Source organism: Lemur catta, chromosome 15, assembly GCF_020740605.2.
Source record: "Lemur catta isolate mLemCat1 chromosome 15, mLemCat1.pri, whole genome shotgun sequence".
Classification (NCBI taxonomy): Eukaryota; Metazoa; Chordata; class Mammalia; order Primates; family Lemuridae; genus Lemur; species Lemur catta.
Window position 1 is genome coordinate 312800 of NC_059142.1, and position 285659 is coordinate 598458.

General features: G+C 51.3%; 3 protein-coding genes and 1 long non-coding RNA gene across 17 annotated transcripts; 3 read left to right on the forward strand and 1 right to left on the reverse strand.

Moving 5' to 3' along the window:
* The first annotated feature begins 15085 nt into the window (after window positions 1-15085).
* FLCN (folliculin) lies at window positions 15086-35513 on the forward strand. 7 transcript variants are annotated; one of them, XM_045570261.1, is made up of 13 exons: window positions 15509-15549; window positions 17601-17709; window positions 21420-21692; window positions 22798-22944; window positions 23936-24157; window positions 25164-25324; window positions 26962-27053; window positions 28597-28787; window positions 30577-30690; window positions 31466-31589; window positions 32959-33090; window positions 33193-33298; window positions 34338-35513. In XM_045570261.1, the coding sequence occupies exons 2-13, from the start codon at window positions 17665-17667 to the stop codon at window positions 34537-34539; spliced, it is 1809 nt and encodes a 602-aa protein (XP_045426217.1). In that variant the 5' UTR covers window positions 15509-15549; window positions 17601-17664; the 3' UTR covers window positions 34540-35513. The 7 variants fall into 7 exon arrangements, with proteins under 7 accessions (XP_045426219.1, XP_045426217.1, XP_045426218.1 ...); XM_045570260.1 differs by lacking the exon at window positions 15509-15549 and adding an exon at window positions 15736-15753; XM_045570263.1 differs by lacking the exons at window positions 15509-15549; window positions 17601-17709 and adding an exon at window positions 15086-15196.
* Window positions 35514-45998: 10485 nt separating this feature from the next.
* On the forward strand, window positions 45999-50808 carry PLD6 (phospholipase D family member 6). Its single transcript, XM_045525191.1, has 2 exons — window positions 45999-46419; window positions 49008-50808. The coding sequence occupies exons 1-2, from the start codon at window positions 45999-46001 to the stop codon at window positions 49253-49255; spliced, it is 669 nt and encodes a 222-aa protein (XP_045381147.1). The 3' UTR covers window positions 49256-50808.
* A 12117-nt stretch (window positions 50809-62925) lies between these two features.
* LOC123621125 (myosin phosphatase Rho interacting protein) lies at window positions 62926-201433 on the reverse strand. Of its 8 annotated transcripts, none has more exons than XM_045526968.1 (25): window positions 201259-201433; window positions 171847-171924; window positions 169905-169970; window positions 118668-118819; window positions 114699-114783; window positions 109095-109314; window positions 107482-107995; window positions 103262-103403; window positions 102359-102472; window positions 100358-100414; window positions 99058-99126; window positions 96284-96373; window positions 92204-92313; window positions 88629-89199; window positions 86869-86985; window positions 80218-84024; window positions 76256-76403; window positions 75392-75509; window positions 74093-74252; window positions 72986-73105; window positions 71826-71912; window positions 70964-71126; window positions 68547-68632; window positions 67954-68014; window positions 62926-63686 (listed from the first exon to the last, which is right to left on the reverse strand). In XM_045526968.1, exons 1-24 carry the CDS (start codon window positions 201379-201381, stop codon window positions 67982-67984), a joined length of 7230 nt encoding a protein of 2409 aa, XP_045382924.1. In that variant the 5' UTR covers window positions 201382-201433; the 3' UTR covers window positions 62926-63686; window positions 67954-67981. The 8 variants fall into 8 exon arrangements, with proteins under 8 accessions (XP_045382924.1, XP_045382928.1, XP_045382923.1 ...); XM_045526969.1 differs by having other exon boundaries at window positions 63625-63686; window positions 67950-68014; XM_045526972.1 differs by lacking the exon at window positions 67954-68014 and having other exon boundaries at window positions 107836-107995.
* A 544-nt stretch (window positions 201434-201977) lies between these two features.
* LOC123650597 lies at window positions 201978-203206 on the forward strand. The gene is made up of 2 exons (XR_006739426.1): window positions 201978-202270; window positions 202984-203206. It is a non-coding gene; the product is annotated as an uncharacterized LOC123650597 (long non-coding RNA).
* The last annotated feature ends 82453 nt before the right edge of the window (window positions 203207-285659 follow it).

Consider the following 285659-nt stretch of genomic DNA (forward strand, 5'->3'; position numbering starts at 1 on the left):
ATGAAAAATGCAAATCCAAAATGTTAACCTAGTGCACAGTGAAGAACAAAATCATACTATAATTATATTCATCTTAGTTCTGTGATTATGTGCATGAACATGAAGAAAGACAAACATCAAGGAGAAATCAATGGAGAATGGAATTGTGTGTATAGGGGGTAGTTGTTAACATTTCCTTATGCCAATTTATACTTTTAAATGCAAGCACGTATTTCTGTGATAAAAGTAGAAAATCTAGAAAGGCATTTTAAAAAGTATCTTTGCAAAAGCTAAAAGTTCTTACAATTAAAAAGGAAGTCATGAAGCTCGTGTCACACAGTGTTACCCACTGGCATTTATACCAGAATTTGCCATTACAAATTAGACATTACTTGCTTTTAAAACTGCTTGAATTATGCAACCATTCAAACTAAAATATAAAAATATGAAATGTTTCCATCATTTAATATCTATCATTAAACTGAAAAAGCAAGATGTTTTAAAGTCTCTGGGGAAACTTTAAGTGAAAACGGGAAGAGGGTAACACTGGGAAATGCTTATATCTGTTCTCTTTAACGTTTTACAGAGCACACGCCCTGTGCCGGTCACATAAGCTGCTGCAGGAGGCTCCTGTGTCGGGGGTTCCCATTCTTCACCCTCCACAGATGCATCCCCTTCTCCACGTGGAGACTCCTCGGTTCCTTCCATTGAAGAGACAGCGCTGCCTCTCTGGACCCTTGACTCTGAGTCAGGCCATGTGACTTGTTCTGGTCAATGGGATGCCTGCTGATGTGACACCTGGAGGAGGCTCAGGACAGACTTGTGTTTTTCTGTGCCACTGCTGTGAGCGTGTGCCTGGGCTCTGGCTGAGGGATGAGGTGTGAGGTGAATCATCCCAGATGGGGCCATCCTGGACCATCCAACAGCAGCTTCTCTGGACAGGTAAGAGACCCCAGTGAGAGGAGAGCATTGCTGAGCCAGAGTGTGGACGTGCAGGCCTGTGAGCTCATTGTTTCGGGCCAGGGGAGTTGGGAGGGTTGGGGGGTGTGGTTGTCCCAAAGCATCATCATGACAGGAGAGGACAAACGGGTACAGCTGCCCATAGTTTCTACCAACCATTTGTCAGTAACATTTCTATGTTATAATAGTAGTAGCAAATTAGATATCAGTAGATTTAGCATACTTGTAGAGTTTCTGTATTTCTTTATAAAAAAATATCCTTGAGATGTAATTCACCTGTTTAAATTGGGCAGTTGAATGACATTTTGTGTATTTGTAAAGTTTTATATTTATCAATACAACTCACGTTAGAACATTTTTCTTACTCTAAAAAAAAAAATCTCACCCTTTGTAGACATAATCCTCCAACCTTCCATCCCCTCCAGCCCTAGGCAACCAGTGAGCTACTTTGTCTGTATAGATTTGTCCTTTCCGGACATTTCATCAAAACAGAGTCATGCAATCTATGGTCCTCTATGACTAGCTACTTTCGCTCAGTATGTTTTCAAAGTTCATCCCTGTTACAGCTTGTATCAGTACCTCATTTTTTTCCCAGTCAACAATTTACTAACTAAAATTAATCTAAATTAAGATCTGTAGATGTACTAAAATTATAAGTTTTATATCTATGAAGCTATTCTAAGGTTTTATTATAGTGGTACAATATTTCTAACATAAAATTTACCATTTTAACCCTTTTTGGGTATAAATTTAGTCATGTTAAGTACATGCATATTGTTGTCCAACCCTCACCACTGTTCATTTCTGGTGATTTTACATCATCCTAAATTAACACTCTGTACCCATCAAAAAATAACTCTCCATCTTTCCTCCCCCTGAGGCCCTGGTAACCGGTATTCTACTTTATGTCTATATAAATTTTCCTATTCCACATACCCCACATAAGTCAAATCATACAATATTTTATTATTTGTATCTGGCTTATTCCACTTGCCTAATGTTTTCAAGATTCATCCATGTTGTAACACATATCAGAATTTTCTTCCTTTCTAAGGCTGAATACTATTTTATGGATACACCTCATTTTCTTTATCCATTCTTGTGTTGATGATGGACATCTGGGTTGTTTCCACCCTAGCTATTGTGCGTAATGCTTCTGTTCATGTACAAGTTTTTGTAGAGATATACATTTTCATTTCTTTTTGTGAAATAACAAGAAATACACATATATTGGTCTCTACCCCTGGTTACTGACACAGACCTCCTAAATCTCTTGGAATTTCCTGGATGTTACGAGCGTATTTTGTTCTAATGAGGAGACTCTTATTGAGATTCTGGATGGGGGCTGGTCACCAGAAAGACCAAGCCATGATTAGAAGCTTGAAACTTTCAGCCCCCTACCCTGACCCACCATGCTCTGGAGAGGGGGGAGGGGCAGGAAATGGAGTTCACAATCCATCATGCCTACGTGATAAAGTCTCCATGAAAATCCCTGAACCCCTGTGGGGTTTGTAGAGCTTCTCAGTTAGTGAACACACCCTTGTGCTGGGAGGTCATACACCCCGGCTCCACAGGGACAGAAGCTCCTGTGCTTATGAACCTTGCTGACCCTTGCCCTACGTATCTCCAGCTGGCTGTCATCTCGTTCATTGATATAATAAACCAGTGAGCATAAGTATTTCCGTAAGTTCTATGAGGCATCCTAGAAGATTATTGAACCTGAGGAGGGGTCATGGGAACCCTGACTTATACACAGTCTGTCAGAAGTACAGGTCACAACCCAGGGGTTGCAATTGTTGCCCCAAGTGGTGGGGGTACCGTCTTGTGGAACTGAGCCCTCAATCTGTGGGGTCTCTCCTAACTGCAGTTAGTGTCAGAATTGAGTTAAATTGTGGTATGCCCAGTCAGTGTTCACCAGAGAAGTAGTTGTTGGTGGGTTCAGACCCCTCACATTTTGGTTGTAGAAGTGTTCTGTGTTGAGTAGTGAGTGGGAGAGATAGAAAACTTAGTTTTGTGTTTGTGTACATACGTTGGAATGAAATTGCTGGATCATGCTGTTTTCTGTATACATACATGGGAATGAAATTGCTGGATCATACCGTAACTCTGTGTTTAACCATTGTCAAATGGTTAAGGAACTGCTAGATTTTGTTCCAAAGTGGCTGCACCATTTTCATTCCCACCAGGTATATGTGAGGGCTCCATTTTCTCCATATCTTCAACATTTGTTGACAGGTTTATTTTTTTAATTATAGCCATTATTGTTGAGTTCTTAATTTCTGCACAATTGGAGCATGCATTTGCATTCAGAGCAAGGATGAATATGAGTCAGCTCTTAGCAATTCCCTCCAGTCCAGTCCCATTTGCACTTTATTGTAGGAGAAGTTCCACAAAATGTGAGGCATTTTGGATGATATCTTGGCCCATGTTCATCTTGGCTTTTTTTTTTTTTTAATCAATCCAACAATTTCTGAGAAGGTGTTTGACACCTCTCTTTTCGGAGCACTACGCCCTTTCATGGACTCCTGAAAGTCAAGTGACATGCTGTTTCTAGAGATCTGAGCCATCTCTCAAAGACATTTGCTGATTACCATGGTAATGCTTAAAAATATTTTTGAGTTTTTTTCCCAGGAATGCATCACCTTCACATTCAAAGTTAAGACCTGCCTCTGATCCAGAAGTCAAAGTATAATCATGGACATGATTTTTACAGGAAATTGGAATTTCCTGGTTGAAAATGCAGTGAGCCTGATTGTCAAAGGAAGGTGTCTACACTTTAACAATATTTTTTTTTCTATTGAGAATGCTTTTATTATACAGGTATCATATACACAACAACTATTTGGGGAACATTTACAGGCATGAAGTTCAATTCAAATCTCCATTTCACCCATACATCCTGTACTGCACTTATCTTAGGGTTCAGCCCAACAGGAACAAGACACAAAGTTACTGCTTTCTGAAAAGAAAGCTTCAATTAAATATTAATAGAATCTTCCAAGCCAAGAACAGAGCTCAGCATCCTCTTAAATCTTAATACCCTGTGTACATACCCATAAAACCTTAAGGTGTGTCACCGGCAACAACAAAATGGTTCATGCTTACTCTTTTCAAGTTCACTGGAAACATCTGAAATAAATATGCAAGTAAAGTACCTTAAAGGAGCATGTCATTACAGAGTCTCCCATTTAAAGAGTTAACTTTCAAAGTTTAAAAACAAACAAAAAGAACAAAAGAAAGAAAGAGAGAGAAAGAAAGAAAGAAAAAAGGAGAGAAAGAGAAAAGAAAGAAAGACAAAAAGAAAGAGAGAAAGAAAGAAAAGAAAGAAAGAAAGGGAAGGAAGGGAAGGAAGAAAGAAAGAAAGAAAACCAAATTCCTCAGCAGGCTTTGTTTCTATACATTTGCTAAGATCAGAGGCCCCTGTGAACACCAGGTTGAAAATGTCAAATACCACTTTAGCTAGTTGCTAAACAGATAGAACCTTTGCCTCCACAGGAGGATTTGATCTCTAAAGAAGCTCCAGGAATGGTATCTTCTTTACATAAATGTTTAGTGGACACAACAACCAGCCATTACCTTAACACCGGGAAAAAAAAGTTATTGTTGATCTGTTGATCTGGATATCAATTTGGTATCTCAACAGCTAAGTGTGTGGGGTTTTTGTTGGCCCAGGAAATATAAAATGTTCTAAAACTTACAGCACCACTTTCAGCAAAAGGAAAAACGGAGATCAAAAAATGCAAGTTTAATGAGTAAAGAACCAGTACCTGTCACCTTCTGATGACACCTTCCGAGACACCTCAGCACTAGAGAAACAGCTCAGGAATCCAGGAGGGCCTGTGCACATGGCTGCCGGCTGGAAGTCAATGGTGGTGACAAACTCTTCCCCGCGGCCAAGAGGGCTCCCAGTCTGTCCAGGCGAGTAGGATTTTGCAGTCCTTTTCCTTCCCCACTCCCCAACCCTTTGTTCATCCCAATTTTATTTCCTGTTTCTCCATTTTCTCCAGGCTTTTGATAGAATCAGCTGGACTCTGGTCTTGGGGTCTGTGACCGTCAGGGCTTCTTCGATGTAGTGCTGTAGCACATGTGTGGCAGGTAGCCTGGCTGCCACTGCAGTAGGTGAGCAGGTGGGCCACCAGCAGCACATCCTTCCTAGCTCTCACCTCATTTCCTTCCCCGAGGAGAGGTCTGGTTAAATTGTTCGTGCCCCCTCCCGCGTGCCACTGGTCTAGGAGGAAACTCCCTCCAGACGTGGGCAAAGCCCTGAGCCACAGGAACAGCTTCGCCTCCGCCTAAGGCTGTGCAGGGAGTCCAGGGAGCGGCTGGGCCTCTGCTGCTGGGAGATTCTGCCCCATCTTGTCCCGCTTCTCCCCAGGCGCCGGCCTGAGAACACCTCCCAGGACCGAGGCGTAGACTCACCCAGGCGGCACCGTCGCCTCTGCCCCTCAGTCACCGTCATTTTATATTAGGACGTACAGCTGAGGAGGGACCGTCTTCCAGGGACTGAGCAGAAGACCTCGCTGGCACAGCTCCTTCTGCGGGGGCATTCCTGGGGTTCCGGCCCTTAGCGGGGAACCGTCTGACCCGCAGCAGCAGGCGCTGCCGTGGCCTCTGCGGTGCCGGCGGGACAGTTGAGAGCCCAGGCAGCCCCAGGCCGTGCCCTGGCGGGACAGTTGAGAGCCCAGGGAGCCCCAGGCCGTGCCCTGGCGGGACAGTTGAGAGCCCAGGCAGCCCCAGGCCGTGCCCTGGCGGGACAGTTGAGAGCCCAGGCAGCCCCAGGCCGTGCCCTGGAGGGACACTTGAGAGCCCAGGCAGCCCCAGGCCGTGCCCTGGCGGGACAGTTGAGAGCCCAGGCAGCCCCAGGCCGTGCCCTGGCGGGACAGTTGAGAGCCCAGGCAGCCCCAGGCCGTGCCCTGGCGGGACAGTTGAGAGCCCAGGCAGCCCCAGGCCGTGCCCTGGCGGGACAGTTGAGAGCCCAGGCAGCCCCAGGCCGTGCCCTGGCGGGACAGTTGAGAGCCCAGGGAGCCCCAGGCCGTGCCCTGGCGGGACAGTTGAGAGCCCAGGCAGCCCCAGGCCGTGCCCTGGAGGGACAGTTGAGAGCCCAGGCAGCCCCAGGCCGTGCCCTGGAGGGACAGTTGAGAGCCCAGGCAGCCCCAGGCCGTGCCCTGGCGGGACACTTGAGAGCCCAGGCAGCCCCAGGCCGTGCCCTGGCGGGACAGTTGAGAGCCCAGGCAGCCCCAGGCCGTGCCCTGGCGGGACAGTTGAGAGCCCAGGGAGCCCCAGGCCGTGCCCTGGCGGGACAGTTGAGAGCCCAGGGAGCCCCAGGCCGTGCCCTGGCGGGACAGTTGAGAGCCCAGGCAGCCCCAGGCCGTGCCCTGGGACCCAGGCGGAGCCAAGCGGCGGGGCGGGGGTGGCGGAGGTGGGGGCAGCCGCGCTTCCCCCGCAGACCAGTCGAGGCTGCTGGCAGGAGGGAGCAGGTGGGGCTGGGGCGCAGGACTCCGGGGAGAGGGCGCCAGGCTGCACAGGTGAAATACAACTGACCGGGTGACTATTAAATGTGGACATTTCAGGGTCAGTGCCCGGTAAAGAGAGCAGAGGATTGCTCACATGAAGTGTGACCGGTTCTAAAGTAAGCATGACTGGATTAATGAGGTGTCTGGATTAATTTAGAACTTGTCTGATTGAGGATAACAAGTAATATCAAATATTATCTGTCACTTATCCAATGATTTAGAGAGGAGACAGGTTGCCCGGCTGTGTACAGGGTCATAATCATTCCATTATTATATTTTCCTCAGCACACAAATGTTTTGATCTACTTGAGTGTGTAGAAGAGTAAAGTGTAAAGGCAAATGCTACAGCATATACAAGCTTCCTGTTACAGGGGTGGGATTAAAATGTGTGGCATCTCCGCAGGAGAGAAGGGGGACTTCTGGGGATATTGAAAACAAATAGGCAAGTATGCAATCTAAATGAGGTTACTTGAAGAGAAGTCAAAGGGTAAGTGGTTTTGGCCAGGAGTTCCCTGCCCAGGCACAAGGGTGTGAGATGCCTGCGCCTACAGACAGGGTGAGGGGGAAAATCAGAAGTCAGAGCTGTGCTTACAGTTACATCTCCTGCAAACACCGTTTTGAAGTGAGGGGAGCATGGTGGGAGGTTGAGGAGGAAGAAGGAAGAGGATAGGGGAGGAGAAGCCTGCCCAAGGCAGAAACAAAAACAAAGACAGTTCCACCCACTTCTCAGCTGTGGTCTGACTCTGTTGACATATTCTGGTTTGGCCAATGGTCCTGGGCCTTCCAAAGATGAACGAAGGGAAGCAACAGCCCTGAGGACATCCTCTGCTCTCCCTCTCTTTATCACCTGCTGTCCCTCCTCTGCATTAGTCAGGTCTCTCTTGGCTGCAACTGACAGAAAACCAGTGCGAACTAGCTTAAGCAAAAGGGAATTTATCATCTCATAAGACTTAACAGTTCAGGGTTGAAATGACTCCAGACAGCTACATCTAGGTGCTCCCCTCTGACTCTGTTTTCCTCTGCTGTCTTCATGCTCCATCACATCTGTCCACGTGGTGGGAAGATCGCCCCAGCAGCTCTAGACTTACATGACTTTCACAGTTATCACTCTCAAAAGTCATCAGTCTCGGCCAGGCATGGTGGCTCACGCCTGTAATCCAAGCACTCTGGGAGGCCGAGGCGGGTGGATTGCTCGAGGTCAGGAGTTCGAGACCAGCCTGAGCAAGAGCGAGACCCCATCTCTACTAAAAATAGAAAGAAATTATCTGGCCAACTAAAATATATATAGAAAAAATTAGCTGGGCATGGTGGTGCATGCCTGTAGTCCCAGCTACTGGGGAGGCTGAGGCAGTAGGATCGCTTAAGCCCAGGAGTTTGAGGTTGCTGTGAGCTAGGCTGACGCCACGGCACTCACTCTAGCCCGGGCAACACAGCAAGACTCTGTCTCAAAAAAAAAAAAAAAAAAAAGTCATCAGTCTTTCTCTTTTAGCACTTCTGCAGAGGACCTTGATTGATTGGTCTGGATCACACGCCCAGTGACCGATGGCCCGTAGGAATCATATGGACAGTCAAAGGAAAAGCCTGTGGGCAAATGGAAATGTAACCCTTGCCAATCACATGTTTCTAGGAAAGTATCAGAACTGCAGCATGCCCTCAGGCCAATGTTCTTGATGCAGTGAGAGCTACTATCCTACTAAAGGTAGAGAGAGTCCACAGCGTAATAGGTATATTAATAGATAAGGACCAGATCTAGAGCTCTTCAGCTTAGGAAGAGAAGACAGTCTGTGGCATAACTGCATGCTTGGCCTGCTGTTCCCTTCAGAATTCCATTTCTTTTAGCCATTTACTTCTATGGCTAAGCTTTAGGGTGGGCAGGTTGGCCTCAGAAGAATTTCTGGTCTCAGAGTCTCCTGACCTAAATCTCTCTCTCCTCCCTCCATCCCTCCCTCCCTCTTTCTCTGTCTCTCTACCTTCCTCCCTCCCTCTAACCAAATGTGATTGGATTTCCCCCTACCAATTGCATACATAAAGTAGTTGCTCAGAAGCCCAAAATGGGGGCATTCAATAGAAATCTTAGGACTAAAATCTCTGTTCAAAGTGGGGACTGGGGATGCTTGCTTATACTGATGTGTGGTCACATACTTTTGTTGGTAGTGAAATCTCTAGATGGAGCTACTTCGTTCTTGACTTTCATTAACTTCCATCGCACAGTGTAGTGAGCGTTCTGCAGCGAGCACCCGGGAAGATGGCTCTCACCAAATGTGCAGAAGACTATGAGAAGAAACCAGTTCCGGGAAAAAATTCTTCATACCAGGTGTTGGAAGCTGTTATCAATCTCAACAGCACACTATGAAGTTTACTTATATATGCACATATTTTAGGATTTCCAAATGTATTTTTTTAAAGATCAAATCTATTATACTGACACAGCGACCATGCTTTTCTTTGGGACAACCTGGGCAATAGACTAATGATATGTTTTTCCCCATATATAAAAATTGTCTTAGCTTCAGTTTTGAGAGAATTCAATCTACTTTACTATGGTCTCACATTGACATTTCCTATTCTGTTTGAACAGCATTGTCAAGAATATGTAACATTTACTTTGGTGGCAAAGCTGTGGGGGAAAAGTTTCCATCTGATTAAGTAGATATGCAACAAATACTGGGTAGGAAGCCTGGCTTGTAGGCATAATATCTACCGTGTTAATTCTCTTTTGGTGAAATAAGATCGAGAGTAATCCATTCCTTGTGGGCTGAGGAGGAGAGACATCTGAAAAGTTAGCAATATCATTAGAAATTTAAGTTTCCATGTCATACAGTCAGGGTATAGGGCAGACCATTACTAAAACCACCATGGACATAAGAAAAAGAAATATTCCTTAATGAGTAGGCACCTGTAAATCAGAGATGGTATTATAACATTATTTGAAGTTTCCACAACTGAATATTGGTGAAATTCATAATGCCAGCCCCTCAGGGCCTGGACTTCCTCGCACAAGCTTCCTTCGCACCACCCTGGGGGGCAGTCTGAAGACTGCACCTTGCAGCTTGCCATCATCCATAACCTCACCTCCAAAACCCCAACTGTCACCATTCCCCCCCACCCCGAGCATGACCACGCTCCTCCCAGATCACATGGTTATCCCTGCACACCAGTCCCACCCCACTGGTGCTGACAACCCCTCACCCTCTCACATCTGGCCTCTCCTGTTCCTCACTCCCCACTGAGGTTTCCCTTCTCCTCAGTGGCCAACCCCTCCACTTGTGTTTTGGATCCCATGGTCCTATTCCTTCCCCAGGACCTTCCTCTAGTAATGATCCCTTCTCAATTTCATAACTTCGATCTCTGACTGGATCCTTCCATTAGCTTTTAAACATGGTAAAGACTCTCCCATTAAAATAACTGCCCTCTGGCTCTCACAGGCTGCTCCAAGTACCCTTCAGTATTTCCTCCACATCCAAAGCCCTTTAGAAATTATCTGGACCCACTGCACCATTTCCTCATCTCCCACGTGCTGCCCAGTCCCTTCCCATTAAGCCTCTGCCAATTCTCAACACCTTTCACTGAAGTCTCTGTTTCCCTCCAGGTGGTAAAATCCATTGCACTGTCCCTGCCTCCCTCCCCTTGAGCTCTTAGGGTCATTCAGTGTGGTGGGCCACTTGCTCCCCTTTGAGCCAGTCTTTATGCCCTTGGCATCTAGGACCTAACCCTCTTCTTGTTTCCTTCCTTCTATTCTCTCTGGCTACTTCTCGATCTCATTTGCAGATTTATCCGCCTCCTCAGCCCCTGAATTGGCACTTTCCACACACTCAATGCCCAGAGTTTTAATTATCACCTATGTTAAGGTGACTCACACGTATACATCCCTTTAATCCTCTGAGTCCTGATCTACAGATCCAGTTGCTTTCTTGACATTTCTACTTGGCAGGCTCAGAGGTACATTTAGCCCAAAAATTCTAAATCTTATCCCCCAACCCAAAAATCCTGTCTTATGTCAGTGTTCCCTTCTCACTGATTGGCACCACCATGCATGTGGCTGTGCCAGCTTACCTCTCATGCAATCCCTCTCTGAATTCTGCCAATTTTCACCTCCAAAATAGCATTTGAATTCTTCTATTTTCTCAGTTTCCAGTTATTTTATTCGATTCCTTCCTTAGCCTATGATAGCAGCACTTCTTATGTGGTATTTTGCATTAGCCTTAAAAGTGCTCTGTCTGTCTCCAATCTGACTTCCACCCTGGCAAATTAACCATTTCAAATACAAATTGAATAGAGATCATGACTTCCCTCTGCACCTAGGAAAAAGAGAATTCCAAACACAGTGCACTGGGCCTGCCTGATCCGACCCCTCCTAAGACTCCACTCCCTCCTGCACCACTGTCCCCACCTGTCCAGGCTCCAGTCCCTCTGGCGTTTTGCACAGTGTGCCAGGCTCCCTCTTGTCACAGGACCCTTTCCCATAACATTCCTTCTGTAAGCATCACTCTTCCTCTCCTCTTTTACATGCCAAGTTCACTCCTGCCTTCCCTCAATATAAGCTTAAGTTTCACTTCTTCAGGGTGGCCTTCCCTCACCTCTGTTGCATCCCTCTTTCTTGGCACTTACCACTGTTATAGTTTTACATTTGCTTTTATTTTCATTGGTTCATGTCTGTCTTCCCTACTAGACTCTAAGCTCATGAAGGCACGAATTATGTCTGTTTTTGCTAATCATTACACTTTTGTGTCAAGCAGAGGGATATTATAGGAACACAAGAAATATCTGTTAAATGAAATGAAAGGTTGATTGTATCTCTTTACAACAAATTTCCAATCTAAAGGAAAACTGTGTGCACTGTTACAGCTAGATTTAGAGTGTCTTGAAGTCACTGGGGAGTAGCTGGAAGAAACTCTCCTGGCATACAGGGAAAGGGATGTAGCAGGCCACCATGTGTGTTCTATTAGAGGAGGTTTTGGATGCAACAACCTAATTTCCCAGAAGAGATAGATTGTTGTTTCCACTTCATTTCCTCTATTGCCAAATAAAAAGCAGATTAAATGGAGTAAAGTAATTTCAGACAGTGTCAGGTGGAGTCCCACACTAATCCTGGAACAAGGATAGCATTAGAGGATGGTGAAGATCATCTAAGATGAACTGTGGATACGAGCAGTTGGTACCATTCCCTGCACACTGGAAAGTATACAGAAGTTTCAAGAAGTGTTACCAGAAAAAGTCTGGTTGTTTGCCTGCCTAAGAGTCACTCCTGTCTTTTCTCCTCATGTGGACTCTTCATTTAGTTCCAGGGTCTACCCATAACCCATGTGACTTGAGAAAGATCACACTCTCCATGCCCCAGGAATGAATTCTAATTGATCTAAGCCAATCGTTGCAATCCAGTTTTCCTTGTTGGTTATGGAGTTTGATGTGGGCATGCCTTGCAATTCTGGCCAGTGAGATGTGATTAGTCTTCTGGCTCTTTCTGAGAAAAGGTTTTGCCTTCAAGAGGCACATGGGATAAATTGTCCTTCTCTTTCTGCTCAATGCTGTCATGTCTGAATGTGATTCTGAAACTGGTGCAGCCAGTTTTCAGCAGTGAGAATTCACCTGAGAATGACAGACATGCTAAGTATAGCAGTAAAGGCAGATAGCAAGCATATGTCTCAGTAGGCAGGCACAATCTGCCACACACATATGTAAGCACATGTTTGTGCATGTGTAGAAAAGAACTTTGCAAATTATCATGTGCTTCTGTTTCTTTGTACTGTTGTAACATGTAAAATTATTTCCATTGTGAAACAGAGTCTTATAGTGCTGGGTTTCAGCAATAAGAGTGACAACTGATCAATTTTACCACTTTCTGGGTAAAAGAAAAATTGTGGCATGGCAAACACTGAAAAGTTACTCAGCCTCTCATGCTCTTCTGGGTCTAGAAAATAGAAATACTGTTTGTCCCGTGAGGATAATTCCTGGATGGTGGTACCTGTCAGATTTGGCTCACTATGCTTTTCTAAACTCCTGCTTCAGGAGGCATGTATCATACTTTCTGTGAGTGTTTTCTAGCCTGCTACCCTTGCATAAGGCACTTCCTGTTTTCCTAAGCAATTTACCATCCTAAGGACCTATATTATTTTGCTTGGCAATCCTGAACCTTGGCCTGCGATTCCAAGCAAAGAACCTGCCCATCTCCTAACCATGCATTAGTCTCCCCCAGCTGATTAGGTGTTCCCCTCTGCTTCTAAACTTAAGAACTTCCAGAGATACCAGCAAATGCTTCTCCCTGTAATTCCATGCCCTCTCCAACTTGGCTGTACCTAGAACAAAGGAATATGATGGGAAATTGAAGTTGGGTAGGAAAAGAGAGTTAACACTCACTGAGCACAAGCTATGTAGCAGGTCCTAATTTAGGCCCTTAATATTTGCTATTTTACTTAATTTTTACAACTCAGTGAGGTTTTCCAGTTTGGAAATGAGAAAAACAATGTACAGTTCAATAATTTGCCCAAGGCTATACGGTTAGTAAATGGTAAAGCCAGAATATGAGTATAAACTTGTAAAACTCCCAATAGTCCCTGCACTTTTCCCTATGACAGGGACAGAAATTAATTCCTCTGACTTGGGGCCTGGTATATAGACATCAGCTGCACAGATGAGGCAAGAGTGACCTCAATGATGTCAATGCTGGTGTGAAACTAAACTAAACTAATCCCAGATAATGAACAAACCTAGCATCCAAATGGAGAACTAACTTATGCATCCAGAAACAAGTAATAGAGATAAAAAGCAGGGCTAGAGATTATTCCAGAGCAGTGCTGTCTAATAGAACTTGTTGTGAGGATGGAAACATTCCATATGCCCTGTGCCATACGGTAGTCACTAGGCACCTGTAGCAACTGAGCGCTTACAGCATGGCTGGTGTGACTGAGGAACTAAAGCAGTAGATGTATGGAATTTAAATTACCTTAAATTTAAAGCCAAATATGGCTAGCGGCTTCCATTTTGAACAGTAAAGGTTTCCTCTTTCTTTTTCTTTTTTCTGGTGCCTGCTAGTGCTTGCCCATCTCCTGGGTGCTGGTCTGACATTCTGCTCCCCCACTATGCTGAGATGTCACTTTGCCCCATGATGGCTGGCCCCATGACAGGCTTACTGGTCTTCTTTTTTAGCAACTTTACATTTCACCCATTTAAAATGTGCAATTCAATGGTTTCTAGTACATTCACAGAGTTGTGCAACCATTGCCACAACCTATCATAGAACATTTTTCTCACCAGAAAAGAAAGCACGTGCTCATTAGCAGTCACTCCTCATTTCCTCCCAACCCCTCCCCACCCCAGCCCCTGGCGGCCACCAATTTACTTTCTGATTTTAATGCATGTGCGTATTCTGGAAATTCATATAAACAGAAACATATACTATGTGGTCCTTTGTGACCATCTTCTTTCACTTATGTTTTCAAGCTTCATCCATATTGTACCATGTAAAGTTCACTTCATTCCTTTTATGGCTGAATAATATGCCAAGGTATGGATATCCACTCATCAACTGTGGTTTCCACTTCTGGGCTATTATGAATAATGAATGCTGCTATGGATTCAGGCAGTCCCTGGGTTAGGGATGACCCAACTTACAGCCATTCCATACTTATGAACGGACTCTCAAGGCTCCCCATAAGGATAATTTATAATTAAATTAATAATTTGGGAATTAGTTTCTTCCGCACATGTAAACAAACCCACATGGTATAAGTGGTTCCTTGGTGTGGCATCTTTATGCTAGCGGCTAGTCTCATAGGTAGATAGAGGAGCAACTGATAGAAACATACGCACACCAACAATCAGAAGATCCAGAGCTGAGAAAGTTCATGACAAAAGAATGAGCTGAAGCCTTTCATCTCACTGAAGCAGGATTTGCTAAACTCAAGGAGCAAGATCCTAACGTTGAATGGTTTGCAAAGGTTTACTCTGAAGTTAATAAGAACATTAGCTGCTACAGGGCTACTTATGATGAAAAAAAGAAAAAGGCTGTGCAAACAACCCCAGATGCCTTTTTCAAGAAACCAACTTCAGTGGTCAGCTCCCTCCTCCACAACAGGATCAAACCCTGACTCTGCAGCACGACCTCCATCATCATCTTGTGACTAATGTCAGCTACCTTCTTGCTTCCAAAATTCCCCTTCCAGTAAGCAAGACACTGATGCAACAATAGCTGAGTGTTAACCTTTAATATTCTTTTTAAAAATTTCTCCTATTGGCTATCTGAACTTTTTGTATGAATTTGTTTTTATGTTCTGCTTGTTTGAACTAAAAGAAACAGCCTAATAGTTTCTGTAACTTATAGTACAAGGGTATTATTATTGTTACGTATTACACTATATTATCACATATGAACCATTATGGTATTATTATTGTTACCGTACATGCGCTGTCGATCCGGGATCTGAGTAACATACAAATCCGACGTTCTCAGGACCGTATCTGGTCCGTATCCGGAACTGCCTGTGTATATGTTCGTAATTGATTTACGTTTTCTTTAAAAACTTGGATGCGCCGCAAGTGTGGGGGAAGAGGAGGAGCGGTGACTCCTGCCCCGCCCTCTGCGAGCGGGGCACGCAGCCTCCCCGCGGCCGCTGTCACCTGGCCCGGCCGCGCCGCGCGGTCCCCGCCACCTGCCCGCACCGTCCACCCTCCCCGTAGGGAGAAGACAGGTTCCAGCCGCAACGGTTATTAAAAATCAACGGTGAAGCCAAAAGAAGTTACAGCCTCTCGTAATGCCCTTTTCTTTATTTTTCTCTTGTATGTGGAGAGAGAGCCTTAGGCTGCTTATATTTTCCCTGAAATCTCTTTTACAATGCTTTTTAAATTTTAGCATTCCCCCACGTCTGAAATGGTTTCCTCCGGCATCTCCGGCCGTGCGGTCGGAACCATCCGTACTTCCGGACGGGGGTGGCCGAACGGGGCGGGCAGCGGCCGCCGGTTTCCCGCCAGGCCTCGGCACTCCGGACTCGAGCCGCGTCCCGGGTGTGCGCGCCCCCGCGGGCCGGGCGGTGGTACGGCCCGGCCTAGTCACGCGCCTCGGCCCCGCCGGGCGGCCGGGCTGCGGGGACGGCGGGGACCCCGGGTGAGTGTGCCGGCGCCGGGCTCGGCCGGCTGCCCCCGCGGCGGGCTGGGACCCCGCGTGAGAGCCCCGCCGAGCCCTCCCCGCGGGCCGCCAGGCGGGGCGGGGCCGGGAGCGGGTTCCGGCCGCCGCGCCGGGGTCGGGGCCGCGTCCGCGCAGGGCGGGGGCCGAGGCGGCGGGGCCCGGCCGAGGTTGCGTCGGTCTGAGGTGGGCGGGCGCGGTTAGGGTCGGGGTCCACGGCCTCGAGGCCGAGACCCTGAGGTTCGGAGGGAGGGTGAGAGGCACCTCTCTAAACTCTCCGAGGGTAAGGACTGTGCCCTGTGGTCGCCCCCCGCGCCAGGGCCACTGATTTATCCGCACTTGGCGTTGCGGCCAGACTGCTCGTTGCCGGCCCCCGCCCGGCGTCTGCCGCCCTTGCGTCGGGCCTCGGGCTGGCGCTCCGGGGGGGCCGCTGGCGCGCCGAGAGCTGCAGCTCCGTGTCCAGGGAGGGTAGGCGACCCTGCTGCTTCTCTCCAGTTTGGCGGGGGTTGTCGGTCGCATCCTTACCGTCTGGAAACAACGTTTAGCCCAGGGATTGGCTTGTTGTGGCTTGAGGTCCAAGGAGGAGGTCACCAGCAACTGTGGGAGACAGAGGGCGAGGGGGAACTTGCTGGAAGTAGGTACTGCTGGGGGCACCTAGACATTACTTTGAAAGTAATTGAGTAACAGTAGCAGGTGACACTGTGTTGGCCCTTTTAGTGTCACATGTCAGGCAGCTCTGTAAATGGAAGTGCAGGTGAAAGGTAGAGATAGAAGAGCCACAGCGTGAGTGAGCCTGAGCTGGAGGTAATCCGCTTCCGGACGTTTCACCTTTGCACGGGGATCCCTGCTGTGGACTCAATGAAGCTCCCCAGTAGGAGACTAGTTATATAAGCTCCATAGCAACTACTAGTTAAGATCCGTCCTAATACCTTATTTCTTTACACAGTGCTCTTATTTAGCCACCTCTTTGGTCTTCCATGTGGCTCTGAGAAGACCTAGCGAGTAGGGAAGAAGTAGACCCGGGTGAGGCACACCACTGAGCAGAGGGGAGTGCACGTGTCACTGTCAGGCCTGTGGCTCAGCCAGTGTGGGTGAGGGCTGTGGACCACACTCCGCGTCATCAAGGAATTCAAGTACTTGCTTTGAGTGTGATGATGAAGAGAGTGTTAGGCAGGGGAAGATTTCTGCTTCTTCCTTGGTTCTAGAAAGCTTGTTGGAAAGGAAGAATTGTTAGGCCTACTCAAACCAGTTTGTTTTCTTCAGCAAACTTCTGGTAGAGATTGGAATTGGAGAGTGAACGAAGAACTGACCTCGTGCCGTGCAAAGTTGTGATCCCACATGCAGTGTTAAGCCCGCTAGGCCTCAGCTCTAGGGTGGTATTCAGAGAGGTGAGGTGACACATTTGGCATCACCTGGTTGGTGAGGACTAGGTCCGTGTGACTCCAGACCTAAGTGCTTTCCAGTGGCTGCCTGGGTGTGTGGCACACATGAGAAAAGTATTCAGAATCTTGTCAGACAAGTGCTTTTCATTTAAAAAATAATAAAAGTAATAGTCTGTGTTGATCCTGAGTTCCTGGGTGCTGGGAAGAAGCTCAGCAACACTGTCTCTGATTTCCCCCTCCCATTTGAGGAAGAGAGGGGAGAAATTTCCAGGCCTGCAGCCCGAAGGGTTAAATCGGCATGATGTGTGTGCTGACAAAGCAGCCCCCTCATAACCAAAAGTAGGAAAGAGCAGGACTTCATAGTTTTTAATATTTTATACTTTCAAAAGATATTTAAATAATATATTTATAATTAAAGAGATCTTGTGTCAGATATTGCTTTCGAGGTGTAAGACTTCAGCTGAAACTTCAGCTGCAGTGTCAACTTGCTGTCAGCCAGTATCCCAAAGGCCTGCTAAGCTATTTGGAACCCCAGGGACTCTAAATCCTCATCTGAGATTTGATGGTTGGCTGTAAGCTACTTGAAAATTTTTTTTTCATGCTACAAAGACCACTGCTCTTAGAATTAACTCTGGGTTTTTTCTTACCTAGAAAACATCAGGTCTTCTCATATGACTGCTGTCACCTCACCTGACCCATTTGGCAGAGGCCTTGCATGATCAGGGCGGGATGGTGGAAGTGTGTTTCTGTTAAGAATAAGGTTGGTGTCGATGCTCTTCAGATGGGGTGAAACTAAGTCAACAACTGCTATTATGTGGCCGTCTTGCTAGAAGGAACCTTGTTTCTCTTCTGTTTGTGCCTCTCAAAGGAAGACTTGGCCTTTTTTTCTGGGGTTAATGTCTCTGCATTTACTTTGGGTCCTGATACCCTTTCCTCCTCCTCCACCTCTTTGTCCCATCAGTGGTCTCCTTGTCTCCTTGCACAATGGATTGTTAAACCATTGTTTTCCTTGACTTCACAGTGGTGAGCTTCATGGCCCCTTCATTTAACTCCGGTCCATTTGGGTTCTCTGCAACTAGACTCCATCTGTCCTTTCACAAAGATGTGCTTATGAGCCTCTCCTGTCTGTGTGGACACCTCCACTTTCTGTGGCAACAACTGTCATCTCTGGACAACTCCTAAATGTACTTATTTATCCAACACACATGAATTTGGTACCTCCTACCAACTGTTGTAGACGCTGGGGATACAGCAGTTAACAAGACAATGTCTCCAGCTTTAGGAAACTTTCATTCATAGCAGGGAAGCACAAACAATGTAGGTTCTTGTATGAGGAGCACTTGCACTCAAATACAGCAGAGGAAATGGGTGATGGGGTTGCAGGGAAGTGGCTATAATGAGAAAGGGACGTGCCTGTGGAAGCCGAATGGTGAGGAGGAGTGAGCCAGGCGGAGGTCCGCAGCGTGTTCCGGGCCTTTGCCCCTGCCCTGCCCTCTCTCCTGCTGCACCTGGAATCTCTGTGGAGCCCTTGATGCTCCTCAGTAGGAGCTTCGCAGTAGGACAGCGAAATGTCCTACTGTCTCTTAAGTTTTACGCATCTCCTTTCCCGCCACCACCTCCCTCCCGGAACACCCCCGCAGACGCTGGCCCTCCACGCCCTGCCAGCCCCTGTATCTCCCTCTCTGATCCTCACACCTGGCTCCCCAGCAGCCCTGCTGACGTTCTCTTCACACGTCTGTTTTGTGTCTGCCTCTGCCATTCCCAGTGTGACCGCCCGAGCTCCAGCCGTACCTTAGGCAGGAGGACAGGTGCTGTGCAGCCGAGAAACCAATTACAGAAACATCAGGTGGGTCACAGTGTTAGTGGGCAGGCTGGAGCAGCAGGCTGCATGCACAGCCCCTGGCAGGGAGGGGACTGCTGAGAGGGCCCAGCTAGGGACACACCCCAGGCACGGCTCATCAAGGAGGCTGTCCAGGGAACCCTCCATACCCGCCACTGCTGTGCACGTTCACACTTTGCTGCTGCTTTGCCTTCCTCCTGGGTATGCGTCTTAGGCCGTCTCCTGGCCCGGCCATGGTCATCACACCCTTCCTGCCAGGGCTGAGGACAGAGAATGTCTAGCCCTTGGCTCCATATTGGGGGAGAAGGTCCCCCAAAGAGAATACGGTCCTGATTGGTGTCTGCTGCTTGGTTGAACATTCAGAAATTTAAATGGTTCCTCATGGTGTGGAGCAAGGGTGTCCAGTAGAGCATTCTGTGATGGCAGAAATGTTCCCTAACCTGTGCCATTCAGAGCAGTGGCCACGAGCCACATACAATTAGTGCACACTTGGGATGTGGCCAGTGAGAAAGAAGGGCTGAGCTTTTGTCCTAGTTAATTTAAATTTAGTTGCCACACATGTCTGTGGCCACCGTATTGGACAACATGGGTCTGGAGCATGCACGGTCATTCTAGCCCAGCATTCCAGACCCTCCTCCAGCGGTCCACATGGCCTCCTTTGTCACATGTCAGGCTGCTGGCTGCAGTTGTCACTGCCGCTATGCCTTTGTTCCTGTGGTCTTGTTTCTGGAGCATCTCTCTGCTTGTCAGAAACCAGTGGACAAGCCCCCATCTTCAGAGCCTCCCCTGATTATCCCCAAACAGAGAGGCCCCTGTATCTGCCCTCCCTCCTGTTGTGAAGGGTGGAGTCCATCACTGCTGCCCACAGCCCATGCACTAGGCCCCGTGGCCTTTACACCATTCGTCAGATTCTGCTGTGCTGTAGCCAGGCTTGGGGGGTAGGTGGCCCTTCCTTGACTCCATGTCCCTGCCAGGTGCTGCCCTGTTCCTGTCACTGCCACAGAAACTCTCAGAAGGGTTGTCTGGATTCACTCAAGCTTTTTCTCCACCAGAGATGATTCTTGTTAAGGTCACCGGTGACCTCCATGTTGCTCTGCAGGTGACCATACCCTCCTTGTTTTTTGAATTGGGATAAAATATACATAACATAAAATTTACTATTTTAACCATCGTTAAGCGCACAGTTCAGTGTCAGTGGGCACTGACTGTCATGCAGGCATCAGCACTGTCCGTCTCCAGGACGCTTCGTCTTGTAGAACTGAAACTGTGCCCGTTAAACACCAGCTCCCCCTCTGCCCTCCTAGCAGTCACCACTTACTGTCTGTCTCTCTGGATTTGACTGCTCTAGTTACCGTGCATGAGTGGAATCACACAGTATTTGTCCTTTTGTGACTAGCATAATGTCCTCAAGGTCCAACCATGCTATCACATGTGGCAGGATTTCCTTCCTTTTGAAGGCTGTGTGACATTCCATCTCCACCTTGTTAAAGCACTCCGTTCACCTGGTTGCTGGGTGACCTGGGGTTCCCCTCCTGCCTCCCTGGCCATGCTGTCAGCTGGGCCAGCTCCTCCTCCCTTCTTCACGCCTTGAGTTCCCTGGAAGTCCCACGCCCACCGCTGTGTGTCTCTGCAGAAGCTCAGCAAGCACTCGCTGGGCCCGCTCACGTGCCTGCTCCCGGCATTCTTCCCAGCCCTTCTTTCATGTGCTGTTCCCCCGTCCATAGTCTTGCCACCCTTCCTTGGGAACATGGCTGCTGTCCCTGTCCCTTGGCTCTGTGGGATGCCTCAGCTGGTTCCCCACCTAGCACTGGCCCTCTGCAGTGTTTTCTGCCTGAATAAGCCTTTTAAAATGAAATTCAAATTTCACGTCTCTCATCTGAACCCACCAAAGCCTCTCAAGTCTCTAAAAGAATCTTTCCATGGCCCGGAAGGGGCTGTGCGATCTGCTTCCTGTCCCCTGTGCCCCATCTCCTGCTCTTCTCCAGATGTTCTGGCCACCCCCCAGTGGCAGCCCTGGTCCCTTCAGCTCTCGCTGGGGGAGCCCTGGGGGCCAGTCCCTGGAGGTCTCCACGCTCCTGTGGGTGTTCTCCACCCCAGCCCCGCTAGGTCTTCATGATGCTCCTCACCTGGTGGGAAGGAACAGGTCTTCCCTGCGTCCGCCCAGTAGGAGTCCGGCTGCACGAGGGCAGCACCTGCAGCCTCAGCCGGCAGCAAACGTGTACCAGCTGAAGGAAGCTCTCCTCAGAACCCTGTGGCCTTTTATTTGTGTTGCTCCAACGGGGTTTGCCATATTTTGCTCTTTTGTCACTCAAGGACGTGTCCTCTGTCTGCACCATCAGCCTCAAGCCCTAGCACAGTTGCACCCGAAGGCTTGCTGTGTGCCCGTTCACTCACATTCTCCCTCCTCTGTGTGCTGTGACCCCTGTGCACAGGGACCCTGTCTGTCTGTCCTCTCGGCTCCCCTCTGCCCAGTGCAGCACTGACGCAGAGCAGCTGCCCCTCCGCGCTGGCTGGGGCAGGCGGGGAGTCTACCGCCACACCCGTGTGCTCCCTGTGCCTCAGAGGAGCTGGGGAGGTTTCGCTGCGTGAGCAGATGCTGGCCAGCTGACATGTCCCCCGCAATCCCCCAGGCTTCCTGCAGTCTGCAAGGCACCATGAATGCCATCGTTGCTCTCTGTCACTTCTGCGAGCTCCATGGCCCTCGTACTCTCTTCTGCACGGAGGTTCTCCATGCCCCACTTCCTCAAGGGGCAGAGGACAGGGACAGCCCTGGGCAGGGCGAGCAGGCCGAGGAGGAGGAAGGCGGCATTCAGATGAGCAGCCGGATCCGCGCGCACAGCCCAGCGGAAGGAGCCAGCACCGAGTCCAGCAGCCCTGGGCCCAAAAAGTCAGACATGTGTGAGGCAAGTGTCTCTGGGGTCTCAGGAACATTTTGCCCTCTTTGTGGGAAGTGTGGGATGGACAGGAGACCCTGCGGTCCCCAGAGCTGGGGGTGAGGGCTCCAGGGCTGACACAGACGGCTCTCGGGGAGCCCGGTGGCTGGCATGTGCTTCTCTGTGGCTCCCTGCTGTGGCATCCACCTGTGTGTTTGTGCACGTCAGCCTGTCCTGGGCAGGGGTCTCCGAGGCCGGGTGCTCCCAGCGGGGTTTCCTCCTTGTAGATCCCCAGGGTTCCGTGTTGAGCTCTGGGAAATTAGTTCACATTTCCCCTAATGGGCCACTTCTTTGCATGGAGGACCTGGGTCAGGACCCCAAATCAGGGCTGGATATCAGACCTGCCACTAGGTGCAAACAAACCAACCTCGTTCATTTGATTCCACGGAGAAGCAGACTACACGTGAGAGTTTGTCTGTTGCTGGAGGTGCCTGCGAGAGGTGCAGGGACAGAAGGTGGGGAGTGCCTCAGACCTGGGAGGCCACAACTGGAGGGAAGGAGGGCTCAGCCAGCCAGCAGGAGAGTCTTTGAGCCAGGACTGTGGTTGCCCTTGGAGGAGTCCTCTAGCCCGGGGAGGGGCTTGCCTCCGTGCCCTCCTGGGGCCCCGGCAGCTGTTAGTTCCCAGCCAAGGATAGAGGGGTGGGGGGTGGATGAATCACCCAGAAAAGTGGCCCAGAGCACAGTGTGTGCCCCTTGCCAGCCCTGTGCCCTGAGACAGCTACTTCCTGTCTCGACCTCAGTTTGTTTTCCATGAAATGGGGGTTCTCACTGCAGTTCTCTCACGGGGTGAGAATTCTTGACTAGAATGAGACACACTACAAAGAACTCCTGGCTAGCACCTGCTGTGTGCTCAGCAGGTGAGATCTGTGAGGACTATCGTCTGGCAACCTCGGCATCTCTGTGTCCTGGTTTTCTATTTAGGAAACATTTAAGTCCACAGATAAGTACAAACCTAAAAGCCGGTTATTTTTATACAAAAATAGATTGTGTTTTCTAAGTCCAGGATTGTGTAAGCGTAAGACAGCTTGTTACCTGCTTCCCAACTAACAGATTTTCTTTTCCTTTTGGTGGACAGGGCTGCCGGTCGCTGGCTGCAGGACACCCAGGGTACATCAGCCACGATAAAGAGACCTCAATCAAGTACGTCAGTCACCAGCACCCCAACCACCCCCAGCTGTTCAGCATTGTCCGCCAGGCCTGTGTCCGGAGCCTGAGCTGCGAGGTGAGCCGTGCGTGGCCGCGGCCGGTCTCTGGGAGCTCACGCACCCGGGGTGCCCCTGAACAGGCCGGCGCTCGTGCCCCCACAGGGGGTCCCCATGTCGCGCAGCGTGGGGAGGGGGTGCTTCACTCAGCCAGAACTGAAAGAATAAGTCATTTTGGACTCAACTGGTTTCTGAGTGGGTGCTGGCTTTCCACTTTAAGTGCTAAACTTTTATTATTTGTCCATTTTTGATGGACATATTTCTGACATAGGAACTATTTCTAAGGTACACAGTTCACTGCATCAGTTGCCACCTTTTCTATTTTCTCAGTCCTCATTCCCAGCCTCAGTGATGCCACGTACTGCTCCAGGACCTGCTGAGAAGTAGATCAGTTTGTTCCCAAACTACATGGTGGTCACTGCTGAACTTGGGTCTGAACTCTTAGGTTTTTGTCTGTCACGGAGGATTCATGCTTCAGTTACTGAACTTCCTGGTACCCGCTGATGAGAGGCTGAGCCCCTCACTGTCAGTCCTCACTTAATTGTTGCCCCGTGCCTGCCTCCTGCCGATCTCATTTCCTGCTGCTGGTCTGCTAGCAAGAAGATGGGCATGTCTGTTAGCATTGTGTGTTAAGTAGGAGTAAATATGTCACGAGGGAGGGACTGAAGTCCTCTTGTGAAAATAAAGTGTGCAGATCTTAGTCTACGAAGTATGCAGTGATGAGTTTGACCTGCTGGTTCCTCAGCGTATTCCAGATGAGCAAGGTGGCACATTTGTGGCTCAAGCTAGAAAAAGCAGCAAACCTCTGTTGGCCCTGGCATTCCACGATGACAAATGTTGTCTTTAGGAAGCTTGACCACAGGAGCAAAAGAGTGCAGAATCTCCTGCTTTCACCCTCCCTTGCCACTGTCCCTATAATCAATGCCAAAGGAAAAGCCAGATGATGTGACTTCGACCTGGTGTTGCTAAAGGGAGGAGAGGGCTATCTCAAGTCACTGTCATTCCCTCCAGGTCTGCCCTGGCCGTGAGGGGCCCATCTTCTTTGGAGACGAGCAGCATGGCTTTGTGTTCAGCCACACCTTCTTCATCAAAGACAGCCTGGCCAGGGGCTTCCAGCGCTGGTACAGCATCATCACCATCATGATGGACCGGATCTACCTCATCAACTCCTGGCCCTTCCTACTAGGGAAGGTCCGGGGCGTCATCGATGAGCTCCAGGGCAAGGCACTCAAGGTGCTGTCTGAGCATGAGGCACCAGGGTGGGGGGGCCTCGCACTGTAGGAGTCTTTCTCTGCACCAGGGGTGGGGCTGGGAGCCCAGGCAGCTTTATGACTCTCAGCCCGAGGCTGCCGTGTCGCCTTTGGTTCAGAGTGGCAGTCCTCTGCTGTACTGGTCTCTCCTGTCTCTATTGTCCTGGTTCTCATTCGGCTCTGGTTTCTCGGCTGGAGTCAGAACCCTTGTCCCTCCCTTTGCTTCTGCTTCTTTGGACCTTCATCTCAGACTGTCCGTTATCCTGTTGAGACCAGCCACCTAACCCAGACCTCCAGCTGTGGCATTGTGTCTCAGGACAGGCCAGGTCATGCTCTGGTACCCGCTGATGAGAGGCTGAGCCCCTCGCTGCCAGTTCTCACTTAATTGTTGCCCCGTGCCTGCCTCCAGCCAGTGTCATCTCAGCGGCCTCACACCACAGGGACCGTTTCTTGCTTTTGCTCCGTGTGCACCGCAGCAGAGCAGGGCACCTGCTCGTCGTCGCCACCCCGCCATGGGCAGAGGAGCAGCCGTATTGGAATGTTGTTCCTTCAGCCCACAGACGGCAGGGCGTGCCAGAGGGCCTTGTTTCTCTCTCGCTTTCTTGGCGGGAGCTCGTCACATGTCCCTCACCAAGAGTCTGAGTAGTGGGCCTGGAAGGGGGGGGCCTGGAAACCTGGCGCTGATGCCGCCTCCGCAGGCCTACAGCCTGCATCCCCCTCGAGCACCTAAGGAGTCGCCCGTAGAAGAGGGGGCAGGAGATAGTCTTAACTGATTGTTGTTTTCAGGTGGCTCCTAATCTGGCCAGGGAGGCAAAGCCACACTGTTTGGAATTATTAGACTGTGGCACTTTGTGTTCCGTGTCACAAGAGCAGAGTGGGACAGAGCCCTCGGAAGTCAGATTTGTGAAATTTGCTGTGAACAAGCTGGGTCCAGGCTGCCAGCAGGTCCGACTTGGTTGAAGAGGCTGTGCCTTCCCTTTGCATTTCAGGTGTTCGAGGCAGAGCAGTTCGGGTGCCCCCAGCGTGCTCAGAGGATGAACACAGCCTTCACGCCGTTCCTGCACCAGAGGAATGGCAACGCTGCCCGCTCACTGACGTCACTCACCAGCGATGACAACTTGTGGGCGTGCCTTCACACCTCCTTTGCTTGGTAATGGCATCCCAGGGCTTTTCGCAGGTGGTAGAATAAAAGCAGTCATGACACATTGATAGACTGTCCACGAATTTGGGAGGACAGTCTTTGTGCAAATCTGCTCAGCTGCCTCTGCATGGAGCTCTGCCTTGTGCTCCTTAGAGAGCCCTTGTTCTCAAGGCCTCTTACCCTCGTGTGTGGAAAAGCATACTGAGATGCAACTCACTTCCCGATTTATTAAAAACAGAAGAAGTTTTTGTACCAAGACCAGTGACTCCCTCACTTTTTAAAAAGCAACAGTAAACATTCATCTCAGTTTCCTGTGAGAAGTCAGAAGTGTCTTAGCTGAGTGGCTCTGGCTCAGGATCTAAGAGTTTTTGTGTTTGGGGGCTCAGCCAGCTGAGGTGTGACTGGAGGCTGCTTACAAAGCTGACCCCGCCGCGGCTGGCTGTGGGCCTGGGAAATGCCTTCCCCAGAGTGAGCCAAGAGAACGAGCCAGGGCCAGCCTCGGTGGCTCACTCCTGTAATCTCAGCACTTTGGGAGGCTGAGGTGGGAGGGCTGCTTGAGGCCAGGAGTGTGAGACCCATCTCTACAAAAAATAAAAATTAGCTGAGCGTGGTGGTGCATACCTGTAGTCCCAGCTACTCGGGGCTGAGGCAAGAGGATCACTTGAGCCCAGGAGTTGGAGGTTGCAGTGAGGTCTGATGATGGCACTGCACTTGAGCTCGGGTGACAGAGCAAGACCCTGTTTCAAAAAAGAAAAAAAGAGAGAGAATGAGGTGGAATCTTCAAGGTCTCACGGCCTGAGCTCAGCAGATACGTGCTGTCACTTCCAGTACTCCCTGTTTGCTAGAAGTGTGCCATGTCACTAAGCCCAGCCCGGTCAGGGAGGGATTAATCTCTGTCATGAGAAGAGAGGAAGGAGTTTAGTGAATCTGTGAACATACTTGAAAACCACCAGTCTGTTGTTTGGCCACAAGTTGTTTCTCTTCCTCCCATTGCAGCATATCTTCACTCCTTCCAAAGTCTCTGCCCCCAAATTCTCATTCCTACATAACCTCAGCTTGAAATCTAGGATCTCACATCTAAATCCAGTCCTGGGCCACTATAATCCCAGCACTTTGGGAGGTCAAGGCAGGAAAATCACTTGAGCCCAGGAGTTCTAGACCAGCCTGGGCAATATAATGAGACCTTGTCTCTAAAACAAAAAAAAACATCTTTTAATTAGCTGGGCATGGTGGTACGTGCCTGTAGTCCCTGTACTTGGGAGGCTAAGACAGGATGATTGTTAGCCCAGGAGTTCGAGGCTGCATTGAGCTATGACGATGTACCACTGCACTCCAGTCTAGAAAAACAAAAACAAACTCTTGCACTGGCATCAGAGCAGCATCCCAAGTCTCTCTGGTCTGTAATGTTCCTCCTGCCCCTCCCTGCCCCCACTTGTCCCACCTACCTTTCTTTAAAGGCCCTTGGTTATTTGGCTTGCAGAATTACCTACATTGAGGATCCTGCTGGTTGTGGCCTTGTGGTGTTCAGCATGTTCTTTTATACCCATGTCTTCTGCAAACTGGTAGCTAGATCAAGGAGCTAGGTGAACGTCAGGTTTGGTTTTTCCTTTCGCAAGAAGGCTCATATCTGGCGCTGCATTCTCCAGGCTCCTGAAAGCATGTGGCAGCCGACTGACCGAGAAGCTCCTAGAGGGTGCACCGACTGAAGACACCTTGGTCCAGATGGAGAAGCTCGCTGGTGAGGCTGGGGTACTGCTGCTGGGGACTTGGTCCACGGTGGCCATCAGGGGCCCCCCGACTCTGCTGTCCTGGTGGGAAGAGCTGATGAAGGGAAACATGGCTCTGAATGAGTGCAGGATGAGCCCGTGTGACAGCCTGCCGTTAGCCTTGGTATATTTGTGATTTCCCGTCTCATTTGCCTTGACAGGCACGTGAAAGAATCTGTTCCCCAGGTAGGTTGGGAAAATCCGCTGTTGGATTGTCTCTGGAGAGAACTGGCTGATTGGAGGTACCTATTTTATGATGATGGCCACATGCTTGGCCGCATAAGTCACCTCTTAGCCTTTGTCCCTTTACAGATGAAGCACCCTGTTTCAGTTGAACCTAGGCTTTCCGTCAAGGGCAGTGGTTTCCCAACCTCCCAGGTGTCTGGGCTTCCCCGGGTTCCTGATCGGAATCTCTGTGTCTGTGGCTAAGGGCCCTATTGTGTTCAGCTGACTTTCCGGGGACCCCTGGTTTCTCTTCTGCCGAGCTTCTGCCAGGATTGATTTGATTTTTGGTGCTCCAGGTCCACGGTCCCAGCTGTGGGATGGGCACACAAACTCTTGATGTGTGTTGTATGTAGCTTGTCGTTAGTAATGCTTCCCATGCTGCAGTTCGCAGATGACTGGCCTTCTGGACAGTCAGGTTTGTCTCAGGGGTGCTCCTGCAAGGAAGCCCTTGACTCTCACTCGTGCTCAAATAAGCTTTCCTGAGCAGGGTCTCGGCGGCAGCAGGGCACACTCGGGAAAGAGAAGCCCTGCAGTCTGCCCTCATGCATCAGGCGGCCCAAGAACCAAGAACGTTTACTGCTGGGCTGATTGTGAGTTTCTGTGCTGGTATGGATGGCAAGGGCTGTGTCGCGGTCAGACTGCCTCACGCAGAGCCAGGTCCGTTAAAGCTTTCATGAGCTGGAACACAGCATGCGGGATGCAGCGTTGAGTTTCAAGCTGCAGCGTGGTCACGGAGGAGCTGGCATCGGGGTTCAGGGCACAGCCCTTGGAGTCAGACAGACCTGGCTTCAAGTCCTGGCTCTGCTCCTCATGCGTGCCCTGCCCTGTGGGCCTCATGACACGAAATGGAGATGTGGTCGTTTGTGAGGGCTGCCACAAAGGTTCATGGAAGTGACACTTCATCTGTGAAATGGGCAAAGAGTGCTGATGCCAGGGTGGTGGAGAGGACTAAATGAAACGATGTGTGGATCCCCGAGAACAACACCTGATAGGGTGTGCTCAGTAGACACACTGTCCAGCATGTTTGTCATTGGTGTGAGTTTTCTCACCAACAGTGAACAGCTTGTGATCCTTGAGTAGTGCTTCTAAGACTTATCGTGATGTTCCGAGTTCCGTAGACAGCACTGAGCCCTCCCTGCCCTCCCCCGGGTTTCCAGGGCAACAGGGAGCATGGACAGCTGGCCACAGCCGGAATCAGTACCAATTGGCCTCTGGCTGCAGTCGCACAAAGAGACCGTTGCATCCAAGGGGCAGCACATTCTGTAACTGTCCTTGTCACCTGTCTTGCAGACTTAGAAGAGGAATCAGAAAGCTGGGACAACTCCGAGGCCGAAGAAGAGGAGAAAGCTCCTGTGCTGCCAGAGGGTGCAGAAGGGCGACAGCTGAGCCAGTGCCCGGCAGGGTCCTCCTCACTGTCAGGCCGTGGGGGCTGGCAGCCCCGAAAGCCACCAGTCTTCAAGTCCCTTCGGCACATGCGGCAGGTAGGCAGCAGAGGGCAGCCATGTCAGCAACTTGGAGAAGAGTCCGGTGTTCTCCATCCAGCACACTTTGGGGGCCCATTATCTTCAAAACCCAGCAGGGCATGACCAAGAACCTTCTTGGTGGGTGGCTGAAGGCATAGGGAGCGTCGGGGGGTATTAGCCACAGAGTAAGTGCTCCCCTTTTGGTGACTGTAGGTGTCTTCGAAGAAAGGTCCAGATGGTCAGCGTCCCGTGGTCCTCTAACCTTCTAGAACCTCCTAAAGGGATTAAACCACCCTATTGTCAGTTTGTGTATAGTCTCCACTCTTTGCAGATTGAAAGTGGTGGTCATTCTTACAAAAAGTTAGGAATAACCTGCATGTCCAACTGTGGTAGTTACGGTATATCCAGATAATGGGATGCATTATAGAAGAAATGAAGCAGGCAGTGTGTACAGGGTGACACGTGGGGGGCCTCTAACCCACAATAGTATTGACCTTGGTTATATTGGGTCAGATGGAAGAAGGGGATTGCTCGATTACAAGGGCAGGTTGTCCCCTTTTTATATTTTCTGTATTTATTTTTGCAGTGAGTTGAATTTATCAGAAGGTAGTTATTTCTGTTTTGAACGTTGAGTGAGATTGATTTAATGGCAGGTGCTTGATGGGCCTTCTGGGTGAAAACACTCATTCCATCAAAATCATGCATTTGGCTGAAATCATCCTTGTTGATTGTTTATGTGGATTAAGGTTGGAAAGAATCCTGAATTCCACTAGAGGTGGGACTATTTTGAGGGTGTTGGTGTTTGGTAAAATGTGGTATTGTAGCCTCCTTTTTGTTTTTTTAGTTTTGTTTCAAAGCCATGTTTGGCTTCTTAGGAGCCATGAGACAATAAGTTCGACTCTTCTGAACCCCCAGTGTCATGGGAGTTAATGAAGGGTGGACTGCTCTAGATTAAAGGATAAAGACATGACAGCTAAGAGCAAGCATGATCTTAAATGGCTCTTGGATCAAAGGAACAGCAGCTATAAAGGAGATTTCCAGACTGGGCGCAATAGCTCACACCTGTAAACCCAGCACTTTAGGAGGCCAAGGCAGGAGGATCGCTTGAGGCCAGGAATTCAAGACCAGCATAGCAAGACCCCCCCTCTACAAAAAAGTATGAAAATTAGCCAGGCATGGTGGTATGTGCCTATAATCCCAGCTACTTGGGAGGTTGGGGCGGGAGGATTGCTTGGGCCCAGGAGTTCAAGACTGCATTGAGCTATGATGGCACCACTGCATTCCAGCCTGCGTGACAGAGCAAAAAAAAAAAAGACATGTTCAGAGTGTTGGGCTTATGCATGTGGTATGTGACTGAGTATGAGGTATGTCACGTCCACATTGTCTTCCTGGATACAGCCATGGTCTGAGGTGTGGAGGAGAAGCCCTGGCTTTGCCCAGGTGCTTATGTGTCGTGGAGTCTGCAGCTTTCTTTCAAGTGGTTCAGCAAAATAAAGTGTCCATAAAGAGAAGGTGAATGTTGCAAATAGTTAACACCTTTTTGCTTCAAATTTTTAAAAATTAAATTGGGAAAAGATCTCAAAGGGTACAAGAGCTTTGAAATCTGACTTTTAAGTGCAGATGTGGGGACTTCCACTGGGCAGGTCATCCAGCCTCAAGCTGAGAAGATAAGTGACTTTCTCTTTCCTGACCCATCTGCCTTTGCTTTACAAACTTTCTTAACACATGAATGAAATAACTTGCATTGGAGGGGAGAGAAAAAATATTTCTGTTAATCATGCAGGAAGCACTGCATTCTATTTTTTAGGTGCTGGGTGCCCCATCTTTTCGCATGTTGGCCTGGCATGTTCTCATGGGGAATCAGGTGATCTGGAAGAGCAGAGACATGGACCTTGTCCAGTCAGCTTTTGAAGTTCTTCGGGTAAGAGCATCGTTCCCTTATGTGTATGTAGTGGGACAGTTTTGGCCTAGTGCCTGACTCTAGGTGGGACTGGTAGGATGCTTCAACTGCTCAGTGCAGAACCTCGTGAGCAGTTCATGCCTGAATCTGACACCGTGGTTTTTTTCTCTGCTATTAAAAATGGCAGTTGTGGATGTTTTTGAGTTCCCATGGAAGGAGTCTGTGTTGTCCTGATAGATTTATAACTACCTACCCTACCTATTCCTCCTCAATCTCCGAGTCCCTCTAAGAAGCCACCTGAGTGGCTCACAGCTGCTGCAGAAGCAGGTAAGGCACTATGCCTTCCTCTGCGGGGGCATTCTCGACGAGGGGGTTTGGGCAGGTGGGCGCAGCACGCTGCCCCCCTCCGGAAGTGCAGCGGGCACCGAGGCCTGGCTCTGGTCTGATGACGGCTAGATCGTCAGAAAGCGTATGCATGCCTGCTGACTTCCAGAGCCTGCAAGGGAACAAAAATGAATGCGACGCGATCTCTGCAGAAGCTTCTCTCTGGGTTGGGGAGAGGGACAAACATCTGAGAAGGCAAAGAGTAAGAGTTCACACTGCAAAGCAAGAGGCAGCACAGTCGGTGTATGACTGACTGCCAAGATAAGAGCGAGGGCCTTGATGTGGAAGACCCCCCCACGGCCTGAGGGACCAGGGATGCCTCCGGGAGGAGGGAGGCTGTGGGCCAGGCTGCAGGAGCGTGTGGGTTTGGGGGACAGAGACAGGCCAGGCTGTGTTGCTCTGTCCTCCACAGACCATGCTGCCCGTGGGCTGTGTGCGCATCATCCCGTACAGCAGCCAGTACGAAGAGGCCTATCGGTGCAACTTCCTGGGGCTCAGCCCTCACGTGCAGATCCCCACCCACGTGCTGTCCTCAGGTGCGTGCCGCCGCAGGCCGCGGGGTGCGTGGACTCAAGGCAGAGTCCCGCACCTCAGGGCCCAGAGTGGAACCGGATCTCAGTCATGGGTTTGAGGACGTGGCCTGCTGGCCTCGCAGGCAGGAGCCGCCATTGAGAGGCCAGCTTACCCCGTGGCTGTCTTCACAGGGTGGGATTGGACGGGACAGCCTCTCGGGGGCAGGCCGCAGGTCACAGTCCTGGGGGTAGGAGGGCACGTGTCCACTGAGAACAGCACCTGTGGCCACTGAGGGCTCGTTGTCCTGATGAGAGGACATCACGGGAGTCAGGGCTGGCCTCTCCCCTCTCCTCGTGCTCCCCAGTCTTCTCCTCCTTCCCTAAGCCTGGGGTCTGCCCTGAGGCTCCTGGCGCCGCTGGGGCTCTTGCCTCCGCCACAGAGAACCAGAAGCGGATCATCCCTTACCTTTGGTTCGAGGATGTCCACAAGTCAGCCTCCCAGCAAGTTAGTGACTTCTCTGAGCACATCTGTGAGGGGCAGGGAGGCACTCAGCTGCCACCAGCAGACCCCATTCAGCACCCAGGCTGGGTCATGAGGCCCTTGCTGAGAGCCAGTGCCTTTTTCCTGGGCAGTGTTCGAAACACAGGCCCTGCCTTCAGAGAGAGGCTTGAAATCCTTACACTACTAGCCGTGTGACCTTGGGCACTTTACTTAACTTCTCTGGTTCTATCTCCCCATCTGTAAAATGGGGGTAATAGTGGGATCATCTTCATAGAGTTGCTTAGCGTGAAGTGAATTGATATATATAAAGTAATTAATGATTATTATAATATAATAAGTTATTAGCTTAATGGATGCACAAGTTAACCCTTAACCCTATTCACAAGTAAACTGCAAAAGGTTTTATTTTTTATTTTTTTTTATTTTTTTTTTTTTTGAGACAGAGTCTCACTCTGTTGCCCAGGCTAGAGTACCGTGGCATCAGCCTAGCTCACAGCAACCTCAGACTCCTGGGCTCAAGCGATCCTCCTGCCTCAGCCTCCCGAGTAGCTAGAACTACAGGCATGCACCACCATGCCTGGTTAATTTTTTCTATATATATTTTTAGTTGTCCATATAATTTCTTTCTATTTTAGTAGAGATGGGGTCTCCCTCTTGCTGAGGCTGGTCTCGAACTCCTGACCTCGAGTGATCCTCCTGCTTCGGCCTCCCAGAGTGCTAGGATTACAGGCGTGTGCCACCGCGCCCGGCCTGCAAAAGATTTTAAATCAAAGCATTAGTCTCAGGAGACCTTTTGCCTGGCGGTGTTTCCTTGCTAATGTGAATTCAGTAGGCTTGTTTAGGGTAAAATGAGAAGCACAGAACGGGACCGTGTGTGTTGTGTTGCCGCAGAATTTGCTGTCGTCGTGGAGGTCCACGCAACCGCCCGCTCCACCCTCCACCCAGTCGGGTGTGAGGACGAGCAGCCTCTGAGCAAGTACGAGTTCGTGGTGACCAGCGGGAGCCCTGTCGCCGCAGACCGAGGTGGGTGCTGCTGAACGTGGTTACCTTTCCCTCAGGAGGAAGGGCGTGGAGTCTCCTGGCCCAGCACTGACACCCCCGCTTTGCCTCTGCCCCTTTTCCTAGTCGGCCCCACCATCCTGAATAAGATCGAAGCGGCTTTGACCAACCAGAATCTGTCTGTGGACGTGGTGGACCAGTGCCTCGTCTGCCTCAAGGAGGAGTGGATGAAGTAAGCTCACAGCCTCCGCTTGAGGGGACTGCTTTGCCTTCTAACCATGGAGGGTCGAGCTAGCCACCGCGGTGCGTTCTGCCGAGGAAAATCAGAAGCTATTTCCAAAAAGAGACTGGCTATGGCCACTGACGGAGGCAGTTAGAGTAGAGGTTGAGACCGTGGGCTCCCCAGCGCTGCCACTTACCAGCATGGGTGACCCTGAGGTGACCAGCATCTCCCCCCAGGCACCTGCTCTGTGGGTGGGGGTGGTGCCCAGCTCTAAGAGCTGTTGAGGGCTAAGGGAGGACTCCAGATGTACAAAAGAGGTTCGTAACTGAAGCTCTGTTATTTTGCTGCTTAATTCCACTTTTAAAGTCTGAAAACCCTGTAACATGTGCTCCCTTTGTTTTAAAACAAATTACTTTATTTCCTCCTGCCTTGATTCTGGGTAATTTTTTGTCAAATTTAGCCAAACATCATCCTGATTTCTTTTTTTTAGAGTCTCACTCAGTTGCCCAGGCTAGCGTGCCGTGGCGTCAGCCTAGCTCACAGCAACCTCAAACTCCTGGGCTCAAGCAATCCTCCTGCCTCAGCCTCCCGAGTAGCTGGGACTACAGCACTCACCACCACGCCTGGCTAATTTTTCTGTTTTTAGTAGAGACAGGGTCTCGCTCTTGCTCAGGCTGGTCTCGAACTCCTGAGCTCAAGCAATCCTCGCACCTCGGCCTCCCACAGTGCTAGGATTACAGGCGTGAGCCACCGTGCCTGGCCCCTGATTTCAAATAATGTAGTGAAGCTTAAGAGCAACCAGTTTCTTCCATGAGTTTAAAGAAAGTTTTTCTTTGTTTTTACTGTTCTGGCTTGCCAGGCTTGTTTCCCAGGGTTAGAACTGACGGGCCAATGAGAGGCCCTTCAGTGTGTGGTGCCAGCTGTCACCATGTTTGATTCCAGCTCGGCCTCTGGAGCTCCTGCTGGTCCCGAAGCCGTGTGGGCCCACAGCCAGGGCTCTCGGGGTTGTGCTCTGCTGTCTGAGTGTTTTGTCTTTGGTTCTCCACAGCAAGGTGAAGGTCCTTTTCAAATTCACCAAGGTGGACAGTCGGCCCAAAGAGGACACGCAGAAGCTCCTGAGCATCCTTGGCGCGTCTGAGGAAGACAACGTCAAGCTGCTGAAGTTCTGGATGACAGGCCTGAGCAAGACCTACAAGTCGCACCTCATGTCCACTGTCCGCAGCCCCACCGCCTCGGAGTCACGGAACTGACCCCCCACCCACCGCACACATCTTCTGGAAGTGGTGCTGGCAGTCCACAGACTGTCCCCAGCTCTGTGAGAGGAGGGGCTGTCCTTTGAGTTTCTGAGCTGCTGGGATGGAGCAGTGTCCTTCCTAAGAATGGGAACTGTTGGGGTTGGCTCTGCCCTCTGGGATCCGGGGCCAGTGCCATTCTCAGCACCCTCCCGCCCGCTGTGGGAATCGCCCCGCTCTGAGGAAGGCAGTGGGAGGCGTAGGAACAACAGGATCCCTCTGCGTCCGCGCTCCTGTGAGAGAAAGGCCGCAAGGAGCGCTGGCACCTAAGGCCTCTCAGATGTAGACGTCAAAACCCGTAGGAGAAACGGGTTGGGCCAGTCCGACATGGGTATTTTAGCTGCAGTAACATACCCTCTCTCCAGGTTAATATTCAAACCTTTCCCATTCTGAAATTAGCAAGAGTCTTATCAGTTTTGTGTTTGAGTGCACGTTTTGCTACAGTTGTGAGTATTCAGGACAAATGCCGATCTTTAGTCATTTCTCGTCATCTGGTTCCGAGTCAGGGCTCCGCATTAAGGCTTTTGGGGGTGAAGTGGATCTTTTCCTCACCTTCAGGTCCTCTGAAATTCGTCTTCTGAAGTCATGGGACTTGTCTTCTGAGGTGTCCCCTGCCATCGCTGGTGACATTAACCTGTATCTGGTCGGTGGAGCCCGTGATCATTTTTATTCAATGATTATACTTTGCTGAAGTGTCAGATCAAGCTGTCTGACTTGCCCAATTCACTGTCTATGGTGAGACCCATAGTTTTACTCTATATCCCTTTTGCTTTTATTGCTGCTTTCAACATTTACATTTGGCTGCAGTTAACAATTTTTAGAGTATGATGATTAATATAATTTCATCATCTCACCATATATATATAAGTGTATATATATATATATTTTTTTTTTTTTTTTTAAGAGATAGGCTCTTGCCATGTTGCCTAGGCTGGTCTTGAACTCTCAAACTCCAGGGCTGAAGCAATCCTCCCCCCTCAGTCTCCCAAGTATCTGGGACTATATGTGTGTGCCACCACGCCCCCACCATCCATTTTTTAAAAAGGATTCATGGCTTGGAGGGATTTTCTGGCAGTTTTGCTGATTTGTTTATAGTTTTTTTGTTTGTTTAATTTATATTTAACATGAAGACTAAGTTTATATTAATATAACTAGGTATATGTGTAATGCAAGAACATTGGAACACAATAAAGATATATTTTTATAAATTGTTGACTACATGGTTTTATTAGTTTAATACCTGATATCTACTTGTGCTGAGTCCTAGGAAATATTATGGTTAAAACAACACCAATGAGTGGCCAGCCCCCTGTAGTGTGAAAGTTTATGCTGCTGTAGTGATCTTGGATGATGTTCTCAAAGTTAGTCTTTGGAGTCGGTGGAGAGAAGATAATGCTTTTATTCCAAAGACATCTGCTGAGTGTCTGCAACCATGTGCCTCACACTTTGTTCAACTTGAGGAAATGGCTCATCCCTTAATGATAATGTGTCTGCAAGGATCGTGGCTGGAAACACACCTGGGTGACGGTGGCAAGTGCATAAAACTGTAAGACTTGCAGTTTGGTCCTCTAATGGGAGTGGAAGGGCAGCCCCCAGCCTGCGCGGATCGGGGCAATTGGAGCAAAGAGAGGACTGTCCTCAGTCCTCCCGGTCCTGGGTGGAGACCCCTGTTTCTCTAGTGTGTGGTGTTCTCTGAGATCACAGTTCCCTGTGTTCAAAGCCTTTGCCAGGTGTCTGCCAGTCCAGTGGCTGAGTCCCCTGGTAAGTAGGAACAGCTCTGCACTCATGCACCGGATCTGTATTTCCAGTGCCTGGTAAATCTCATTGACAGAATGGGGGTGCAGGGCCGTGTACTGACTGGTGTTTCTAGACAGCTGCAGGCTTCTCCCCCCTGAGATTGGCTCCTATCGGTCAAAGTGCAGAAGAGTGGGAGACCTAGGCAGACTGCTGTCTCTGTGAGTGAATAGGGTTTTGTGATTTTATAGCTTTTCATGCCAAGTGGGAGAAATGGGAAACGAATTCTGGATCTTGGGCCTTCCCTCTGTGCGGAAAGCAGGCGAGAGTTTCCTGCTTAAGTACGTTCAAGATACTTAGAGATTTCAAGAACAATCTGGAGCATTCTTTCAGATTATTGGGCAATTAATTATACAAGCATCTTTCCCAAATTTCTCCACTTAATTCTTAAGACTCTTTACCAAGGAGTAAATCTCAATTAGATACTTAGGCATTTCACATCTCTTTAACATCTGCCAAACTTTTTAATTTTTTACTTTGAAATGTAGACTTACAGAAAAGTTACAAAGAATTCCTGTATCCTCTTCACACAGCTTCCCCTAATGTTAATATCAACACATACATAACCGTGGTACAGTTCTCAAAACCGGGAAGCTCATGCTGGTTCTGTCCTATCAAATGCAGCCTTTGTTGGAGTCTCCCCAGTTCTAACACCCCTTTCCTGCTCCAGGACTCACTGCACTGAGCGGCCAGGTTTCTCTGTCTGCTCCAGTCTGACAGATCCTCAAGCTTTCCTGGTCTTTGTGATTTTGACACTTCTGAAGTGCAGTGGTCAGGTATTTTGTAGAATGTCCCTCAATTGGAGTGTGACTTATGTTTTCTCCCAACAGAATGAGGGTATGCATTTTTGGCAAGAATCCCACAGAAGCGATGCTGTGCCCTTCTCAGTGTAGCATATCAGAGGGTCCATGATGCTGCTGGGTCTTATGATGACGTTAACCTTGATCACATGGTTAAGCTCATGGGGTCTGCTGGGTTTCTGCATTATGAAAACAATTTGTCACTTGATAATTAATATCTTGTGAGGCCAGGCTTTGAGACTATGCAGGTATCTTGTTCCTCCTCAAACTTTTGCCTACTAATTTTAGTATCAACACCCACCAAGCTTTGCAACAAGGAGGATGTGCCTAGTTGAGGTTAGGTTGGAGAAAGCAGGACAGCTTGTCAGAGAGAAACAGAGCGGGCACTGTCCTCCAGCGTGTCCTCTACAATAGGAGTTGGCTCTTCTGGATGGGGCTTCCCGGCTACTCACATGATCAGCTTGGCTGCCTACACGGAATACGTTTAACTCTCCTTTCCTGTTAGATCAAGGAAACAAGTAGGCAGAAATGAGTGGGTGTAGGGGAGTGGATATTTGCTTTGGAAATATTCAAATTCAAATCCTTCCCTGCTTTCCTAGCTGTGCGACCCTGAGCAAGTGGATTACCCTCTCTGAGATTTAGTTTTCTCATCTGTAAGACCCATTTTGTAGGGTTATTGTGAGAATTAAAGGTCATATGGTTTGTGAAAACATGTCAACATTTTCACACTGCCCACAAGTAGAGAACCTAAATGGTAGCCAGCCAGGGGAAGGAGACAGATGGCATTACTCCACAGATTGCCTCACAGCAGAGCAGGTGGGCCAGGACTTATGTTCAGATGAATCATTGCCTGCCAGGGACATGGCTTTTCTCTGCTGGAAGTATAACTAGTGTGCTGGCGCACTGGTTAACTTGGAAACAAGTTCAGTGGAAGCAGGGTTATTGGAACACACCTCAGCCTGGCAAGTTTGGGGATGAGATGCTAAATAAAATTAATTCAGCTGCATATTCTCTGTATGTCATTTAGGTCGAGTTTGTAAGTAGTCCTTTTTTTTTTTTTTTTGAGACAGTCTCACTCTGTTGCCCGGGCTAGAGTGCAGTGGCATCAGCCTAACTCACAGCAACCTCAAACTCCTGGGCTCAAGCAATCCTCCTGCCTCAGTCTCCCGAGTAGCTGGGACTACAGGCATGCACCACCATGCCTAGATAATTTTTTCTGTATATATTTTTAGTTTTCCATATAATTTCTTTCTATTTTTAGTAGAGACGGGATCTCTCTCTTGCTCAGGCTGGTCTCAAACTCCTGAGCTCAAATGATCCTCCCGTGTCGGCCTCCCAGAGTGCTAGGATTACAGGCATGAGCCACTGTGCCCAGCCGTAAGTAGTCTTAAGTCTTATAGATCCTTGCTGATTTTCTATCTCATTCTAGCAATTAATGTATTAAAAATCTTGTAACAATAATTGTTGAGTTGTCTATTTTTCCTTTCAATTCTGTCAGATTTGCTTCATGTGTTTTGGGGCTCTATTGTTATGTATATATACATTTATAGCTGGTACATCTTTCTAATAGATGGACTCTTTTATCATTATGAACTGTTCCTTTTTTGCCTCTAGTCATAATCTTTGTCCTAATGTCTATGTTATCAATCCAGCCAGTCCAGTTCTCTCATGGCTGTTTGCATGCTGGGTCTTTTTCCATCCTCTTGCTTTCAACCTGTTTGCTTTCTCTGAATCTAAAGTGTCTGTCATGTAGACAGCATGTATTTGATCTTGCCTTTTATTCTGTCTGATAATCTCTACTTTGTGATTTAGAATTGTCTATCTGCATTTCATGTAATCATTGATGTGGTTGGATTTACATCTGCCATTTTGCTATTTTCTATGTCTCATTGTCTTTTTAAAAACTTTTCATTGTGGTAACATATATAACATAAACTTTACCATTTTAACTATTTTAATTGTACAATTCAATGGCATTAATTAAATTCATAAATTGCCTCATGTCTTTTTGTTCCTTTTTTATGTCTTCATTTTTGTTGAACAAATTTCCTCCTCCATATTTTCTGCTAATTTTATACCTTATTACATCCATATGTGTTAACTCAGCAACACTGTGTCTATTGAAATTATTTTATGTGTTTTAAAGAAATTAAGAAATGAAAGGGTAACACACACATACACATTTTTTATACTTATCATTTCCAATTCTATCATTTTTTCCTGTAATCTGATACGTTTCCTTTTAGCCTGAAGGAGTTCCTTTGGTGTTTCTCATAGGGCAGGTCTTCTATCAACAAATTCTGTTTTTATCTGAGAATATTTTTATTTCACTTTCATTTTTTGAAGAATCATTTCACTGGATTTAGAATTCTTGGCCAGGTACAGTGACTCACACCTGTAATCCCAGCACTTTGGGAGGCCAAGGCAGGAGGATCACTTGAGCCCAGGAGTTTAAGAACAGCCTGGGCAACATAGCAAGACCCCATCTCTACAAAAAGTAAAAACATTAGCCAGGTGCGATGGTGCATGCCTATAGCTCCTGATACTTCGGAGGCTGGAGCAGGAAGATAGCTTGAGCCCAGGAGTTCAAGGTTAGAGTGAGCTGTGATCGCACCCCTGCACTCACTGTAGCCCAGCCTTGACAACAGAGTAAGACCTTACCTCTAAAAAAAAAAAAAAAAAAAAAACAGGCCGGGTGCAGTGGCTCAGGCTCACGCCTGTAATCCTAGCACTCTGGGAGGCCGAGGCAGGAAAATAGCTTGAGGTCAGGAGTTTGAGAGGAGCCTGAGCAAGAGCGAAGACTCTGTCTCTACTAAAAATTGAAAGAAATTAGCTGAACAACTAAAAATATATACAGAAAAGATTAGCCGGGCATGGTGGCGCATGCCTGTAGTCCCAGCTACTCGGGAGGCTGAGGCAGTAGGATCGCTTGAGCCCAGGAGTTTGAGGTTGCTGTGAGCTAGGCTGACGCCACAGCACTCTAGCCCGGGCAACAGAGTGAGACTTTGTCTCAAAAAAAAAAAAACAAAAAAAGACCTCTGCTTGGCATCACCCTTGTTATTGATCTTGGTATCTTTGTAGCCAAGGATAATTCTTTCAAGACAATTATATAATCCTCGTTTTTCCTTTAAAAATCTTGTCTTCCTTTACCTCCGTGAATATGCACATAGTTTACTATGGCACGTGTACTCCCATTGTAATGCCCTATTCCCAAATAAACACCATTTTCTTTTAGAGCCTGTCTCTATTTGTTATATAGCTTGACATATATGACGTCAGAAGTGGGATGTGGAAAAGATCATGATCAGAAGTTGGTGATTCTTGGAACTGGTGTGCAGTACTCACATGATCCCTCCGGGCTCTCCTCTTCCCCACTCACCTGTTCTGCCCTGGTGAGTCTCTCAGATCAAGCCTCCCTCTTTTGGGTACAAGTTCTTGACTTTATTCAGGATTTGATTTGGATAAGGCTACCTTAGTAAAAGACCATACATTTCTCTTGGGATGATAAAATACTTTTTTTCTGTTCTAGGAAGTCATTTGTGGTATAAAGATATATGTCTTTCTTGGTGGAGCATTCTGATTTCTCTATAATTTACATTTTGTCTGAGGCATGTGTTTTTGGTGAATTCACTTTTGCTCTGTGCACCTAGTTTAATATTTTGTTTGCTCTGCACACCTTGGTTAAAATTTTTGTGAACACTCTTATCTGAATTTCTTTTGATTTGGTTTGACTCTTTTCCCTGGCTTGTCTTTAAAAATCTTCCAAAAGCAAAACAAACATTCTAAATGATGGGCACAGATGGCTTAATTAAAACCCACTAGAGTGGTCACCACCATCTAAAACATCAGTCTAAACTCCTGACAGGATAAATAAGATTTTCTTTGCTCCTGAGAGATTAATAAGACATGGAATGGGATTCTCAAACATGAAGGCATGCCAGGTTTTCTGGTAGTACAGCTGTCGACATGTTACAGCCCACACTCACGCATCTTTTTAAAGTGATAGGCAATGACATCAAGGAAAATTCAGAGCTCAAACTTTCTGGGGAAAAAAAATTACCCCAAAGCTATAGAGTTAGCATGTAGAGCCTTCTAAGTCCTCTCTCTCTCTCTTTCTCTCTCTCTCTGTCTCTCTCTCTTCTTGTCTACTTTGAATTTGCTGACTTTTATACTGGTGTTGACGTAAAACTCACTGCTTATGGCATCCCAGCCAAGATTAGGGGAAAAAAAATGTCTTAAAGTGCTTTCAAATTAATGGCTTTACAAATTACAACAACTCCATGGTAATCAACAACATGACACTTTTGGAAATGTCAATTTAGGTTTGCTTGACTAACAATCATAAGTGATGGAATAGTTAATTGAAAGATAATAGTCTAAAAGAAAAGGAACTAGAGGCCGGCACGGTGGCTCACACCTGTAATCCTAGGACTCTGGGAGGCCGAGGCGGGTGGATCCTTTGAGCTCAGTAGTTCAAGACCAGCCTGCGCAAGAGTGAGACCCCGTCTCTACTTAAAAAAAAAAAAAAAAGAAAGAAATTAGCTGGATATCTAAAAATATATATAGAAAAAATTAGCCAGGCATGGTGGCGCATGCCTGTAGTCCCAGCTACTCAGGAGGCTGAGGCAGAAGGATTGCTTAAGCCCAGGAGTTTGAGGTTGCTGTGAGCTACGCTGATGCCTGGGCTAGAGTGCCCAGAGTGAGACTCTGTCTCAAAAAAAAGAAAAGGAACTAGATAAATGTTCATAAAAGTTAGGCTCTTAGATCAAACAGGTCAAAATCTTGAGCTCAGAATAACAATATATTATGTTATATAATCTGTATATATCTGTCCAACATGAAAATTTTGTTTTGCCCACCACACAGGGGCCAAAAAGAAAAAGCTGGGAAGAAAAAAAAAAAAACCCTGCTAAAATACTTCCCTGCCTGCATTTGACTAGGTAAGCAAATGAGACTGGCAAACAAAAGATAGATTCAAGGCTACTTGATGATTTTGGTTTTTTTTAAATGCGATTCTGCCAGTCCTTGCTAAAATATAAACATTGAAAATTTAACCCTAATCTAATTTGAAACGGAAAAAAGGAGGAGAAAGGGGGTGAAAGAGTTTTTTTCTTTAAACTGCCATGGAAAATGCTTTAATCATATTTTTGATCTACAGCCTTCATTAGATCACCTATCAGGGCACATAAAGTTTAGCAATGTGAACAGGTCCCAATTTTGTCAGAAATATAATTTGGAGCCAACTGTCTTTTATGAACTGGTGAGTTTGTATTACTATCTCATGACCAAAATTCTAAAATGAAAGCTATAAGATCTTTGTGTGTGTGTGTGTCTGTGTATTTGTTTAACTGTATTTATGTATACATATATGCGTTATGTTGTATGTTGTATCTACATGGTAAAAAATCTCGGATGGTTGACCAGAAATCCCTTAAGGAATTGTATTCAGATTGGATTAGATAAATGAGTGTTCATAGAAAATATGAAATGTATATTAATATTAACCCAAATACCTTTTATGTGACTCAAGTAAATCTTTAATAAATAAGCTGCCTTTAAAATTATTGGTAAAATAAAAATAGAAATGTCTTCAAAATTGTTAGCATACATTGTTGCCTGGGTTTACCAGTCAGTTTTGTGTCCATTAGACATCTTAATATGTAAAAGTTTGACACAAAAATTGTAAAACTATAAACCCAACCTAGAACAGAATGATCTTTGTGTAATTTTTTGATAAGTAAGACTAATTTAATATTGTTGGTTAAATGAAAACAGCTGTATTTTCTGAGATATCAGCAACATATAAGTATATATTTATATACATATATATATATACACACACACACATATATATGTGTATATATATATTTGGCTTTAAGTTTCCTACTTAGGTGAATGCCTGTTCACAGGCTATAAAAATGGTTGATGGAAATAATTTGAAATGGTTCTAACTTTGTCTAATATCTATTTTCATAAGTAATCTATGTAAATTGTTAAAAATAAATTAACTAGGTAAATGTAAATGGGATTAGTGTCTATAAATGAACTTTTCATGTAATTTGAAACTCAAAGTTATGTTAAATAAGAGATGTTCATGAAATGTCTGGGTTATTTCCGAATGAGCTAAAAAAAAACCTGAGACAGTAGGCTTTTGTAGCCAGCCACACTGGTAAAAGAACCATTTTTGCCTGGAGGGCTGGGAACAGCCTCACTCAGTAAAGCTACAGATTCCTGATGCTTTATGCTAAGCTCCAGCAGTTTTTTTAAAATAATGCTTCTCATTTTGTTGTCTGCCTTTGGTCTATTTACATTGCCCTGAAATAGTTGTTTTTGACCATTTTTCCCAGTTTTATGTTTATTTTTTTGCAGAAGGCCATTGACTGCTTCTTTTTTTTTTTTTTTTTTTTTTTTGTGGAGGCAGAGTGTCACTCGGAGTCCTGGGTAGAGTGCAATGAGGGTGGGTCACCGCAAGCTCCAGGTCCCGGGCTGTGAGCGATCCTCATGCCTCAGCCTCCCGGGTAGCTGGGACTACAGGCGCTTGCCAGAGCGCCCGGCTGGGTTTTGTTGGTTTTTGAGTATTTTTTTGGTCTTTTTTGTGATTTTTTTGTTTACGGAGACGGGGTCTCACTGCGCTCGGGCTGGTGTTGAACCGGCGAGCTGCAGCTATCCGCCCGCCGCCTCAGCCTCCCAAGAAGCTGGGACTACCAGGCGTGAGCCACCGCGCCCGGCCTGACTGCTTCTTTATACTGCCATAACTGGAAGCCCTTCCTCTCATTCTTTGTCATTTTAGATGAGAAAAGGAAAGCTCAAAGAAATGAACCAACTTGTCCTAGGCCACTACAAAGTAGGGAAGCCAGGCTTAAAACCAAGGGCTCTATTTCTTTGTTTTTTTTTTTTTTTTTTTTTGAGACAGAGTCTCACTTTGTTGCCCGGGCTAGAGTGAGTGCCGTGGCATCAGCCTAGCTCACAGCAACCTCAAACTCCTGGGCTTAAGCGATCCTCCTGCCTCAGCCTCCCAAGTAGCTGGGACTACAGGCATGAGCCACCATGCCCGGCTAATTTTTTTGTATATATATTTTTAGTTGGCCAGATAATTTCTTTCTATTTTTAGTAGAGACGGGGTCTCACTCTTGCTCAGGCTGGTCTCGAACTCCTGACCTCGAGCAATCCACCCGCCTCGGCCTCCCAGAGCTAGGATTACAGGCGTGAGCCACCGCGCCCGGCCTTATTTCTTTGTACTTAATTTTATTGGAGTATAATTGATATACAATAAATTACTCTTATTTAATCCATACAATATGACGCGTGTGTGTACCCGTGAAACCATCAGCACAGTCAAGCTAATAAACATCCATCACTTCACTTCCTGTCCTTTTGTCATCTCCGCTAGGGCACCATTGGTCTGCTTTCTGTCACTACAGTTTGCATTCTCTAGAATTTCATATAAATAGAATCATATGTGCGTACTCTTCTTGTCTGGCATAACTGAAGTCCATCCATGTTGTAGTGTATATCAGTACTTTATTCCTTTTTATTGCTATATAGCATTGCATCATATAAATCTACAAAAGTTTATTTACCTGTGGATGGACATTTGTGTTGTTTCTAGGTTTGGGTTATTACACACCTACTATAAACATTTGTGTACAAATATTCGTGTGATTGTATGCTTTCATTTCTTTAGGGAGTGGGATGGCTGGATCATATGGAAGGTGCACGTTTAAGATTTTAATAAACTTAATTTGGAATAGTTGTAGATTTACAGAAAAGTTTCAAAGATAGAACACATTTATCTTTCCCATTTATCTCACCCAGTTTCCCTTATTGTCAACTATCACTCGTCTGTCAAACCTAAGAAACTGACATGGGTACATTACTATTAAGCTCCAGACTCTATATGGATTTCACCATTTTCCCATTAACGCCTTCCTTCTGTTCCAGGAGCCAGTCCACTGCATGGAGTGTCCCTGCCGCTCCAGCCCGGCGCCTTCAGAGACAGCCCCAGGGCGTCTCAGTCCCACTCCGCCTGCCAGCGGCTCCTTCCCGGAAGGGCAGGTGCTGGGGATGGAGTAAGCACAGGGGCCTCCGCCTCCGGCAGGCGGGCTTCCCATCCTGCCGCTGGCTACCTGCAGGTTCCCCGACAGACCTGAGAGCTCCCCAAGCTGCTTTCCTGAAGCTTGAAGCGAGGAAAGCCAGCGCTGCCGCAGGCCTCTGGGGCTGCAGGCGGTCTGGGGCCTGGCGGGGGTGGATGGTGCGGGTAGCTCTGCGGGCGAGCGGCCAACCGGCCCACGGCTGGCGGGCACAGGATGCCCGGGGAGAGCAGGCGGCGGCTCCGGGACGGGCGCGGCCCGGCACGTGGCCTCGGGGGGAGGGGCGCGGCCCGGCACGTGGCCTCGGGGGGAGGGGCGCGGCCCGGCACCTGGCCTCGAGGGGGACGGGGCGCGGCCCGGCACGTGGCCTCGGGGGGAGGGGCGCGGCCCGGCACCTGGCCTCGAGGGGGACGGGGCGCGGCCCGGCACGTGGCCTCGAGGGGGAGGGGCGCGGCCGGGCACGTGGCCTCGAGGGGGAGGGCGCGGCCGGGCACGTGGCCTCGGGGGGAGGGGCGCGGCCCGGCACGTGGCCTCGAGGGGGACGGGGCGCGGCCCGGCACGTGGCCTCGAGGGGGAGGGGCGCGGCCGGGCACGTGGCCTCGAGGGGGAGGGGCGCGGCCGGGCACGTGGCCTCGAGGGGGAGGGCGCGGCTGGGCACGTGACCCTAGGGGGCGGGCGCGCAGGCGCGCTGGGGCCGGGCGCGGCCTCGGACCGGGCGGCGAAGGGCGGCGACATGAGGCGGTTGGGGCCCGCGGCGGCCGCGGCGGCCGTAGGCCTCGCACTGGCCCTGGAGGCGCTGCCCTGGGTGCTGCGCTGGCTGCGGGCCGGGCGGCGGCGGCCGCGGCGCGAGGTGCTCTTCTTCCCGTCGCAGGTGACCTGCACCGAGGCGCTGCTGCGGGCCCCCGGCGCGCCGGCCGCGCCCCCCGCGGGCTGCCCCTGCAGGCTGCCCCACGGCGAGAGCTCGCTGAGCCGCCTGCTGCGCGCCCTGCTGGCCGCCCGGGCCAGCCTCGAGCTCTGCCTGTTCGCCTTCTCCAGCCCGCAGCTGGGCCGCGCCGTGCAGCTGCTGCACCAGCGCGGGGTGCGCGTCCGGGCCGTCACCGACTGCGACTACATGGCCCTCAACGGCTCGCAGATCGGTCTGCTGCGGAAGGCAGGTGGGCCTGGCGCGACCGCCCCGGGGGGAGAGTCTGGGGACAGGCCGAGACCCTCCGATTCGTCTCGTGGTCCTGTGAGGTCAGGGGGTTGCGCAAAGAATGCCGAGCCCCCGCGTCAGGCCGGGCCGGCGCCAGGGAGCCGACCCTCTGCGCGCGTGCTCCCGGCGGGGAGGCCTGGGGGATTCCCAAGGGCGCGTGGCCTGTCCCTGGACACCCCGCACTTCTTCCCACCCCTTCCGGTGCCCGGCGTTGGGGACGGCGTGCGCCTGGGCAGCCCGGTCGGGCGGAGTTTTTGACGGTTGTAGCCTGAGGCTCAGACTGACAGGGCCGAGGTTAAAAACTCCGTGTGCCACCCTGGGACCAGCGCCGGGGACAGCGAGACAGCGCTCTGGTGCCCAGGGTCCTGCGGCGGGGAAGCCAGTCTCTCGAGATTCTGCTTCTGTCTGGAGCCTGAGCGCTGGGGAACCGCGCGCCTGCCTGGTGAGGGAGGCTCTTGCCTCTGACCCGAGTGAAAACAGGTACTAAAAAGTGGAGCCAGAGCGTTGGGTTGATGAGCAGTCCGTTGTTTCTCCAGCTGCAGAAGATGGGGAGCACAGACCCCGGCGCGGGCGGAGTGGGACCGGAGGTGTGAGGAGCGCGGAGCCTCCCGCGGCCTGCGGTGTTCTGTCCCCCGTCTGCGGCGGGCAGGCGGCTCCTTGCCTCCTGGTGGTCAGCGCCGCACGGGCACATATTTGACCTGGTAATTCTGGCGGCCACAGTGATGGAGAAACACATCCAGCCCTGGGAACCGGCCAGGCTGGGCAGGGTCTCACCGCCACTCTGTCCCCTGTGCGCGCCCAGCCTGCTGCTGACCAGGGAAGCAGAGCAGCCTTTGCGGAGTCGGTGCGGCCTCCCTCGCCAGGCCGCGCGCGAGAAGGCACCTTGGTCTGTGCCTGGAAGTTGCGCCCCACGCGGGGAGCAGAGGAGGCACGTTCCACCCTTACTGGCAGCTTCAAGAGTTGCCTTCCGTGCGTTTGTCATTTTAGTGGGGGGAAGCATGGGTACCTCTAGGCACGGACAGTTCTGTTTTATTTGGTAAGCGCTGAGGGAATCATAGAAGCTCGGATTTGGGAACAAGCTTACAGGGCTCCCAGATCAAGCCCCATCTAAGGCTTGGCTCCCCTCTTGGCTGTCAGCGTCATGCGTCTGGTAGGGGAATGTATCTGTGTGCCAGTGGCCATTAGAATCAGTTCCAGGTGCTTGGGGACGCCTAGTGCACAAGGCCAGGCCCAGCCAGGAAGCCCACTAAATCGTGGATATTTGATTTAGGGCACTAAGAAGGTTGAGGAAGACTTAATAAAGGAGGGCAAGGGGCAAGGGTGTGGGAGGAAGTGTGTTGGGCCGGGACAACTGCCCAGGGCAGTGCCACATGGGGCAGGGCAGAGACCTTGCTGATGAAAGTGGGCTCTGGGAAGGTTGAGGCATCCGAGTAGCTGGAACAGCAGGGACAGATGCCCTCAGCAGCAAGACGTCCTCCTTGGCTGGAGGCGGAAACTGTGAGAGAGGAGGGCTGGTGGGGCGGATGGCATCTGAGCTTCGTCCTGTGAGGCGGGCAGTGTGCTGCGCCGCAGAGGTGGTCTGGAATGGTCAGATTTTAGATGAATCTGGAAAGCAGAGCGAGCAGGGTGTGCCAGTGGGCTGGCCACAGGGTGTGAGAAGTGTCGGATCCCTGTTCTGTGGTAAGGGAGTCACTACTTTCCAAGGTAGGGCTGCCACAGTACAGGTGTACCATTACTTGTGAATTTCACAGAGACAAATAGTGTTTAATGTATATCCCAGATACTCCATGGGACATAGTTCCCTTCAAAAATTATTCCTTGTATGTCCGAAATCCCAATTTAATTTGGACACTGTATTTTTATTTCATAAATCTGGCAACTCTCTTCCAATGAAGCATATTTTATACTCTTAAGCCATGTCTCTAACAGTCCATTCATTCTTTGGGCAGATGATGATGGAGGCAGACATCATTCTGTGGGCTGGGACAGTGGGAACAAGGCAGACAGGTCCTGCCCTGGAGGAGTTTGGAAACTGTGCAGTAGGAGGGACAGCAACCATTACTGGTTCTTTGGTGAAGGAAGCAGGAAGACGAAAACTTCCTTAGTTAGTTAGGGTCCTTCTTGCCTCACCAGCCAGAAAAGCCACTGCACACTGGAACTGTTATGAGGTTGTACCAGCAGGTGGGCCCGGCTCCCGGAAGCTGTGAGAGTGACCCCATGCACTATCTTTGCTCTGGTCACCTCTGATGGGGCTAACGATGGCGTGGCCCTTACCAGACCCCAGGGCTGATGGGTGGGTTGTTCCCCAGAGGAAATCAAGTGTTGTGGAGAGATGGAATCTGCTGGAGGGTGAGGAGCAGGTGACCCCATGGTGACTGCTGTTGTCCCACCTGGTTCCCTGGTGGCATGTGCTCTGGCCTCTCAATTCTGCAGAGTCCCTCCTGGGAGCTCAGTGCCACCACCCTGTGGAAGGCCTTCCCACCAAACTGGAAACAGCGCACTGAGGGAGCGGAGGTACTGGAATGAAATTACCTTCTGCCTTTTCTGCAGGTATACAGGTGCGACACGACCAGGACCTGGGCTACATGCATCACAAGTTTGCCATCGTGGACAAGAAGGTGCTCATCACTGGCTCGCTCAACTGGACCACGCAGGCCATCCAGAACAACAGGGAGAACGTCCTGATCATGGAAGACGAGGAGTATGTGAGGCTTTTTCTGGAAGAGTTTGAGCGCATTTGGGAAGAGTTTAACCCTACAAAGTATACCTTTTTCCCACAAAAGAAGAGAAGTCACTAAAGTTGTGTTCTTTCCAGTCTTGAGAGGCTTCTATGCTGCAGAACTTTTGGTGCCTCCAGTCGAAACCAAACCCAACCTACAAAGAGTGGCCCCGCAGGCTGCTGGGCCTTGTGCAGACTCTGCATCCTGAGTGAGGGAAACCTCAGTGTTAAAAAAGTCATTTACACTAAATTCTTATTCATTAGAATACTAAATTGAACAAATGTTTGGGATTAAAAAGGAAAGGGAAATTCTTGGTATCAGGTCCACTATTTTGAACCAAGCCTATTTTTTTTCTCTCTCCACCAAAATAAATTTAGCTACAGCTTGGCACGGGTGTGCTTCCAGGAACTTTGCCTGTAGCTTGGTTTAGAGTTGAAGGGTGTCTGCTGCTGCACAGGAAAGGCACAGTGCCTCTTTTGGGGTTCAACATCTAATTCCCTTTCCTGATTCTAGAAAACCCTCTTCTGCTTTGGCCAGCTTAGGCTAGCTCGGCCCTTTTGGTATCTCCCTGAGAATTCTTCCTCCTCCCACTTTGGACCCCCATCTGGCTGAGGGTGCACCTGGGCCCCTCACTGTCACCAACTCCTGGGAGTCAGCAGAGGGGGAAGAAGACAGGGGAGTCCGGAAGGAGAGAGGTTGAGCACGAGCAGTCCTTGCCACTAAAGGGCCTCCTTGCATAATTACTCTTTAACAAAGATGCATGAAAATGCCCATCCTGAGCAGCTGACCTCTGTCTTCATGTGGTCACGTGTCAGAATGGGCTGCAGGAAGCCAGAGGCTGCTTTTGTTTCCATGTTGTGCTTTTCATTTCTAACATGCTCAGGTTCAAGCTAATTTTGTTATGTGTTTAGAAGTGACCTTGCCTTTAACACCTGTGGACTTGGGAAACTCACATTTTGGGCTCAGAGTAATCAGTCTTGAATCACTTGACCATAGAGAGGGATTGGGCAGCGCCAGGGGAGCAACTTCGGGTTGTGGCATCTTCCACACCTGTGTTTCCATTCTTAGCTCAGTTTACACCCATAGGTAGTTAGGACGGGTGTCTTATGGGCATTTGTGAACTGTTCCAAATTATTTTAGCAAATTTTTTTATAATGTGTATTTTATATATAGATAGCTTGAATGACATCTGAAGCTATGATTTCACTATTTTGTCATATTCTATGTGTCATGAGCTGTGTGGGCCACCCATCCCAGTCTGTTGCAGTCTGTTGAATGCATGCTTGGGTCTCATGTCCCCAGCTCATGCTGACATTACCATCTGGACAGCACTTAGTGCTGTATGTTTTCCCCTTTTTAAAGTTACTTTTTACTTAGAGTGTTAGGCAAGTAAACATGGAAGTTAATTTTAAAAATTTAATTGAATCTGTAAAGTATTATATACAGATTGGAAATCACCAGAAATGGTTTTACATTAAACGTGTTTTTTTCATCTGGGTCTGTGAACCCCCACAGTTTATGTTCTGAAAAGAAAATGGGAGAAGTTATAAAGTGTCCCCTGAATGGTGAAGCCCTGTAATCCTGGACTTCTGACACATTTGAATAAATATGTTCTTATTCTGTATTGTGAATACTGCATGTCTTTGCCTTGTCTTGCTAAGTCATTCAAACAGTGGCTACTCTTTGTGAAACAAACAAAATTGTTTGGTGGGGGCAGCGTAAACATGCAGCTGTGCAGGAGCTGGGGGTCAAGCCTGTAACGTATTCCCAGAGCGCCTCCTTTGCGGTGCCCTCCAGAGCGTCAGACTCCTCCCGCTGCTGTTTCCAGACCCGCCAGACCGGCACGTTCCCGCTCTTCTTCCTCCCATCTCCTGAGCTCCCCCGCCCCTCCCAGGGTCCGTGGGGTGACTTCTCAGGGTGGCAGTGGTCAGATGCACACGGTCATGTGGCCGTGCACTGTCTACAGGAAAGTTTTAAGAAATGTGAAATTATTTTACTTTATTTCATATATTCAAAACTTTATTATTTTCATCATCTTAGGAGCAAAGGGAAATTGAATCTCACAAAAAGCTTCAGATACTAGTTAACTTTTCTGAAAAGAACTTGTAAAATAAAATGTCCCCTGAGGGAATACAACATTCACCTCTCCCTCCAAAGCCTAGGCCGCGTCCTCTCCAGTCGGAGGCGCTCCCTGCGAGCGCTCCCTGCACGCTCCCTGCACTCGCTCCCTGCACTCGCTCCCTGCACGCTCCCTGCACTCGCTCCCTGCACGCTCCCTGCACTCGCTCCCTGCACTCGCTCCCTGCACGCTCCCTGCACTCGCTCCCTGCACGCTCCCTGCACTCGCTCCCTGCGCACGCGGAAGGCCCCGAGCTGCAGCAGCTCCCAGCAGGAGCTCAGCACTGCTCTCGCGCTGGCTGAGGGGACCCTCGGGCCACACCGGCAGCGGTGTCCAGCACTGTTCCCGTGATGACCAGCGCAGCCGGGACACACCCAGAACTGCAGGTGATGCCAGGAAGTGACGGGCAGGGACTCAGCCTGGAACAATGACGGCTGAGGAGAGGGTGGTGTCGTGTTGTGTGTCACCTGAAGCCTCTGTCTTTGCCTATAACATTCTGTCTTGTGTCTCCCTAGAGAAACTTTAAAAGTAATAAATTCCAAAGTATGCTTGACAGTTGCTTTACGAGAGGGTCTAGGAAATCTCCCCTGTGACTGCCCCTCTGCGCAGGATGGGCTCTCACTGTTAACAGAGGAAACAGGAAAAAGGGTAAAAATGTTTTCTTTGTAAAACTTCCCCCAGTCTTTTTGGGAATTAAAACCACCTGCATCCCTGCCTCAGGCCAGTGGTCGGGGAGGGGCGGGGGACTGTCCTTCCTTCTTTGTACCACAGGAGATAGCTCAACAGAATTGTCCCAGTGGAGGTCACCAGAGATTGTCTTCCCCAAGACGGGATCGATCAGAACTATCGACTGCAGTGAAACAACAATGCCATGAGGCTGAAAACCGTCCCTTTAAAAGTCCTGTATCTCTGCTTATGAGGAGGACAATGGTATTTTAAGATGGGAGTCTCCATCATTTGCCTGCAAATTAATAAACTTCTCTTTCCTTTTCCTCAACCACTTGTCCTCTTGTCCCCATTCTTCTGATGCAGCCTCAGAGACAAGTGCCTAGCTTTCTGTAACATCATTACCAGCTTAGTGGTTTGGGTTCAGTGCTGTCATTTTAATTATGGAGGACAGTGATACAGTTTAAGAACAAGCCTGAGGTACACATTGAACATTAGCAAAATTAAGTTTAAAGTATTTTAAACTCTTCCAAAAAGTCTTTAAACTCTTTTAAAAGCTGTAATAGCAGCAGACAGCCTTAACGATCTGCCCACACTGCTGACTGCTCTCAGAATGTTCGCATGAACCAATGCAACTACACTTCAAAGCACTATGTTGGGTCTATTGGTTTTTAAAGCAACTCTTTATTTTTTAAAATAACACTTTATCAAGATTCACATAATAAAATTCACAGCTTAAAAGTATACAATTCAGTAGATTTTAGTATTACAGAGTTGTGTAACCATCACCCCCAAAAGAAACCCTGTCCTAACAGCAGTCACTCCCTAGTCCTTTCTACCCACCAGCCCCTGGCAACCACTGTCTACTGTCTCATGGATGTGCCTGTTCTGGATATTTCATATTAGTGGAATCATATAACATGTGGCCTTTCGTATCTGCCTCCTTCACTCAATGCAATGTTTTCACGGGTAATCCCTGTTGTAGCTTGTATAGCACCTTATTTGTATGGCTGAATAATGTTCCCCTATATGGATAATACCACATTTTGTTATCCCGTTATTAGTTGATAGATAATTGGGTTGTTTCCTCCTTGTGGCTATTACAAATACGCTTCTATAGACATTTGTGTACAAGCGTTTGCACAGACATGTTTCCATTTCTTGAGTATATACATAGGAGTGAAATTGCTGGGTCATATCACTCACTATTTAGTCATTTGAGAAACTGCCAGACTGTTTTCCAAAGTGGCAGTGTCATTTTACATTCCCACCAGCAGTGTATGAGTTTCTTCTTCTCCACATCCTCATCAGCATTTATTATTTGACTTTCTGGTTACAGCCATCCTAGTGGGTATGGTGTCTCATTGTAGTTCTCACTTACATTTTCCTGCTCACTACAGATGTTGAATATCTTTTCATGTGCTTATTGCCATTTGTGTATCTTCTTTGGAGACATGTCTATTCAAACCCTTTGCCCATTTTTTGGGTTGCCATTATATTGTTAAGTTTTAATAGTTATTTGTATATTCTGGATACAAGTCCCTTAACAGAAATATGATTTGCAAATGTTTCTCCCTTTTCTTTAATTTTTCTTGATGGTATTGTTTGTAACATGTAAGTTTTACATTTTTATATAGTTCACTTCATCTATTTTTATTGTTGTTGCCTGTGCTTTGGTGTCATAGCTAAGAAACCATTGACCAACCCAAAGTCACAATGATACTCTTATCACTTAAACTTAGGTCTGTGATCCATTTGAGTGAGCTTTTGTGTATGGTGGTAACGTTGGGGGTCCAACTTCATTCTGTTGCATCTGTATATCTAGTTGTCCCAGCACCATTTGTTGAAAAGATTACTCTTTCCCCAATGAATGGTGTTGGCACCCTTGTTGAAAATCCATTGACCATAAATGTAAGGACCTTTTTCTGGACTTTCCATTCTGTTCCATTGAGCTATATGCCTATCCTTATGTCAGTACTGCACTGTCTTGATTATGGAAGCTTTGTAGTAAATTTTGAATACTGTTAGCATGAGTCCTATTTGTTCTTCTTTTCCAACATTGTTTTTGATGTTATGGGTCCCTTACAATTCCACTGAATTTTAGGACAAACACATCAATTTCTTCCAAAAAAAAAAAAAAAAGCAGCAGGGAATTTGATAGGGATTCTGTTGAATCTGTAGATCAAATTGGGGAAATTGCCATCTTAACAATATTGTCTTCTAATCCATGAACATGGGATGCCTTTCCATTTTGCATTTGCTTAATTTCTTTCAACATGATTTGTAGCTTTCAGTGAATGAGTCCTTTTGTTTTGTTTTTTGAGACAGGGTCTCAATCTGTTGTCTGGGCTGGAGTGCAGTGTGCAATGGTGTTTTCATAGCTCACTACAACCTCAAACTCCTGGGCTCAAGTGATCCTCCTGCCTCAGCCTCCTGAGCAGCTGGAAGTACAGGCATGCACCACCACACCTGGCTATTAATATTTTAAATCTTTTGTAGAGATGGGGTCTTGCTATGTTGCTCAGACTGGTCTTGAACTCTTGGCCTCAAGCCACTTGCTTATTTTTTGATGTTATTGCAAATAGAATTGCTTCCTTCATTTCAGTTTCAGGTTTCTCATAACTGTTACATAGAAATACAACTGATTTTTATATACTGATCTTGTATACTGCAAACTTGCTGAACTCCTTAGTTCTAACATTTTTTTGTGTGTGGAATCTTTAGGATTTCCTATATACAAGATCATTTCATTTGCAAACAGAGGTAGTTGTACTTCTTCCTTTTCAATCTGGATGCCTTTTTCTTCTTTGCCTAATTGCTCCAGCTAGACTCAGTACACTGTTGAATAGAAGCGGTGAGAGCAGATATCCTTGTCTTGTTACTGATCTGAGGAGGAAAACTTTTGGTCTTTTAACATTATGATGACATAGGTTTTTCATATATGGTCTTTATCATATTGAGGAAGTTCTATTCCTAGTTTAGTGATTTTTATCATGAAAGGGCTTTGGATTTTCAAATGCCAATTGATTTTTTAAATTGCACTTACATAATTAAAAAAAAAAATAAGCCAAGTATGGTGGTGTGTGCTTGTAGCCCCAGCTACTTGGGAGGCTGAGAAGGGAGGATCATTTGAGACCAGGAGTTTGAATCCAGCCTGGGCAACATAGTGAGACCCCCCCCCATCTCTTAAAAAACAAACAAAAAAACCCCCACCATATTAGGCCAGTGTCCAAAAACTTTGTTGTATACACTTAACTATAATAATTTATTTTAAATGGGCAAAGAATTATTGAAAAAAATCCTTAAACAACTGGAATAGGACACTGAAAATATGTACCTTTATAAGTCTGTGCTTTTGGGGTTTTCTGCTAAGTTTATAAATTCCTCTAGTTGGTAGAGTTAGACTTTAGTTTTTTTCTGTTTAACCCAATAAAAGTTTGGATCCCCACATTTTGACACATTTCATTCCAAAGGTTGTCACAATATTGATTTTTAAAAAATCTGCTTTATTTTAAATTTAGTAGGTCACAACCAGAATGTTAAAAAATGACGTAGAGCAGAAACATCAGAGTATATCATAGTAACAGTGCATTGTTTTGTTAAATTTTGGGTTTTTGAGGAGCATGCGTATTGGGTCATAATGTAAAATGCATTTTCTCTTCTAAACAAAAGGCAAAATATTCTTGTAAATAAATCTATTCATAAGAGGTACAGGTGTGGCGAGTTACAGTACCTAGACTGGTGAAGGCATCACCATCATCTGTGTTTCTTATTGACCAGTTAGCTCCCTGAAGACTTCCGTAACTGAGGCAGTGTCCATTAGATTCTGGATATAACATATTTCTTACTATGGTTTGTGTGTGAACATGTAAAATCTTAAGTTTTATGTGAACTATCCTAATTTTTTATTTTTGAGACAAGGTCTCGCCATGTTGTCCAGGCTGGTCTTGAACTCCCAAGCTCAAGTGATCCTCCTGCCTTGGCCTTCCAAATAGCTTGGACTATGGGTGTGCGCCACCAAGCCCTGCTAAACTATCCTAATTTTGAAATGCTAAAAACTAATCCAAAGCTTTTAAAAACACTTTTTAAAAAGTAGGTTATAAATAAAACTTTTAAAAAAATCCACTATAGATCTCTAGGCTACTACCCAGTTTCAACTTTTGACCTAAATGCATATTTTGCATATGCCTCTCCATTAAACAAAATCTCATTACACAGCATGCAAAGGGTGATGCAAAAATAGTTTATTATGATATAGTTTATGTAAAGTTAGATAGTATTTACAAAATAAAAATGATCAGCTACATCCATGGGAATCTAGCATGTCACACGAAGCAATTAATATTTTGACAAAATAGCACTTCGATTGTAGTGAACAGTTGATCACAAACTTTGAAAAAGAAAAAGCCTCAAACTAAGCCATAAAGTCTTGAATTGTTTCCTTTCTAAAAAAAAAAAAAAAGTGTGAGCAGCTCAGCTAGCCAGGCCTTCTCTTCAGGACCCGGGTCTGACAGAGGGGCCACACCTGGGCAGGCTGTGCTCACGACCTGCCTTGTTCACCGAGACCTGTTTTCTTCTGCATGTAATGTTGACTCTGGCAAGCATGATCATTTAGTATTAGAACAGAAATTAAACACCAGTTAAAATTATACAAGCTTGTTCTCTCAACATTTAGCATGTGACTGTTGAAATACTTAGCTGTGGCAGAATTGAGTCTGTGAATCATTTCCAAACTTGTCACAACTGATGAAAAGTACCTACATTTCTACTTTGTTCATATATTGCTTCCCCAGCAGTTTGGCATGGTACATTTTGTCTTTGATAGCTGAACTGACACATTCACCCAGATAGGCGAGTGTATTTGTGAGAAAAATCATTAAGAGTTGTAACTGTTGAGGAGCCATGCAGATGTTTTACATTTTATAAATATTACCTTAGGAAAACCGCATGAACTAATTCTTACAATTTAACTGGTTTTGAATCCTAACATAAGTCAGTAGATAAGTCGTTAATACTAAAGGTAAATCCTAAATCCTTTAAAATCCATTTTAATCGAAGTTTTGTGAGATAAACGTAACAGTAGTGAATGAAGTGTTCTTCACAATCTATTCCTAACTTTCTATAAAACAAAACCAAGTATGTGACATGACTGACTTCTCACTGGAGAAGGTGAAGGGCATGTTGATGCAGCTGGCCGCAGGTGGCCTGTGTCTGAAGACTGCTTTTCTGGAACTTCCTTTTCTCAGGTGATTTGAGCTGCGTCCTGGGGGAAGCCCCCTCACCGAGGCTGCGGCCGGGGCTCACCCACCTCCACACACACAGAACAGTACTGGATTCTCCAATTCTTAACTATTCCGTGACTCCTTACCAATTTGACAAAAATACATATTGCAAAATAAGATGCACTACAAGATTCCTGACCACAATGGAATTACACAATGTAACCAAACAGCTAGGAAGCCAGATAGCTCAGCTGCTTTGCACATGACCCTGCCCAGCAAGTAGTCCGGGAAGTGTCGGAAATCACACATTCAGACCCTTGGTACCAGAACCGTGCCTTAGACCAAGTCTCCTTGCTAGTCTTTGATTATGTGTGAAACAGTCTGGTCAAGACGTAGCTACTATTTTTTTTCACTGTCCTGATTGGCTCTACCAATTTGTAGATGCAGGGTTATTGTTATTTTAGATATTGTATACATTCTTTAAAACCATCTGTTAAATGACCAAAGCTTTTAAAAAGATACAACAGTTACTAAAAACATTTCCTTATAGTGCAGGTGGGGCTCAACAGTGCAGTTCCCCCATCTTAAAAAGGGATGTCTACAGATTTTCTTAAAAACCCATACAAACTTTGTCACAAAAATCTCTGCAGTAACTTCTCAGTAATATTTACACTGCTTGCTCTGAATAATATACAGGTTACTTTAAAGAAAATAAACACAGCTGCTTTTAAATACAGAAAAATTGGAAGCTACACTGACCATGCAGTAGCTTAAGTATTCACAAAGTACTGTGAGCACCTCGAGGACTGTGACCCAAGATGCATTAGGACAGGTGGGGCCTTGTCCCACCTACAGGGATGGTCTAGTTTTGAGCTATTAACTCCCCTACTCAGAGCTGAAGAATTTCAGAGAAGGGAAACGTCTTCTCCCTACAGAGACACAAGAATACTTGAAACTCGTAGTTCTCAGAAAGACAAAAGAATGAGTCGGGTCTTTTCCATGGCAAACAAAATTTCAGAGAATTGATAGTGTTACTTTCCATACAGGATTTATGTAACATCTTCCTATTAAGCTAAAATGAGCAGTTTTACTAAACCTCACCTCATGCTGATTCTCACCGTTTTCGTCTGTGGAAAGCATGACCTTCTTGCAAGCTGTTTGCACACGTGTATAAGCACCCAGGACTCTGCACAAGCACCACACACACCCGTCTCTTGAGGGCAGTTTGCAGAATGACTCACCATGGCTGCTGCGAGGAGGAACACGTCTCTCAGAATGTTCTACCTGGTATTAAGAACAGTGGTGGACTTCACCTTTTGACCTGAAGAACACCCCTTGCACAGGTTCAAAAATCTAATATCTGAGCTTACACCTTTTAAGGGTTTGGTGACATGGAGAAGCCAGAGGAGGGGAGGGGTGTGCTCGTCCACCCTGAGCGCGCGGAGCAGCCGCTGGCGGGGGCTCGGCGCTCAGCGCCTGGGAGAGGGACGCTCGTGTTTAGCGGGCGGGAATTCTGCTGCAAGAACGCCAGAAGGTAGGAGCGTCTGGTAAGATGAAAGGCGGGAAAGACAGCGTACAAATACCTTAATTTTAAGAACCTTTTCAATAAGTCATTTCCCAGCAGCCTTCTTCCCAACTCCTTTCAAGAAGAGTTGAGGCGATTTTTCGGGGCACATTCACTCATCTCAGCACGTGGAGCACATGCAGGGCCATGCCATTTGCAGGCAGGGGACACAGTGTCCTCTCTGGTGTGTCTCATCTCTTAGTGCTCCAACAGGACATTAGGGCAACAGTTAAAAATCTGTTCATCCAGCAAATTCCTTGTACGTGAGACTGTAATGACTCAGCTATCCAGGATTTTTAGGGTGTGAAATATTCTGAATGAACGAAGTTTCCAGGGAAGTCAAGCTTCTCATTAAATTGCCAAACATTTCTTTAAAATTTTAACATTGAATTTCCTTGAAGTATAATATCATACATTTCCATTCTTTATAAAATTTTGAAAATACTTTCTTTCCCCGTTTCTTGGTGACAAAGAGGTTTGTCACAGGTTTTGTTGTTTTTTTTTTAAATTATGTCTTACAAAGTCTTAAACTCCAAGCTTCTCCAGGACAGTATAAGTAAACTCTTATTTTCAGGAAAAATAAATGTTGATGGGTTGCACTCTTTTCATTTTAAAAGGTAACTGTTGTAAAACTTAGACAAATCAGAGTGACGTGGGGGGGAGGAAGCCACCGGAACAGCCACAGACCCCCGGAAGGAGCAGGAGGGCACAGCGGAGCCGTCCGCCCCCCCCCCCCCCCCCCGCCCTCCCAACCCCCGAAATTAGGCCCCAAGTCGAGTGGGCCAAACAGGACCTAGCACTGCTCATCCCAGTACGGGGGCAAAGGGGCTGCTTGCGTGGCAGGTGCCGCGCCGTGGCCGGCCGGCGGGCCCGCAAACAGGGCGGCCGTCCGACACCGGCATGCCCCCGTCCGTGCCCCGTCTCCGGCGCCGGCTGCCTCACGTGGAGACTGCCAGGCCTCGGTGACAAAAAGGAGTGTGTCCAATTCTCAGCATGTTTCCATGTGGCCAGAAGTTAGAGTTCCACCTAGCCCTGTAGTGACATGAATGGTAGTCAAATACACCCCCTAAAGGCGCTTTTCAAGCCATCCATTTTGTTTCTGGCCCCGTCGGTGCTCCCTTCAGGCATATTCTGAGGTCCACACCGGGGCAATTCCCTCCTCTCTTCCCGAGTGTGGCCCGCAGGAGGCGGGGGATGACCGGACCGCCTGGCTCTGCTCCGGCAGACGCTTGCTGAGTCTTCCGCAACCGGCCTCAGCTGGTGCCCTTCTGCCTTTGTACTTGCTGGAGCCGAAGGCAGGAACCTCTCTGACTACGCTCCTGTTCCATAAACCCACCTGTTCAGGACATGGTCTCCCACTGTCACCCCCAGACAGAGTGCAGGCCTCGTTCTCACTCCCTTAGCACGGCCTCTGGTTCCCACGGTGACAAGCCGCCCCTCCCCCAGCCCGCCCCCCGTGCCAGGGAGGCTGTGGCCAGGACGGCGGGGTGGCCAGGACGGCGGGGTGGCCAGGACCCGCGCAGCGCTCAGGAGCCGGGGCACCACACGTGATGATAAAGGAACTGGACCAGCAGAAATGACCACTCGGTGTCAAAAGAAGTCAAACTAGTTTTCCTAGTTTGGCACAGCTTACTTGCAGGTTATGAGTCAATATATTTTATATGAAAATATTTAAAATAGTGAAGTCCATCCATTTAGCATTTTCCTCACCCATGAAGCGGGGCAGGCTCACTACTGCTTAGTCTGTGCTGGCAGCAGCCTGAGACCTGTCGGAGCCCCATCCCGACACCCCTGTGCCGCCTGCAGCAGCACCGGGAACCGTCCTCCACCAATACAGAAACCAGCTCCACTTCTGCATTTTTATTCTTCCTCCTCTCTGGAATTCCAGTGCTAAACTCCTTTCCAAGGGATCTAGACGCCTGCAGGGATTAAACGGGAGGACACTGAGGGCCTGCACGTGCGGGGCCAGTGGTGGCGGAAACTGCCGGGGGCAGCTGCCAACCCCTGTGCCAGTGTTGCTACCGGGGGCAACATTCTATGTTCCCGAGACAGAGGGGTTTATTTTCTTTCTTTCCTGGTTCCCTCCGGCTGGAGGACGTGACCCATCAGCAGGAAACTCAGATTATTCCCACCTGGCTGGCAGCTGGCCCTGTGGGCCACACTCTGCCCCAATGCCAGGACAAGTGCAGGGCACTTTTGGGAGGCTGCAGCTGAAGCAGCCTTTTGTTAAGAGGAGCCAGAGTGTCCCCTTTTCTCTGCTGCCTTAGCACCCACAGCCCTTTCCTGGCAACACCTCACAACCAGCCCTGGGGGAGTAAGTCCTTCTGCCTCCAGTGACCCTGGGGCCTTCACCAGAGGCTGCGGTGCTGGGAGGAGCACAGATGCCCAGCTCACCTGTCTCCTCTAGGGCTCTGCCTGACCCCAAACACGGCAACGCAATGTATTCATTCCCTAGCATTCTTGAGGGCCAGGCTCGAGGAGCAAGTGATGAAGAAAAATGAATAAAATGCTCTTTTGACCTTTGGGCAAACTTGCTTTTATTCTAAGCACTTTGAGGGCTGGAGGCAGATGAAGGCTGTCAGGGAGCAGACCCTGCCAAGAACCCCCAGAGGCAGAAGGCATGAAGCTGCCTGCAGAAGGGCCAGAGGGTCCCCAGGGGCGGCAGGGATGGTCACAGAGGAAACCACGCCAGGGCAGGGCAGGGCAGGGCAGGCAGCAAGGTAGTGGTCCTCAGAGAACCACATGAAATCAAACACCCAGAGAGAGGCAAGCACACTTCCTTCCCATTGGATCCTGCCTCATATCAAGCCCCTGCCTGCCCTGGAAGAGATGTATGTCCTGGCAGGGGCCTAGAGAGACCAGTGAGTCTGGTAGGGACAGGAGGGTCCCCAGCGTTCCTTTTGTACAGTCCCATTCTGAGCATGCCACTGAAAGGTCCATTTCTCAAAGTGCTGCCAATCTAAACAGGGTTGGGGGGGGCAGGGTAAGAAGTGGGGTCTCACTATGTTGTCCAGGCTGTAATGCAGCAGCTATTCACAGCAATGATCACAGCTCACTGCAGCCTCAACTCCCGCCTCAGCCTCCTGAGTAGCTGGGATTACAGGCACGTGCCACCATGCCTGGCTCAGACAAGCATTATAGATTTTTAAACAGACCTAAATTTCTCTTGCTGTTAAAAACATGGAAGAATGGTAGCAAAGGAGTGAACGTGTGGGTTAAGGCCCCTTAAAACTCTTGGAAAAGGAAAGGCTTGATGCCAGTGGAGAGCTCTGAGTTTATTCCAGCCACAAGTGAGCACCTGGGTGTGAGTCTCAAGCACACAGAACCTGGGGTCTTCTGCCCTACTCTTCTGCCCACTGGGGCTTGGGCCAGACTTTTCCCAGATGACCTTGTTCATTAACTTAACCTAGAAACTGAGCAAGATGATTTATAGATTTTTACCCCCAAAGCAATGTACCCACAGGAACCACCAAACTCACTCAAGCATCAAGACAAAGTGAAAGCACGCCCTTGGCAATGGAACCGACAGACCCAGTGAGAGCCCACGTGTCCTCCAAGCATTCACAGGCCAACACATTCCTAAGAGCAGCAGAATCGGTTCCCAGTAGGTGACAGGTCTGTTTATACTCCTTATCTTAATGAGATTAATGGCTCTTATGGGGGCATAACAGGAACTCGAATTTAAGAGATTTTCCAAGAAGTGCTATAGAATTTTTTGTGGAGTTAAAAAGGTCTTTGCTCAAACTGTTAGAAAAGCAAAACTGTTAGTATAGATTTACTTTAAACGGACTCTTTTGAAGGTAAACGCTACAGAAGAACTTTTCAGCGCTCAGACTAATGAGAGTTAAGAGTCTTGAACACATACTATCGAGCGTTCCCATCAGCTTCTGACGTCCTCTGTACTTTCTTCTTGACTTAACGTGGGGGTCTCCTCTCCCCCTCTTCCAGAGCAATGTGACAGTTTCTTTTCAAAAAGGTAAAACAAACAAACAAAAAAAACCACAAAAAACCAACCAAATTCTCTCCCTTTGAATGATTCCCCAAGGGAATTCATAATTTCTTTCAGTCTGAAACCCCAGGCCGCAGATCAGCGTTTCAGTAGTTATGGGAAGACCAAAGTTACTGGATTACTGGAGACCAAGAAAGGAGTGAGCGGAGGAAGGAAGAAGAGGGGCCAGGGGTTTTGTGTAAGATTTAATAAAAAACAAACAAAAATAGGAATGGTTGCTTTCAACATTTTCCAGGTTGTGAAAGGTTTGCCACGATTATCTGGGGTGTGCTTCTAAGCTGCATCAGTGGAACAAATACAAAATGCTGTCCTCCTCTCAGGCCAAAAGGCAGTGCACCTCCTCCTCCTCTGACAGCTGGGCTACCGAGTCAGGTAGCAGTGCTGTGATCCAGGTCGAGCCAGACGTCCACACGGCCTCTTCTCTGACCAACGGGACTAGTCTACCCTGTGGTGTGCTGGCCGCCGGGCCCTGCTTGCACCCCAGTGCTTGGTGAGGCAGGGCTAGCTTATCAACAGGCTGCTGAGCCTTAATACTGACAGTGAGCGCGGCAGCTTACAGCAAGGGAGGGGCTCTCACAGACGCCGGCTGCAGGGACAGCCGTCCCCAGCCCTCCCGCTGGACTAATTTCAGAATACCATGGAAAAAATGCTTTGATAAGACCATAGGAAGTCTAAATCAACACAGCAGGGAATGGTGTGAACAACCCATAAACCAGTCTCTCATGCATCCACACCCACAGTGAATGATGACAGTAACAGTAATAATAATAATAAACAAAGGTACAGACAAAAAGCAGCGCTCGGGTTGTGCTGCCACAAGCCGGGAAAGGTGCGTGTTCAAGTTGAACGGGACACAGCTAGTCTTTCTTCAAGTCCCTGGATTCAAAAAGCTTCAGCCGCTCCTGCACCGTCAGACCTTCCTTCAGACTCTGGTGGAGACAGGGCAGGAGGGAGAAACGTGCTCACGTTAGATCCTGCGGACCAGACTGGACCAGACCAGGCCGGACCTGGCGGCAGAGGCTTTACTCAGAGAGGCAGGTGCAGATGCGGGGGTGGGGGCGTGTCCTGAGATTAGTGGGGCATGCCAGGAGGGAAAGCGGTGGAATACATATTGGTGGAATACATTTTTCCCTTCAGAAAATTACATGGATGAAAAAGGAAGAATATCAGAGAAATGAGACCATATGTTTAAGTAGCTGAAATTTGAGCTTAGGGCTCTTTAGACAAGCAGTGATCTGACTGATGCAACCAGGAAAAAAAAAACTGTGCTATGAACTAGGAAACTGCCATCTATGTGTCTTTTCCCATGTGTGGATTTGTCCACATCTGGCTCCTCTGTGATCAGTAACCTGACAGCCTCAGATGAGGAGGGCCAGGGCATCGCTCCCATGGGCCTGCCCTAAGACCCCTCCCTGACCAGCAGCCTGCTGGGCTCACGACATGCTACAGGGGCTTAGGAACATGCCAACATATCTACTCAGATTTTCAGAATGTAAAGCCAATACTCTGCTCACGTGAGATCTTGGAAAAATTTAAATCTGAATGTCCAGAAATGAGTGACATTTTACTAACTGGGGGACAGATATTTGCCATTTCACTCTTAGAGACTTTTCCCAAAGATTTCCTTTCTCTTCTCTCTCTCTTTTTTTTTTTAAGACGGGGTCTTCCTCTCTCACCCAGGCTGGAGTGCAGTGGCACAATCATAGCTCACCACAGCCTCGAACTCCTGGGCTCAGGCTACCTGCCCACCTCGACCTTCTGAGTAGCTGAGACTACAGGCTCACGCCCAGCTAATTTTTTCTACTTTTTGTAGAGATGGGGTCTCACTGTGTTGACCAGGCTGTTCTTGAACTCCTGGCCTCAAGTGATTCTCCTGCCTTGCTCTCCCAAAGTCCTTGGATTACGGGCTTGAGCCACCACACCCAGCCAAGATTTAATTTCTGAATAAGAAAAGAAACAGCACTTTTCAGAAAATGACCGGAAATAAATGGAGTTCCAATACCAGCTGAGGCCCATGGCCAGCGCCACCAAGAGACTCAGCCAGAGCGGGCAAAGGTACGGGCTTGACTGAGAAATATGAAGCAAAAGGGATGGCCTCTGGCTCAGGGTCCACAAGATTATACCATTTTTAGCCAAAAACCTGTATAATTTGAAACTAAATGCTGCAACCTCACACCTACTGGGGGCCTCCAGCTTTGGCTCCAGCACTGTCTGGCGCAGGAGAACTGGGGCACTGGAGTGCTCGCTGGCCAGCCTGCCGCATGTCGACGTCTGCGGGCCCCAGCACCCCCAAGGCTGGTGGGAAGAGAGCGGGTTCTGGTGTCCCCACCCCACTTGGCTTCACCCAGAGCAGGCCTGCGTGTATGTAATAAGTAATTATTTGATTTTTAAATGAAGGATTCTATTGCTAAACATTTTGAAACTCACTGGTCCAGATGAACCTCAACTTGAGCAGGGCGGTTAACTTGGTTAGGGCTTTTTTTTCCCTAGGGAGGGTTACTTTTGAAGCTTGCCACAGAGTGGGTGGGGGCACAGAGAGCAGATCCATCTCCCATTCTGTGTCTCAACACCCACACCTGCCTCCAGCGTCCTTGCGTTCCCTCCCCCAAGCACAGGGGTCTTGCAGCAGCCAGTCCTGTAGAGGAGCCGAGCAGACTTCCGGTCACCACGAAAGGCGCTGGGTCCACATGGGCACCCCCAGAGGACAGCAGGGCAGTCACTGCCATACCCTGCTCCCATCTAGCTGGGGACTTTCCAGCAGGACTGCAGGGCACTGGCTGCGCCGGAGACCCCTGCGGACAGCGAGTGCCTGGCCTCTGGGTCTGCTCCCTCGGGGCACGACGTCAGAAGCCCCCAAGTGGCAGAATCACGCTGTAAAAGGCTTGGGGCGTCTGGACAACCACGGCACCCGGCATGGTGGCTCCCGCTTTCTGCCCCAGTGACAAGGGCAGAGCGGAGGCTCAGTGAGGCTGGGGTCACTGTGGTCCTAAGGTCGGGAAGTAGACAAGCCCCCAGACTACCCTGCACCCGGAAGAGGGCCGTCTCTCACCGAGCCTCTCTGGCTTTTCTCCCGGGCTGCCGCTCAGCCCAAGGACAGGGCAGTACAGGGACTGTGGCTGTGCTGGGCCCTCTGGGTGCAGCCAGCTTTGGGACTCACCCCCAGGCTGGCCTCCCCACAAGTGCCTCCTGCAACCCCACAATGAGCTGGCCACAGACATGGGGCCCCCTAAGAGCCCCAAAGGAAGCATTCTCTGGTCTCAATCCCAGCAAAGGCCGTGCTGCCCTTAAGTAAGAAGCTGACTTTAATTCTGTGGGCGCTGAGACCTTCCATCCCTTCTGGCAGGATATACAAATGGGACGTAACAGACACGGCTAGGATCAGATGCCACTTTAAAAAGTACCAATGAGAAGTGTGGTTTCCGGGCAACTTCACTGTCTTCTCATGGCACTCGAGGGGTCTCCAAATACAGTCAGGCAAGGGTGACGCCGCCCTGTGTGCCTACTGGTGTCTCCTGCGAGGGGCCACTCTGGCCCAGCCCTGCCCTTTTACACTGCGTGTCCCCGAGGATGGCTGTGAAGTCCCCGTCTTTCTGCTGGGGGACTGGCCCTGCACACCACAGGCTTTCTTATTATGGAACCCAGCCAAGCCAAGCATCAACTCAAAAAGACCCCTCGCTGGGCTTCTCTCCTCCCTATTCTGGGTCCTCCCTCTCTGGGAGTCTGAGTCTGCCGTGGTGCCCAGACAGTCTTTCTTGGCTGTGCCCAGCAGTCTTCTCCCTCCTACCTGTGCGCTGGCCCGCAGCACAACTTGCTGCACAGGCCTTACTGCCAGGAGCTGTGGGTCTGTCTCTAGGTCCCCTAGCGATGCTCACCATGCTGGGACATGTCCCCGGTCCTGACACAGTGGGGGCAGCAGCACAGCGTCCCTGGAAGGGTCCGGCAGAAGCTCCCTGTCCCCTCCCACCACTGTCATCTGTGGGCATGGTCCGAAGGCACAAACTACTACAGTGAACTTCAAACTCTTCAGGAAAAGCTCAAAGATAACAGCTAGAGTTTAGCCTCAAATAGGAAGTAGATTCCCCAATAAGAAAACCACGAACCAAAAGAGAACAAGTTTCCTTCTGCTAAACAAAACATTTTTCATATTTAAAGAAAAAACCCCAAAGTTTTCAATCTAGACTAAAGTATAAGTGACTTGGGATTATAGAAAAATAAAACCAATTGACTAGGTTTCAAACACTTGCATTTTTTCAGAACTCTTCCTAAGGCAAACCTCCTTCCCCCAAGCTTCAGGCCGAAGCCCCTTGGCCGGCTGTGGCTGCAGCCCCCCAGAAGGCAGGAGAGCAGCTCTGCAAAAGGAGGCAGAGCGGACACTTCCTGTGTCCTTAACCTTCTCGTCACTGAGTGAATGAGACCAAGCTGCTAAGCTGGCAACCACTCACTCTCCGCCCTGGTGAGCAGACACGACCCCGGTGGGCAGGGACACGCTGGCCTGCTCACGCTGAGAACGGGCTGGGTCTCCCATCACGACCCACACCCCACCTCCTCTCTTTGGGACAGTGCCTTCAATAGCATCCAGAGAGAAGCTTGTTTTGTTTAAAAAAAAAAAAAGTGCTGGTAACTATCCAGCCCCGATTGTGGCTGTCACGCTCCTCTGAACCACGCTCCTGAGCTCCGCCCTGACTTACCTAGCCCCGGCCCGTGAGCCCCAGAGGAAGAGAGGCCATGACAGGTGGTGAAGAACCCGGGCGTGGGGACCTGCCCAGCATGCGGGAGGCTCCTCTGCCTCCTCGGCCCGCTGGCTGTTCACTGGGTGGGCAAGGACCTCAGTGATGGCAGACTTTGCTTGCCAGTGGCAGTGGGTATCTGTCAACTCCACCTCATGACAGCGGGCAAGATGGGTGTCCCCAGAGAGGGTGTTGTGAGTTCGGCCTCCGTGCACAGAACCCGACATGCAGCCTGCCCACCAAGCCGGGGGAGCGCCCCTCTGCCGGGGGTCCGCTCTGAGGAGGTTAGAGTGCCAGGCAACTCCCCAGAGCAGGTAAACAAAACCGCCCTGGGATTTTGTGTGTGCTTGCTGGAGCGGGATGAATTAAAGTAACCAGACGCAGGCATTTGGTACGGAGGTGTGAGCAGTGCATGCAGAGGCCACCCCTGGGTGGGCAGGTGGGTGGGTGAGAGAGGTCGTTTACCTACATGACAGGGACCTGGAAGCGGGTGCGTTTCAGTTATCCCATGAGACCTGCTCAATTACGGACTGTCAGAGGAGAGAGCAGAAATGAGACACACACACAATCAATCCTAAATGCGACATGCTGAATGCCCCCGACACCCCACCCCTGCCCATCCTTCCCACGAGATGCAAGTCCACTCTGGAAGCACACTGGGGATTTGCTGCTTCCTGGCGGGGGCAGGGGGTTCATCTCTTGAAGGCAGATGGCGTCAGCATCACGACTGTGACATGCAAGGAACAATACAGACACAGAGGCTGACTTGAGGATGGGCTGGGGTGGAACCTGGCCTTGGAGGCAGGAGCCGAATCACTCCAAGCCCTGCTTCTCACAGCCCTGGCCCTTCAGTGTCCTGCCAGGAGGTGGCTCCATAAAAGAGACATAAAGATCGAAGCCTCCAGAACCTGCCCAACAGGGTGAGCCCGCAGGCAGGCCACATCTGGGCTTTGCCGTGGCAGCCCGCGGGTGGCCTGGCTGTGGCCCCGCTTGGACTTGGATTCGGGCTCCTCTCCCCAGCGTTCACCAGCTCCAGCCACTGGGGCTGGACCCCAGACTCACCTTGGACCTGATGTTTCTAAGTTGCCGGGCGACGCAGGACCTGTCTTTCTTTAAGAAGTCAGGGTTGCTTTTAGATTTCATTATATCTGAAGGAACAAACAGACCCATTACCTTTGTTTTCTGAAACCTCTGGAATCAGACTGTTGAAACATTTCCAAGCTTATTACTGCAGCACACTTATGACATTTCCTTAAATAAGTGAAAGGGAATTCAAAGCCAATGACTACAACATACACTGGATCTTTTTCAGAATGCCACAAACACCAGAACAACGGGAGAATGTGTCTCTGGCCCTGCCAGGGCTCCCAGACCCACTGCCTGCAGCCAGAGCCGTCTCCTCCCCCACACTAGACCCCGACCGCTGAGCACACTCGTGTCCCGTCAGTCACCTCTTCCCGCCGCCTCCTGGTAACACAGGGCTGTTACAGAACAAGGTAATAAGGCCGAGTCCTTCTCATAAGCTATCCCACCATGACAACAGTCCTGCAGACTTGTAAAAATGCCTACTTAAATATCTGTAAAACAAACATACGGTGGGTCATACCATACCACATAGCCCATGCATGTGGGACTTTTTGGTTGTTTTTTACTTTATATGTGTATATATAGTTTGGGTTTTCTCTTTTTTTTTTTTTGTTTTTTGATTCTTCAGCTAAAACAGCAGAAGATACGTATCTATTTATTGATACGATATATTGTATGATACAATACAATACTCTCAGCCACCACTGAGAACAGAACTAGTCCAGAACGTCAGGTCCAGGGCAATAGGCACTGCTTTGGTCTGAGCAGGACGGGGCTCTCAGCAGGGGTCTTGGCGATGCAGGTCCAGACCACCCGGAGGCAGGTTCCAGACAGCAGCACGCAGCCCAGCACCCCGCGCCTGCGTCCTCAGCCTCTGGCAGGCCTCTTTCTGCGCGTGGGGCCCCCACGTGTGCACGGACAGCCTCTCGCCTTCACACTCACTGGGTCCTCCACCTGGCGCTCAGACGCGGAGGTATCCAGCAAGATGGCGCTATGGCCCAGAGTAGTTTTTTTTTTTTTTAAAGAGACAAGGTCTCACTAAGTTGCCCAGGCTGGAGTACAGTGGCATTCATGGGTACAATCCCACTATTGATCAGACCAGGAGTTTTGATCTGCTCCATTTCTGATCTCCCCCAGCTCACCTCTCCTTAGGTAACCTGGTGGTCCCTGCTCCCGTGAGGTCACCACACAGGTGCCTGAGTGGCACAGCACACTATAGCCCAAAACTCCTGGGCTTAAGGCATCCTCCCACCTCAGCCTCCTGAGTAGCTGGGACTACACATGTGCAACACCATGCCTGGTTGCTCATATACTTATGGATCTTTGCGTGTGAAAACAAAAATATTATCCTGGCCTCTTTTAACAACTGCACAGTATTCCACTGTGTAGCTGTGCCACACTGTAGACAATCCTCTATTTGATGCCTAAAGGTAGGATGCAATTTTTGGCTCTTATAAACAAATGCTCAGATAACTTCCCATATTTCTATACATTTTTTTTTCCAGAAGTTATACTGGTAGGACAAAGGAATGCACATTTTCCCAAATTCTAAGTCTTCCCCTCTCCTTGTCCCCTGGCCACTCGATCTCTTCCTCAGTAACAACCACTGTTACCATTTTGTTGCCCTTCCAGAGTTAGTCTACAGTTTGATTTTAAATTTTGGTTCACGTCGCCTGACTGCTTTCCAGAAAGACTGGTAACTGATACTTCCAACGGCAACGCGAATGATTTTCTCCACAACATCTGTCAGTACGCCGTCATCACTATTCCCTGGCTAGCTGACAGAGAAAACATTGAATTTTTTGGATATTACTGGGCTAGAACATCTTTTTATATGTTTCTGGGTCTTTTGTAAAAAGGTCAGATGAAATTATGTACTATCTGAAAGTGTTTAATAAAGTGTTCGATTGTTAACCTCCCTGACATCTATTTTCTTACATGGGTGCCTAAATGTTTTTGGCCAAAGAAAAAGGATCAGCCCTGCTGTTCACTTCAGAATGCCGGAGCCTGCTCCCTGCCCGCCCCTGTGGCCTACAGACTTTCCGGTACAACGCTGGGATCGAGCAACCGGAGAGCTGTTCTACCCAGCTGCTGAGTTCTTTAGCAAAACAGAAAAACAAGAGTTGTCACTGCTGGGAAAGTATGTGCTGATGGTGTGGTTTCTCCCCAGAGCAATCGCCCAGTGCCTGCTACGACGGCCACACCTGGCAGGACGGCGGTCTCTGGTCCCATGTGCAAGCCCTCGCCACCGGGCCTCGCCTCTACAAGGAAACCTGGGGCTGCAAAGAGCAGTGGATTCTTCTGCTTCGAACCGAGTGCTGGTGAACCTCTGTAAGCAGACCCACGTGATCCCGAGCAACGACCGACCCCAAGGGCACAGCTCGAGCACGTACCGTATCCTGACACGGCGGCACTCTCAGGGGACTTTTCCCCCAGCGCTTCTGTCGCGGCCTTTAGCTGCTCTTTCAACCTGCTGATGTCGCAGTCGGCTTTTGCCTTTGCAATGCTGAGCTCTGTGTAGATGTCTTTATACTTGTCACTGGCGTACTTCTTGTCCTTGGAGTGAAAGGAAAGAAGAGAATGGCAGTGGCAGCCAGGGGAGGAGAGTCACACAGAACCTGGCCTGTCCCCCTGGGGCTGACCACCTGGGTCCTCGCCTGTCAGCAGGAGAGGAGACTGGCCAGCCTCCATTTTCCAGAGGCAGACACTGGACACAAAGGAAAACAAGGGGGCCTGAGGACACAGGCCCAGCAGAGATTCTGTCAGAACACAGTATGAGAATTCCCAGGCCCGGCGAGTGCAGGAGGGCAGGGCCCAGGGCCACCTGGCCAGCCTGCTGCGGCCATCAGCCTGGAAAACCCTCTCTCTGCTATGGACTTTCTAAGTGACTAAATGGCCACCAAGGATTCCGTCATCTCCCTCCCAACTCTAGACGTTCCCTGGAAGAGGCCGGCAGCTGACTGGCCAGTCAGGCCTCACCTCCCTTCTCGGGACTCTCCCTAGGGCTCCACCGCTCCCACCAGAGCACACAAGAAACATCTAGAGGACGACAGGGTGAGGCCAAGCTGCTCATTCCCAGGTAGCTGCCTGCAGGCTGGCCTTTTATGAGAACTCAATTTTGAAACCACCTTCCTCAGGAAAGTGACATCGACTCTAGAACAGCCCATGCTCAGCCACGGCCTATGCGTTCAGGAGACATGTGGCCTAGAGTCGGTCAGTCCCCAGACCGGCTCTCCCGCGGTGAGGCGGCCTTACCCGCAATGCTGTCTGTAGCTCGTCCTTGAGGGAGCTGATCTCCTGTTTTAGGTACTGTATTTCTGATTCCTTGACCCGCAGTAAGACCTAGAGACAGAGAAATCAGGGATTGATGGGACCTTAAGTGCGAAGACTGAGAGGTGAGCAGATGGCTCCCCACCACCAGGGCCCAACTGAAAATATAATTTAAACATCCCTCAAAGCTCCAATCTTATATAGAGAGATAGAAAAAAGAGGAAAGAAATTGCCATGATCTTGCCAGCATTTTGGGAGGCTGAGGTGGGAGGATTGTCTGAGTCCAGGAGTTCAAGACCAGCCTGAGCAGCACAGTCAGACCCTGTCTCTACAAAAACAGAAGAATTAGCCGGGCATGGTGGCGCGTGCAGTCCCAGCTACTGCGGAGGCCAAGGCAGGAGGATCGCTCGAGCCCAGTGAGCTATGATCAGGCCACTGCACTCCACCCTGGGTGACAGAATGAGACCCTGTCTCTAAAAAATTAAATAATTAATTACAAAAAAAATAAAAGAAATTGCTATGACTCCCCCCAGTGTGAGGACCCTCCTCCCCAGCCTGGGGCCACTGTGAGCTGCACCTGCCGACCGGCTTGTCTCTGGAACTAGGCACCGAGGCTCAGGAAATGCTGTTCTGTTGAAACCTTTGTCAAACTCACTCAGCCTCTCCTGCCCATCTTTGTGGTAAAGTGCTCACTTAGTATGAGACATTTTTAAAATGAAACTTTAAGTAAATGGGGAGAAAACTAAGCACCTTCCTAAAAGGACACTGTACATACCAGAATCGATCATTCTGAGGTAAAATGAGGCTCCCTGACCCTGAGGAGCCGGGCACCAGCGGCCGGGAGCTGCAGCCTGCGGACTGCAGGGTGCTGCTGGGCCACCAGGGTGTGCGCGGGGCAGGGTGGGGAGGGCAGGGCTCAGGTCCCCACGGCGTCGAGAGGGGCTGCCCCTGTGGCGCCCACGCTGCCTGGCAGCCAACTGCTCCTTTTGCTGCCACGGGTGACCTGGCTCTTGCCATGCCCTCCACCCTTGCTGCCTCACGGCCCCTCCCGCCAACGACCCCACAAGCGAGGGGCCGCGTTGTGCTCCCCTCAGGGATCACGGAGCGCAGGGCTCGGTGACGCAGGGCCTGGCTCCTGCCGGTACCTCCAACTCATACGCGTCCTTGCCCTGCGTGAGGGGTGACCCAGCAGCCTCCCCGCCGCCGTCACCGGTCAGCAGCGTCCGTAACCGTGTGATCTCCGCAGCCAGGCGGTTGTTCAGCTCCTGGGGACAGCAACACAACAGTGACACTCCACAGAGCTGCCTGGGGCTGAGTTGCACAATACGGCCTGGGAAGGTCATTTCCCACTAACTACGTGTAGCGACTGGGCACCCGAGCAGTGTCTGTGCACGTCATCGTGTCTGAGACTCAGCAGGGGAGGCGGCCACTGCCCGTGATGTGTGGCCTGTTGGCTGTTGGTGCGGGTGCTTTTAGGGTGTGTGGAACCACCGCGTACAGGATTCCCCTGATAACCCGTCAATTCTTTCTGTCGCGATCACTAGCATCAATCTGTTCCATGGCTGGTCCCACGCGGGCTCCTGCAGGACTACGCCACCCTGCCCCTCCGCCTCCCACTCTGGACCTCCTCCGTGGCTGGCAAGTGGCCGTCCTCACGCCATTGCGGTGACTGAATGGACCCAGTCCTGCCTGTGCAGTGGCCATGACCCCGGGGGGTCCCAAGCAGGAAGGAGGCTGTGCCCAGTGTCAAGGGTCGTGCAGAGGGTCATTTGACTTGGTGCCCACAGAAAAGCTGATAATGCACCGAACCTAACTCAAACCTCTCAAGTAGCCAGGATTTAAATGCACCCCAATTTTCTGAGGAGCAGGCACATTGCAAGAGGACAACCTTACAAAAACAAACGCGAGCAGCATACGGCCCTGACTCGAGCACCTTCAGCGCGTCCCATCCTGAGGGACGGGGGTCTGCCAAGTAGGGACAAGCCTCCCAGGCCCCACCCAGCAAGGACGAGCCAAAGACTCAGAAGCTCAGAGAAGACATTAGGACAGTCTCAGAAAGGGCTAGAGCAAGAGCAACTCCACACATAAACCGTTCACACGGCAGGACAGCCTTGTCCTGGGCCCTCTGCAGTGAATTTCCATCAACACAGAGCAAAGTCAGAAACCTTGGGATCAGGCAGCCGCTCCGTGGCTCAGGAACCCTCGGGGTCACCTCCAGGCGTGGCCTGGCCCCAGCTCCCTCGTGGGCTCACCTGGTTGTGGGCGTTGAGCTCCTGGTTCTCGCGCTGGCACTGCCGCAAGGCCTGCCGCTCAGCCTCTAGCGCCTGGGCCAGGTGGGCGTTCTCCAGGCACTTCTGCGAGTACTGCTCGGAGAGGACCTCCAGCTCCCGCTTCACTGACTGCAGCTCCTCCCTAAGGAGAAGGCAGTGCTCACCCCTCTGCCTACGTGAGGCCCCAGGTCACTTCTTGATACCAGAGGAATGGCTGGACACACAGCGGAGCTGAGCCTAGAGGGCCTACGCTGTCTGCTCCAACCTGTAGTGCCCGTTTAGAGTAAGGGGCTCCTCACAGAGATGGCCCCACACCCCTCCTGGGTCTCCCCTCACACAGCCTGAGACTGCTGCAGCCCGTGCTTCCCTGGGGATGCCAGCCAGAACAGAATCCAGCCCGTCACGGCCACACAGACATCCCATTTCTGGGAGAAGTCAGATGTGGGACTCTCTTCTGACTTGGGATTTGTTTTCAGTAAACCCAGCTGGAGGCCATCTGTGTCCGACAGCCAACACCAGCCTCTGCAATATGCAGAAAACCAACCCTCGTGAGGCTGCTCTGGTCACCTTCCCACGGGCAGACCAGGGACAAGGGGCTTCCAGGTGAGCCACTCCAGTCCAGCTGAGGTTAAGCGTGATTCTCTACAGGGTGCCGCCAAGCTGCCATGGCCTTGGCCTGATGGCACCACCCGCTCCTGAGAGGCAGGGCCTGCCTTCTGCCACATGCAAAGGCGCTGGCGAAGTCTGAGCACTGCACATCTCTCACAGCGGCTCACTCCAGGGCTCCCAGCAGTGTCACTTCTACCAAGGAGAAAACTCCACAGCAGCTGTCCTGGGTCTGTTCTTCATCCTCCTGCCTAGGCAGAGGGAGTCGGCACATGTGCAGTTTCCGAAAGGCAGTGACTATGGCCACCTGCCACGTGCAGCCACGGAGTGTCAGGCACCAAGCCCTGGCTGGCCTGGCTCCTGTGGGGCTACGGAGGCAGCAGCTGCTGATGGAGAACAAATTCCAGACAGCCTCAGAGATCAAGCTAGGATTTTAGAATTTTGTTTGTTGTATCTTGTTCTACGGATTTTAGAGATTAGTCTTTGCATGTAAGAAGCCCTGCCTGGGCCGTGTCCTGCCCTTCTCTCCAAGGGCAGTCTGAGCCGCCTTCAGCACCCAGGGGCCCGCAGGCTCTGACTCTCAGAGGACTTTACAGAGACATAGCAGGGGCCCAGCTCTCTCCCTGGCCAGCCCCACCTGCCCTGTCTATGGCAGGGCCAGGCCCACCCACTCACAGATACTGCCGCCTCAGGGCCTCGATGTCTGAGTTGATGCTGCTGATCTGGGACCGCTGGCTCTTCTCCAGCTCCCGCTCCATCTCCTCCCGGTGGGCATTCTTCATGGCTTCAATGGCTACAGGCAAGGACACTCGTCAGCACTGCAGGCCGCGCCACTCCCCGTGAGCAGAGTGACATGTGCCCAGGGTCCACGGTCAGATGCTGTGGCACAGGCTGGCTGCACACAGACCGACTCTCGAGGGCGATGCAGGCTGACAGAATTCCCAGTGAATTCTCCCAAAGGGGACCTAAGTGCTTGTGGGCCTTTCTGTGTATGTTAAAGAAAGCCAAACCGATTAAATAAATGTTGAAATATTAAATTCAACCATGAGTTCATAAAACAAGCAAGTTTGGGGGAAGGTGTTTTCTTCCTTGGCACTGAAATAACACAGCACCATAAGGTAACGATTACACAAAGGGAAGGCAGCGCAAGACGGACGGGACGGGTCTGCGCGGGCAGAGCGCATCAGCCGTCACAAGGTATCTCGCCAGGTCCAGGCTACAGCAGCTTCGCCCTGCCGGGCACGCCAGCACAGGTGGTCTCATGCCGACAGGTGTCTATCGGGGGAGAATCACCCATGTGACCACTGAGGGTGAGGACAGCCCTTCACTGCAGAGGCCTAGAGGGCTGGCTCCTGGCTGGATGTTCTCAAAGGGTTCCTAAAACCAGCATTTGCCTCAGAATGAATTGTCAAAGAGCTCTCCTCAACAAGAAGCTTAAATCGCAGCCAAAAGGCAATTCAGAGGCTGGTCATTTCTCTGAGTTGTGCACCTAGTTCAAGAAAACCCGGCCACCCATCCCACAAGCTACCCCAGCCCCACCTGAGATGGTGGCTGCTGTCTCCTCGGCGAGGAGGCGGTCTTTCTCCTCCCGAAGCTTCTCCAGCTCCCGCTGGTGCTGCCTCTGTAGATCTTCAATCTTCTTCTGGTGTGTTTCTTCCATTGCTGCAAACCCCCGCTCACACGTGGCCTGCAAAACACAAAAGAGACTTCACAGACTTGTTAGGCACCTGTTTACTAAATGAGCCAGCAACCCTGCCCTGTGCAGGCCCAGCTGCAACTCGGCTGTCACTGAGCGGCCCCCACGGTGGGTGCCCTAAGGGTGGAACAGGCTCTCTGGGGCTGTCTGGAGGTTCCCACTGATGCTGGCAGAGCACCTGGAAAACAGTGTTCCCCTCCGCAAATTCCACATCTTATTTTTGCAACTGTTCTGAGCCCTTCTTCATGGGAAGGGCTTGCATGGGAGTGGGGAGGGCTGCAGTGAAATTTAAATGAGCCAGTCCTGGACCTTCCCAATGCTGCTGTCAGGTGGCACCCCTTGCAAAGAGGGAGAACAAAGCCCACGTGCAGAGGCTGGTCTTGTCTGGCTCAGAGGGACACAGCCAGAGGCCCTGGGTGCCCATCACGCACAGAGATGAGAGATTTGTCCGCTGGAGGGAGCTGAGGCCACCCTGCAGACGGCAGGCAGCCTGGTGGTCAGGGGTAAGCACACTCAGCCCGAGGTGGGCTGGGGGTGCACAGAGCCACTGCTGGGAGTGGGGGCCCTGGCGCTGCCACTAGCCAGCTGGCAACCTTACACTGGCCACTTAAGTGCTCAGGTGTCCACCGAGGGAATGAGATCAGGCCACATGATCTCATTCCTTCTAACCTGAATCTTCTTTCCTCCTTTTCCTTTCAAAGGAGAATAAAGAGCACCAGATAATTAGTGCCTCCACTAGCTTCAACAAGACAGAACAGAAGACTTGCTTTCCAAGCTCATCCGTGCCCAGCTACGCCCTGAAAGGACAAAGGCACGTCCCGAGAAGAAAGCAAACCATCCCCCCTCCACACTGGAAGCCCGGCCGGCTGTCAGAGCTGCGCTGCACTGACCGGCAAACAGCTGCCGGGAGGGCTTGGGCGTGCAGCTGGTCTGACCCTGGAGGCACCTTTCTGTCTAAAACCCTCCCCAGATCCACTTCAGAGTACACAACAGGCCTTTTGCTGAGTTTAAAAACTGGAAGAACGTGGCCATGTTACATCCCAAATACAAGTGTAGAGAGGGCTCTCCACCCCAGTCTCCCAATCCTGTACTACTTGGCCAATCTTCTTGCACATGGATTCAAGAAATCAAATCACCACACCTGACTTCTTTACCTGAGCCCCACAATTAGCGATGGCCCTTTCTGAGAGCCCCAGGCAGTGTTTCCAAACTTACGGTCATAGTCTGGACTTTACTGTACCTATTTGCTGCAGTGGGCAAATGTCTCAACTCCACCCACCAGGAAGCACCTGTCTTCTCTGGCCACCCTTGCACCTCAGGACAGCTGCAGGAGCTCCAGGGCTCAGGATCCTGACCCTCAGGCCACCACACTGAGCCCCTCTCTTTTCTCCCACTTGCTTTGGTTCATATGTGGCTTCTCAGTTAACAAACTTAACAAGCAGATCTTATGTATATTTTGATTTGAGTACTTTGGAATATATGAAGACAATAGCCAAAAATTTAACAGAAGCACTAAAATATCTCTAAAGGCCCAATTGCTTCCTTAGAGAGAACTTGTATGTTAAAAAAATAATTGATCTGTGAAACAATTATTTTTACAGATGGGTCTTGCCATGTTGCCCAGGCTGGACCCAAACTCCTGGGCTTAAGTGATCCTCCCAGCCCAGCCTCCCGAGTAGCTGTTGGGAAAACCCAACTCTGCTCTCCTAGGACAGTCAGGAGGAGACTGCCCTCCAAGGAGGCCCCAACTCCACTGAGCTGGGACTACAGGTGTGTGCCACCCCAATGGATTTTAATTTTAGTCAGTCATCTCTGGGAGTGAAAGAAGCTCCTTGGTGACTTCCACGCAGAGTTGTGGTGTGGGAGGGGTACTGGCACATGGGTGTCAGAAGAGGGGATGCCAGGCCAAGATCCCATCTCCCTGACCAAGCAGAATCTGCATAAAGTACCGGCTGTTGGCCAGAGTGCTGTCTGGTTCTACGTTCTGCATGCCCGAAGGGGCTGAGAACCCTGCACAAGGCTGGATGCTTCCAGGCACAGGACAGAGGATGCTGTGCAACAGTGGCACGAGGCAGCACAGAGTGGACAGTGTCCAGGCCCCAGAGGCCCTAATGCAACCTGCATCAGCCGTGTCTGAGGTCTCCCTGCCTGCGACATGGGGCCTAGCACAATCTCTGGCCACTTTTCAACATGAGTAGTGCTCTCTTTTCTGACTCCCTGCTAACTGGTGGCATGATGTCACCAGCACTGGCCTCATCGGTACCTGGCCGACCAACCTAAAATTGCCCCACCATGGAGGCGGCTCTAGTGGATGCAACCGGGAAGCGAGTCCTCGCCACAGGCCCGTGGACCGTGCTGGCTGCTGTGGGAAGCTGCTGGAGCTCTGTGGAGGTCTGGGGACCAAAGCAAAGGTCTGTGCAGTTTCCTCTTTGAGGCACACCTGGCCCACCTGGACGCTGCTCTCAGTGAACTGACCACCGCACCATCATGTACACACTTTTGGAAAACAGCTGTTGAAACTTTTCTCACAATGCATAATGCTTTTTAAAAGGTTTTGACTGGTGTGGGGAAAGCATGGTGAGCAATGCTCCTCGCCTGCCTGAGAAGTGCTGGGGGCTGTGCTGCCACGCAGAGCTAACCCATGAACTGCTGGCTCACGGCACATGTTCCTTTCTCATTCAGAGCCAGGGAGCAAGGTGCTGGGAAACACGATCACGGGTGTTTCCGCTGGACAGTGGCCACAGGGACAACACTGTGCAGGGGCCGTGCGGCAGCCGCCTGTGAGTCAGGCGCTCACTACAGGCACAGCCTGGGAAACGGTGCTGGCTGAACCCCGCCTAGCTCTGCCGCATGAGCACCAGAAACACCATCTGACCAGAGCTTGAGGGGGCCTGGGCATTTACTGGGGCAGCTTCCAGAGGAGAAGTATATGCCAGCACAGGTATCAGGGCGAACTTCTGAGGCTAAGGGGTGGCAAAAAGCTCAAGAGGACAACGCCCAGGCAGCAACACACACGATGTGGCCTGTGGTTACACAGGGCTGGGCCCACCCCGGGGGCCCACCTTTGTGTGCCAGGGCCGCAGAGGCAGAGTGTGAAACAAGGTGGGGGCGTAGGGTAGTCCCAGGGGAAAGGCTGCTTTCCAAAGCTCCTGCAGACGGGAACGGGAACACTGGGAACCGTGCTGTATGGGAAAGCCCTTCACACCAGGGCGCCCATCTAAGGCCAATTCCTCACGGAGAGCTGGGGTGAGAGAAGGACCCTCAACACGATCCTGCAAACGTTCCTATCTGTTGGGAAAACCCAACTCTGCTCTCCTAGGACAGTCAGGAGGAGACTGCCCTCCAAGGAGGCCCCAACTCCAGCTCTCCAGGGCACTCCTGCAAGCATGGGGCTGTCCTCAGGCAGGTGCCTCAGCCTGGCTCTGCGCTGGGCCAGGTGGGGTTCTGTGGGGGGCAAGGAGGAGGTTAGGCTGGTGGGGCGTGAGGGCTTCTCTGGGGGAGGGGGGAGGGAGAGAGAGAGATGATGGGAAGACTACACTGTCCTCTGCCCCTGGGGCCCCTACCCGCCCTCCAGCCGGCTCTCCCTCCTGGTGGGTGATGCTCAGTGGGACGTCAAGCCTGTGGCCCAGGCCCTGCTCTAAGACCATCCTGCTGCCAGTGAGTGAGGGACAGCAGCACATCCCTTGGATTCTGCCCGCACAGTAGCCAAGAGCCAAGAAGCATCTCCAGCTCCACCCTGACAGCCGGACGCCCCAGCGCCCGTTATCAAGGAGAATCTGCTTTGCAAGTAAAGGAGCGCCAGGACCTTAAGGTTCTCAAAGTCCCTCTGGTGCTTCTCCCGCAGCACGGCTGTGTCACCCTCCAGGTCCTTATGGCCCAGCTCCTCCCGCATGGTGTCCATCTGGGCCTCCAGCTCCTGGATGCGCTCCCTCAGCCCCGTCGTAGACTCGGCCTCCCCCTCGGCGGCCTGCCTGCAGGAGGAGGGGGCCGACAGGGCCTTGGGGTGCTGGCCCTGGTAGAGGCAGAGGGTCTCCTGCAGGCAGCGCAGGCTCTGCGAGTAGTGCTCCTGCAGGATCCTCAGCTCCTCCTCGTGGATGGTCTGCAGCTCTTTGATCTTGAGCTGGAACCTGTCCTCCAGGGTCTGCATCTGTGCCACATGGTGCCTCTCCATGTCCTGCCTGTCTTTGACAGAGGCGTCCAGCTGGCTCAGGACCCGGCTGCGCTCAGCCTGCAGTGTGTTCTCGGTCCTATTCAGCTGCTCCACCACGCACCTGATCTCTTCCTCGTACCTGCCCCGCAGGGCGAATATGTTCTCACTGTGCTTGCTCTCCGCTTCCTCCAGACGCCGCTGCTGCTGGTCCAGCTGGGCGACCTTGGCCTTGAGCTCTGCATTTTCCCTTTCGATGATGGTGATCACTTCCAGGTACTCGCTCTTCTGTTTGCGGAGCAGTTCTTTGTATTCCTCCCTCAGGACCCTGACAGCTTGCGCCTGCTCCAGGCAGGAGGCACCCCTGGTCAGCCAGGACTCCTTGTAGAACTGGAGCTCCTTTTCATACTCCAGCCGAATTTTGCAAGCTGCATAACACACCTGAGCCTGAATAATTGCATCTTGAACCAGTAATGAAGAATACTGACCGAGGCCTCCCAAACAAGCGATATACGAGAGATTCTGGGATGCCTGAAGAAGCTTCTGACAATCCCTCAGTGGCTCCACAGGAGGCAGAGACGGCAAAGCAGCAGCTATCTCCTCTAAGACGTGGGCCTTTTCCTTTAGCTGCTGGGCGAGCTCTTCCTGAATGGCAACAAAGGCCCCGGGGCTCTGGTCAGAAAAACGAAAGGGCTCCTGGGAGCCGTCTGGGTTTTGGCTCAGTACCTCTCCTGAGGGGCTCAGGGCCCAGGATGTTGGTGCAGTGTCTTCACCACCTGCTGGAAGCCTGAGGGATTCTGAAACCTGCTGCATCACTCTCTCAAAGTCTGGGGTCTGGTAGGCTCCCAGGATCTCCCTCAGCAGGCACTTGTGCTGCCGCAGGGCTGTCTGGGTCCCCCGCAGGGTCTCCTGGACGCTCTGCAACCTGCGGTGCAGCGACGCCCTCACTGACTGCGTGGCAAAGCTGAGCTCCGCTCTGACCCACGTGGCATCGGCCAGGCCGGGGGCCAGGCCTTGTGGGACGCTCTGCTGTCCCCCTCCTGACCCAGCGCCTGCCTCGCCTCCCAGGGTCCCCAGGTGCTTTCTCAGAGCCTCCACCTGGCTCCAGAACTCACCGTCCACCAGCACCTTCTTGGCCCAGGCATCTGCGGGGGTCCCCGTGGAGACTGTGGCCCCCTCAGACTCCAGCAGCAACTCTCCTGACTGAGAAATCTCGTGGAGAACACGCGAGATATCCGATGTTGTGTTCTTTAAAGAGTCCGCTATCTGGCTGATCAGCGAGGCCTCCAGAGCTACTTGATGGGAAAGGAGCCTCACCTGCTCCTGCTCGGTCAGCTCGGGCGGGGAGGGCTGCCGCCGAGGCACGGGCAGCCCATTCTCCACGGAGCTGCCCTCCTCTGCCTGGGCACGGGCCCCACTGTCGGCGGGGGCTGGCCAGTGTCGCAGGGCCTGGATGGCACTGACAAGTGCGCTCTCCACACTGGCCAGCGAGGCCGCCCGCGTGTCCTGCTCCTCCTGGCCAGCCCTCAGCAGAGATCTCAGCTGTTCTCGGCAGTTTTCCAAGCAAGTCAGGGCCTGACTATTTTTCACCTGGAAGTTCCCAAGCTCCCCAACATGACCTTCAACCCTTCCAGCCCTCTCTTGCCTCTCCTGCTCCAGCTGGGAGGTCAGCGCGCCGACTTGGCGCAGGCTGGCATGGAGCTGCTCGCGGAGCTGGGCCTCGGTGCCAGCCCACTGGTGGTGCAGCGCAAGCAGCGCCTCCTGGCTCTGGCCCTGCTGGCTCTCCAGCCTGACAGTCACATCTTTGAGCTTCTCCTCTGTGACGTAGAGCTTGGTCTCCAGGGAGTGTATGATGGACAGGTACATCTCCGAGTCGCCAGTGGCGGGCGGTACGCTGGGTGCAGCCTCCGAGGACATGCTTTCCTCCGAGGGCGACCGGTCCTGGCTGGTGTCGGAAGATGTGCTGCTGGTCCAGGTCTTCTCAGACGCTTCAGGATGGACATATCTCTGGCACTGGATTGTGGAGAACCGGATCCTCTGCCTTTTCACTCCAGGTGCCCCCGGGTCGGGTCTGGCTGTGCTCTGCAGGTGCCCCTCCCTGTCAGGCACTTCTGCCAACTTCGGAGGCGGCACGTTCTCTTCCCCACCAGGGCTGCCCCCCCCGCACCCCTCCCCCAGGCCATCCTCCTCCTCAAGCCTTGCATGTGGGGAGCCCAGAGGTGCCCCTATGGCTTGGAGCTGTTGGCCCAGGAGCAAAATGCCATCCTCTTCCGTTTCTTCTGGGGCACTCTGTGGCTCTTCCACATCCTTTAAAGATTCATTTGCAAATTTCCTTAAAATCTCTTCCTTTGCCTGAAGCTTAATTTCTGTTTCCTCTAAGCTGCTCCCCAAGACAACCATTTTAACCAAAGCCTCATTGAGGTCCTGATCTTTCTTTTCCAGAACTTTCTCGTGCACTTCCTTAATGTGCTCCAGCTCCTCCTCCTTCTCTTTCAGCAGAACGTGCATGCTCTGGAGCTGGCTGGAGACCCTCCGGTAGGAGTGCTCTAGGCTCTGGCAGTCAGCCTCTCTTCCCCTCAGCTTCTCCTGGAGCTCAGCCATGTCCCCATCGGACGTAGCCACACGCTCCGTCAGCTCCTGGAACTGCTGCCTGAGAAGGTCCCGCTCGTCACACAGGCTCTGCACATGCTCGGTGAGCCTGCGGATGCTGCTCTCACGGGCCGCCAGCTGCTCCTCCAGCTGGTGCACCTGCTCACTGCCCTCAAATGTGGCGCTCAGCTTTTCCTTCTGGAGGGTGTCCACGTGCTGGGCCTGGCCCTGCAGCTGGTCCTCGTAGGTGCTGGCCTTGTCCTCCACCTCCTTCAGGTTCTGCAGCAGCACCTCCTTCTCTTTCTCGTAGCTCTCCAGCAGCAGCTCGTAGTTCCTCTGCAGCTTCTCCTCCATCAGCCGCTGGGCCTGCTCGCTGGCGCTGAGCTGCTGGCTGAGGTCGGTGATGCGCTCCTGCAGCCTCTGCACCTCCTTCTGCCGGTCCTGCTGCAGCGCCTGCTGCGTCTCCAGGTCCCGCAGCTCCTGCGTCTTCTCCAGCAGCAGAGCCTCGGCGCTCTTGAGCTTCTGCTCACTGGCTCTCAGCTGGCCGCTCAGTGCCGCCTCGCTGTGCTGCCGTTCCTCCAGTTGCTCGCGGACCCTGCCCCGCTCCCGCTTCAGGTCGCCCTTGAGCTTGGCCAGTGCCTGCTCCTTGATGACCAGCTCGGCAGCGGCATTGCTGAGCCGCGCCTGCAGGCTCCGGATCTCGGCCTCGTGGTGCCGGATCGCATCCTTGGCCTCCCCATAGCTACGTTTCAGGGTCTGAATCTGATGCGTGATCAGCTCCTGGCGCTGGCACTGGGCTTCAAGCTCACTTTGGAGGTCTTGGTTGACTCTATGGAGCCTCTGCCAGGCGCCCGATGGGGAGGTGGCCACTTCAGTCTTAAAAAAACCGATTAAATACTGGTTAGTAACACTCGGGCCTCCCAGTTCTGAGTGTCACACCTCTGGCCAGGAACAACCATAGAAAATCTCCTTGGTGGGTTTGGCTTTTATCCTCTGCACCACATTTTTTTCCCCATTAAAAAAATCCAACAAATCATCTTAATTTTTTTTTTTTTTTTTTTTTTGGTAAATAGCTGCTTCCAGGTAAACAGAAAACATGGACAGTAACATCAAAAAACAGCTTTAACTGAACAGCTTCTAGGAGAAATAAACCAAACAAAACTGAATAATGGAACACACTGAGAAGCAAAGCGAGACTAAAGGACAGAGAGCTGTGGGCAGAGGGACAGGAGGAGCGGAGCACCTGCAGCTGTCTGTCTGTTTGCAAATAACATGTACATGGTTTTTTACACCAAATCCTAAAAAAGTGCAGGACATAAGGTGTAAGTAAATGATGTCACTTCCTTCTAAGAGAGGAAGAGAAGGAAGGAAGGTATCGCTTGGGAGATGTCAGCAAGGTGACATCTGAACATTTTCCTTTGCGAAGTGTACCCAGTCCTCCACAGTAACAGGAAGAACTTATCTCTACCTGCAAGAAGACAAAACAACGGCGGAAATGGAAACCATGGAGAAGAATATGATAACCAACAAAACAAACAAACCTTTGCGAAGTTCAAAATAAGAAAGTGAAGCATGCAGAAAAAAAAAAACAACAAAGAATCCCCAAACTGAAAGGCATGCAGAATAGACAGAACTCATACAGTGTGGGGCAACCAACACAAACAATACTGAGACGAGCCCAGACTGGTAATTCGGCCTGCCTGTGCCCCCTCTCGGTGCGCTGGCCGGGGAAGCCACAGATGTGACACTCAGTTATGTTAAGTTCAAATCACACTCCACAATCAGCGTCCACACCATGCATGCGCCTCCCAGCAGCATAACACCCACCCCAGAGGCTGCCCCTCCTGGCACCTTAACCCCAAAGACCCCTTGCTCACTCTGGTGGTTATAAGCATTTCCAAAGCTCAAAGGGTGGTGAAAAGTAACAAGTTATTAGCTTAGCAGGAAAGTATTAGACCAGCTTTGCCCAGTGACCCAGAGGGGCTTCTGTCCACATTAGACATGGAGGCAAGCTCTTAGGTTAGCAATGTGCAAAGTCTGCTGCTGGTACAGGCTGAGTACCCCTTATCCATAATGCTTGGGACAAGAAGAGTTTTGGATTTTAAAATATTTCCATTATACTTAGTGGATGGGCATCCCAAATCTGAACATCTAAAATCTGCAACACTTTAATGAGCATTTCTTTTGAGCATAACGTCAGCGGCTCAAAGTTTTGAATTTCGGAGCGCTGTGGATTTCCAAATTTGGGATGCTCAACCTGCATCTTTACCCCTGATTTGAAGTCAATTCTTGAGGGACAGGGGCCCAATCAAGGCTTAAAAAGATGCTCCCCACCTCTGTAGGGCCTGTGCGAGGGACCCGGGGAGAGGACCAACACTGCCATTTCTGGTGCCCAAGAGTCTGAACTGGGCCAGGCAGTGACGACAGCAGAGGAGGCTGGGGAAGAGGGGTCCAGAACACGTGGGAGAAAAAGAAAGAGAAGGCTCAAGGTACATGCAGCAAAAGAAACAGCACAGAGAGAAGCAGGTAGGCAGACTGGTCAGAGTGCCCCTGGGGTGACTCAGACCAGGGCCAGTGCACAGTGGTCTGAAATGTCAACACTCAACTCATCACTGAGACTCTGGGTCTTTGAAAGCCAAAAGGGCCTTCATGGCCCAGCAGGTCTAAGCCCGCAAGGCGGAGGACTACTGCTGCAGGGCAAGGGACACTTGCTCTTCCTTCTGGGTTCAGTGGCAGGGCCAGAACTTGAACCCAGGACCTTGACTCTAATGCCACACCCTCAGCCCTGGTGAGAACTAGGCTTCCCAGGCTGCCACCCTGTTTCAAACCTCCCCTAGCACTTAGTCATCAATCTCCCCAGCAGCACGACAGCTCCACGGGGGCAGAACATGTCTGTTTTGCCCCAGAAATAGCACAGGCCCTGGCAGGCTGCAAGACACTTGGCCCACGTGGGCCTGTCCTGGTTCCAGGCTAGCTCCTGGGCCCTGTGACAACCCACGTTAGGCCCACTGGCCCTCGTGAAGCTGGCTGCTGGCTCGGAGCCTGTGGTGCCCAGATCCTGGCACAGGTGTGCCAGCTGTGGGCTGTCAGCCGAGGACCCAGGCTGCTACTGCCTCATCTCCCCTCTAGGCTGGGCTGGCTGGGTTGGCTCAAGGCTAGGTGCTCACACTGTCCCCCTAAAACTTCAGCCTTGGCAGAAAGCAGAAAGTGGGACCACGGGGCTGGTGGTAATAGCCCTGGGTGTGCCTGCAGGTGTGATACAAACACAGGCAAGGGAGGGTCCAGCTCTAGTTCTGCCTTTAACTTGCTGTTGGTCGTGAGCAGCCGCGTGGCTCGCTGTTGTGATTCAATCTGTACAGTGGGCAACACCGCTGTGGTGGAAACAAGTAGAAATGGCATGCAAACGTATGGTGTTTATAATAAACCTATCTAGCTACTTTCAGATCCAAAATGAGAGACCACCAAAATGATTTTATTACCAAAAAAAGTCCTTAGATATAGAGGTTTCAGACAGGTCCCCCAAATCTCATACTAAGAGGGAACTCCCCCCAGCACACTGAGAGCCCTGGCCTCATGGCAGAGGAGCCCAGAGGCATATGCTTGGGGAGGTGGCCCCTGCCCAGGCAGGTTTTGCACATTCCTAGCCTGCCTGGCCTGAGCCCGAGCCCGAGCCCTGCACACTGAAGCCCCCGAGCACCACGTGGCCCCTGCCCACCCTACCTGCAGCACATAGCCCTCCCGGGCGCTCTGCTCCCGGCCCAGGGCCACCCTCAGCTGGTCCTGCAGGAGTCGGTTCTGTTCCAAAAGGTCCGAGGCTTCCCTTTGGCTCTGTTCTAGCTGTTGGCAAAAAGATGCATATTTTTAAGCAAAATGACAATAAACAAAAAAAGCAGCAGAGCACAGGCCCAGGGAGGCACGCATTTCCGACTCCAGCTAGGCTTCCACATGGAGTCCCCACATTTCAGGAGATGTGCTGATCTGCTCTCTACCTGTATCACTGGGAAGTGAAGGTTCCAGCTCAAGCCGTCACTCAGCGTCTTCCAGGGAACCAAAGGACTGGCTTGCCCCCACCCTCACCCCATCCGCAGGCAGCCCTGGGCACCCACGTAATTTCCACACCTGCTCACAGGCCCCGCACAGGTACTACGCCCCATCCGCTCCCTGGGAAGCCCTGGGAGGTGCCCCCAGTGTCCTCAGCCGCCCACACAGGCCCATGGGCCTCCCAGGTGGGCCTCCCTGCCGGCCCTGGCATGGCTTCCCCTGAAACTACTCCATTTGACTGGTTTTCACACAATGGATTCCACATAAAGTTTTATTTGCAAGAAGGTTCCTACAGTTCCCTCAAATAAGATGTGGAAACCCGTCAGTAAGCTATTTTACACTCCTCTTGCTTTCAACAGCTCTAGAGTCACTCACTCGTCCATCCACCTCCTCCTCACAGGTTTCCTGGGTGCCCTCCCGGGACTGCGGGGAGCAGGGGCCATGTGTGCACAGGCTCCTCCCAGGGTGCGGCTAGGCTGTGCTGTGAGAGCTGGGGCGACTCCTGACTTGGGCACATTAAGGACAGGCTGCTATCTAAACCACAAACTGATGAGCCAGTGGCCTGCTAACTAGCTCATTTTGGTAGTTTACAGCAATGTGAGTTTGAACTGTTATTTTGTTTCACTTTGCTTTTATTATTTTATTAATGGGTAAAGAAAATGGAAAAGTCAAAGTATTGATGCAGTGATAACTGAGCCTCACAAATTTAATAAAATGCGAGGCATGCCAGAGCGTCAACTCTTTAGCTTTAACAAGCTACTTACGTAAAAGAATGCATTTGAAATACGCTGTTGGGCACTGTCCCTGAATGGAGGGTTGAACAACACACCTCCTTGGCCCTGGGGCTGATGTAAACCCATTGTTGAAGTTTTGCAGATCTGATTCCAGGATACACTTCCATGAGAACATCTCATGCTACAACGCAAGGCTGGAGCATTCATGGCTGTGCCCCAGCCGGAGGCCAGGTGTGAAGGTGACAGTTCGAGTCCCTCCTCCACGGCCTACCCCACCCTGCTTACCATCCTTAGCACCCAGGACCCAGCCTTTGCCTCCGCTGCCTGCCACACACCCTCAGGTCTGTCCGAGGGCCACTGTCACAGCATCTGGGCTTATCTCTGCCTCCAGCTTCGATCTGCTTGACCCAGGCTGCCCAGAACAGATGGACACCTGACTCCCCACCCTTAACAGGTAGAGCAGGCCCTGCCACCCCACTCGCCTTGTGTCTGGCTCCTCTGTCCCTGAAAGGCCCAGTTCCCCCACCTGCACCCCGCATCTCTCAGCGTCTGCCTCAGCCATAAGGACGCTCCATGTGTCTGTCTACCTTAGAGGCCTGCATGTCCCTCATGGGGAGGACTGTGTGGTCGAACCCCTCCGGCCATGGCTGGGCACAGCCAGCGCTCAGGAAAGGCTGCTGCCGGGAGCCTGCCCCGGGCCGTTACCTCCTTCTCCAGCAGAGAGGTCAGCTCCTGTGCAGAGAGCCGGTCTCCTCCGTCCTCAGAGGAGGACAGGTGCAGGGGCGTGATGGGCACCTGCTTTTCTTCCCGAAGAGGGGTGGTCTCCACCTGATGCCACCGCTGCTCAATCTCCACATGGACATTCTGTGCCTTGAGGTCGGGGGTCACAGGCAGCCCTGGGCTCCGGTCCACCTCCATGCGCAGGGCCACATCCTCCGCGTCCGCCATGCCAAAGCGCTTGCGGCGCTCCTCCCGCCGTCGTGCGCGCTCCCGCTCAAGCTCACCAGGCTCTGCCTCAGGGCGCCCAGGCTCGTGGGTATCGGGGGTTCCCACGGGGGCCCCCATGGCGCCAGCCCTCTCCTGAGCCAGGGCCTGCTGGATGGGGCGGAACTCAGCCCAGTCAAAGGTCTTAGAGCGGCCCTCCCGCCTCCGCTCTCGAGCACGGCTCCTCTTCTGCTCAGGGTCCAGCTCCCCTGGCTCTGCCTCTTGCTTCTCACTCGGTCTTGGGCAGGTGTCAAAAGAGGAGCCGCTCTTGTTCTTTTCCTCTGGCAAGGAGCTGCAGGGCAGGAGGGCAAACACAGCCTCTGTTGGGGGCAGCTCTGGGGAGCCCCCTCCCCGCCTCCCAAAGGGCCGGCAAGGTGAGCTGCAGCCCAGGCCCTGCTTGTACCACACCCCTGTTCCATCCCACCCGCAGTTTCCAGGGATATCCGATTCCTATCCCTCCCTGCTGGCACTGCCGTTACCCAAACCGGTACTAACGGGACTCCTTAACAGAAGGGGCGCTGGACAGGGCACATCCTGATGGCCCAGTCCCAGGGTGATGGAGCCTGGGACCCCCACAGCCCACAGGCAGGACGGGCTGGCCCGCCCCACCCAGGGCCAGTGCCCAGAGCTGCATCAGGCTGTGCCGTGGCACAGCCACCATCCAAACGTCTGGTGAGGCCACCTCTGTGCGTGCCTGGACTGGGTGAATGAAGGAGAACTAACCATTTCCCCAGAAGGGCTCAGAGGTGTTAATAAGCAGGTATCATGATCAGGCTGCTGGCACGGAGGATGGATCAGAACGAAAGGCTGGGACCATCTATGGGCAAGGGAGACAGGTGGCCACAAGCCCACACCACGCACAGGGCGTGGCTGGTCAGGGGAGCGGGGAGGGGAGAAGGAAACTTGGCAACCTGCCACACTGAGGCGGCAAGAGGTGTCAGGGACACAGGCCACGCAGGCTGTGCTCACCAGCAGCAGCCCAGGGCAGAGCTGGGTGTGCCTAAGGAACGCACGCCTTTTCCCAACCTGCCCAAATCAAAGATTCCTGCTCAGGCCTCGCCTTGGGCAGGGGAGAGTTAGGAACATTGCTGATGGCAAATTTGCAAGGAGGAAACGGATTTGAGGCAGAGGTTTCTGGACTCCTCGGATAAGCCCCAGAGGCTGACCGGGGTGGTCCCCAATCTCATCCAGGACCTTGGAAGGGAGCTAGAAGCCACCAGGGGTCAGCGAGGGCCAAGGGGGAGCTCTAGGGAGAACGTGTGTTTAAATCGGGACCATGGAGCCTGCAAAAGAGGCACACAAGGAAAAGAGGAAGTGGCTTCCATCACCACCAGAGGCCACCTGTCCCAGCCTGGAGCTGGTGAGAACCATGGTGCTCTGGAGTGGTCAGATCTGCAAGCGTCCGGTTTGAGAGCCCACTGACATCTGGATAAAAACGATCCAGAGCAGATCTTCCGACATCACCAAGCGGAGAGCACTGGCTGAGCCTCCTGGTGGCAGGAAGTGCGGGGACGACACACAAGCAGGCAGCACACGGCGACACCCCCCAGAGTCCTGCCGCTGCCCCTCAAGGCTCCTCTGGCCCTGAAGACCAGAAGCATCCTCCACTTCCCAGCCACAGAAAACGAGGCCAGCAGCTTCTGAGAGTAATCCTGCTTTCATGCCTCCTTCTGGTTTTGTCTTGCAGCACTAAGAATATTCACATTTCCCTCAAATAACAAAAGCCAACACAGAGGAAGAACAAAGGCGGAAAACAATTGGGGGTGGGTGAACATTCTCCTAACCAGTTAAGACTTACTAGCTTACGAAGTAAATCTAGCAGGAAGATAACTGCCTGGTCAACTTCTGTATAAAGACAAATTCGTGGTCTCTTCCTTCACCCCCCTCGCCAGCAGTCCCTGCATGCAGGGAAGCGGGCACTTGAGTGTGGCAGGCCGCCTCTCCTGGGCCATGTACAGGCACACACGTGTGGCATGGGGGCCAGCCTGGCTGGGATGGGGCAGGAGGGAGAGGCCCTCAAGCCACCCACCCCTATGTGCCCACCCCTGCTACGCCCTGCCTGGAGCCCACGCAGCAGGTTCTATCTGCTGCCAGCAACCTTAGCAGAGAAGCCCGAGGTGCCTTTCTTACTTTGCTATGGGGCTTCCTGATAAAAGTGCTTGGGGCCCAAAAGAACACGGGGCCCACGAAGCTTGGGGTCTCTGCTCCTGACGGGATGGCCACAGAGGCAGCGGCAGGGGCTGCCAGAGCACACCCGCTGAGGGTGGGAGTGCCTGCTGCAGCCCGGGCGCCTCCTCCCAGCTGCACACACACAGGGTGCCCACGAACCAACAAGCCAGCTCTCCAAACGGATCCCAGAGATGGACACAGGACAAGCAGGCCTGGCTCTACTGATGCAGCAACAACCAGACAGTGACTGTCTGACAAAGCAAAGAACAAATGACAGACACAGGGAAGAGGACTAAAGAATCAATCTGGGTGGCTTTTCCTTACTTCTTATTCAAAGAGGTGTGGAGACAGCAGAAGGAGACAAAGGTTCAGATTAAGAAGGGGACGGCCAAGGCTGCCCCGGCTGCAACCTCACTGCCTTCACAGAACTTGACCTGTGATGCAAGACACCTACCTGCGGAGCAACGTGCACCACACGACCTGAGAGACGCACACCAGAGGTGCTCAGACACGGAGACTCTGAAGCCCTGGCGTGGGCCCGCAGAGTTCTGGACTTCACAGAACCATCCCCACACACTGGAATCTTCTCACTTTCTTTTAAAATGAAAGCCAGCAGGGCTTCCAGGGCAGGAGGAAGAAGGGAAGTGGTGAAACGCAAGGCAGATGAACCACAGAATGCTAACACAGGAGAGAACAGTTTTCTAGTCTAGGTTTCAGCTCTGAGAGCTTCAAAGAGAAGCTGCTGCTGGTTGATAGAAATCAAACACATCAGAGGGAGGTGAAAAGAAGGCCACAGAAGAGCCACGGAGGCCTGAGAACGCAGCACCCAGAGCCACCCTCCCCCAACAGCACAACGGCCAGAGCACCAACAACAGGCCTGAGGCTGAGCCGGGCTGGCCAGGTGCCACCACCCAAGACATGAGATTCTCTACACAGGTCCAGCTCTAGTGACGGGTATAAACACGGCCTGCATGACCACACTGGCCAGGTGTCAATGAGGAAAAGGTAATCTGGGGTAGAAAAACAAGAAAGCCAAGAGCAGTGGTGCGACAAACGAAGGAGAAGCCGGGCTGGGCTGCAGCTGGAGCAGGAGCATGAGGGGCGCCCGGGCATCTCCACCACCTTACCTGGTCACATCTGGGGTGGTGGCCGGGTGCACATGCTTCATGATGGTCTGGATCCAGTTCCTCCGGATTCCAGATGTCATGGCCGACAGCGTGAACTCACCATCCTTTGTCTACGTGAAAGACACAAGATGTTATCAGTGACAAGACTGTCCCCTGGAGGTGCCTGCTGTCTCCCACCTGCAAAGGAGCCCCCTGCACTGGGTACAAAGTCCTGTAGGGAGAGAGGCTATGGCCAGCAGCCTCCTAGGAGCACTGCATGTGCCCTGCTATGGGGTAAGAAAAGAGCTGGAGAGCAGAGGGGATGGCAGAGCCACGGCAGGGACATGTTTTCATGGCAATGGTAAATCAGCTATCTCTCCTCAATAGGATCAGCACACATTTACTGAGCACCTGCTGCGTACCGGCAGCGTGCCAAGTACACACAGAGGAGGGTGTGTCCCTCTCTTTAAGGAGTTCCCAGCCTCAGAGGGACAGACAGAACCAGTGTGTGCTGAGCAGTGGGGGAGGTGGGGGACAGGCTGTCGGTCCTGCACAGGACAGCCTCAACTCACACACAGGTGGACGGCGGACGGGCTGATCAGGGTCTGGTTGGAAAGTCATACTGAGAAAAGGCAGGGAGCCCCACCGGGCAGCTGCTACAGTCATCCAGGTGACGAGGATTAAGACAGTGGCAGAGGAGAGGGGGGACACACGCTTAGGAGAAGTAATGGGGTGGGCAGATGTGTCACTGACTGGGGGGGAGAACTTCAGGACAAGCCCCAGACTCCAGCTTGTGTGGCCCAATAGGACTATCAATCAAGACAGGCAGTGGCAGGAGAAGGGCCTGTTCCAGGTGGGGAACCCCGAGTAGTGTGGCCACTGCGACGTGACCCCTCCGTCCCTGAGTGGCCCTGCCTGGCACCTTCCAGCAAGGAGGTGTGCGGTGTGTCCCAGGCCAGCCCCTAGACAGGACGGCACAGACAGGAAGTCAAGGCCAAAGCCATGCCGGGCCCAAGTGTGGGTCAGGGCTGGTCCTGCCCCGAGGTTGTGGAAAGGGCTAGCTGCTTGCTCTGCACCTGCGGGCACCGCCAACAGATGTGAGGATTGCAGCCCTATCCTGTGAGCTGCTCAGGCAGGTCACAAACGGACCCAGGAGCCAGCTCAGCAAAGCCGCTGACGGAAAGATAAAATCACAGTTTGTGTCTGGGCCCGAGCCTGGCCAGGGGCCCACACGTGCAGGTCTGGTGTGCCACAAAGCACAGCTCAGACAGACAAGCTCCTCCACCTTGGTCCCTTCCACACAACCCGGTAAAGACCTGGCTGCTGCTCAGCTGGGCTTCCCCTCATCGGCTCCGCCCTGCACTCCCTGCCACGGCTGGTCCTCATGCCCTGGTGTAAGCGCCGCTGGAGTCTGGCCTCAGCTCTCCATGTGAACCCCACTTCCCCGGCTGAGCTCTCCTTCTCAAGGGCTGCCTGTCTTGTGTTCTCCAAGAGCCCACCACAGGCTCAAACACACGACTGGCCAGAATTCCAGAGGCCGCCCCTTCTTCTGTGAAGCCAGCTCTTGGCTTCCACGCAGGGCATTACCACGCTCTGGGTCCCGGCCCCTCTGTACCTGCTCTCCCTCCCACTGGCACTTAGCTCCCTCCTTCTGTGCCCAACCGCACCATGCCAGCCTGCCTTGCTCCCTTCTAGCCACCCTCCACGTCCTGCTGGACATGTCTCACAAATGCACCGTTGCCTGGTGTCTTCCAATACCTTCCCATGCCTTCCAAAACCTCAAGGCAAGACCAGCCCCCAACCTGGCACCTGGGCCCCAACCTGGCCTCTGTACCCAGCTTCCGCTCTATGCCACCAGGTCTGGGACATGCCACACACTTGGCCCTCCAACCACGCCTCATGGAACCCTCCTCCAGGAAGCCCCCTCCATGCTGAAAGCACCCCCTCCTTACTTAGAATTCTTGGCTACTGGGGCTCACAGGAAGGCACTACTGAGGTGGCCCGCACCCCTGTCCATCACCGCGAGGGCAGGACGTCTCTCAGACTGCAGGCCCTGCCCAGGGAAACTTGCTCACCAGCGCAGGGGGGCAGCTGGCTGGAGAGGACACTCACGGAGCCCTGCACCTGTCTACCCCTCCTGCAAGGGGCCAGAGGCAGAAGAGCCTCGCAGCAGGGCAGCATGGGCCACTAAGAGACCAGCTCACGCCTGGCCCGGGTGCCAGGACATCAGTGCAGCCTCTGACCATGACTTAGCTCCCACCACGGATGCCTGCACACAGGGAAGCCACGACCAGTGCCCCGTGGGCTGGTAGCTGGGATGTTCCTGGTAAGTGAACTCACTGGCCTTCAGGTCTATACTTCAGTCTCCTCTAAGTCGGGTTAATCTGAGTTAGCTGCAAAGTCCCTGATCGACTCTCAACACAGCAATACAACTGATTTCCTGGGCCCAAACATCTGAAGGCAAGACCCTGCTACAGGTAAGCTCATCAGAGGTCCAGCCTTGTGTGAAAAACCAGGTCTCAGGGCCCATCTCCATGGTGGCTTCTCTACCCATCAGGCACTGTCAAGGCTCTGGTGGGTAAAGAACTAACTTTACCCCAGGAGGCCTGGCCTTTGTCCTGGCTCCTGGGAGGTAACTTCTAACTCTTAGAATTTCCTGAGTGAGTAGAGTGCTTTTGCTACTCATGGTGGTCCCCTGGGACCCTACCTGACAGCTCATGCTGATAAGATGACTCAGGGTGGGGGCTGACCATGCCAGAAAAACCAACCATGAAATCAGAGGGTTGGGGTTTGGGCTGTGAGAAATCAGCTGGCCTCTAGGGGGAGGGCCAGAGACTGAGTTGCACTGAGAGTACAATCAATCCTGACAGTACCAAGCCTCAGTAAAAACCCTGGACGTTGGCCGGGCGCGGTGTCTCCTGCCTGTGATCTCGGTACTCTGGGGGACCGAGACGGGAGGATCTCTTGATGTCAGGCATTCGAAACCAGTATGAGCAAGAGCAAGACCCCACCTCTATTGAAAATAGAAAAATTAGCCGGGCATGGTGGCGCGTACCTGCTGTCCCAGCTACTCGGGAGGCTGAGGCAGGAGGATTGCTTGAGCCCAGGAGTTTGAGGTTGCTGTGAGCTAGACTGAGGCCACGGCACTCTAGCCCAGGCAACAGAGTGAGACTGTATCTCCAAAAAAAAAAAAAGGGAAAAAAAAAACGGCCTGGACACTGAGGCGAGCTTCCTGCCAATGCTCTGCACAGCGCCTCGTGGCAAGGCTGCGCAGGCCCACAACTCCGAGGACACAGGCACTGTGCGCCGGGACTCCTAGTCCCAGATCCTATCTCATAGCCCTTCCTTTGGCAGGTTCTAACTTTGTATCCTCTTGCTATAATTAAACTAATTTTAAGTATAGTGTTTCCCTGACTTTTGTGAGTCATTCTAGAGAATTCCTGAACCTGAAGGTGGTTTGGGAAATCCCTGAACTTGCCAACTGCCGTCGGAAGTGAGGGCAGGGGTGGCAGTCAAGAGGACTGGGCCCTCAACCTCGAGGCTGGCTGACGCCGGGCAGCCCTTAGTCCACACAGCTTCAGTGACATGGCCAGGGAGAACCATTTCATTTGTCCAATCACATTCTGTTTTTCAAGGGTAGGGCAATGCCTTGCATGTCTGAGTGTCCCAAGAGATTTTAGGAAAAAACAGCCTTGTGAGTGAATGAGTGAGCAAATGAATGAATATGTGAATAAAAACCTATTTCTCTGAGATTTAAATAATAAAGACTTTCATTCTTATTCCCCATATCCCACATCCTTCCAAACGCTCCAAACACTAGCATTTTTAAAAAGAAAAAAGAAAAGGACCTTCAGAAATAAAAACCTTTAAACATTTGAGAAAAAAAATCTGCTAGCGTCTACTTTTTTGTTCAGATTACAAATTGGGGGTGGGAGTCAGGTCCCAAGGACAGAGACACCAACACTAACGGGAAGGACCGAGTGCTGACCACACACACCATGCCAAGTCTGCTCAGAAGGGCCCTGGCCGAGGACATCAGTCTCTCTGAGACACGTTCCTACTGGTCAAGCCCGCAGCCCCCCCTCCACTCCTGGGGCTCACATGTATCTGGAAGCCATAGTTTCTCTGGACTGGATACTCTGTGACATCATAACACGTAGACAAGTCAATCTCCCCATCCAAGTCAGCTGCCTGCAGAGAGAAATGGAGGGTCTTATGAGATTTAGGAAGAGTCAATGCCCAGATGAGCATATTTCCATCAGTTAACTTCCTACATGGACTTTATCTTTCGTGGTATGTGAACTGACAAGTGAGGATACTGTCTGCCCCACCACCACATCACCCAGATCCCCTCCCTGGACACAGCCACAGCACCATCTGCCCACGTTCTGGCCGAAGGCATTCCACACGCCCCTGGCTCTCTAACACACGGTGATGTTGGAACTGCTTTAGACTCTTCAAAATTGAGGAGGGGTTTCTGTGTATGTGGATTTTATCTACTGATGACATTTACTGTATTAGAAATTACAATTGAAAACTTAAACATGTTTATTCATTTAAGGATAAAAACATTTCATTTTAAAATAAAATTTTGATTAAAAATCAGTGGTTTAAGAGTAGCACTATTTCAAATTTTTGCAAATCTCTCAAATGTCTGGCTTCAGGGAGGACAGCTGGGTTCCCCCATTTTGTTTCTGCACTCAGTCTGCTCAGTACCTCGTTTTGGTTGAAGTATAAGACGACAATCTGGTCTTACACAGATACGGAGTTAGAAAAGGAAGTACTTTAATAGCCTTTTCAGCGAACTGTGGTTGTTATTTTTTCTTTTTTTCATGAGACAGGGTCTCACTGTCACCCAGGCTTGAGTATAGTGGTACAATTAGAGCCCACTGTAACCTCCAACTGCTGTGCTCAAATGATCCTCCTGATTCAGCCTCCTGAGTAGCTGGGACTGCAGGTGCGCACCACCTTACCTGGCTGATGCTTTAAAAAAATTTTTGCAGAGATGGTGTCTTGCTATGTTGCCCAGGCTGGTCTAAAACTCCTGGCCTCGAGTGATCCTCCCACCTCAGCCTCCCAAAGTGCTATGATTACAGGCACTAGCCACCACGTCCAGGTGTGGCTATTCTTTGACAAGTGATAGTTTCTTAAAGGTTAACTGCAATGTGGAATCTGAAATCACACCAATGAACTGTCTGTATTGTTACATTAAAATAAGCTGTTCTTTCCTGCCCTTTGCATGTATCTTTTACTCAGGCATGATTTTGTAACATTATGTATTGGTCACTTGGAAAATATTAAGTTATCTACAGCTTCCAAATGTCTACCCATTTCATGTTTAAGATCAAAATATCATGCTTGTTAATATTACCACCTATCTCATCAGGAGAGTCTGTTAGTAAAGGGAAGTTCACAACAGTGAATACAAATCTTCTGGAAGTTTTAATTTTTGCTTGAAAGCTCAAATTGTATCACTGGCAACGAACTGTCAGTTGTTTTCCTTGAAAGATGAGTTCACTTGGTTCATTTACATGGAAACATCTGCTAATCGCCATTTGTCTGTCAGTTATTTGTCCCATGAAGAAGCTGCTAGTTCACCTGGCAACTCAGTCGCACATGTCCTTGCCCACGAGACAAGCTGCATACTTTGGCGTGTAGCCAAAGCAACTGACACTTGCTTCCATTTCAAATCAGAGTATGAAAAAGATGGGTATGCAAAGATTGAGACTTAGTAAAACTGTCATAGTAACTTTTGCTGCTCCATCAAAGACATTTATTTATTTTAAACAAAATCCAAACACCATGAATGTGTGGCAATGAAGAATACAGTGACCACTGGCACAGTGTGTTGCTCCAGCCTTGACTGCCAAGGAATCAGCAGTTTCACCTGCCACTGCTATTGTACCAGCAGCGCAGAAGTCGGCACAGTGAAAAGAGTCAAAGGCATCTTAATGTTGCCGTTTTAACCATCACAGATCTCCTGAAAGGGCGTCAGGGACCCCCAGAGGCCTGCAGACCACTCAGAACTGCTGTTCTGTGCACACAACCAAGGCTTACATGTGCTCCTTCCTCCCCTGATGTGAGACACCAGCAGAGGCCTGCCATGCACACCATGTTACGCCTGCCTTTATCACTAACATCTCTCCCCCTTCAGAGTATTTAAACACACATACCAGCCCCTGCCGCTGGATATTCAGGTCCTTTCCCACCTTCTGCTAGTGCAAGCACATGGGAGTGACTCGCCTGGGACGGACCCTTCCCTCCACGTGGGAGGACATCTGAGGGTTCCCACAGCGGAGCCATCAGGGAAAATGCAGAGCACAGACTTGCCAAATTGATCAAAAGAGATTATTTTTTTTTAATAGGCAAAGAAAAAGGAGACCTTTCTAGTCGGTTTTTGACCATGCAACAAAGATTGTTAAAGGGCCCAACGAAGTTTGTCTACCATGCCCCATCCCTGTCGGGAAGAGAGGGGCAAGATTTAGTTCAATTTTTCCAATGACTCAATCCATCACATAATCTCTTTGTAGAAAAACTACAACTGCTCATCCTGTGTTTTCAAATTTCAGTTTTTCAAAGAACAGAGAAAACAAATGCTACTGACATCCACTGCATCCAGCTCCTAACACAGGGCCTCATAAGAACCCAATGACAAAGGCAGCAAAACAGCCACGAGGACATTAAAAGCTGGTTTTATGCTCACTTTCCCACCAGATCGAGGCTGGGAAACCCAAGGCAGCAACACAGATGCCCCTCAACAGACAGATGGGGACTTCAGCCCAGACAAACGCAACAGCATAGGGACCCTCTGGTTCCGGATACCACCTGAAGCCCTTTGGCCGTCCCTAAAACAGAAGCAAGGCCCAGACACTCACCTCCTCAGCCACCGAGTCCCTGTAGTATCTCAGGCTTTGATCAGCCAGGACAAACCAGTGTTTCTTCCACTAAAAGAGAAGGAAAAATAGACTCAACTCCCAACTTCCACGCAGCGTGCTTACTGTTCCAGGGCGACGCACAGCACCGTCCTTTGAGCACCTCCCAGAGCACGGAAAGCACAGGGCAGGCGGGCCCCTCCCGGTGAGCGCAGATGGCGCACAGAGGAGTCTGCCCCGGCCGCAGGCAGCCAGGCACTCACAGCCCCGGGGAGCTCGCTAAGCAGCAGCTCCTCCAGTGCAAAGGCAGCACAGAGAGCGGGTGGACCCTGTCTGCGGGCTCTCTGTGATCCAGTGGCATGGCTGGTGACCAGTGCAGTGCAGTCCTCAATCTCAACTCCAGGGGCTGCAGACTACAGGCTGAGCCCATCGGAGTGGAATGGTGGCTGTGAACGTGGCATCTCCACCTGCAGGTGGCAGCTTGAGAGCCACAGCCACGTGGCTGGCTACCCAGCAGGAGCAAACTAACCAGCTGGAGTCCCAAGTCTTCACTGCAAGTAGCAAGCAGGGGAACTTGAGTCTTCGGGCAAAGCCAAGGGCATTTGACATGGAGAAGAAAGAAAAAGAGGGTATTTTGGCACAGTGGCTCAGGAAGCAGGAGGGCGTGGGGATGGGCCAGGTACAGGGCCTCTTGGGTAAGGAATCAGCAGGCTCCTCTTCATGCCTCGTTTGGAGGCCTGGCCTTCCAGCCCATAACACAGGTCAGGGTGGGCCAGCTGCAGATGGCCCTTGTGCTCAAGTCTGATGGCAAGAAGGTAGCACATCTGCTCTTCCCAGGGCAACGTGCTGCTGCAGCTGAGGGCTCCTCCTGAGCACAGGAGTCCCGCACAGCTAATCTACCGTCTACCTGGCTGCCTTGCATGGAAACAAGCCAACCCCACAGCCAGCTTTCCATGTCTCTGAGGAAGCCTGGACTCCTAGAGAACTTTTAGGAAAGATCACCAGGTGGCAGGGGCTAGCATCGTAGGGGTCTCTAAAGCCTGAGGCAGAGATCTCCTGCAGGCAGCAGGCAGGCCTGGATGCCCTGAGCACTCCCCACTGCAGAAATGGGGGCTGTACACCTGCGCTTCTCTGAGCAAATGGGGGTGTCAGCCACAGTCCTGTCCACAGGACAAGGGATGGGCAGCAGGCAGGGCTGCAGCCAGTGCTCAGACCCACGCCAGGATGGGCCAGCTCTGCCTTGCACCTGCTCCCCAGCTCCCCTTGGTGGGGGCCAGGGGTCACAGTGACTCTGCACACTCACCTGGCCATCCTCGTACTGCTTGGTCAGCCAGCCTTTCTTGAAATTCAGCAGGTCAGGCTGAGAAAGGGAAGAAAAAAGAACAGCTTAGAGGACAGCCCCATGGTCTCCTAGTCATGGGCAAAGGGCATCTGACGAGGCTGGCATTTCTGTTCAGATGAGGCAGCCATCAGGAAAGGGATCCACCTGCCAGACAAGCCTGTGTAGCCCCCTCCCCAGCAGGTGCTGCCCACAGACCCCTCCCTCAGGCGTGAGCATCCCCGAGGAAGGAGACGCCAGGCCTGGCAGGCTGGGTCTCATGGCCCGTGAGCAGCAGCAGCAGCAGCACCACTGTGGCACCCTGAGTGATTGCCTCCTCGGGCCACTCTGCAGGGCCTGTCTGGGGCAGAGATCAAGCCCAGGTGGAGAGTCACACAGCATTTCACATGAAGGGGAATGCCTGCAGGGATAGCTGAAAGGAGAATTCAAAAGTTCTTGCAGAAGCCTGGAAGCAGAGATGTGCCTGGCGTTGAGGAAGTAGCAGCACCAGCTCTGCCGAGATCCCCCGGCCACTTCTCCATCAGGAAGCTCCGTTTGCATTTCCCCACAGGAAGCAGGACAGCAGACGAGGGCAGGGATCCAGGCCAGGAGTGCTGTCCCTGATGGGCCCCACATGCCCGGGCCCAAGGCGCAGCCTGAGAGAGCCCTGCATGGGGACCCCCGGCCGAGGCCCATATCTACCAACCCGTGCTCCTGTGATGCCAGGCCCCACAGAGGGATGGGTCCCCTCTCCTCTGGCCCCACCCTGATCAGGAACCGGCTTTGTCTTTCTATGTTACAAGGCCCAGGAGGGAGTTAGAGCAGTAGAGAAGCATCAGGACAACCCCCAGGACAGGATGTTCTGGGAACCTCTGCTGTAAACCCTGAGCCGCTGCCTAGGCCTGGCAGCAAGGTGAACCCAGACTGAGAATAGTCCCTCTCCAGAAGCCTGTTTTAACTCCAGCTTCCTATCAAATTGCCCTTGCTGCAGTACCCAGTTGAAAGCAATCCTGTGAAATTAGAACGCCCTATCTCCAAATGACCCTTAAACAGGGGAAATCCTCTCCTGTGTGTGCCACACGAGACTTGGGATACAGGACTGCATCTTCCCCTCTCTGGCTGCCCTAGCTTGAGGGTCTGTAACAAACACTGCTAACTTCCACACTGTGGTAGTCACTGACTGCTGGTGACGATGCCCATGAGGTAGACCTCTGGCTGGTGCTCTGCTGTCAGGGTCTCTGGCAGATGCTGGGGACAGTAGCTACCAGCTGAGTCAATAAACTCGAGGAGTTTCATTCCAAACATCCTGGAGCAAAACCCAGAGTGAAGGAGGAACCAATCCTCTTGCTTAGACGCCATGGTTACACATCAATCAGTGGCTGGCAGCCACACTGCCTGGGGAGGCGAGAGGCCCATTGTGCGATGGCTTTGCCGGCATCAGCAAGGGGACGAGAGGTGGTAACAGGCCCAGTCCCCCCAGGAGGCTGAAGAAACAGTGGAGGGGAGCCAGGTCAGCATGCTAAGAAGCCACCTTGCTCCCTAAGCTCTGACTACGCCCTGCTTCACCTCCGTTGTGCCGACTCTGGCCCAGGGAGAGGGCCTCTTCACTCCCGGCAAAGCCCAGAGAACAGGGCCAGCTCCCGGCAAGATGCAGCTCCTGCCTCCAAAGCGCCCCCAAAACAAATACCCAACACCAGAAGGGCACTGGGCCCCTGCTGCGGCCCCACTTCCCAGAGTCCGGATCCTCCATGGGGACCTCCTTCTGGAGCTCAGGATGCCACGTAGCCCCAGTTCTGGGCCCAAAAAGGGAAGAAACACAGGATCTGCTTCTGATGGCCCATGAGCTGGGGTGCTCACAGACACGAGGGCCTGTGCACAGAGGGACGGCTGGCATAGACGCACGGACAGAGACAGACAGCAACCCAGAGTGACCAGAGCAGAGGAGCACAGTCTCCAGAGGACGCAGTGCACGGCACCCGGGCTCACCGTCATGGAGGGCTCCGTGGACCTCCTGTCCAGTGACTTGGCTCTGCGATGTGGAGACAGGGGGGGAGCTGAGGCATCTGGGAGAGGAGCTGTGGGGGCTTCGCTGGTGACGTCCTATGGCAGAGAGCAGCCGGCGTCAGCACAGCCCAGCACACCTTGAGCAGGTGGGGGTGGCCAGCCAAGGTGGTCCACCCTCCAAGGGCTGCAGGGGGCCTTGCTCCCAGTGACAGGTGGCGATGTGCCCAGGTCCCCAACCACAGGTGTCTGCCAAGGCCAGGAGGGGACCTGAGTCCCAGGACACCCTGGTCATCAGAACAGCTTTTTCTTCCGCATGCTCAGCCACTGTCTCTCTGCTGGCCCCACCCCATCCTCCAGCTTCTCGGGTCACAGAAGAGCCCTGGCTCTGTGGCAGTGAGCAGCAGGCCTCGGGGCGCACAGCGGACTCTGTGTGCCACACAAGTGAGAGAGAAGCCTGGAAGAAGATGAGCTCAGACAAAGCAGGCTACAGAAGAGGTGGGTGGGCAGGCGCCCAGGAGGAGGCTTTGGAAGCTGAATCTACCTCGTGGACTGAGTGGAGAGGTGAGGGGCGTGGCTGTACTCGACAGGAAGAGGAAGTAAGGTGTGATATTCAGTCTTGTTGCAGGGCCACCTCACAGGGGAAGAGAGTGGTGCTAGTTATGAACTGGGATCTAAAACTCAATAGACATCCTGTAGCAGAGATGGATGAGGTTCTGACACGAAGATGCAGGAGACAGGCCTGCCCCTGAGAAAGTCACTGCGTGCTGGAGGTCAGAGAGCGGAAGCCTGGCAGGAGCACGTCCCAGGAGTGTGCGTGGAGGGGACTCGGAGGCACGTGGGGTCGTGTGCTGACCTGACCCTGAGCTCCCCCACCCAGGAGCTCACCCGCTTCCTGGGGAAGGCCCTCTTCTCGCTGCGGCCCTGGCGAGTGTCGCTGGAGGGCGACGGCCCTGCTGACGAGTTGGTCTCCATGTGCTCCGCCTTCTCAATGTCCAGGGCCTCGAATTTCTCTATCACCTGGGACCTCCTGAAAGAGAAGACACAGGCTGCTGAAGCGATAAATGGCGTCTCACGTTCCTAAACCGAGGAGGGGCTCTTTTAGCCGACACCCTCAGGCCTGGCCCATCCCGCCGGTCCCGTGCCGGCCTCCCTCAGCCTTCCTGTTGGGCGCGAGGCACAGCGCAGCACCGCATGGGCTTCTGGGCACTCGCCTGGCCGGCCGAGCGCCGCCCACGCCCGCTCCCTGCCACCAGGTCTGCACCTGCCCTCCGCCCTCCGCCCCATGCTGGAAGCCCTGCAGGCTCTGTCTGCTGGCCCACTGGGCGTTCACACAGCTCGGCACCCGGCAGCTTCTCCCGAGCCACAGGCAAGATCAAAAGGCAACCACCACCTTGGAGGGGACAGCCTCCGTTCTCATTGCACTCCTCAGTGATTGCGATGCAGCCCCAACCAGGGCATCCCAAATTCAGCAAGAAAGAGGCCCTTGAATTAACATTGTTTCTGCTGACAATACAAGACCAAATTAAAACAAAAACAAAGCAAGTTGATTTCATGTGAGAAGGCTGGCGGCCTCATCAGGCTCCTGCTCAGGCTCCTACTGCCGGAGACGGAGCTGAGATGGGCGAAGCGGGTGGAGGAGGCGGATGCCACGAGCAGCACAGCAGGAGAGGCGAGGAGGCAAGACCTGAAAGAAAACAAGGCTGGGGAATGAATAAACAGAAAAGCGCTGCTCGTAAAATCTAACAATGGCAAACCAAAACTACCCAAAGGATTAAAGCAGCAAAAACTGAAGAGGGAGAGAGATCATGCCCATCCCACAGCCGCAAGGAGTCACCCTGTGGGGTCAGAACAGGAGGCCGGCAGGGCCTTGCTGCTGGGGGCTGCCCACCCGGGGGCTTGGGGCTGGGATGGCCCCACGTCAGGAGAGCAGCCCCTTCCTCACAGCCCAAGGCCTGTTCTCCCAGGGGCACCGAGGTCTCCTCCCAGGGCAGTTCCACCTGGGCTCTGGACTGGTGGCCAAGAGCGAAGGGGAAGCAGGTGAAGGGCCCCCAAGCCTTGAAGACTAAAATCTAATTCCACAAGGAAGAAGAGTGGAAACAAGCTCAAATCCTGAGACATCCACCCCTCCCTCCTCCAAGAAGCCATCTTCTTCTCAGGGAGGGTTAGTGTAAAAACCGATCTGCTACGATCTCTCCAGAGTGGGAGGACAGTGCCATGGGTAGGAACCGGAGGGCCCCCGGGCGCTCTGCCAGCCCTGTGCTTCCACACCAGGTGTCATCTTCAGGGAGGGAGTCTGTGCCAGGCCAGCCTGCCGGAACTAGCAGCAGAGGCGGGCGGCTGTGGAGTGCAGGAGGGGACGCAGCACTGGGAGGGCAGAAGCTAAGGCAGCTGCTGGGGTTACCGGGCACCGAGGGGAAGTTCTGGTGAGTGCAGCAAAGGTGTCCACCACATCCAACCACCGTGGTGTGACCTGGGCAAGATTCTAGGCCCACTGACAGGCCTCACCGCCACCACTGCTGGCATGAGGGCTTCTTCGCCTAACACTGGGGCCTAGAAAGCCCCAGGAAGGCGCTTAGAGATTGTACCGGGCCTACACCCGAGATCAGCAAGCTGGGGCCTGTGGGGCACAGACAGAGCAGCAGCATGAGAGGAGGGAAGGTGCCCGCTAAGGCTGCTCCACGGGGCCTGGGGAGGGCCTACAAGGCTACAGGCTGAGGCAACGTCTGCCTCGACTTGCCAGGCAGAGTAGGACGTCACTAACTTGGTGCCCTGGAAGCATGGCACACAAAACAGGTGCCAGCGCCCCAGAGCGCCCCAAGTTCCCAGAGCACTCACCGATGCACTGAGGGCAGGGTCAGGGCTGCATGGGGAGCTGTCAGTCACCAGCAGCCCAACCAGGCCACGGCCCCCACACTCAGCAGCCAGAGGGGAATCACCACCCAAGAAACACTTCAGAGCTCTGCAAGTCTGAAGAGCAGACATGTCAAAGCCAGAGCAGACTGGGCTCAGAAAGGATGGCCTAGATGGCCACGGCCCGCCAAGAAACCAAACCCTGAGGCTCCTACAGCCTGGCCCCTGGGCAGGCCTGTCATGGCCACGGTTCCAGGCAGCCAGGTTGGTTTCCGCTCATCTGGAGAGTCTGCTCTCATCAACCAGGGGACAGGAATCCTCTCGAGCACAGGGTGGGCTGCGCGGGATGCCGTGAGCAGGCTTTGGAAAGCAACAGCTGCTGGCCAGATGCCATCAGGGTCAGAAAAAAGGGACGATGCAGTGCTAGCATGTAGAGCTGGCAGAGCCAGAGAGCCAGCACTGGCTGGAGACCATCCCTATGTGGCAGAGAGCATGCAGACTGCAAAGCCCCAGAGACTGCACCTATCCCAGGCCAGCAGATGAGAATGAGTTAAGATGAATCTCTCTGAGAAGCCAAGCCAAGCAGGTGTGCCAAATGTTAATTCTGTGGTCTGGCGCTAAACCAGGACATAGCTGACCCTGCTCCAGAGCCACCGCCACACGTGGCCTGCCCATCAGCCAGCATGAAGCCTCCCTTGCTGGCCTCCTCAATCACTAGCAAGATCCTCTACTCACGTATTACTTAATTGCTTAAAAGGACACCCTCGGCCCCAGCCCTGGGTCACACAATGGAAGCAGGGAGTGCCCAGGTTAAGGGCCTGCTGGGACCTGCACCACCTGTTCACCGTGAGAAGTTGCCCAACTTGCACCAGGGGTGGTGAGGACAGGCACCTTGTCGGGCTACTGATGGAATGTGAGGGCAGCCAAGGGCTTGGCAGAGCACCACCTGGCACCTGGAAGGTGCTGGGCAGCCCCTCAGCTGCCGCTTCCTTCTCCCCAGGAAGGAGATGAGTTTTCCTCTTTTCAAAACCAGCATCTCCAGGTGACACTTCCTCATCCCAGAGACTGACCCACAAGTCCACAGGTCCTTTCCACCTGGGATGTCTGGAAGAGTGGGTGGGCTGTCGGCCAAGGGTGGGTGTCCAGAAGAAAAGTGGACAGGAGGTAAAGACCCCCCTCCCACCTCGCCCCTGGATGGGCACCCGTGGCCTCGCCCATCCCGACAGCATCTCTGACTCTGAGCTTTGGGCTGTGGCTCGGGCAGTGAGGATACTCTGCCAAGATTTCTGGAATTAGGTCTGCACCTTTTTTCTGGATGGTGAACTTCTTTGGGAACCTAATGGAAATTATTGGTTTTCTTTTCTCCATTTCTTCCCAGAATGCCCATATACACTGTCAATTGTTTCACTACAAGGTGGGGTGTTGTGGACTCCAGAAGTCCATCCCTGGACCCGGGTGAGGATCCCTGCTGTCCAGGCAGAGCCTCAGTTTACAGATGCCCTACCTGAAGGAGTGCTCAGGCTTGGACCTGGGCTTGGAAAAACTGAGCTCCTTCTCTAGTTCTCCAGGAAACTCGGTAGAACGAGGGCAGGGCAGGGCCCCTCCTCTTCTCAGACAACAGCTGAGTTCTGTACCGGCGGCCCTTGGCCACTGCCCTAGGCCTGTTGTCCAATCCCTGTGTCTCCCCAAGAAGCAGGAGCTCCAGGCAGCCTCCCAAGTTCAGCCAAGCCTGGAGGGTGAAAGCGATGCTACTGGGTATGCAGCTGCTTCATAGACAGCCCCCAGCTTCCCGTGGCTGCTGCCGGGGAAGCTGTCCCCAGGTGAAGAAGCTGTGCTGCCCTTGCCTCCCCAGGCACAGCCGTTGCCCCTGCGCCTCCTGCAGCACCCTCTGCCCGCCCCCCCAGGACTGCTGGGCAAGGAGGTCCCCGTCACCATCTGTAGCTCTAGGGTCTGCTTGGCTGCACTGTAGCTTCGGAGAATAGAAACGGGCCAGAAGGAAAGGACCTGGACCCCAAAACGTCCAGGCAGCTGAGAACCCACCTAGAGCCCTTGGGGCTGGCCTCTTGGTGCTGAGAAATCCTGCATTTTGGCTGCCAGAAAATACCCCTCAGCCCTGTCCCAGCCCTGAACAGAATGTGTGCTCCCCCAAGGGAGGCTGAGGGAACGTGTGTGAGAGCACACACATGTGCATGTGTGTGCGTGACAGCATGTGTGCCCGGGCCTGCGTGCGAGCTGCCCTCCAATCCCCTGCTCACCTCCGCTCACTGCCAAACAGGCGGGCCACCTCTTCCCTGCCAGGGCTCTGGGCCCGAGTCCTACGCTCCAGCCGCCTTCTCTCCACCTGGAAGGCTTCTCGGTGGCTGATCCTGATGGCCTTGGGGACGTCGGCCAGGGTGGCGTACTGCCTGCTGGCTTTAAAGGCAAAGGTGCTCCCCAGTCTCTCTGTCCCCTGCCCCCCAGTGCTGCCAGAGTCCACGTGGGCAGGGGGCCGGCCAGCTACGTCCAGGGAGCCAAGGGAGATGCTGTAGACCATCCGGCTGGGGGGTCGAGGACCTGGGGAAGGAAAGGGATGACCAAGCTCCTGGGAGAGCGATTCGGGGCAACTGTACCTGTTGTTAGGGGTGCCAGGGCTGGGCGGGGAGAGCGGTGGGGGCAGCTGCTGCTCCTCGGCCTGCAAGTCCTGCTTGGTCTTCTCCAGGGAGAAGTAGCCGCTCTCCACCCGGACTTTGCGGCCACAGTCCATGCGGTCGCTGCTCACGGCACTCTCCTCTGGAAGAAAGGGGGAGCGAGGAGACACACTCAGCCTGCTGCCAGCTTTGCTCCGGGGATTTTCTTAAAAAGTCCATGCAAGACCCAGGCAGAGGCCATCTCTGCCTCCTGTCTCCAGCTTCTAGCACAGCTCGTCCAAGGGCAGAGTAAGAAGGAAAGAACCACGGGCTGGGAAGGAAATGTTCCTCCCTCATACTCCTTCCCTCATCCACCTTCCACCCTCACCTGGCTCCCCCTTGGCCAGACTGGCAGGCAGGCCCTGCACTTCTGGCCTGGGGCTTGGCCAGACAGCAGGGTCCCGCCTTAGGACAGTAGATGTCCCGCCAGCAACTGCTTCTCACCCAGCATGGAGGAGGAAGCCCCCAGGCAACCAGCCCTCAGTGTCCTAGTGTGTTCTGGGGGAGGGCAAGGGCGGGGACTTCTGCAGGAGTAAGACGCAAGGAGTGGAGTTTTGACGTGGATGGGCATGAGCCACTTAAGGCAGGCTGCGACAACATCTGCCCAGGCTCATGCAAAACGAGTTTCAGCCTAAACGAGCCGGGCCAGCCCCAACTGTCCACTTGTCTTTAACAACCTGGACAAAATATAAATGGAAAAAGTTGGCCTGTGTCTTGCAGAGCCCTCTAGGGCCTGGGATGAGGGAGGCAGAGATGAAAGCCCCGCTCTGCTTAGGCAATTCCAGAGTGCTCAGGGAGAGGGCATGGTGATGCCAACAGCTTCCTCCCCAGCACCTCTGCCCTACTTCAACAAGCCTGCCCTGGCCACTGCTTCTCTCGGGACATGCAGGGTGTCAGGGCCCGTGGCTGTGGATGTGAGCACAGTGATGCAGTAACAGGACTTCTCACACGTAGGCCCTGTGCCGGCGTCTGTGATCCTCCCGACACTCACCTGGGGCTCACAGAACAGGCACCAAAAGTGGCGAGGCCAAGACCAGAGCCCAGCAATCCTAGTCCACACCAGGCCGGGTGCTGCCCGAGGGGTCGAGGACACTGAGGGCAGGGCTTACACGGGGCTCTGTAGGACCAGACCGAGTCCCCAGTCCAGCTCTACTGGGGCAACCAGGAAGAGCAGGCACCCAGGCCAGCCCGGCCCCGCTCACCTTCTTTACTCTCCAGCCCAGGTTCCCGCAGGGAGCTGGTAGCAGGAGGCTGGCCCTGGCCGGGACTCTGAGCTGGACTCAGGCTGCTGCCGTCTGGCTGGTCCTTGGCCCGCATTTCCTCCTGCCACAGTGTGGACTTGGTGGTGGGGACCTTCTCAGCACTGGGGATGCTGCTGCTGCTGCTGCTGCTGGTGACAGCCACCTTGGCAGGCCCGGGCTCCTGGAGGAGAGGGCGCATCAGTGCTGGCACGGCGCACACAGCCCCGGGCAGGGCCTGGAATCTCCAGAAGGGGACGGACGGGACAGAAGGGAAGCTCCTTCTGGGTGGCTCCGTGGCCTTTTCACCTTCGCAGCCTGAGTACCTAGTCCGACTGGCTTCAGGCCAGGCTTGCTAAAGTTGTGGAGGAGAGGCTCAGTGTCTGTCAGTCCCGTCACTAAAGATGTGCAAGTCCTCCCCACCCACAAAACCAGAAAGCGCCTCAGGGCAGTGGGCCAGGCCTTAACGGCAAGACCACAGAGACTGCTCACAGTCTGTCATTCCTGCACATCCAGGCACTTACAACATGGAAAAGGGGAGAGCAACCGGGCAGAAGAGACAACACAGCCAAGGTGCCCAGCACCCTCTGCAGACCCTCAGGGTGAATGCAAAGGGCAAGCTGGACAGCAGGCAAGCCGGGCCAGCTGCCTCGACACTATGTGAAAGACAGAGTCATCGGATGCAAACCAAATGCTATGGTTGGAATGTTCGTGTCTCCTCAAATTCATATGTTGAAATTCTAACCCCCAAAGTGATGGTATTAGGAGGTGAGGCCTTTGGGAGGTGACCAGGTCACGAGGGTGGAGCCCCAGAGAGCTACCTTGCTCCTTCCAACATGTAAGGACGGGACGGGAGCCTCACCACACACAGAAGCTACCGGCTCCTCGATCTTGGACTTGCCAGCCTCTAGTACTGTGAGAAATAGATTTCTATTGCTTATAAGCCAACCAGTCTGTGGTATTTTGTTGTAACAGTCTGAACAGACTAAACAACCAAACATCCCACTCATCTGCACGCGTATGCATGCACACGCACACACACACACTGTCACACACACTCTGTCACTCTCTCATACACACAGTCACACACACACTGTCACACACTCGCATACAGTCACTCTCACACGCTGTCACACACTCTCACTCACACACACACTCATACACTCTCCTCTCACACACATTCTGTCACTCTCTCATACACACAGTCACACACACACTGTCACACACTCGCATACAGTCACTCTCACACGCTGTCACACACTCTCACACACACACTGTCACTCACACACACACTCATACACTCTCCTCTCACACACACTCTACTTTCCTCTCTCACACTCACACACTCCTCTCTCATGCACACATTCTCTCTCTCTCACAGTCTCTCACACAGTCACACACACACACACACTCCTTTCACGCGCACATTCTCACACACACACAGTCTCTTACACAGTCTCTCACATTCACACACACACACTCACACACAGTCTCTCTCACACACACACACACTCACACAGTCTCTCACACACACACACTCACACACAGTCTCTCACACACACACACACACACAGTCTCTCACACACACACACACACTCACACACAGTCTCTCTCACACACACACAGTCTCACACACTCACACACTCACACAGTCTCTCTCACACACATACACAGTCTCTCACACACACACACACTCACACACACACACACAGTCTCTCTCACACACACACACACTCACACAGTCTCTCTCTCACACACACACAGTCTCTCTCACACACACACTCACACACAGTCTCTCTCACACACACACACACAGTCTCTCACACACACACACACACAGTCTCTCTCACACACACACACACTCACACACAGTCTCTCACACACACACACTCACACAGTCTCTCTCACACACACACAGTCTCACACACTCACACAGTCTCTCACACACACACACTCACACAGTCTCTCTCTCACACACACACACTCACACAGTCTCTCTCTCACACACACACACTCACACAGTCTCTCACACACACACACTCACACAGTCTCTCTCACACACACACACACTCACACACAGTCTCTCACACACACACACTCACACAGTCTCTCTCACACACACACAGTCTCACACACTCACACAGTCTCTCACACACACACACACTCACACAGTCTCTCTCTCACACACACACACACAGTCTCTCTCACACACACACACTCACAGTCTCTCTCACACTCACACACACAGTCTCTCTCACACACACACACTCACAGTCTCTCTCACACTCACACACACAGTCTCTCTCACACACACAGTCTCTCACACACACAGTCTCTCTCACACTCACATACACAGTCTCTCTCACACACACACTCACACACTCAAGAGCACGTGTTCTCTCTTACACTCTCACAAGCTAGATCGAGGCCAACAGCCCAGAAGGGAATGGTGTCAGCTCCCATCTCTCCCCAGGTGGCAGAAGTGGTGCTGCCAGCAGGGGAAGTGCTCGTAGGGCAGCACTTAGGCAGAAGCACGGAGCCCACGCCCAGGGGCATGCAGAGACCCTTAACTCCGTGAACACAGCACCCAAACAAGGGCAGGGCTGGGATCCCCAGCTGCCCTGCAGAGCCAGCTCACACCCTGGGTCCAACCACTCTGTCAAAGGAGCTGCCGAAAGGATGGCTTTAGCCCCTTTGAAAGAGTAATGCCTATCTCTGCTCTCTTGCCAAAGGCAGGAGTGTGATATATAAATACCTACCTCTCGCTCCCCTCCTGGTGGCCAAGGCCCACATTCAGAAACCCACCTTAGCTCATCTCTGCCTTGGGGACCTTGGTGAGGGTTACAGATGACACAGGCTGTTTACGCGCGCGCGCGCGTGTATGTGTGTGTGTATGTGTGTGTGTGTGTGTGTGTGTGTGTGTGTGTGCGCGTGCACGCGCGCAATGGCAGATACAGTATCACCCTGAGGCTACCTATTGATAGCCTGGCTGGGTGCCTTACTATCCAGTCTCACCAACCCACCTCGAAGGGGAGGCCGCAGGTGCTCTCACCTGCACCGCCAGTAAGGGACAGTGTGGGGGTATGAGCGTTTCCATCACACAACCCCAGGAACAGGAGAAAGCCCAGGGATGGGTGGGGTACTGCCTTGGATGGGACGCCAACCCAAAGTTGTCATCAGCTTTGCAAGGATTCCAGGCCAGGAAGGCGATTCCCCTGACTCCCGATTCAGAGCCACCAGCAGACCATCCCCGCGTGGGAGACTCCCCTCGGGAGAAGGCAGCTTCTCAGAAGCAAATGGTGAAGGTATTCCTTGACAGTTTCCTGACGGCTCCAATGACCCAAGGAGATCTGGTCCCAGGGCCACCTGTCCCTCCAGCCAGCACACCACCCTGGTGCACTTACCCACAACAACCCACCAGCTGTACTGGATGCAGAACCACCTTCAGTCCCCTGCCCCCAACAGGAAAGCACAAGTCGCTAGGGCCCCACTTGTGGAGCAGGGCCTCTCTGGAGGGGTTTCAGAGAGGGCTTTCTCCCTACGCAAACAGCAGACCCAGTGGGAAGGGAGGGTTGGGACTTGGAGCAGGGGTGGCAGCAGACACCCCAGAAAAAAACACAAAGATCCCTAAAGAAGGAGACGAGCACACAGCTGGTGGCACTGGCCTGGCTCACGCTGGTGTGAGGTGGGGAAACACAGGAGAACCTGGAAGCCAGGAGACAGAGGAGCTGGTCTCCTCAAGCGCTGTCAAATGAGTGGGGACCCCAGGCAGGCCCTGCAACCCTGGATGGGGAGACACAGCTCTGGGCCTCCCATCTGTCCCCCTCCTTTCTGCCCTGCTCACTCCTACATGGGTCAACATTTCCTTCTGCTGCAGGCTCTTTCCTTCTTTAAGCATAGCAGGGGAGTAAGAAGAGCTCCCTAGAGCCCATGTCTCTCAGGCCACAGGTTTTGGCATCTCTGGTCAGGGCCAAGCCTATCTCCTCTCCCAGCCTGGGCTCTATCGAGAGCTGTCCTCAGCCCGGAAGGCTACTGCTGCCCGCGCAGCCCATCCATGGCCCTACCTTCAGCTCTCCCACCTGGGTTTCTCGAGGGCAGAGGCTGGGTTTAACCGGGCATGACAGAGAGCCAATGCTTCAAGCCCTCTGCTATTCAATCTGAAACTCTCACAGCCTATACGGGGCCACGGAGACAGAAGTTAGGTATGGTAGGGTCTTAGGTTCTCGCCTCTACAGGGGCCCTGAAGATGTTAGGCTTACCCCTAGCCTCACTTTGGGCCACGAGAACGCCTTCAGCATCAGGCCTGCCCAGAGATCCTGTCCCAACCACGGTCCCCACCTCTCCTCTGCAGAGGCCCCAGGCTGCCCCACAAGACTGACTTGTGGGAAAAATTGCCCCTGATGAAACCACCAGTTCTGGAAGCACCAGGCCCAAATGGGATGCTCTCAGAAGCCAGGGTGAGAATGAGAGACCCCACCAGGTTGGCTTCTCTGGGGCTCGGGAAAGCGCTGAGTGGAGGCGGCTGGGGCTCGTGCCCTACGAGAGCCCGAGGGAAGTGAGTGACCTCCCTAGCCTGGAATCACATGGCTCCTTCTACCAACCACTAAGTTAAGCTTTGGCCATAGCCAGCAGTACCAGGGGGACAGGATGCCACGGGGGGGAGGGAGGGGTCCCCAGCAAGCAGCCCCTGGTGGGCCCATGTCTCCTGCATGCCAAGTTACCTCATCTGGAAGCAGGAGCTCTGCCGCCACATTGTTTCAAAGGTATCCCCATGGAAATGCTACGTGACCCTAGACACTTACGCTGCCTGTAATTTTCTCTCTCAAACCAGGCAGCTTTGGGGGATTTGCATGTTAACTGCTATTCCCCAAGAGGAAGCTTCATTTTCAGTCTCCAGGAAGCACTCTGAATCCATTTGTGCCAACTTGCCAGGGACATCTCCCTTCCAGCAGATGCTGGCTTGGGCACCCCCAGAATGGTGGTGGATGACCGTTGGTCCAGAGTGGGCCCAGGCTGTGCAGGAAGGCCCATACTGCAGCCCAGGGTAGGTACATCCAAGGGCAGCCCAGGGCGGGGGGAGAAGGGGACCTGGGAGTTGGGGTCACATGGCACCATTCTGGTCACATGGGAGTTTGGTCAGGGGTCCCTGAGAGCCCCTCACTGGGCCAGGACACCCCAGAACTCTCCCTCTCTGCCCCCGTGCAGCCTGCTGTCCTTACCTGGAGTGTGTGCAGCAGGCTGCCCCTCCCAGCAGCCGACAGGACCAGCCAGGGGTGGGGACACATGCTGCTCAGCACCTGCTGCGGCTTTGCCCCTCCTTTAGGCAGCCCCAGAGCACACCTGGAGGCCACCCTGTCCCACTGTGGGTTCTGCCCTGTGGCTCAAGAGACTACGTGGCAGACTGCAGTCCCCAGAGCATCAGAAGGGAGAGGAGGATGTGCAGGGCTAGTGACCACCTCAACCCCAGCCTGACCCCTTCCTCCTCCCTCTCACCTCCCGGGAGTTCTCGCTTCTTCCCAGGCCCCAGCCCCACCGAGGGGGATGCCACCTGGTAAACTCACCACCTACCTGGGGTGTGGGAGGCTCCACTTTCCGTTTCTTCTTCTGGTTCTGCTTGTTGGTCCTGGGATAGACCATGAGCATCTCCAGCCACCTGAGAAGAGAAGAGGAGACACAGCACCAGGTAAGACCTGACTCTTGGGTCTATGCTCCCCAGCCCTTGCTGGGGTGGTCCAGACTCCAGGCCTTTGCCTCCTGCATCCAGCGGCCAGGACTCCAGGCATCAAGCAGAGCAGTGCAACACTCCAAATGGAAGCCTGCCATGCTGGGGCAGCAAGTGCCCCAAGAGCAGGCCCAGCCAATGCCCGCACTGTGACCACAGCAGGCTCAGGGCACGACATGGGCTGCAGGCCTGGCCATGGGCCTCAGAGCACAGGGTGCATCACTCCATTACTGACCCTGTTACTGGGGCTTAGACCCAGCCCTAACACCACCCTTCCAGAGTGGATTTGGCAAGTGCAGATGGGCTGTGACTGGAGCCATTTAGAGCCACAGAAGCAGACACTGGTCCCCAGACAGGAAACCAGGAGCTGTGCTAGCAAAGTTCCTCTGGATGATCACCTCAAGGGGCTGAGCAGCTGACCTCCCAAGACCCACCCCCTCCCGGTAGAGGGAGGATGCTGAGGCCCCTGGCTTTGGGGAAAGCTGGGAGGAGCTGCCCAGGGACCCTGACCAGGCTGTAGCAGGGGAGGATGGAGAGAACAGGGACTGCAGCAGGAGGCTTGGCCTCTGGATCTAACTTTGCCATCAGACCACAACCTCGGGCGGTTCCCAGCCCCTCTGGGCTTCAGTCTCCTCATTTCTGAAATCACGGTCTAGACCAGGTCACGACACAACTGCTGCTGCTTCTACTATATAGAATCCTACAGCAGACAAAGGAACTGAACAGCAGCTCCTCCCTGGAGCCTTGTGCCAGTCCTCCAGGGGCTGGAGGGCAGAAGGCAATAGGGGCCCTGCCTCAGAAGCCCCAGCTCTAGCCTGGGGGTGCAAAGGCACCCCCGGTGTCCTCTCCAGGAGGCAGGAACTGTAAGAGACACTGCTCCGGATCTTCATAGAGCACCAGGGTCCTTGCTGGGCCTCCTGCCAGCTGGGGCCGAGGGCCAGGGGTGGCAGACAGCACACTGCCACACCCTGCCTGGAGGCCACACTGAGCCTGGGGCAGGGAGAGGGCTCACGCCTTTAGCACTCAGAGGTGCTTTTTCAATGTGGGCTGCTGCAGGAAGGCAGGGGCAGAGGGCAGGCCGGTCACAATCCGTGGCCTCTGGGACAGCCCGAGGAAGGTGTGCTGTTGATGGCTGGTGGCCAAAGAGTCTGGGCTTGCTGAGGGGCCACCCTCTGCCCAGCTCATCCATAGTCAGTGATGCTCGATTTTCTGAGAGGATGAGCAAGTATGTGCACTGTCAGAGCCCCAAGCACAGATCACTTCTCCATGGCCCCAAAGCAAGAAAGGAGGGTGTGGCTATACCTGCCAAGCCAGCAGATGGGCAGGGTTTCTGAGGTCTGAGCTCTTCCATGCTGTTCATTCCTCTCAACAAGGCCGGCTGGGAGTGGAGGCCACTGAGAGAGGGCCTCACGAAAACAACTTGGAGCATTCACAGTGCTTACGGGGTTAAAAAGACCAGTCCCTCTAGCCTGCCATGGTGGCCAACATTTCTACTGAGCACTGGGAAGAACACTGCCTGCAGAAGGCCGCTCCTAAAACTTCACCCAGGTGGGGAGAGGAGACTCCTGGGTAAAGGTTACCTCGATCCCCGCAGCCTGGGAATGTAAAGAGCACGGCATGGGTGCAGAACCCTTCTGGGTGCCCCCAGCCCTGCAGCCTGGCCCAGGAGCCATCAGTTGCCAACCACTAACAGGACTTGAGGGAAGAGAAGGGTTGCTGCTGCAGGAGCACTGCTGGCAAAATGGAGCCACTGAGTTCTCCTGGGCTGGCCTGGGAAGCCAGGCACCCAGGAGGAGCTGGGGGTGGTGGGGAAGGGCCTGGGTTGTCCCCTGAGGCCTGGGTCCTATCAGGCATCTTAGTCTTCACTCAGACTGGAGTCGGAGAGATGCTGGATCCAGAAACAGATGGTGGCATGTGTCCTCTGCACTTTCATTTTTCACAGAAGCCCAGCAGGAAGCATCTAAGATCACCCAGATGTGTTACAAATGTTAACAAAATAAACTCTATGAAGAGAGGAGGGGGTCAATGTGGACATGGGATTGGTGGGAGCCAGGGCTCCTCAACCGTAGAAGGCAGAGCCTGGATGAGTGAGAATGGGGGTGGGCAGAGCTGAAGGGCAGGGCAGGGGGCAGGGAAGCCCGGCCGCCCCGGCTCAGAGCACAGAAGGGCCCTTGTGGCGACTCCCGTGCAAACCCCGCCTCCTCTAAAAGGGCTGTGTGAGGCATGGCCCCAGCAGTCTGCAGGCCCCTCCTGGCCTTGGTGACCAGGAAGAGAGCTGCTAACTTCCTCCACCCGGCCCTGGGAGAGACAGGGCAGCCCAGGGTTGTTCAGAGAAGACCCAGGAAGAAGGCTGTTGGGACTATCCCTGACTCCCTTGCTCCCAGCCACCTGGTGGAAGGTCTGTACCTCCTTAGCGACTGGCTATGATGTGACCTGAACACTCAGACCCATTTCAGGGTCCCCAAGCCCAGGAATGAGGTTACTGGGCCAAGGAGCTGTGATGGGCAGCAGGCCATGGAGGGGGAGGGGCATCTACAAGGGTGGGAGACAGAGGAAGGGCAGGAGAAGGTCGGGGCAGAAGCCCCTGTCCCAGGGCACATGGCCCCCACCTGACTCCCTTAAGGAGTGGGGTGGTGAGGAAGCTGCCGCCGGGGGTCACAGGAGGGGCTGCAAGGCCAAGCCACCACCATGAGAACCTGCCTGTTAGACAGGAACAGGTGAGGCCCAGAACCGGGATCGGCGGGTGGAGGGGAGTGGGATGGGGAAAGAGCCCCAGGTGGCTTATTCTGGCTTTGGACATGCCACCAAGCCACCACACAACCCTTGGACCCTATTGAGCACCTAGCCCACATGCAGGGCCCCAAGGCCATGTGCGCCCAGGTACCGTGGTCTGCTAATAACCTTGTCTACCCAGCCTGCATGGGAACGGCTGGCCCCGTACATGCAGATGGAGGACACGGGAGAGAAGTGAGCAATGACAGGGGCTGGGGATGGAGCAAGGACCTCGGCAGCACTCAGGCTGCCTGCTAAAGGAACCACCCCCCCAACACCACATGACACAGCACATATGTCGCTGGCCTGGTCTCAGAATGCACAGGTCCAGCTCTAGATACTCCCCAGACTGCCCTGGGGACCACGGATCCCCTTTATATCCCACCTGTCACCAAGACCCTCCCTGGGTCCATTCTCTCCACTCACACAAAAAAGCCAGTCTGTGCAGTGGTAGAAGAGTGGCTGTGTGTGAGGTACAGGGGACAGGACTGAGGTACACCGCCCTCGGGGCCATCACTGAGGAAGACACACGTGTGCTCAGGCAATCTCGAGCTCTCACAGGTTACGGAGCCCAGCGCGTCCTTGGGGAGGGCACGTGCAGGGTGCTGGGGTGGGCTGGAGAGCTGGGACTCGATCACCCTGTAGGTGATGGGGTTTAGACAGGAGGGGTAAGGTCGGATGTGCTCTGGGGACTGATCTCCCTCCAGGCTGAGTGACAGGTGAGCTGGGGATATGGCTAGAATGGAGGTGGGGAGGCCAGCGAACAGGCTCGAGGAAGGCACAGCAGCCCCAGAACCAAGAGGGAAGCCCCAGAGTCCACAGGACATGAGCAGCAGCCTGGGCAAGTGCGCAGAGTGGAGAACGCCCTGGTTTCTGGGGGTGGTGAGTGGGTACACAGTGATGCTGAGAACAGAGAGAAGAAGAAGAGTCGCTCAGGGAAAGAAACAATGATGCTGACGCCGCCACTAGCTCATGGCCCATTTGATGCTGGACCCGAGGGGGTGGGCAGGGAGCGCCTCTTGCCGCAGCCCAAGCAGACTCACCCACTGACGATCTCCTTGGTTTCTGCCCTGATGAAATGCTCCTTCTCGGGCGTCAGGATGCACAGGGAGAACCTCTGGCCCGTGCGGCCCTCCCCATCCACCACATCTGTGCACTGGTTCATGTTGATGGTGCCCTGAGGGAGGGTCGTGGGCTGCAAGAAGACAATGGCAGAGAGTCATCCAGAGGCCAGCCGTGAGGGCATAGGTGTCCCACACAGTCCCTGGGCGGGCCCGGCCCTCCTCACCCCATGGGACCCCCAGGTGTGCCCTCCCTCCCCTAGGCCCTCACAGTCCTACATACCCACCCCGGGGAGGGGCAGGGACAGGTCAGGCTTTCTCCAGAGGACAGCCAGTTGGACATCCCTTCCTGCTTGGAGAACAATATCCCACTCATACCAGAGGAAGGGGTGGAGGTTGCGGGGAGGACAGAGAGGACAGTGGCAGCCAAGATCCTGGTCTCAGAGGGGTTGCTGATCCAAGAGAGCAGTGAGAAAAAGCTCCAGGGGAGGTGGTTTCAAAATAGCAAGGTTATTTTCAGAGGCAAGGGCAGAGCTGGAGAGAAGCCACATCCCCGGGAGCAAGATCTGGGGCTGGCGCAATGCGAGTCCTCCAGAGCAGCCCGCCAGGCGGCCTGGCCCACCAGCACCCTCCCAGGGGCCCAACGGCAGCACTACAGGGGTAGTGCTTCTCAGCTCTGGCAGGACAAATACTAACTTTTTTTTTTTCTGACAGCAAAAATTGTTAAGACCATGAAATTAGGGACAGAAAACCAAATACAGGAAAGGAAGGCTTTAGGAAACCCCCACTGAAGCAAAGGGGCTACAGAGGACCATGCTGAAGACAGTTAGCCCCATGCCCTCTGGCCTCTGACTCCCCACGCAAGGATGCTCTGGGAAAGCAGACAGGTCGCCACTGCTACCGCCAGGCCAGGAGCCAGAGGCGCCGTCCTTGGTGCTCCCCACACTAACAGTTGTCACGGGACGGCCACCTCTAACTCCACGCCAGCTCTGGGGCAGCCGTCAGCTTCTCTGCCCACCACTTCTCCAGTCTTCCTGGAGAAGCAGCAGGTGCTTGCTCATTGAACTTGGGAGAAAAGGCGAACAACAGCCCTCTGGGATGAGAGCTCCAGAAGGTTCCTACCACCGCCCAGCTGGGAACTGCCTCCTACTGCGGGCAGGGGCGGGGGCTGGCTGAAGAGCAGGACGCCAGGTCTGGTGCCCATGCTGTGCTCAGACTGACCACTCTCCCACCCCTCACCTTTTTCACTTGTCAGACACTTGTAGGAGCTTCCTGTTACTTCCACCAGGCTGGCCTATGAGCTCCTCTGACCCACCTGCCACCTCCCTCCACATCCCTTGATGCCCACCTTAGGAGTCAGACCCGAGGGTGCTGGGTTCGCAGAGCCCTTGCCCACACACGGGCACTGGCTCTCTTCCCCAAGGGGGGAAAGGGGTAAGCACCTGGCTCCAGAAAGCCTTTCCTTGTGGGGCCTCTGGGCTCAGCTGCCCTCTGTGAGCCCAGCTCAGAATGGAGGTGGCAGGGCAGGAGGGCCAGAGGCTGGGCTCACAGGGAGGCCTCTGACTTCCAGCGGGGAACGAGCTTGCACCTCTAGCTCCAGTGGGAGCCACAGTGTTCACAGTGCATCCTGCCTCCGCACTGACCCCAGCGGGACACAAGGAGGAGCCCAGTGTTCTCCATCAGGGCAGCAGACTGCAGATGCCTCTCCCTAACACTCCTGGAGCTGGGCAGGGCTGCCCTGAAACCAAGCAGGGGGGGTTCCTCAAGGAGCAGTGGGAAAGGGCCTAGACCCAAGTCCCCACGGCCTTCTGGCTGGGGAGGCCCACACTGAACACTGAACGTACAGCCACAGGCCGGGGGTCCTGGCCTTCCCAACCTCCTCCCTCTAGCTGTGGCCCTTTTATTCTATTCTACAGAAGCTCTGGGCCCCAGGCATCTCAGGAGTCATGCAGATACGTGCCTGAACGCCCCACAGAGAAATGCACATCCCCTAGCACTGACAAGGTGCCTCGTCTCTCAAAGGCAGATCCTCTGGGTTGAGAAACAAGGAAACTGCTGCCACGAGCCACAGCGAGGACTGGGTGCCATGAAGCTTAGAGCATGGGGCTCACCCAGTGGATTCATCACCAGGGTGAGCCAGGAGTGACTGCAGAGGGGTGGGGGTGGCCAGGGGCTTTTCCCACTCGACTCTTCCTCCCTAGGCTTCGACACCCGGGGTCTGTAGATGCTGACAGAACATGCCCTGGATAAGTGTTATGTCTGCACCACAAGACAACCTATTATGAAATATAACGTATACGGTACACACAGCCAAAGTTACATGGGGACAATAAAACACATCAACAGAAATTGTAACATTCTCTTCTCAGGGATGGACCACTGGACCCCGGGGCGCACAGGCTCCACCCTGAAGCTGCTGTTTCAGGGTTCAGGGTCACGAGACGACACATCAACTTGAAGCCCACTCTCCCCTCTCACACAGTAACCATTTCACTGGACACTCGGCCCCCGAAGACCCTTGCCCTGCTGCCGGACACGGCCACGCACGTCAGCCTCACCAACAAGTAGGAAACAACACCCACAACCTCTCCACCTGTCTGCCCTCAGTTTCCTAACGTGCAAAATGAGGCTTCTACTCCTTCCAAAAAGGATCTCAGAATCATCAATAAAAGACAAAAACATAACAAGATAGACCAGGACTGAAGGAAATTCACATTTATTTGCTAACTATGGGTCAGGACCCTACAATTACAATCTCTTTTATGCCCCTTAAATATTCCTTGTTGTGAGGTGGGCATTACCTAATCCTGTCACAGACAGAAAAGGGTACCAACAGAGGCTAAGTCACAGTCACCCAAGAAGGGAAAACTGACTCCAAAGCCCAATCTGTTTCCACTGGGTCACAGAGCTTCCAACGAGGTATGAAGAGGTAGGAAAAAACATCCTGCTCTGAAAACAGATGATCTCATTCTTAGTTAACCCTAGTATTAACTTTTCTTTTTAATAATATTAATAGCTTTATTGAGATAGAATTCACATATCATAAAATTTACCTAGTTAAAATGTACAATTCAATGGCTTTTAGCACATTCAGAGTTACACAACAATCACTTGCAGAACATTTTCATTACCCCCCTAAAATATACCTGAACCATCAGCAGTCATTTCCCTTTGACACATCCCTCCTTCCCACCCCCTCCCCAAGCCAGCAACCATTAATTTGCTTTCTGCCTCTGTATATTTATCTATTCTGGATACTTTGTATAAATGGAATTCTACAACATGCCACCTTTTATGTATGGGTTCCTCCATGCAGCATATTTTCAAGGTTCATCCACAACACAGCAGGCATCAGTACATTCATCTTTACGGCTACATAACATTCCATTGTGTGGCTATACCACGTTTTGTTTATCTATTCATCTGCTGATGGACATTTGGGTTATGAGCACTGTTTGGCAATGTGAACAGGGCTGCCATGAACATGAGTACACATGTTTGTGTGGACGCCTGCTTCATTTCTCTTGGGTGCATACGAGTAGAAATGCTGGGTCTTACAGTAACTCCATGTTTCACACTTCTGAGGAACTGCCAAACTATGTCCCAAAGTGGCTGCTCCATTTTACATTCCCACCAGCAGCATGCAGAATGTGGTACTAACTTTTTAGATTATATTTATGCCTCGCTTCCAAGCAGGGCTCTCGGAGGGCAGGTCCAAGAGCCTGTGTCATGACAGCCTGCTATGAAAATAGCTCCTTCCAAGTCTTGACAGCACCACCAGCAGCACGAGCAACTGGCCACAGCGTCACTCCCACTCCCACGCACGTGCTGAACACCAGGCCCTGGTCCAAACCCCTCCCCTATGTTCTCTCACCTGGACACTTCCGTAACATCGTGAGGCAGGTGCTGCTGTCACCCCATCCTACAGACAGGGAAGCATGCCACCAAGAAGTTGAGTACGGTCGTGTGCCACCTAACCACATTTCAGTTGATGACAGACCACATATATGATGGTAGCATTATAACACTGCATTAGTGTGCCTTTTCTATATTTACATACATGAATACTTAGTGTTGTGTTACAGATGCCTATAGTATTCAGTACAGTCACACGTACAGGTTCAGAGTCTAGGAGCAATAGGCCATACCATGTAGCGCGGGTGTGTAGAAGGCTGCAACATTTAGGTTTATGTAAGCACACTCTGTGATGTTTGCACAAGGATGAAACTGCCTGATGACGTATCTCTCAGAAGGTATCCCCCGTCGTCCGTTGTTAAGAGATGCATGACTGTAACTTACGCTAGGAACCATGCCAGGAAGTAGCCATGCCAGGACTCAAACCCAGGCACCCTGGCTCTGGAGCTAGTCCCTTCACCACTCTGCACTCAGCTATGGCTCTGGTGCTCACAAAGCTGGAGCAGATTCAACCCTGGGCTGCACACAGCCCCAGGCCAGCCTCTCCCCTCCCCTGCCTCTGCTTAGGAGGCAAGATATACCCATCCGCATTCTCAGCGCTCAGAAAAGAGAAGAAAACGTGCTGCAAGAGCAAGGGCAAATATCTAGGCCGCAACCCAAATCCAGCCAGAGGGAACGCCCCGCCTCCCACACTGTCAGCAAAGCAGGCACTCTGAAGAGCTCTCTGCCCTAATTCTGCACCTCCAGAGGTTAGGAACCCAGGCCTCCTAGGATGCCAAGCTTCACCTAGTTTTGCTCATTTCCTTTTCTAAAAAAGAGATAGTTGCCTGCAGGCCAAGTTATAGGTTCTGTCTTTGCCCAGACTACAGCCATCTGGAGCCTCTGGTCCTCTACTGCCCTCCACACCACTGCAGCTAAGAGAGCAGAGCTGCTAGAGCTGCAGACTATTTCAGTGGGAGGGCATAAGACAGGAGCCTCTTTCTAAAGAAGCCTGGCCCTCTTACCTGTCCTCTACCCACCAGCCTACAGGAGACTGAAGCCTGTGTCAGGAGCCAGAGCGCCCTTCCTGAGTTAGGGCAATCCTACCACAGCAGCCTCACCACTTGGGGACCCTCTTGGGGACCCTCCACCCCTCCCTCAGCCCAAGTAGGTACAGTTTTGGGACAACCAACCTCTGTTGCTGGTTGACACCTGGGCGTACGGGAAAGCAAGCTTCTGAGAGCCAGAGGGAAAGAAGAAGAAAGCCGGATAGAATCCCGAGAGGGGCTGTTCAGTGTTACCGGCAGGCCCTTTCCTCCAGGCCAGCTGTCACTACAGAGCCAGAGGTCGCTCACATGCCTGACCTGGGACGCACCCTTCCCTTCTATCCCCCTCCCCACTCAGACAGGAAGACAGAGACCCACAGGAACAGAGCCTTTCCCCAGGGCAAACAATTGCTACACAAACCCCCAGGCCTCAAACCTCAAACCTCACTGGGCCCACCTGGAACAAGTCTGACCCTTTGACTGGCACCCTTGCCCCTCCCCCTTGGCATCTTTCCTCCCTGGCCATCACAACTATGTTGTACAAAGTCATGCCCAAGTTTATCGGAGAACCTGTAGGCAGGACCACCAGGCCTGAGCAACGTGGAGTGCTTACCCAGCCCTGCCCTCCACCTGGGCCCTGAGCAAAAGAGGGCACTCACTGAGCTGCCCGTCCTACAACCAGATCAGACAAGGCCCAGGAGGGATCGAGCTCCCTCCTCCCTCCCCAAGGTAATGGTCATGATCCTGGCACCAACAAACAGGCAGCGGGGAGAGCCAGGCTCCCTCTGCAGAGAGCTAGTGGGCAGGTGCGCTGGAGGCTTGGTTTGTCTGCTGGAGCCAGCTTTAAGGAGAGGCCCTTCCTTTCTTTGGGACTAGGGAGGTTGGATCCAAGTTCTCTAAGGAAGGAAAGCAGCCACTGGGGAGCACAAGCCACATCCCAGGCACCCCGGCATCCAGGCCCTGGGAGGAATGAATGACACACTAGCCAGGCTCACAGACACAGTCTCTAGGCTCTTCCTACTGCAGCCAAACTGCTTCTAGGAGCCCAGTTCTAATGAATCATGAGTCCTTCTCCGTCAAGGATGTGCTAGTGACCATCCCAAAGGCTACCTGGGTGGAGAGTGGGCACCTAACGCTTGGCCCAAAGTCACTCCAGGGCGGCAGGCCTCCCCAGCCAGCAGCAGTCTCCACACACAGGTATCTCTGAAACCCAAGTCCTCTGAGCAAACTGGAAAGAGCCGTGGAAAACAGCTCATTATCCCACCCAGACTTGGAGTGAGCAAAGCCTCGGCCTAGCCTCTGTGCCACAACTCAGAAGTGTCAGGCCAACCACAGCCAGGGCCTGGGGCCAGACAAGGGGCCACAGCAGATGCCCGCCAGGCAGAACTGCCTCCTCCCTTCCCAGTTGTTGCCAACCCCCAAATATTTCACAGTCCTCCTGGTTCACAGGGAAGTTTCACAACCATCATCCACACTGAAGCCTGCCCTGCTGCACAGAGCTGAGCCCTTGTCCCAGTGCTTGTCCTTAGGTGCCAGGTCTGTTTCCATGTCACACCGCCTCCTCAGGACGGGAGACGTGATTCTGCACCCCTCCCAGCCTTCGGCTGTCCCATGGGAAACCTGCATGCTATGACTCGACTGCCCCAGCAGGATGCCTGGCCAGGTGGGTCTGCGGACCTGGAGCTACAGCGAGGGCCAGTGAGATCTGCTCACGGGGCATCCGTCACCCCAGGATCGAAGGGAGGGCTTGAGCCACAGACCACTCTCTCCCCGCTGCTGCCTCTCCCAGAGGTTCCCAGATCTAAGGTGGACTCTGAGCTTCCCGTTTTCAGAATCCTCTAGTCCAGGAGAACCTACCCTTCGAGCCAAATTCCAGCTACCTACTAGCCAGCTCTGTGATCTCAGATGAGTGGCAAATTGAAAGGATCAGTTTCCACAGATGTAAAAAGGGGGGAAAATATGCCTAATTTTGATTGATTGTAAGATGGTGTAGCTACCGTGGAAAAATTTGGCGGTTCCTCAAAAAGTCAGTTACCAAAACGCAGCAATTACACTCCTGGGTATGTATCCAAAAGAACTAAAAACGGGTGTTTGAACAAAAACTCACACACAAATGTTGGTAGCCACATTATTCAGAATAGCCACAAGGTGGAAACGACATAAATACCCATCCGTGGATGAATGGATAAACAAGATGCGGTGTGTCCCTATGACGGAACACAATTCAGTCATCGAAAGAATGAGTGAACCTTGAAAACACGATGCCAATGAACGAAGCCAGTCACAAAAGGACAACACTGCACAATTCCACTTTGGTGAAACAGCCAGAAGAGGCAAATCCACAGAGACAGAAAGCAGACCAGTGGCTGCCAGTGGCTGGGGGAGAAGGGGGTGAGCAATGGCTTCGTGTATGTGCAACTTCCATTTGGGGTGATGAAAAAGTTTTGCAACTAGACAGTGGTGATGTACAACATTATGAATAATATACTAAATGCCACTGAAGTATACACTTTAAAGTGGTTAAAATAGTGAATTTTATATTGTGGGTATTTTACCATGGTAAAAAAATGAAAACCTCACTTTGCAGAGTTGTCACAAGACTAGACACGATGTTGGTCATGTGAAGTGAGGGCCATGGCTCGAGCTCAGGCTGGCACACCCACATCCCCTCCTGTTCCTCTGTGCACACCCCAGGCTCCCCACCTGGGCAAGGGGCAGTGGTCAGAAGACAAAGTATTCAAAAGTCTTCCCTTCTAGAATGCTTGCCACAGGCAAAGGGAGGGAAGCGGCAGGCACTTTCAGTCTCCCTTTCCCAGCGCAGAGAGGCAAGGCCCCTGCCAAACTGAAGAGCTCCAGGCACCACGGTCCAGTCTCACCGCAGACTCCGTGGCCAGAGGCTTGTGCCAAGATGGCCAATAAGGGCTCTTGAAGACGATGGCCAAACCAAGAGGTTCATCCAAAGGCAGCTGGGCAACTTGCGCAGATTCTGTGCACTTCACTTGGTCCCCACCTGGGGGCCTGGAGAACACCAGGGTCTGGTTTCCCAGGCCACTCTCCAGGGCAGAGACAGGATCTGCCCTCTTGGAGCCCCAAGTCGACAGCACATGGCCCACATGCTACACCTGCGCTGTAGCTCCGGCCACTCTGCACCAGCTCCAGGTGCTCGCAGGCCCAGCTCTGAGTACTGCAGCGCCTCTTTCCCACCACCCGTCGATCCAAACTGGGACAGATCTCAAGCCTGGGATTCTGGGGGGAGTTCTGTGGGAGGCCTGGCAGGATGAGGCCAGCTGGGAGCAACTGGTGTGCAGTGAGGAATCCTGTGGGCTCTACCCTCCCAGGCACTTGGTGCCTCAGAATGGATCAACAGGAACAGCCCCCAAACCACCCTTCATGAGCACAGATCCAGCCAGGCCATCCTCCTGCCTCAACTGCTCCGACAGCCTCCAGCCCAAACTGCACCCTGCACCAGCTGCCCCCACCTTACCTCCTGGCCCTGCTCACTGGCCTGGGGGACCTGCGGCCACGCACTGAGCACGCAGGCACCCTTCATAGCCACCCCTGCCAGAGATGCCTGCCTGGCATCCCTTGCCTCCCGGGTGGTCTCCCTGAAGCAGGGGCCCTATGCAGAGTTTCTAGCACACAGATAGGTCTGCCCACCTGCTCTGCACACTAGGCTGCAATGGGTTTGATAAAATTAATTGTATTTACTCTACACATCTAGGTCAGTACCTCCCAAAATGAGCTTTAGTAAATATTTTTGAATGATAGAACAAACCAATCCCTCTAGATTTATATTATAGATTTATTTGTAATATAAATATTTGATTTATTGATATATGTAATAAATATGCTTTATTTATAAAATAGGAACCATAAACATTACCAAAATGCCACGCTTGTTAAGAGTTAAGAGGATGATACATGTATAAAGACCAGACATGGTCACAGGCTCGGGCCTGAGATGGAGAAGCTGTCTGGGAGGAGACGCAGGGCTCTGAGCGGATGTGCCACCTCCAGGGGTCCAAGCCTTTCCCACAATCGGTGCCTGGGCCCGCAGAGGCCATGGTCCAGGTGAGCGACCACCACCCAGCCGTGGGCCAAGATTCCCAGGACTCTGCAACTATTACAGCAGATGGTAAGACTGAAAGGCAAGATGTGGTGAGTGATGCCACACAACTGCATTGACATGAAATGTCCAGGACAGGTCAATCGAAAGACACAGAAAGCGATGAGTGCAGCCAGGGGCAGGGGAGGAGGGGTGGGTTGGGGGTGACAGCTAAGAGGTGCAGAGCTTCTTTTGGGAGTAATGAAAATGTTCTAAAATTAGATTGTGACGATGGTTATACATCTGTGTGAATATCCTAAAAGACAACGACTTGTACACTTCAACCAAGATACTGCACAGACAGCAGGAAAAACCATGGGTTTGGTTTCTCGAGAGGCCTGTGTGGCTCCATCAGGCTCCCACGGGAAGGTGAGCTGGCCTCCCACGCTGCCAGCCCAGGTCTGGAGGCACTTTCCCCCACTCCTACCTGAGGTCCACACGTGGAAACTGAGGCCCAGGTTCCCGAACTCCTAAGCCACCACTGCATGCTGCCTCCACCATAGGAAGAGGCCAGGACCATGCAGCTACAGCCAAAACCTCAGAGGCCCCAAATTTTCATTTACTGGGTCTGACAACAGATGTCACTGTAGAGGCAGAGCCATCGCTCCCATCCCTAGACGGTCCCCCTTTTAAGATTTGGCCCTGGGCCCATCTAGAGACAGTGTGGGCTTTCTGAGGCATCTGGGGCATACACGGATTAGCAGAAAGTGCCTCCAAGATGTAGAGTATCTGCTAATCCCAGCAGCAACTGAGAGCAACCCCCACCCCCACCAGCAGCCTCGGTGCACAGCAGGTGGGTTGAACCTAATGCTGCACATACTCAAACGGTCTGGGGGACTTTGTGGGGTGCTGCCAAAATGACCCATTCAGGGCTTTCCTGGGGGCATCGTTAGAGCTGGCTAAACTTATTTAAGGGAGAAAAGAATACAAGGACCCTTTTCACTTGCTGCCAAGACCAGAAAGTTCCTTCTTACACCTGCTGTGCCAGACAAGCTGGGCACTGGCTGGGCAGCAAGACAGACACCCAGGCCCCTGCCAAGTGGCTAAGTGCCGTGTGCCCGAGGAGCTTCCCTGGGGAAGCTCCCACCACCCAGCCAAGGCTCACCATCCTCCTTTAAAAACGGGGCGGGCAGCAGGGAGAGCATGGGAACTTGGGGAGAACAGCTTTCACCCCTCACTCCCCCAACCATAACAGCCAGCTAGCAGCCTCCACGAGAGCCAATCGTCCACTACACCACACACAACAACAAACTCAAGATGGAGCAAAGACCTCAACGTCAGTGCAAAAGCTATAAAATGCTTAGAAGAAAACCAGGCGGAAAAGCATAACACTGGATTTAGCAATGGTTTCTTGGATATGACACCAAAAGCACGGGGAACAAAAGAAAAAAGACAAACTTGGACTATATCAAAATTAAAAACTTTTGTGCCTCTGAGGACATTATCAAGACAGTAAAAAGGCAACCCATAGAAGGGGAGAAAGTATTTACAAATCATATGTCTGATAAAGGATTAATATCCAGAATATATAAAGAGCTCCTAAAATTCAACAACAAAAAAACCTAACAATTTAAAAAATGGGCAAAAGATTCTAATAGACATTTCTCCAAAGAGATACAAATGGCCAACAAGCCCATGAAAAAATGCTCCACATCACTCCTCAGGGGGGAAATGGCAAATCGAAACCACAATGAGATACCATTTGACACCATAAGGGTGGTGATTAAAAAAAAAAAAAGCAAAAAAAAACCAATAAGCGTTGGAGGGGATATGGAGAAACTGAGACCCTCACGCATTGCTTATAGGAAGGTAAAATGGTACAGCCACTGTGGAAATGGTGTGGAGATTCCTCAAAAAATTAAGATTTACCATATCATCCAGAAATCCCACTTCTAGGTGCATGGTCAGAAGACTAGAAAGCAAGGACCTGAACAGGTATCTGCACCCCACACTCACAGCAGCCGAGAGGCAGAAGCAGCCCAAGCGTCCACCGACAGGTGAATAATCAAAACCTAGTGCATACACACACTGGAATTACTATTCAACCACGTGAAAAGGAATGAAATGCTGATATGTGCTACAAAATAAATTAATCTTGAAAACATTATGCTAAGTGAAATTAGCCAGTCACAAAAGGACAAATACTGTATGATTCCACTTATATATGAGGTACCTAGGGGAGTCAAAAATTCACAGAGACAGAAAGTAGAATGGAGGTTGGGGAGTGCTGGGGGAGGGGGAAGGGAGAAAGGGAGTTAGTGTCTAATGTGTGCAGAGTTTCAGTTTGAGAAGATACAAAGTTCTAGAGATGGAGGGTGGTGATGGTTGCACAACAATGTGAACGTACTTAATGCTACTGAACTACACATTCAAAAACAGTCGAAACGGTAAGTTTTATGTTATATATATTTGAAAACACACACAGACACACCCCCAAGTGTCCAGGCCAACGCAGACTCCCAAATTGGGAATAAGAACAACAACATGAACAACAAAAACAGTGAGAACAGAAGTAGAATAAAAGGCCTCATGCAGGCCAGCACACTCCTGTGCGGAAGTGCCCGTCCTACAGGTGGAGTCTGGCCAGCTGAGGCCCACTCACGGCGGCCTTGCACGGGGCTCTTCACAACGGGCACAGAACAGAGGCCACAGCAAGCCAGGCCTGACGCTCCCGCCCCAGCCAGCCACCCCTCCCCATTCCTGGCCCTCGGCTCAAGGCAGAAGCAGCAGCTCCCCCACAGCTCGGGCCCTCGGGGTATCAGGACCCCACCCCACAGCCGGATCTCAGGGACATGGAACCCTTGGCCTAGAAGCGTGGCATCACAGGTAGAAGCCACACACGGACGGGCAGCGGCAGAGGCACAAGTCTGACTCAGCCAGGACTGGTACAATCTGGCACTCTGGCCTAGTTCACCCCAGGCCTGGAAGCTTACTTCCTCAGCTCCAGCCCCTGAAAGACGCCAATCTCCTTCCCATCAGCTGAACCACTGACCCTGCCTTTACAGCTCTGCCTTTGCTCCTTTCTACCCAGCACCGACACCCCTTCGTGCCCCCGGCTCCCCCGCCAGCCTGCACAAATGTCGCTCCACCCTGCTGAGTCTCGCAGTCTTTGGAGCTGGCCTTGATGGCCTCTGGAGGAAAAAAGTTACTGAGGCTGGTCCCACCTCAGTCTCTGCTCTGACTCTGCTCCCACTTCACTTTTACAGTCAGGTCTGCTGACAAGAGCAGAGGAGGGTCTGCGAGGCCCAGCCTGAAGGACCCTGCAAGCACCTTAAACTTGCTGCACAAGCATCGGGTGGAGACTGAGTCATGCCCTCGGGGCTTGTGTCAACCAACAGAGGTTTACTAAGCACCCACTTGGTGCCGGGTACCACTCTCAGCTGGTGCCAGGGACACAGAGGAGAGGATGGACGAGGGGCCTGCCCTTGGAAAAGCTCACGCCAGTCTTGTGGGATGGTGGAAAATTAAAAAGAAGAGAAACCACTCCATGGATTCAAGTGGCCGAAGTGCTAAGGATGGACTGGAGCAGGTTCGGGGGCCGGGCTCGGCCAGAGGGCCAAGCAGAGGCTCAGTGGAGGGAAACGGAGGCTGAGGCCACCGGGCGGGTCTGAGGTCTGGTCTGAGGATGCTGGGGGCAGGCCACCGACAGTGGAGGGGAGCCCCAGAGAGGGAAGCAGCACTGCGGACCGCGGCCACAGACGAGCGAGGCAGGGCCCCTGAGGGAACCCCGGCAGAGGAATGGCAGCCAGGACAGGATGCTAATGGCACACGGGAAAACTGGCTGGAGGAGGAGCATTTTGAAGACAAAGCCAAAGGGACTCGAGGTGAGTCTGGATGTAGGGGAGATCAGCCAGGACGACTCCTAGGATTCCAGCCTGAACAGCTTAGGTGAGAACAGGAGCCACCAAATTTCTTTGTTTAATTCTATACCCGACCTACACCCCAGCTACCTTTCTTTGGCATCTGCATAGAAAGTAGGCCCTTGAGGCCGGGCGCGGTGGCTCACGCCTGTAATCCCAGCACTCTGGGAGGCCGAGGCGGGAGGATCGCTCAAGGTAAGGAGTTTGAGACCAGCCTGAGCAAGAGCGAGACCTCGTCTCTACTAAAAATAGAAAGAAACTGGCTGGACAACTAAAAATATATACAAAAAATTAGCCGGGCATGGTGGCACATGCCTGTAGTCCTAGCTACTCGGGAGGCTGAGGCAAGAGGATGGCTTGAGCCCAGGAGTTTGAGGTCGCTGTGAGCTAGGCTGACGCCACGGCACTCTAGCCAGGGAGACAGAGTGAGACTCTGTCTCAAAAAAAAAAAAGAAAGAAAGAAAAGAAAAAAAGAAAGGAAAGAAAGAAAGAAAGTAAGTAAGTAAGTAGGCCTTTTAGTGCTAATACCACCAGTGATGGGACGCCGGGCAGTGGAGGCAGAGACCAAAGACAGGCCAGCAGCCATCTGCCAGGGCACAAAACAGGGCCAGCATCAACCGTGGGGCATCCCCAAGTGGACGAGGGACTGGGAGGGCCCAGAGACAGCCCAGGGCTGAGGACACTGGCTTGAGGCAGAAGGAGGAAATGCCCAGGGGCAGGGGACAGAGCCTGGGCAACACCGGAGGCTGAGGCAGATGCAGGTGAGGGGAGCACTTGGGCTCAGCCTTCTTCTCGGGTGTGAAGGGGCGTGGAGCCATGTGCCGGTGCCCACAGCCCTCACATCGCTTCTCAGCTTCTCAGAGAGCTGCCTCTTCACAGACAGAGAGATGTCAGGTCAGAGCCTAAATGGCTGGAGACAGAGGGACCAAGCAAGCGAGGAAGCAGAGCCCCAAGGTCGGCAGCCTTAGGGCAGAGCTGACCTCAGTGCCCTCAAGGCCTGGGGCCACCAGGTGGCTTCCTATGGCTGGGGAGGAAGGACATGGTGACCTGGCCACAGAAAGTCTTAATGCCCAGCCTCCTGTGAGGCCTGCATGCCTCTGGGCAGGGATGGGGCATTTATGCACGGCCTGGGAGCCTCTTCCTCCTCGCTCCCCCTCTGTCCCTAGCCCCACGCTCAGGAGGCTGCCGTGCTCCAGCAGAACTGGGCCCCCCACAAAGAGGCACAGAGGAGGAGACCAGGAACAAACCATACCCGGCTCACAGAAGCAACGGGCAGTGGAGGTGTGGGGCCCCAAGTGAGCTCCACAGGGCCAGACTGCAGCAGCTGGAGCTGTTTAACCTCCAGGGTATGAGGGGTGGCTGGGGATACAGGACAGGGCCACACTCCCCAAATCATGAACCCCACGGCATCCACTGGACACCAGGCCTGGGGCCACAGTGATGAGGAGACACGGCACCCACCTTGGACTGCGCCCAGGGCAGAGGGTGACAACAGCGCCGTGGTGAGATGGGAGCTGAAATAAAAGTATGTAGAAGACAGAGGCAAGGAAGCCAGGCTGGGAGAATTCAAATGTCCTACAGGTGGCTCTCAAGGGTTAGAGCTAGGCCCAAGGAGCGGGACAGTAGAGACGTGGAGCTCAGCTTGAGAGGACGTGCACTTACCAAGGGCCTTTGGTACGTGGATGGCTGTCCCCACAGACATGAGGGGGCATCATCACCGCTGTACACAGGGAAGCCAGTCAGAAAAGCAAAGCAGCGCGCCCACGCTGAACCGGCCACGGACAGCATCTGCCCAGCTGGCGAGCATTCACCGAGTACCCGCGTCAGGGGCGCTGGTTGAGGTGTTGGGAACACAGTGACGAACCGAACTGACAAAAGCCAACCTCACGAAGCCAACCTGCCAGTGTAGTCAGGCAAATAAATAACAAGGTGGACAGTGTGTCAGGTGAAGGGCCACAGTAAGAAAGGCTGTGGGAAAGACCTCCGGGGCAGGGAGGAAGGAGGTCAGGGATGACCCAGCAAGTGTTGGTCAGGGGAGGTGACCCTGCTGGAGGGAGCCTGGGGCACAGTGGGGACCGGACCTCCACTCGGGAAGGCAGGAAGGCTGCCTGCAGTACCGCTGCCCTCAAAGCGCGGGTGACGGCCAAGGTAGTCCTCAATTCCCCCATCTGGGCCTCCGAGCAAGTCCGGGAAGTAAAGAACACGTGATCCCGAGAGGGACGCTGGCTTCTGCCTCTAGTTATCCCCCAGTGCCAGCCTCTCAGGTGCCACCATCACCGAGACTCCCTCTTCAGCAGAGGCAGAAAACAGGGGCCCCAGGAAGCACAGGCCACGCTGCAGGTGCCCAGGCCGTGCGGAGATGGCAGGAAAGCCCCCGGTGATGCTCCTGCCAGGGCTCGAGCCCCCACTTCCTAGCTTTCCTCCATGATCCAGCCCCTGTCCTGCCTCAGGACACCTGCCCAGACCTTCCCCGTCCCCCAAGGCCAAGTCCATCAGCACCTGCTCCCTAGTCCTCCCAGCAGCCCCGGCCTAGAGCCACGTCCTCTTTCCCCGAGTCTCTGTGGTACTTCTTTCTTCACTTTTTAAATAAACTTCTAATTTCAGGACAGACTGAGGCTTACGGAAAAGCGGTGCAGAGGACACGAGGAGCTCCGGCACACGCCTGCCCAGCGCAGTGCACGTCACGATGACCCAGCAGCCCTGACGCCTTACTGCTGGGGGACACCTGGGCCTCGCCCGCTCCTCCCTCTCTCGCAGGGTCCCACCCAGGAACCGCAGTTACATTTAATGTCCTGTCCCAGGGGACCTCTGGCCGTGACACTTTCTCACGCAATTGTTTTGGTGACCTTGGCAGCTTTGAGGAGTGCTGGTCAGGCATTTGCAGAAAGTGCCTCGGTTTGGCTTTGTCTGTGTTCCTCTCTCGGCTAGCCCCTGGGTGTGTGTTTTCGGGAGGAAGGCCACAGAGGTGACATGCCTTCTTGTTCCATCGCCGAAAGGTCCCGCGCTCATCGCTGTTGCTGTTGCCCTTGAGCACCTGGCTGGGCCCCTTCCCTACGTCCTGGGAGGCAGGAGGTCACTGTGTGCAGCCCACGTGTGAGGACAGGGAGCTATGCTACCTCTCTCCTTAAGAGGGAAGAACCTGCATACATTACCTGGAATTTTTCTGCACAGGACATTTTGTCTCTTCTCTCCCATTTATTTCTTTACTTAATCATTTACTTGTATCAGTACAAATTCATGGATATTTCATGCTCTGAATTATAATCTTAGTCCATATTGTGTTGCTATAATTCGGGATATTTCAGGCTGGGTAATTTATAAAGAAAAAAGGTTTATTTGGTTTGTGATTCTGGATGGCTGGTAAATTCCAGATTGGACATCTGCATCTGGCAAGGGCCCCAGGACGCTCCCACTCATGACAGAAGGCTGACAGGGGCCAGCGCATGGAGAGATCAAACGGTGAAAGAGGAAGCAAGAGAGAGAGGGGAGGGAGGTGTCAGGCTCTTTTTAACAACCGGCCCTGGGGTGGGGGTGGTGGGGGGACTAACAGAGCAAGAACTTACTCCCCTCACAGAGGGCATTAATCTATTATTGAGGGACCCGCCCTCATGACCCAAACACCTCCCACCAAGCCCCACCTCCAACACTGGGGATCAAATTTCAACATGAGGTTTGGAGGGGCTGAACATCCAAACTACAGCAGAATCCAAGACTATGTTATTTATTCTGTTGCTCAAATTGTCCCACTGGGAACTGTTTCAGCTGATTCCTGTGTCCCTCTGACACTCCCCCACCCACATCTGCACCTGTGCAGCAGTCCCAAAGCACGTCTTTACTTTCTGGCCCTCCAGAGTACTCCAGGCTCATCTAGTAGACTTCCTGCCCAGCCCTAGAATCAGCTCTGTTCCCAAGAAGCCCCAGTTCCTTTTATTGGAAAGTGGCATTAAAAACCAAGATCTAGTTGGCAGTCATTGCTCTTGGGGTGTCAGGGCTTCTAGGTCCTCTCAACTGACAAAACAAGGACATATAAGTAAGTGCATATAACCTGAGTGCATCACATATTAATATCTATAAACATTTCTCTCTATATCCTTATGTATCTCTACTAACGTCTACACCAAGCTAAACATCCTAATATCGCCCTTCTCCCCCTGCCTGCCTGTGCCCCACACTCCAGCCGCGGCTCCCACCACGTACCGTCCACTCACTTAACTGCTCGGTCCCAGCACACTTGTGTGCCGGCCTCAGAAGCATCGGCTACCACCATGTGGGAACCATCTCACCTAGCACACGGTGCTATATGGTTCCGTGTGCCTCTGGGCTTGCAGACCCCACTCTGGGCCAAAGGTACACTCCCTTTTAACCGCTGCCTCGAGTCTCCTCTGGTGAGCTCCCAGAGAGGAACCTGCCACAGTGCCCCGGCTACCCGAGAGCTCAGCGGTGGGCAGCGCAGACATTGGTTGACTATTTCAGACCTTTGGCATGAGTTCTGAGACCTCTCCAAGGCATGTCTGGATAAGGAGGGAGGGGAGAGAATTGGAGAGTAAGGAGAGGACGCAGAGAAGGGCAAGGGACAGGAGCAGGCTCAGGACCCTTCCTGGCCTGGGCTGCCCTTCCAGCCTGTCTGAGCACGAGGACAGGTGCCGGGAGCTGCTCTGGAGAGGAGGCAAGCACAGGGCTACCGCTGGTGGCTCGGCACATCCTGGGCTTTGAACGGAGACTCCCGAGTCTGGGCTTGCCTGGCCCCAGTCTGCCTTAGCCTGGGAGGGAGAGAGCGTTGCCACTCCAAAGTAGCGTAACTGCTTTTCTGCTCAGAGGCCTGCCAGGGAGATCTGGAGAAAACAAGCTGCTGTTTGCCATGGCGAGACTGGAAACCACTCAGCTGTGGAGCCCAGCATGTCCACCCAGCCTCTCAGCACCTCCCTGCTCACCCCAAGCACAGGGGTCTGGGGGACCAGAGCCCCCCTAGAGGCCAGAAGAGGGGAGCTGGCTCAAACTGGAAGGTTCTAGAGCTTACAGCAATGGTTCTCAGCTTTTGCAGAATAATGTAATCACCTGAGAAGATTTTTAAGACAGAGGTTCCATGCCCAGAAACTGGTTTAAATTCTCTGGGGTTAGGGTAGGGCATGGGAATCTTTTTAAAGCTTCTTTAGTACTTCTAACGTCCACCAAGGTTGGGAACTACTGCATCAAAGGGAGACCTTGATCTCTATTTGATGCCACAGAGGCTCGGCGCTGGTGGCTGTCTGTCCCAGGCTGGCCATCCAGCTGTATTAAGTCACTAGCAACTTTTGGCTGCACCCAAGAGAGCCCAAGGAAAGCAAAGACAGAGGAGCACGGAGACAAGACACAGCTGTGAAGAGCCTGGTGGCAGTTGGGGGTGAATACATGGAACAGTGACTTCAGAGGGTGCTTGGGGCAGCATTCAGAAAGGCCCTGCCAGTCACAATAGAAGAAAATGAAACCCAGGGGCGGCCTGAGGACAAGGTGGAGAGAGGGCCATCCTTCCCCAGCAGCCGTGGCACTGGGGACCTGGGACACAGAGAGAGGTGACAGCCATGCCAGGGAATGGCTCCACCTACAGGGAAACAGCCCCTTGCAGAGGCGTGTTGTGGGGAGATGTGGCCAGGGCTGTACTTCTATGCGACAAAAGGGGACAAAGCCCTGGAAAGCAGGGGCCTCTTCAGCCCTGGCCCTGAGCCACAGGACTGGCTCCTTTGGCTCTGCCTGGAGCAAGCATCGGGCTGGAGCAGAGTCTCCGCAGGCCCTTGCTGCAACACAGGTGCACACTGGGCGCTCTCACACATGCACCTTCCTGCCAACCACTTACAGACTCGGGGGCAGCAGGCAGGCTCAACAGAGCCCATGCAAGCTTGAAGCCCAAAGGACTTCAAATCACCTGTTGGGGAGAAACTCTCAATGTTTTTCCAAGAATCCAAACCAGCTAGAGAGAGAGAAACGCAAGACTGAGCTCAAAACACATCAGGAATCACTGGGCTTCCCTGGCCATCCAGATTTCAGATACAAAGGGGACAAAGGAGTGTAAAGACTCTAACAGGAGACCCGCTGGGGGACAGCCTGAGGCCTGCCCACCAAGTGCACCTGTATACAGGCTAGGCCATAGCCCTCCAGCCCTGCCCACTGTCCTGGGGACACTGGGCTGCAGAGGAACCCTACTATGTGGGCATGATCCAGGTGTCTCCCTGTACCAACAGTGCCAGACTCAGGATGCACCTGCCAGCCTAGACCTCCTAAGCTCTCAGAGAAGGAAACTGGCTTGGGACTAAGAGCCCCAAACCCCCTAAGGACAGGCCCTATGCCCAAATGCCAGATGCTGGAGCAACCTGAACAGTGCCCAGCCTCAGCCTGCATCCTACTCCTCATACCTAGCCAACTTGGCACCAGCCCCCAAGTGCCCCCCCTGCCCAGGCTCTGAGGCTCCTTCCTGAAGACTTGAGGTGTGTCACTGAGAAGATCTAGACCTCCTGGCTCTAAGTCCAGAACCCTGGAAGAAGCGCCCTCTTGCTTTCAGACCTCAAGTCACTGGGAAAACCCCAAACACCAACCCTCTCACTTTCAGGGCAGGGGGCCTAGGGCCCATCAAACCCTGACACCCTCCAGGCTATGCGTCCAAAGGGCAGGAGCGAAGAATTAACCAAACGTGCTAAAGATAAAACCTCCCGCAAGAAGGGGGTCACACATCAAGTTCCTCTTCAGCTTTTTTTCTGCTTCCAAAGACAACCCTATTCAATAAAAGGATCATTAAGAACTGCAGCCCAAGAACTCAATTCTCTGTAGATTCTGGTTATCGGCCCTTTATCAGATGCATGACATGTACATATTTCCTCCCGTTCTGTAGGTTGTCTATTTGTTCTACTGACTGTGTCCCTGGCTGTGCAGAAGCTTTTTAATTTGATCAGGTCCCATTTATTTATTTTTATTGTTGCTGTGATTGCTTTTGGGATCTTCATCAATTCTTTGCCTAGGCCTATGTCTACAAGAGATTTTTGAACATTCTCTTCTAGAATTCTTAGAGTTTCATGACAGAAGTTTTTCAGAAGATACACTAATGGCCAACAAACACATGAAAAAATGCTCAACAACTCTAATCATCAGGGAAATGCAAATCAAAACCACAATGAGATATTACTTGACTCCAGTGAGAATGGCTTTTATCAAAAAGTCCCAAAACAACAGATGCTGGCATGGATGCAGAGAGAAAGGTACACTTACACACTGCTGGTGGCACTACATACTGCTACAACCTCTATGGGAAGTAGTTTGGAGATACCTCAAAGAGCTAAAAGTAGACCTACCATTTGATCCAACAATCCCACTACTAGGCATCCACCCAAAGGAAAAAAAGACATTTTATAAAAAAGTCACTTGCACCCGAATGTTTATAGCAGCACAATTCACAATCACAAAGATGTGGAAACAACCCAAGTGCCCATCAATACATGAGTGGATTAATAATGTGGTATATGTATACCACAGAACGATACTCAGCCATAAAAAAAAAAAAATGGTTATCTAGTATCTTTGGTAACAACCTGGATGGAAATGGAGACCATTCTTCTTAACAAAGTGTGGCAAAAATGGGAAAAAAAACACCACATGTACGCAATACTAAATTGGAACTAATCCATCAACACTTACATGCACATATAGAAGTAAAACTCAAGGGAAATCAAGTGGGGGGGGACGGGTAAATTCACACCTAACGGGTACAATGCACATTAACTGGGTGAAGGGCACACTTATAACTGTGATTCAAACTGTACAAAAGCAAACTATGTAACCAAAACATGTGTGTCCCTGTAAAACTCTGAAATAAAAAAATAATTTAAAAAATTTAAAAAAAAGAGCTGCAATGCCCTGCCAGCACCCCGGAAGGCAAGGCGAGCGTTTGAGAAAGAATTCCTCCTCTCAGACACTCTCCTCTGCCTCTTTCCCACGGGGAATTCCCAGTCCACCTCACAGAAATTCAAACTTCTTCCGGGGGCTCTGCGTCAACAGTGACATTAAGACTGGCCCATCCTTCTAACTTGCCACTCCTACCTTGTCCTTAACATGCAAAACACGTACAGACTGGTCAGTTATGAAGGCTCAGGCAGTGACAATTTATCTGCATGTGTGGGGGGCCGTTGTTCACCATGCTCCTCAACCCTGATCAAAGCCCACCCGCTGGCCCATACTGAACAGCTCTCCCCCCAAGTCTGTCCAACGGGCCTGGCCAGAGCCTTCTACTGGTCAAAGCCACTGAGGTACTCAAGAAGATCCAGTTCTGGAAAGAGGAGGAAACCCCACACAGATGCCATCTGTCGTGGGTGATGTCCAGGTCCCAAAGCACCATGCACAGCCGAGTGGCCGGCAGAACGGGCTCCCCAGCGTTCCTGGCACACGCTCTCAGAATCAGTCACGCACAGCTCAGCTCTCTGGAGACCCCAGGCTCTTGCACCAGGCATGGTGTGTTCCCACTGCTGCCAATCCAGCATCGTGTCCTCTGGGCAGAGGCTTCTACAAGTTGACCACAAAGGGCCAAGAAGCAGACACACCCAGACATGACCATAGGCTCAATGGAAAAGACCAAGATTTCCTTTCACGCATTCAGTCACTCAGTGGACAACAGGGTACTGAGCACGTCCACTGCGCTGGGCCTCCGCAGGGGCTGAAGGGACACAGCGCTGAGGTCACTACCCCACCTCACTGCAAGACTCCGCAGACATCCTGCCCCAACCCCTGGAGATGACACGCTGGTCCAGGTGCTGGCCACAGGTACACACAGCCTGTGATGCTTTGTCAGCCCGTACTGTGACATGAGCACTTTTCTGTATGTGCGGTTTACTATGATACAAGGTTTCTAGAAAAAGCCTCCTTCTGGGTGGAAGATGTCCCATACAGAGTGGAATGACCATTTTAAAGATCAAAACCCTGAGGTGTACTAAAGGGAAGGCCCTGCCTGCACCACGGTGCTGGTAACAGCTGAGCTGGAAGGAGCACCCAAATTAGACCCCTTCCCACACCCTTCTGTGGAGTCGAACTGTTTCCGGGGGAACAGCCCCTCGCTGGAAGGCATCTCCTCATTCCAGGATTGCAGAGAATCAGAGACAGCACCGCCCCCCATGTCCCATGACCGCCCGGCCCTCCTCTGCCTCAGCGGCGGGAACCTTGTCCCTCTACCCCATTCTCAGGAGGCCAGCACAATCCAGCCCCAGCAAGAGGAGCACTGCGGGGTGTGGTCCCCACCCAGTCTCAAGGCTGACTCTGCCTTCCTAGGAGCGCGGATGTAGGAAAACAGGTGACCTCTGCCACAGCAGCAATGGGCAACGCTGGACTCCCAGGAAACCGCTGGCCAGGAAATGGCCACCAAGGCTACCTGGCAGCTGGCCCAGAGCCTGCAGGGAAGACGGCCTGGCAGCATCCTCCTGCCGGGCGGGTGACTGGGTGGGTGAAACCCCCTGCGGGACAGCAGGCAGCGCTCCCTGACACCAGGAGGAAACGATGCCCATCTCAGATTACATCAAATGAGATCAGTGTTCACCTGAGGATAGACAACAGCAGCCTATTTGTAGGCTTTTATGTGCAGCTTATATAACTCTAAAGGGCTAACACCATGACGCAAGAAGAAACACAGAATACACCAAAAGCGCACACAGGGACATTTGGGGCCAGCTCTACAGATGCACTTGGAAGCACCAAGGCCCCTCAACTCCTCCACGTACTGACCACTCCCCAAACCAAGAAGAACCCCAACCAAGGAAGCTTCTCTCAAGATAGAAAACTTGAACAAGTGCCCACCCTGGAGCCTCAAGGAAATAATAGGCTGGGGGCTTAAGAAACAGAGCTGGTGGCCCACACCACTGGGCCTCAACATCTTGGTGCGAGACCAAAGGTGGGAGTGGGGGCAGTTCCCTGCAGCAAGCTGGCCAGGAGCACTCCGGGAGCTCATGGGTGGCTGGGGGGGAGGCGTGGAGAAGGCATGGCAGAAAGAAAACAGTTGGGTCTCTGTGTCTCTGTGACACAGGGCAGGTACTCTGCCTGCAGCAAGGGGAGGAAGGTGATGGGCACAAAGGAAGGAGGGAGAAATGGTTCTGCTTTTATGGCATCCCTACCCAGAGCTGAATACAGCCTTGGACCACATAATAGGAAGGAAGGACGGGAGACACGGTCACCTAGCTGGCAGGGAACTGCCAACATAATTCTCTACCAGGAAAGGAATGATGTACTGTTAATTCACCATCAACTAGCTCATATGGCCAAAGGCTCAGCACAGCACAGCTCTATGGACACGCGGCCCGGCCTATCGTACCCTTTGAGTCCGGGCAACACCTGCTCATACCAGGACAAGCCAGCACTGTGCTGGACACTTGTGCAAATGCGTGACTCTGGGCAAACTACTAGACTCTCTGGGCCTCAGCTTTTCACCTATAAAATGGAGGTAAAAGAAAACCTCCTTCATAAAGACTGTCATAAGGATGAAATGAGAATGCTCACAGAACACTTAAGAACGGTGTCCAGCACATACCAAGTGCCACACGAATATCTGACAAGTAAGATTCACATTCTTCATTGTTACCTTAGTTTTACTCATGAGGAAACATGCTCAGAGAGGTTAAAAAAATTTGCTTGGCCCTCAAGGAAATGCAAATTGAAACCATGATAGATAACACCTCATAGTCCCTGGGATGGCCAGCTGGCACAGACGTGGAGAAACTACACCCCTCACACACTGATAGAGGGGATGTAAAATGGTGCAGCAGCTTTGGAAAACATTTGGCAGTTCCTCAAAAGGCTAAACATAGTTACCATATGACCCAGAAATTGCATCCCTACATTAATATTCAAGAGAGGGCCAGGCACAGTGGCTGATGCCTATAATCCCAGCATTTTGGGAGGCTAAGGCAGGAAGGATCACTTGAGGCCAGGAGTTCAAGACCAGACTGGACAACACAGTGAGACTCTGTCTCTACAAAAAATTAAAAATAATAAACATATGTACATATCCAAAAGAACAGAAAACACACGTCTACACAAAAAATTGTACACAAATGTCCACAACAGCATTATTGATAATGGCCCAAAGGTAGAAGCAACTCAGATGTCCATCAGCAGATAAATGGATAAACGAATGTAATTTAAACATATAATGTGATATCATTTGGCCATAGGAAGGAAATTCTGACACATGCCACAACAGGGGTGAACCTTGAAAACATGATGCTAAGTGAAACAAGCCAGTCAAAAACGGCCATATTTTGCATGATTCCATTTATAGGAAACATCCAGAATAGGAAAACCCATAGCGCAGAAAGTTATCTGGGCCTTGGGGTGTTGGGGGGAAACAGGGAATGATCACTAAAGGGCACAAGGCTTTTCTTTGGGGTGCTGAAAATGTTCTAAAATTGACTGTGGTGATGCTTACAGAACTGTGTGAAAATACTAAAAACCACCAAACCGTTTGCTTTAAATGGGTGAACTGTATGATATGTGAGTTACATCTCAATAAAACTGTGACCAAAAGGCAGTTGCACAATTAACAGGTGGCTGAGCCAGGCCCAGTGGTGGGAGCCTCTGCTCACAGGCCACCTCTGCCTGGCAGTCTTGCTCCTCAGAGTTCTAGGGACACTGGCCCTCACCTCTCTGATATCTCCATGAATCAGAATTTATAAGAAATCTTGCAGCCCATGCCAAAGAGAAAGTCAAAACATGTTACGTTTGAGGCCCATTCTGGCCTCAACCCATCTGTCCAACCTTATTACCAGTCCCACAAGCTACAGGAGAACCAGGCCCCACAGGTGGGTCTTGAACGAATTTCTTCCTCAGTAAAAAAGTATGACCCAGTCATCCAGGGCATGGGGGTTGCAGAGGAGGGAAGGTGTGAGAATCATACACAACCCCCTCACCCCAGGCATCCACAGAACACCCAGGATGGGGACAGCAGGGCAGAAAGTAGTTTCTACCTCCCCCTTCCCAAAACCAGCTCCTGCAGGCCAGGCCAGGCCAGTCCATTGGCTCCGCAGATCTGACACTCCTGCCTCTTCTGAGAACTTCAGTTCTCCCCACATCTTGTTGACCTCACCTCCTCCAGATCTGAGTCATACCCAGCCCCCAGCGAGTCCTGGCTTCTTTGGTCCCACTGACTCGCTTCCTCCTCCCCAGGCAGCTGTGGCTTCCTCCATGCTCTTCACCTGGTACCTGCGAACCGAGCTGTGAGCACTTCCCTCCACTGGTGTCTGGGGGTCTGCCTCCTAGCAGGGCCACCAGATAGCTCCCTGAGGCCAGGAACAAAGTCCCCCTCCAAGTTCCTAACTCCAGAGTAGAAACACAGTAGATGCTTAGAGCCCCCTGAACGAACAAACAAGCTAACAAACAGCAGGGTACCTCCTTTTGGACAGAAAAGGCAAGGCCTCAAGCACTCAGCTCATGGGTCTACTACAGACTGCTAGTCAGAGCTGGTCAACACACAAGGCAGCAAGGGGCGTGGTGGCGTGCCCCTATAGTCCCAGCTACTTGGGAGGCCAAGGCAGGAGGCTCACTTGAGCCCAGTTCAAGACCAGCCTGGGAAACATAGAGAGACTTGTCTCTAAAAAAATAAAAACAAGGGACCAAACAGGATGGCCAGAGGGTATCACTTTCCAGAAAATGCTCCCCAGAACAAAGATGACAAGCGTGAGGACACCGAGGTCCCAGAGTGGGTCTGCTGGTCCAAGGTGTCTCTGCGTCCTCAGTACCCCAGCACACCCCGGCAGGAGAAGTGGCAGGCCTTGCCCACCACGGCCAGCGCGCCCCAGGCAGGCGCTGCGTCCACCTCACGGTAAAGCCAGCAAACAGCGTCCCCAGCCTGCTGCTGTGCACCATGATCCCTTTCAAACGATTTCAACCCCAGCCTCACAGAAACTTTCCAAAGTACGTGGGAGCTCGGTGGTGCAGGCCCACCAGAAGACCTAAACAGGATCGGACCCTTGCCTCGGCCCAAGCAGCAGGCCTGTCCACAACAAATGGGACAGGGGCGCCCCCAGTGGCACTTGGAGCAAGTCCTCCCGAGTGACATGTGGTCTGCCCACCTCTCCTGTAGAGCTAGTTACCAGTGGTTTGTTAATTTCAGCCACAGCACTTCTCCACTTCAGATGAGCCCAAAGGTGGCCCAAAATCCCTAGATGACCTCAGCTGTCTCCGAAACTCGAGCCCGCGCTCCACCGGCAGTCACAGAAAGAGACCCCTTACTCAAGCTGTCGGTATCTTCTATGCACCTTCACAGAGCCTTTCGGGGAAGAGCTACAATCATTCCTGAGAAACACCCTGCCTCACATCCCAGGAGATGCCCTGTTGCTAAAAAGGAACAAAGCGTGACTCGAAGATTTGGTTCTTCCAGCTTAAAATAAAGCGAGGGCATCGGAAGTGAGGGAACCATGTGCAGAGGGATATTGTCTGCGGCAGGATGTAAGGACGGCACACTTGAAACCAACCTGTTTTCCTGCAGAGAACTCTGCTTCTATCTTTTTCAATATGCTTCTCACCCCTGTGAGGCCCTGGTATGGTAGATAAGAGCGAGAGATCCTATCAGGAAGGAGCCAACATCAGTGCTCACAGCCCACTGGAAATTACATAAGAGACAGAGCAGGGGTGCTGGGTGGGGCAGGATTTTAACAGGGAAAACCTTTGTCTCCCACAAAAACAGATTTGCTTTGGTCAGGGCATGAACTTCAACTCCCTCCATGTAAAAAGAGAAGGCCAGACAAAAGGATCATAGCACAAGGTGAGCTTGTTAAGCTCCCAGATCCTCCAATGAGGCAGCTTACTAAAAATAGGCCAGGTGCGGTGGCTCACACCTGTAATCCTAGCACTCTGGGAGGCCAAGGCGGGAGAATTGCTCGAGGTCAGGAGTTTGAGACCAGCCTGAGCAAGAGTGAGATCCCGTCTCTACTAAAAATAGAAAGAAATGATCTGGACAGCTAAAAATATACAGAAAAAATTAGCCGGGCATGGTGGTGCATGCCTGTAGTCCCAGCTACTCGGGAGGCTGAGGCAGGAGGATCGCTTGAGCCCAGGAGCTTGAGGTTGCTGTGAGCTAGGCTGACGCCACGGCACTCTAGCCCAGGCAACAGAGTGAGACTTTGTCTCAAAAAAAAAAAAAAACATAGAGGCCGCCCTCCCCAACAGCCATGGCCACCAGACACCACGATGTTGCCCGGCCCTGGGGTCTGAGCTGCTCTCCCAGCAGTGCTGATGGGGCACAAGCTCTGGCCACAGCCAGGGCAAAGGACAGGTCCCCAAGGCCAAGCTCCTCTGTATGGGAAGCTAACTGGATGAGAGGAGCGGCAAGCCTGGCCTCCTTATCACCACACTTCGCCAATGTTCTTACTCCAGACTTTCACCAAAGCCCGTCTAACCCAACACTCTCATCTTAAAGAAGATGCCAAGGCCAGGCAGTGGAAGCAACTGAGCCCACAGCTGCCTGGAGTGGGCAGGCCTTCTGACTCTCTGTCCAGTATTCACTCCACACCACCCTGCCTCAAGGGAAACCAGACCTCAGAGGTGAAGGAAACAGACTAGCTGTATCTGGAGGCTGGCACACACGGGTCTTCCAGCCCAAGGACATCACGCCTCCATCACTGACACGCACTGCCCAACATGCATGAGGCCCACACCAGCATCGACTTGTGGGGTAAATGCTAGACATAAGTGGTTACAAAAGGGATAAACAAATGAGGCTGGTCCCCAGAAGGGCACCAGGTGTGGCTGGGGAAGAAGAATCCATGGAGCTGCTTGTCCAGAGCAGGAGCCCACAACAAGGGGCACCAGGCATCTCCCCGGTGCCGTCCAGCAAGCCCCACAACCCTCGTGATGTTTCCTGTAGACTCCTCTGGGAAGAGGTGCCCATTAGCTGGGCTGGAAGTGTAGAAGACAGGGAGGGTGGGTGTGCTGCCAGGAGATGCCATCTGGACCAGAGTGAGGGGCACCTGTGCGTGTGCCAGCCCTGGGCCTGGCCTCCCTCAGGGTGTGCACACCAAGCACATGAGACATGGCTGTCAACCCCTCGTGACCCCAAGGAGAAGGCCGCCACCACTGCACATACAAGAAAGTGGCTGGCCCAAGGCTGCCCTGCCCTCGTGGGCCTGCTCACACCCTCCACACGCACCCTCTCTCCTCCCCATCACCAGCCCCATCCCAACAACCCGGCAAAAAGGCAAACTGGACAACACCGCACACCATCCCTCTGGAGGCCCGGGCAGCCCAGCGCTGGGCAGGGCCTGCAGAGGGATCCATTCCTTTGGCACCCCCACGATGCCTGGCACGACACAGAACACAGGTGCTCGGGAGGACAAGGCAGAGGTGGAGCATGGCGTGCTCGGCAGAGCTGATGGCACAGCCACCTTCGTGCCCCCACGGCCTGGTCTTGATCACAGGGCCACCTCATGCATGAACAGCCCAGAGGAGCAGGGAAGGAAAACCTGGAAACATGTCTCAGGTGACTACAGCCAGTGAGACATGGCCTCCTCTCCCCTCCTCCAGGCCAAGCCCAACCTTCTGGGTGTGGAGGGGAGCAAGGCTGGCAGGCGCTCCAGGCATGGTGTGAGGAGCACAGACCTGAGCTGCTGAGAGCAGTTTATAAACCTGCAACAGGAGCCAAAGCAGCATCCACAGACTTTGGCCTTTTAAATTCTATTTCTAGAACTCTATCCTCAAGAAATAATTTCCCCAGGCTGGGCACGGTGGCTCACACCTGTAATCCTAGCACTCTGGCTGTAATCCTAGCACTCTGGGAGGCCGAGGTGGGAGGATCGCTCGAGGTCAGGAGTTTGAGACCAGCCTGAGCAAGAACGAGACCCCCTCTCTACTAAAATAGAAAGAAATTATCTGGACAACCAAAAACATATATATAGAAAAAAAAATTAGCCGGGCTTGGTGGCGCATGCCTGTAATCCCAGCTACTCGGGAGGCTGAGGCAGAAGGATCACTTAAGCCCAGGAGTTTGAGGTTGCTGTGAGCTAGGCTGACGCCACGGCATTCTAGCCCGGGCAACAATAGTGAGACTGTCTCAAAAAAAAAAAAAAAAAAAGTAATAATTCTCCCAAATAGGAAAATATATGCACAAGTGGAGTCTTCACTGTTGTCTATGCTATTATAAAAATGTTTCTGAAATTTTCTTTTAAATGACATGGACTATATATTTTAAAGCTGGATATAACATTACTGAAATGTTACACTCTGCTCCTTAACCAGCTGGCAGGTGTCACTGGGCCTGAAACCTGGAAATGACTGCCTTAAGGGTAAAGGAGCCTCTCCTTTGCTCTGAGGGCCACTCAAACACGGCAGGACGCAGCAGGTTTCCTTGCTTCCTTCCTCACTCTGCAGATCAATTTCCTAAATGAAGCAGGAGGGTGCAGGGAAGACAGGAAACAGAGCTCCACTGAGTTCTAGGTTAAGTCCACAGTCTTCCTAAAAAGCTGTTATTTCTCCCCATTCTACAGACAAGAGAATTTAGGTTTAGTGAGATTACAAAGGTGTTCAAGGTCAGATAACATATGGCAGAATTGGAACTGGAATGCGAACTCACAGACTAATTCAATTTAGTTTCGTTTTGACTGGTTCCACAAGGGGGTGGGAGGCCAGAACTCACTGTGAGCCTGGTCTCCCTACCCTGAACTCACTGGTCGGCCATGCTATGTTCCCCAGAGACCATTTGTGCGCTGTGGCCTCTGCCCCAAGCCAGGCTGACTCAGGGGATTCAGGAGGGCAGCAAGGCAGTCTGGATAACTTGGGTCTCAAGTCGGAATCCCTTCAGAATGAGAAGCTATAAGCTTCCAAGCTAACCCTGCACATGTACCCACCTATTCAACCCTCTGCCCACCCAGGACAGCTGCTATGCAGCGACAGAGCAGAGCCAGAGCCACCACAGGGCCTCTGGGAGTCGGCACCTCCCCCATCCTAGGAGGAGACCACCACCCAAGGACAGGCAACCACTCTGCCCTCTGCCAACTGGCCCCGTGACAAGCCGATAGGTGGAGAAGAGATACCTGGAAGGATTTTTCTTCTGGGATTAACTTTAAGCAAGTGAACCAAAAAGAGCCTGCCACCCTTTAAACCCCGAAACATTCACATCAGAGGATTATTCTGAAGAGTCAGTTTATCTTTTCATCTTTGTGCTTTCCTGTTTTTACAAAATTTGTACAACAAATACATTAATTTTGTAACTGTAAAAAACATTCGGAACAGCAAACAATTGTCGTGGCATTTGCTCTCCTGCACATGACCACTCCACTTGGCTTCAAGTTCAAATCAAATCTTCATGTATTTTTTATCGTCTACGTTTTACCTACAGGTTTGCCTCACTTTAAGAAATCTGAGTAGGGAAATTCAAAGTCACAATAAAAGTAAATGAAAGGAGGACTTTTCACATTTCCTCATCATTTTCACAAAAGGATGCGGCGGCCTATTGAGTGCATTTAGGTGCAACTCAGCTACCCTTGGGAGTGCCTGCTGACCCCACGAGGGTGCAGGGCTGGCTGGCCTAGCCCTTTCACAACTGGGCAAGAGCTTGGGGACAAGGGGCGTGTGTCCAGGGAGGAGGGAGGGAGAAGCAAACAGCTTTCAGCTGGCTCTTCTCTCCCCACCATTTGCATCGCTTGCGCCTTTGACATGGCTATTTTTGGGTTTCTGAGTGGGGGGAAATGGAAGAAAAGAAACCCTTTGCACGTTGTCTGCTGGGGGCATCTCCTGCCCCGGTGCCCCTCCCCCTCCCACGGACCCTCTGGGAGGATGGGAGGGGTCCTTGAGTGTTCTGCCCCCCTTCGGCCCCCCGCCCACTACATCTCCCCCCTGTGCTTTTATAGTATCTGTAGGCCTCACCCACTTGCTTGTCTCTTTATACAGAGCTGGGAAAATGTGGAGATAAATAAAGCCTTAATTAGGCAGGCATCCAGTGTCTGGGGTAGGCGGGAGGGGCTGAAGCTCCGTCCCAGTGCAGGAACGCCTGAGAAAACTCCAGGGGCCTCAGGCAGCCTCCAAGGTTGGAGGCTTCCCACAGACTCCTTTTGGCCTACACTGACCAGGCGCAGCCGGGGCCTGGGAGCCCTGCAGGCCAGCTCCATTCCCACAGGAGCTTGCCCCAGGCAGCCTCGGCCACCCCACATGCAGGGAAGAAAGAAGTCCTTGCTCTCATCCCCTGCTTTCTCTCTTCTTCATTCCCATCCTCAGAATGCAGCCTTGGACCCAAGCCCGGTACGACAGCACCGGCTGGACCAGACACCATGCCAGCTCTCCAGTCCCAACACAGGCAGCTTTTCCCTCTCAAGCCTGGAAACTCGGTGTTCCTCACTGATTCCACTCTGAGCCAGGAAAGGGCATCGAGAGGGAGATCCTATTTCTTCCCCCAGCCAAGGGGTGGGGAGAGAAGTGGGCTCTGGGGAGGAGCCTGAGCAGGAAGAGGCTCAGAGATATTTTTAGAGACATGGGAATTCGGCAGAGACCTTCTGGGGCCGGAAGTGATTGCAGTCCCAATCCCGAAAGGCCAAATGGGAGGTGGAGAGTTAGAAGCCCAGCAGGGGCAGGTCCTGGGGAAAGAGAGCAAGGCTAAGCACAGGCCTCCCTGCAGGTCGCTCTAGCCCTTCAGAATGTCACTCCTTCACAGACGCACTGGGGCACTAGGCGGGACCCCGGCTCAGCCTCCTCCACTCTCAGAAGCAGCACAGGGAGGCCCTGCGGGATGGGGGCAGGCGGGAGTCCATCACCCCAGCTTCCTTTGTTGCTGGCTCTCGTGTGACAGCGGAAGAATGAAACAGCATCTAAAATAAGACCTTTCAGTTATCCCCAAGCTTCCAGTGGATCAGGCTACCTCAATTATCAAAGACCACAAATGTGGTCTCTCAAACATCTGTGGGGTGCCTCACTCAAAAAGCACCTCTTAACAGCTTCTAGGACAGCACACAGATCTGGGGGTAGGATGTGGAGAAAAGGAAAACGGGGGAAAGTGAGATCCCAGAGGCCTCCTACTGCTGATGGGAGTGGGGCACTTCAGCCTTGTGGTAACCATCAACTGCCTCAAAAATGCTCACACCCTCAAACTCAGCAATTCTACTTCCCAGAATGTTCTCTGTAGCACTGTTTTGAAAAAGAACAGTAAAAATTTGAAAACAACTTGGATGTCCAACAGTAAGGAGTACAGTAAGGGACCAAATACGGCCACGTGACGGAGCCCGTGCTTCGAAGGACGAGGAAGGGAACCACTGGATAGACTATTCTTGTTAAAAATGGCAGGTTTATTAAAAAATTCTTATTTTTAGGTCTCACATAAATGTACAACTACAGGCCCTAAGAGGAAAGACACATAAGGCATGATGTGAACTGATTTTTATCGCCGGTGAAAAGATTTAGAGCATCTTCCGCATGCTTTTCTGTTTCCCCAAATGCACACCATGAACTTATTTGACTTCCCCCCATTGGGAGGAATTCCTATTTCTTCATCCCCACTGCTCTGGCCAATCCTGCCTTTTGCACGGGCCCTCCCTCGCCTGGAAGCACCCCCCCTCCGTGCTCCAGATTGTTCCTAATTTCTTCTTCCCTGGGGAGTCGCAGGACTCCCTAGCCTGGCTGCAGAGGCCAGGCAGGGTGAGTGTGTCTGTCTGTCTGTCTGAGTGCTTACGCGCCCTGTGATGGCGGACCCCTTGGTTTTACTGGCTAGACTATGAGATCCTGAAAGGCAAAGACTCTTGCTGATATTTTTTAATTTTCCCAACTCTGAGCCCCTCTGAGGCACATGGCAAGCCAGCAACATGCAAAGGAATGAATCCAACCTCCCTCACAGTCTCTGAGGACCCAGGCAGAGTCCTCGGGAAGACATGGAATGAGGAGAAGGAAATACAACAGAGTTGTGTGGCCCTAGGGTAAGGACAGGGCCAAGCCCCAAATCTGCCCAGTGGTATTTCCCAAGGCAGCCGGAGCATTGGATGCAGAACCTGCCCAGGCGCACGACAACAAGGGTCTTATTGTTGGTGTCCAGAAGGTGACTGGGCCCCATCAGTACAGGGCCTTATTCACCAGAGAGAGATCAAATAACTGTCTCCCTCCAACCTTTCCGGAACAGCAGCCATCATTAACCCTTGGGTTTCCAACCAAACATAAGAATCTGGAATTTCAACTGTTATGAAAAGTATCTCTTCCTCACAAAAAGGTGTTGAAGCAAATTATAGGCAGTACATTTATTATAGTTCAGGACTCACACACACACACATATCACCTGGCAGGCATGTGTACACTCACATTCTCACATACACACCCTGCCAAGAACACGCAAAGAGCTGTACAGGTGCAGAGCAGCAATGTGAGCCACACGGGACAAAACAAGGACAGGGAACAGCAAAGGAACAGGCAGGTGGGAGGCAGGAACGACCAGCATGGTGGGCACCAGCACACACGTCAGCCCACAGGCCGATTCCCGACTCTCGCAAGCGCCTGCGGTTAAACAGGGCCGACTGAATGCAGCGGCAGGTTCAAATTCCTGCTAGAACCCTAATAAAAACGACCATGGGTGGGCTGTAAACTCCCAAGGACAAAAAGCTAGAAAAGAGACAACAGCAGATATGAGATACTAGGTTAATGAAAAGTAACTGTGGTTTCAGCACTGTTGAAATTTGCCATTTGATACTGGAATACATTCTTAAATAAATGTGGTTATGTTATACATCATTTTAATGTGCATTTCTCGCTTTATGCTTTTTTGCTAATGACTTATTACTTGCTATTTATTTCATATTTATTTTAGACTATGGAAATGATGTTGGGCAAAAAGCAAATTCAAGTGATTTCCTTGTTTTTGTTTTTTTTGAGACAGAGTCTCGCTCTGTCACCCAGGCTTGCTAGCATGCCGTGGTGTCAGCCTGGCTCACAGCAACCTCAAACTCCTGGGCTCAAGCAATCCTCCTGCCTCAGCCTTCCAAATACCTGAGACTACAGGTGCTTCCCACCATGCCCGGCTAATTATTTTTTTCCATTTTTAGTTGCCCAGCTAATGTTTTTTCTGTGTGTGTGTGTGTGTGTGTGTGTGTGTGTGTGTGTAAAATTGTTTTTTTGTTTTTTGGGTTTTTTTTTTTGTAGTAGAGACGAGGTCTCACTCTTGCTCAGGCTGGTCTCGAACTCCTGAGCTACCCACTCAGCCTCCCAGAGTGCTAGGATTGCAGGCATGAGCCACCATGCCTGGCCCTTCAAGCGATTTTCTTATTCAAATTCAAAATGGGTCATAGTCTACAGCCATACCACCCTGAACACACCCAATCTCATTAAAATGGGTCATGAAGCAGCAACAACTCACATCAGCAACGCATTTGGCCCAGGAACTGCTAACAAATGTACAGAGCAGTGGAGGTTCAAGAAGTTTTGCAAAGAAGACGAGAGCCCTGAAGATGAGCGCAGTGGCGGCCATTGGAAGCTGACAACGAGCAATTGAGAGCAATTGTCGAAGCTGATCCTCTTACAACTACACGAGAAGCTGCCAAAGAACTCAACACCAACCATTCTATAGCTGTTCTGCTTTTAAAACAAACTGGAAAGGTGAAAGAGCTCGATAAGTGGGTGCCTCATGAGCTGACAGAAAATCAAAAAAATCCTCATTTTGAAGTGTCATCTTCTCTTCTTATACACAACGACGACGAACCATTTCTCAATCAGATTGGGACATTCGACAAAAAGTGGATTTTATATGACAACCGGTGCAGACCAGCTCGGTGGCTGGAGAGAGAAGCAGCTCCAAAGCACTTCCCAAAGTCAAACTTGCAGCAAAAAAAGGTCACGGTCACTGCTTGGTGGCCTGCTGCCGGTCTGATCCACTACAGCTGTCTGAATCCCGGGGAGACCATTTCATCTGAGAAGTCTGCTCAGCAAATCGATGAGATGCACCGACAACTGCCAACGCCTGCAGCCGGCACTGGTCGACAGAAAGGGCCCAATTCTTCACGACAGCACACGACAGCACCCGACCGCACCTCACACAATCAACGGTTCAAAAGTTGAACGAATTGGGCTACAAAGTTTTGCCTCATCCACCACATGCACCTGATCTCTCGCCAACCCGCTACCACTTCTTTAAGCACCTTGACAACTTTTTGCAGAGAAAATACTTCCATAACCAGGAGCATGAAGAAAATGCTTTCCAAGAGTTCCCTGAATCCTGAAGCGTGGATTTTTTACGCTATGGGAATAAACAAACTTATTTCTCGTTGGCAACAATGTGTTGATTGTAATGGTTCCTATTCTGATTAATAAAGATGTGTCGGCCGGGCGCGGTGGCTCACGCCTGTAATCCTAGCACTCTGGGAGGCCGAGGCGGGTGGATCGCTCGAGGTCAGGAGTTCGAGACCAGCCTGAGCGAGACCCCGTCTCTACTAAAAATAGAAAGAAATTATCTCGACAACTAAAAAATATATATAGAAAAAATTAGCCGGGCACGGTGGTGCATGCCTGTAGTCCCAGCTACTCGGGAGGCTGAGGCAGGAGGATCGCTTAAGCCCAGGAGTTTGAGGTTGCTGTGAGCTAGGCTGATGCCACGGCACTCACTCTAGCCCGGGCAACAAAGTGAGACTCTGTCTCAAAAAAAAAAATAAATAAATAAATAAATAAAGATGTGTCTGAGCCTAGTTATAATGATTTAAAATTCACGGTCCAAAACTACAATTACTTCTGCAGCAACCTACCATCAATTAAATTTGCACGGTAGGAAGTGGCCGGATACACGGAAAGAGACTCGATGGAGCAGGCAAAGCTTCCCAAGGGCAGCCAGGACGAGGCAGGCTGACGGTGCTAAGGACATCGGAAAGCTCAGGCAAGGCCCAGCGGCCCAGGGATCTCTCACTGGGGAGGCAAGGCTGAGGGCAGGAGGACTGGTCAGCCCCTGTACAAGGGGCACTCAGACCCCAGACCCAGCTCTGGCCAGAAAGGCAGTACACAGCAGCCAGAGAGTTGCCTGAGGAAGGCCCTGGACCCAGGGCAGCAGGCACAGCTGTGGCAGGGGGGACAACAGCAGGAAGATTCCAAGACAGTCTGTACCCTGAAAGCTGAGGTCCTCACCCCAATTCCTTCTGCTGCCCACAGGTCTACCTAGGCTGGAGACGAGAGGATTTCCATCAGGGGAAACTGACGAGCCCAAGAGAAAGATCTCCTAAAATTGGCATTCTCCACTGAAAGGAGATGAGAGGGCTTGTACCTGGGGACATTGGAGGGTTCCTCCCCAGAGGAGCCAGTCCCCTGCCTGCCTGCCCCTCTAAGGCAAGGCCTGCCAGTCAGCACCCACACACACCCCACATACACAAATGGGCTCATTCTTTAGGGGCACCGCTCATTTGATAAAGCCCAGGATCAAAACAAATGGAAAAGGAGCTCAGAGAATGCAAGTCAGACCAGAGAGAGGATAAAACTTCAGAGTTACTGTCATTATCAGAGAAAGTATTGTACCTGTGAACCACAAATAAGATGCTATAAAAGGGGACACACAGAGAACTAAAAGTGAGCTCTAAGAAACTAAAACTGTGAGAGGTGGAATAAGATCCAACAGAAGGGTTGCAAGGCAAGGTCCACACAACCTCGGGCATGACAAAGCTAAGCAAAAAGACAATAAAATTAGAGATCTTGGCCAGAAGAGTCAAAAGCCAAATAATAGGAGTTGCAGAAGGAAAGACCAGGGAAAACACAGCAAAGGAAACTAACACAGGGGGAAAAAAACCAAGAAAATATTCTGGACCAGGAGGACAGAACTTTCCAAATTGAAATGTACACAGGTTTCTGGCTCAATGAAAAAAAAAGAGATCCACACCTAGGCATATCTTCTTAAAATTTTAGAACTAAATGATAAAGAGTAGCTCCTGAAAGTTTTCAGAGAGAAAATTTAGTTCATTCACAAAGGATCAGGAATCAGGCCTTGTACATGAACTTTTCAACAACAATGGTGGAAGTTAAAGACAAAGAACAATACCTTCAAAATCCCAAGGGAAGATTAGTTCCTACCTTACACTCCAGAGCCAGTCCAGCTGTCAACCAGGAGTGTGAGCAGCACAGGCATCTTCAGACAGCAAGGCCACAGAACCTTTCCTGCCTGGGCCTTTCTCAAGAGGCTTCACCAAATGAAGAAGTAAAGCAAAAAAGAGAAAAGATCATTCTAAGAAAACCAGGAGGAGGAAGAAGGGAACTCCCAGATGATGGTGAAGGCAAAGGCCAGGCCAGGAGCTACGCAGCAGGCAGGGAGGACAGCCCGTCTAAGCCGGAGCAAGAGGTCAGACGGCTCCATGACGAACGTTACCAGGAAGAACAACAGGAGCTGGCAAAGTCTGGCAGGTGAAAGAGCTAAACCCTATCTTACACTGTGTAAAATCAATACATGATATTTTTTAACACTCAACAAGTAGCAATAAAAACATGTTATTTACAGATACAGAGGTAAGCACTAGAATACGCTGGCTAGAAGAGTTGGAAATGGCTTCCTCTGGGAATAGGACTCAGGGTAAGAAGGAACGGAGAGCACAGTGTGCTCCTTCATGCAAATTTTATAGTCATGTATCTGACTTGTTACAACCATGTCCATATATTATTTTGAAAAAAAAAATTAAAGGCCCTTGATGCCTTTAAAATTCCCATCTGGGCCATTTTTGGCCTTCACATTTGTCTGGGAGCACAGTAAGATCCAAGGATGAATACTGAGCAACAGGGAGAAAATGGGTTCATATCCTGCAACACCCCACCCTGGGAAAAATCTACATGACTGCCCCACTGTCACGCCAATGAGAACACAGAGGAACTCCGAAGGGCCTGGGAGGCTGCCCCTGGGGCTCTCAGAACAAGCAGGTAGCACTTCTGTTTAGATGTGCTCATATATTACATTCTTTGCTGGAAATAAAAGATGGTTCCCTAAGTCAAAGCCCTCAAATAGGGCAGGAAAGTTAATGCAGGAGTTATGGAATGATTCTTTCCATCCTCTAAGGCTGTTATATTTAAACTCTTGACTTTGGGAAAAATATAAAGTTCAAACTCAGATAACTGGATGTGTTCTAAAATGAGGCATCTGCTTTTCTCCCAGCTGGAAAAAGGCTAATAATGTATGGGGGAGACCAGTATGGCCAAAATTGCCACCTGTTTATCCAACATTCAAATGTGTTATTCTAAGGCTAAAGTTCTATACCACAGACCTCTCTCTCTCCCTCCACCTCCTCAAATTACTGCACAGGCCACCACCCAGCATCCTTTAAGCACAAACACCTGAGACTCTCAAATGACTGGCAAGTGGAGGAACAGACCAACAGAATGAGTGCACACTCGCATGTCCCCTCCTCTCCACAGACGACAGGGCAGTGGGATGGCCCACCGCTGGAATGGCCAGGCCTGCTCTCCTCAGCCTGTGGGGGCCACAGCAGGATGAGGGCGTGGTCCTAGAGGCCCTCCGGACGCCCACCGACATCACCTGTACAAGCGCCTGGCCGTCCCCACGGGGCCTCCGCAGGAAAGAGCGAGCACGGTGGAGGAAAGGTTTGCTCCCTTCTTCCTGCTTCAGACGAGGCAGGACTTGCGTTCACTTCAGCCACAGAAACACAGGGAAGGAGCCGCGTAGGGATCTGGCCCTGGGCCGAGGGCAGCGAAAAAACATGGATGAGAGCAAATGAGGAGCAAAAAAAGGGCATCAGGGGGACCGTGCGGGACTCCCACGCGGCATGCTCTGTTAAGAAGAAAGAGGAGACGAGACTAGAAGTGCCGCCCGTCCTAGCCCAGCCCTCCAGGACGCGGCCGTCTCACCAGCCTGTTTCACACAGCACGTGCCTGGCACATGCCGAGGAGATGACCAACCAGTGTGTGTCTGGCTACACGGGCAGCATGAGTTTGGCTGAAAACTGTCCACCCCACCTTGCACCACAACACTGTCCACCTCCGGAGGAGGGAGAGAGGATGCCATGGGGAACATGCTGGAACAAAGCAACAAGATGGTATGGGCAGTCAAAAAAAGAGACCCAGGTGGGGCCGAGAGAGACAGGTGGTCACTCCCTGCCAGGGCTCCAGCACCCCTCTCCCAGCACGGGCTCTCACAGCAGCACCCTAAAACAGTAAAACTCCATTCACAGCAATACTGCGACTGCACTTCACTCCCCCAATGTCAATGTTTATGCAGAAATCTTGCCCACGTCCACCTGAGCCAGGCTGACTGTTTTCCTAACCTTTTCTCAAAGGGCATTAATTGTGTTCTCATCTCCATCTTGGAATGGAGGCCCCCAAGAGGTAAGAAACCCAAGGTGGGCTCACAACACACATCCCGTGCCTCCCACCCTTGTCTGCGTCCCCCACCACAGCCTCTGGCCCTGGCTGGCCCTGCCTCCTAAGCCTGGCAGAGCAGGGAGGACTGCAGGCGACATAGCACAGTGGAAAGGGTGCTGGATGAGGACTGGCTGCCCAGCCACAGTGCTGAGATAACTCAGTCTATTCAGCCGAAAATCACTGAGTGTCTGCCACAGGCAGGAGGATCTGCTGGGACAAACAAAATGTGTCTGTCTCTCTCACCAGTTCACTGAGAACAATGCCCTGCTTCACACAAGTTCCAGGGATGAGAGCCTCTGCACAGAGGCAGGGTCTGCCTCAGAAACCGAATGGCAGGTGACCATGGGGACCCCGCCTCCTGTTTGGGTCTCAGTAGAGATTGTCTCCAAGGACTCTCCCTCCCCACACTACACTGCAGCTCCATTCTTGTGGCCCTTTCCGATACAGCTAGAGCAGCCCCCTGGTCTGTCCCTGGGACCAGAATATACCGTGGTCCGGGTTGGGCCTCCTGCTGAGAACCCACCAAAAGGCAGGGCCAGGCAGGCATGGGCTCCACACCCAGGCATAAGTCAACCTTGCCCCACCCCAGCAGATCTTCAGACCAACAGGTGTCAGCCAAGCACCAGCATTATCACCCATCACCCAAAGAGGTGTAGAGACCGGCTCCAGGGCATGCTGGTTTATCACAGATCTTTAAACATTAACCAGGTAAGGCTCCAAAATTCCCAGGCCAGAGGAGTGTCTGGGCCCCAGCTCACAGGACGGGAATGGAGCTAGAGCAGCACCACCCACTAGGCCTTCAACTCATGGCTCGATGCAAGAAGCCCAGCTCCGCCCAGAGAAACCTTGACCTTGGGCAAGGTAGTGCTCTCCCACGGGACCATTTTAAGGATTAAACACAAACACAGTGAGAGAAGCTAGCACTGTGGCTGGTGCATGGTTTCTTTTTATCTCTGCACTGATCACAGAGGCTAGCTTGCTCCAAAAAATGGAGACGCACCTGGAGGAAGAGAGCCTCAGACTTCCCCAGGGACAGCTGCTGTGGCCTATAGACAGACGGCTGATGCCATGATGGGCATTAGCAGCACCAACTTTCAGCTGGGGCCTGGGTACCACGAAGCACCACCAGCCAGCCACCAGGCACAACCCGAGGTGGCTCACCGGAAGACAATGGACCACTGCTTATTAGTCTTTAAGTAACAGCCCACCCACTACCCTCCCACCTTGGCAGAGGTACAAACAGAAGCCCAAAAGCAAGGCTACCTGAGGAGAGACAGAGAACAGGGGACTCACGCCTCTACGACCCTCCTGTCCCCACAGGACAAGCCTGCTTCCGCATGGTTGGCTGGAGGTGGGTCCCACCTGGGACCACATCACATCCTTCAGAGCCCTGCGGCCCCTGGGAATCTCTGTCCTCCTCCACTAGCTCTGCCCTGTCCCTTCACCTTAGTGTCCCACGGGCTTGGTCTGTAATACCACATCTATCTACACTTTGTATTGAAGAAATAAACACGAAACCAGTCTCACCAACAGGATGACACTCTTCAAGCACAAGGAGACTCTGCTTCCCCCCTCACCTCTCCCTGTGGGCCGGCGCTATGGGCAGCAGCTCGGCAGTGGTGTCTGCTGCACCCTTCAGCCCGAGGGGCTCCTCCCCAGAGCTGACCCGAGTTGGAGCCACCGTCAGAGCACCACGGTACCAGGCCCCACGCCACCCCCCCAGGCAGAAGCCACTCCTCTATCGACCCACCTGCAGAAGGCGCTGCTCTTTCAGGTCCTCTCCTGCACTGCCATTGCCTACGTCCACCTTACCCTGAAAACGCAGATGCTTGGGAAGGAAGGAGATGCTGACACTCAGGTGGGAACTGCGCCGTCCGCAAGGGACGGTCCCTGGAGGCCCCATCTTCCTTGCCACCTGTAACATACTCCTCTCTCTTATCCCATTTCTGATCCTATGCCTCATGCCTGGCAGCAGCACCCACGAGTCCTACTTAGCCCTGCTGAACCCCCCAGAGCTCAACACCGGAGCCCAGGAAAGAACAAGGGAGGAGACAGATGAGAAGTGGAGGCAACCACCCCCTCTTGTCACACAAGGTTGCGTGTCTGTAGACAGGGGGACAGCCCTTCCCACTGACCTCCCGGCCCAGTCCAGGGCAATGCCATTTCAGCCCTTTACACCTGGCCCGGCACCAGCTCTGTGAAACCACCACCCAGGCAAAGTCCACAGCCCTCTGCCTCCAGGGCACTCTGCAGCAGCTCCCTCCTGGGGGCGGCTGAACAACAGCCCCAGAGACGTCAAGGCCCCGATCCGCAGACTTTCCAGGTGTGATTAAGTTATGGGTCATGAGATGAGACTATTCTGGATTACTGGATGGGCCCCAGCATAACCACAAGGGCCCTTACAAGGGGGAGGCTGGAGGAGATTCGACAGGGGAGGAGGAGACAGCATGATGCAAGTGGAGGGTGCAGTGGTGAGAGGTGGCCTGAGGGAGCTGAGGGAGGCAGCTGGCTACTGGGGTCTGCACGCAGCAGAGGCAGAGCCTCCCCAGGACCTCGGAGGGAACCCACCCTGCCCACACCTGGACCTTTGCCCAGTGGCGTTCATTCTGGACTCTGGGCCTCCACAACTAGCAGAGAATAAATATGTGTTGTTTTAAGCCATTAAGTCTGCAGGATCTTGATACAATGGCCACGGGAAATGAACACACCTGCCAAGTTGTGGAGTACGGTCAGCACCCACCTGCCCCGACCAGATCAACTTGAAGCTCATGTCTGATACCACTTCAGGCACCAGACAGATGTGTGAGTGAGTCTGTGACCCACCAGTGTGCATTTCCCCGCGGGCTGGACCAGCCCCCAAGACAGGCAGTACGTGGTACAGCACAAAGGACACCCCCTTCCTCAAGACCCCGCGCATCTCTGGGATCCCACCAGTGCAATCACTCCCTGGGCTCGGGGAGCTTTCCCCACACAAAGGGCATTCCCTCTCCTTCCTTTCCCTTCCTGGCCAAATAAAAGATTCTTCTGAAAAAGGGTTTTGTGGAGGGGGAAGAGAGCACGGAGGATAGGACAGATTAAGACACTAACATATTAAGCTGCAACCACAATTAATGCTGTAAATGGATCGGCTTATCAGACTGGTTTTGGACAGCATATTTCCTGGGGAAAAAAAAAACAAGCGAAAGACATGGTCAGGCAGGTGGGGCAGGGTACGGTGACCTGACCAGGGAAGAGAGTGGGGAGCCCAAGGTGAGGGTGGAGGGGATCCGCCCCTGGAGGACTCTGCAGCCCGGCTGTGCCGTCCAGTCCTCTGAACGAGTGTGAGCACTGCACGCACACACAAGCGCCAGCCGCTTGGCTTTGTTTTTCCAACCCAAATGTTTTCTATTGCAAACTCCCATAAAATAACTCTTTTTTGACAGTCCTTTCCCTGCCGCTACTTAATTAGTTTCCTAACCAATTATTCCAAGCTTTTCCCTTTCCTAATACCCAAAGCCATTTCCCTCTCCATGGGAGGGAGACGCCCAGCCCACCATGACCAGCCCTCACCCTGCAGGGCACCATGGCAGCGCTGCACAGAAGTCCACCCACAGCTCTGAAGATGACCCGCAAGGGCGCCAGCCACAGCCTGTCTTCCCGGCTGCTTCCCCAGCGGGTGCAGGCTGCAGACACTCCTCCACCAACTCAACAGAACTGCCGCTCCCACTGCCCCACCTTTGTGTCACTAAAAGAGCTGTGCGCATGACAAAGGGCTGGCCAGATGGCACCTAAGTGGGCAACGAGACACAAAACCATCTTCAGAGCCCCCTATTAATGAATCATGGGTGTCCAGAAGTTTCCCCAGTCAGTAGCCACAGGCACACAGGGAGGGCAGAGAGAAGAACATGGGTATCTAATTACGGCCCTGAACGCAGGTGGGCAGCTAATTACTATTTTGCTGTCCCTGACTCACCACCTGTGTGACTGGAAGGAAGGTGAGCACACTGGACAGTCCCAGTGAGACAGAAAGGCACCCACTGGGCACCTGAGGTCACCAAATCCTCTCAGTGTGGCCTGAAGTTTGAAGAGGAGGATTTTCGGGGGGAGGCCTACTTAAAACGTTTACAACAGAAACGCAAGCACCAAAGAACTGGGAAGGACAGCCGACCGGCCAGCTGGCCAACCAGCATGCGCTAGCACTTCTTAAGGCCCTGCTGGGGCGCAGATACCAGGCCTCAACCTTGAGGGTGCAGACCCACGTGGCGATAAGTGCAGGGTAACTCCAGGGCTTGAAAGGTGTCTTGCGGTAAGGGACACAGGAAGGAGGGACTCGTGTCTGACCTAGGCTGACTTGTGCCCTCTCCTGGCTCTCGAGAAGGATCCCGGGTGACCTGCAGAGCCTTCCTACCCCACCTGCGGAGGATGGCCTGCTCCCTCCTGCATGTTCTTCAAACATCCTCCCTCCCTCGGCAGGGCTCAGGCCATCCGTGTCTGACTCCAGTAACAGAGACACAGAACACCCAAACTGCCCCCATGCAGCCCCTTCCCTCTCTACCCCCCACTCCCCGAAGGCCAACTCCTAGGCCACAGGTCAGGACCAGGAGGTCAGGGCACCCACGGCCTGCCCTCACCTGCAGTCGAGCCCTTGTGGGCTAGTCTCAATTCCTCACTCATGAAACGCCCTGAATCAGACCACGGCTAGAAACCCCTGACTGTCACCCTCGGGAGCCTGCTCTATGCCTGGTCCACACAGCCCCACAGTTAACGCTGGCAGCGTCCATCCCCACCCTGGTTCCATGTGTGGGAAATGCCACACAGGCCTCCATGAAGAGTTGTAAACGACAAGAAAAAGCTACCGAAAGCCACACTCCCACTATCTGACAGACACCAGGTCCAGGCGCCGTAGGATCACCCTGCCAACTTCTGTTGAAAGGACAGGAGGGAAAGGAAGGAGGGAGCTTAAAGTGTAGTGCCCCATTTCCAGAGAGTGACGTCCACCCTGAAGGTCCACAGAGCCAGAGGACGTTCCTCCGCCTGCATGCCCGGTTCTAAGGGGTCACATTTCATACATCACAGTAAATCAGACTTTAGGGAGAAAAGGACGTAGCACTTGTCAGCAAATGGCTCCAAGTTCACTTCTGATTCCCCAACTCTGACAAGAGGGAGTCTCCAATCCCACCTGGGTTCATCTATACCCACAGCTTGTTCACTCCCCTTTTAACATACCAAAATAACTTAAATCTGGCCCGAAGACGCAGCAAAGCGGCTACAGGAAGCCCTGAGTGGAGCACAGGGCCCTCCCTGCCCACCTCTAATCCCCCCAGCTTCCTGCTGTCAGAAGGTCACCACAAACACCACCAGGACTAGCCAGTACCTCACCTTCTCGCCCAAGGATCAAAAGCCCTTGCTGTGCATAACATGAATGTACAGATCTTACCTCCAAATACTTACGCGTCATTAAGGATTTAATTGCTACAATTCTCCCTCCCAAAGAGGCAAAAACTATTCTTGGTTGTCATAATTAAATAAAGACAGGACCGAAGATTCACCCAAGGCGCTGTGCCCAGAGACATATAGTGGGGCTGGGGGCACGGACTGGAAGCACCTTCCAAACACCCCCGCCTTGTCCACGACTGACAACCCCCGGGCTGCTGGCCCTGACTGTGCCCCGGCCCACCGAGTTGCCAGGGCTCCCTTCCTGCCCCCAGGCTCATGGACATAAGCCCCCACATGTGCCTATGAGTTAACCTATAAATGTGCTCACGCATCTGCCACCACTGGCAAAGACCTCAAAGACATTCACTACTTCACAAATGTTTAAGAAATAAGTTCATGATTTTGGAAACCACAAGTTTATTAAATGGTCGACACAAGAAGAGGTGCCTTTCCTGAGCAGGCGCGCGACCTGGGCCCTCAGGCACCTGGGTAATTCTGCCACAGGAGGAGTCCCGTCTGGTCAGGGCATGTTCTTTACTGTGGCTGCCTGGGAGGGCTTAGGAGGGAGGGGTCAGAAATACTCTTAAACTTCAACTAAAGCAGCACCTGACTGCATCCGTTTTAAAACATGTATTAAGGTTCCACTTAAAGAGTACCACTTAAAGACAGAAGTCTTGGCCGAGCACGGTGGCTCACACCTGTAATCCCAGCACTCTGGGGAGCCAAGGCGAGAGGATCACTTGCGCCCACAAATTCAAGATCAGCCTGGGCAACGTAGCATGACCCAGTCTGTACAAAAAGTAAAAAACATTAGCCTGTCATGGTGGCATGTGCCTGTAGCCCCAGCTACTCGGGAGGCTGAGGCAGGAGGATCCCTTGAGCCCAGGAGTTGGAGGCTGCAGTGAGCTGTGATCACACCACTGCACTCCAGCCTGGGCGACAGAGCGAAATCCCATCTCTTAAAAAAAGAAAAAAAAAGATGGAGGTCTCCCAACTAAAAGTCTGAGTTAAAGTTATTTTTTAAAATGATCGCTACTCTGACAGCAAGCATAGGACTAGAAACGAGCGGCTGAGCAGAAGATGAGGGAGGAAAGCCCAATATTTAGCCCAGGAGGTTCCCACAGAGGCAGCGGCAGTGAGCACACTCAGCCACTGCGCACACCAGAGACAGCCAGCCCTGCGGAGCTCCTCCTCCGCCTGCACAGCAGGGCCCCCGCCTCCTCCAGACTGGAGCCCTTCGGGAAAGCAGGAAGGCCAAAGCAAGGCTAAAACATGACAGATTTAAAAATAAATCTGAAAACTCATCCATAAAACATCTTCCCCAGTTTCCTGTCTTGCTCCTTCCTATCCTTTCAACATGAAGGGTCTCCAGGCCAGAGGAAGCTTCTCTGCCCCTTGGACAGTTATAGACACTAATTTCTTAATTGTTCCAATTTCTACAAATCTCTCTGAATTTATATTCATATACGTCGTAAAAAAGAAGGCAGACCCCATAGGATCTCAAGCCAGAAGCGAGCTTCATTCGATGGGCATCAAAGACATGGGTGAGCTCCTGTGGCTGGGCCGACCTACAACTACAGACAAACCGAGGGCAGGAAGGGCTCCAACTCTTCCCCTCCCACACTCAGCAGCAGGTGCTGTCAGAGCAGTGATGGAAGCATTTGGTAAAGCAATGACACCATCCCTCCCTCAGAAGAAGCCTGCCCTGCAAACGCACCCCAGGCCTCCCACTCATTAGCTGAGTGACCTCACAATCTCTTTGGACCTCAGTCTCTTCATCTATGAAATGGACACAATATCTACCAGGCAATGTCCTTATGAGGACCAGGTTGAGAATGTGCATAAAAGCCAACACAGAGCCTGGGGCTGGGTACACTCCTCCTCCCGAACCAGGAAGGCAGCCAAGTGCCACCTCTCTGCTGCCAAACTTCTCTGCCTCCCTCAATCCCTGCTGCCTGTAAAAGCACACGCATCGTGGCTCTTCTAGGGATGTAGTCTTCACGTGTCCATGTGAATGCCCACAGGTATGAGCTTCACCACAGGAGGGACCTCCTACTGGCCGCGTGTCCTCACCCACAACAGCCACTATAGTTTCCAAAGAATCAGACAGAGGGGAAGTGCCTCAGCTCAGCCCTTCCTCTCACCTGCCCAGGCAGCCTGCCTAGGAAAGCTCCAGGCTAGAGGAAACCAAGTCACGGCATGAGGCAACAGCTTTCAAATGTTAGTGCTCCCTAAAAATCACAGGGAGTGGCTATTTAAACTACGGGTTCCTGACCTTGCCCTGCAGAGATTCTGAAGTAGGGCAATGTCTGCAAAACGATGGCTCAGGGAGCAAAGGGGTGGGGGCTCGGCTTCAGGGGAGGGAGAGAAAAACCTCACCTGATGGTTCCTAAAATCAGCAGGGCCCAGTGGCAATGCCCCTCCTCCCACACTCTCCTGCAGCACCAGCACCTGTGTACTGCTCACAGCTTTAAGACAACACCAGTAGTAACAGAAATTTGTCAAGGATGAGGTGGGCAAAGCTCCTAAGATCAAAGCAACCCCCTGGGCTCTCCTATGAGAAGCACACTTTAAAGGAGCCAGAATCCTAGCCTTGGAGGGCTCTGAAGATCCTCACACATAGTACAAAGGCACCCCAAGTTGATTTCTCTGGCTGGACCTTCACATCCTATGGGACTGACAAACCCACAAGTTGCCCCCAAAACAGGCACATACTCAAGAGCTAAAAGTGTTTTCCTCAGTAAGTGCGGGGATGTGAGCTGAGCTAAAAGTCCTTAGCAAAGCCCCCACACGGTCACGCTGCTCTGGCCTCTCCCAGCTCTCCAGGACCCTTGCGGCAGAGGGCAGCTCTTAGCACCACAGCCTGCCTCGGAATCGCACCTCACAGTCGCTCCAGGGCTCCCGGGCGGGACGTGCTCAGCGGCAGTTTGTCTCCGAGCAGACCCGGTTCAAGAGCATTAGACCTGGCACAATCAGAAGAGCAACAAAATCCTGACACATGCTACAGTATGGATGAACCTTGAAGACACTATGTCAAGTGAAATAAGCCAATCACAAAAGGACAAACACTGTGTGATCACACTTACATCAAGTACCTAGAGCGCTCGAATTCACACACAGAAGTAGACTGGTGGCTCCCAGGGCCTGGGGGAGGGAGTAGGGAGACACCATTTAACGGGCACAGAGTTCCAGTTTCACAAGATAAAGAGAGTCCCAGTGATGGAGGGTGGTGATGGCTGTACTTACGTGAATGTGCTTAACGCCACTGAACTCCACACTGGAAAATGGCTAGGAGGGTATTAATAAGTGGTCTGTTGTATGTATTTTACCACAATTAAAAACAAGAACGTAACATTAGATCATCCTTCTGCCTGTCACAGGCCCATGGCCAGGAGTGTCCCCCCGGCTCGGGGTGCTGCCACCTCCCTTCCTGACCTGGTGCCCCTCCCAGGAGCTTCCAGTGACGTCCGGGCTCTGGTGACACCGGCGCCTTAGCTTTGCATCAGTTCTTAAAAGCTCAAAGGAAAGTGGCAGAATTTGGCCAAATCATGCGGAGCATTTCACAGTGGGACAAACAAAGGCAGAGGAGAGAGGCGGCAGGTCGAGCTTCCAGATCCTCTGATCTGTCCACTCCTGGAAATTCAGGGGCCCAGCCAAACTCCTCAGGCTCCTACTTGTCTTTGAGGCTGCCCTGAGCCCACCTCACCTCAGACTGCATTTGGGAAATTTCTTCTCCTTTTTTGGGAAAGTTGCCTCTCCTCCACACCCACCAGTTACAGGGTATGTGGGTGTATCAGGAAAGAAATTTCCCAAAAAAGGAAAACAGATTCCCCAAAGTTAGTCCCATCTCAGAGCTGCCCAGAGCGGCAACAGGCAGCCCCTCCGGGACAAGGCCTGCCGCCCTGGCCCCAACGGAAGTCCCCAAGCAGAAGGGCCTCCCGAAGCAGCCCTGGCTGGATCCAGGGCCTGGTTCCCCAGCCCGCCGCCCCCACACACTGCGACCTCCTGACACCACCTTCCTCTCCAGCCCCAGCCCAGCAGGGCTGAGACAGCCCCTCTCTATTCTTCAGAGATCTCAGGAGGTTCCTTCCCTTCTGCTGAGTAACACCCACCCCTCCTCCACCACCAGCACGACCCCAGACAGCAAGCCAACCCCACCCCAGCCCCACCCTCACTCCCCACCCTCACTCCCCACCCTCACTCCCCAGAAATCCGATTGGTGAGTCCCTTTGTGCTATTTAAGAACAGAGCTAATAACAAATCAAATTTATATCTTAATTTTTAAAAATAAATAAACCACTGACCAAATCACCCAGGGCTTCTCAGCTTGGCACTGTTGACATTTTGGGCTGGATCCTTCTTTGTGTGGCGGGGGACGGTGCTGCTCACTGCATAGTAGGACACTTAGCAGCACCCCTGGCCTCTACCCACTAGATGCCAGTATCATCCCTGCCCCAGCTGTGACAATCAAAGATGACTCCAGACATTGCCATGAGGCCTGGGAGGCACAATGTCCCAGGCTGAGGACCACAGCTCTGCTTCTAGGCACTCACAGAAAAAGCTTCCAGAACCACAGGAGTTCAGCCCACATGTGAGCCTGCCTGGAAGGAAGTTCTGCTCCAGGTCTCAGCACAATGCTGGCCTGGTTGGGGTGGGGGTCTTAGCTGTGGGTAGGCCAACCGCGGAGTTGGAGCCGCTGGGCTCTGGGTTGTCGGCTCATCCTGGGGAGTGGCCACAAAGAACCAACCTGATGCAGACCATCAGACACGGGACAGGCTCCTCCAGCCCCACCTCCTCCTACCTGTTCTCTACCCCGACTGCCTGCTTGCAACTTTCCGCCACTGACCTCCCTGACACAAGGGCAGACCTCACAAGCCTACAGGGATGCTTCCGGGGAATTTCAGCACAACTGCCACTACTCCTGCTCACTTGCAGACACGGTGCCACTTCACTCCCAGAGTGCAACACATGCGACAGCCCTGCTCTGGGTGGGACAGCACCGACTGGCGCAACGGGTCAGTCTCTGCAGCTCCAAGGTCAACTGCCAGAAGCCCAGGGCCAAACACTGCCAGCTCTAGGCATGCCCCATGTCCTTTCTTCAGTCCAAGTTTGTCCTGGGGCTTCTTTCTTTCCCCACTTCCCCGGCCCGGTCCCTTCTCTGCCCCAGCACCACATGAAGTATCACCCAGCCAACATCCAGGCTGCTGGGAGACCAACACGTCCCACAAGGTGTCAGCACTGTGGCTTGCCAGCCTCAGTTACTCAGGAGCCATTCCTGGGATGCGGCACGTGCTCTGCATTTGCACCAACACAAAGGCGTCCCCTCTTCGTGCCTGCATAACTGAGCCAGGAGAAGAATGGATTTTGCTAGATTTCAGTTATGCCTAAAGAAAGATTCCCTGACTGGAATAATCAGTCATCAAGGAAAGTCCAGGGAGCTCTGCTTTTCAGCATGGTTCATGTACCCTGTCTAGCCTGAATGCAATCCAATGGCCTCGTGAGGTCGCTTGGATACTGCTGGTTGGCCACAGGACTTAAGACCCAGTCAGCCAGCCACAGGGAGGGCAGGGGAAACCTTGGGGCTTGCAGGAGTTCAGCCCCCACTCCAGGACTAGGGCCACATGATGGCCAAGGCGGGAAAACACGAAGGGCAGCGTGGGGTCCACCCTCCAGGTCTGCTTCCTCGCCCCAAGGAAAGGCCAAGTGTACCATCTCCCTGTCCCTACCCTAGCAGGGTCTGAGGCCCAGCAGCGCTCACCTCCAACTACTCTGCACCACAGATGCTCCCACACAAGACCCTCTGCAGGCCATTCATGATGCACAGACACGTTCATAAGAAAGAACGAGAATGAAGAACATTCTTTTTAAGAAGGAATCAATGAGGTGACAGTCGGTATGGAACTAAGGTATCATACCTATTAATTCATACCAGAAACAAAAATACAATAAAGTATCACATCACAAAGGTTAGGATTCATGTGTGCAAACAGACCCACTTCTGGCCTTTGCACATGTGAGCTATAATGACCATCCCCAAACCCCAGTGCCCCGACTGTCTGGGAAGGCCTTTGTAGAGCAGAGTCAGCTACTCACACTTCCAGACGCCTGTCTCACCGCTGCAGCGAAGAAACAAACTCTGGGAAGGACAGGTGAGGTCAACCTACCTTACATGGTTGTGACTAGATTTTCGAGGACAGTCTCAATTTTAAAATGCTGCCTACACATGTGCTCAATGCCCACCTGCCCCACCCAGCACCTGCAGGTCCAGGCTGTGCAAGCCCTCACCATGACCCGGGACTTTGTGCTCCCTTTCCCCTAACGAGGAGTGCTCTGGCCAAGTCCAAACTCCTATGAGCCTTGAATAGATAGAAGTGACTTCCCCCTCACTACTTCCTCTCATCCACGACCACTGAAAAAGATGCTTCAAACCAAAGGTCTGGGTTTTTAGGGCCATCTCCACCAGCTGCCACAGTTCTTCAAAGCATTCCAGACTCCCAGACAGAAGCCCAAGTAGGAGCACACAGCTGCTGCACTCGTACACGATGACGCAAACAACAAGGCAATGAAGGGGGTGGATGGAGGATGCGGACAGGGAACGGGGGAGGAGGACACTCACCATCTCATCCAAGGCGTAGCGCAAGAGGCCGTGCTCGTAAAGAATGAAGAACCGCCGCTGCCATTTCTGCAACAGAGCACAGGGTGGGTGCTTAGGTGGGTCCAGGTCCCAGCCCCGGATCTCAGCATGCTGAGTCCCCACGTCTAACAAACCCAAGTCTAAGGAACACCAGCTCCACAGACTCCATTTCTGGGGCAGATGGCAGAAAAAGACAGACCCGAGGCATAAGAGTGGTGATTCATTAGCCAGGATTGGGCCAGGAGAGAAGCCCAAATCACATGAGTGATTTGTGTTTCCACACGAGTTATTGAGGTTTAACAAGAAACCTGTTTATTAAAATTTGGAAGCCCCCGAGGAGCAGAAACAATGTATTCCTACAGCACCCAGCACATGTTATGTGTCAATATTTATTTGGTGAATGATCTGACAGGACACAGAATAGCCAGGAGTGCCAAGGCACTGATTTACCACATCTGGGAAACTGCCATAAAAGGGGTTGTTCTGATGACCCACTGTGAGAGAGGAGGCAAAAGACAGCCGGGCTCCAGAATTCACTAAGGGGAAATGAGCTAACAAAAATCAAAACAGAGGAGGAGCAAGACCAGTGGAAATAGCGCCAATATCCAGGGAATGACAGGCCCGCAAACAGTGTCACCCTGCCTCTCCACTCTCCATCCATGGGCCAGGCCACGGGGGCGTGCCCACGGCAGTCAAATGCCACCAAGAGCTGAAACGAAAAGAATTATCAGGATATATATCTTCCTTTTTGTGAGGAGAAGGGCCTGGTCTCTAACACAAGACCGTTGGCCTGGCCACGGTTGACCCGCACGGCTCCCAAACCCCAAAGATCACCCTGAGGGTCCATGACCTATTTTCAACATTTCAGAAGGCCCAACAATGTTCAGATTTTTACTGGCAATAGGGCCACAAGAACTAACTATAAAATCATCTCTTCTGCTTTGGGCCAGAATTATATAATTGACAATGATGATTTTGTCATCAGAAGCTGGAAATGGCAGTTCTGTACAACCTTAATTTAATATAAAACAAGAAAATGAACTGCACCATGGAAACTGCAGTCTGGCTGAACCAGTCACTCCCAAGTCCCCCTCCTGGGTGGCATGAACAGGGACTCCAGTGGCCTTGCCGAGATGGCTAGGTGTCTAGGGCGAGGCCACCTGGACATGTTTCCCAGGAACATTTCCAGGGCTCCTATGTGCTATGTGTTGTCTTTGAAATCAAAACCTATTCCAGAAGGAATCCCAAAGACCAGAGACACACTGCAAGGTCTGTGGGACCAGAACGTGCAGCCCTGAGGTTCCATCCAGAGGATACATTTCAGGGTGAGGAGGGGGTGAGCAGCAGGGACTCAGACAAAGGGGATGGTGAGTGCCCAGGGGTGCAGGGGGCAGAAGGGGCAGAGCTTGAGCATCACAGGGTATAAGCAGCAGCACCCACAAGAGGGCTCTTGAGGAAGCAAAGACAGTGTTTTAACTGGAGTCAAATCCAAAGGGGTTTCCTGGCATGGGAACAAACTCCAGGACAGGATGACGCTGGATTGACCATCTCTAGCAGCCGCCCCACAGGCAATGCAAAGTTTAGGGAAAGGCCAGCCGAGGCCTCCAGGCCTGCAGCCCACCAGAGCTCAGGGGAGGAAGGGGTCAGGGTGGCGTGCTCTTTTGCTGCTTCCACTTAACTATTCCTGTAAAACAGAGACACCCACATGAGAGCATCTCATTTTGAAGGAAGGAACATGCATAACTATGTATATTGAGACTTTTTCCGTGGGACCTACCAAGATCGTCACCTGGAGGGCCCCTCTGAGCCTGCCATCCCAGGATCCACTGTTCAACTCCCCACCTCCCAGCTCTGTTCCACCAACACACCCTCAGGTGGGCCTCCTCCTCCCCTTCCTCTGCCGAGAATTCACGGATGCCCTTACCCGAGACCGGTGCACCGGGTTGTCAAAGTCAGTCCCATCTGGAGCCAGGAGCAGCCAGCCACCATAAATGGGTTTTGCCTAGAGGAGAAAAAAGAGGGCAGATCATCAGCAGCCTGGGACCACAGAGAGAAAACAGGTCAGTTTAACAGCAAGCACTCGCTGGGAACAGAGGTCACCTCTGCCCTGCAGACACTGTGCACTGCACGCCCCCCCACTTCCTGTGAGGCTGGTGGGACCCCGGTGTGAAGAGGGGACAGCAGGTCCCAGCAGGAGTCTGAGAACTTGTAGAATACAGGAACCCCTAAAACACATGCCGTCACCCTCAAGTTCCTGATCAAGCCATCAAGATCAGGAAAAAATGGCATTTTATTCAACAAATATGTGAGCGTCAACATGTCCCAGGCACCAGGAATATAACGTCAACAACACAGTCAAAAGCTCTCATCCTGCAGACACAAAACAGGGCCTGGGAGAAGAGACTGCTTTAGTGATCAAAGCCAGCTCTGGGCAAAGAATCATCAGCTGACCGGCTGTGTGGCCACAGGCAAGAAACCCTCTGAGTTGAGTCTCCCATTTGAAAACTGGGGGTGATAACAATTCTATCTATACCTCATAAAGTTAATGTGCAGATTGATGAGATAATGCAAGTAAAGCCAGCATGGGAATGTGAAACTGTGCTGCCACTTTGGAAAGCAGTCTGGCAGTTCCTCAAATGGTTCAATGTCAAGTCACCATAAGACCCAGCTATCCCAGTCCTGGCATACACACCCAAGAAAACTGAAAACAGGTGCCCAAATAAAAACTTGTACAGGAACATTCATAGCAGTATTGTTCATAACCAATGGGTTCATAATCGCCAAAAGGTGGTAAGAGCCTAAATATCCATCAACAGACAACTGGATGAACAAAGTCTGATCTATCCACACAATGGAACATTATTCAGCCACAAAAACGAATGAAGTCCTTGGCAACAATATGGATGAACCTCAAAAACATTATTCTAACTGACAGAAGCCAGACACAAAAGCCCACATATTGTAGAACTCCACTTATATAAAATATCTACAATAGGCAAATCCGTAGAACCGAAAGCACGTGAGTGGTTGCAGGGACTGAGGGGAGGGGGATGGGGAGTAACAGCAAATAGGTACAGGGTTTGTTTTTGGGGTAATGAAAATGTCCTGGAATTAGATGATGGAGAAGGTTGCACAACATCGTAAATATGCTAAAAACCACCGAACTGCACACTTTAAGAGGGTGAATGTAATGGTGTGTGAATTATATCTCAATTAAGAACATTGATCACGGTGTCTGGCCTCTAAGTTCTCAACAGATGTCAGGCATTGTTACACTTACCATCCACAGCCCCCCCGCTCCCAAGACACCGGGTAGGAGCTGAACGTGGCAACAAGACTGAGACAGACACTGGCTGCATCTCCCTTTGGTGAGGAGAGGTCGGGAAAGGTACGACCAGGCCTGTCTACCCACTACCCTTCGGAGGACAATCACACACGTTAAAACCAGACCTCTGACTGCTGCTTACATATAGGCTGATCTCTGGATAAGCCTCAGGGGTTATAACATGCTTTTTATTGAACACTCTCCAAACTGGGAGGCCCTGCCACTCCACCTTATTTGGTAGCTGTGGACCCCGTGATTCAGAGAGGGCAGGTCACTTGCCAGAGGCCACAGAGCCTCCAGGCTAAACCAGGAACCCTCTCTTTCCTCAGCTTCTTTCTGCAGGGTCCTCAAGGACCCTGGGAAGCAGTGGCTTTGCTCGTGACCAGAGGTGCTATGTGCCCAGGGCAGGGGGCAGGCTGTGGGAAGGACAAGACAGACTCATTTTGATGAAACAGGAGTGGGCACTGGCCCCAAGTTAGAGGGACATGGCCCAGGAGGGCCAAGGGGTGCGTGGAATGAAATCTCACCTGGGAAGGCAGAAGCGAAGGGGAGTAGAGGTCTATTTTCTCTGGAGACACTAGCTGCATCTAGCTAGGCCTCTGGCAGGCGAGCTCAGACTCTCCCCACACCACTCCAGGGGCACACTCTAAGTGGACTTCAACCAAGCACATGTAAGGTACAGGAAAATATATCTGGACCCAGTGACTCCCCACTTAGCCTCCTGCCAGCCTGCAGGTACCCACCTGTGATGTCAGAGGTTAGCCCACAAGGCCATCTCTCCACCTCTAGCTTGACTGTGCACCACCTTCCTAGCCTTTGCCTCAGGGCTTTGGGTGAGGTCACATTATTGGCTACATTTTTCTGGCCTTTCCCAGAAGGGGCAGACTGGTACACATTCCCTCAGAACTCAGGCCACGGTCTCAACCCAGCATGTCGGCGAACATCTGCTCAGGCCTGCGTGCACAGCCCTGTGTCTGCACCAGGGAGCCTTCAGCAGCCACCTTGCCGGGCTGCAACTCCCTAGCACACATCACCCCAGAGGGGACTGGTCCAGGTAGCCGGGCCAGGCAGACGCATGGCATGGGGCAAGAACAAAGGCTCTGGCAGGAGGAGCAGGCAATAATGCCCCATCAGGCAGAAGACCCTCCAGGCAAGGACACGGCTGAGGCATGGGCGCAAAGGCAGGACAGGCCACGCCGTGCCATTACCCAGACCTAACCCACGAGTCCAGAGAGCCAAGGCAGGACCAGACCCCCACCGGCCGCACCACTGCCTCCCCAGCTCCCCCACCTGAGCCTCTCTCCTAGCCCTCAGTTCTCCACTGAGACAGCCCTTCCTCAACGCAGCTGTCCTGACCCAACTTGGTCAATCTCTAGTGACTCACCTCTGTCATTAAGATAATGACACACTGCAGAACTAATGTATACCTATCATTTCATCATGTAATTACACTGCTATGACACATTCCCCCAACTCCAAGAAGGCAGGGATGGAGTTGGCCCAGCTCCAGCGGCATCCTCCGTCCCGATGTGAGCACACAGAGGGTGGGGAGGAAAGCGGCCAGCGGGAAGCTCTGGGTGCATGACGTCCTCTGAGCTTCCTTCTGCTTGGATAACCTAGGTCCTGTCCTCGTCCCCCAGGTGAGGGAAAGGCCTCCCAGGAAGAGCTGCTGCTTCTCCCACTGTGTCTTGGATTACCTAAAAATGCCGTGTCCATCCCACCCTACCCCCATCCCCTACCACAGCAGACTACACATCTGTGAGTCCAAAAGCACCCACAGACAAGAGGCTCCCTAGCACACCTCACCTGCTTCCTGGGGTGGTACCCCTGACAGGCCCTAAGGCATTCTCTTCCCAAAAGCCTCATAATGACCTGAAACTCAGACACTAAAACACATAGCCCAAAGGAGGCTGGCAGGAGAGCACACTTTGGAAGCTCTGAGTGGTATGCTTCTGGATGGGTGGCTGGGAGTTCTGGAGGGAGGCAGGAGAAGGAGGTATCTGTTGTCAACATTGGGGATCCAAGCTGGACCTCAAGGCCCCAGAGAATGGGGCCTGAGTCCTGTTTCAAGCAGCCCCGCGCAAGAGGAACCCTTTCCCAGGCAGGCCATCCCAGAGGAAGCACACAGCTCCAGACCTCGTATAAAAGTTACCACCGCTGGGCACGGTGGCTCACGCCTGTAATCCTAGCACTCTGGGAGGCCGAGGCGGAAAGATCATTTGAGCTCAGGAGTTTGAGACCAGCCTGAGCAAGAGCAAGAGCAAGACCCCCGTCTCTACTAAAAATAGAAAGAAATTAGCTGGACAACTAAAAATATATATAGAAAAAATTAACCAGGCATGGTGGCGCATGCCTGTAGTCCCAGCTACTCGGAGGCTGAGGCAGGAGGATTGCTTGAGCCCAGGAGTTTGAGGTTGCTGTGAGCTAGGCTGACCCTATGGCATTCTAGCCCGGGCAACAGAGTGAGACTCTGTCTCAAAAAAAAGAAAAAAAGTTACCACTGGAGAGCCTCCCCTGAACTATTTCCCTTCCAATTAAACTAGGCCTTCCTCTCGACCTACATAAGCCAGAGGCTGCACTTCCGGATGGTCTCTGGAGAGAGGCTACTGGTGGTCTGGGCGTACTCTTCAACCCAAAGCTCTTTCAGAAACCGTGACCTGAAACTTCTGCTTTCTGGAAGATGGGGTAGATGTGATTTTCCCTACGTCTCCTGCTAAATACAAATTAAAACCCTGAACATCAACAAAAAAGACAAACATGAAACAACTCTTAAAGATGGAGAGAAGAAGGCAGATGGGCAAGGAACCTCAGGATCTGAGCTTTCTTTTTCTCTCATTATCCCAAACCAGGTACTAGGAGAAGCTGGCAACTTGGAAACACCAATAGTCATGACAAAAAACTCCCAACAGCAAAAAATATGTTCTTTTTGAGTGCACACAAAACATATACCAAGACATATCTTGGACCATAAAACAAAACCTCAATAGAGTAAAACAAATGAAATCATACAGAATGTGTTCTCCAACCACAATGAAACCAAACTTGACCATCAGTAAGAGAAAGAGAATAGGAAAATCTCCAAACACTTAGAAACGTCATAACCAACATGCTTCTAAATAATCCATGGGACAAAGAGGAAAACTCAAGAGAAACTTAAAACTTTTAAAAAATTTTAAAAATAAAATAAAATATAATGTATCAAAATTTGAGGGACACAACTAAAACAGTATGGAGAGAAAACTGTGTAGCACTAAAATGCTTACGTCAGAAAAGAGGAAAGGTCTCAAATCAATAATCTAAGCTCCCACCACAAGAACCTAGAAAAAGAAGTTCAAAATATACCCAAAACAAGAAAAAAAGGCGTAAATAATAAATATAAAAGTAGAAATCAATGAAATCAAAACAGAAAAACAAATCAATAAAACAAAGAGCTGGATCTTTGAAAAGATAATAAAATTGACAAATTTCTGGCAAAACTAACAAAGAAAAAAAGAGAGAATGCACAAATTAACAGCATCAGAAATAAAACCAGGGCCATCACTAGAGATCCCACAGATCTCAGAAGGTTATCAAGGAATACTATGAACAATTTCCCAAACACTGATTTCACAACTTAGATGAAATGGACCCACATCACTAAAAAACACAGATAATCTGAATGACCCTATAACTATTAAGGAAATTGAATAGGTAATTTTAAAACTCGTGAAAAAGAAATCTCTAGGCCCAGTTTTACTGAAGAATTCTACCAAATGTTTAAAGAATTAACAACAATTCTACATAATCTTTTTGAGAAAACAAGAAGAAACACTTTCCAATTACTTTTATGAAGCTAGTATTACCCTGATACCAAAAACCAGACAAAAATAATACAAAAAAGTGGGGGGGGAACTATAGACTAATAGACAGAATATACAGCAGTCCTCCCTTACCCACAGTTTTGTTTTCCACAGTTTCAATTACCCGCAGTCAATCATGGCTGGAAAATATTAAGTGGAAAATTCCAGAAATAAACAATTCATAAATTTTAAGTTGCATGCCACTCTCAGTAGTGTGATGAAATCTCATGCTGTCCTGCTCTGTCCCACTCGAGATGTGAAACATCCCTTTGTCCAGCATGTCCACATAGCCATGCAGTCTACCCAGCCCCGTACCAGCAACTCAAGAGCTGTCTGAGTTATCAGATCTCCTGCTGCAGCATCAGTGTTAGGGTCCATTCAGGCCACCCTTGTTTTACTTAGTACTGGCCCCAAAGTGCAGCAGTAGTAATGCTGGCAACTCAGACATGACAAAAAGAAGCCATAAAGTGCTTCCTTTACGTGAAAAGGTGAAAGGTCTCAACTTAGTAAGGAAAGAAAAAAAACAAAAATCATCATGTGCTTAGGTTGCTAAGATCTACTGTAAGAACAAATCATCTATCCGTGAAACTGTGAAGAAGGAAAAAGAAATTTTGTGCTAGTTTTGCTGTCACACCTCAAATTGCAAAAGTTACAGCCACAGTGCGTGGTAGGTCCTTAGGATGGAAAAGACATTTAAATTTGTAGATGGAAGACATAAACAGAAACATGTCTTGATTACTAGCAGTTGGGTTTGGTACCATCCATAGTTTCAGGAATCCATTGGGGATATTGGAATATATTCCTCATGAATGAGGGGGGACTACTATAGATGCAAGAATCAATAAAATATTAGCAAATAGAATTCAGCAATACATTAATAGAATTACACACCATGACCAAGTGGGATTTATTCCAAGGATGCTGGTATAACATTCAAAAATCAACAATATAACCCAAATATTAACAGGCTAAAGAAGTAAAATCACATGACCATATCAACTTACACAGAAAAAGCATTTGACAAAACCCAGCACCCATTCATAAGTTTTAAAAACCTCTCAGAACAGAGGAGAACTTCTTCAGCTTGACAAAATTAAAGTCTTCAACTAACATTATAACGGCAAAACACTGAATGCTTCCCCTCTAAGATCAGGAACTAGGCAATGATGTCCAATCTCAGAACTCTTACAGCACTAGAATTTCTAGCCAGTGCAATAAGGCAAGAAAAGGAAATAAAAAGAATACAGATCAAAAAGGAAGAAATAAAACGTTTACAGGTGACATAGCTATCTATGTAGAAAATCCTGGGAATCTAAAAAAAAAAAAAACTAGATCTATTGAGTTCAACAAGGTTATAGGATACAAGAGCAACACACAAAAACCAATTATATATTTCTATACACTAGCAATGAACATGTGGACACCAAAATTAAAAATACAATGCCATTTATAATTGTTCCCAAAAAATGAAACAGGTATAGATCTAGCAAAACATGTACAGGACTTACACACCTGAATGCTATACAATGCTGATTAAATAAATGAAAAAAGATCTACATAAATGGAGAGAAAAACTGTGTTCATGGACTGGAAGATTCTAAGATATCAATTCTCGCCAACCTGATATACACATATCAAAATGCCAACAAGATTTTTTATAAATAGATGTAGACAAGATTATTCTAAAATGTATATGGAAAGGCTAATTAACTAGAACAGTTTTTTAATTAAAAAGGAATAAAGAAGGAATAATCTCTCTACCCCATTACAAGATTTATTATATATCCACAGTAATCAAGACTGTGTACTATAAATGAGAGGTTAGACACAAAAATCAAGGGGACAGAATAAAGAACCTAGCAATAAACCCACATAAACACACTCAACTTAATTTTTGAGAAAGGTGCAAAAGGAATTCAATGGAGGAAAGACAGCCTTTCAACAAATGGTGCTAGAGCGATTGTTCACCCACAGGCAAAAAGAAAAAAAAAAACCTTAAGCTAACACAAAAATTTTTACACAAAAATCACTGCAAAATGGACCACCAACTTAAATTGATAAATTGTACTTCATTAAAATTAAAAACTTTTAAGCCAGGCATGGTGGTGCATGCCTGCAGTCCCAGCTACTCAGGCATCTGAGGTGGGAGGATTGCTTGAGCCCAGGAATTCAAGTTCAGCCTGGGCAATACAGCAAGACCCCACCTCTTAAAAAAAAAACAAAAAAAAAACTTGAGAACTTTTGCACTCTAAAAGGCCCTGTTAGGAGGATGACAAGACAAGCCACAGAGTAGAATAAAATATTCGCAAACTACTTAATCTGACAAAGGACTAGTATTAGAATATATAAAGGCTCCTCAAAACTCAGTACAAAACCAAATAATCCAATTAGAACATGAACTAAAAATAAAAGACATTTCACAAAAAACAACAGATGGCAAACAAGCTCTTGAAAAGGTGTTTAAACATCATTAGCCATTAGGGAAATACAAATTAAAATCACGTGAGATATTACTCTACTATCAGAATGGCTAAAATAACTCAACATGAAACTACTGTATGACCCAGGACCTACACTCCTGGATGTCTACTCCAGAGAAATGAAAACACAGATTCACACAAAAACTATGTATGAATGATTATGGCAGCTTTACTGATAACAGCCAAAGACCTGGAAACGACCCAGATGTCCTCCAGTGGTGAAGGGTTAAACTGTGGTGCAGCCACACTGGTCAGCAACAAAAAGGCACAAACTAGTGACCCACACAACAGCCTGGGTGAATCTCCAGAGAATGCCATGCGTGAAAAAAGCTGATCCCAAAAGGCTACACGTTGTATGATGCCATGTGCATGACCCTGAAAGGTCAGATTTGTAGAAATGGTGCAGGAGGGGATGGTGGGCGGGCAGGAGGCGCAGCTGTGCGGGGCGCTGTGGCGATGGGGAGGCTGGGCACTTCCTGCACGGACGGCAGCACCCTGGCTGCGGTGCCCACCACAGTGCTGCAGGGCTACCATCGGGGACACTGGGTAAAGGGTGCACGAGGTCTACAACTGCAGGGGAACTGCTACTGTAACAACATAGAAAGCTTAATAAAAAACATACGCACAAAACCCAAACCTCTGACTTCCCAAGGGCTCCCCCCCGGCCGCCTACCCCCCACACAGGTGTATGACACTGGAAGGAGGATCTGCCCCAGCCCCAGCCCAGAGGCTCTCGCCATGGTGGCCTCTGCAGCCAGTCCTCAGCGGTGCGTGGCTGACAGCCCTGGTGCCCTCCCCAGCGATGCCGGCCTGCCGCAGCTCTGAGCTCACTGCATGTGCTCCACTGGCCTCTCCAGAAGCTTCCCCTGGAGGTCACACGCAGCATGCACACACACAGACACAGACGCACCCCCTCTCTCAGGCCCGCCTACTCGACCACGCGAGCTTCTTCTGCCCCCTTGCCCTCACCAGCCTTTCCATCAGGAAAGGCTCAACTCTGTCAGCTCAGGCCAAGTGGGCAGGCCAGGGCCAGGAGCAAACATCGCTGCATTGTCAAGCTGCCACAGTGACACTTCCCAGACACACACAGGCCTCTGGACACAGCCACCCCATCACAACCAGCCCGCATGGCACACTGGGCTCAGGACCATGTGGCCCACCTTTGGCTCCAAGAACAGGAAGGAGCAGTCGGTGACAGGATTCCTAACAGGTAGTTACCCCAGGTTTCCTGTCCTCCTGGACTCCCCTGCCCCAGACTGCTGTGGGCTGGAGAAAGGCGGTCAGACACATTGTGCAATGCAGCACTGAGGGCCGCGGCACCCAGAACCATCCACGCGGACTTGTGGGTCTCCCTCTCCCAGCCCAACACTGTCCCGCCATCCTGACAGCCCTCACCTTCCAAGCCCCACCTCCCACATGCAAATATCGTCTACTCCCTGGAATATGGTGATTCGCTGTCCCACATGCAGCCCTCAAAGTCCTATACCCCCTTCAAGGACAGTAACCGACTCAAAGCCAACTGTTTCCTGAGTGTGCACCGTGGCTGCTGTGCCATTAGACCAGCTCACTCCCGCCTCCGCCTTCTTACAAAGCCTCTCTACACCACTGACACCCCCTGGGAAGAGAAAACGCCACCCCAGCCTCCCAGCCCATGGTACTGGCAACACCCTGCTCCACTGTCCAGGTCCCACTGCTCAGCCCAAACCTACTGTGTCCTTTGTCTGACAACCCATCCCTCACTGGACACAAGAATCCTGCCTCGCTCACTGACTAGACAAACAACTAGCTGAATAAGTAATGGGTACACTTCTTAGTCACCACCACACAACTGGGGACATCACTGCTCCCTAGCAGCTCTGAGCACTGCTGGCAAGGCCTCCCAGCCAAGACCTGGCCAGCCGGGGCTGCACCTCTGCCTCTCACTTCCACACACACAGCTCCCAGGTCACCAGGGTGACGCTGGTCAGTGCCCAGCACCGAGGGGACATTGGCACGCTGGACTCCCACTGTACACTCCCTTCCGTGAATCCCAGTCTCCAGGCATGCCACGGTGTGCACCACGATGCGGGGCAGCTGTAGCTCTCAGACAGCCACAACGTGGCCACGCACAGCAAGAACCACAGCGCTTCTGTGCTCCTGACCCAGCAAGCCCATGGCCAGAGATTGAGCCTAAAGAAATAACAGAGAGAAGCAAACACTTCCGCTCATGCTGTGGGAAGAGCTCAGCGCCCAACAGGGAAATGGCTACATGAACACGGACACCTAAGAGCTCACCCTAAAACATTACATAGCCATTCCCTACCAAAAAGTATGAGGATTCAAGAGTCCCCAGGGCACACGCACACCATGGAATCGCGACAGCACTCCTGCACAGACCCTCGAAGCTTCATCCACTGTCTCCTGAGTGGCCGGCACCCTCTGGAGGTGTTCAGAATTTCCCCAGCAGCAGCTCTGAAGCTGGCACCACTCAAGGCCCTGGAGATAAAAACATGAGGCACACACTGTCGCTCCTTCAAGGGGCTGGCAGTCTAGTGACAGAGACCAGACATGGGTAAAACGTGAAAATGCATCTGTTTATAACATATGTAAAGATGGATGAAGATTAGGAGTTGATGGGCAAACAGCTATCGTGCAGACTGTTGGAATCATGAGCAAGTGTTGGTGGTTGGTTTGTTTTTACCATTTTTGTAAAGTAAATGCTACTACATAGCCCTTACCAGATATCATTTAAAGTGGGGGAAGGTGTGTGCCTGACATGCACACGTGACTTCAGACATAATCCTGGCTGAGTGGCTTCCAAAGTGGGAGGTCTTAGTTGCTCCTGGCAGGACAAGAGTAGGTGGAGCTAGGGAACCCCTCTACTCCACTCTCTACCAACACGGCTTAGCAGCTCTGGACGTTCAGCATAAAGATCCCAGCCTGGAAGGAGGAAGCCTAATTCAAGCCCTGGTTCCACCACTTACTCCTTGTGTGGCCCAGAGCAAGACAGTTTCATGATCTACAACAATATAAGTAGAAAAATACACAATTCCCTTCCGTTCCATTTTTAAAAAAACACATCAGACACAAACACACCCTGGGTCACAGTGCACAGTCCAGATGGCCTCAAGGTCAGGAACACACATCCCAGCACTCACACAGAGCTCAGCACGCGGCCGCTGCTCAGACCCAGCTAGCGCTCCCGGCAGTGAGCCCCGCAGTGGAAGCAGCAGGCAGGGGTCGCAGAACAGCCTACCGATCAGTCCAAAGGGGCTCCAGGGATCCTGCTGCTGAGGGTGGGGCAAGGCGCGCAAATCCACACCAGCTCCCCCACACCAGGCTCCACGCCTGAATTCCATGCAGAGTGACTGTCCCTGTGCAAGTTCTTCAAGAGCAAAAGGAGGGAAAGTCCCACACAGTCCTGAAGAAGGGCCCATCCTGTGGGGCCAGTATCCCAGCTCTGGGGGGTTCCTGGGCAAAGACTTCTCTGGGCGAAGGTGGGTGTGGGGGCTGCACTAGTGCACCTGCTGCAGCGCACGGCCCCTTGCTAGAGGAGCCACGGGAAGGTCTCTGGGCAGGATGTGCGCACACTGCAGCGAAGATGCCTTCTGTGGTTTTGAGGCTGGTGCTTTGCCCTTTTTTCCCCCAGAAGAGTTTCTATGGAAACACTTCCATACTTCTAGCAAACAGGTTGTTTAATACTTTCTGTATTTCAATTCCAAAAACAGAAACAATGCCTGCATAGCAGCTGTATGGCCATCTTTATAGCTTGTAAATCACAGGAGACTTCAAGGCTGCCGGTCTTTTCTGGGATGCTGAAATGTAAGTCGGTAAAAGACAGTGAAGAACGAGAACATCAAAGTCCAGGCTCAGGCCTCACCCCTGCCAAGACCCCACTGTGTCCTGCAGCTGCCCAGACACACCGTGAGGGGACCAGGTGATCTGTGGAGGGGAGCTTCTCAGCAGAGCCATGTGCCCACCTGCCTCACAAACAGTGGGTTGGCACACACCTCTGGCTGTGCCTAGAACAGGGCTTCTCTTTTAGAATAAGTATGCCAGGGCCAACAAGCACTGGCCGTCACTGCAGACCCCTTGAGAGGCCACAGGCTCATCCCCACAATGCTGTGTTGACCAAACCGTGCTGGAACTCCAAAGAGTCATCCACAGGGCCTTGAGCCTGGAGAACACCATCCTGTTGCTTTGTGGCCACACAGTTCTGGACTCAAACTATACCCCTCAGTGCAGTCACCATCTGCCAGCAAGAGCTTCCAGGGCCTGTTAGCTGCCTCCCCGCAGCAGGGAGCAATCAGCTGCTAAAAGGTACTGAAAATCATGCTGCAGCCTCTGCAAGTGACTCAACATCGTCAGGACGCAGGCCACGTGCCCAGGAGAAAGCCCAGCCTCCGAGTGAGAATGGCTGCTACTCACCCGCTGGCAGGAAAGCACCAGCGTGTGGCCAAGAGGACACATGCACATGCGGGCAGGTCTGGCAAAAATGCCCATGGCTTCCTTTCTCAAGCTCATCGGCACTACTCCACACTGTCATCAGAGCTGAGCTGCGGCTGCTGCCCCAGGCACTTTGCATGCATTTACTTTCAATCTTCACAACAACCCTGTGAGGTATGTACCCCCATCACTACCTCCATGAGGAAACCACAACGCACAGAGAGATTAAGTGGCCTGTCCAGGGCCACAGAGCTAGGACTGGAACCAAGGCTGCCCAGCTCCACATCTGGCCCTCGCCCGCTGGACACCGCCTCTGCATGTCAGCAGGCCACTCCCGAAGGTAAAGGGAGACGCAGGCAAGGGCGCGTTCCCAAGCAGGACATCCTCCCAGGAGTTCTCATCCTCACCAGGGCGGCACTCAGGTCTGCCTGGTATCTGTGCAGCTGGGGCCCTGGCCCTGGGGAGCTTCAGGCCAGGGCTTAGGGCCCACGTGGAGTCCAAAGCTCATCAACTGTGAGGTGATCGTGCAAGGAGGCACCCCCAGCCATCACTACAGGATGAGCCATCCACCCAGCTTGGCCAGTTATTCAGGAGTTGGGGAAGCTGATGGAGACTGGGCTCTTCTCTGGAAAGAGTCTCCCCCACCTATGCAAAGACATCAAGCCTGAGAGCAGACTACCACCTCCGCCCCACCCCAGGGAAAGCTGGGCCAACAAGCTGTCTACTTCAGAGCCTCATCAATAGGGTGCCCATGTAATTTATCACCCAAACTAGAATGAAAGGGAACCCTACTAACTATGCCAGGACCTCTGGTCCCATAACTCAGCAGCACCTCCTTGCAGCCCGCGCACCCCGACTGGGCCACTCGCCACCCCACTCTGCTGCTCTCTTCGGAGGTCGGGGGCCGCCCTCACAGCTCAACAGTGTTTGCCGCAAAGGCCGGGATGCAGGGCCATCGGTGCAAAGACCACAAAGCCACTGAGAATACCAACAATGAGACAAGGCACGAAAGGTGGAGCGAAGGGAGAGGAACTTGGCACCAGAAGCAGAGAGAAGTCTCGGAGACTTCTCCGGGAGTGAGCAAAGGACAGACTTCAGAAATGGAGGTCAGGCCCCTGAGCCTGCGGAAAGCCGACACAGAGCCACGGCAGGGCCTGAAACACAACGGGACGCAGTGCATACGGAGGCAAGCAGGGTCTTCAGGCTGGACCTGCAGTTCTCAAAGTGTGGGCGCCCCTGAGGCCCTTTTGGGGGTCTGTGAACCAAAACTATTCTTATAAAAATGCTAAGATGTCATTTGCCACTTCTCATTCTCTCCCAAGCGCGCAGGAGAGCTGTCCGGAGGCTGCAGACACGACAGCGACAGACTGACTGCAGCGGGTGCCTTCCACCTACGGCAGGTGGTAAAGAGACCTACAAAGAGGTGAAATAATATAGCTCTTCTCAACAAATTTTTTTTTTTAGAAAAGTTATTTTTCAGAATACATGTTACTTATGTGAACATGACAGGTTTCCTGTTATTTTTGAATTAATTAATAAATATTTTTAAATTTTTCCGTTTTAAATTCTAATACAATAAATACCAATGGACATAACCCACATAAACAGAAGCCCTCTGAGGGCCTCTGTAATCAAGAGCGTAAAGGGGTCCTGAGACCAAAAAGTCAGAGAACGGCAGACCTAGCCACCCACTCCCCGAGCCCTAGCACATTCTGCCCCTTGGGCTCCTCTGCTCAGAGAGCAGCCCTGCCTGATGGCACTTCCGCAGCTCCTGTCCCATCATTGTGCCCAAACACAAATATCCCTTAAGTCCGTCTCCTAGTTTCCACTCAAATCCTTTCTACCCGATAGCACTGCCTTAAAAGGTGCTGCTTACCCCAGATTTGCTCCCAGAGGCTCCGGTACATACAGTTCATCTGGAAATGAAACAGACTCCTAGACAAAGGCGGAAAGGAAACCTCCCTCTTTACAACACAAGCCCTCTGACTTGGCAAGGAGGCCAGAAGAGGGGGCCAGGCTCAGCGGAGACAACACCTGCTCCCCACGGCCCGTGCAGCCCCCTCCCGGGGTCCTTGTAAAGAGATACCACAAACACAAGCACCCGGACTGTGCCACAGGAGAACTGCCCCAAGCCTCTGGAGGGGAGACAGGAAAGCAGGGTCCCCATCAGAATGTGCTTTCCTTACAAGTTCCTTGAACAGCTAACCTGGGTGCCATCCCGAAGGGCAATGCACAGGCTTGCCCACTGGGGCCTCAGCTCCCAGCCCTCCAAACCATCCTGGGTTGTCTCTGGTGTAAGAGATGCCATCAGGGAGGGGCCCAGGGGACACTCTGGCAGGACATCAATGTTCTCTTTAGGAAGTAGGTTCATGAACATTCATTTTATTATTTAGACTTACACTAGATCCATATTGTATCTATATGCTACTTATATTCTTTTGTGTATATCCAATATTTCATCCTATTAAAAAATATTAATATAAAGATCAGAGTAAAGCAGTGGTCTTCAAACTGTGGAGACCCCCAGAGGGTGTGCTTCAGGGCCACCGTGGGTGTTGGGACGGGCAGGCCTTCTTCCTCCCCTTCCTGGCCTTCTACAAGAGAACCTTCATGCATAATACATGACAGCTCCATGTTTCAAGACGCTGGGTGTTCTAATGCCAAAGAAATGAAGTTTCAAACCTGATAACACACAAGCAAACAGGCAGAGAAGGTCTTTTCCCTCCACCTGACCGCGAGATCTTCTGGGGCCCGTGGGCCCTTGCGTCAGCAGCCCCTGGGTGCCGTGCCCTGGGGAGCACACCCAGGTTTCCCTAAGGTGTCTAGCCTTCGACTCCTGTGGCCCTCAGCCCCTCTCCCCACGATATTCAAGGCTTACCTTATCTCCTTCTGGGCTGCTCAGCTGATTTTCAGGTTAGACAAAAATGGAAGAAAGAAGGCATAAAACTCCAGTGGCTAGGGCTCCCCTGCACCCGGCAGGGTGCCATGTGCCACCACCTCTTAGCTGCACAAGGTGCAAGCAACCCCAGTTTCCACACTGGACTCTGCCAATGAGAGGCAGTGGACTGGACAGCAATATGCAGGGTCCACCCTCCCCCGTCTGAACCCAACAGTCCACAGGACCGACACCGGGCTCCACACAGTGACTCCAAACACAGCTCACCAACAGGACGGCCACGGGACCAGTGATTCTCTCCTGGGCCTCTACCCAAAAGAACTGAAAGTAAGTGTCCACACAAATACTCAAACACGTATGTTCACAGCAGCACTATTCACAATAGCCAAAAGCACCTGAGGAACAGATCAACAAAAGGGGGCCCATCCACACAGTGGAACACTATTCGGCCATAAAAGGACGAAATTCTGATACATGCTACAAGGTGGAACCTCAAAAACATTATGCTCAGTGAAAGAAGCTAGACAGGAGGTCACATATTGTGAGATTCATTTGATGAAATTTCCAGAAGAGGCACATCCACAGAGAGAGAGAGCAGAGTGAGAGTTGCTGGGGACTACGGGTAGGGAGTGACTGCTTAACAGTTATAGGGGTTCCTTTCGGGCAGTGGAAATGTTTTCAACTGAAGAGTGGCAGTGGTTGTACAACTTTGTGAATGTACTAAATGCACTGGAATTGTATACTTTAAAATGGCTAATCTTATGTTATGTAAATTTTACCTGAAAAAAACCGAAAAAACAAACCCCACACACAACTCACTCCATCCTGACACTGGGAGGGCAGAACACGCAACTGCACGCTCTGAACTCTCCCTCCTCTCCGACGCCCTCGGCCCACACGCAGGCCCTGCAAGCCCATCCCTGCCCAGGGCTCCTCCCCCTACTGCAGACACTGGAAGGGGTGGGGAGTGACATTTTAAAAAGGCTCTTCCCTGTTTAGTCTTGACAATGAGCCCATGGCCACCAGATTTTTAGAACATGATGCCATTCATGGCAAAGGGGGGAATGCTGGAGAATGTGTGGGGCCAAATTTCTGGGGCAACAGCTTTGCAGGAAGAGTCATACCCTGTCCCTCAAAAAGCCGTCCTTCCCATTAGGAAACAGGTAGGGCAGGAGAGTGTGGTGGAAGCAGCAAGCCTGAGACAGGAAATGTAAACAAGCACAGCAAACCCATCCTCCAGCCCCACCCTTCCCAGCACACACCCACTTCCAGGAGGTCAGCCCCCCACGCCCAGACGTGAGAGACCGATGGGGTCACACACAGCCAGAAGGCCCACTTAAACCCCACCCGGTGCCTGTGCCAGGTGCCTGTGCCAGACGGGGAAGGAGGCCTGGAGTCAGGTGGAAGGTTTCCTCCTAGCAATGCCTCTGGCGGAGCTGCCCCAGGCAAGTTCCACCACCTCTCTCCACCTTTCCTTATCGCTCCACCTCATAAGGCTGCTGTGAATACAAATGAGTTAATAGTGGCCAGGCACAGAGCAATTTCTGTTAGCTGTGAATACCACCACCATTGAAATAAACAATCCTAGAGCAGGTCAACCATTCCAGCAATTTCAGTATGAGAAAACCTCCCTCCATACCAGAGAAGGCCGGCCCAGCTAGCCCCCAGGAAGAGGACTCCTAAGCTCAGTTTCTAGGCTGGAAGGGAGATGTGGAGCCAAGAGGCGGCAAGCTGGCCACCAAGGTGACATCTGAGCTCTTTCTCAGGCTCAAAAGAAGGGCCTGCTACTTGTTTAGACCCCAGCGAAGGGCCTAGGTGGAGACCCCGTTCCCTGTAAGAGCCAATGACCTGTAAAGGCTTGGGAGTGAGGGGTGGACAGAGAGGCTGGAAGGACCTGCCTGCCGGTGGGGGGAACCAACTCAGTGCTAGTGACCAGAGGGCCGCAACACACGCTGGCCAGATCTCCCACCCACCCAGAGATGTGGGACTAGACCCAGCTCCCCAGCTCTGGGCTGCTCCCTACCCCACCCAGGCCACTGCACCCAGGCCCCCGCCATGAGGATTCTGCTTCCCAGACAACTGCAAGGTGGCTGCGCAGTTGCTCCAAGGGATGGGGGGGGTGGGACACAGCTTCTCCTAATCCTCTCCCACCTTGCCGACATGAGTGATGGCTTCTCTGCAAAGCGATTTCTGAAATCTGACGCTGCCTCTGCCCTTCAAGGGACCTGTATTGTCCAATTCTCTGAGCTTGACAGAGAAGGGGGGTAAGGGGTGGTTGGAGGTGGACTCTAAAGTTAAATCCTACGCTGACTGATGGCATCACCCCCTTCACCCTATACTCTAAAAATTCCTTGTCGTCGTTGTTGTTTTTCTTTTTCTTTTTTTTTTTTTTTGAGGCAGAGTTCCCCTCTGTCACCCAGGCTAGAGTGCCTCGGGGTCAGCCTAGCTCACAGCAACCTCAGACTCCATTGCTCAAGCAATCCTCCTGCCTCAGCCTCCCAAGTAGTTGGGACTACAAGCATGCGCCACCCATGCCTGGCTAATTTTTTATATATATATTTTAGTTGTCCAGATCATTTCTTTCTATTTTTTAGTAGAGACGGGGTCTCGCTCTTGCTCAGGCTGGTCTTGAACTCCTGAGCTCAAACGATCCAACCGCCTCGGCCTCCCAGAGTGCTGGGATTACAGGCATGAGCCACCGCACCCGGCCCTAAAAATTCTTAAAACCAGTTCAATCCTTATACAGCAGGTCCTCAAATGTCATTTCCTTATAATGTTGATGAGAAAAAGCCGCTGCCACCGTCTGTGTGAAGTTTTCACATTCTCCCCATGTCTGTGTGAGTTTTCTCTAGGTATCCTGCTTTCCTCCCACATCCCAAAGACATGCACACTCATGAGTGTGCCCGCAGGGTCCCCGCCTGCGTAGGTGTGTGTGAGCGCACCCTATGATGCGGTGGTGCCCTGTCCAGGGCCGAGCACCAGGATAGGCTCCAGCCACCCTAGACCCTTAACTGGAATAAGCAGGTTGGGAAATGAATGAATGAATGAATACAAATTGTTGTCAAATAAGAATTTATCTAGTCTATGATAATCATACAAACACACAACAATAAACATTGTGAACCGAAAGTGCTCAGCAAGCCTGCCGCATTTGCCGTTTGTGTTTAGTTGAGTGGTGGGAGAGGTGCTCCTTACAATATTCTCTGCAAACATTAATTCCTTGATTTAACCCACCACAGTGACAACCACCACCACTCACTGATTCACCAAAACTTGGGTAATGGACGACCTTGTTTTTATTAATCTTTAATGCAGCTCACATGTGGTTCAATGTTTAATATTAGAATGTTTAGGGTCATTATTTGGTAATATGGTGATGTTTTTGCAAGCAGAAATCTGCCATGGGAACTTAACGCTTGTTTATATCAATTAGCCTATGGTAAAATTAGTTTTGCTACACATAGTTTCACTTAAAGTCCCAGTTAAGAACCTATCGACAAACATTAAGTGAGGATTTACTATATTTACATGTTCTGAAAATTGTACAGAAGCAAACTGAGACGGCCTTTCTAATGCTCCAGAGGCTAACGTGAGGAAGCCGCTAGCACCGTGCAGGGCAGCTCAGGGGGAAAGAAGACAGCCTGGGCTTCCTGGGCTGCTGTTTTATGGGTGTGGAGATAGACAAATAGAGGTCTGAAAGCCAGCTTTCCCACAAAATCACTGCGGAAGGTCCCCCCTCTGGGCCTGTTTTCTCATCAGTAACTTCCCTTTGGAGCCCAAGATCTCCAAGGTCCCTCCAGCTCAAATATCCCAACGTCTGCTCAGCTCCAGGAGGGACGGGGCATGCAGCACTCCCTGCACTACACCTGTCCCATCTGGCCCATGGCAGACACTCAAGAGCAGACGGGCCAGCGCGCTAAGTGAGAGCGTCCCAAGGGCAGGGCCCGTTTCCCACACGCAGGTTCCATTTTGCACGGTTTACTGCTTACAAAATGAACCCCATTTACTGAGTGCCCACTACGTACCCCAACATATACAAACGCACCCCTTGCCACATATCCTGCAGTTGCTGAGGGCCCGGCAAGCCTCCATCATCCTCATCAGCACCCAAAGACATGGGTGTTATTATAACCCCCCGTTTTCAAATGAGGGCACAGAAACTTAAACTCTAAGTCACTTGTTCCATCAGCATGGAAAACGGAGCCAGGATGCGAACCCAAGTTGCACTCTCCACTATGCCAATGCCCTTGCCTGGGCACAGCTAATGAAAAGTGGGACTGTGTCAGATTTCTAGGTCAGAGTGCGTCCCCAAGCAGGAGCCATGTGAGTGCCCTAACCCCTCTGGGCCTCAGGCTCCTGAGCCCCAAGTGGCTCAGCCACTACTGATAGTGAGGCCCTGGGTGTGGCACAGGGGACTCAGGAGACATGGCCCCATTCTCTGACCCAGCTGGGGATCCCAGCAGCTGCACCCCCTTCACTTGGCCCCTGTAGCAATGAGCAGGACCACAAGGAGCTAAGAAACCCATGTGGTAAATGCACCACGGATCCTTGTCAGTCTGCTGAAACCAGTGCTTCAAAACCTACAGAGATCAAGGACACAGCTATTTCCTGATTCTGAATTCCTCTTTCAAGGGAAAAGATGGTGCTTCCTTTTCAGAGCAGTGCCAAAGGTATGGCTGGTGCCTGTGCCAGCCGCCCAACTGGGGGACAAGGAGCACTCCAAGGCTGAGGAGAGGTGAGACCTGGGTGATGACCTGCCCAACACCCTACACCACCCATACACACACACCCCAACACACACACACGCCCCACCAACACCCCAGAACTAAGGAATCCAAGTTGGGGCAAGGCCCTGTTCCTGATAGCAAAAGTTAACACTTATCAGAGACGGGAAGGCCAAACAGGACTTTGGAAATACTCACACTGGCCTTCCTGTGAACAAGGCAGGTTGCTGAACCTCTCTGGGTCTCCGCTGCCCCATCTGCTAATTGGAGATAATTCCTCACCTGGTGAATGGGAGGCACACAGCCCCTGCAAGCCCCTCCTCCCAGGGATAGGGAGCATAAGTCCACTAAACAGCCGTGATTTATTCTGCAGTACACCGGCCTCCCTACCACTGATCCGCCCAGAGCCACACATGAACAGTAACAAGCTTGCCAGTGGCCTTCCCAAGGAGACGGAGGGCAAGTTTGAGCCTTGGTGAAGGCCTCATGGAGCCAAGCTCTGTGTCACAGCCCCATCACTAAAGCAGGTCAGTGACCCTGGGCAGGCTGCTCTGAAACTCAATGTCCCCTCCTCTGAGGGGGACCTTGCTGCCACCAGTCCTGCTGGCCTCCTTAGACTGCCGAGGTCTATGTGAGATTATAGGATATGACCCTTGATTTAGCATGGGGAGACTCTAGAGGATTCTGCAGACCCAGTCAGACTCCTGATGCCAGCCAACCCCAGTACCGGGGCGGGCCACCGTCAGCGCAGCACACACTGGCCAAGCTGAGCCCAAGGGGAAGGAGCCCGAAGGGTTACAGGCTCCAGGCAAAAACCAGGCTGTGGTTTCTTGTGAACTAGGATGACCCTGACTGAGGAAACCAGTGAGTGATTTGGAAGATTCCAGTTCCAGCCTCTAGAGACAAAATGCCAGCAAATCAATGCCCCCAAAGGAAGTGATAATGCCAGGGGACCAGTGGGGTGGGACATCTGGGGCTCCACCCAAGGGCAGCTGTGAGACTGCCTCAGCTGCTAAAACTCAAAGAAGCCCAAAATCAGGGGCAGAGTTTTCAAACCTGCCCCACGTGGTCCCTGAAAGGACCCGAGTCCCCCCACCCTCAGCGGGAGGCCAAGCTCCAGGCTTCAACCTGTATCATCCAGAGCCGGCTGCTTTTCCTATGTTGCGCATTGCATTTCTGTAGGAGACTCCTCTGAGTAAAAGGCTTCAGATTTAACGAAAGCTTGAAAACCACCGGCCTGGTCCAACTGTGTCATTCACAGGGGAAAGGGTGGCTTTGGGAACAAGTTTCCCAGGACAAAACAAGAGCCCATTTTTTTAGGCCAAATGCTCCCAAAGCAGCGTCCAGTGCTCCTCCATGTCAGGCAGTAGGACGTTGCTTCCCTCTGCTTGGGTGCTGTGCTCTCTCCTCTCCTTCAAGACTAAATGGCAGACCGGGCGCCGTGGCTCACGCCTGTAATCCTAGCACTCTGGGAGGCCGAGGCGGGTGGATCGTTTGAGCTCACGAGTTTGAGACCAGCCTGAATAAGAGCGAGAACCCGTCTCTACTAACAAAAAATAGAAAGAAATTAGCTGGACGACTAAAAATATATATATTAAAAAAAAAATTAGCCGGGCATGGTGGCGCATGCCTGTAGTCCCAGCTACTCGGGAGGCTGAGGCAGGAGGATCGCTTAAGCCCAGGAGTTTGAGGTTGCTGTGAGCTATGCTGACGCCACAGCATTCTAGCCCAGGCGACAGAGTAAGACTGTCTCAAAAAAAAAAAAAAAAAGACTAAATGGCAGCTTGGGAACAATTTAAAGATAAACATTCCAAGTCAAATTTCTTTATTTCAGCTAAGCAGCATCAGGGCCCTACTAACCACGAGACAACCCAAACAAAGGCGACTGCCCCCAGCAGAGGCCACCAGCGTGCTTCCTGGAATACCAACCACCATATGGGGCCCAGAAACGCCACCCTTTCCATCAGCACACCACCCCCTCCTGTGAACAGAAGGCAGGCACCCGCTCTTCAGGTAGGAGACCAAGGCGTGGAGGACGTGAAGAGAGCAGAGGCCTTGGACTACAGTCCTTCCAAGTGGCAAGGGAAATAAAACTCAGAGGAAAAGGTTGAGTAACAGGACAGAACCCAAGGAAAAAAGCTAGGACGCTTCATAAGAACCCAGTCCCACATCCACAATGCACCTACCCCAGGCTCCTACCAGCTCCCAACAGGACAGGCCTGTGGCCCCTTCCTCCCTTCTGCCCCCAAACTCTGCCCCTGGACAGAGGGCAGGGATCAGAACCCAAAAAAAGGTTTCTTCCAAACACACCAAAGGAGTTGCCAAACATGTGATATGCAAAGAAAGACTCTCCAGAAGTTGGCAAAAGGACACCAAGGCCAAGGAGGAATGGGGACACAAACAGGAGCAACAAGTTGGAAAGGGCCAGCATTATAGGAACCTGCCAAGGGCCACCCGGCGCTTCCGCAGGGCTGCCCCAGGACCACAGGCAATGGCCCAGTGGGCTACAGAGCACTGCGAAACTAGGAAAGGCTGGTCTGAGCCAAATGTGCCCTAAGAACGGAACTTCTTTACATGGTGAAATGATAGCATTTGGGATGTCAGCTTAAACATAATATAATTAAAATTAATTTCACTCGTTTCCTTTTACTTTTTAATGTGCCCACTGGAAAATTTAAAATTAGGGCTGGGTGTGGTGGCTCATGCCTGTAAAACCAGCACTTTGGGAGGCCAAGGTGGGAGGATCGCTTGAGGACAGGTGTTTAAGACCAACCTGGGCAACATAGTGAGACCCTATCTCTGAAAAAAAAAAATTTTTTTTTCTTTTAATTACCTGGGCACAGTGGTATGCACCTATAGTCCCAGCTACTTGAGAGGCTGAGACAAGAGAACTGCTTGAGCCCAGGAGTTCCAGGCTGCAGTGAGCTGAGATCATACTACTACATTCCAGCCTGGGCAACAGAGCAAGACCCTGTATCTAAAAAAAAAAAAAAGATAATGTAAAATTATGTATGTGGTGCCCATTATGGTTCTATATACTTCTATAGGACTATATGACAGGGCTGGTCTAACCCAGGGGTTGGCACATTCTCCCCATATAACAAATCTGCTTTTTTAAAACCCAAAAACCAAGAATGGCTTTCACATTTTTAAATGGTTATAGCCTATGCAAACTCAATTTTGCCTGTTGGCCTGCAAAATCTAAAATATTTACTACCCAGCCCTTTATTTCTTTTCTTTTTTAATTTTTTTTGTTGTTGTTGTTTAGCAAGCTCAGATTTTCTTTTAATATCTAGCCCTTTGAAAAATGTTTGCCAATCCCTCGTATAGACTCTAAAGGCAATCAGATATCCACTCCAGGTAACACAAGGAGTAGAAAACAGGTCTAGGGGTAGGGTGGGTATGTGTGCATTTATTGTACAGATGGTCCCTGACTTATGTTTTTTCAACTTAACGATGGGTTTGTGGGGATATTAAATCCATTTTCAACTCACAGTATTTCTGACTTACAATGGGTTTATTCAGATGTAGCCCCATCATAAGTTGAGGAGTATCTCTCTGTACATTCATTTTTTCATTTTTATTGAGGTAAAATTCACTGAACATAAAATTATGTTATTTTGAAGTGAACAACTCAGTGTTACTTAGTGTATTTTATAATGTTGTGCAACCAGCACCTCCATCTAGTTCCAAAGTATTTCATCACCTCGAAAATAGAACCCCAATCCCATCAGCAGTCAGTCCTTATCGCCTGCCCTTCCCTCAGCCTCTGGCAACAGCCACTCTGCCTTGTGTTTCCACAGATTTACCTCCTCTGGACATTTCATACAAATGTCACATACAATATGTGACATGTAACCATTTGTGTGTGATTCTTTCACTTGGCATAACATTTTCTAGGTTCATCCCTGTTGTGACATGTCTCAGCACTTTACTCCTTTATAAACTGATATTCCATTGTACAGACGCACCACATTTGTTTACTCGATATGTGGTGGACACTTGGATTGTTGCCACCTTCTGGCTACTGTGAACAATGCTTTAGGAACATTCGCATGCAAGTATTTGCTTGAACATCCCTGCTTTCAGTTCTTTTAGGCATATACCTAGGAGTGGAATTGCTGGTTCATATGGTAGTTCCATGCTTAACTTTTTGAGGAAACGTTAAACCGTTTCCCACAGCAGCTATGCCATTTCATTCCCACCAACAACACACAAGGGTTACAATTTCTTCATATCCTCGCCAATGCTTGTTACATTCCATTTTGTTTCTTTGTTTTTTTTTTTTAATTCTAACCATCCTAGTGGGTATGATGTGATATCTCATCGTGGTTTTGATTTGGATTCCCTGATGACTAATGAAGTTGAGCATCTTTTCATGTGTTCTTTGGCCATTTTTAATGGGATTTTGTGTGTCTGAGATTTTTGACACACCCCCTGCCAAACAATACACCAACCCAACCCAAGATTTACAAATCTTCTAAAAAAGTTGAGCATGAAACCTTCCCATTCCTTCTGAAATAAACATTAAGTCAAATAAGGAAATTCTGTGCCCTGGAACTTACAAGAATGTCACAGGAACAAAGCGAAACCTGAAGAAATGTCTCACTGAGAGCCCCCACCCCGAAATCAGGGATTCCTCTCCTGAGGCCCCCACAGCCTTGGCAATGGGGAATGGGCACAGCCAGCGCAGAATCAGACCAGCAGGACTGAGAGCACTGGGAGAGATCAAGACCAACCTAATTTCCAGAAGAAGGAAAATGACCCAACCAATGTCCCACAACAAAACAAGCACAGATAGAGGACTAGAACGACACCTGAATGCAGCAGCTCCTTCCACAGAGAGGCAACGCCTAAGGCTACACACTCATCAGAAGAATGAGACCTCACTACCAGGTCCACACTCACCAGGAACCCTGCAAACCCACACAGAGGCTGGAAGAGGATGTGGAGGCCAAACACCCCGCACCCCAGACCTGTCTCTCCCACTAGCCTCCAACCTCTTTGATTCACCTCCTGGCCTCTGCACCAGCTCCCCTGCTGCCTGCCCACTGCTCAGGGCCTCCCTCTGCCTGGTCTTCTTGTCACTCTCCACAGCCTTCCAAACAACTGCACTTACTCCCATCACTTCAGCAACCACCTCCACACCTCGACTCCAGAACGCCTACCAGACCCCAACATCCCCTTGCCCGAGGCTCTAACTACCTCCTCCTACTGCCTGAGTGGGTGACTCCACTTCCACCAGGTCAAACTTACCATATTATTTTTGACCCCTCCCACCCCCTAAGTCTACTCCAAATCCGTTATTCTCAATCTCGGTTAAAGTTACTTCCATCTACCCTGGTTTCCTCAACCCCCACCCCACCCTGCCTGATTAACAGACAATATCCTGTCCCTAGCATCTGATAACTCCTTCCACCACCACCAAATTTACCTATCTTGGAAAGAAGGCCTTCTTAAAACTCGAGGATAGAACTATAAACTATAAAGGAAAACAGAGATTTAACTGCATTCATATTTAAAACTACCACATGAAAAAGAAAAACCACCATACATAGATTTAAAAGGCAAGTGGGGGAAAAAATACCTGCAATATATGACAGACATCACATTAATATCTAGAGCAGGGTTGGCAAACTATGGTTCCAAGAGCAAATCACGTCAGTTGCCTGGTTTTGTAAATAAAGTTCTACTGGAACACAGCCACACCCATTAGTCTATGTATTGCCTATAGCTGCTTTGGGGCTAAGGTGGCAAAGCTGCACCATTATCACAGTCACCACAAGGCCCACAAAGACTAAAATATTTATTAGCTGGCCTTTTACAAAAAAGGTTTGTGGACACCTGACCTGAAATACGTATATCCTACAAATCAGTGGGAGAAAAAACTATCCCAACAGAAAAATGGGCAAAACAATATGAACAGGCAATCCACAAAAGACACAAAATTACTCAAGTATTATAAAAAGAGGGCGAGGCTGGCACAGGTGGCTCACACCTGTAATCCTAGCACTCTGGGAGGCCGAGGCGGGAAGATTTCTTGAGCTCAAGAGTTCAAGACCAGCCTGAGCAAGAGTGAGACCCTGTCCTCACCAAAAAGAAGTTAAAAACCCAACTGAGCAATGCTGCGAGTGCCTGTAGTCCCGGCTACTTAGGAGGCTGAGGCAGAAAGATCGCTTGAGCCCAGGATGATGCCACTGCACTCTACCCAGGGCAACAGAGTGAGACTTTGTCTCAACAAAAACAAGGCAACTGAACACCCCTCCTCACAACCCCTCATCCCTTCATAGTAAAAATAAATAATTTTTTTTAAAAAAAGTATTATAAAAAGAGGCTTACCCTCACTGGTAATTAGGGAAATTATTAAAGAATTAAATCATTTGATAATATCCAGTGCTGGAAATATTATGACACAGCCTTTTTTGGAAGGCAATTTGGCGGTATCTGTAAAAAAAAAATTTAATGTGCTTAATGTCAACCCAACCATTCTATTTTTAGGTATCTGCCCTCAGAGAAATACTTGCAATCCTGCACGCACGCATGCATGCACACACTCAAAAGCATTTATAAAGCTGTTTGCTGAAGCATTCACAACAAAATCCATAAATAACCTCAATGTTCATCAATAAGAGAATGAGTTAAATTATGGTACATCCTTAGCAGTCCAATACGCAAACCCATTTGGGTACACTTACATGTAACACCATGAAAAGAGCTCTAAGACATATTGTTAAGCAGAAAAAAATACACTACAGAGCAAATACATACACACAGTTCGGGTTAAAGAAGGTATAACGGTATATCTGAGTCTGTATGTCTAAGAGAAACGCACAGGACTGAAGGATAAATGCACTCCGTGAACATGGGCCTGGCACTGGAGGGTGGAATGACAAGTAATAAGGGATGGTCGCTTATGACTTATCCCAGATCACGCTGAGCTCCCACGGTGAGGAAGAAACAAGAACTCCTCTGCTCTAAGCCAGCAGTCTCAAGGAACCTTCTGCAACACGACCACCCCTGACACTACTGTCCTCATCACGTGCTCACGCAGTGGCCACTGCAGACCCTGAACAGGAGTAGGGGAAAGAAGGGTGGCTTATGAATCCTGGCTCTGTCCCTGAACTGGAGAAGTCACTTCCCTTCTTTGGGTTTCAGTCTTCTTACCGGTAAAAGGAAGTGGTTACACTAGCCGACCTCCATGTCCCCTTCCAGGTCTGATGCCACAAAACAGTCCCTGGAAGAGGTTTTTGCACTTCTCTAGGGGAAAAACAAACAAAACCCACAGCTGAGGAAATAAAGCTCAAACCAGAAGGCTCAGAGAAATGACTGCTCCTGGGAAGATGACATCCCAAGAGCAAAAGCTGGTCGAGGCTGCTCACGCTCACCACCTCCCCCTCCCCCTCAGTGTCCTCGCCTATGAAAGAAGGGGTGGTCTCAAAGATTGCTGATGTATCTGCCAGCTCGGATGGTCTAAAATAAGCTCAGGGCAGGGAGGGGCAGCAGGAAGCAGGGGCTTGAGGGAGACCAATGGGAACCAATTGGCTGAGGTTTTTCTACTGGAGCCCTAAGGATGAGAGAGCCTGGGGGAGGGCCGGATGCAGAGAGCAGCAGAAAAGGCTGTTGGCAACAGCCCTGAATCTCCCTCCTCTCTTTTCAAGAGCAGTTTCTTCCTGAAAGATCCCAGGAGGTAGAAGGCTAGGCTAATCTCTCCCAGCACAAATAACCCCACTTATTATTTCAGAAACTACCATTCCAACTGTGCCCTGGAGGTCTCAGGCCTGTTTCAAAACCCACAATTCAACTTTGAATACAGTGAAAGTGTACAGTATTTTAAGTTTGCTTGCCCCCTTGAATCCAATTAATAATCAACAGATCTTTTTTAAAAAAAAAATCTTAACAGATTCTACTCAAAAAGGCAGATTCCATTCCAGTTTATCTAAGCTGAAGGATCAGAGAACAGCTCCGGTGAGGTGTTAATTTACCAATTTTGGCAGTTGCATAGAATACCCAGGAAACTTAAAAACCTCTCCCAGAAAAACCTTTGCCTTTTCTGTGGGCAGTTTTCTGGTTTTTGTTTGTGAAATTGTGAGAGAAAAAAGCTTAACAAAATATCATGTATTTCTTTTCATAATAGCCAAGTGAAGGAGGTAAGCCAGGGATCACTAGTTTCAACTTACAGATAAGGAAATTAAAACATACAGAGGTAAACGGACTTGCTCAAGGTCACACAGCTAAAAGTGACAGCCAAGACTAGAAGCAAAGTCTTCTGATTCCTCCTCACCACATAAATTGTTTCCCAGAAAAAGCCATCCAGACAGGAAGAGGGAAACAAGTTCTTCTCCCTTAAATTCTATCCCCTGCACTACAGAACACCTTCCAAGGAAACTGAGTTCTGCTCTTCCCAAGCTGATCTGTCTCTAAGGCCTTTGTATCTAACAATCCATGACTTTGCGGGCTTGCTTTTTGGTTTTAGATGAAGTCTCTTCCTGGCAGTTGGAAACCTGACCTCAGAGAAAGACACCGTGTCCCAGGCCATAACCCCTGCCCTACCACCCGACTCTGGTCTGCCGTGTAAACAAGTCAAACCCTGTGTGCACTTAAGTGGCATTAAAAACAACCAGGCCGGTTCACTTCAAAGAAATGTTTTCCATCTAAGGGGTTCTTCTGTGAAAGGAGTGGCTACAACTAGGTCACACTGGACTGGAATGTGAAGGCAGCTCCCCTGGCCTCATGCAGGAGGTTAAAAGAAGCTCTGAAAAGGATGGAGATGGGGGCTGGGGGAAGCCAAGGAGGGTGCACAGGCACATCCCAAGGAGGTGCAAACAAGGCTTGGAACCCTGGAACACTAGGAGCTCAGAGGGCAAGCAGTGCAGGGGTTCCCAGGGCCACTGGAGACTGTCCCTCCTGGGGACCTTTTACCAGCACAAATTCCCCATCTCCTAAATCACTCCAGGATGGGGCCCTGGGACTCTGATTTTAATGACTAGGCCTCTGATGCGGGTTTGGGAGCCACTAAACTAGTCTACAGCCCTCATTTGACAGATAAGACTGGAAGAAGGCCCACAGGTCTCACTCCTCCATCAGGGAGCTGAGAACTCAGAAGCCAGGGTCGGCAGAGCGGCCCCTAGCTCTCTCCTCAACCAAACCCTTCCACCTTAAGTTCAAGAGCAAGACCCTCCTCCCTAGACTTGGAGAGACCCTTCACCGCTTCCAGTCCCTGACAGTGACACGGTTTAGAAACAGAGCAGGCTGGGTCCGCCAGACGGAAGCCCGTAGTCCACATAGACAATCCCCCTCCCTGGGTCACTCTGGATGGACAAGTCGAAGTCTCGTCCCAAGACAGACTCTGAAGGGGGTCCTGCCAAGCAACAAGCAAACCCCAAGCGCTTTGTTCCTACTAAGAGAAACCAGGCATTTTTGAGTCACCCAAAAAGCATGAATCACACGGCAGGGCTATGGGAACGGGAAAGGATGTTATTTTTCGGCATACTTGAGGATTTTCCCTTTGTCCCGGCTCTATCAATACACTTCCCGTCCCCCATCCCGGGCCCTCCCCCAGGACTCACGCACGTTTCTCCGCTCCCCGTCAGTTTCCCAGTAGCCTCCGGCTGCGCCCCCGCCCCGCCGCGGTCCCGCCGCCCGCTCACCTGCGTCAGGTCCTCGTCGTTGAGCAGATGCGACTCGCGGGGCTTGAAGCAGTTCTGACACTTGCTCTTGTTGAAGATGTTGGCCTGGAATTTCCTGCACGGGTTCTCCTTGGCCGCCGACATGGTCGGCGCGGCGGCGGCGGCGGCGCTCCGGGCGGGCTCGGGCTCAGCGCGGCCGCCGCCGCATCCCCCGCCGGCCCCGCCGCAGGCCCGTCCCGCTCCCCCAGCGGCGGCTCGCTGCACGCGCCGAGGCTCCTGCGCCGCCCGGGCCTCACAGCGCGCGCGACGCCCCGCGCCCGCCCGCACCGCCGCCGCCCGGCCTCCGCGGGCCCATGGACGCGGCCTCGGGCCCGCTGCCTCCCGCTGCGGCCCGCCTCCCAGGCGCCGGTCGCCGCCGGCCCGGCCCGTCCGCGCCGCCGCCGCTGCTCTCGGCGCCCGGCGGCCGCTGCAACTGCGAGCGCAGCGCCTCGCACACTCGGGGCGGGGCGCGCGCGCGGGCGGGGGAGGCACCGGGCGGCGCGGGGCGGGGCCGCGCCCGACGCGATCGGCGGCCTGGTCGACCAGTGGCGACGCCGCGCTCCGGCTAACAAAGGAACGCCTGGGCCAATGGCGGTGGTGGGCGGGACCAAGGCCCGCCGGCGCAAGGTAATGTGTGCGGGCGGAGGAGGTGGGGCGCGCGCGGGCGTTCAGGTTTGGTGGACTGGCGCCGCGGCCCGCCCGCCTGACAGCTGCGGGGCCCGGGCGGGGCCCACCGCGGCCGGCGCTCGGCAGGCCCTTCGCTTCCAGGCTCGCCCTCTTGCGCCCGCGCGGCACACCCCGGGCCCAGCTGGCGGCGGATTCGGTTAGCACCGACTGCGTGCCAGGCCCCGTCGTCGGAGCCGCGGTTGGCGTTCTCACTATGGGCTAGACTCTGCTCCGCGTGCTCCATATGCCTTAGCTCATTGAAGTTCCACGGCCTCTCCGGTATCGTCCCCGTTTGACATAGGAGGAGACTGAGGCGCAGGGAAGTGAGGTAATAGGAGGGAGTGCTTCGTGGGATGACTAAGAGACGATGTCAGCAGCCTTGAAGAGTTGTCAGTTCTATTATAGGAGATTAGTGAAGGTTGACTGTCTGCCAGCTACTGAGCAAGGCCTTCTTTCCCCCATTATGTGCGTGAGGAAACGAAGGCTCAGACACCTGGAGTGATTTGTGGTGCAGGGTCCCTTCGCTAGGAACGGGCTAAGCTGTCACTCCAGTTCTCCGTCTTCCAGTTTCCTGGCCAAAGACAACCTGGAGAAGGTTCAGGCAGCACAGAGGCGGGGAAATGCTTTCTTTAGGAAAATGAGGGCAGCTTTACGGAGGAGGGGAAATGTAAGCGCACTGTAGGAGGTTGGGTGAGGCTGGAGGTGGATTCGCGGGAGAAGCAGCAAGAGGGATTCCAAGAGGGCCTGATCCCAGATCACCAGGCCTTGGATTCCAAGCCCAGGTGTGTAAATGTCATCTGGCTGGCAGTCGGGAGTCATGGAGAGTTTTTAAACAGGAGTGAGCTAACTCTGCCTTCACAGGGGAGGTGACATTGAAGCGTGTGGTAGCAGCAGCGACAGCAGCTGTTGCTTAGGGAATAAAGGAGGTTTTAGGAGGAGTAGCAAATGCTCCCAGAGCTGTGTACTTTTCCACTGATCATCGGGTGAATATCCCAGGGAGGGGGATTTCAACTTGGTGTAAGAAAATGCTTTCCTCCACAGGGAGCTGTAGGAAGGCAGATCAAAGTCCTCCAGCAGCCTAAGGGGGAAGCTCAGCTCCACCCTCAGAAGCTCTGCGGCCTTGGGCATGTCCCTTAACCTGCCTGGTGCCTCACTGACCTCACGTACAAAATTGGCCTAATTGTATGATTGTCATGAGCATTAAATGATATAATGTTTGTAAAATATTTGGCATAATGTGGCAACATGTTAATTACTGAATCTAGCAAAGGGTGTTTGTTGTATTATTCTTGCAAACTTTTCTGTTGCTTTAAATTTTTGCAAAATAAAAGGTGAAGGTTGGGGGAGGGCTGGCAATTCTTTGCCTGAACAGAATACTCAGAAACTGATGCCAGTGGTGGCCTCTAGGGAGGGGCTGGGTGGTTGAGAGAGGACCTACTTTGAATTTCCATTGTATGCCCTTTTTTTTTTTTTTTTTTGAAACAGAGTCTCGCTTTGTTGCCTGGGCTAGAGTGCTGTGGAGTCAGCCTAGCTCATAGCAACCTCAAACTCCTGGGCTCAAGTCATCCTACCGCCTTAGCCTCCCAAGTAGCTGGGACTACAGGCATGCGCCACCATGCCTGGCTAATTTTTTCTATATATATTTTTAGTTGTCCAGCTAATTTCTTTCTATTTTTAGTAGAACTCCTGACCTGGAGTGATCCACCCCCCTCAGCCTCCCAAAGTGCTAGGATTACAGGCGTGAGCCACCGCGCCTGGCCCCTTTTGCTCCTTTTTGACTTGATATTGTGCACATGCACTACTTTTTTTAAAATAAAATTTTTTTGAAGTCCTACCCATGTCTCAAGGCCACCTCCCCTAAAAAAATGCTTGGCATGTTCTGCTCAGGTCAGTAGACACACTAGCACCTGCCATGGATGGGTGGGGTGGGGCCCAGGTCCACAGCTGGGGTGTAAAGAAGAGTCTGATTCAGCCCTTCAGAGGCTTTCGGCCCAGCAGGAGCTCACACTCAAGCCAGAGGAGACAGACAGAAACAGGAGGGGTGTGGAGGGGCTCAGATGAGCAGGATGCAGCCCTGTGGGCAGCTTCAGCGAAGGCTCCAAGAGGAGGCAGGGACTGAATGACCAGCCAGAGAACATGGAGAGAAGGGCGCTCTGCACAGGAGCACAAGAGTACAGTCTCGGGCCTTGAAACCAGAGGGTGTGTCAATGAACAGAAGCATTTCACTACTACTGGGTAGTGCAGAGAGGCGGGAGGAACGAGCCATGCAAGGGATTGGGAAGATATCGGTGCGAGCTCAACCGCCTCAGGGAGACAGGTGTGGTTGTTGTGAATATTATTTCATCTCCACTTTACAGAAGACACACATGAGGCTCAGGACATAGCAGGAACTTGCCTATGGTCAGAATTATGGACCCTATAAGTGAGGATTCAACCCACAGAGGCCAGCACCAGAGCTGCCTGGGAAATGGGGACTCATCAATTTTGAGGTTTTTAGATCAAACGCATACATAGGGGCTGTTGATGCAGAGAATGAATCAGATGCAGAAGACTGGAAATGTGATCAATCAGGAAACTATTATGAAAGTCCACAGAGCAGAGAAGGTAACAGCCTGAGCGAGGGCAGGGTCGGTGGGAGATGAGGAGAATGAATTTGGAAAATGTTTAGGTGGTGGAATAAGTGGGTTTAACTGTTTATTGTGCTGCTCTCCAAAGCCCTGAAGGCAGGCCTGGGTCTTGGTTGCTGCCCCATCTCCCATGCCTGACTCGGTGCCTAGCATAGAGTAGATGCTCAAGAACACTTGACAAGTGAATGGGTGAAAACAGAATCTTCCACATTGTACCAGATTACAAAATCCACGCAGACAGGTCTTACAACTTTGGGTTCCCTTTCCAAGAGCCTAAAATAGCACTTTGCATGAGGTTCGATCCTCCGTGTAAACATTCATTGGACTGTACACTTGAGATGTGTTCACCGTTACTGTGTAAATCTCAGTGTACAATGTACATCTCAGACATACAAATAAACAAGCAAGCAAGAAAAAGCCTATCAAGTGGGCCTATCAGGTGCAGGTAAGTCTTGCTCTGTGGCCCTGGCTGCCACCCTGGGAAGCCTTCCCTGCATCCTGTGAAGGAGCAGAGTTTACACACATCCAGCAGCAACCACTATTTTGATCTCCTCACTGTGGATAAGTCTTGTCTGCCCTTGAACTTTCTATGGGTGGAATCAGCGCTCTGTGTCTGGCTTTTCTCACTCAGTGGCAGGCCTGTGAAATCCAGGCATCCACACTGACACTGCACGTGTCAGTACTTCATTCCGCTTCACTGCTGCCCGTGGTCCCTTGTGTGGATGTACTGCAACTTGTCTGTCCATGTTCCCGTGGGTGGTCGTTATGAGTAAAGCTGGTATGAACATCTCCGTGTGTGTCATCTGATGGATGTAAGCGCTTATTGCTATTGGGAATACCCAAGAGGGGCATTGCTGAGTTTTTGGTAAGTGAATGTTTAACTTGATAGAAAGCTGCCAAACACTTCCCCACACCTGAGGGCTGGGCTCTCCTGTCACGCTTTTTCTGCTAATGACTGATAATAGGGTTCATCTGGAGGAATGTGTTATGCTACAGATTACCAAGGCCCTCTCATGGAATCAGTCTATCTGTTGGAGTGCAGGAATCTGTTTTTTAAATAAGTGTGCCGGGCAAACTTTGAAAACAATGGATGGAGCCATGCTTCTCAAATCCTGGGGGATTTCAAAACTTCCTACTCCAGGTCCCCATTTCCAGATATTCTGGTTTAACTGGGGTCTGCAAAAGCTCCTCAGGGACTTCTAATATCCACACTGGGGTTCAAACCACTGGATAAGAGAGGTGGAAAGGAAGGGCTTCAAGGTCAGGTAGACCTGGGGTGATCTTAGTAATGGTCACATCTCAGGTGGCTATTGCTACAGAAAACCATCCCCACCCCTACCAAAAGTAGTGGCTTAAGCACCATTTATTGTCTCTACTGGTTCTGTGGGTAGATTGGGTTCTGCCAAGCAGTTCCACTGGTCTGACTTGTGAGTGGTTCCTGCAAGTGCATCTGGATAGTAGCCGGGGCGGGGTCATCCGGAGGTTGGGCTGAGACTGGGTCAGCTGGGCCCCGTGCCCTCTCCTCGAAGTTTCAGAGCCTCTCCTTTCCCCGTGGCCTCCCTGTATGTTCCACATGAGGTCTCATACATAGCATCTCAGGGTTTCCCAAAGTGTTCCAAAAGGGAGGAAGCAGAAGCCACCCATCCTCTTAAAGGCCAGGCTGGGCACTCTACCATGTTCCCTCAGTCAGCACAAGGCACAGGCTGTCCCAGATTCCAGGTGGGAGGGATTCCACAGGGGTGTGAATCCCAGGAGACAAGGGTCACTGGGGCCATCTCCCATAAACATTAGCCACTTATAGGATTATGATGAGGACTAAAGAAATTAGTGTATGTGACGTGTTTAGGATACTCCCAGAAACAGTGCTGAGTAACTGTCACCATTTATTATTATGCCTATAACCCCTATGCCAGGGGTTAGCAAACTTTTTCTGTAAAGGGCCAGATAATAAATATTTTAGACTTTTCAAGCCATGTAGTCTCTCTGACAGCTACTTAGCTCTGCCATTGTCACCTGGAAGCATTCATAAATAATACATAAATGAACGAGTATGGCTACGTTCCAATAAAACATAATTTACAATAACAAGTGGTGGGCCAGACTAGGCCATCTCTCTTGGATTCCCTCTTTTCCTGTTTCCTGGGCCTCCCCTCCTGGCCAATCTCTCTGAAAGGTCAGTCTGCCTGTTCTGGCCCAGCCCCTGTCAGCCACCATGTCAGCACTAAGGGTTTATGGTCATTGAGCACTGACAGTGCTGGGCATCCCTCATGCATGAGCTTGCTAACCCCATTTGAAGTCAGCTCTGGCAGTGCCATGTGGTGCCCGATGCAGGTCCTTGAGACTCTCCCCCCATCCTCCATCAGTGCCCCCAAAGTCACTGCAAATGAACATATACTTTAATTAAAATGGTACAAATGCAGCTTTGAGAAAAAACCTCCTACCCCTCCCCAAGTGCCACCCAAAGATTGGTATTACCCCCAGTTTACAGATGAGGAAACTGAGGCACAAAGAGGGAAAGTACCTTATTCAAGGTCATACAAACAGTAAATGGTGAGACTGGGATTCAGACGTGGGCAGCATCTTCATGAGCACTGCTCTACACAGCCTCCAGCTGAGGGAGCTGCACACCTGCCCCGAGGGGAGTGTGAGGCGTGGGCCCCACCTTCCCTGAGGCTCAGTTTGCTGGCCCTGCAGAGGAGACTAAAGGATATCCGAGACCCCTTCCAGCTGAGACTCCGTGATGGTTTTCTATGGCAGGCACCAAATGACAGTAGTCTTCAGGTGTGTACCAGGAGAGAATGTCATGCATTGGACATAGATAAAGTGCAAGTTAGCCATTCTATTAAAATTTTAAGTATGCAACCCCTTTGACTTAGCAATTCTACTTCTAAGAAGATAGGTTGTAAAATTGTTCACACAGGTACACAGAGATATATTATGTACAAGGATGTTCACTGCATCATTGTTCTTAATAGCAGAAAATTGGAGACACTCCAGTTGTCCACCCTTAGGGGATCAGATGAATTGATTATGGTTCTTTGAAACAGGGGAGTACCATGACGCTGTTAGAGACTGCGATAGTGTTGAAATGGCCAACTGTCTGCAAAGTATTGTGAAGTTAAAGAGCCAGTGGAAAAATGGTGTGTACCATGGAAGCTCATTCCTGTTTTAAGAATACATGTATCTGCAATATATACCGTTAGTATTTGCATGGAGAGGTCAGGGGGTGCCTACACAGAACTGTCCATTATAACTAACTCTAGGAGGTAAAAGAATGGGGACTTGCACCTCAGCTATAGGTTTAAATCATGTTTAAAATTTTTTTAACATGCTTTTGTTTTCTTGTTGATATAGAGAAAATCATATAATGAAGTTCAGTTTCATCCATAAATATTTCAGTGTGTGTCTGTAAAAGATAAGCATTACTTTCAGAAAGTAGCCAAAAATACCATTATCACACCTAAAGCAACAATAAATCTTTACTATCATTAAATATCCAGTAAGTGGTTTCTAGTTATCTCATAAAACCATGAATTATTTTTATAGTAAGGAAAAAAAAGATTGAAAAAGAAAAAAAGGTCAATCTTATGAGTAGATTAGTACAACTTTCCTGGAGCTTTGTTCAGTAATACTTATCAAAAGCCTTAACGATGTACTTATCTTTTGCCCTAGCAATCCCGACCCATGAATTTATTCTAAGAAAAAAAGAGGTACAAAAACATTGTTCACCAAAGTATGAAGTGCCTGTAGAAATTGCTCCAAAAATGTTTGTTGAATGTGAAGTTGAGCTATAGTTACAGCTTTTTTTGTAAAAGGAAAAACTGAAAGTAACAGAAGTGCATGACTTTAAGGTATAGGCAAAATAAATAAGGGCAGATCCATAAAACAGAGTGTTGTTCTGTCATTTAAAATCAGGTTCTAATGATACACGTAGATAACTACCCACTCAGAAAGGTAGAGCTTAATTCTCACCCCCTCTTGAGTGTGGAGTGGACTTTGTGATTTTTGTCTGAAGGATGGAGTATGGAAAGCGGAAAGAGTACTTTTAGGATGGAGAAACCCAGCAGATGCTCCCTTAACATTGCCAGTGGTGGGTCCTGTGGCCATCAGACAGCCCCCAGGTAAGATGTATCACCAGGTATGATGACGAGGGCACCTCACCTCTGTGGTTCTTTCCCCAGAAACTGGTAACCCTGGTCTTATCACAGGAAAAACATTAAACAAACCTAGAAGAGAGGCATTCTACAAGATACCTGAGCGGTAACTCTTCGAAACTGTCAAGGTCAAGGAAAACAAGGAAAGACTGAGAAACTGCCAGGGACCAGAGGAGCCTAAGGAGATGATGTAGAGTAAACGCCATGCGGGATCCCAGATGGGATCCTGGAACAGAATAAGGGCATTAGTGGAAAAACTGGCGGAATCCTAATAAACTCTGTGGTTTAGTTGATAATATTTTACTAACGTTAATTTTTCAGTGTTAACAAATGTACCAGGGTTATGTAAGACATTAACTGGGGAAGATGGGTGAAGAGTGTACAGGAACATTTTGTGCTGTCTTTGTGACTTTGCTGTAAATCTAAAATCACTCAAAAGTAAAAAAAATTATTTAAAAAAACCAGGATGTAGATATTTATTAACATAGAAATGGATTCATAATATGTTAAAGGGAAATGTCTGTATGGTCTCATATAGCTTTTGCTGAATGAGGCCATTTTTGTGAAAACATTAACAAGGTGTGTGCATGCATGAATGGGTATATATGCACATATACACACATATGTAGGGGAACAAGAGTCTGGAAGCATGGACGTCCAGGGTTGCAGACTCGGAATCCTCCAGGGGCCAGGCAGGGGAGGACCACAGAGACTTTGGTGAGCTGGAGTGTTCATGCTCCGAAAATGGGCAACCGTTCCTCAGCCCCGGCCAGTTGCTGTCCTGCAGGATTCGGGCCCAGTCCTGACGTATCTTCTAATTTTCCAAAAAGAGACAGGAACTCCAGGTTGTTCCACAAATTTTTAGTGCCCACTCAGCTGTGCAGAGGGGGCCTTCGGTGTCACACAGCCAAGGAGAAGAAGGCTGAGACCTCAAGAGGCGGGCAACACAGGCCGCAGCTGGGCTGCCCCTGCCTTGGCTGCACCATCTGCACCAGGCGTGGAGGACAGCCAGCTGGCAAGGGCAGGGAGAGGCTGCTGCTCTTCCGGCCCGTGTGCCTGCATGCGGCCAGCCTGGGGCTGGAGGTTTGCCCAGAGTCCACATGCCTGGGGGCTGACACTTCTGGTTCTCCAGATCACTGCAGGGCTGTGACTCGTGTGTGTGTGTGAGTGTGTGTGTGTGTGTGTGTGTGTGTGTGTGTGTGTGTCTAAGAGTCATGGATATAGCATCTCCTTATGCATCAGTGTCTGTGCACGTCCAGGTGGGGGTTTCTCTGAGGTGTCTCCAGAAATGACCATGTTATGTGTGTCCATGCATGTTGGTCTGTTTATCCAGGGTTCTATGCCTGCATCTCTGACTGTGTGCATGTGTGTGAGTTGTACAGATGTATCCCTCTTCATGTATCTGTTGCATAATGTGTGAGACAATGGTACACATTATGTATGTTTGTGGGTGACTGCACTGCCTGGTTGGCCCTGATGTGTACATACCTGGGCTTCTATGTGATTGTCTATGTGTGTACATCACATGTGTATGTCTGCTGTGTCCGCTTGAGCTGTGTTTGTTTGCATGCCTGTTGTATCTATGGGTATCTGTGCCCATGCCTCTGTGTGACTGCATGCCAGCCTCTATGGCTGTGTGTTACGTCTAGTGGGGAGTATATGCATGTGCATGTGTGCATGCGTGCGTGTGTGTGTGTGTGTGTGTGTCTGTGAGTTGGATGCTGGGGGCATTCAGGGTCCAAGTCACTCACAGTCAGTACCAGCTCCTCAATCCCTTGTGTCTGGTTCCTGCAAGTCCCCACAAGAACCATGTAGGGCCCAAGCACCCCCTGCCACCCCCGGAATCCCAATCACAGGCATGAGAAGGGTGAGGGTGGGCCAGCTGCAGGGTTCAGGTTCAGAGGACCCCAGAGTTGACTCCTGGTACACACACATTGCAGCTGCTGGCCTGCCTTGGCCTGGCTCCTGGGGGACCCTTGCCCTTGGCCAGCTGGAGAGTTGTTGATTTGGGACACAGCCCCACAGCCCTTCGCCACCTCATCATATCCCACAAATACTTCCTGAATGCCATTTGTTTGTAGGAGATGAGCACAGACCAACCTGCTTTGATCCCTCCCTAAACACAGGCTGTGGGTACAGGAAGCACGTCTGCCCACCCTTCACATGAGGTGGCTAAGGAGGCTGGGGGCTGGCACCGAGAGAGGCAAGGGAGCAGCTTGGGCAGAGTAAGGAAGCAGGAAGCCAGGGAGCCTTAGGGCCAAGGGGCCCTTGGAGACTCTCTGATCTACTGCTCTGTTTTACAAGTGAGTACACCAAACCCAGAGAGGGCAAGATCCTAGCTTGAAGCCACACAGCAAGTCACCAGCAGAACTAGCATTCCTTTCAAAGAGCCCCAGAGTTCATGATCCACAGGGATCATTCATTCATTCATTCAGCAATTATGTATTAAGTACCTATCATATGCCAGGCCCAGCTGTAGACCCCAGGATACAGCAGCAGACCAGACAGACCCCGGTCCTCACCTATGGAGCTTGGAGTCTAGTCAGACAGACAGACAATAAGCAAAGAAGCAAAGAAACAAGATCCTGTCAAACCATGCTAAGGGCTAGGAAATAAATTGACACCACTTGATACATTGGAGTTGCTCTGTCCAATACAGTAGCCACTAGCCCCATGTGGCTAAATGTAAGTTTCAAGTAATTAAAACTCGAGAAAAATCAACTGTTCAGTTCTTCCTGGCAGAAGCCACATTTCAGGGGCTCAGTAGCTGCCTTGGGCTGGTGGCCACTGTGCTGGATGCACAGGGAGAGCATTTCCGTCGCAGAAGATTGGGCTGGACAGTGGTGTGGAGAGTGGATAGAGGGCTGGCCTTAGGTGGCTGGGATGGTGACATCAGAGCTGTTGTGCTGCGCACGAGGGGCCACCTGAAGACACACTAGGAGGGCGGCAGGTGCTGTCTGCAAGGTGGCGGTGCACTCAAGGGGCAGAAAGGACGGAATCAGCGAATGGAGAGAGGAGTGAGGTGGGGACAGGGGCTGCTGGGTGTTTGTTAAGTGTTCTGCTGACAGGAAGGCATCAGGACGCCATGGGGGTAGGCAGGGGCGTGGCTATCTTAAATATAGACAATGGGTGGAGAGGCAAGAGTGGAAGGAGGGGGACCTAGTGTCACAGAGAGGAAGGTGACTGAGATTTGGGTGATATTGGGGGTGGGGAGAGAGCCACAAGTCACAGCCCAAACCTCAGGGTCCTGGATCAAGTTGCACCTGAAGCTGACTTGTGTGATCCTCGGGCTCTCTCTTTCCTCCTCTTGGTTACCGGGTACTGACTTGAACACCCCCTCATTGGTACTCCCCAGGTACCCTTCACTAACTGAAAACTGAGGTTGACTGAAAACCTCTGCCTGTCCTTCTGCCTGTCCCTGAATGGAGCACTCAGACCAGGGCCCAGGCCTCCCTTGGTGCCCTGTGTCCAGTTTCTTTTCCATGGCTTCACCCCCCTCACCACATCCCAGGACTGGTGAGATAGTCCCAACTAGTCACCTTGGGTTCCTGGGAAGATACTTTAGTCCACGTGATACTTCATTGACTTTCCCCACCAGGATGGTTTTCTCACAGCCAGTGAGGAAGAGGCAAGAGGAGCCAGCTTGCTCTGGGTCCAGGGTAGCACTCAAAAAGAAGGTCCAGCTTCAGCTGCAAACGGAGGGACTTTGGTTTGATCTTAGGAAGAACTTCCTCTGTAAAACACAGCTGATTCCATGTTCATGCATTACCGGTCTCCTAGGGCCATAAGAATAGGATGGATAACCTGTTCCCTGGGGTGGATGCTGCAGAGGCTGCTCTGTGCCTCAAATGCTGGAAGCTCAATCCCTTTCAGGATCTTTGCGCTTGCTCTTCTCTCTGCCGGGAACGCCCTTTCCCCAGGCTCCCAAGGATGGCTCCTTCCCCATCTCACTCCAAAATCACCTGCTCAGAGGTGATGGGGACTGCCCAATCAGCAGATCTCACTCTCCAAAATCATCTTGTCTGTCTCCTGCTGTAGAATGTCAGCTCCACAAGGACAGGGCGGTTGCCAGTCTTGTTTCCTGTGTCCCCCTATGTCTGACACATGGTAGAGGCCCCAGGAGGCTTCTGGAATGAGTAGGTGGTTCAGATGAACTTGGGCAGGGCCTGCCAGGGCCCAGAGGCCTTACCCACCTCCTCTCTCTGTGCCCTCTCAGCAGCTTCCGGAAGAGGGGGCCAGACCAGGACACCTCACTCGCCCAAGGTTGTGCAGGCAGTGTGTGCTGGGCCTGGCCTGGAGAGGCCTGGAGGGGATTCAGAAGGGGCAGTGGTGGGCACGGGCCTGCAGGCCTTTCCGTGTGACAGCTCTTCATTCATCCACAGGCCTCTGCCTCCCTGCCAATCCCCACCTGGAGCGCCCCACCCACCTAATGTCCTCAGGTAAACAGCCACTTGAGGGCACTTGCCTGTGGTGCACAGTGGCAGGCCCTGCAGCCCAGAGTCGCACAGCAAATGAACGAGGCACCCCTGAAAATCGTGTGCATGATGGAGCCAGCCCTGGGCACGCATGTGGCTCCACCCATCACTGGGCAGGAAGACCTGCCTCCTGGGTGCACTTGCCACGCCCTGGGCTTACATCAGCTGGGTGGACATGGGCAGCCTCTCTGAAGAATGCGACTCATTGTTAGCAATGGGCCAGGATTCCTTCCCGACCGGCCCCACCCAGAGGCGGGTCTGTCCAAGCTGACTAGGGCAGCTGGGTGAGGTGCCCCAGGAAAACTGACCCCTCCACCCTGCAATGGTCTGAACAGCTCCAGGAATAAGGATCAGGGCACCCATCACCATCTGACCTTGCAACACATGTGCATGACTATTATAATGAGAGAGAAATTATAAAATATGTATTATATATGTTATAAAATATATAATTATATATTTTTTACATGTTATAAAAATAACTTCTACATCATTGCTCAATGCCTGGACTATTCTAAGCATGATCTGATTTAATCCTTACAATTCTCTGAGGAGCAAGTATTATATTATTATTAGCCACATTTTGCAGATGGGGAAACTGAGTCCTGTATAACTTGTCCAAGTTCACAAAAAAAGCCATCCAGCAGGGGAGCCAGGATTCGTACCCAGCATGGCCCAGCATCCTCCTCACTCTTAAGCAGCACCCAGTCAGTTTTCTGAGTCCTGGCAGGCACCAGGTCTTGCTCTGGAATCCCATGGTAGGGCTGAGAGAACCTGGGACTCAGGGCGAGTTCCAGCCCTGTGCCACACCTGCTGGTGACCTTGGGCGAGTCATTTTGTCTCCCTAGGTCTCAGTTTCCTCGTCTGTGGGGGTAGTGATACCCACCCCCAGCCCCAGTGGGCCGTTTAATGAAGTCCTAGATATAAACTGTAAAGTCCTGTGCACAAGTGAAGAGCTCCGTTGGTCTGAGAGTCTATTTTGCATGGTGTTATGGGTACGTGATCCTCTCTCCTCCTTGACTATAAGTTCCTTGTACATAAGAGCCCACATCAAAATCACCCGCCCCTCCACAGGGCCTGGTCCAGAATGTGCTCAAAAAATCTTTACTTGTCTAATGACACAGCATACCCGATGGCGAGAGGTCCAGGCTCTGACTGGTACAACCACTTTGGAAACTATCAAAACTAACAGATGTACACTCAGTGACTCAGCCGTTGCACGCCCAGGCATCAACCCAACAGAAATAGGCGCTTACGCCCACCAAAGAGTCACTCAGAAATGCTCACAGTGGCTTTATTTATAGCACCCAAGAACCGGACCAGGGGAGTGGCAAACGAACTGCGCGGAACGTCCACACCCGCTCGCGCTCGACGCCCAAACGGCTGCTGCTCACGCGCAGTAGGGCTGAAGTTCAGGTACGTGATGTTGAGGAAAGAAGCCAGACCCAAAAGAAAGCATCAGTCCGGCACCGAGAAAGCCAAGGAGAGACAGAGCATCCGGGGCGGGCAGGACCGCGGCTCCCTCCGGGAGGGTCCCGTGCGTGCGCCGATGGCGTCCATGCGGCAGTGCCCTCTAAGGTATGGAAGTTATACATAATTTTTTAAAATAAGTCTGGATAAAAGCAATACAGACTCTGGAGCATGGTTTAAATCTCTGCTCCCTCCTGGGCGGCCGACCGCGGTGTCTCCGCGCCCGTCGCCCCGTCTGTGCGCAGGGCCGGTGCGGCCGCAGCGGAACGGGCTTGTCAGGACGAGCCGCGCCCGGCGCCCAGGAAGTACGCAGCAGTTGGCAGCTCTTATCAATAACGAGACATTTATTCCGCAGATACTCACGGAGCGCTCCGTGTGCCGGACGCTGGGCCCTGGGGACAAAGCCGGAGACAGCAGACCAGCGCCTGAGCCCTGGGAGCTGACAGTCTAGCTCCTTCCCTTAGTCAACAAACGCTCACGGTGGCTTGCCCGGCGCTGCACAGCTGGTCAGCGCTTCAGCTGGGACGTGAGCCCAGCTCCTCCGTGGAGGAGCTTGTCTCCCTGGGCCCTGTGCCTGCGGCCTCCAGAGGGGCAGAACAGAGATCCCGAAGCACACCCCCTGAGGGACGTGGGTGATGAGCAGACACCCACTTCCTTGCCTCCGCAGGTCTCCAGCGGGAGCGAGCAAAGCAGCAGCACGGCCCGCATGATGGTGTGCGTGGTCTTGATGTCCCTCCCTCCTGTATACCTCCTCACCCCCTGCTGGTGCTTCCTGAGATCATGTCCCCCAAAAGACAGCTTGCCCCCAAATCCTTGCCTCAGGGTCTGCTTTGGCGGGCATCCCCTGAAAAGAGCTGGCATTGCCATGTGTGGTGGAGAGTCCAAGGGGAGAGGACGGCCCTGGCTGGTGGTGTGGGCCCCGCTGCCCTCGGGACAGCGAGACAGGAAGCCACTCTTCTCATGGAGGTTCTGCAGGGAGCAAGGGGCCTTTCCATGGCCTTGGCAGTGACCTGGCTCTCAGGATGCTGCTGGCTGCCCTCCGCAGACCTCGGACTCTCGGGACACTGGGAGGAAGAGGCTAGCTTTCAGGAGACCAGGAGGTGGGCCCCGAGCCTGGGGAGATGGGGCCCACCCAGGGGGCACGGTGAGCGGACTCCGGGCTCCGCAGCAAGCCCCTGCCAGAGCCGTCCTGGAGAAGGGGGATGTCTCAGGGCCCCTCGCTGCCTCTGCCTGCCCTGAGCACTCCAGACACACAGCTCTGGGCCCTGCTAACTGCCTCTGCACTGCAGGCTGAGGTCCCTGGGGCTTGGCATGGACACCCCCTCGGTGCCCAGGCTTTCTGCCTATACTTTGTTCTTGGGGCCTCTGGGGCTTTGGAACTGGGGCTCTGGGCAGGCTTTTCTGGAATTTGGCAGTGGGGACCACAGGGCTTGGGCCTGGGTTGGACCAGGAGCGTGGGGATGGGTGGCAGAGCCCCCTCGGAGGGCCAGGGAAATGCTGCCAACCTGGATTCCAGTAGCCATGATGCTCTCAAGTCCATCCTTCTGGCCACGAATCCTCCCAACTGTGTGAATAACCACAACAGAACAGTGTCTCTATTTGGAGATGGGCTGTTTATAGAGGTGATCAAATTAAAACGCGGTCATACCGGATTAGAGTGGGCTCTAATCCAGTGTGACTGGTGTCCTCATGAAAAGGGGAAATCGTGACACAGAGAGGGAAGAGGAAGTGAAGAGACACAGGGAGAAGACAACCACTGACACGCCGAGGGGAGGCCCGGGACAGACCTTCCCACACAGCCCCCAGAAGGAGCTCCCCCACCGACACCTTGATCCTGGACTTTCGGTGTCCAGACTATGAGACAACGACTTTCTGTTGTTTAAGTCACCCAGCACATGGTGCTTTGCTACAGCAATCCTAGTAGACTAATGCACAACTTTATTGAGATATAATTCACATACCAAAAAATCGCCTGTTTAAAGTATACAATTCAGTGCTTTTAATTCTATTCACAGAATTGTGCAACTATCACCATGATCTAAGTTGAGAACATTTTCTTCCTGTCCAGAGGAAACCCTGCACCCGTGCAGTGGCCGCCACCCCCCCCCCCCCACATCTGGACATTTCGCATGAGCAGCGTCACACAGCACGGGCCCCGTGTGCCTGCTTCTTCCCACTGAGCATCACGTTTCCAAGGCGTGCCCACACTGTGGCATGTTGCTGCCTCATTCCTCTCTATGGATGGATAACAGTCCATTGCACTGACATGTCACATTTTTAAAAATCTGTTCATCAGTTGCTGTATAACACAATTTTGTTCTAAAAAGAGGGAATAAAGCATAGCAAATGTTCACATTTGTTAAGTCCAAATGCTAAGAACATGATATTTATGTTTCTTTATATTTTTCTGGATGTTTGAAAGGTTTTATAATGTTAATATTAATAAATATATTTTTCAAATATATATTGAAGGAGACAGAGAATGGGTCTCCAGCCATTGAAGGGAGGTAATGAATTGCTGGCGTTTTAAAGGAAAATATGTGTCTAGGGAAAAAGAAAAAAGTTTCCCTGACCTGTCTTTTCCGCTTCCTATTTCCTCCTGACCTGGTGGCTCAGGGACAGGGCCTCTGCTTAGCAACCTCAGCCCCTGAGCCCTGCAAGGACAGGGACTGTGTCCGTTGCATTCTCACCCTCCGAAGTCAGTGCTCAGGGCAGGTGTGGGGTGTTTCCTGAGAGTGGAAGGGGCCGGCCAGAGGCCCCCAACCACTGCAGCCATTCTCTTTCCCCACCCGTGGGCTCATCCCCGGCCCAATTTGCTAACCTTCCACGTGCACCGATGGGGAGCTAACTCCCTCACGAGGTGGTCATCCCACTGCTGGCCACCAGGGATGCGTGCCCAGGATCATGTCCCACTTGAGAGATGGTTTGGGCCGGGCGCAGTGGCTCATACCTGTAATCCCAGCACTCTGGGAGGCCAAGGCAGGCGGATCGTTTGAGCTCAGGAGTTCAAGACCAGCCTGAGCAAGAGCGAGACCCCGTCTCTACTAAAAAAAAAAAAAACAAAAAAAAAACAGAAAGAAATTATCTGGACAGCTAAAAATATATATAGAAAAAAATTAGCCAGGCATGGTGGCGCATGCCTGTAGTCTCAGCTACTTGGGAGGCTGAGGCAGTAAGATCGCTTGAGTCCAGGAGTTTGAGGTTGCTGTGAGCTAGGCTGACGCCACGGCACTCACTCTAGCCCAGGCAACAGAGCGAGACTCTGTCTCAAAAAAAAAAAAGAGAGAGAGAGAGAGAGATGGTCTGGTGGCATGGCCCAAGGTGAAAGGGCTCAGAGGTCAAATACATTTGGAGACCATGGTGTGCCTAACCTGTCACCACAGACCCTGTACCAAGCATCAGCTCTGGGCTTTACATTGTGTTTCATTCCCCCAACAGCTCCGAGAGGAAGACTATACTCACCCCTATTAAAAGTTGGGGCTCAGAGGGACAGAGCACTGGCTGGAGTCCCATGGCCAGACTCTGAGCTCATTCGGCACCCCACACTCTCCTCATTCCCCCCCCCACAGCAGCAGACCAAAGCCTGGCACTGTGAGACTCGCCTTTGCCCAGGGACTCCCAAGTGTACTTGAGTCCCCACGGCCCTAACCCATGGGGGCAGCCTGCAGGGCATATCTTGAGCCAGGCAGCTCTGGGCCTCCTGGACCAGCTGTACAAATGCTTTGGGGGGCATTTGTGGCCAGGCATTGAAACGAAGGTGTCTATGTTTCCCTAAGCTTGCATTTCACAGTAGGGAAATCTATATTTTTCATCCAAGATGATACCTTAACTGGCAAGAATCATGCTGTGATGGTGGAACTATAGATGCTCCAACTGAAAGGCCAGGCTAGGCCTAGAGGACAGGCAGCTCCGGATCCCCATGTGGGCTGGAGGTGGGGGAGTGGGCTTGGTGATCTCAGCTTCACAACCGGCCATGCCAGCCCTTTACCCTCCTCACCAAGGCCCACCTGGCTCCAGACCAGACAGGCCAAGTGGAAAAACAAGTCAGCGGTCCCTCCTGTCCCTCCGTGGGCCTGGGAGCCCCTCCTGCAGGGAGAAGGTACAATGATGCTTCTCAGGAACAAGCTTCAGAAGAAGCCAAGATGGGGGCGGGTGGGAGGGGACCCAGGCTCCCATTCTACAAGACTGGCATTCTTTCCTCGAAACCTTGCAAAATCAGACTGTGCAGCTCCCTGCTGTGGCCTGATGCTTGTGGCATCGCTGAAATGCCAGGAAGGGCTGGCACCCGGCCGCCTGTGGCCCGAACAGTTGCTGCCCCCGCTGCCCTGAGCTATGTGGAGCTGGGCGGGTGGGCCCTCCCACTTCATCTGAGTCTCAAGAATGCTGTCATCGGGCCACCCACGGCCTTATCAGCTAGGCCTTTCTCAGGATTGCTGGGACAAAGGGCGTGGGCGTCCTCAGGACTCCAGGGATTCTGGGAATGCATCTTTGCACCCTCCCCCTGACACCACTGGCTCCCTGGGCCAAACAGAACCCTTACCCACCTCCTCACTGAAGGGGAAACTGAGGCCCGGAGGGGACAGGGACTTGCCTGATGTCACGACTGTTTTATTAGAGAGAATCGGACCTCACTTGGAGCCTATTACCATTTCTGGGTCACAGACTCCTTTGACAATGTGAAGAAAGTTCTAGACCATAGCTCCAAGGCCTGCAGGCCAGGCATGTGGCACTGACAGGAAGGGTGGCCTGGTGGGCATGGGCCGAGTGGAGCCTGAGTTCCCGGCTCCGGCTAACTGTTGACCCGCAGGGCACCAGGTCTTCTAGTTTCTCACAGAAGCCAAAAATCAATCATTCTGTGGGAAAACTACTGACTTTCAAATGTTGGCAGTGAATTAAAATTTTAAAAATATATGTTGTATCAGCCAAATTAAACACATCTGTCCGGCAGATGCAGAGTGAGGACCCCCTAGGTTGGGACCCCAGGAAAGGGTGCATGCTGTACCTTGGGCCCTAAGGACCCCCGTCACCCCCTCACTGGGGGCAGATAAGTTTTCAGTGAGAGGCGCTGATGGAGTTGACAGAGCACTGGGCGAGGAGTCAGCAGGCCGGGCTGGGCCCCCGCCTGCCCAGACTTGCCGGGAGGAACTCTAAGGATCACCCCATTCCAGTTCAGGAGGCTGGAGCCCAGCACAGTCAAACAAGCTGTCCAGGCCCGGGAAGCAGAAGCAGGTGAGGCCAGAGGGGCGGGTGCCACATCACGCTGGGCCCTGTGGTGTGAGTAAGCAGCAGGGGTGTGACCCAGCGTCATTCCTTCATTTGCCCCTTAATTCGGGAGGTGAGAGATGACTACACGCCCACAGGCCCAGGCGAGGAACGGGGCCTCCCAGAGGGCCAGGCCCTGCTCTTCGTGCCCGGCAGGGCGGTGAGCACAGTAGACAGCCAACCACGCGGGGACCACGCACTGGGAGGCTGGGAACGGGGCCTAGACACGCGGTAAATGCTCCCTTGCTCAGTTTCCCTTCTTCCTTCTCTGCCAAGGCTTCTTACCTGGCAGACTAGGGGCAGTGCAGGGCGCTGGGAAGACAGCCATCCACGATCAGGGGCAATTCTGGGCCCTGGCGCCTCTGACCCATGTGCCCTTGGCCATCCCCTTCCCCTCTCTGAGAGTCAATTTCCTCAGGTGAAGTAGGAGATGGCAGGGGTGAGTGGTGAGCGAGGTCACCGATGGGACACCACGCTGGGGCCGCCGCATGCCCACTCTGCTGCCCAGGTCCCCTGCTGTGAAAATCGTCACAGACCACTGTTGGTCTACCTTCCTCTGGTTCAGATCCCAAGTCCTGACTGCACAGGGGTCCACTGAAAACACAAATCTAGACTGGCCACCCTCTGGCCTAACCCTGCGCCCCACGGCTTCTCAATGCCCCCAGAACCACCTTTGGTGGCCCCTGTGGCTTCCTGGCCCCGCCTCTCTCTCCCCGCTGCCCACCTCCCTTTCGGGCCTCGGAATGCTTACTCTTTCCTGCTTCAGGCCTTCCGCACTTGCTCCCCTCCCCCGTCACGCTGGTCTTTGCAGGCCACCCCTCCAGCCCACCTTCTCCACCTACCCTAAACAGGCCCCTCTGTCCTCCGCCTGCAGAGCTGCCCCCTGGCCCTCCCCAGCACCCGTGTGCCTGGAGCTCCCGTCTCCCTGTCTATCCACTTGCTCCTCAGCCAGCCCCACAACAAGGCTGGAAGCTCCATTGGATCAGGCAGCAGGTCCTCCCTGCCATGCTGTGTCCCCACTCCCAGCCTGGAGTCTGGCATGCTGGCGTGTTCATTGACCACAAACAAATTCTGGAATCCCTCTGGGTTCTTAGAAGGGTGGAGGACTCTGTCCTCAGGTGTGGCCTGGGGCACATCCAGAGTGGGCCCCGTCCAGGGAGGGTCCCTGCAGTGGGAAAGCTGCCCCTCGGCCCTCACCTGAAGCCACCTGGCCCTGAGCATGGACTGTGGTCCCTTGCGCCCTGCACCTGGCTGGACAGGTTCCCCAGCCGGTTTGGCAGGATTGTTGTGGACAGCACTCAGCCAGAGAACAGCCTGTCCAGGACCTGTGGCTGGGTTACCTGGAGAAGGCCTGAGGAGGACTCCTGGCCCAGGAGGTCTGGCTGAGCCTCTCCCTGGCCTCAGAGGCCGTCCCTCAGGCTCCCTGGCCTTCTCTGCAAGAGCCACACCCCAGGGTCCACCTGGCCATCCCTCCAACAGCACCCACCAGGTATCTGCCGCACACAGGGGCCAATGGCAAGTGAGAGGTCCTGGATCCCAGCCTTTATGGAAGTTAAGATTCAGGAATATCAGATGACATTGAGTAGCTGAGGCATGCAAGTGAGGGTGCCTTGGGCTCCCTTAGCTTGACCGGACAGTCTGGGTGCAGGGAGCTTACATGTGGGGGCCCAGCAAACACCAGGGATGAGTGTGGCAGCGACACGGGCAGAGAGGGAGCAGAGACAGGCTGAGACAGCGAGTGGGTCATGCTGTGGGCCCTGGGCTCCTTCCGCTGGGGAGGCTGGGACACAGAGTAGAACACACCTCGGAGGCTTCCCAGCCCCACTGCCAGCTGGGGTGTTGACCCCAACTCTCACTAGGCGCCAGCTGCTGGCTGCTCTAGGTTTGAAGGTTACGGGGCTGAGTCTGCAGTTCCTCTTGGGTGCAGCCCCCAGGCAGTCAGAAGCTGGGCTGACACCCCTACGGTGAGGCCTGGAGCGTGGGTGCTACCGCAGCTTCTATGACAGTCTTTAAGACCCTTTTCACAGCTATCCTAGAAGTGTCCACTTCTGTGATAAGTCACATCTCTTCCCCCAGCGCCACAACACGAGCACTTAAAACTTCAGGGACACAAAGTTATTCCCAAGTGCACTCAGAATAAAAGCCAGCCTCTCCCTCATGCAGCCTGCCGTGCTCTGCGACTAGGATCCCACCCTTGCTTAGCCTCATCCAGCCTGACTTTGCACACGCATGCTGTCTGTCCCAGCCAGCCTGGCTTCCAGCAGTTCCTGGAACTCAGCAGCTCCTTCCAGCTGCAAGGCCTCCCTAGGCCACACACCCCCGTCTGGAACCCTCTTTGCTCCATTGCTTGCATTTCTACCAAGTCTTGGCCAGAGGTGGGTCTCCCTGACTGATACCCTCCCCACTGGGACCCTCTCCCTGGGCCTCCCCACTTCCTGCAGAGCAGTCATGGCTGTATTTGCCTGTGGAGTCAAGCCCTGCCTGCTGGCTGTGGCATTTGGCCACTGACGAATGTTTGCTACAAGAATAGCGGGGCACTCCGCAGCAATCCAGAACGGGGTCCTAGGCTGCATGTGTCCCTAAAGCAGTATGTGACCTGAGATAGCCTCTCCTCTGCCTCTCTTCCATCCACTGTGGCAGCTGGGCCCCAGGCACCTGAGGGCCCGGCTGGCTCTGACCTTTGAAACTCAGGGACATGATCATCAAGGGAGACCCACAGCTCATACCACCAGGGCTGGAAGCCCAAACAAGCTCTTAGACCAATCAGTGTCATCCCCTTCCAAGCAAAGAAAGCAGGAACCCTGGCCTAGACACAAGGACAGGGCAGAGGAGGCTGCAAATGCCCTGCTCTGAGCTGGCTAGTAAGGGTCACTAGTTGTCTGGACCTGGAAGTTGAGAGAGCTGTGGAGAAAACAGGGAGTCTCAGCTAGAAGACAGGGACGACAAAACTCAGACCCTTCTCCTTGGAACCTTGACCTGGCGAGGGTAAGTATACACATCAGGGCTCTCTCTTGTTTTTTTTTTTTGAGACAGAGTCTCACTTTGTTGCCTGGGCTAGAGTGAGTGCCGTGGCGTCAGCCTAGCTCACAGCAACCTCAAACTCCTGGGCTTAAGCGATCCTCCTGCCTCAGCCTCCCGAGTAGCTGGGACTACAGGCATGCACCACCATGCCCGGCTAATTTTTTCTATATATATTTTTAGTTGTCCAGATAATTCATTTCTATTTTTAGTAGAGACGGGGTCTCGCTCAGGCTGGTCTCGAACTCCTGACCTTGAGCGATCCACCCGCCTCAGCCTCCCAGAGGGCTAGGATTACAGGCGTGAGTCACCGCGCCTGGCCTACGGCTCTCTAAACCACTGAAATCAACTCTGGCTAAGTCCTGCTAAGATGAAACAAGCAAGGAACGTGTTGGTAGAATATAGGTTAGCTCACAGAATCAAAAAAATTAATAAATAAACCAGATGTTGCTAAGGACTGCCTTAGACATGAGATTTAGGTAACAGAACTATTGGGCAGTCCTTGGGAGGAATGAATTTCCTCTGCTTCCACGTTAAGTCACTCTACTCAAGATTCAGGCCGGGCGCCGTGGCTTATGCCTGTAATCCTAACACTCTGGGAGGCTGAGGCGGGTGGATTGTTTGAGCTCAGGAGTTCGAGACCAGCCTGAGCAAGAGCAAGACCCTGTCTCTACTAAAAATAGAAAGAACTTAGCTGGAAAACTAAAAATATATAGAAAAAATTAGCCGGGCATGGTGGCGCATGCCTGTAGTTCCAGCTACTCAGGAGGCTGAGGCAGGAGGATCGCTTGAGCCCAGGAGTTTGAGGTTGCTGTGAGCTAGGCTGACACCACGGCACTCTAGCCAGGGAGACAGAGTGAGACTGTGTCTCAAAAAAAAAAAAAAAAAAAAAAGAGAAAGAGAGAGATTCAACTTTCCTTAATATGTAAAGAGTTCTTACAAATCAAATAATATTGCAATAGAAAAATGAGCACAGACATGACAAGATAGTTCACAGAATGGGAGATACTTAAGTTTAAGGTGTTAAACTTACAAAAGATGTTTACTCTTATTTATAATCAGAGAAGTGCAAATTGAAACTACAGTTCAAGACTATTTTTTACCTATCAGATTGGCACTGATCCAACACTGTGATAACACTGTGTTGGCATGGGTGTGGGAGAAAAGTTCTTTTATACATTACTAGTGGGAGTGTAAACTGGTACAGCCACTATCACATTTTTTAAAAATGCACATGCCTTGGCGGGGCGTGGTGGCTCATGCCTGTAATCCTAGCACTCTGGGAGGCCGAGGTGGGTGGATCGCTTGAGCTCAGGAGTTCGAGACCAGCCTGAGCAAGAGCGAGACCCCGTCTCTACTAAAAAAAACAGAAAGAAATTATCTGGCCAACTAAAATATATATAGAAAAAATTAGCCGGGCATGGTGGCGCATGCCTGTAGTCCCAGCTACTGGGGAGGCTGAAGCAGTAGGATCGCTTGAGCCCAGGAGTTTGAGGTTGCTGTGAGCTAGGCTGACCCCAGGGCACTCACTCTAGCCCGGGCAACAAAGCGAGACTCTGTCTCAAAAAAAAAAAAAAAAAAAAAAATGCACATGTCTTTTGACCTAAAAACTTACTCCTAGGAATTTATCCTGCAGGGACACCTGCATATATGAGATGACGCTAGTACAAGGGTATTTGTGGCAGTGTGTTTTTCTTGAAACAGCGAAAGATTGGAAACAATCTAAAGGCTCGTCACTAGAGGCTGGGGAGCTCCATATTAATTTGTCCGTTCAACGAACACAGCAACTGTTAAAGAGAATGAGGCAGCTTTACACACTCCAGCTTGGAATCGTCTTCTAAACTGTTAAGTGAAAAGAGCAAGGCTCCAGGACGAAGCGTCACCTGCGTGCGTGTTTGTTAAAGCCTCAATTCCTTGTCTCTTTGTGCAGAATACTTGCTTTTGTCCTGTGGCAGCTCCCGTCTGTTCCTGGCCAGGCCCTGTGCACCACTGCCCTTGCCTGAATGTGCCTTTGCTTCCAGCTGTCCACATCTCTGACTCCTTTGAGGAGGGCAGTCCCCAGGCTACTGGAGCTCCTTTGCCACTTCCTGTAGAGAGCTGGAAGTGTCCCCTCCTGTAGGCTGCTAATGACTGACAGGTGGCGGGTGTGAAACCTGCATACTGAGCTCAGGCTGGGAAACTAGAGATGTGACCTTCACGCCACAGTCCCCTGAGGGAACGGGCCTGAGTGCCTACCTCTGTCAGGCTTTGCCTGGGGACACAGCCTTGTCCCCTTCGCTGTCTGCCACCCTCCACGCCCTTACTGCTCTGTCCTGGGTGCATGTCCTTGATAAGCTGCTGCCATATAAATCAGTGTCTGCTTCTGGGGAATGTGACCAAGACACTTCCTCTCTTGCCCCTTCCTTACTTCCTTCAGGGAGGTTGTAAGCATTTGTAGGGCCGTGATATGACGGGCGGGGTATTGTGGTTATTCCCATTTTGCAGGTGAGGGAATCTAGAGCTAAAGGACTTGTTAGGTCCCAGTTAGGAAGTGGCAAGTGGCTTTGAGGCCAATGCCAAACTCACATCCACTGTTATATTGAAAGCAGCGTGGAGTGGGAAAGCTCCGTGTGCAAAGATAATTTGCATTTTCAAAGTAGGCCAAATAGGGAAGATTATTTATTTTTCCGAAAGATTCTCTTTTGTGATCTTCCCTTCATAAACACACATCCCACTCTCAGGTGCAAATCCTAGGACTAGAAATGGGACATTCAAGGTAGGCAGAACTCCTGGGAACAGCACATTTGCAGAGGCGGGAAGGGAACCTGCCCCTGGTTTTGGTTTCTTCACCTCTATGGGCAAAGCCTGCCCTGATCCGCACCCCAGGCCCACCACAGCGAGTTCCGCTCCTCCGATCTGGGATTTGGGATCTCGGTCAGGCATTGGGAACGTGGTGGATGGCCAGCACACTCGCACTCTGTGCTGGAGAGACTGTGCATTCCAACTCTTGCTCCCCGCTACCACCCGTGTGCCCCCCGGAACTGCAGGACCCCACCCTGGCCCTGAATCTCCATATCATGACGCCAGGCAGGTGACTCAGCTGGTGGGAGGAAGGAGGGTTCCCAGAAGCCAGCCCCACACTGGATGGCGAGAAATAACTTACCTCTACAAGGAAGTGCCTGTGACCCACCTTGTAATAAACCTTAGCCTGGCTCACCTCCCCGAGGTGTGACAGAGGGAAGACACCCCACAGAGAGGGGGTGGTCTGAAGACACCATGGTTAAATATTTCACTAGTGCAAAGTTTTACACAAGCATGGCACCTGTGACTCATGACTAGAGGTCCTGGCAGAATCAGGGCCTTGAAAGGGACTGAGGGCTCCTGAGGCTTAGGCCCCAACAGTGTCGCGGTGAACCTGCCTCTGCAGGGAAGATCGGGGGCTCGGAACCCCACAGCACCTGCGGAGGAACAGGCTCCTTGGCCGTCACGCCCCGCCCTGGCCACACTGACCAGGAAGCCAGGAACCTCCATCCGTTCACAGGATCAGCACCCAGGAAGGGCCCTGGCTGAGTGCCCTGCCGGAGAGGACCCTCACACTAGACCATCGACCACTTGGTGCCCTTTTCTCTACATAGTGGGGCTGGAATTTGAGACCCGCCAAAGACCAGGCAGGAAAAACAAAGGCTACCTCAGAGGAAGCTGAGGGCAGAGGGAGATGCTAAGAAAGTGAGAGAAACGTAGTTGCATCTTGTGGGGGGCCCTGAGGGGATGAGAGACAGGGTCACCCTGAATTTTGACCCTCCTTTCTCCTTGAAGCCTGGCCAGCCTTGTGGCTCCTGGGAGTAATCTGGGTTCCTCCTGTCCTGAGTGTCCCTGTGACAAGCCCCAGGTGACTAGACCCCTGAGCTCACCTGCACTGCTGCTTGTACCCGACGGCGCCAGCTCCCACATGGAGTCTGAACACAGCCCCTTGCGCTGTCCACCTGCCATCACTGCCTGTCAACACCCAGCATTCAGCCCCAGAACCTGCAGTCGGCCAGGGGCTCTTGGCCACAATACTCCCAGTGCTGGACTGTGAGCTGTGACGGCAATCGGGGGAGCAACGACTGTGTGTGGAGCCCCCTACGGAGGGCACGGGCCAGCTCCTCATGTGGACGATCTAGCTTTGTTCTCGGGACAGCCCCATTTCCAGATGAGTAAACAAAGTCTCAGAAAGGAGAATACGCTCATCCAGGGTCACAAAGAGGTGCTGAGGCGGGGACCTGAACCCCAGTCTGTTGGACTCAACAGTTCCTCTGCCTCATTCTGGCTTCAAGGCTGGCAGGGAGGGCCTGGGCTGGGCTGCAGGCCTCGCCTCCCTGGCTCCACTACACCCAAGCGTTCACAGCTTCCTCTTCCTCCCGGTCTTCTCTGCTCTTCTCCCAAAGCTCCACCTTCACTGGCTGGCTCCTTCCAGGAGCGCAGAGCAGAGGAGGGGGAGGCCCACCCAAGGAGAGCGTGCGGGAGCGAACGGATGCACAGAGGTCCCCAGGCCCAGGCCCCGCCTGCAGAGCAGGTCCCTGCAAATTGAGCATCTGTGTGCCCAAAAGTGACATGGGGGTTCAGGGAAGGGACTGAGGGAGGAAGGAAGGAGTCATTCCTCTTCAAAGGGGCGCCTGCCCTCAGTTTATGTCTACAGAGGTCAGTCTCAAAGTGCGAGGTGCAACGCCCTCCACCAGACCCGGGGCTGTCCTCACAGCAGCCAAGAGGCAGCCTGTCCATCCCCCACTGCAGGCAGGTCACCTGGGCAGCCACCTCTTAGAGTCCCTGAATTCCTAAGCATCAAATAGAAATATGAAAACAAAATAACTTGTGTTCTTTACAGACGTTCTAAAAACAGAAGAATACAACAGAAAGACAAAATACCCGACACTTAGAAATAATCACTTTCCCTCTAACATTTTATAATGACACATTTCAAACACATGGAACAGTTGAAAGAATCCTACAAAAAACTGCCCTGTGCTACTGCCCAGATGCTCCAGCTCTCATGTTTTCTCTGCTTGCGTGCTCAGAACTCCGTCATCCACCCAGGCCTCTATTCATCCACCACTTTATCTCACTTTTTGGTGAATTTCAAGGAAAGTTGAAGACAGAAGTATGCACTCCCGGCCGGGCGCGGTGGCTCACGCCTGTAATCCTAGCACTCTGGGAGGCCGAGGCTGGAGGATCGCTCAAGGTCAGGAGTTTGAGACCAGCCTCAGCAAGAGCGAGACCCCGTCTCTACTAAAAATGGAAAGAAATTATATGGCCAACTAAAAATCTATAGAAAAAATTAGCCGGGCATGGTGGTGCATGCCTGTAGTCCTAGCTACTCGGGAGGCTGAGGCAGGAGGATCGCTTAAGCCCAGGAGTTTGAGGTTGCTGTGAGCTAGGCTGACGCCACGGCACTCATTCTAGCCTGGGCAACAAAGTGAGACTCTGTCTCAAAAAAAAAAAAAAAGAAGTATGCACTCCCTAAACACTTTAGCATGACTATTATTAGTTATAATGATATAATAATTTTTTGAAAACTTTTATGATGGAAAAATTCAAATGCATGAAGGTGGAGAGAGCAGGGTGCCTGTCCCCTAGCCACATCCACTGCCAACGTTTTCCAATCTTGTTTCATCTATTCCCCACCTTTTTTTTAAATGAAAAAAATTGCTACCTTTCTAAATGGAAGTATTGATTTAAATCGTGAAAGTAATACACACTTGCAACAGTTACCATGATAATTGATTTGGGCATTCAGTGGATCCTGAACTCTGAGTAAAAGTGTGATGGGAAACAGGCTATTCACACAGAAGTGTCACTTGGAAGCATCACTCACAATAGGAACGCTTACCTTTACAGTGCAGCCCTGGCTAGCACCGCTCAGCCAGGAGGTTACAGTGAAGCTCACCAGCGCTGGGACAGTCTGACTCTGTGTGGGACCCGATAAAATGCATGGAGGGGCCGGCGCGGTGGCTCACGCCTGTAATCCTAGCACTCTGGGAGGCCGAGGCAGGTGGATCGCTCCAGGTCAGTAGTTCGAGACCAGCCTGAGCGAGAGCGAGACCCCGTCTCTACTAAAAATAGAAAGAAATTATCCAGCCAACTAAAATATATATATAGAAAAAATTAGCCGGGCATGGTGGCGCATGCCTGTAGTCCCAGCTACTGGGGAGGCTGAGGCAGAAGGATCGCTTAAGCCCAGGAGTTTGAGGTTGCTGTGAGCTAGGCTGACGCCACGGCACTCTCCCTAGCCCGGGCAACACAGTGAGACTCTGCCTCAAAAAAAAAAAAAAAAAATGGGATTGAGGACTCAGCCTTACTTCCATGACAGTCTGAAAACACAGAGTGAATCTGATCATGAGAAAACATCAGACAAATCCAGCGTGAGGGGCATTCTACAGAACTATCTGTCCTTTTCAAAAACTCAAGATCATGAAAAAGAAAGACAGGTGGGGAAATGTTCCAGACAGAGGACAGGAAGACACAGGACAGGTAAAGGCCATGTGCCACCCTTGTTTGGATCATGGATCAGGAAAAGAAAATGCTATAAAGTGCATTGTTATGACATTTGTCAAAATTTGAATATGGACAGTATACTAGATGGATCTATGCTAAACTTCTGAATTTCATCATTGTACTGTGGTTACAAGAATGCCCTTGAGAATACTTATACATTGTTGGTGGGAATGTAAACTAGTACAACCTGCATGGAAACCAGTATGGAGATTCTTCAAAGAACTAAAAGTAGAACTACCATTCGACCCAGCAATCCCACTGCTGGGTATCTACCCAAAGGAAAAGAAGTTGCTTTACAAAAAAGACACCTGCACCCAAATGTTTATCACAGCACAATTCACAGTTGCAAAAATATGCCCATCAACTGAGGTGTGGATAAAGAAAATGTGGTATATATATACCATGGAGTATTACTCAGACATAAAAAAAGAATGAAATAGTGTCTTTTGCAGCAACTTGGATAGAACTGGAGACCATGATCCTGGGTGCAGAATCTCACGAAAGGAAAAACAAACACCACATGTTCTCACTTATAAGTGGGAGCTGAGTGAGGGCACATCTGGTCATAAGGTGAGGTAACGGACGTTGAAAACTAAGAAGGGAGGAGAGTGGGGGGAGAAGAATAAAAATTACCTATCAGGTGAAATGTACACTATTCTGGTGATGGTATAGTAAAAGCCTGACTTCAGGCCTTTTCATCCATGTAACAAAAAACACTTGTGCCCCCCAAATCCATTGAGATTAAAAAAAGAAAAAAAAATTGGAAAAAGTGGACAAAACTGAAAGCAGAGCTATTTTGTGAGCTAAAACCTAATGTTCTAATAGGATGTCGACAATGACCTTTCTAATATTAAAAGTATAATAATAAGAAGAAGAATGTCCTTGATCTTAGGAGACCACATTGAAGTAATCAGGGCTAAAGTTCTGCAATTTACTCTCAAAAGGCTCGGAAAATCAATCTCATACACATGTATATATGTTATATTATTATATGTAGACATAACATATAATAATAATATATAATATGTAATATAGCATTAGTATATATATAAAATCACAAAGGGTGAGACAGAAAACAAATGTGATAAAAAGTTAACGACGAGTAAACATAGGTGAAGGGTATAAGGCAGGTTTTTTTTTTATTCTTGCAAATTTTGTGTAGGTTTGAAATTATTTCAGAATAGAAAATGTAAAACTAATGCCCGCACCTGCCGGAGAGATTTCAGCTGCTCACGGGCAGGAGCAGGTGGCAGGTCTCCCGACCGACCTCAGCCAGCCCCGCCCTTACCCAGGACACACAGAGTTTTCTATCCTGCCCTTTTCGTGTGACATTGCATCATGCGCATTTGCCTGTGTTTTAAATATTCCCTCAAAAAATCATGTTTTATGGCTCCTTGCTATTCTGCCTGGGATTTCCTCAGCGACTCTGCTTTGTGGGTCTGTGCACGCTCCCGCTTTTTCACCATCGTAGACAGCGCTGCGGGAGAGCCCCGTGCGTTTACCGGCGCTGCGCTGACCCTGCTCTTCGGGAAGAGTCTGACGGGAGGACAGGGACAAAACCGCTGGCCTTTGAAGGCGTTTGGAGGGTCCTGCCAGGCTGCATCCCAGCATTCCAGAAAGGTGGTACCACAGGCTCACCTGCTCCACGGCCCCCTGGCCAACCCAGCGTCTGCATAAATAAACATTAAAACATTCGCCATCAAGGTACACCAATGGATCCCGTTGCTTTCTGTGGTTACTGATGTACCCACTTTTGCTTTTTTTCCTTCGGTGCGGCATCTAGGACCGTGCGTTCCCCCTGGCCTGCCGCGGTGGTGCTCCGGTCCGGTGGCGGCGGCAGTGGAGACTAGGAAGGGTTAATGCCTGCGGAGTGCTGGAGCAGCGCAGGAAAAACACGCAGCCGTGCCACTGTGGCACCGCTGACCCGCCGGATTCTGGCTCTGCCCTTGCTGTGTGCCGCCACAGCTAGGCTAGGCAGTTTCCTCCTCTGTGACGGGGCACCTCCTCCCGGGGGGCAACAGGAGTTATTGCATGTAAAGTACCTAGACCAGCATCCCATCCAAACTCAGGACTCAACAAATGCTACTATTAAATATTATTTACATATTAAGGAAAGCAACCTTTTGTCCTATTTGTTCCCAATCATCTCTTTCTGGAATCTGAAAGCCAGTGGTGGTGTGGCTGGCAGAGCAGGCTGCCGCAGGAGCAGGGAGGAGGGGCGGAGGGGACGGAAGGGCCCCAGCCACGCTGCGGTGCGGCGGGGGCGAGCGGGGCAGGCGTGGAGGGAGGGAGGGGGATGCCACTCCACCCTCGTGCTCAGCCGGCCCTGGCACACGGTGGGTGCTCCTTGAGCTCTGTTGAGGAAGAAATGTCTCACACTCAAAAACATTCTTAGAGCCATAAAGACAGGCCTGGCTGGCGCCAGACCAAACCCCAAATTTGTCCCAAGGAAGATTTCGCAACTTCCTTTGCGAGATGCCTCCCAGTGTCACCCAGCTTAGGTCAGGAAGTCCTGTAGAGCTAAATCCTTCCTGCTCACTCTCCTCACACTCAGGAGAGGAGGCAGGGACTGTACCCCCAAGAGGCCCCAGAAGGTAGGGACAGCCAGGGCTCTCACCTCAGAGCCCAGGTGAGGTCCCAAGAGGTTGAGGCTGGGCCCCAAGTAGCTTCAGCCCACGCCCTGTTTCCATTTTCCGTTCCCTTCTTTTGACTCAACTGGGGAGGGACCCCAGTGTCACTCATCTCTATCTTCTCAGCCTGCCACCCCCTGCTTGGATTCCTGGTACATGGGGCTCCCTCGAGTCTGTGGAGGAACTGAGAACAGCCTGAGCCAGAAGTGGATGTGCAAGCTGGGCTGAGTCACCCCTCAAAATTACGACTGGTGAGGGCTTGTGGAGGGCACCCCCTTCCTGGCAGCCTGGCTGGAGCCGGTCACTTTTCCACCTCTGGGAAAGTGGCCTGGAGCTCACATGGCACCTCAGCCCAGCCTCTGGCACTGACCCGCACTGTCCCCTGCATCACCTGCTTCCACGGTGACCCTCCTTCTGGCATTTAGACAGCTCCACCTGCTGTGTCACACAAAACTCTGCCGTCCTGCTTCAAACATCAACCAGCTGTGTGACTTTTTAGAAGTCTTTCCCGTGTTTAAAAACCATGCTGGGAGGATGCTGTGCCCTTGCCACAGTGGTTATCGCTGCACTGTCGTGGGAAAAAGCACATCTTGTGCCATCGCTATGTGCAGAGCAGGATGCCCGTGGCCTTGTCCCCCAGCCCCAGAGAGCCAGTGCCGACAGCTGCCCTTAAGCCTCAAGCATGGCTCTGGGTACCCAGCTGGGGGGGAACCACATGCCTCAGGTGCTCTGAATCACAGTGCCTGGAGCTCTGGCCTGGCTCGGTCCCAGTGGACGAGACGACCGACCACTGGCTGAGCTGGATGAGCAGCTCTCTCAACTGGCAGGGACCTGCCTCTGTTGGGACTCAGGCTCTGAGTAAATGCTAACCCGAACAGCCTGCCCCTGCATGCCAGGCCAGGTGGACGGAGCCAGACTGCTTGCCCTTAGAGAGCTTAGAAGCCAGGGTCAGACACCCAGGAGAAACAAGTGCTAACGTCCACCAAAAGAAAGCTTATAGCAGTCTACAAAAACTGGAAACAAACAAGTGTTCTCCAACATTGTGGTACATTCAAACCATGGAATACTATATGGCAACGAAGAAGACCAAACTACTCCTACATGCGGGATACGTCACAAACTAAGTTGGACAAGAGAATCCAGACACCAAGAGCACATATAGCATGGTTCTGTTCACATGGAGTTCAAAACCAGACAAAATTAGCAGTGATGAAGTCAGGGCAATGGTTTCCTTGGCGGGGACCGGGGGAGTAGACACAAGGGAGCTTTCCAGGGTGCTGGAAAGGTTCTAAATCTTCATCTACGCAGTGGACGTGTTTGTAAAAAGGCATTGAGCTGTACACCTTGGTGTGTGCACTTTGCTGTAAATTTTACCTTAATTTAAAAAAGAAGAGAAGAGAAGAAGAACCCGTGGGGAGACCAGCTGGAGTCCACGGCTGCTATTCTGGGGCGTTTCCAGTGTGCCTTCCGAGTGCTGGCTCATTCAGTCCTCCCGGTAGGTCTAGAACTATCTATGACAGTAAAACACAGATTGCTGGCTCTACCCACAGTCTCTGAGTCAGGAGGTCTGGAATTTGCATTTCCAAGTCCGCAGGCCATGCTGAGTTTGCTGGCCCAGGAGTGTGCTTCAGAATAGAAGGTAAGATGTGCTACTGGCTGCAGCAAGGGCCACAGGATCCCTCCAAGCTGGGAGGAAATGACCTTGAAGGATCAATAAGATCTGAAAATGCCAAGTAAACAGGAACTGGCGATTCCAGGGAGGGCGGCAGGAAAATGAGATGAATAGTGTTCCCATCCTGAGGAGTGCAGGGTGGGTGGAAGAAATGTCTTAGTCTGTTTTGTGTGGCCACAACAGCACACCTGAGACTGGATAATTTATAATGAACAGAATGTATTTGGCTCATGGTTCTGGAGGCTGGGAAGTCCAAGGGCTTAGTGCCAACATCTGCTCACATCTGGTGAGGGCTTCCGTGCTGTGTCCTACCACAGCAGAGAGCAAGAGCATGAGGGAGACTGAACTCGCAGCCTCAAGCCCTTTTGCAGTTCGCATGAATGCATTCATGAGGGTGGTGCCCTCGGACCGAAACACCTCCCACGAGGCCCCACTCCCCAGACTGTTGCACTGGGGATTGAGTTTCCAATACATGCTTTTTTGGAGACACATTCAAACCATAGCATGGGGACATTGTGGCTTCTGCTTAGAGGGTTTTCTTCAGCATCACAAAGCTTGAAAATAGGAGAAAAGTCATGAACACTCTGGAAAAATGCCACACACCCACTGGGAGTTTATGCTCCAAAGTCAGGAGGTGAAGCAAAAGCCACTGTGGTCATTTACCTGTGACAACCGTGTGAATGACCTTTGCAGGGTTGGGTAGCCCAGCTCAGTACTGGAGGGCTGGAGCAGGCGTTTACCTCATAGGTCAAGCACCAGGCGAAGTCATCCGTGTGCACTGAGTGGTCACACTGGATGGCCATCCAGGACGAAGAGCACTCCAGCCCTTCCCTGTGACACACAGGAGTGGGGAGCTGGGCAGAGGCACAGGGCATCTGGGTCTAATGTGGGGAGCAGACTTGGGGGCAGGGCTGGGGGGCTGCACCTGTTGGCAGGTAAGAGGATGACTCGTCAGGGAGCTACCCTGCTGCCCTCCCTGCAGGTCTCATGGGCTGCCTGGCACTTGTCCCGCTGCCTTTTCAGCTTTGTCCTGTAGCATCATGTCAAGACACCATGCTAAAAACCACTTAAAAAGTCATTGTGTAGAATTACCACAAGATCCAAATTCTGCCTCTGGGAATGTACCCAAGATAATTGAAATCCAGTTGTCAAAGAGATGTTTCTGCAGCCATGCTCACAGCAGCATCGTTCACAGTGGCCAAAAGGTAGAAGCAGCCTGAGTGTCCATCACAGATGAACCGCTGGACGAAATGGGCTCTAGCCATACAACGGAACATTATTTAGTCTTAAAAAGGAAGGAAATTTTGACACATGCTGCAACATGGATAAACTTGAGGACATTATGTTATGTGACATAAGCCAATCACAAAAAGACAAATGCTGTGTGATTCCACTTATATGAGGTGCTTAGAGTAGTCACATTCATAGAGACAGAAAGTCAAATGAAGGCTGCCAGGGGCTGGAGGAAAGGGAGGGAGTTGGTGTTTCCTGGGTACAAAGTTTTAGTCTAGGAAGATGAAAAAGTTCCAGATGAGGGTGGTGTGATGCTTGCACAACAATGTGAGCTTGCTTAGTGTCCATGAACTGAACACTAAAAAATGGTTAAGATGGTAAATTTCATGTGGACAAAAGGAGCAGAATACTTGCATTTAGGATCTAGGTTCAGCTGTATGCGACAGGTGGCTCACACAAGGTGGATTCATTTCTCCAGCACACAGTCTGGAGGTGGCAGGGCAGGGCTGCCGTGGAGGCTCAGCTCCCAGGGACCCAGGCTCCTCTTGCACTCTGCCACCCCTAGGGTGTTCCTCTCATTCGTGTGGCTCAAGACAGCTTGCCACCATGTCCAAGTCCTAAGCAGCAAGGTGAAGAAAGGACGGAAGAAGGGGTATGCCTCCTCTCTTTAAGCTACTGCCATTTGGGGCCTCTGTTCTAGAAGGGAAAGGCAGTTGCTGTTTGGTGCATTGTCTGCCCCTGTATCCCTCAGCAAGATGTCAGCTGCCGTTCATCTCGCTGTAGCTGCCATGGAGGAGCGCTGCTCGGACCACAGGCAAGGAGAGCAGTCAGCTGACAGCCCGAGCTCCTTGAGGTCCTCCACCTCGGTTGAGTCCTCCTGCCCACGGTCGGTCCACTATGGCAGCCTTTGGTCTGCAGCTCCCCAGGGGCTGGCCGAGGGCCCCCAGAGTAGCACTGTGCACTGCAGCTCCCTGCCCAGCCTGGCCCAGCGCCCTTGCGGGGTCAGTCCTTGGTGGGCTTGAGGCTCCCCTCACCTGCTCCTGCCTCCTCACCCCTCTGCCGTTGCAGCTCATCCGCCCAACACATCTCTTGCATTTCTGACTCCATCCGGTTGTCTGCCTCCCAGACGACCCAAACTGATGCCTTTGTTGGAGGCTGTATCCTAGCACTAGCAGAGTACCTAGAACATAGTAGGTGCTCAACAAAATGTCCCACATGAACCAGCAAAACACAGTGGGCACTCAGTGAATGTGTGTTGAACTGAGCGATTGCAAAGCAGCTGGGAGACAGTCACCGCCAGTTCACCTGAGAGAAGAGCTCCCCACCACTCCCCGTGTCAGCTGGGGCCCTCTGCCAATGCAAACAGGAATGGAAAGTTAGGACCAGGCTGGCTCTCACTGCAGGGGCCCCTTGCTCAACACAGTCCCTTCCTGCCACCTGCAGGGTGGGGTCTTCCCGAGCCCAGAGAGGGCACAAAAGGAAACATCTGCTCTGGGCCATGCAGGCCACCCTGGCATGGGCACCCTGAGAGCCCCGGTCCCAGGAGCCAGGAATAACAAGGTGGCTGCCAGGACCGGGATGCTGGCCCAGGCAGGGCGTGACTCCCTGGCTTCCTGGGCAGGAGGCTGATTGGGCTAAATGCGGTTTGCAGACGGTGACCCCTTTTTCCCCTATGGTGTCTCCATCTGAGGAGATATTTTTGAGGTCGTTCATTCTCCCTACTTCCCCTGCTGCCAGCCCAGAGGCCAAGGGAGCAGTGCCCCAATGGCCCATTTGTTTATAAAAGAATAACAGAGTCCATTGCAGGACTTGCATCACGTGCTTCTCTGGACTCATGGTCTGTGACAGCGAGTGGCAAGTTTGGCCTTCAGGCTGATGTGTTGCAGGAGGTGTAACGGGTGGCAGACGGCCCAGCAGGGAGCTGCAAGTGGCTCTGGCCACAGGGACGGACTTGGGGAAGTTTGGCCTGAGAAAGCAGGAAGGAGACATCAGCAGGAGCAGACCTGGGGAAAGGCCATGGATGATTCTGGATCACTCCAGAATCACCTGGATCTCTCCAGAATCATCTGGATGACTGGCCAATCCCCTTCTGGTAGAAACAATGGCCTCGAATCCTGGGCCTGAGCCTGGCCGTGTCTTGGCCTGGCCAGGGTGAGTGGCAGCAGGTGCACTGCCACACCTAGGAAGGGCATCGGCATCAGGCTAGGGTGTGCCCAGGCTGCGCGCCCAAGGCTCCTGAGGAAGGAAAGCGAGAGGCGGCCAGGGCATGACAGGCGTAGGTGGCACAGTGCAGGTGGGGTCCAGGACGGGTCTTGAGCAAGGCGAGGGCTGGGAGCAGGAGGGTGGCCACGAGGCTTCAGCACAGAGGGCCCAGGAGAGTGGCACAGAGGGAGAGTCGGATCTGGAGAGAGCGGCAGGCCGGTCTGCAGAGGGAGGCCAAGGAGAAGAGTTGAAAAGGGGGGAATTCCTAGCGTAAAACCAGAAATGCCAAAGGAAAAGAATGATGACTCCGATGACACGAGCAGGAAAAACTTCCAAATGCCAATCACAAAACAAAACAAAACAAACAAGTCCCCAGCGACAGGGCCAACAGTAAAATGATTAGCTGGGAAAAAATATTTGTCGCCTTCAGAGCATGGCAGACAGAGGGTTAAAATCCATTGTGTGAAAACACCCTACAGATCACTAAGAAAAAGCCCCAATCAGAGAGCAACCTGGAGAAAGACACAAAGAGGGACGAGCAGTGGGAGAAGAGCCAGCAGCTGTCAGACTCACAGCGCGTGGGGTCCCGGATCAGAGAGGCAGTAACAAGAGGACAAACGCTGCTCTCTGCCCGCCGGGTGAGCACAGAGTCAAACTGGAAGACCTGGTATTGCCAAGGACTCGGGGCTGAGAGGCCTGTGGGTGAAGGTGTAAATCGGGCACATCTGTCAGCTGGTGGGACAGTCACGTGTGCTTTCCCTTTGATCCAAGAAGCCCGCTGTGAGGAATATTTGTTCAGGTGTGAGAAGATACATGCATAAAATTTTTCATCTCAGTATTGTGTGTGATGGTGAAAAATTGGTAACAATTCAAATTTCTATGAGAAGAAGAATCATTATAGCATGTTCACAGTGTGGGAAACCGCATGGCAGCTACCAACCTGCGGTAGGTAGAGCTGTGTGGCCTTCATGCAAACAGGCTGTTGAATGAAAACGTGAAAATGGCGTCCACGGCACCTGAGCTTTCCCGGGAAGCCACCACCCCGTCCTCAGCCCTTACTGCCCGTGGGGCTGACTTCAGCCCCATTCAGGTATGCCCATGTGACGGAGACCTGGACAGGCAAGTAACACCCCAGGAGCCTCGGCGATTGGTTCAAGAAAGGACACGTGGCCACATTTGGACCAAGAAGCTCCACTTGTGTGACTTCTGCAGGAACAGCAAGAGTAGCACTCTTTCTACAGGGTTGTGGGTGCAGGGAGGCCGTAATGGACGGCCATGTGGCGACGTCTGAGCTCCTGGGAAAGCTGAGGCAAGGCAGGGAGGGAGGGGATGGCCAGTGACACCAGCTGGGGGCCTGCGTCCAGCCAGCCTGCTTTCCTGTGAACTGGCTGAGGCAGACGCTGTTGGTCCCTTGCCAAGTCCTCTTGGTCTTCACAGAAGTCGCCTGCAGAACTCACTGGTGGGACCTGCACCTGTGTGGGACAGGCCAAAGTGCCAGGGTTAGCACCCCCAGAGTGCGCCTCAACCAATGAGCAGCTGCATTGGCCAGTGACACCTGCCCGGCCTCCTTGGCGCCAGGGTACAGGTCTCCAGGCTGCCGGAGCTCCCCGGTGGGACGGAGACCCCGGCACTCACAGTGGTCGCCCACACAGAGAAACCTCAACTGGCTTTCTCCCTGCCCCTCTCTTGCTTCCCCACACCCACCCAGTGCTTTCTGGGGCCACTTTCCAAATACGTGATTTGGGGGGGAACCCAAGCTAGGATACTGAACCAACAAATCTCTCTACATAAGCCAATTCAAGCTAGTTTTCTTACTTGCAGCCAAAAGGACCTTGATTAACGCTGTGATTCTGGCAATGACAACTAGCTTCTGGAATCATGTCGACCACCTGACACGCGGGACACTTCCCCTCTGCCTGGGGCAGCACAGATGCGCCCTGCGGCTTCCCAGGCCGGCTTCTGTCTGAGTCTGCAAAGCGTGACACACAGACAAGCTGAGCCTCTCAGGTGGAACAGCCTCCTGGGGTGGCTTGGGGGGGGGTGTTAGGCCTCCTGGCTAGACATATGCCACAGACACCTCCACCATGCCACACCTGCCGCGGCACCTCATGTTCCCATGGCAGTGCCATTCTTTTGGGTTAAGTCCCCTTTTCGAAGCCTACTCACGTGCTGGGGAGCACCCAGCCCTTGCCATTGGTGGGTCTACACTGACCACAGTGCCACTTAGGGAGACCCCAGTATGTGCCTAGCACCTCTAGGAATGGTGTTCTATCATCTGCCGGAACGAGGGGGACCTCCCTTGCCATTGGTGGGTCTACACTGACCACAGTGCCACTTAGGGAGACCCCAGTATGTGCCTAGCACCTCTAGGAATGGTGTTCTATCATCTGCCGGAACGAGGGGGACCTCCTCTGGGTGCCATCACTACTGATTCTTCCGAATACAAGTTTTACTGAAGTTTAAGACACACACGGAAATGTGCACCAACCCTCATGACACGGCCGCGAAGCTCGCGAAGTGAGCACACCTGTATGATTACAGCCCAGAAAAGGGACAGAACGTCACCAGCCCCCTAGAGCCTCCTCACCCCCGTCTGCGGCCTTTTCTGAGGGCGACCGCTATGCAGACGGCCCACGCACAGCTGAGTTGGGGCTGGTTTCGAACTTATTGTCGAAGTCTGGCCCTGACCCGCCTGCCTGGCGCCCGTGAGACGCCGCTGCGCGCAGCAGGGTGGTCCCGCCCGCCCGCCCGCCTCCCGGGGCGCACTGCACGTGGGCACTCGCTTTTGTTTTTCTGCTATTATGAACAGTGCCGCTTGGGCGCTTTGATTCTTTTTATTGTACTTAGATGCAGATTTTGGAGTTCCATAGGGAGAGACTGGACAAGTGTCTCGCACTCCGTTCTCCCGATTCTGTGCAGCACTGGCCCTCCGCCCGGAGGCGGAATTCACCAATTGTCTTAAGCAGGCCTGGACCCCAGAGCAGCGTGGCTTCCTCAGTGACCTAAAGGGACCGTCTACCCCTTGCCATCAAATCTCTGTGAGTAGGACCAGGTGACCCTGTTGGGGGAGGGGCTGGGAAGACAAAGTCCTCTTATTTCACTTAGGAACAAAACTGTAGACCTGTGATGACATCTCTATCAGTTAGGAATTGTATATACTGGCTTAGATAAAGCAGAGGTTTATTCTTGCAGGTCAGAGAAGTCAGGGACTCCCAGGACAGGTAGAGTAGCTCTACACAGTCATCAGGAACCATAATTCCTCTGTCTTTCTGCTCTATCATATTTAGGCTTTTTTTCATCCTCAAGATAGATCACAAAATGGCCACTGGAGTGTCAGCCATCACATATGTGTTCCAGCAGGAAGACAGAAGACTAAAAAGGCACATGCTAAGTTTTTTGTTGTTTTTTCCCCCCAAATACATTCTAGCTTTTGGGGGGCCTACTTGAAAGCCCTGTCCAACAACTTCTGACTGTAGCTCATTGGTCATCTTTATTTGCTAAGGAAGCTGGAATACGAAGTCTTTTAGCTTTCTTACCTGGCCACCTTGAATAAAATCAGAGCTCTAAGAAAGAAGGGGAGAATGAATATTGGGCAGGCAAGGACTACACTCTTGCTCAGCATCCAATCCCAGTTTTCTTTGACCTTATTTGGGATACTGAGGGACAAGGAACTCTCTAATGTTAGCAGTTGCTAAAAGCAAGGAAGCGTGATTTCTGGAACAAAGTGCTCTGCACAGGGCTTTGCTAACGCTGCTGGCTCTTCTCCGTTCTAGATGGAAGGCCCTTCCCTAAGAGTAAGAAGTGAACACTGCAGCCTATTACCCTCTTTTGCTCTCCAACACAAGGAAAGGTTACTTTACCCAATAACGTCCGGTGGTCTCAAGCTCTGTGTGTTGGGGGGGATTGATGCATGCATCTTTCACAGCCCTGAGAGGTCAGATGGGGAAACTGAGGCTTGAGGAAGGAAAATGATTTGTACAAGTGTCAGAGCTGGGATTCTAACCCAAACCTTCATGTCACCAAAGACCCAGGTTATAGCTAAAGCTTACATTCTTTCCTGTGTATTCAATAAGCCAACAGGCATTTGCTAAATGCCTACTGTGTACACAACCCTGGGCCCCCCAGCCATCAAGATGGGAGACTGCCAGCCCAGGGTGCTCTTGGGGGAGGTCGTCTCGCAGGGAGCCTCAGACTCATCTGTTCGCTTTGCCTCTGCAGATGTCGCCAGGGTCTGCCATCTAAGATATAATCAAGGTGGTCGGCTGTATAAACTCAGCACCTCCACCTCCTCACGCATAAAATGAGAAGAGACGTCACAGAGAGGTGGAGAGTGTTCTGGAGCCCTGAGAACAGCGGCTGGCACACCGTGAGCACTCCCTTGTGCTGGCGACGGCTGTTCCAGGGGTCGACAGGGCTGTCTGGAGGTGGAGGCCCTTCCCTCCTGCGCAGGGCAAGCTCACAATAAATCGTCTCTGTCCCACCTCCCCACTCGGGTCCTGCTGCCTCCGAGCTTCGCTCTCCTGCCCCCACAGCCACCGAATCTGCCTACACGTGTTTATGGCAGATGGCTTTGTTCTGCCTGCATGTTAATAAAGATAAAGAATAAATAATAATAACTTTATTAAACAAAATATATATCTATAAATATACATATAATAAATTAATATGAATGACGGGATAATAATAAACAAATATTGTCAGGTAGCATTTCTTGAGTGCTCAAGACATGCCTGACTCTGTGCTGAGGACGCACACTCCACGGATTTTCCCATTTCATCCCCACCCGCGGGGAGCTGCGCCTCCACCGCCTTCCAGACCGGGGCCTGCGGCCCAGGGAGGCCCCCGCGCCCCCCCGCAGACCTCCCCGCCATGCTCTTTAGCTGCCTCTCCCCGACCCCCACCACACAGCTGGGGGCCTCCCAGGTTGCATCTCTGCCCCGTGTCTGAAAGCCATCCCAAGGCCTGGGACTGCCGCTGTGCACTCAGGTGTCCCCAGCTGGTGGCCTGGGGGACTCATGGGGCCCTGTGAGCCCTGTGCTGCAGGCGGGTGGGGGCACAGGAAAGGGCACATTGGGGGTCTGGCTGTGTGATTTTGGAACATGCAGGTCACTTTCTGAACACGTTTCCTTCCCACTGTCAAATGGAGCAGATACTCTGTTCCCAGGGACTATCTTCCTCGGCCCCCCAAGCATGCTGGGGCCCCGTGCCCACCCAGAGCTCCTGTGAGCCCCGAGTGCTACAGGGCCCTACCCCAGTGCCCAGCCTGGGCCCAGCACAGAGCGGGGGCTGGGGAGCACTGTCGGCAAGGGAAGGAATGAACGCACAAACGCCAGTGCACACTCGGTTCCGCAGGAGGCCTCGCCTTCTCTGTGCCAAGGGACAAGCTGTTCTCGGGGGCTTGCTTCCAAGTATTCTGGGCAATGTCCAGCCCGAGAGGAGACGGGCAGCAGCCATGGGGAAGAGCGGCCTGGCTGCCCTGTCCTGGGCCTCACGCTGGCACGGCAGGCCGGGGCCCGAGGGCTCTGCAGCCGGGCCTCCTAGACGCCGGCAGGCTGGGGTGCTCATCAGGCTCCAGGGGCATCCCTGCAGGACTCTTCCCCTCTGGCTGCTTCCTGTCTGCTGGACACCACTGGGAGGGGCCCAGAGCCGCCCACAGCCAGCAGTGCCTGGGTCACCCCCGTGGGCCCTTGAGGACAGCCCAGCAGCGGGGGTGCCACAGGGTGGTGCTAAGTAGGCCTCTGGAGATGACCCAGGAGGTCCTGCTGGGGGGGGGGCAGTGGTGCTGTGGTCCCTCACTAGGGGACACCTGTTCCAGGCAGGACGAGAGGAGGGAGCGAGAGGGAGGTGGCCCTGGAGGCGGCACTGCCTTGATAGCCCCAGCAGAGCTCTGGATGGGTGCTGTGAGTGTGGGACCTGTGGTCACCCAGGCCCCACCTCTGCCCCCTCGCCTTGTGCAGCATCAAGCATGTGACTCAGCCACTCTCACCTCAGCATCCTCCTCTGTGAAATGGGATTCGAGGGACTCCCGCTGGACTCCTGGGATTCTTGCATGAGGATGTGTCATGCACGGTTCTAGGGCGCCTATCTGGGCTGAGCTCAGGTAGGCTTCCCACCAGAGGAGGACGAGGAGAAAAAGGGAGGCTGAGCAATTGCCTGAGGGCACCCAGCTACCAAGTGGCCACAGAGGACATGGATGGTGCCTCATTAATTAATTACTCACCCTGCCTCCTAGGACTGACACCTTCACGTCCAAGGTGGGGGACCCTGTGACTGTGTGTCAGGGCCTGTTTTCTCCAGCTGCAAGAACAGGCAGCTAAAGCAGCCAGAGGACTGGAGAGTTGCTGCTGCCCCAGGAGCAGGCCTCCACCCACCGGGGACGTGGATCGTGGGGTGAACAGCCTGGCTCCCGTGAGCCTCAGCTGGGAGAGCTCTGGCGCCTGCTCCAGGCCGTCCCCCAGGGATTCTGCATGGCTGAGCCCCAGGGCCCCACAGCAGCGGCCTTGACAGTGCACCTTTGTCAGATCCTTCCCTGCCTTGCCTCACTTGCCCACTCCCCCGACAGCGCTTTCTGCATCTCCCAGACCAAGTACTTGCCCTCGAGTCCTTGTCCCCCACCCAAGGTGGTGGCCACGCAGGAGCTGGACACGGTCTGGCTCCAGAGTCTACCACTCTTTTCAGAAACCTCCCATAGTGAGGGTGTGACACAGAAAGTCCCCCTTGCAATGCCCAGTACCTGGGGGACACCTCTACAAATGGCAGCTGTGCTCAGCGGCACCCTGGCAAGCATCATTCCCACAGTGAGGACACAAGACGCCTGGGACTCTGGGGTCCTCTCAAAGACCATCCTTCTAGCCGCTGCCCTCGGCCTATCTCTCAGTATCCCTCGAGAGTGGTGTTTCAGCCTCTACTCACATTCCTCCAGGGACAGCGGCTCACAACCTTTCAAGGGCACTTGAGCCAACATCTGCCACTCCATCGGCCTGGCTCTGCCATCTGGGAGGTAGTGAGAATACTGTCGGCACAGGACAGCAGGAGGCCCAGGCGGTGCAACCCTTGGCCTGTCACTGTCCCTCGGCTCTTCTTAGGCTGCTGCCCCCCAGGTAGACCCAGGCAGAGCAGCTCCTCACTCCTTCTCTTCCCCTCAATACACAAACATCCCTCGCCCCTGAACACACGCACCAAGCAGCCTTGAAGTATTTACATGTCACATGGATGCATTTACATAAATATTCCGTGTGCATGATTTTAAGGATCTTAAATGCTGAGGTTTCAAGGTGAAAGAATTGTTTGTCTTTTTGGGGGAAAAAAGATATTTGAATGTGGAACATTTTTTGGAATAAGAGTGACAGGCGTAGGTGGTTCTGTTTCAAAAACCTGCCTTCCATGACTGCACAGCTGAGCTGGACGGCTGCAGGATGAATTGGTTGCAAATGTGATGACTCCCCGGCCCTGGGTTCAGAGCTCACATTGCAAGCAGAAGGCTCACGTTGCTGTCGCCAGAGAGTGGGCTTGTTCTCCGGCGGGGGTCACCCACAGTTGCAGCAGATGCCTAAAAACCGAGCAGTGGCGATAAGAACACTGGAGGACACAGGGACCTACTGAGTGGTGCTTACCGTCTAGCAGGGAGCCGACCGCCTGAAATGTGTTGCCCAGAGAAACATGCTGCACAGGGGGACAAGAGCCTGAAGGAGCGGTGCACAGAACTCTGGCGACATGTCACGGGGAATTTGCTCCAGTCTGGGAAAGGTTTCTCAGAGAAAGGAGCTTATTTTATTTTTACTTTTTTATTGCAGAGAGAACACACATTTAAGTGTTCAGCTTGATAAATTTTTACCCATGTGCACACCTAAGCACACCACCTTGACCATGTTCCACAGAACATGTTCAGCCCCTAGAAGGCTCCTCTGTCCCCATTCCCTGCCAATTCTTACTCCTGAAAGCAATCACTCTTCTCAGCCCTTTTGTCATAGATTATTTCTGCCCTTTTTTGAGCTTCATATAAATGGAAATGCATATGAAATGTGCTCTTTTGTGATTGGCTTCTTCACTCAATAGTGACTTCTGTGAGATCCACGCATATTGTTGCACATGGTAGCAGGCTATTCTTTTTCATTGCTGTATAATATTCCGTGGCACAAATACGCCATCACTTGTTGATGTTCTCTGCTCCTGGATATTTGAGTTGTTCTAATTTTCACCTACTATGAATAAAGCTGCTATGAGAAAGTGACATTTTTTAGCTGAGTAGAAGTTACCTTGATATGTGAGGCAGAGTAGGTAGGGAGGGATATTCAAGGAGGGAACAGCAACATGTACAGAGGACGGACGGAGGTTGCCTGGGGTGGGGTCTGAAAGTGGGCGTGGCTGAGGGGAGCCACTTTCTGGTAGCCCATTCCTAGGGCATATTGACAGCCACCGTGTGCCAAGCACCTGCTGAGTTGGTCTGGTGTGTGCCCTCCATGTCCATCCCCGCCTCCTCCTCCTGGGCCCCACCGGCCTGCAGAGGCTGAGGGCTGGAGACTGCGCTCGCCAGCCTCCCGTGCAGCTCGCTTCCAGTTGTGGGTTAGGATCCCCCAAGTAAACACGCTCGAGTGAGACACAGGAGGCAGGGGAGGAGGGGCAGTTCCTTGCAGCTCTGAGCTGTGTTCTGCCATCCAACAGGGTTGCAAAGATATGGCGTTTTCGAAAGCAATGACCCAGTGTCTCGTCTCCAGCTGTCCAGCTGAGCCAGGAACAATGCCCTGAGCCCAGTTCCCTGCGCCCCATTGAGATAGACATGCTTCAGTGGCTCCTCCGGCTGCCTCCTCCTGGGGGCAGTGCACGAGGCAGCTCCCCAGGCAGTGTGGTCCTGCCGGGCTCTGGGGGGCGCCAGGGGCCCAGCTCAGGGTGTCTCCTCCAGCCCACACTTTGATTCTCTAAATGCCCAACGCCTGTATCAAGTCCCACGTTTTCAAACACCTGGAGACACCACTCACACCCATTGAGATAGCTACTATAGAAAAAAAAACAGAAAATAACAAATATAGAAAAGGATGTGGAAAAATTGGAACACTTGCATATTGTTGGTAGAAATGTAAACTGGTGCAGCGTCTGTGGAAAACAGTTTTAATTTCTAAGTTTCCTCAAAAAATTAAACATAAGAACTATCATATGATCCAGGAATCCCACTTCTGGGTATATACCTGAAAGAATAGAGAGCAAGGTCTCAAAGAGATACCTGCACACCCACGATCACAGCAGTGTCACTCATGCTAACCAAACCATGGAAGCGAGCCAAGGGGCCCCCTGCACAGATGATGGGTAAACTAAATGTGGCCCATACACACAATGGAATATTATTCAGCTGTAAAAAGGAAGGAAATTCTGCCACATGCTGACACATGGATGAACCTTGAGAATATTATGCTCAACGAAATAAGCAATTCAGAAAAAGACAAATACTGTGTAATTCCACTTATATGAGGTCCCTAGAGTAGGTCCCCAAATTCATGGAGGCAGAGAGTGGAATGGTGGTTGCAGGGGCTGGGGAGGGGAATGGGAGTCAATGATTAATGGGGACACAGTTTCAGTTCTGCAAGATGAAGAGTCCTTAAGATGGAGGGTGGTGATGGCTGCACAACAATGTGAATGTACTTAATGCCACTGAACTGTACTATTAAAAATGGTAAATTTTATGTTATATGCATTTTACCATAATTTTAGAAAAGCCCAAGCTGAAAAACAAAAATGCCTGGAGAGGTTTCTCTGCAGAGCCTTTCCCTTGCGTCATCAGCTCACCCCTCCGTGACCGACGGGAGGGCTGATTCAGGCCCGTTTTACAGGCGAGAAAACCGAGGCTCCTCCAGAGGTGGAATCAGCACAGCTGGCTCCTGGCAGAGGGGCCTGGACTTGGGGTCTCGCTGCGGGCCTGTGCTCTCTCCACCGCGGCCCCTCGCCGCCCTCCGCCCCATGAGGAGTCATCCCAGGAGCCGGCGTCCCCAGCGGCCGGGAGGGCGAGGCCCACCAGGGGCTCCTCGGGCCGGGGCGGCTGCTCTTGCTCCGGGGAGGCCGCCCCTCGCCTCGGCCCGCGTGGGGCGAGCGGGGCCCCCGGCTCGGGCGGGGCCCTCAGAGTCGGGCGTGGAGACGCACCGCCCGCCCGTCCCGCGCCCGTTTCCCGCGCTGTGACCGGCTGCGGCCAGGCAAGAGCGCGGCGCCCGTCCCCGCCCTGTGCCCCGGGCCTGGCGCGGGCCCTGCGTCCCCGCGAGCCGCCTCCCCTGCGGCCCGCACGCGGGGACAGCGCCGTCCGGGAGCGCGGGCGCCCCCTGCTGCCCGCGGCCCCGCCGAGGCCACGGCTGCCACCCGGGAAGAGGCCCCGCGCCACAAAGGGCCGAGGTTTCCTTCGGGGCTGGAGCGGTCTCCTGTGGCTGCCGAAACGCGTGCCACAAATGGGGGCTTAAGACAGCAGAATTCTGTTCTCTCGCAGCCCTGGAGCCAGAGCGCGAGACCCAGGCGCCAGCAGCGCCCGCCCCTCCTCGCCCCTTCCCCGCTTCGGCGGCGGCCGGCAAGCACGGGCGTGCTTCGGCCTTAGGGGGAGTCCTCCAGGCTCTGCCTCCGTCTCCGCGAGGCCGTCGGCCTCCCTGTGTCTCTGTCCAAACGTCCTCCTCCTCAAAGACACCAGACACTGTGGTAGTGATTCCAGCTGCATAGACTCTATTTCCAAATCAGACCACATTCACAGGTTCTGGGTGGACGTGGATTTTGGGGAGGACGCTACTGAACTCACTACAGAGGCTCAGCTCAAACGCTGCCTCCCCCACAAGCCTTGCCCCATCCACCTCGACTGTCTCCTGTCCACCTGTGGGGCAGGTGAGGGTCTGCACCCCATTGCACTGGGCTCCTCGGTTGTGTAGCATTTTCTCCCCTAATCTACCTGTCAGCATACAGCTGAGCAGCACTTCCTCCCGGAAACCCAGTCTGGATTAGGGACCCTTTCCCTGCCCCAAAGCCCCTGTATTGCCCGCTACCTTAGTGCCTTGCATGTGCTTGGTACCGGTGTGGCAGCCCCCATGCTGGTGTGCAAACTGCAGCAGGATTTCTTTTTTTCTTTTCAAGGCACCGTCATTGATGTCTAGACCTAGAATGCTCAAAATGGAACTCACAGTTTATAGGATGAACCCATGGAAAGAACTGCCAGATTTCTGTGCAGTAGCTCTGTTTCATAAAATGATTCTCAAGAAGGAAAAACGAGAGTGGCCCACTTTTACCCCAGTTGCTTAGAGAAAGGGTTGCAGCCCAAATGGTGGAAAGTGATGGCACAGTGAACACTGTTGTTCATAGTGTTTGATTCTTGGAGATATGTGGGTTGCTGCCAGCCAGCAATGTCAGAAATGATGGTCGAGACTGTTGTGACTCAGGTGTTTATAAAAAATAGGGATAGGTTGGGTAGGGGATGGATCTCTGCCCAAAGTATTTCCTACGTGTGACCAATAGGACAAGTGGATGTGCCCCACAATACAGCCAGCAAAATGGAAATTGGTGTATGGGAATGTGGTTCTGAGATTTAAATGTTTTAAAATGCAAATCAAATGTGGAAAGTGCCCCAAAAAAGTTGTATCAGCATATTGTGCCAAATTTTAAAAATAGAGGGATGGGGAAGTGACCTATTGTTGAACCAACCTGCCCAGCCAGCAGGAGGCCTTGGAAAACACCTGTTCTTCTTGACATAAGGAAAACAGTATACATTCATAGTAGATGACAGTTATTGCTATATTTAATGACAGTTGTTAAAATTATAGCACTATAATTGATGACATTCCACAGTCTTCATCAAAACCATCCTAAGTGACCGCAAAACATTCATTCATTCCCACTGGGCTGAACACAATACCCTTCAGTGAGCCCTAATGCTGGGTATTCAGGGATCTTCCAGCTTTTGGCCTGAAAAATGATACTCAAGATTATATATAAAATTGTGTCCACATTTGGATTACATCTTCTGGATGGATCCCTAGAAGAGGCATTCGTGAGTCAAAGGGAGACAGGATTTTTAAGTTCCTTGATCAGCAATTTCAAACTGGTAACCCCAGGGCCAATTTGGCTCTTAGCTGAGTTTGATTTGGCCCATGCAATTTTTTAAATACATCAACATTTAGAAGTAAGATTTCCCACCAGTATTCAGATTTGTAACTTATCTTGGAAAATCAGAGCTGCCCAGTCAATCAATATATTATATTATGTTAATGGAATGAAGGGGGGAAAAGCCACATGATCATCTCGAACAGAAAAAGCACTTAGGCTGGGCACGGTGGCTCACGCCTGTAATCCTAGCACTCTGGGAGGCCGAGAAGGGCGGATCGTTTGAGCTCAGGAGTTCGAGACCAGCCTGAGCAAGAGCAAGACCCTGTCTCTACTAAAAAATAGAAAGAAATTAGCTGAACAACTAAAAATTTTAGAAAAAATTAGCCGGGCATGGTGGTGCATGCCTGTAGTCCCAGCTAATCAGGAGGCTGAGGCAGAAGGATTGCTTGAGCCCAGGAGTTTGATGTTGCTGTGAGCTAGGCTGACGCCATGGCACTCTAGCCTGGGCAACAGAGTGAGACTCTGTCTCAAAAAAAAAAAAAAAAAGAAAAGAAAAGAAAGAAAGAGAGAGAGAAAGAAAGAAAGAAAGAAAGAAAGAAAGAAAGAAAGAAAGAAAGAAAGAAAGAAAGAAAGAAAGAAAGAGAAAGAAAGAAAAGAAAAAGCATTTAATAAAAGCCAACACCTTTTCATGACAAAAACACTCAAAAAACTTGGAATGGAGGAAACTGCCTCAACAAGATAAAGCACATTGGCTGGGTGTGGTGGCTCACGCCTGTAATCCTAGCACTCTGGGAGGCTGAGGCGGGGGAATGCTTGAGGTCAGCAGTTCAAGACCAGCCTGAGCAAGAGCAAGACCCCGTCTCTACTAAAAATAGAAAAAGTTAGTCAGGCAGCTAAAAATAGAAACAAAAAATTAGCCAGGTGTGGTGGCGAGTGTTTGTAGTCCCAGTTACTCAGGAGGCTGAGGCAGGAGGATTGCTTGAGCCCAGGGCTTTGAGGTTGCTGTGAGCTAGACTGACGCCACAACACTCAGTCTAGCCCAGGCAACAAAGTGAGACTCCGTCTCAGAAAAAAAAAGAAAAGAAAAAAAAGGTAAAGCATATTTATGAAAAAAGCTTCAGCCAATGTCATCCTCAGTGGTGAAAGACTGAAAGCTTGTCCCTGACACAGGAACAAGACAGGCTGCCCACTTTCACCATTTTTGTTCAACACAGTACTGGAATTTTAGCCAGAGAAATTAGGCAAACAAAAGATGTAAGACATCATATTGCAAAGAAAGAAGTAAAACTATCTATTTATGGATGACATGCTCCTGTATAGAGAAAATTCCAAAAATCCACTGAAAAATTATTAGCACTAATAAACAAATTCAGCAGAGTTGCAAAGTACAAGGTCAACATGCAAAAATCAGTTGTATTTCTATACACTAGCAATGAACAATCCCAAAAGAAAATTAAGAAAATAATTCCGCTTACAATAGCATCCAAAAGAATATAATTCTCAGGAATAAATTTAACCAAGGAGGTAAAAGACTTGTACATTGAAAACTTACAAAACATTGCTGAAAGAAATTGAAGAAGGCTTAAATACATGGAAATCCATCTCATCTTCATGGATAGGAAGACTTAATATTATTAATATTAAGACGCAGTACCACCCAAAGCAAATTACAGATTCAATGCAATCTCTATCAAAATCCCAGTGGCCTTTTTTGTAGAAATGGAAAAGCTGACCCCAAAATTGGTAGGGAATGGCAGAGGATCCCAAATAGCCAAAGCAATCTTGAAAAAGAAGAGCAAAGTTGACAGACTCACACTTCCTAGTTTCAAAACTTAGTACAAAGCTACAGTAATCAAAAAAATGTGGTACGGGCATAAGGATAGACATATAAATTAATGCAATAGATTGAAAGTCCAGAAGCAGACCCACACATATATGGTCAATTGATTGACCAATGGATTGACCAGGGTGCCAACATCATTCAACGGGCAAAGGCTGTCTCTTCAAAAATGGTGTTGGGATGATTGTATATCCACGCAAAAGAATGAAGTTGGACCCTTATCTCACACCATATGCAAAAATTAACTAAAACTGGGTCAAAGTTGTACATAGAAGAGCTAAAACTACAAAACTCTTAGGAGGAAATATAATGGTAAATCATCATGATGCTGGATTTGGCAATGGTATTTTTAGATATGACATCAAAAGTGGAGGCATGAAAAGAAAAAATAAACTGGTCTCCACCAAAACTAAAAATTTTTAAGCAGCAAAGGATGCTATCAAGAAAATGAAAAGACAACTCACAGAATAGGAGAAAATATTTGCAAATCACATAATTGATAAAGGCCTAGTATCCACAACATATGAAGAACTCTAGTAACTCAACAATAACAACAAAAAACAAGCAACCTATTGGAAAATGGGCAAAACACTTGAGTAGACATTTCTCCAAAGAAGACACAGAAACGGCCAATGAGCACGTGAAAAGATGCTCAACATCAGCAGTCATCAGGGAAATGCAAATCAAAACCACAGTGAGATACCACTGCACACACACTACCACAGCTATAATTTTCAGGAAAAAAAAACAAGCGTTGGTGAGAATGTGGAAAAATTGGAAACTTCTACATTGCTAGTGGGGATGTGAAATGGTGCAGCCACCACTGGGGGAAACAAAAAGATGGTTCCCCAAAAAGCCTAACATGGAATCACCCTGCACTTCCACTCCTAGGTGTCTATCCCAAGTGGATGACAGGCATTCGTACGCCACTGTGCATAGCAGAAGTATTCACAATGGCCAAAGGACGGAAACAACCCACGTGCTCATCTGATGAATAGATGCAAAAATGTGGCCTATCCACTGGACTATGATGCAGACATAAAAAGGAATGAAATACTGATGCTGCAGTGCAGAGAAATCCTGAAAACATCATATTAAGTGAATGAAGCTAGTCAAAAATTTCTGTTGCATGGCTTTGTTTATGGGAAATGTCCAGAACAGGTAAATCTATAAAGGCTGAAAAGAGATTATGGCTGCCGGGGGCTGAGGAACGGTGGGAGGGGGTGACTGCTTAATGGGTACAGGGTCTCCTTTTAAAGTGATGAACATGTACTAGAACCAGACAATGCTGATGGCCGCACAACATTGTGAGTGTACTAAACACCACTGAATTCTACACTTGAAAATAGTTAAATGGTGAATTTTATGTCATGTGAGTTTTACCTCAAAATGTTTTAAAAAAATCAGAGCTGCCCTTGTATTAAAGGAGCTCACTCTCTATTGCAGCGTCTCCCTGGCTCCCAGACGCACTTGAGTGTGAGACCCCTGCCCTTGACTCCTGCTGCCAGCATGCCCTCCAGAGAATGTTGATTAGCTCACATCACCTCTCCGGATCGAGAAGACAGGCATTTTTACCAAACCCTGGTCATCACTTTGACCCTCTCATTTCAATAGGAGGAAATCGAGGTTCAAAGATGTGAAGTGACTTGCTTGAGGTCACTGGGCCAGTCAGGAGAGAGTCTGGATTAGAGCCCAGGGACCTGGCTGTTGGGGCACATGGCTTTCCTACAGCCCAGGAAGGCAAAGTAGAGTGCTCAGAGCCCCACCCCAGGGCTTCTAACTCTCAGACACTCGTCAGGTTCCAGTCTGAGGCCCTCAGCGGGAATGAATTGTCCAGCCAAGTGAGGGACTAGGACTATTCTGCCCTCTGGGTCTGGAGCTGCTGCCAGCGACCCTGGCCAGGGGCCATATGTCTGAACACCCTGTGGAACAAGGGCTACTACGGGGCTTTTGTTTGAAAAATCATAGCAGGTGTTACCTGTAGGATGGGGATGTAGGGTGTGTGTATATGGCTGTGGGGGCATTGTGTATGTGGGGTATGTATGCAGTTGTATGTGCCTGTGTGTGGGTGTGTGTATTTGCCTGTGTGGGGGGGGGTGTGTATGTCTATGTAGGGGTATCTGTGTGGGGTTTGTGTATGTGAATGTGTAGGTGTATATGTTTGGGGGGTTTCTGTGTATTTATGTGTATTTAGGGCTATCTCTGTCAGGTTCTGTGTGTATGTGTAATTAAGTGTATCTGTTTGTAGATTCTGTGTGTATGCAAATGTAGGTGTACCTGAGCGAGGGGTGTGTGCATGTAGGTATACCTGTGTGTGCATCTGGGTGTATGTGTGTATTTAGGGGTACCTGTGTAGGTGTGTGTTTGCGTATGTAGGTGTCCCTGTGTGGCGTGTGTGTGTGTGTATGTAGGTGTCCCTGTGTGGCGTGTGTATGTGTGTGTGTGTATGTAGGTGTCCCTGTGTGGCGTGTGTGTGTGCATGTAGGTGTACCTGTGTGTGGGGTGTGTGTATGTAGGTGTACCTGTGTGGTATGTGTGTGTATGTAGGTGTATCTGTGGGGGGGGCGTGTGTATATGTAGGTGTATCTGTGTGTGGGGTGTGTGTGTGTATGTAGGTGTATCTGTGTGGGGGGAGTGTGTGTGTGTATGTAGGTGTATCTGCGTGGGGCATGTGTGTATGTAGGTGTATCTGGGGGGGGCGTGTGTGTATGTAGGTATATCTGTGGGGGGGGCGTGTGTGTGTGTATGCAGGTGTACCTGTGCAAGGGGTGTGTGTGTGTGTGTATGTAGGTGTATCTGTGTGTGGGGTGTGTGTGTGTAGGTGTATCTGTGTGGGGGGTGTGTGTGTGTAGGTGTATCTGTGTGGGGGGTGTGTGTGTATGTAGTTGTATCTGTGTGGGGTGTGTGTGTGTGTATGTAGGTGTATCTGTGTGGGGTGTGTGTGTGTGTATGTAGGTGTATCTGTGTGGGGGGAGTGTGTGGGTGTGTATGTAGGTGTATCTGTGTGGGGTGTGTGTGTGTGTGTGTATGTAGGTGTATCTTGGGGGGGCATGTGTGTGTGTGTATGTAGGTGTATCTGTGTGGGGTGTGTGTGTGTATGTAGTTGTATCTGTGTGGGGTGTGTGTGTGAGTATGTAGGTGTATCTGTGTGGGGTGTGTGTGTGTGTATGTAGGTGTATCTGTGTGGGGGCGTGTGTGTGTGTATGTAGGTGTATCTGTGTGGGGTGTGTGTGTGTACGTAGGTGTATCTGTGTGGGGGGGCGTGTGTGTGTGTATGCAGGTGTACCTGTGCAACGGGGGGTGTGTGTGTATGTAGGTGTATCTGGGGGGGGGTGTATGCAGGTGTATCTGTGTGGGGCGTGTGTGTGTATGTAGGTGTATCTGTGTGGGGGGCGTGTGTGTGTGTATGCAGGTGTACCTGTGCAACGGGGTGTGTGTGGGCCTCCCGGGCTGCACGGGCGGCTGCCGTGCAGTGTCTCGGACAGGTGTGATGGCAGCAGGGAGCGGAAGGAGCAAAGGTGGCTGAGGCGCTGCGGAAACAGCACCCCAGCCGAGGGAACAGCAGTGGCAAAGGCCCGAAGCAGGACCTGCCCGAGGTGTGAGGACCCGCACCCGGTCCCGGGCAGGGTCCGACAGAGCCACATAGTGAGACCGGAGGGGCAGCGGCGGCCCAGCGGGCACGTGGGCTTCGACCCTGCGTGAACCGTGCGCATTTCAGCACGACGGATCCATAAACACTGGCAAGAGGCGGCGGCAGCTTAGGGGACAGAGGGCTGGGGCCGGTCGCGGAGGGGCGCGAGGCGGGGTGCCTGCGAGCGCATGCGCGTCGTCAGCCTGCTAAGCGCCTGCAAACGGCCCGGGTGGCAGCCCCCAGCCGCAAGTGCACGGCCGACAAGCTGGAGTGTGCACCTCGTGGGGCGGCAAAGCAGTTTTGAATTTTACTAAATTTAAATTTAAATCGCCACAAGAGACCGGTGGCCACCACATTGGAGATCCGGCCGCTGACGTTCCCTCCAACGCGTCCTCACCCGTGGGTGCCCGACCGGGGCTGCCCCCGCCGAGCCGGGGCCTCGCTGTCAGCCCCGCTCACCCCGAGCCGGCAGTCAGCGCCTCCCTCCGTTCCACGAGGGACATCGTTTCCTGTTTGCACGGAGTCTCGGGCTTTGCCTGCCGCGCTAGCCCGGCGCTGGCGAGCGGCTCCTGCCGCGCTCGGAGGGGCGGGCGCAGCTCACAGCACGACCCCGGCGGCGGCGGGCTCGCTGCGGCCTTAGCCGGCCTTTCCCGCCTGGAGCCGGCGGTACTCAGGTTGCTAATCTGAACCCAAGTAGTGAAGTCTCTCTCTCTCTCTCAATTTTGGTTTTCAAAAACAAAACCTTTCCATGACACAAAGTTCTCAGAGCCAGTGTGGTCTCCCTCGTGTTCCTTGTAAAACAAATAAATGCATTTTGCTCGTGGTTCTGCAAAGTCTCATAATTATCCCCGGCTGGAGTTGTCCAGTTTTGAAGGGGGGTGGCCCGATAGTCTCTGTTGTAGGGCTGTCCTGTGCACCCTAGGATGTTTGGCAGCATCCCCGGCCTCTACACAGGCCAGTAGCACCCCGTCCCCTGCCCCTGCGTTGGGCTAATTGCAAATGTCTCCGGCCATTGCCACGTCTCTTCTCACCGTGAAGGCAGATCACCTTGGTTGGGAACCACAGGTATAGAGAAAAGTGACAGCAGGCCATGAGAAGAGACCACAGAAGTCACTCCTCTTGGAGGCAAAGGCACAGAGACTCTGGGCCCCGCCACATGAGCGCTTCCCTGGACAGTGGTGCATGCGGTGTCTGGGCCACAGGTGCAAATGCCACGAGAGGCTTGTGCTGTGCGCTCTGCTCCTTGTTCCTCGTGTATTTATTGCCCTGAGGGCTGGGTATTGGGGCTGTGGCGATGAACAAACAGACAAGCTTATTAATTCATTAGATAAATACATACTGAGCACCTGCTATGTGACAGGCACCATTCTAGGCACAGCGGGAAGCAAGACAGATGTGCTTCCTGCTTGTGTGGAGCTGCCACTTGAGCGCGTGTTTCTCTGTGTGTAAACAGCTAATAAATCAATGAATAAAGAAACAAGGTAATTTCAGAAAATTACAAGTGGTCTGCAGATGATAGAGAAGAGCATTTAATTGGGGCTGGGGTGGGGAAGTGCTGTCTCAGGCAGGGAAGACCTCCCGGAGGAGATAATACTTAAATTGCTACTTGAAACGGTGACAGCCATGGAATAACCTAGGTAAGAGCATTCCAGGCCAAGTGAATGGCAAGTGCAAAGGCCCTGGGGCAGGAAAGTGCTTGAGGTCCAGTGTGGCTGTCTTGAGTGGGGGGCTGAGGCGGGTGCAGGGGCAGGAGTCAGACCGCGGGTCCTGTAGGCATCACCGTTGCAGGCTTCGTAACACAGGAAGTGCAGCGTTCATTTCCTGGGGCTGCTACAACCAATTACCACAAACTGGGCAACTTAAAACAACTGAAATTAATTCTCTCCTAGTTCTGGGGATCAGAAGACCTAAATCAGTATCACTGGGCCAAAGTCAAGGTGTCAACAGGGCCACACTCCTGCCAGAGGCCGTGGGGGCTGCCGGGCTTCCTTAGCTTACTGCCAAGTCACTGTCTCTGCCTTCTTGCTCACACTGTCTCCTCTTCTGCCTGTCAAGAACTCTCCCTCTGCCTCCCCTTTTAAGAATAGATGTGGCCGGGCACAGTGGCTCATGCCTGTAATCCCATCATTTTGGGAGGCCAAGACGGGAGGATCGCTTGAGCCCAAGAGCTCAAGACCAGCCTGAGCAACATACCAAGACTCCAACTCTATAAAGAAAAGACAAAAAAAAAAAAGAAAAACCAAGCTAATCACCCAATCTCAAGATCCTTAACTTAATCGCATCTACAAAGATCATTTCTCCCATAGGAGAGAACACTCGTAGGTTGCAGGAACCAGCACCTGATACCTTTGGGGGCCACTGTTCAGCTTCCTACAGAAGCCAATAAAAAGTTCTGAGCAGGGGAATGGCATGATCAAATACAGGAATTTTCTAAAAGATTTCTCTCTGCTGTGGGGAGAATGGATGTTGTGAGGAAGCAGAAGGCGGGAGGCTGGGTTTTGGAGGCGTTGTTCCAGGGAGACAACAGGCGGGCATCCGGCCGGCTATGGTGGAATGTAACAGTGATGTAGCCAACATCGGGTCAGAGGGACCTGACCTCCAAGTGCGGGGAGCAAAGGAATTAGGGAAGAGATGGAGAAGCAATGTAAGAGCTGGGTTTTAAAATGAGCGATAGTCTTCGAGGCAGAGAACATTCGCTGTGTGGAGGACGACCCAAGCAGAGGGAACACACATGAGTGAGGGGTGGGGAAGAGAAGGAAGGGTTTGGGGGACTGGCAGACGATGGCAAAGTGGGCCAGGGAGGCCGGGGCAGAAAGGGACATTAATCTCACACATCTTTCCTGTAAGCACTCTTGCTGCCATCTGGGAGTCCACCCCCTTTCCCCAGGACTTGAATGATGGTGATCCACCCTGGCCCCAGAGGAGCCATGACTCAAGGCTGACCAGTCAACCTGCTGTGGCTCCAACAACAGTCCTGGGCCCAGGGATGGGCACATGACCTGAGCAGGCCAGTCAGGGACACCCTTCTGCAGGACTCCATGGGCTCTCAGGGAGGCCAGCCCTCTATTTACCCGGGCCAGGGCTGCTGGAGCTGCGGGGGACAAGGGAGATGGCCTGAGATCTCCAGGTGGACCAGGATCCAGCCATCCTGAAGTCAGCCCTACTCCAACTGTTCACCCCCAACAAAAAATTGGTTCCCTCTTGGTTTAAGCCAGTTCGGGATGAGCTTTCCAGTCTCCAAAGGCCATGAGGAAGAGCTCAGTTGACATCTATCACCCCAATAAATCCTCAAAACAGCCCTAGGGCATAGGAGGCTGGGAATTATTACTCTTGCTTTTCCAAAAATGTTTTTAAATTTGCCTTGTTTTAAAGTCTAACAGAAGGAAAGTGATTTTCCTTGTTACCATATTTGTATAAAGAAAAATGGTTACCATACCCTAAAAAATGAAGTTGTTTGCTTGATAAGAGGCATGGCACCCCTCCAAGACCCAGACTGCCTTCGAGGCGCTTGGAGACTTTGTGTAAGTCTTAGAATCTCGAGCAGGGAAGGAGAGTGTGAGTACCCAGCATTTGCACACCACTGGCACACTTACTCCTTGTGAGGTTGGCACCATGAACCTGTTTTACAGATGAGAAAACAGGCTGGGGGGAACAGCATGATTCCTCAGAGGTCTTGCAGCAAGTAAGCGGGGGATCCAGGGTTTGAACCCAAATCCTCTGGCTCCACTCTGGGGCTCTCCTCCACATGCTCTGTGTCCTCGCTGCAGGGGATGTCTAAGCCCATTCTGTCACCTCTAGCTTGACCTTAGCTCCTCTCGAGATGACCGCTACCATGTCACAGGCAGAGCAAAGGGACTGCTAGGCTGGTGACCCCCACACTTGCCCAGACGTCCCGCGTCTTTCCCCTCACTGTCCTTGCCCACACTAACCGCTGGCCTGGGCTGTCACTCCCTCTTGCTGTCCACTAGGGAACTCTCACTAGCCGACACTCTTGCTTCTCTCTCCAGGAAGATGAACCCAGACCAGGTCAGCAAAGACAAGGCAGCTCTTGCCCAGCTCCCTGGGACACTCGCAATGGGCCTCGGGCTGCCAGGCAAGCAGTCCTGCTGACTGAGGCCGCTATTCTGTGAAGAAGCCAAACTTGCCCATGAGGGGAGCCCGAGGTGCGCGTGCTAACCACGCTGGAGTGGCGCTGCTCGCCTGGCCTGCCGCCGCGCCTCGGGAATGTGAGACACGCCATCAGACTCCCTCCAGCCCAGGCAGCTCTCTGAGGACCCCAGATGAGATGGCAGCTGGTCCCAGGACGTTCCCCACCTCTAGTTCTCGCTACACACGGTGGCTGGAAACGTGTCTGGCCTGCCCTGTGGACAGAATGAGCCTTCAGTGCAGGCAAGGGTGCAGAAAGGTGGGGAGGTGCTTGCCCATCTCTCGCTCCCACAGGTTTCTTGCACACAAGGCTGTGTGTCAGCAGCTCAGGCAGGACTCAGCAGAGCCAGTCTCTGCTCCACCTGGCATGGGCTAGATTGGTTTGGTGGGGCCAGCGGAGCCAAGAGGCCTCACGCACATGCCTGCTACCTCGGTTGGGATGGTTCAAAAGCCGGAGCTGGCAGGGATGACTGGGCTTTCCCGTCTCCTGGTGTAGACTGAGCTGCCTCATATATCTGGAACATCTTTATATGACAGCTGGGTGCCCCTAGGCAAAGGCAGAAGCTATAAGACCTCTTGCGCCCCAGAGTAGGAAGATGCAGAACGTCACTTGTGCATATCGTGTGGATTCAAGCCACAGGGCCACACACATTCCAAGGAGGGAGCGTAGACTCCCCTCCTGACAGGGAGAGTGGCATTAGACCAGAGGGGCAGGGACGCCTCTGCAGGCCATCTGCATCTACAGGAGGCTTTAGAGGGAGGCACCCCTCTTCCATGACAGAGTGTGGTAATTGTTGGTGCGCTGTCCATAAGTGTCCTAGTTCTCTTCCTTTAAGGGACTTGGTAGGAGAAAGCACTTCCCTGTCCTTCGAGGTGAAGATATGGCCATGTGACCTGCTTTGTCCAGTGCGGTGGAGCGGAAAGGACCTGTGCCATTTCTGGGCAGAAGCTGTTAAGGGCCAGTGGTGAGTCACCCCGTCATTTCTCCTCCCTCAGCAATTCTGGGGACACAGAAATGGGGTGTAATAGGCTAAATTGTGTCCCCTCCAAAATTCCTATGTTGAAGTCCTAACCTCCAGTACCTCAGAGTGGGACCGTATTGGAGGTGGGTCTCTAAAGATGTAATTAAGGTGAAATGAGGCCATATGGGTGGGCCTAACCCAATCTGACCCGTGTCCTCGTAAGAAGAGGAGATTAGGTCACAGACACGCACAGACAGAAGACCACGCAGAGAAGGTGGCCAATTACAAGCCAAGGAACAAGGCCTCAGTGGGAACCTGTGGCCTCGGGGCCACATGTGGCCTTCTGGATCCGTGAGTGCAACCTTTTGCCTGAATCCAAATTGTACAGAACGAGTTCTTTTAATAAAGGGATGTGCTCTGTGAGGCTTGGATTCGGTTGAGGGGCTGCACTGGGGATCTGGATGCCACGTGTGGCCGTGAGGCCACGGGTTCCCGGCCCTGCAGAAGAAACCAACCCTGCTAACACCTGGATTGCGGACGTTCTCCAGAACTGTGGGGAAGAAAATTGCTGTTGTTTAAGCCCCCAGTCTGCAGTACTTTGTTATGGTAGCTCTAGAAAACGCATGTGGACTTTGGTACCAGGAAGTGGGGGCTGCGTAATGAACATCTAAGTGTGGACGTGGCTTCGGAACTGGGTAGTGGGTAGAGGCTGGAAGAGTTTGGAGGTACCTGCTAGAAAAGGCCTAGATTGTCTTTTACATTTATTTATTTTTTTAGTCAAAAAATTTTAGTTGTGTTTTCAAAGAGTTCTGGAAAAATGATCACATAAGGAATAGAAATAGCACCGTTAAAAGCTGGTTTGAATATTAGCCCTGTAGATTTGCTGAGAAGTTGAAGAAATCTTGATTAGAGTGCTGAATTGCATTAAGTAGGGCAGGGGGGCATAAAGTGATTGTTTTTGAGTTTTTGGCTTGGGGTCTTTGGTGGTCATTGTTGTCCCAAGTACATCGAAAACCCCACAGGGCAGACAACATTAAATTTTAAGGCTTCAGAATAATCTTCTTTGACTCCTTGTCCCACCTTCTGTGCACACCAGGCAGGGGCTGGGCCCCAGGCTCCAGCTGGCCCCACCCACCACGCCCTCCAGCGCAGCCCGTGCGGAGCTCTCACAGGTGGGGTTGGGTGCCTGAGGCTGCAGGGTGGAGTTGCACTCTGATGACTCTGCCATTCTGGAGTCTTGGGAACAGCATTGTCCCTGTGGCTCCGTTGGGCATTGCCCTAGTGTGGACTTTCTGCAGTGGCCCTGCCCATGTGGCAGTTCTCTGCCTGGCCCCCCGATTCTCTCTGGGACATCTTTTGAAATCTAGGTAGCGGCAGCCATGCTCCATGGCTCTTACACTCTGCACTCCTGCAGAATTGGCACCACATAGACACTGCCAAGATTTTCCATCTGTGACCTCTGGAGGGGCAGCCATTGCAGCCCACATTGCACCTGGTCCCACTGGAGCCACACCTGGTGCAACCAAGGAGTAGGGCACCAGGTATGGGGACCAGAGGCTTGAAGTGGTGCTGGGCAGCGAGCCCCAAGGTCCCATGGGTACCCTAAGCCCCTCCTCTGGGACTGTAATGCCCTCAAGGCCCCAGCACTCCGTGCCTGCGGAGAGTGGCAGCCCCAGCCACTCTGAAATGCCTTCGAGTCAGTCTTCAGTTGTCCTGACAAATAGCACAGGTCTGATCCTTGCCGACCTCATTATCCGCACCCTTTGTGCTCTCTCCCCAGCGTGCGTCCTCATTTGTTACAATATAGACAGGCTGAGAAGGCTGAAAACCTTCCAACTCTTTAAGTTCTGCTTCCCTTTTCATTATAAATTGTCCTTAAGTCATTCCTCTCTTCTTGCATTTTGCTATAAACATTCAAGAGAATCAAGCTGCTCCTTCAGCACTTGCTTAGATATTTCTTCCAAGAAATATCCAATTTAATTTCACCACTCAAGTTCTACCTTCCACAAAACACCAGGACAGGCACACAATTCAGCCAAGTTCTTTGCCACTTTATAACAAGTATCATTTTTCCTCCAGTGTCCAATAACACGCTCCTCATTTCCAGCTGAGACCTCATCAGAAAGACCTTTCCCATCCACATTTCTACCAGCATTCTGTTCATGGCCACGTGGGTGATCTCCACAAGACTGAGGCACTCAGAGCCTCTACTATTCTCCTGAGCCCTCGCCAGACTTGCCCTTGCCATCTGTTCACAGAAACGTAGGCTGTTTCTAGCCTGCCCCCCGCGATTCTTCCAGCCTCTGCACATTACCCAGTTCCAAAGCTGCTTGCATATTTTTAGGTATTTGTTATAGCAGCATCCTACTTCTGGGTACCAATTTCTTAGTCTGTTCAGGCTGCTATGACAAAAGACCTCAGACTGGGTAATTTATAAACAACACACATTTCTTGCTCACAGTTCTGGAGGCTGTGAAGTCCAAGATAGAGTTGCCGGCACATTTAGTGTCTGGCAAGGGGTCACTCTTTTCTTCATAGATGGCACCTTCTGGCTGCGTCCTCCCATGGCAGAAGGCGTAGACACACTCCCCCAGGCCACTTTCATAAGGTCTTTAATCCCATTCGTGAGGGTGGAGCCCTCATGACCTAATCACCACCCAAAAGCTCCATCTCTTAATACTACAACATTGGGGATTAGGTTTCAACATATGAATTTTGGGGGGACACAAACACTCAGACCATAGCAATCATCTTAGAAATATACATATGTCATCATGCACAGAATATTGGTAGAAATATGAACATTAAGAGTGTTTGTGGTCATAATGCAATTCCATATGAGTTTGGGGATGGGCTTTTCTGTTTTTAAAAAAAATGTCGTTGGGATTTTGGTGGAAATTAAATTGAATCTGTAGATCACTTTGGGTAGCACTGACATCTTAAACAGCATTGTCTTCCAATCCATGAATATGGGATATTTCCACTTACGATGTTTTCCTGAATTTCTTTTACTAATATTTTATAGTTTTTATCAAACAAATCTTTCACCTCCTTGGTTAAGTTAATTCCTAAATACTTTCTTCTTTGTCATGTTATTGTAAGTCATATTTTTTTTTTGTTTTTTTGTTTTTTTTTTTTTAAGACAGAGTCTCGCTCTGTTATCTGGGCTAGAGTGCTGTGGTGTCAGCCTAGCTCACAGCAACCTCAAAGTCCTGAGCTCGAGCAATCCTCCTGCCTCAGCCTCCCAGGTACCTGGGACTACAGGCATGTGCCACCATGCCTGGCTAATTTTTTTCTATATGTTTTTAGCTGTCCAGATCATTTCTTTCTATTTTTAGTCGAGACGGGGTCTTGCTGTTGCTCAGGCTGGTCTTGAACTCCTGACCTTGAGCGATCCTCCCACCTCGGCCTCCCAGAGTGCTACGATTACAGTCAAATTGTTTTTGTAATTTCCTTTCCAGGTTGTTCATTGTATAGGAGCACAACTGATTTTTTGAGTGTTAATTTTGAATTCTGCTCCTTTGATGAATTCGTTTATTAGTTCTAACAGTTTTTTGTGGAATATCAGGGGTTTTTACATACAAGATCATATCATCTGAGAACAGAGATAATTTTACTTCCTCCTTTCCAGTTCGGATCCCTTTTATCTCCCTTTCTTACCTAGCTTCTCTGGCTCGCACTTCCAACACTCTGCTAAATAGAAGTGGCTAAAGCAATAATCTTTGCTTTGTTCCTGACTGTAGAAGAAAAGCTTTCAGTCATTTACCATTGAGCATGATGTTCGCTGTGAGTTTTCCGTATGTGGTTTTTATTTTGTTGAGGTAGTTTCCTTCTATTCCTGGTTTGTTGAATGTTTACATCATGAAAAGGTGTTGAATTTTATCAAATGCTTTTCTGTACCAATTGAGATGATCATGTGGGTCTTTTCTTTCTTCCTGTTACTGTGATGTATTACACTGATCCATTTTCATATGTCAAACCATTCTTGCATTCCAGGAATAAATCCCACTCAGTCATGATGCATAAGTCTGTTAATATGTTGCTGAATTTGGTTTGCTAGTATTTTGTCAAAGGTTTTTGCTTCCATATTCATAAGGGATATTGGTCTATAGTTTTCTTACAGTGTCTTTATCTGGCTTTGATATCAGGGTTATGCTGGCCTCATAGAATAAGTTAGAAATTTTCCACCTCTGCAATTATTTGGGAAAGTTTGAGAAGAAAATTGGTGTCAGTTCTTCTTTAAATGTTTGGTAGATTTCATCAGTGAGGCCATCGAGTTCAGGGCTTTTCTTTGTTGACAGCTTTCTGATTACTGATTCAATCTCCTCACTAGTGATAGGTCTATTCAGATTTTCTATTTATTAGTGATTTAGTCTCAGTGGGTTTTGTGTTTCTAGGAATTTCTCCATTTTATCTAGGTTATCCAATTTGTTGGCATACAATGGTTCAAAGTAATCTTTTATAATTCCTTTTATTTCTGTAGAATTGGTAGTAATGTCTGCAATTTCATTTCTGACTTTAGTAATTTGAGTCTTCTCTTCCTCTTAGTCTATCTAGATAAAGGTCTGTCAATTTTGTTGATCTTTCCAAAAAATTAACTTTTGGTTTCATTGATTTTCTCTATTATTTTTCTATTCTCTATTTCATTGATCTCTCCTCTAATCTTTATTATTTCTTCCTTTCTGCTAGCTTTGAGTTTAGTTTGTTCTTCTTTTTCTAGTTCCTTAAGTTGTAAAGTTAGGTTGTTGATTTTAGATCTTTCTTGTTTCTTTTTTTAATGTAAGCATTTATAGCTATCAATTTCCCTGTTAGCACTGCTTTCTCTGCGTCCCAAAAGTTTTGGTATGTTGTGTTTTTGTTTTCATGCCTCTAAGTATTTTCCAATTTCGTTTTTTGATTTCTTTTTTTGATCCATTGCTGGGAGTTAGCTACTCTCCCAGCAAAACAGGTCCCAAGGCAGGATCGTTGCAAGGGATTTGGAAAAAACAGGAAATAAAGAAAGAAATAATATAGATGGAGAAATGATTGAGAAGGAGACAAAGTGCAGTTTAAAGTGATGGTGGAGTTAGGGGTCCTCCAGCATTCCCGTGAGCTGTGAGACCACGAGTGAAGTCCCGCATCAGTATTTATTGTTACAGCAAATAGTTGTCTTTTGTTAGAGAATTACATATACAGTTCATTTTTTGAGGTTTCCAGGGGAACCTTACTTAATTCTGTCTACAAGAATAGACGGTTACAAAATTTTTCTAAGATAAGCATGTTAAGCCCTAAGTTAGAAACAGACCTCGCTGAGCATACAAATTAAAGATAAAATGTATAAAATGAGAACACTGAGTCTGTGTACTACTCTAATCGACTTCTTCTAAACACAGATACATGTAGTCAGGAGTGAAGCAGGAATAGCCTTTAAGTCTAGGATAGTTCCAGCTGCACGTTATCTGCTGGGCAGGCATTTTAATCAGCTTCTCCACCAAGGACCCAAACCGAGCTTCTGCCTTTCAAAACAGTTCAAGGCGATGGGCAGCAGCAAAGCAGAAACGCTGCTTTGCAAACGTCCTCTGACGATGCCTCCCTTGTTGGAAGCAGCTTCTATTCTGTGAACTAACGTGTCCACAGATTCTTTCAAGGCAAAGCCCTGCAAAACTCCTGAAACCTTTCACGTCTCTTAGCCTATTTCCCAACAATCCATTGGTTGTTTGAGTATGTTGTCTCATTTCCACAAATTTGTGAATTTTCCAGTTTTACTTTGGTTAATGATTTCTAATTTCATCCCACTGTGGTTGGAGAATATACTTTGTATTATATTTATCTTCTTCAATCTATTGAGACTTTGTGACCTAACATATGGTCCCTACTGGAGGTGTTCCATGTGCACTTGAGAAGGATGTATACGCTTTTTTTGTTGGGTGGAGTGTTCTGTATATTTTCAATATCTGTTAAATCTAGTTGGTTTGTTGTGTTGTTCAAGTCCTCTATTTCTTTACTTACCTTCTATCTGGTTGTTCTGTCTATTATTGAGATTAGGATATTGAAGTTTCCAACTACTATTGTGGAACTATTTCTCCCTCCAATTCTGTCAGTTTTTGCTTAATATAATTTGATAGTTTGTCATTAGGTGCAAAATGTTTATAATTGTATATCTTCTTGCTATATTGAATTTCTTATTAAACTATAATGGCCTTCGTTGTCTCTTATAAGCTTTTTTATTTAAAATTGATTTTGTCTGATATTAGTATAGCCATGCCAGCTCTCTTTTGGTTACTATTTGCATGCGATATCTTTTTTTCATCTTTTTTTTTTTTTTTTTTTGAGACAGAATCTCACTCTGTTGCCTGGGCTAGAGTGAGTGCCGTAGCGTCAGCCTAGCTCACAGCAACTTCAAACTCCTGGGCTTTAAGCGATCCTACTGCCTCAGCCTCCCGAGTAGCTGGGAATACAGGCATGTGCCACCATGCCTGGCTAATTTTTTCTATATATATTTTTAGTTGGCCAGATAATTTGTTTCCATTTTTAGTAGAGATGGGGTCTCGCTCTTGCTCAGGCTGGTCTCGAACTCGTGACCTCGAGCGATCCACCCGCCTTGGCCTCCCAGAGTGCTAGGATTACAGGCGTGAGCCACCGTGCCCAGCCCTTTTTTTCATCTTTTCACTTTCAACTTATTTGTGTCTTTGGATTTAATGTGAGCCTCTTATAGACAGTATATAGCTGGATTAAGCTTTTGTTCTTCATTCTGCCCACCTCTGTGTTTTGATTGGAGAGTTTAATCCATTTACATTTAAAGTAATTACTGATAAGTAAAGACTTATTTCTGTCATTTTGATGCTCATTTTCTATATGGCTCATAGTTTTTTTTTATGTCTCATTTCCTACATTACTTATTTATGCTTAGTTGATTTTTTATAGTGAAATGTTTAAATTCCTTTCTCATTCCCTTTGTATACATTTCATAGTTATTTTCTTTTTGGTTACCATGGGGATTACATTTAACATCCTAAACTATAACACTAACTTGAATTTATACCAGCTTAACTTCAATAACATAGAAAAACTCTATTCCTTTAACAGGTCCATCCCCACCCCTTTCAGTTGTTGATGTCACAAAATCACATCTTTATACATGTGTGCCCCAAAACATAACTTAAATATTCTTTGAAATGCAGTAGCCTCTTAAAGTATATAGAAAGCAAATGTGGATTACACACCAAAGTTTCAATGATACTAGTTTTTAGATTAATACTTAATGTTTTTAAATGTATTTCTCTTAAATCATGTATAAAATAAAAAGTGTAATTACAAACTGTTGTTACTATATACCAGCTTTTATAATTGTCCATTCATTTACCTTTATTGAGATCTTTATTTCTTCATGCAGCTTCTAGTTACTACCACTAGAAAGGACACTAGCCCTTTCATTGCAACCTGCAGGACTCCCTTGAGCATTACTCTTGGAGCATGAGTGTCCTCAACTTTTGTTTATCTGGGAATACCTTCATTTCTCCCTCACTTTTAAAGGACAGTTTTGCCAGATATGAGATTCTTGGTTGACAGTGGTTTTTGTTGTTGTTGTTGTTGTTGTTGTTGTTTGTTTGTTTAATTTTCTTTTAGCACTTTGAATATATCACCTCACTACCTTCTGGCCTCAGAAGTTTCCAGTGAGAAATCTGGAGATAATCTTATCGAGAATTCCTTGTATGTGAAAAGTAACATCTCCATTGCTGCTTCCAATATTCTCTCTTTGTCTTTGTCTTTCAAACCTTTGACTGTGTGTCTTGGTTCAGTGTCTTTGAGTTCATCTACTTGGAATTTGTTGAGCTTCTTTGTTGTTTATATTCATGTCTTTCATCAAATTTGGGAAGTTTTCAGCCATTATCTCTGCAAATATTCTCTCTGCCCTTTTTTCTCTTTTCTGCTTCTGGGGCCCCCACAATACATATGTTGGTCCATTTGATGGTGTCCTACATGCCTCTTTGGTGCTGTTCACTTTTCTCCAATCTTTTTTCTTTCTGTTTCTTGGACTCAGTAATGCCCATTTTCTTACCTTCAAGTTTGCTGATTCTTTCTTTCTTTCTTCCTTCCTTCCTTCCTTCCTTCCTTCCTTCCTTCCTTCCTTCCTTCCTTCCTTCCTCTCTCTCTCTCTTTCTTTCCTTCTTTCTTTCGTTTGAGACAGAGTCTCGCTCTGTTGCCCAGGCTAGAGTGCAGTGGCACAATCATAGCTCACAGCAACCTCAACACTGGGCTTAAGCAATCCTCCTGGCTCAGCCTACCAAGTATGTGGGACTACAGGTGCATGCCACCACACCTGGCTGATTTAAAAAAAATTTTTTTTGTAAGGATGGGGTCTCGCTATGTTATTCAGGCTGGCCTCAGGTGATCCTCCTTCCTCAGATTCCCAAAGTGCTGGGATTACAGGCATAGAGCCACTGTGCCTGGCCTCAAATCTGCTTTTGAATTCCTGTAGTGAAATTTTTGTTTCAGTTATTATACTTTTCAACTACAGAAGTTCTTTTTGGTTTCTTTTTAGGTTTTCCATCTCTTTATTAATATCACTTTTTTGTTTATACATTATTTTCTTACTTTCTCCATATCTTCTTTTAGTTCTTTGAGCATCTTTAAGAAAGTTATTTCAAAGTCTTTGTCAAGTAGATCTGCCATCAGCTCTTTTTAAGGGACAATTTCTGATGATTGATTGCTTTCCTTTGAATGGGTTATATTTTCCTCTTTCTTTGTATACACTGTGATTTTTTTGTTAAAATATGAGCATTTGAATTTAATATTGTGGTAACTCTGTAACTCAGATTCTCCCCCTTCCCCGGGGTTTTCTGGGTTTTTTTGTTTGTTTGTTTTTTTGTTTGCTTATTTGTTTTTATAGGTGGGGTCTTGCCATGTTACTCAGGCTGGCTTCAAACTCCAGGGCTCAAGCAATCCTCCTGCCTCAGCCTCCTGAGTAACTGTGACTACAGGTGCGCACCACTGTGCCTGGCTGAGTTTTTTTTAATTGTTGCAGGTTATCTCTGTGCCAAGGATCAGCCTGAGGTGTGAGCTTAAGTATTCTGAGCCTGTGTTTTTCCCTTGACATGAGCAGTCACTTTCTAGTTTTCTCTGTATATACGGTTGTATTTGAATGTCAGTCTTTAATGTCTGATGCCCAAAAGGGGAAAAAGAGAAAAATGAAAGGGGATGGGGGAAATCAGCTGACCCTTTAAAGGGCTGAAAGTCACTGTGGCCAGAGAGGGAGAAGCCTGAAATGATGGGGAAAGGTGCAACAGTGATGGCCACTGCCTCTTTTTCTGTACCTCTGTAATGAGAAGCAGCAATCCATGATCCAAGCACAGATCGCTAATATTTGGAGGACGGTGTACCTTTTGCCCACCCTGGCTCCTGCAAGCGGTGTGCAAGCTGCTCGGGAACATATGTGTGGCTGCCTGCCACCTGGCTGGGGGTGGGGGATGGATAGTTGCTACTGTGTTAACAGCTGAAATCGACTAAAATTAACTGTGATTTTCCATCCAAGCCTTCCCCTAGAAGTTTCAAGCATTCAATAGACTCCATAGTTCCAAAATAGTTATATTGTATGTTAATAGATTCTGCCAGTGCAATTGTCTAGTGGGGAGGGAGATTGCTGGTGCTTTTTACTCCATCATTTTTCTAGAATTCTCCACCTGGGGTTAAATGCATCTTACAAATGAGAAGGAAATAAATTGGGGTGGAGGGCAGTGGGCTGAGTCTTGTGGGCTCAACTGTGTTGCCCCAAAATTTATATGTTGAAGTTCTAACCCCCGTACTTCAGAAGGTGATTGCATTTGAAGACAGGATCTGTAAAAAGGTAATTACGTTTAAACAGGCCCTAATCCAATAGGACTTGTATCTTTGTAAGAAGAGGAGATTGGACACAGACACACACAGAGGGAAGACCATGTGAAGATACAGAAGGAAGACAGCAATCTACAAGCCATGGATCAAGGCCTTGAAAGAAACGAACCCTGCTGACACCTTGATCTTGGACTTTTAGCCTCCAAAATTGTGAGCAAATAAATTTCTGTTGTTTTAGCCACCCAATCTGGGGTATTTTATTAGGGCAGGCCTACCAAACTAAAACGAGAGTCTCTAAGTCTGGATAAGAACAGCATAGGGCAGGTTCCCCGCCAACCCATGATGGACATGTAACATGAAAGAAAAATAGCACTTTATAGTTTTAAGCTGTTGAAAGGTTGAGTTTTTTTGTTACTACAGCATAATCTAACCTCTCCTGACACACAGAGCATGAGAGGGTTCAAATAATTCATTGAAAAAAAGAGACTAATTTAATGTATTTAATGTATTATTTTGTTAAATTTTTAGCATTTTATCCTGAAAATTTTCAAACATATAGAAAAGTTATGACTAGTACAATGAATACTCATATTCCCACCATCTAACAATTGTTAACATTTGCTGAACATATATCTATACATATATAGTAGACATATATAATTATATACACGTTTTTGCTGAATCATTTCCAAATGAATTGCCAATGTTATGCTATTTTACCCACTAAATGTTTCAGCAAGCTTCTCCTGAAAATAAGGACATGGAGAGCCTGATTCAACATTCATACCATATCTAGTGAGTAATGCCTATGACACGGGTCCAGCTTGAAGGCCAAGGGGGTTCTTGGCTTCTTGCAGGAAAGAATTCAAGCACGAGCCTTAAGCCTGCTGGTTTCCCATCTCACCTGCAATATGTCAGACATTTCTAGGTGCTACGGATGCTGTGGAAATGAAACAGACAAGGCTTCTACTCTTTTGCAACTTACAGTCAGCAGAAAGAGACAGATGATAAGCATACCAAAAAACAAATAAGAAAATTTTAGATAATGAAAAGTGCTATGGTGAGACTTCCATTTCTGACCAAGATGGAGTAAAAGAGTCCAGATTTATCTTCCCATCTGCAACAGCTGAATAGACCTATATTTATTGAAGAAGTTGAATTTATAGTTTAAAACCCTCCCACAAAGGAAACTCCTGGTCCAGACAGCTTCACTGGTGAATTCTATCAAATATTTATGGAAGAAATGCTTCTAGTTCCTTACAAACTCTTCCAAGAAATTGGAAATAAGGGACTACTTTCCAGGTCTCCCAGGAGACAAGCATTACCCTAACACCAAAATCAGACAAAAACATTACAAGAAATGGAAACCACAGCTCAATCTCCTACATGAACATAAATGTAAAAGTTCTAAATAAAATTTTAGGAAATTGAATTCAACAATATGTTAAAAGGGTGATACATCATGACCAAGTGGGATTTATCCTAGGAATGCAAGGTTAGTATTTGAAAATTAATTTAATTAGCCATATTAACAAACTAAAAAAGAAATTTAAAAAATCCTACCACATGATGATCTCAATAAATACATTTGACAAAATTAGAAATTCGTTCCTGATAAAAACTCTCAGCAAAATAGGAATAGGAGGGAACTTCCTCAACTTGAAAGAGGACATCTATGGAAAACCTTCAGTTTACACAGGATGTAATGATGGAAGGACGAATACATTTCCCCTAAATCAGGAATGAACGAGGCAAATATGTCTGCTCTTACCACTTCTATTCAACATTATATGGCATCAGAAGTTCTAGCCAGTGCTACAGGGCAATAAGGCAAGAAAAAGAAATAAAAGGTGTTCATATTTGAAAGGAAGAAGTCAATCTGTCTTTATTCTTAGACAACATAATTGTCTGTGTAAAAAATTCTATGGAATTTACAAAAGAGCTATTAGAGCTAATAAGTGGCTTTAGTAAGGTTCCAAGATATAAGATCAATAAACAAAAATCAATTGTATTTCACAGACTAGTAACAAACAATAAGAAATTGAAATTTTTAAGTTTACAAAAGTCTCAAAAACAAGAAATAGGGATAAATCTGACCAAAGGTATGAAGAGCATAAACCAAAAATCACAAAACATTGCTAAGATAAATTAAAGGAGCCCCAATTAAATGGAAAGATATACCATGTTTACAGATCAGAAAACTCAAAATTATAAAGTTGTCAATTATCCCTAACTTGATCTATAGATACAATGTAATCTCAATCAAAATTACAGCAGACTTTTTTTTTTGGTAGAAATTAACCAACTGATTCTAAAATTCATACGGAAATGCAGCAGGCCTAGAACAGTCAAAACAACTTTCAAAAAGATGAAAGTTCAAGACTAACACTACCCAGTTTAAAGCTAGAATTAAACCTACAGTAGTCAAGAAAGTGTGGTATTGCTGTCGAGATAAACAAATAGATCAAGGGACAGATACAGAACAGAGACTCAAAAAATAGAACCACATATATAGACAAGCCGTTTTCAACAAAGGTGCAAAAGTGGTGTCATCATAGCTCACTGCAACCTCAAATTCCTAGGCTCAAGTGATCCCCCACCAGGATAATCTTTTTAACAAATGATACTGGAACAATTTGAAATCCACATACAAAAAAAATGAACTTGCACCAAATACAAAAATTCACCCAAAATGGATCCCAAATGTAAAACCTTAAGGTACAAAACTTCTAGAAGAAAACACCTGAGAAAACCTTGGTTAGGCAAAGATTTCTCAGATAGAACACCAATAGCTTACTCCACAATAGAAATAACTGATAGGCCAGGCACAGTGGCTCATGCCTGTAATCCCAGCACTTTGGGAGGCTGAGGCAGGAGGATCACTTGAGGCCAGCAATTGGAGACTGCAGTGAGCTATGATCACACCAGTGCACTCTGGCCTGGGCTACTGAACAAGACCCTGTTTCAGAAAAAAAAAAAAAGAAAAAAGAAAGAAAGGAATGAATGAATGAATAACTGATAAATTGACTTTATCCAAATTAAAAGATTTAATAGCATTTAATAGATGCTATTAAGAGAATGAAAAGACACACTACAGACAAATCTTATACCTGATAAAGGATTTGCATCCAGAATATACAAAGCACTCTCAAAACCCAATGAGAAAATAATCTAGTTTTTAAAAACAGGCAAAAAATTTGAACAGAAATTTCATCAAAGCAGATACATGAATGGCAAATAAGCATGTGAAAGGGTAGTCAGCTTCACTAGTCATTAGGGAAATGAAAATTAAAACCACAATGAGATACCACTGCACACCTAATAGGATGGCTAAAATTAAAAAGACTGACTATAGGCCAGGTGCAGTAGCTCACGCCTATGATCCTAGCACTCTGGAAGGCTGAGGCAGGAGGATCGCTGGAGGTCAGGAGTTCAAGACCAGCTGTGCAAAAGCAAGACCCTGTCTCTACTAAAAATAGAAAAAATTAGCCAGGCATGGTGGTATGCGCCTGTAGTCCCAGCTACTCGGGAGGCTGAGGCAGAAGGATTGCTTGAGCTGAGAAGTTTGAGGTTGCTGTGAGCTAGGCTGATGCCTAGCTCAGGGCAACAGAACGAGAGTCTGTCTCAAAAAAAAAAAAAAATACTGTATCAAGCACTGATGGGGATGTGGAGCAACTGGTACTCTCACTGCCTAATGGTCAGAATGTAGACTGTACAACTACTTTTGAAAATAATTTGATAGGTTCTTGAAATTTTAAACATATACCCATAATAGGATCCACAAATTTCACTTCTAGACATTTACCCTAGGCAAATGAAAGAGTATGTCCACACAAATGTGTACATAAATGTTTATGGGTGTGGGCGGGCCACAAGAGCAGTGCCCTGTGGTCTCCCAGGGCTGCGGCTTCTCACGCCGCTGCAGGGAGCGCTCCTGCTCACCTCTCCTCCCGCCCACGCACAAGCTCCTCCAAGGTCCCCTGCAAGGGCACTTGCTGGGGGCCAGGTCATCCTCAGACGCTGTGATAGCCCAAAATCTTGTAATCACCAAAAATTGGAAACAACTGAGATGTTGGGACGTCCATCAACAGGCAAATGATAAACTAATTGTGATAACTCCATACAACGGAGTTTCACTCAGCAGTGAAAAGGGATGGGTGTGTCTTGGAGGGAATGTGTCCTCCAGAACTGTGTGGCCTGGGGCCAGGCGTTCCATTTTAGACATGGGCCAGTCAAGTCCTTGAAGCCTTCCCCTGGCTCCCGTCTCACTCGGAGGAACAGCCAACTTTCTCACAGTGGCCACAAGGCCCTGAACGCTTGGACGTCCTTACCTCTCCTTCCCCGCTTCCTCCCAGCCTGCCCCTCAGTCGCCCGCGGCTGCCACACTTGCCGCCCTCCTTGCTGTTCCTGGAAGCCTGGAACGCCACCCCACAGAGAACCAGGGTGCCCCGTCCCATCTAATTCAGATCTTTACTCACACGTCACTTTGTCCGTGAGGTGAGGCTGTAATGGCGCCAGAGACATCCAGGTCCCTATCCCTGGAATCTGTGAAGATTCCCTCAGATGACAGAAGGGACTTTGGATATGTGACTAAGTTAAGGGCCTTGAGATGGGATTACCCTGGATCACTGGGTAGGCCCCAAACGCAATCTCGAGGGGCCTCGTGGGAGGCAGACAGGGGCGCGGATGCAGCCAGAGGCGAGCTGACCACGGAAGCAGGACGCTCCCCCGCCAGCCTCGGGGCCGGGAACGTGGATGCAGAGGCAGAAGGAGGACGCAGGAGTGGATCCTTCCCAGAGGCTCCAGAAGGAGCCGGCTGCTCGCCTGGGCTCTGACCCAGCGAGACTGACTTTGGAACAGTGAGGGTGAATGTGTTTTCAGCTTCCACACGGTGGTCCTTTCCCCTGGCACTCGGGAAAGCCAGGCACCACCCTGCTCACAGGACGTTCTGCTCGCGTTCCTGTGCCCCTCCTTGCTTCCTTCTCCCTCCAGACCCGCCAGCACCGGGGACAGTCACTTACTCACTTGCTGACGGTGGCCTCTCCTAAGCAGCCTGTGAACCCCAGAGGGCAGGATGTGTGGCCTCTCTTATCCTGTCCCGTGGGGTCCACATCCACACAGCCGGGCCCAGCGAACTATGTGTTGAAATTCAGCAGTTGAGAATTAAGAGTAATGCAAGAATAAAATCTAGCAAACACCCTAGTGGGCCTTGCTGACGGCTGGTGGAGTTTGCTCTTTTTGTTTTTTAAGTCACAGAGCGCTGCAGATAAAGCCAAGCCCCTCTTAACAAAGCCAGCCAGCGTCCTGCCCCTGCCTGGGGGAGAGCAGCCTCGGAGCTGTGCGGTTGACATGGCCGTGGGGGTGTTTATTAGCGATACCCAGTGCTGTTCGGGTCCGAGTGTAAAGCGCGACCGCACTCTGAGCTGCCTTTCTCTGCTCTTCACCCTGTTGGTTCATTTCTTTGAACTGCAGCAGTCTGTTCCACTAGAAGAACACATCACATTGTATTTGTCCATTTCCCTGTTGCTATATCGGGCGGAGTCTGGGCAGGAAACAGATGGAGGCTGAAAATGGAACGGAACTGAACGAAGGAACTCTTTAGAAAGGTGTGGGCGGGCCACAAGAGCAGCGCCCTGGCCCTGTGGTCTCCCAGGGCTGCGGCTTCTCACGCCGCTGCAGGGAGCGCTCCTGCTCACCTCTCCTCCCGCCCACACACAAGCTCCTCCAAGGTCCCCTGCAAGGGCACTTGCTGGAGGCCAGGTCATCCTCAGACACTGCGGTAGCCCAAAATCTACTTTTTCCTAAGAAGGTAGGGGATGACTAATTTGATCTAGAAGTGAATGCACCTCCCAGAGGAATCCACCCTGGGCCCCTCCTCCTGGACTCCCCATGGGCCTTCCCTACACGCCAGGGTCCCGGCCGTGGAACAAGGAGTCCTGGGTCAGGCTTCATCTGCCTTCCTCTTCTCCCCCAGTCTCGCCAACCCCACAGAGGCCCTGAGGTGGGCAGTGGAGCCAGGTCTGTGCCAGGCCCTGGGGTGAGCCTGGCAGGTCACTGCAGAAACAGTACTTTCTGCGGGAAGAACAAAAGTGCCCACCTTTCTCTCACTTCCTTTTTGGGGCCTGGGAGGGCTGGCCTGTGAGTGGCCGGCTGCTATTTACGGGCCTCGACTGCTCTGTGTGAAACCCCGGTCCCTCCCGAGAGGAAAGAGTGGTGGAAGGAGGCACCAGGTGACGCTGTCCTTGGTCTGTGGGGCACAGTCGGCCCAGGTGCAGCGGTCACAGTGTCAGAGCGAAACCCACTCTGGAAGGTCAGGATGGCCCTGTGTGGCAGGTTTCTTAACCCATGAGCTCTGTGTTCATTGTACTTACAGGGGCGCAGTACCGAGCGGGGCTGCTTGCTAGCCGGCGGCGTCCAATCCCCCTGAGTTTGACAGAAGGGCAAACACCCCTGAGGGCTAAATGCCTAGTCTGAGGTCACACACTGACCTTGGGACATCGACAGGACTAGAGTCAGCGTCTGGACTCTCATTCCAGTGCTCTTCCTCTCCTTGGGGGTTGCAGGGTTGCCCGTTTGGAGCAGAAATGAGATGAGTTTCAAGGGCTGTCGAGCGCCTGCCCGACCCCTGGCCACTCCCAGGGCCCTGGGGGGTAACAGGAAGCGAGGTTGGGAGGGTGGGGAAGGGGCTGCCCAGACATGGGACTCCTCACCCTTCTGGAGTCTCCAAATCTGCATCAGGGCGAACGAGAAGAGCTCTCCCACTTGTTCCTGCTGGCCCTTGTGATCTCTATTTTTGCACCATCCGGGTTGCTCTTGGGTGTTCGTTGTAATCTGATTTAAAAGTTGCCATGTTGCATTCCTTCCTTCCTTCCCCATTCTTGTCAAGCACATACAATGTACTCTGTCCATGCAGATGGACAGCCAGGGTTGCCCTCATTGACTAGGTGAGATTTGAACAAGGTTTGTAGGTGATGTTGGGTCACCCAAGAAGATATCTGGGCGAAGAGCATTCCAGGTAGAGGAAACAGCCTGTGCAAAAGCCCTGAGGCAGGAGTGAGATTGACATGCCTGAGGCCCAGTGGGAAGTCTGTGTCTGGAGCGGTGTGAGCAATGGGGAGCGGAGCATGGCAGATAGCTCGAGGGCCCAGGTTCACCCAGCTGAGGCCATTACTAGGATCTGGGCTCTCAGAGCAGCTGGGGGGCTGGCAGCGGGTCCTGGGACAGGGTAGGACTAAGCTGTGGCTTAGGCATTAACGGGTCACACCTGGGTGGGATCACCCTGCAGAGGGGCAGGAGTCGAGGAGGGTGGGGGAGAGGCCTGCCGGTCTTGGTCAGCAGTAAGGTGGCTCGACTAGGCCGGAGCAGGGAGGTGGTGAGAAGTGTCACCAAAGAATCATTTTTAAGGTGACACCTACTCAATTTGCTCTCAGATTGGGTGGGGGTGGGGTGTGGAAGGGAAGGGGGAGTCCAGTCCACGGTCCCCGTGTGCAGAGCAGGGAGCCAGGCTGATGGGTTCCAATTCCCGCTCAGCTAGCGACTGTCTGTGCAAGTCTGCTCGGCACGGGAGCCAGCCTGTCTCTGAATGCCTGCTGGCACCCCTGGGCCCCGAGCACACATGTCCGGGGTCCAGCTCAGCACCTGGCACACCACAGGCACTTGGGAAATGCCGCTGTGGTCATGAGAATGCCAGAAGTCACAGTTCCCTGTGACCAGAGGCAGATCTCTTCTCGTCTCCGTATCTGTCTTCTGCTTCGTAAAAGCATAAAGCCACTGGACAAATCTGGGCTGAGCCTCTACTGTCTTCCAGACATGAGGGACACATCAGTGGGCTGACGAAATCCCACCCCGGGCTGCGTTCCCCTCAGGGACACCGACAATGGCAGATAAGCCGCTAAAGCACGCGGCAGTCGAAAGCTGCAAAGGACTCTTGGGGGCTGAGGGCGGAGGGGCCAGCCCAGGCAGCAGCCAGGGCAGCGGGACCCAGGGCCAGGCAGGGCCGGGCCGTCCCGGTCCCAGAGGTGGTTGTGTCTGGGAGGGAAAATCCAGGCTTAGCCTCCTGGAATGAGTGGGCTGGTGCCTTGCGTCCTCCCCACGCCTTCACGCTGGGCGGTGGGGCCCCTTCCTGCTGAGTAGAGAGGTGTGTCACTCAGGGCCTCAGCTGTCGTCGCGGTCCTCACCACAGCCCTGCGAGGTGAGAACCACCACCATCCCAGTTTACAGGTAAGGGCACGGGGCTCGTGGAAGTTGCGTGGCTTGCCCAGAGTGCCATGGCGACCGAGTGGTCGAGTGGGATTTGGACCCAGGTCTTCCTGAGGCCGCTCAAGCTGGCGATAGAATGCTCAGGCACAGCTGGAGGGAGGGTAAAGTGATACAAGCACTTTGAAAAGTGGTGAGATGATTTGGCAATAGTCACTAAAGCTAAAGGTTTGCCTCCCATAAGCTAGCATTTTCTCTCCTGGGTACATGCCCAGCACACACGTGTCCGTATTTTCACCAAAGTACATGTAAAAGAATGTTCATAGCAGCCCTATTTTTAACAGCACCAGACTAGGAACTTCCCAAATGTCCACCAACAGGAGAAAGGATAAAAGAACTGTGGTCTATTCATAGACTAGAAAACTACACAGTAATGAAGATGAATGCATTAGGCCACACACACAACATGAATGAATCTCACAGACATAATGTCACGTGAAACAAGTGGACACACAAGAGTAGGTACTGGGTGATTCCGTTTATGTGATGTTCATGGTCAGGCAAAGCCAATCTGCAGTGACACAGGCCACCGGCCAGGCGGGGCAGTGAACTGGGCCTTCTGCAGGGCTGGAGACGTGTACAGTCCCCCTCGGTGTCTGTGGGGGGCTGGCTTCAGGACCTCCCGCGGGAACCAAGATCCACGGATGCTCATGTCCCAGATATAAGATGGGGAAGTGTTTGCCTGTTACCTACGCGCACACTTCTGTGTCCTCTCTGTACAGATCATCTCGAGACGCTCAGTCACCTCCGATCAGTGACAGACTGCGTATGTGACGGTGGTCCCACAAAATTGTAATGGGGCTGCCCTATGCAGGTGTGCCATTTTTATCTTTTGTACCGCATTTTTTACTGTGCCGTCTCTGTTTAGATCTGTCCAGACGCACCAGCACCGCTGTGTCAGGGGCCTGCAGCACCAAGCAGGTGACGGGCCGTGCAGGCGGAGCCGGGAGCAGGCGCTGTGCTGCCCGGCGTGGACGTGCACCTGCGGCGTTTGCACAGCAAAGTCACCTCGCTCTGCACTTCTCACAATGTACCCGTCATTAACCGGCTCATGACTTGATATCGAATACCAAGTAAAAGCTATGTAAATAGTTCTTATACCGTACTGTTTAGGGAATAGTACCAAGAAAAAAATTCTGATGTGTTCAGTTCAGACACAATTTTTTTCAAATATTTTCAATCCTCGGTTGAATCCCCAGGTGAGGATGTGGAGCCCACGGATGCGGAGGGCGGCCTGTGTTTCCACCAAGCGGAATTGCACGGGGACCCTCACGGGGGAGGCCCTGGAGCTGTCTACCCGAGTGTGTGCACTCCGCTCCGTTTCCGTTCACGCTCGGCGAGAGACAAAGCCGCCTGCGCTCCTCGCGCTCCAGCAGGGCCCAGCAGACCCAGGGCTTCACACAGGCCGCAGGAAGATGAATTCCAGGCCCCAGGCCAGTCGCTGACGCTTGGGAGACACTCCCGGCACTCACCCTGGGGAGGGCCGCGCCCACGGTGACCTGGGCCACTGGCTGCAGACACAGCTGGGAGGGAGGGGGAAGGGAGTCCCACGCTGACAGCAGCTGGAACTTTCCAAAAAGCCCATCATCGGGCGCAGAACCAGCCTGATGCCACTTTACTGGTTCCCCCATCCCTCAGCAGTATTTAGTGGGTGTGCTTGTTCCCTGTCCCTGGTTGAAGACTTGGGCAGCCTTGGCTCTTCGGGGCGCTTTCTGATCGTGAGAATGCCCGGAACCGACACCTAGGACATGGTCTTCAGCCCCAGGCAGTAGGCACAGTTTGGGGCCCAACTGGGGTGACCCACTCCCTTCCCCAACCTCAGCCTCTTACCCTCAGAAACCAAAAGGGGGACAGCAGAGGGTCGGGTGGTGCTGAAACAGGACCAGCGTCGTTTAGGGCTGAGGCAGCGAAGCAGTGCTCATGGCAGCCCTGAGAAGCAGGTGCTATCAGTGACCCCATTTTACAGAGAAGATAACTGAGGCCCAGAGAGGGGTTACTTGCTAGTGGGGAGCAGAGAGTGAACCCAAATGCCCCAGGCTCTCCCTGCTGAGGGCTCCGTGGCCCTCCCCACCCCCCAGGACAGCAGTTCCCAAAGTGGGCTCTGGGGGTCTCAGTGGGAACCTGAGCCTTCCCAGGGACCCTCGCCGTCCTCCGTCACAGCCACAGAGAGGCGGGTTCTCTCCGACACTGTCGCCAGGCAGCAGGCTCCCAGGCCGCAGTCGCAGGGGTCGGGTCTAGCTGCTGCCTTGTCTTGAGCCAGACATAAAAGAGGTTTGCAAAAAGGTAAAACAGTGCTACTCTCCGCACTCGTTTTCTTTCAACACATAGTTTTTCATAATATGTTTTACATGGAACAAGTCAGGAGTATATTATTACCTTAAATAAGTGAATAAATCTGTCTTTAAATTCTCAGTTCTAATTTCTAATGTGGTCGCTGGTGACGGCTGTGGCCTCCAAGGCAGCAAGCAGCCCTCCAGGGGCTTCCGCAGGGTTGGGACTGAGCGGGGGTCTCAGGCGGGCAGATGGCAGCGGTCACGGGACTGCGGCTGCCCCTGCCAGGTGTGGGGGACAAGTGTCCAGGTCCTCCTGAGGAGGAGGCCCCTCGCCTGGCAGTGGTGAGATTCTCCCCCCAAAGTCCCGGGGAGCCCTCTCTAGGGACCAGGGGAGGGGCCAGCCTCCTCTGCCACCCTCGAGGGGACATGGGGAAGCCACCGCACCTGCCTTAGATCCCCTGACGGCGCAGGGTGAGCTCTGCCAACAGAGAGTTGAGTTTGAGTGTTTTTGTCTTGAGTTGTTTTCCTTAGACATGCTTGCTTTATCCAGCCCCAGGAAGAGTGGTGTCTTGTCCTCCCAACCAGTCTGGATGCTTTGGGGCAGGCACCGTGTTTTCTTCTAAAGATTTCTTCTAAAGGACAGTGACAGAGAGCTCAGTCTTAGCGGAGGCAGCCTCGGAACGGTGCAGGCCAAAGCAGCTCTTCCTCAGGTTGGGGAAGCTGAGCTCAGTCTTTGTCGGCCACAGAGTCTGCATGGGATGACCCCACAGGACAGGATGGCCCTAGGGTGTGGGGACTGACACCAAGTCTCCTCGTCTCCACAGGATGCACAGTCTTGCTCTTCTTGTGGGATGGGCTCCAGGCTCTGATCACGTCCCACAGGGCCTGGCATGGCCCCCGGGGGCTGCTGCAGCGCCTGCTACAGGCCAGGGCAGAAGTGCCAGGGACGCATATGCCCCAGCAGCAGCCTTCAGCCAGTGGACTGCTGGGACGTGGCGTGTAAGTGCCCCAGCCTCCAGCCCTTGGGCGTGAGCTTTCCACCCCTGCCCAGTTTCCCTGCGGGCCTGAGCCCCCGTTGCCCGCTGTGGCAGCTGGCACAGTAACACACCCTTCCACGGCTGTTTGCCCTTCCCGTGTCACCTCCCACCCCCCACCTGAAATCCCTGCTTCAGTGCCTGCTTGTGGGGCCCAAACCAAAGCAGCCCTCACAGCACTTCCGTCCAGTGGGGAGACAGACATCAAGCAAGTCACAGTAAATAAATACGTAGTGTTAACTTGTGGTAAGGGGTGTGGAGGGAAGAACAGGGTCCACTCGTCCCTTAGTCTCCGGGGGCTGGCTTCAAGACCTTCTGCACATACGAAAGTCCAAGGATGCTCAAGTCCTGGTATACAATGGCATAGTGTTGTCACATAACCTATGCACACCCTCCAGTGTCCTTTAAATCATCTCTAGATTACTTGCAACACCAATAAGGTGCAAGTGCCGTGTGAATAGTTGTTATACTGTATTGTTCTGTCAATAATGACAGGAAAAGGTCTGTATGTGTTTAGTACAGATACGATTTTTTTTCTGAATATTTTTAATCCATGGTTGATTGAATCTGTGGCTGCAGAAGCCAGGGACTTAGAGGGCCAAGCACACTGCATGGGAGAGGCCAGGCAGAGAGGAGTGTGAACTCCTGTCCTGAATGTGTTGGGCGAGGGGCAGGCCTACTTTAGAATGCAAGGTCAGGAAAGGCCACTCAGAGGAAGTGACATTTACAGAGACCTGGAGGATGAGGTACAGGAAATAAGGTTCTAGACAAAGTGAAGAGCATGTGCAAGGTCCTGGGGCACGGTGCGTGAGCAAGGGGAGAGTGGCATGGCAGGAAGCTGGGGGCTAGGCAGTGTCTCAGTCATTGCCTGCCTAGTAGGCAGGACAAGAAGTTTTCACTTTATTCTGAAGATAATGGGGCCTTCCAGCAATGATGGGGTAGATTATTTCAGACCATTCCTCCTGCTAAGATCACTAGAAAAACTGGACAAAATTAAATATTGAAGAACCACATCTGTTTGCAGATATCAGAGAACTATCAAGGTAGTGAATAATTAGAGAAATTATGGAGCCAAGATGTGGAAGAGGATATGTTAGTGAAAGTTCACCACTTATCTCCAAGGCCGCATCAGAAGAAGGAGGACAAGTGGTTTGAGGGAAAGGAAAGACAAGTTTATTAATTTGCCAGCAGAGGAGGAGGAGGATGGCACACCCTCGTCTTAAAGTACCATCGTCCTCTCTATAAGCAGAAACACAGAGCTCTTAAAGGGGGTTTTCAGCGTTGGGCTACTGCTGTTGAACTATGGTGTCTCTGGTGAAAAAAATCTCTTGTGACCTGCCCGACAATTCTGTTGAGCCATCTCCTGTGGAACAAGGGACACTCCTCACCCCTCTGACCACTGGCCTTGGGCAAGGAGGCAGATTTTAATTCCCAAAAAGAGTGGGGGGTGGTTAAAGAGACAGCTCATACGACATTTTACCCCTTTTCAGGCCGTTCCCTCTGCTCCAGAGAGACATCTGAGACAGTGGCAGTGGATGCTGCCCTTGCCCTTGAGCTGACTGCTGGCTTGAGAGCAGCACCTGGAGGCTGAGAATCTGAGCAGAGCTTTCTTGAGATTCAGGAGCTTGGGAGAAGGTCGGTACAAAACTTGGTTTAGAAGGTGCTGAGAAGGAGAAGTCCATTAGGTTAGGATCCTTAAAAGCTACATCTGTGGAATAAAGGTGAACAAGAAATGGACCAGCCCTTGCAGGGACCGAATCTCAGTTTCAAGCCTTCTCAATTTCTCGTCAGCGTAAGACGATCTGTGTCTGCTAGTCTTCTCAGCCCAGCTGCCCGCCAGAAGCAAAAGTAAGGAGGAAGGTGACGTCAAAAATCAGGGGAGAAAAACATGAACAAACAATAAAAACAGACCTAAGGGGATCCAGATAATGGAGTTATCAGATCTAGATTTTGAAATAGCTATGATTAAATTTTCAGTGAACTAAAAGATAAAATGGAGAAGTTTGGCAGTGAATGAGAATCTATAAAAGGGAATTGTAAAACAAAATATACTGTTACCATATGTTAACAGAAAAGAAGCCAAACTCTGTAAAATAGTTTTAAAGAGATTTACTCTGAGCCAAATTTGAGGATCATGACCCAGAGCCACGCCCAAGAGGCCTTGAGCAAGTGGACTCGCTGTGGCTGGGCTACAGTTTGGTTTTATACATTTCAGGGAGACAGGGGTTACAGGGAAAGTCGTAAATCAATACGTGGGAGGCATACATTGGTTTGGCCCAAAAAGGTGGGCCATCTCCAAGGATGGGGGGGGCTCACAGATTATAGGTGGGTTTAAAGACTCTTTGACTTGTAATTGGTTAAAGACATGAAGCTTTATCTAAAGGCTTGGAAGCCACTGGACATATATTTGTTGTGTAAATCGAGGACCCGCAGGTCTGTCTTGCATATCCTTGGGCCTGCTAATGGGTTACATAGGATGTCTCCAAGAAGGGAGGAGGCATGATGAGGCATGTCTGACCTCCCTCTGCCTGGCAGGCAATTTAGTTTTGGGATATTCCTTTGGCCACATGAGGGTCCATTCAGTCAGCCAGTAGGGGAGTTAGCCTTAAAATTTTATTTTAGTTCACAGATGAGCCAGCAATATCGCTCCTTGGTCTTTACCCAAATGAGCTGAGTGCTTGTTCCCACACAAGAACCTGCACACAGATGTTTATAGCAGCTTTATCCATAACTGCCAAAACTTGGAAGTAACCAAGTTGTCCTTCAGTAGGTGAGTGGATAAATAAACTGTGGTACATCCAGACAATGCAATGTCATTCAGTGCTAAAACGAAATGAGCTGTCAAGGCATGGAAAGACATGGAGGAAACTTAAATGTGTGTGACTAAATGGAAGAAGCCAGTCTGAAAAGGCTACACACTGTAGGATTCTGAAGGAGCTCAGAAAATTGTACCCCAATATATGAGTCTTCGGTGTAAAGAATATTTTAAATTAAAGGATCTTAGAGATTACCAGGCCCTTGGAAGAGGGTTGCCCTATATCTGCATAAACCACAAAAGAATGGACTTCCCTTCCCCTCCCTGCTATCTCAGTACATTACAGGAAAGAAGTCAAGAATGCAACCACACCTGGCCCAAATTATTTGAAAAATAATAGCTGTCTCTCAGGTTAATTTACAAGTCGACCTGTTTCCCCCATCTATTCATCCTCCCTACCAACCGGTTATGGCTCCTAAACAGAATTACCTATACTCCTCACTCCCCCAACCGCAAGGCATGTATAACAATATCTGGGTCCCACTGGGATATGGGGTAATCACTCCGATTCTCCCCGTGCTCATGGTAAATAAACCTTTCTCTTATTGATCTGCCTTCATTGTCAGCTGGTCTTTCAGCGAACTTCCAGGGAAAGGGCAAGTTTCCCCTCAGCCCTCCAGTTCCAACTATATGACATTCTGGAAAAGGCAAAACTATAGAAACAGTAAAAAGACCAGTGGTTACCGGAAGTTAGAAAGGAGGGAAGGATGAACAGGCAGAACGCAGAGCATTTTTAGGGCAGTGACACTATTGTTCGATGCTGTCATAGTGGATACATGTCCGTGTGCACTTGTCCACACCCACCGAATGCACAGCACCAAGCGTGAACCCTAATGTAAACTATGGACTCTGGGTGAAAATGATGTGGTAGTGCAGTTCATTGTCTGCAATGACAAATGTACCCTCTGCAGGAGGATGTTGATAGCAGGGAGGCTGCATTTGGGGGTGGGGGGCAGGGGAGGGATGAGGGACTTCTCTGTACCTTCCACTCTATACTGCAGTGGACCTAAAGCTGCTCTAAAAATAAAGTCTATTATTCAAAAAAAAAAAAGACAAGAAAAGAAAGGAAAATACTGGAAGAAAATAAACTAAAAATGGGAGCAAGAAAAAAAGCGGAAATTGTGGACCTGAAAAATTCAGTAACATAAATTAATAACTCAAAAGCCAGCTGGGCATGGTGGCTCACACCTATAATCCCAGAACTTTGAGAGGCCAAGGCAGGAGGATCATGTGAGGCCAGGAGTTCGAGATCAGTTTGGGCAACATAGTGAGACCTCGTCTCTACAAAAAATTTTTAAAAATTAGCTAGGTGTGGCGGCACATGTGCCTGTAGTCCCAACTGCTTGGGAGGCTGAGGCAGGAGGATCACTTGAGCCCAGGAGTTGAAGGCTACAATGAGCTATGAACATGCCACTGCACCTCCAGCTTGGGCAACACGGTACCTGCTCTAAACAAAACAAAACAAAAACACAACAACAAACTCAAAAGATAAGTTTAATAACTGATTAGATACAGCTGAAGCAAGATTGAAGGAGTGATGTAAGGAGCTGAACAATAGTTCAGAAGAAAATAACCAGACCGATGGGGTGAGGAAAGGAAGGAGTCAGGATCATCCCCAGATTTCTGGTTTGAGTAGTTCA

What these genes read in the sequence shown, in the direction of transcription:
- PLD6 (XM_045525191.1), top strand. Translation starts at nt 45,999, where the DNA reads ATGAGGCGGTTGGGGCCCGCGGCGGCCGCGGCGGCCGTAGGCCTCGCA. An exon ending in CGGTCTGCTGCGGAAGGCAG is followed by an intron (nt 46,420 to 49,007) that starts GTGGGCCTGGCG and finishes CCTTTTCTGCAG; the next exon opens with GTATACAGGTGCGACACGAC.
- FLCN (XM_045570258.1), top strand. Translation starts at nt 18,346, where the DNA reads ATGAGAAAGGGACGTGCCTGTGGAAGCCGAATGGTGAGGAGGAGTGAG. An exon ending in CAGCTTTTGAAGTTCTTCGG is followed by an intron (nt 30,691 to 31,465) that starts GTAAGAGCATCG and finishes TGTCCTCCACAG; the next exon opens with ACCATGCTGCCCGTGGGCTG. An exon ending in CACCCACGTGCTGTCCTCAG is followed by an intron (nt 31,590 to 32,958) that starts GTGCGTGCCGCC and finishes GTGTTGCCGCAG; the next exon opens with AATTTGCTGTCGTCGTGGAG.
- LOC123621125 (XM_045526967.1), bottom strand. Translation starts at nt 201,381, where the DNA reads ATGTCGGCGGCCAAGGAGAACCCGTGCAGGAAATTCCAGGCCAACATC. An exon ending in ACGACGAGGACCTGACGCAG is followed by an intron (nt 171,925 to 201,258) that starts GTGAGCGGGCGG and finishes TTTCTCCTCTAG; the next exon opens with GCAAAACCCATTTATGGTGG. An exon ending in CTGTTTGGCAGTGAGCGGAG is followed by an intron (nt 103,404 to 107,481) that starts GTGAGCAGGGGA and finishes CTTCTCTTTCAG; the next exon opens with GAGGTCCCAGGTGATAGAGA.